Source organism: Pelmatolapia mariae, linkage group LG16_19, assembly GCF_036321145.2.
Source record: "Pelmatolapia mariae isolate MD_Pm_ZW linkage group LG16_19, Pm_UMD_F_2, whole genome shotgun sequence".
NCBI lineage: Eukaryota > Metazoa > Chordata > Actinopteri > Cichliformes > Cichlidae > Pelmatolapia > Pelmatolapia mariae.
The window spans coordinates 14,480,022-14,768,379 of NC_086241.1; the positions used below are offsets into that span (position 1 = coordinate 14,480,022).

At 39.7% G+C, this 288,358-nt stretch overlaps 8 protein-coding genes across 27 annotated transcripts; 6 read left to right on the forward strand and 2 right to left on the reverse strand.

Annotated features, from left to right (window-relative positions):
- The first annotated feature begins 7,443 nt into the window (after positions 1-7,443).
- On the forward strand, positions 7,444-62,749 carry myo10l3 (myosin X, like 3). 2 transcript variants are annotated; one of them, XM_063496985.1, is made up of 41 exons: positions 7,444-7,714; positions 21,423-21,521; positions 30,565-30,723; positions 31,507-31,694; positions 32,178-32,312; positions 32,622-32,746; positions 32,848-32,861; positions 33,006-33,090; positions 33,285-33,391; positions 33,598-33,727; positions 34,939-35,057; positions 38,014-38,160; positions 39,184-39,284; positions 39,612-39,678; positions 40,256-40,348; positions 42,136-42,204; positions 43,661-43,743; positions 43,837-43,945; positions 44,765-44,845; positions 46,615-46,739; positions 46,873-46,987; positions 49,707-49,813; positions 51,417-51,854; positions 52,585-52,615; positions 52,718-53,533; positions 54,355-54,478; positions 54,779-55,022; positions 55,143-55,238; positions 55,426-55,519; positions 55,798-55,853; positions 55,994-56,136; positions 56,652-56,846; positions 57,056-57,213; positions 57,582-57,705; positions 58,097-58,394; positions 58,862-59,069; positions 59,226-59,362; positions 59,535-59,658; positions 59,745-60,200; positions 60,668-60,859; positions 61,044-62,749. In XM_063496985.1, the coding sequence occupies exons 1-41, from the start codon at positions 7,694-7,696 to the stop codon at positions 61,146-61,148; spliced, it is 6,318 nt and encodes a 2,105-aa protein (XP_063353055.1). In that variant the 5' UTR covers positions 7,444-7,693; the 3' UTR covers positions 61,149-62,749. The 2 variants fall into 2 exon arrangements, with proteins under 2 accessions (XP_063353055.1, XP_063353054.1); XM_063496984.1 differs by lacking the exons at positions 7,444-7,714; positions 21,423-21,521; positions 30,565-30,723; ... (2 more) ...; positions 32,622-32,746; positions 32,848-32,861 and having other exon boundaries at positions 32,961-33,090; positions 52,721-53,533.
- A 1,666-nt stretch (positions 62,750-64,415) lies between these two features.
- On the forward strand, positions 64,416-68,566 carry pttg1ipb (PTTG1 interacting protein b). Of its 2 annotated transcripts, XR_010096517.1 has the most exons (8): positions 64,416-64,584; positions 64,920-64,975; positions 65,081-65,189; positions 65,694-65,796; positions 66,130-66,195; positions 66,657-66,755; positions 67,541-67,587; positions 68,040-68,566. XR_010096517.1 is itself a non-coding variant. In XM_063498526.1 (7 exons), the coding sequence occupies exons 1-7, from the start codon at positions 64,464-64,466 to the stop codon at positions 68,081-68,083; spliced, it is 546 nt and encodes a 181-aa protein (XP_063354596.1). In that variant the 5' UTR covers positions 64,421-64,463; the 3' UTR covers positions 68,084-68,563. The 2 variants fall into 2 exon arrangements, 1 of the variants encoding a protein (XP_063354596.1); XM_063498526.1 differs by lacking the exon at positions 66,657-66,755 and having other exon boundaries at positions 64,421-64,584; positions 68,040-68,563.
- A 1,064-nt stretch (positions 68,567-69,630) lies between these two features.
- Positions 69,631-74,637, forward strand: sumo3b (small ubiquitin like modifier 3b). The gene is made up of 4 exons (XM_063499112.1): positions 69,631-69,774; positions 70,343-70,471; positions 70,576-70,647; positions 73,433-74,637. Exons 1-4 carry the CDS (start codon positions 69,754-69,756, stop codon positions 73,493-73,495), a joined length of 285 nt encoding a protein of 94 aa, XP_063355182.1. The 5' UTR covers positions 69,631-69,753; the 3' UTR covers positions 73,496-74,637.
- A 3,953-nt stretch (positions 74,638-78,590) lies between these two features.
- On the forward strand, positions 78,591-129,259 carry fmnl2a (formin-like 2a). Of its 14 annotated transcripts, none has more exons than XM_063498917.1 (30): positions 78,591-79,280; positions 93,915-93,998; positions 97,201-97,281; positions 102,511-102,587; positions 107,358-107,441; positions 109,082-109,237; positions 110,266-110,301; positions 110,999-111,043; positions 112,527-112,635; positions 112,827-112,903; positions 113,694-113,787; positions 115,001-115,075; positions 116,374-116,484; positions 116,730-116,879; positions 117,198-117,299; positions 117,448-117,769; positions 117,863-118,054; positions 119,718-119,738; positions 120,639-120,763; positions 120,856-121,058; positions 121,186-121,420; positions 121,521-121,589; positions 121,679-121,759; positions 121,845-121,974; positions 123,049-123,212; positions 123,364-123,465; positions 123,594-123,689; positions 124,115-124,238; positions 126,795-126,841; positions 127,337-127,448. In XM_063498917.1, exons 1-30 carry the CDS (start codon positions 79,167-79,169, stop codon positions 127,340-127,342), a joined length of 3,312 nt encoding a protein of 1,103 aa, XP_063354987.1. In that variant the 5' UTR covers positions 78,591-79,166; the 3' UTR covers positions 127,343-127,448. The 14 variants fall into 14 exon arrangements, with proteins under 14 accessions (XP_063354987.1, XP_063354980.1, XP_063354982.1 ...); XM_063498910.1 differs by having other exon boundaries at positions 126,795-126,891; positions 127,337-127,447; XM_063498912.1 differs by lacking the exon at positions 126,795-126,841 and adding an exon at positions 125,273-125,392 and having other exon boundaries at positions 127,337-127,445.
- A 311-nt stretch (positions 129,260-129,570) lies between these two features.
- On the reverse strand, positions 129,571-147,816 carry prpf40a (PRP40 pre-mRNA processing factor 40 homolog A). 2 transcript variants are annotated; one of them, XM_063498924.1, is made up of 27 exons: positions 147,720-147,816; positions 146,105-146,185; positions 144,809-144,952; positions 143,957-144,040; positions 143,319-143,337; positions 143,192-143,211; positions 143,023-143,064; positions 142,798-142,908; positions 142,334-142,454; positions 142,003-142,027; positions 141,663-141,878; positions 136,834-136,939; positions 135,641-135,705; positions 135,376-135,540; positions 134,277-134,385; positions 133,970-134,120; positions 133,719-133,852; positions 133,439-133,553; positions 132,993-133,084; positions 132,750-132,866; positions 131,907-132,044; positions 131,678-131,773; positions 131,495-131,581; positions 131,141-131,231; positions 130,979-131,040; positions 130,724-130,879; positions 129,573-130,505 (listed from the first exon to the last, which is right to left on the reverse strand). In XM_063498924.1, the coding sequence occupies exons 1-27, from the start codon at positions 147,720-147,722 to the stop codon at positions 130,416-130,418; spliced, it is 2,640 nt and encodes an 879-aa protein (XP_063354994.1). In that variant the 5' UTR covers positions 147,723-147,816; the 3' UTR covers positions 129,573-130,415. The 2 variants fall into 2 exon arrangements, with proteins under 2 accessions (XP_063354995.1, XP_063354994.1); XM_063498925.1 differs by lacking the exon at positions 146,105-146,185 and having other exon boundaries at positions 129,571-130,505; positions 147,720-147,754.
- A 31,872-nt stretch (positions 147,817-179,688) lies between these two features.
- On the reverse strand, positions 179,689-180,993 carry rprma (reprimo, TP53 dependent G2 arrest mediator candidate a). The gene has a single exon (XM_063498687.1). It carries the CDS (start codon positions 180,707-180,709, stop codon positions 180,401-180,403), a length of 309 nt encoding a protein of 102 aa, XP_063354757.1. The 5' UTR covers positions 180,710-180,993; the 3' UTR covers positions 179,689-180,400.
- A 2,291-nt stretch (positions 180,994-183,284) lies between these two features.
- galnt13 (UDP-N-acetyl-alpha-D-galactosamine:polypeptide N-acetylgalactosaminyltransferase 13) lies at positions 183,285-219,214 on the forward strand. Of its 4 annotated transcripts, none has more exons than XM_063496942.1 (14): positions 183,285-183,697; positions 189,024-189,304; positions 193,691-193,859; positions 196,201-196,367; positions 197,250-197,457; positions 200,443-200,613; positions 201,231-201,348; positions 202,274-202,454; positions 204,139-204,278; positions 206,280-206,378; positions 207,908-208,042; positions 208,333-208,362; positions 211,206-211,428; positions 217,329-217,438. In XM_063496942.1, the coding sequence occupies exons 2-13, from the start codon at positions 189,163-189,165 to the stop codon at positions 211,389-211,391; spliced, it is 1,746 nt and encodes a 581-aa protein (XP_063353012.1). In that variant the 5' UTR covers positions 183,285-183,697; positions 189,024-189,162; the 3' UTR covers positions 211,392-211,428; positions 217,329-217,438. The 4 variants fall into 4 exon arrangements, with proteins under 4 accessions (XP_063353012.1, XP_063353013.1, XP_063353014.1 ...); XM_063496943.1 differs by having other exon boundaries at positions 193,694-193,859; XM_063496944.1 differs by lacking the exon at positions 208,333-208,362.
- A 9,328-nt stretch (positions 219,215-228,542) lies between these two features.
- Positions 228,543-254,506, forward strand: kcnj3a (potassium inwardly rectifying channel subfamily J member 3a). Its single transcript, XM_063499176.1, has 3 exons — positions 228,543-230,088; positions 231,078-231,294; positions 251,898-254,506. The coding sequence occupies exons 1-3, from the start codon at positions 229,411-229,413 to the stop codon at positions 252,491-252,493; spliced, it is 1,491 nt and encodes a 496-aa protein (XP_063355246.1). The 5' UTR covers positions 228,543-229,410; the 3' UTR covers positions 252,494-254,506.
- Positions 254,507-288,358: the final 33,852 nt, after the last annotated feature.

Consider the following 288,358-nt stretch of genomic DNA (forward strand, 5'->3'; position numbering starts at 1 on the left):
GAAACACCTCAGCATACATATATAGTAAATGTAAAAAATGACAAGATAAATTGAAAATTTAATTATAGAAAATTAATAATAAATATAAATATATTTAACCTAAAATTGTAGAAAGAACCACTGACCAGAAGTCGAGGTTATTTACTTACAATAAAAAGCACCTTGAGGCAACTGTTGTGATAAAATAAATAAATAAAACTGAATTGAAATACCAGAGAACAGTGTTAGACATAGTATGGCATGTTAATCTCTTGAGTAGTCTCAGATTGGGTTGGACCTCTTTGCTTAAATTAATCTTTTGTGATGTTTAAGGAAATACCAGCTTATTCTTAACTATGGAGTCCAACAGGGGTCAATTTTAGGCACACTACTTTTCATCTACTACCTCTGGGTGCAGACCAAAACATCAAACTATGGTTGTTTAGCTCCTCTGTTTTGTTACAGTTTAACCGCAGTGTGTTTTTATTGTCTCTTCTTAAAGATAAAGAGGTAATCCATGATAAACTGAACTTTTGAACTTTTCTTTACCTGAGGTCCTCATACACAGAAGAGTAGATCTCACTTTTATTAGGCGATCTTTTACATGCCTAGTCTCTTCAGTCTTTAACTTCTGATTTAAATATTTTATCAAATGCAGCTTCAAGCTTATGGTTATTAAGTTTGGTTACTTTGCTTACTACTTACACACCAACTGCTAATATGACCAGTTCTGAACATATACGGTAAATCTCACTGATTAGTGATGCAACCCTTCGAGGGGGCAATCTAAGTGCTGAGCTGCCTGTGATTCATGCACAGCTGAACAAAATGAATTCCCAAGAAGTCTCTGTATCAGTCTGGAGGTCAGGCTACGCAGAGGAATGTACCTTGCCTGTTTTCTCAGGCTCTGAATGACCAGTGAGTCAGTGTTAGGCGCACAAACCATAATACTCTGGCATCTGAGAGAATCTGGTCCTGAGAAACAAACAACGTACAATAAAAAAGTACCATGACAAAATACCTTTGCTATGTTTGTATTTCATTACTGATGTAACCCTGTAGTTTTTCTTTTTTTTTGGATCAATGAAAAAAAATTCTAGGATTCTTAAAGCAATTAAGTCACATATTGTGGGAGTACTGAAACAGAAGGCTCTAAAAACAAACAGGAAATGGACAGTGTGGGGGGGAGCATGGGAAGAGTGAGTTGGCTCTCATTCCTCAAACTCAGGGAAGGTATGGTATGTATTTGGGGTGCAAGTATGCTCTGAGGAATGCTTGTGGTGATATTGTGACATCCTGATGCTTGGACTTTAGCTCCAATAATAGCTGTTAGTGAGGCTTATTATGCCAAATTAATCACAGCGAGGAATGTCTTTCTGAAATTCTTTCACCCCCCCTTAACTAAAAGCATACTGGCTGTCAGGCTTTAAACTTTAACACTCATTTGTATCTTTATCTTTAGCTACACAAGCAGCAGGGATCTATCCCAGCGCCACTATCAGCCATTGAGTCCATTAGATTATTTGCTTTTGCCTGATAAAATCAGGCTATCAGATTGATTTTATAAATGACTATCTGCAAAATGAATGGCATTGCTTTCAGCCTGAGCAGGGGAAGTCTGTTTTTTTTTTCTAATTAGCTAACATTAGCATGCTCACAAGCTAAGCTAAGATAATGAGACGTTTTGAGTCACCATCATTTCTTTGTATCTGCTAGAAAAATTAGAAATAGGTTTATTGATCTATTGAAAGATGTGCAAACATACATGGAAATACAGTATATAAGGCAAAAAAAGTGGTTGTACAAGTCAAACAAACTTGAAAGTCAATATTTGGTATGGCAGCCTTTATTCTTCAACACAGTCTGAACTTTGTAGGTAAACTTTTTTGTTTAAGCGGTTTTCAGGAATAGTTCTCCAAGCCTGTTGAAGAACATTCTGCCTGTTATGCTGTTCTTTGTAAACATGATCCCAAAATGGTCAATAATGTTGAGGTGTGGGCTCTGGGGAGGTCAATCCATGACAGAAAGTGTCCCAATGTGCTTTTCCCCCTATCCAGATATCCTTTTACTGCATTGGCAGTGTGTTTGGGATCTGCTGAAAAGTACTTTTATGTGTTCATAATTCCATCAATTTTGACAAGATCTCCAACATTGCAGGCTGAAGTGCAGTCCTAAACCACGACTGAGCCTCCACCGTGTTTTACAAATAGTTTGAGACACGCTCCTTTGCACATATTGATGACATTTTGAACCAAAATTTTCAAATTTAGATTCATTTCTCCATAAGACCTGTTGCCACCGATTTTCAGTCCAGGTCTTGTGTAATTAGCATACCTCAGCCTTTACTCCCTGCTTTCTTTATTTTTGCCTGTCAAGTTTCCTCAGAGTTTTTTTAAGGACACCATATTGAGATATGCCAAATTTCCAGCTAATAGCTGTTTGGAAATTACCTCATTGGTGTAAAACTACTATTTTATGCCTGACAAGCTTTGTTTTACGTTAAGTTGTGAGTTATGTGTAGGCACAACACTGGTTCCTCCCTTGAGTTGGGTGCTGGTTTTATGCTTGATAGGTGAGCGTTTAATGACTTAACAAATAAAAAAAAACACTTCTGAAAATGGTCAGGTACAAAAAAAAGCGGCCAATGGCAAAAGACAAACTTTGAATAACTTTCAGAAAGCCCAGAGAACTCCTGCTCAAGACTACTTATCAAGACAGTCTGGCTCCTTGGAAAAAGTAATGAGAGGTAATTTAAACCTTTTTCAGCAGTACTGTAACTTTATAGCATTTTTTTTGATAAAACAGAAAATTGCTGATCTCCTAAAAATTTGAATAACCTTCTGTTTATGTAAAGCTTGTTATGAAAAAACCCCAGAATAAAGCGATGACATTTTATTGTAACAAAATCAATTATAATAACATCAACTAAATCGTTTTTGCTTAAAGGATATTTTTGTCCCTTCATCTCTTTTATAAAACAACAGGAGTTGCAGACATTGCTGTGAGTAATGCGTTGTGTTGGAGACCGGTCGACTCTGTGAGGTTCAAGGATCAGTACCATAATTCGATAAAAGCTACAGCAGGATTTGTCATCGACCATATTTACACATTTAGGTGATGCTGCCTGCGAGTGTGATACAATAAAGATCGAATCACCTTTGTTTGATATTGTTAGATGATCCATTTTTACTTCAATGTCTTTGCTTTCCTTTGGCCATCCATCTTGGCTAAACTATCTCTGATTCAATTAATTTTACCTAACACCCATCTTCCTGTTGCTTTGTTCCCTGGATGACCGTGACCATTCCCACACAAAAAAGAGAAAACATCATAAAAGATCACTTTTAGGACTTTCATGTCTTTCTTCAGTTAAGTTTGGTCAATTTTGGCCACTTTGCTTTTGGTTTTTTATTTGTCTTTAGGCCTAATTTTATAGTACTACTTTTGCATACCAGTGCAAAGTGTCTAAGGTAAGCGAATGACTTGGTATTATCATTAGTAATATATTCAGTTTTCATTATCATATAAACTGTGCTAATTTCACAGATTTCAAACCTGCTCTTAGTTAACACAACATAGTATTTGTAGGTCAGACACCAGTGATATTTCCAGCTGACGATAACCCAGGGTTCATCGCACTTGTTGTTTAGCTGCCTCCCACTGTTCACTCATCAATTTATGGGTGGAGGTTTTTTACATAATCAAAGCAGCTCCAGTTAAGTGATTAGCATGGTCTGGTTGTGACTAACAGCCTGTGGCTATAGAGAGGATCATCAGTCATCCCCCATCACTGGGACCTCCATCACATGCGTTCAATCCCGACTTGTCCATTATTTGACACGAGGCTACAAAAAGGATCCTTCACCTGACCTGAATGACTTTGCCTGAGGTCTTTCCCACCAGTGGGGGTTGGGGTCCTCAACGTAGACTCTATCTCAAATTAACCTTTCAAAAACACAGTTCCTCACGTGTGACGCTTTATTTTTTACAACTAACCAGATGTTTATATAACAGGACCAGTCGACAGATCTGAAATGGTCACATGACTTGGTACCTTTTAAGTGCAGCCCATGGCTTTCATGCATGAAGTATATATTGCTCTGGCCCTGTCTGATGGTGCTACTGCATGTGGTCATTTGTGTCCACTGATCTTTACTTCAGTGGACCACGCACTGTAAGAGCAGGATGTGGGGGCATAGCTTGTAAAGAAGAGCTGTAAAGCTTGTAAAATAAAGCACTAAACAGATGCTTAAACACTGGGTATTCTTCCTGCCTTTCATAAATTTCACATGATAAAAAAAACCCAGAGAGAGGAGTAAACAGGCTTCTATAGATAAACATAATTTCACCATTAAAGCAAACGTTTAGTATATATTTCATAGCTCAGCTGATCATTGGCCCCTTCCTGGTATGCCTGGTATTCCACTAGGTACGTAGGATTTTTCTAGGATAAAACTTTTTTAAATGCAGATATAAACTGTGATGAAATAATGTATCCAAATGCCTTCCTGAAACTGACATCGAAAGCCTGAAGATTTAAAGAAAACAAATCCTCATTTAAAAAGTGTGATTTTTAGAATGAATTTTGATTTCTTTTTTACTGTTAACTAGTAACTTAAAGAGCTAAAAGGGAGTGTTTTGACTCTCTTTTAACTAACCGCAGTCAATTTTTTAATGCAAAATCTCAGACCTCATCTGCACCAACACCAAAGGACCAAATCAGCTGGCTGAGTCCATAGCAGGGGTCAAGAACAGCAGGTCTTACCTGTCCCTTCCCCCCAGTCAGTTTGGGGATCTTGATAACCAAATGGATGTTTTGTTCTCTTTGTTCATGCAGACAGTAAGCATAGTCGGCTGTCTCAAAGAGTAGTTCTTCCACTGTTGTTATGTAGTTTAAAAAGCAGTGAGTTTAATTGTGGTCTAGTGCTGCATATCCTCAGCAAGCCCCCTTTGTTAAGTTCAGCCAGAACTTTTTTTTTCTCTTTGGGACATGTACTGACCCACATTAGATGTGTGTTTAACACATCTAATAAAGGCTTTACTTCTTAGCAAACACTCGTGCTGTAGCTGTGATATTTACTGCTTTATCATTTTTATCAGGAAAGGATGCAGGTTAGGAATAATTATCCAGAAACAGGTAAAATTGCTCTGAGTCACAGAGAGAGAATCTGTTTGGTGTGCATAATGATTCACCTGGGCTGTACAGCAGAGAGTCAGGGCACCCGGTGGCCCCCATGTGTGAGTCAGGTGATTCTGAGAGGGTAGTAATCACCTCCAGTCAAAGTGTCTGTGAGCGGTAAACTAGCTTTGGCACGACAATGGGATTGTTCAAGTATTACCCCCCGAAAATCCTTACAGGAACGCAAAACAGTGACTGCACTGTTCTTATGAAAGCTGCTCTTAACCTTTTGATTAATAAGTACCAACTAACTAACTGACTACCAACAACAGGCTTGTATAATCTAATGCAACAGAAACGCTGAATAGGCATTTTGACATATTAGGAGCCAGAAAGGCTGATCAGTACATATAATGTACTTTGATTGAATTCACCAATTTGACTCAAAAGTTGAGTTCACCCAAAGGTCACATCAGTAACTGAAAGACAAAATTGAGCAGGATTTGCAAGATTTGGGGATTGCACTTTGCTCTATTTAGTAGATGTTGTCACTAGTATTGAGGGGAATTAAGGGTACAAATAAAGGATATGGTTTTCTCAGAGGGGTATTGCAAAAATGCTTAGAGAAATGTTTGAACATGCCATATATAAGTTACTTTAAAATACTGTGTGGTAAACCCACTAACCAGTGGTAATATAGCTCCATCTCTGAAAACATGGTGTTTCAAAATCATAAAAGTTTTTTTAAAAAGAGAATGGGCTTCAAAGTAAAATTATAAAATAATTTTAAGCTGTGAGAACAACACTATCAAATCAGGAGACTGACCAAAACATTCTGCCATGTCACACAGCGAGCATCTATTATATAACAGACTACATACAGCTTGCAGTCTGGGGCTGTTGCATGACTGCTCAATATAGAGTAACATATTCGTCTATCTGGTGTTATCATACCTGTTAGCGCAGGCAGTACATGAGCTGCAAAATGCACATCCATTGTTCGATTTCTACAAATAATAAACAGAAGAAAATGATTTTTGTGTTGAGACTGTAAAGCAGCTGTCTGTGATTTTATAAACGGCTGCTGAGGACCCCGTCAATCACTCATACATCATTTCATATCATTATTTATTTATAAAATGTATCTATTCATTATTTATTATTATTGATTTGTGAACCAAAAGAAAACCAAAAGAATGAGCTGAAAGACAACTGGCTATCCATTTTTAAATTTGGCACCATGACACATCTAAATATATTTTTATTTATCTTAATAGCATGACAGCTTGAATATAAATCCTTAAAAAAAATAAAGTGAGAGCAAGGAGGTGATGAATCACCCGGCGTGATGAGGTATTTGAATATTTTTCAAATTCAGTGCCAGTAAAAAAAAACTGCAACAAATGCATACCCTTAAAAATAAACAAATACAAACAAACACCACATTAGGGAGCTGATTAGTGTTTAGAAAATGAGACCATAAGATGACCATTAAAAAAAAAAGCCCCACATGGAAACAGAGATGCAAAAGAGCTGAAATTAGACACAAACCGACTACAGCAAAATGTAAAACAACCCAAATCAGACAGACAGCAACAATACCAGATGCAAAACAGCAAAAACCACACAAACCGACTTCACAAGAGACAAAGAACGGCTGCAAAGGCATGCAAATTACTAAAATACAACCAAACTGTGCCAAAATGAAAGGGAATGCATGCTTTGGTTCTTCATAGGATGAATGTGGGGCCTTTACGTATTTGTACCCGGGGACCTCATAGCTTCTTCATCCGTCAGTGACTCTTAGGTAAAGAAAAAGAAAGAAAGAAAAACGCATTGAAGAATAGAAGACTAACAGCCTAATTGTGCATTCAGTGCTCAATATGCTTTACAGTTTTTACTTGGTGCAGACACATCATCTGATGGAAATATATGAGTCTAATAAGAAGGTCCTCAAATCAAATAATCATAAAATGCTCATTTTATCCGAAAGATTTTTATAAAGACAAGGCATCTGCAAAAATAAAACCAACTTACTCCTCCTGATCTGCTTCTTTCTTCTCTGTATATTTTTTCCAGGAAGCAAAATAATGACTCAGACTCAGTCTCACCCTAGATATACATAGAAGTAGATTCATATTAGGCCTGCTGTGCTATAATAAACCTTTTTAAGCAAAAACCTGGTATGTTGAACACCATGGGGATACATGTGCACATCCTTTTAAAATCTGTAAAACATGAACAAAGAGGGCGTATGCTGAGGGGAGGGCTGTGGCTCAGCAGGCTCCTCCTCCCTGCATAATATGCCGGGTCCATTGAAATGAGTAGACAGCAGAAACGGCGCAGGCAGCTCCACAGCGGCTTGTCGGGACACTTCAGAAAACAAGTCTGAAAGTGTCCGAAAATCAGAGAGCAGAATGAGTCGTTTCATGACTGGCACAGAGTTCTGAGCAAGTATCCGGAAAAAAAGAGAAAAGATTTTATTATCTTACCGAAGCGGATGGGAATAATTTGGGAATACAGCCCGCTCTCCTCCTCAGCTGTGGTACCCTGAAGTCAGACTACAAAGAGCCGTGAGGTCGAGCACTGATTAAGATGAATACTTTCTTTTTAGAGGTGAGTTCGCCTGCTTTCTCCATAGCGGTATGAATACTTTTTAGTTAGCTCTTTGCTTTAATTTGGAGCCCTACATGTTTTTCTGAGACCTTCATGATCCTTTGTTTTGTTTCCCCACGCTGTGTTTTGAGCTTTTTATAAATGCGGGATGGGTTTAGACCACTTCATGATTTTCACACCCCTGTAAAAGCAGCCATTATTATGATGTATTCTGCGGTCTTTGTGACCCTTTATCAGCCGCTCATGTGTCCTATACCTCTACAGGATGGAGCCAGAGTGGCAACCTCACTGTCCACACAAGCCTCTTAGTCATACAAATGTCTGCCCTGACAAAAACTACTACAGCTTCTCAGGGAAACCTGTGTGTAGCTTTAATTAGAGGCTAGACAATGCAACTCTCAATGCAGTGACTGCTGAGCTGGATGTGTCATCTGCCAATCGGTCCAGAGAGCAGCACACTCACACTCTGATGTAGGTGAAAGCCAGGTTGGCTTTAGGTCTGATTTGTCATGCCCCTCTGACTCAGAGGAGGGCACACACACTCAGAGAGAAGACAGATGGAGTACAGGGAAGTGAATCTCCTCCCATCCTCTGCTTCTGTACCTCCCTATCAGCTGTGCCCCTCAGTGATGCTGTGAGTCACAGAAGTTTCAGCATGCAGGAGGTGCTCCATACACTTTTCTTTGCAAAGGCAGGTTTAATGCAAACTGATTGGACAATTATCGATGCATTTCTACTTTTCAGTGATACAATAATAAATTCAGCAGCCTCGAGCGTAGCTTTCAATAATTTGCTGCACACTCCGACTGTGTAGCGAGCAGATGGAGGTGAGCTGGATTTTGCCTCATAATCTGCTTTTATTACAGTGATATGCTGCGAAGAGGAAGGTTATTATTTCAGCTCAGTTTTAATCTGGTTTGTATCTGTTGACCTTTACCAACAGAGCAAGACATCCTGTAGTATTTGCTCCAAATAGGTGTAAGTTTTTTGGGGTAGTTTATTTTTCATTCTACTTGATTTCTCTGGTTGTCTTTGGACTTGACTACATTCATTTGCAGTGTTTTAAAATTTTAAGCTAAAATACATATTGGTTTGACTTTGTTGTACTTTCTGCTGCGTTTTTACTGTTAAAATTAAACTGAAATAAAGGGAAGTCTCAGTCTCTGTAACAGACCACTAATGGACAACAACAGCATAAAAATATATATTTATCTCTACCTGCTGTTTCACATCTCCACTCTGAGCTGTGTTAGAGGGAATGACTGACCTGTCCTGGTTTTCAAGTGAATTTCGGGGTCATGGAAAGATGCCAGGGTCTTGAACTTCACAGTGCCACAGCTTGGATTTAATTAAGCAGGAATTCTGGAAGTGAATTAAGATAAGGATTAAACTCAACTCTAAAAACAAGTGCACCAGGATAAATCGTATGGATGTGTCTTTGCTGTGAATGTCGCAGTTGTATAAAGCTGGAACTGTGTAGATAGGAGCACATCTTTTTTAACCTTTTTGCATCACAGGACTCTGTTGCAGATCGTGCATTAAATAAATCTGCACATTTACCAATTTGCCGGTTACTAATCTAGAATCGGCTTTTCCTTATAGGCCACTGTTTGTTAAGGTGGAGACGTTGACAAGGGTTAGAAATCATGGTGGACCGAGAGGAGTGGTCGGTACATGGGTGTGCTCATCCTGATGGTCCATCCTGTCCACCATAAAACCTTCAGCACTGTCCTTTACCCCACACCCAATATGTTATTCTAATGGAAGTGACCCAACAAAAACACACAAGTATCGAAGGGTGTTTTTTTAATACTGCAAGGCTGCTGGATTTGGCGGACTTTATATTCACATTTTGTTTTTTCAGACATACGAGAAACTCCCTGCCCACCGTCACACCCAAATTTGGATGAATCAGAGCGTCCATTATGAAATTAATTGAGTTTATTTAGCTTTATCCACAATATCTGCTAATTATAACCGTTTTTCCAATGAAAAGTTTTATGCAAGAATCCATTTCATATAGTGAATATGAGAAACATTGTTGTGCCTTTGGGGCTCTTCCTTCCTGGCTATTAATTTGCCAGGGAATATGAGCATTATCTATACCTTTGTGTGACCTCCCTTTGTATGTGTGAGCTCCCACACACACTTTAGATACTTGATACCTTTGTAGAACATCCTGAATCCCAGCTATTTTCTAAACTTGGTAATCAGTTTCTTTATAGCAGCAGCTGCTACACACTGTAAACTAAAGCAAGGAGGACCTTTCCACACCCATTAACCCCTTCATTGCATTACACACCAAATTCCTTCCTCTTAAAGATACTCTGACAGAGGGAATCCCAAATGCCCAGCCTTGACCTCCCAAATTCCTGGTCACGGCTGCATGTCATCCATCCTGTAGAGCTACGGTTGCAAGGCTTTAGGTTTCACACCGTCACCGCTGACCCCTTCCCCCTCAGACACATTCTTCCCATCCTAAAAACATCCCTCGTAGCTCTATGTGTCGCTTATGTCTGGATCTCTGAAGTCAGGGCCGTGGATCGGTATCCGAGGCGGCATTCTGTGGTGAAATGGGTAACGTGAGAAAGGCCAACCTGCCGTGGTAATAGGTGGACTATTTTCCCCCCTTCGGCGACAGACACTTTTCTGCCCAGTTGTCACTTCCTCCAGCTGCCACTTTAAAGAGCCGAGAATCATTGCTCCCATGCAGCTGGCTGATGGAGTAAGGAAAGAGCCAGGAAGTACAGTTAGGATGTGAAGAAGGAAGGAAGGAAATGTAATGGGACCAGCATTCCTTTTTTTCTTCTAAGCGGTTGTTTTCATTTGTAATTAAAATTGAAGTGCTTATTGTCTGCATTATCACATCAAATTAGGGGATTTTCAAACAAGGCTCTTTAGAGTTTCGGAGCTGTGGTGAATTAACGGGGCCGGTTGTTTATGATCACAAAGAGGAAGGTATTATTAAGGCAGCGGTTTGAGTGTGCGTCAGCAGAACTCCTGCAGCTTTGGAACAATCTGGAGGTGGTTTAATCCACCACAAGAGCACAGAAGCTAATTACCAGCAGCCATTGTCTGACCATGCACCAGAAAACATGGATAATCCGTTCTTATCATGTTACAGATTTGCAGCGTCAGGATTTCGAGACCACAGCTTATTCAACGATTTCCTGAATTTTCCGTTTTAACGTGACATAAATTGGAGTCAGTGCTCTGCAATATTCTGACTCGATCCCTTCCTAACTTTTTAGCTTGTGTTTGCATTTCTTGTGAGTCTAGCAGTAACCCGACCCCCGTCTATCAGTGAGCTGACCATCACACAGGGAACTCAGCGCTGCGATAACCTCCTGCTGACGCCATGCTGTTGACTTTAGTTTTATCCGCTATGTCACCGAGCTCTTCAGACAAAGCCGTCTGTGTTTGTGGAAATAAAAGGAAAACATATCTCCATCTTTCCACAGTTTCTTTACCAGTGACAAATAACACTGCACAGAATCATCTCTTCCTGTCTATTAGCTCCTGATGATGGACGAACTGTTGCTGTGTGGAGTCTCTCGTGGTCTTGGTTGCCTGTAAACCTGAAAGAAATAGTTACCACTCTCACATCTTTACAATCTATATGAAGCTTCTTCTATGTGATGTTCTGTGCATACGTGTTTCTGAACTTAAGCTGCTTTAATACCACAGGAACTTCCACATAGCTTTAGTAACTATTGGAGGTGCCATCATGGTTCATCAGAACTTGGTTTGGAGGATCTTTTTTGTCCTATAGAGTAGATATTTCCTTAGTGATGTAGGCGATTGGTCCAAACCAGTGTGTATGTTGATAGAGCCACCATTTAAATGCAGCACGGGAAACACTGATAAAACATCCATGCATATAAACAGCAGCGCTTAACACTGTTCAGGCTTTACTGAGACTATGTGCTGCCTACACAGTGATTTTGACCCACTAGACACAAATATAAAAATCTTGGCAAGAACTTCCCTTCCACTCACTGCTGCACATTCACCACACAGGAGGAAAAAAATGAAGTCGAATTACAAAAAAGTAAAGAACAGCAACAGGAGGTGACGGTGCATTATTAGGTACTGGTGAAGCAAATGGAAAAACCCTCCCAAGGTTGGGTTCCCCAGACATCCCCAGTGGGTAGTCCTACTTCTATAGATGTGATTGGTGACAATCTTATCATCTAACTCTCTGCAAATTAGCAAATCCCCAAATTAAAAACAAACAAAGCTTCACTCAAGCTATTCCTTCAACAGCTGACCTTCAACCCACTTGACTCAAATCCATCCTCCATGATTAGAGACCTCTCACTCAGTTGAGGCACTGCACATGAAAAATCACTTGTAATCTTCTCTCCAACGCCCATCCTTCCTGCCCCCCTCCCTGTGTGTGTGTGTGCATCAGGGCCGTTCTGGGTGTGCTGTTCTCTGAAATATTAATCACATCAGGGCACTTGGGCAAGTAAGTCGGTGATGACAGAGAACACTCTCAAACTATTATATGCCAAATCTGCTGAAAAGATACAGTCATACTGATCTATGTACTTTCTTTATTCAATGATAAAACATTCTCTGATGGAAGTAAGTGTACTGGCTGAAAGGCTGCAGGGTTTAACTTTGGATCTGGACCCCTTTCTTGCATGTCAGAGCCTCTTGGTCTCTCCCTTCTTTCCTGCCTGCTTACTACTAATATCCTGTCGAATAAATGCGAAAAAAATGCCGCCCAAAAAAATCTAACACTCATCCATCCATTCTTTTTTTTCACTTAGCAGGGACCAAGTTGTACTACAAGTTGGACCAGCTAACCCTACACAGGACAGGCCCTATCTGACTTCTTACCCAGGGTCATTTTGTCAAGGGGAGACCCTACCACGGGTCGGTCCTGGGATCACTTGGACATACAAACCCCTCCATTGACCACAAATATGGCTGTATCAGTTGTATCTTGCATGGGTAAAAAGAAGGTCCTGGTTCTTACTGTTTATTAGTTGTTGATTCTCTTGTGTAGCCTCCAGAAAGATGTCATATATGTAAATGTATTGCACAAAATGTCCCAGACTGTTATTTTCACATCTCAGTGGCGTCTTTCTGTCACCAGCGATGTTTCTGAATGATGGGTTGTTGATATTGTAGGCTGACTGGATGTCTGTGCCTGGGCTGCTCATGTTACTGGTGTGGTATCTGCGTTTCGTTTAAAGTGTCAGGCATGCAGTCCCTTCTGTCATTCATATCTCAAAATGATTTTCAGTACATCTCCGTGAGGTAAAGGTGGACGACTCAAATCCAAAGACAAATCAGATTTGTGTGCAGGATTTGAGATTTTTACACAGACAAAATTAAAGATTATTGTCGCTTTCCGTCAAGCAAAAAATAAAACAAAAAATGTTTGTTGTCCTTCACCTTGACTGGCCGACCTGATGGACATAGTGAGATGGTAATGAGTGTCGCTTAAATCCCCTGGGTTCCAAGGTTTCGTCTGGCAGCTTAATAACAGCCAACCTGTGATTACTGCTCCCAGTCCAGATGTTGACTTTCCTTTTTTAGTCCCCTATGATTACGCTGCACAGAGTCAGCCTATTATGGGATGGAGTATGCGTGTTTCTAAGCTACACCATCCTGTGAGTTTAGGTTAAACACATTGCAACTACCATATGTGAATATAGCCTGAGGTGAAAAAAATGTTTAAAAACAGTAAAATTTGTTGATTCTCGTGAAGAGATTAATGCTATAGCTGTAATTCCAGGACTAATTACAGGGGTGAGCACCCTGTAGAGTTCGAGTACACATCCCACTCTGCGTGAGCCTAGCTTGCCGTGGTGTGAAGAGCCTGACTGGAGAAAACAGCACAGCATGGCACAATCCACAGTCATGACATGTTAGCTTTCCCATCCACTCTAAGTGTGTTTTATTAGACTCAAGTGTGTGTGTGTGTGTGTGTGTGTGTGTGTGTGTGTGTGTGTGGTTAGAGGCCCGGGGCTGTTTGTAGGATGATACGCTGAGAAGCTGAGACTAACATGAGGAGGAATGTCCCGTGTTTTTAGGACTCTCTGTGTGTTTATCTCTGCCACTTGAACACACTGCTAAACATACTTCATCCCCCTGCTTTGTATAAGAAACACTCGCCACATTCCCAATCCAAGGAGAGGTTTGAGCAGTTTCACTCAGTATTTGTTCTGGGATTTCTGATTGGAATCAGTCTGTGTGCTGTTGAAATGCTGCGCGACCTCATTCGTAAGTCCAGTGGATCTAAAAGTTTCTTCATCCTGACCTCCAGTCCTCCCTCCCTCCTTCCTGTTATAAATTATACATCTGACTATAACACACAAAATCCCTGTCTGCTTGTTTGCCCACAAATTCCTTCTACACCATCAGGAGCTGAGCAACCAAGACAGGCACGCAGGTACATCTTAGCTCCCTGAAGGTTCTTATCTATATTTTGATGCCATCATGTTGCTTAGTAACCACTTACCAACAGGTTAAAATGACCCATTTGTAGCGTTTATGCACCTCCTAACAGCATCGTATCGTTTCAGTGTCATGACAGTAGCATCTAATTAAAAGCCACAAAACTTGAATTATGCATGATGTGCTGTGATGTCATCATGCTGCCTAGCAATCACCTAGCAGCTGACGAGAATCACAGACCAGACAATACCATAGCATGGGCGTGTACTGGTAAAAGTAAAATGTGCATTGTAAGCATGTGATGCAGTTAAAATAAAAGTTTAAGGGCATATTCCAAGAGGAAAAGTACAGAGAATGGTTGCACGTCACTAGTGACAATTTTGAGGTGAATTGCAGTTACAAGTTGTAAACTCAGATTAAAGGCAGTTTATTATTTTATTCTGAGTCTTTTATGTTTGTTGCTATCATATCATCAGCTCCTGCTGGATGGGTAACATTTGTTTTAAGGATAATGCTGCGGAAGTGTTTCATGAAGCTTTTCACAGTCCAACACACTGATGACGGAGGTAGTACTGTTTCTGCAGGCGCTAAATCAGCAGCATTTTTAAAAGTGAAACGATATCCTTGCAGGTTTTTAGACTCAGGACGTATAAATAAATTTGCTTGTGACAGAGGTTAAAACTGCATTTATTTTATTTGCTTACAGAGTCCTAACAGTGACTGTAACATCCATAATATCACTTATGTGCAGCTTATCATTGCCAAATTGGCATTTTCTGTCATTGGATCAAACCATAAATAGCTTCAGAAGTATGAAACACTCAAAATAATAAAATGCTGAAGATAGGAGAGTTTCTAGTAATCAGTGTGGACAGCATGAGCTACAAGGTCAAAGGCAGCGTAACAGTAGCTGGGCTGATTTGTAAGCTACCACTTCACTTACCGTGCCCCACACGTCTCACACTCTCAAACACACACCCTAACTCGCTCTGTCCTGACTGAGCAGCATTCCTCGAGTACCTCTGGGTTTCCTGCTGTGTGACCCCATAACTATCAGACGAATAACAGAGGTATGCAGATGCCAGACGGGAGAAGCGCTGGCATGTGGCTCGGTAGATATTCCAAGTCATCAAGCTTTGCTGGAAATCCAATCAAACCTGCAGGAATCACATCATTTGCTGCCTATTTGCCCCGTCCTGTAACCTATTCTATTGTGTGCACCCAGGATCAGGGTGCACGCTTTGATCAGCAGTGGAGTGAAAATATGTTCGCACAGGATAAGGAGGTAAAACGCGACACTGTGCCTGGAGTATGTGGCAGAGATTCAAGTGTTCCTCTTCTTTCTCTTTCGCTCCCGAAGACACAATTTGTTATGCAAATTCTCCTCAATACACTCATTAGCAACACAACAGATTAACGGCGTCAGAGGTTGACGGGGTGGTGCCCTCGAACCCCGCCTTTGCAGACAGCGTGTATCTGCTGACTGACAGATAAATGGACTACCAAACACACTTGGACACAAAAAAGAAACACTCACTTAATCCTGCTTGTGCACACAGACTTGTGCATATTTGTTAGATTAATATTGTAACTCATCTCTTTCAGGTCCATTAAGTGGGATAATGATAATGGCTTGCATGACAGTGATAACAGAAAATTGTTTGATTTCCATTTAGCTATGGATACTTCTCAAACAGTCCTTCTCAGTTAACAAAAACAGTTTTCTCAGTGTGTTCAGGGTTCAGGCTGTTCTTCGGATTCAAGAACAACCAGCGACCCAACGCCCCCCACCCCACATCATCACAAACAGGGAAAGCCCTGTTCCCCGGGGGACTCCTCCTCCTCCTCCATTAGCTAATTTCTGATCAGCTGCTGTCTCCATCATTAATTCATACGTCTTCTAGCACAGATGCTAGAGGTTGCTTTTAATCTTCTGATTTCTCCCCTCGGTCACACACCCTGCCCTCACCCCATGCTGGCTGGGGGTCGTAGGCTGTAACGTGTGCAGCAGGCAGACGGTGTAGTGGCAACGAGGTAACAAAGAAAGACGAAGACATAAAAGGCATGTGCCGAGACATGAATCCTTGGAAAATCTGTGCAGCGGAGGATTTTTCCTTTCAGCTGCAACAACCGCTGCTGGAAAACCCTTGAATTAAATTACCTCCCTTTGAGTGAAGCTGTTCACAAGTAGATACATTTATTTTCACACACATTTACACACTAAACATGTTGTATAAATTAAAATAATTCTCAGATATACTGTAATAAGGTAATAAATAAGTAGCGTCTCGTGTTTATGATGGTAAAGAAACTGCAGTTAAGCGTGGGCCTTGCTGTTTGTAGGATATACAGCAGACGTACAGCGGTTTAACCTACTGGAAAGTCTTCTGCTCAAAAACCCAGAGGGAGCTTTGCCCAGTTTCCCCCTCCAGCTGCCTTAGTCCTACTTATTAATCTCACCAGCCACTTGGAAGACTCCCACTCATCCCACTCACCCGATGTTCAGGAGATACCATTACAGCTCCTGAAATTTGGCTGCGCTTTGCTACAAAGTGATGTGCTGGTTTTTAAAAATATATATTTTAATGGTTATAAACATCTATGTTTCAGCTGATATCCTAGCAAACCACCCACTCGTCCAAATATGTTTACTTTTAGTTCTGAAAAGAAAAAAAATAGTTAGTTTCAATGCTTCCAACAGAAATAATGATGATATTTTAGCTAATAACATATTTTCTGTTGAACACTTATTGCACTGGTTTCTGTGAAAGTGCACAGCGTTAGCATGCAAGTACCAATTTGGTGCTTGACCTTATTAAATGCCACAGATCCCGTCAATGCTCTGGACTGCACATCTGTCTGCACAGTGGTAGCGACGCAACCTTGTGACTCTATTTGTTATGCTAATGCAGTCTTAATCTCTGAGGTGTAAATGCAGTGCTGGACTACAATTCGATCCATGAAAATGATGGAGAGAAATCTAAATGAGATTAATCGAGAGCTCGAGTTTTGTGTTGATTTTAAACAAGCATGATTGCAAACCAGATTGTTATTAGCGTTAATCACCACATTAATTCTTTGAAAGTTGAAGTGGAAAAGGGAGAATGGAAACAACTGGAGTTCCTTTCAGTCGAATATGTTGCTACTGCACATGTTCCACTGCTAACTTTATCCTTCTCACATGTGAGCACAACAACAACTGATATGCTTGTCAGGATTCCAGCTGGAGGTTCTCAGGCATCGGTCCTACCTGCAGGGCAGCCGTTCATTCACCACTCCCCAAAACCACTTTATGATCCAAAAAAGTAGCTTATCATAACTAATTGTTCAGCCGAGTCCAAGTCGGGCTGAGTTAATTAGCTTTCTCTTGTTCTCTCTGATAGGATCACCTGATACATGCCAGACGGTAGAGAAAGAGCCGTGGCACCTTGTACTGTGTATGACCTTAAATATTTAAGGGACATTCATTAGCAAATCCTTGAGCTGGATGTCTTTATACAAGCTGCTGAAACTTAAGCCTCCAGCTCCAGGATCACATCATTCAGCCTGAGTGGTCTCTGTGTCAAAAGGCATGATGGGAGGTTGGCGTGCAGCCTGTTTTGGTGGAGTCAGATTACTATTGTCAGCTGGTTCTGCCTCAGCAGTGCTACACATGCTGAGTGACATGCAACATTAAGAATTTGAAATTAATTTGAGCCGGAGATGTCATGGCAGCGTTTCTGCTTTGCTTTTTAATGGCGCTAATAAAACATCTGGTTACCAGAAGCGGAGGAGCGCCGCTAACTGACTCTTCGCAATTAATCCCACTTGCAACTGGGCTTCATCATCAAATGCACACTGTACTTTCCCATGATTACAAATAAAGATATGACTCTGTTTGTCTAGCTTGGAATGGGAAGCTGTGCTGCAGGAGGTAACCCAGGTCTGTGGGATTTAACACGAGCCGCTACCCGTGCTCCTTTGTGTCCCAGCTGGTCTTTGTTTGGGATATTTCCGCCTGGTTAACTGCTGAGGCCTCAGTCAGAGGTGATTGTCTTTGTCCTGACTTAGTGACAGAGCTCCTAAAGATGGAGAGGAGGAGGGGGGGAGTTTTGTTTAGACCATCTGTTGCTGCTTCTTAGACAATTCATCTTGACTTCATACCCTACGGCTTGAGACTCGCATACCAAAATGCAGACGAGTGTCCAATAGTGCCAATGTATATCACAGGCAGCCCTATTTATTTAAGTTTGCATATATTTAATATAATTCTACAGTTTTCTGCAGCTGGTGGCTTATATTTGGCTCCTCACATCACATAATAAGACATTTTTGGAAGCTAAAGTAGTTAAAACAAGCTAACGTCTACTAGGGGTAACCCCAGTCTCTCCTTTCTGAACTGAGCTTTCTCTGGATGTCCATTAGAAGTTAGCAAGGTGGATTTCTGCCTATACAGCTTATTAGGGTTACATGTTTACTGATATAAACCGAGATGTCAAAGCTGGTCATCAGATGTTATCTTTATGGGGGAAAGAGTTAAGTTTGCAAGTTGGAACTATTATAAATGGTGCAAATGTTAGCTTTATTATTAAGTCAACTTCCTTTATGATTAGTTTTATTTTTTGTCTATAGTACATAAACAAAACAGCTATACAGTAGCACAGCGCAGCATCTCGTTGGGTTGTTTTTTTTGCCCACCTTTGATTATAGTGTCTGGGAGAGATTTATCCAGAGTGCAAGTCACTCTTTACAGATGCTGGTGCAGCAGGCTGAGCTGTTATTAGCATCTTTATGGGCCACTTTGTCACTGATGCTTGGTTTACCATATACAGTCACAATTTTTTATTTGAATTCCTAATTACTTTAATCTAAAAAACTACGTGTGATGGGCATGCAGCTGGTATGCAGTGGGTCTTTGTTCATGTGAGTGGAAAAACCTCTGAGACTGACTCAGCTGCTGAGCCACTCAAAACTTTCCTTTACTTTTTGCAGTACTGAAATTTCTTTATTGAGGCAATACTGGAATGGGTGTGGAAATTTGCCATCTTATGAGCCATCACAGTCCTCTCCTTGTCACGGCTTGCTCCCTGTCTTATTCTGCTGTACATCTCATGTAATCTGTTTGTTACAAAATACTTTTGGCTCTTTTGTCGGCCTTACTGTTAATGTCAAGTCGTGACACGAGAAAAGGAAAAACCCCTATAAAATGACGAGAACTAGCGATATTCTGCTGAATTCCGGTTATGTAACTGAGGCTGATCTTCTTGAACTCTATAGAGCAAACACTTGTAATCCCTTCACTTGAGCAAACTCACGTGAATCAGCTTTTCCCTGAACAGGCCAGGCATGCCAGGCTGGTACCGGGCAGAAACTGGTGTGAAAGTCACCGGTCGTCTCTGTTAATGGGTGGCCACGTGTTGCAGGATACCTCTGTTATAGTTCTGTCCTGATGTTTCTGTTTGTCTGCCTCTTTATTCAACACAATAGGAGGCAGGGCATTAAGAGCTGCTCGCACCCTTCCTCTTTCCCTTCTCTCTTCCCCTCTGCCTCCTCCTCCTAATTTACACGACCCTCTTTTGTCCCACTCACTCCTGTCCCCCGTGGTTTAAGAGCCACATTTAGATGTGCTCCATTAGCTGACTGAAAGAAAAAAATCTGCGATGATGGAAGTGTTTCTTTTATTTTAGACTGACTTGCTTTGTGTAAGAAAGAGGCCTGAATCAAAAAATAAAGAAAACATCAGCAATCAGTCATCACATAAGCTGCTGAGGGACTTCATTTATTAGATTTTTTTAGCGTCTCTGTGTCTCACCTTGTAAATGGAGAGTGGATAAAACAAAAGCATGTTGGTCTTGTGGCAAACACATCTGTGCTTCGTGGATGAAAGTGTGCACACACGTGGCAGCCTGTTGTTAATAGTTAATGAGGATTGATGTCTGGAAGTGGTGACCTTGTCTAAGGTTTCTTAGTGGAATCCATGCATATTGATCTCTTCACTTTGATCCTTTGTTGGTCACACACTTTATTTGCTGATGCTCGTTGCTTCTCTGGCCCCCCCACCGGTGGCACTTGTGATGATTAACCGTGTTTGGCTGTTAAAGACAAGCTTATTACAAGAGGTTGTAACTTTTTGGGTCAAATTTTGTTAAAATCCACATCCTAGTCATTACCATCAACTAAAATGCTAAATGAGGAATTTTCTTTGAGATCGAGGACGTTTTTCATACTGCTTTCATTTCTCCTTTGCAAAACTGCAAGTTTCAATTTGAGATTTTGGCATTAATCAAACAATTAAGATTTTATTTACGTGGAAAGTTGCTGGATTATTGTAAGCAAACAGACATGAAGGCGGTACCATCTGTCTCTCTGCAAAACTACGTACTTCCGTTTACTATCAGACAAATGTGTATTTAGTCATGCAAAAAGATTTTTACTATTTATTCCACAGGGTCAGACAGGCGACTGTTTGTTTTCATTCAGTACAGTCATTCAAACAAAGCCAAATCTATAAATGTATCCGCCGGTACTAAAGTGGCAAACGCTGTAAGGAAATGACAGTTTGCCTGAGCAATCAGCCTCAGATTCCTGTTATTGCTCCTAGTTACTCACATGCTAACAAACATGTCTGGGAAGGTCAGTGACTCCGTATGGATACACAAACACTGGAAACCGGGCCGCTGGGATCAGATATTAGTATCTGTCTGGAAGCGGCATCTGATAATGGCTAGAAGTGTGCTGCGATTTGCCCGACTGAAATATAGAAAACAAAGGAAGGATGATGGACATTTGAATCGATTGATATGCTAAAGTGGTAAATACTCATTTGGGGTCATAGTCTTTTCCTTTATAGAGGAGACCAGGCACACTGAAAGCATTTTTGACAGTGTGTATGACTGAGTGGTGTTTTGACTCTCTGGCACGGCCTCATCATGCAGATCTGGTGAACAACTTCTTCTCTTCTAATCATAGTTTAATAAGAGACTAACTGTGCCCATCCAATCTTGGTGAAACAGTGGCTACAGTATGTGGCACATAATGGTAAGCAATTTTGAGGGGGAAAAATGGAAAAAGACAGAGAGAAGAAAAGCAGAGAGGATAATTCTTACTTTTAGAGAAATTCTCTGCTCTTGCTCACCCAGCCCTTTTATAATATAGCTAAAAAGCCTGTGCGTGTGGGGAGTGGGGGGTCGATCTTTGTCTTCCTTTGTTTCTGGTAATATGAACAAATGTTTAAGACCTCTGTGTAAAGCGCATGACTCCAATACAAGCCCAGTGTCCAGATGTTAAGGTTGTTGTGCTGGCTATTGTGTTGCAGGGGGCCCGTGTGTGGCTGAGACACAAAGAGCAGCTCCGCCCCTCTACTGTCAGCTCTTGTGATGATTCAACCCTCATCCTCACCACCGACTATGGGAAGGTAAGAAGACGTTCTTTTTCACTAGTCTTGTCCCTGATTCGTCACCTTGGCAGTATATCTGGAACATGAAGCTTTTATCATTGGTTTAAGGATTCAGACTCTGTGTTTGCAAGTTTATGCTTCAACCAACATTATTCCCTTTAAAAATTAACAAAGCAAAGGCGCTGAAGCGCTCAGAGAGTATTTAAGTGTCCGTAACTGATTGTGTCCATTTAAAATCTCACCTTGGTTTCTGTTTACGCGTCCAGGGTCGTATAAAGTAAAAGGGGGAGGTTTCCCATTGTGTATATGTGGGAGACCTAATTGTTTGCACATATGTGTTTCATCTGAGGGCTCTGCAGCGGCATCAACACCTTTTGTAATAAAGTAAGAATGACAGGAATGGAGTCCAGCAATTCACTGGCCTCAGCTTATCTGTTTGGCAGTGCTTGGTGGTCTTTGTGTCTGGAGGAAATCCTGTTACAGAGGCAGAGAGAGAAACAGACACAGGGAAGCAGAGACACACACACACACACACACACACACACACACACACACACACACACACACACACACACACACACACACAGAGGTGGAAGGTCAAAAATAATTTCTCATTCAAGTCTTTGTGAGTCAAAAACTGTAGATCAAAAGAAAGCTGTTATATCTTGTGTTATATATCTGTACTTATATGCGCTTTGCCTTCAGAGGAGTCCTTCTAAAAAACTCACTTATAAAGTAGAGTGTAGGTCGCTAAATTGTAAGGAAGCTGCATTTTTTTCATGCTCGTGCATTAACTGGTTAAAGGAGTACTTGCTTTATTATCACTGAAACTTTGTGAAGCTCTGTAGTTTTTGTTGGGTGCCCATTTCCACTGGATCCACTGTTTTTATCTAAAAGAGTGCCAAAACCAGTATTGCCAGTCCTGTACTGGTTGCTTAGGGCTTATGACAGTTAGCCACGGTATTCGATGGCATCCACCATCATTGCAAAACGTTTCAAGCTGCTGGCTCTAGGTCATTTTTACATTACATTCAACATTAGAGCCACACTAGTCTATAACACACCAGCAGCTACACAAAGGGTGCTGTCAACACAGCACAGCAACAACATATGTAAGTTCACTGTTCATCAGTTCTCTCTCATGATCCTCTATCATACCTTACCATACCTCATAGCTTTGGGACTTTGGCATCCCCATCTCCCTTTTCACATGGAGACTTGAGTTTCAGACCAGTTCATCCCAGTCTGTTAGGTTACCTGTTCACTTTCTAACACCATCATCAAGTCTGCAAGTGACATAATGGTGGTTGGCCCAGACAGGTGCAACATGACTCAGTTCACAGGGACAAAGCATGGCACCTTGGTGCAGTAACAACAGTCTGACCTTGAACACAAAGAATAGCAATGAGCTAATAGTGGATCTAAGAAAACAGAAGCTTATCACTAGAAGCTGTGAATGCATTCCCATCCATATAAATGGTCTGGAGGTGGAACAGATGTCTGCTTTCAAGTAAACTCAATTAAGTACTGGGCCAGTTTTTGGTGTTTACAGTCTAATTGCGACAGGACTCTGAATTCGAATATGATATTGTTGCAGAATTCAACTGTGGCAACAAGTCAGTTTGTGAAATTTCTTCCTTCATATATATTCCACAGTCAACTGTAAGTGTTGTTGTTAGCAAGTGCATGGGAACCATAGTACCTCAGCTACAAGGTGGTTACCACATAAAATTATAGAGCTGAGTGCTGAGGTGCTCTGCTGAGTCAACTGCAGAGATCGAGACCACATCCTCAGTATGAAAAACGTGCGCAGGGAGCTTCATGGCATTGGTTTCAATGGCTGAGCAGCTCCTATGGGTGTAGTGTGTAGGTGGCCTTATACTTGTCCATAAATTGTATGTGTGAGTTCAGGACTTTTAATTGACTCTCAGAGAGAGCCTGGAACAAACAAATCAGGTGACTTTAGTTGACTGCTGCTAAGACCTGCATCTGCTAACCAACCAATAGAAATGTGCCATGAAATAATGTGATCAAGTTGACAAAAAAATTGTAAAGAAACATCAGAAAAATGTAGAAGGATTATTGTCTGTTATCATCATGACTGTATCAAAGATATAGTTGAGAGTAAAGAGTAAAGAACAGTGGAGGACTAGCAGCTGTGCGTGTTGGTTCTCGTTTAGTCTACATGCATTGAACTTGATATCCTGCTCAGGTTTATTAGATCTATGTCACACAGTGTGGTTTCCACAGAGTGCTGGCGCCTTAGATCCTAGTGAACGTTCATTGCCAGCGACTCTACCACAACCACTGACTTTTTTCCATTCTGCCATTCAGGAAGCAATAGAGGCAACTAAACACTTTAGTTTCTTCAGTGCTGGTGTTCTTTGACCTCAGACAGTGAACCATAAATGCACAATCAATAATCTGTGTGTATATATATACATAAATTTCCCTGTTTATTTCCTGTCATCAGAACATGCCAGGCTGATTGAAACATGTATACGTGGCACATTTACTCATCCTCGGGCCATCGTAGCATCTTCTGCGGTGTTTCTGTGGTCTGTGGAAGCGATGCAATCAACCATGTGCTGTCCAAAGGGCAGGGATGACTCTGGGTAATGGAATATGACTGGAGAATGAAGTGGAGTGCTACTCCCAAAATATTCCACCACCCTCAGTGGGAGTTAAAAAAAATAGCATTAGGTTTATGTGGTGCTCCATTTTTTTTTTGACTGGTAGTAGGACCACTGCATTGATGGTGGCCTGAAGCTGGTCTCATATGATCTCAACATGTGAGCAGTGGATGCTGCTTATTGAGCCAGGCACATGTGTCTCTCCTCTGTTTTCAAAGCTGTAACAGAAATGCCAGGAATGTGAGATTGGGAAACAGACCGTCTCCACCATCAGGATTCCTAGCTGACCTGATGTCATCCCCCGTTCCTGGATGACGTACAGTATCTTCTGAGGTTTATAGGCACTTACTGATCTAGTCTCTGTCTCTTATTTAATTAAGCTTCTCTATCAAGCCCAGGGTATTGTGTCTGTGTATATGTGTTGTCTGCCAGCCTGCCTGTGTCTGTTTCCTACCATATCAGAGGGTGTTTGTTAAATGTATTGTGGCAGCATTTTCCACTCGGGGGTTGGGATATACTATTATCCATTGCTCCCTGCCTGAATGCCCAGCTTATCTCCATAGAGCACCACCGGAGTTTCTTTACCCACACGGCCTGGGCTTTAACAGGCTGACCTGGCTCCTGTCATATTAGCCATCATATCAGCATTCATCACTGCCATAGTCCTGACCGGACGGGTAAAATACAGCAGAGTGAATGTCTTTGTGTGTTTGAGTGCATGGATCCATCTGTGTGTCCGTGTGTGTGTTTGTGGCCAGATGGCACAAGCTGGATTAACGGTGTGTGAGTTATCCCCAGAGGAGTCTACATGTAAAGAAAAGCAGAAAGAGGATCGGCCACCTGAGCCGAATACCTGCTGCTGGGCTGTCATTGTTGTCCCACTTGACCAGTGTTAGTCTACAACCACCAATGAATCGTTTTACACATACAGTACAAAATGCATGTGGCTTGTGGCTTGACTAACTGAGAAAATCAATGGCATTTTTATTAATAAGAAGTGAAAACATTTGCTTTTTGATGGCCTCAGTTAATGGTGACTGGTCTTAAGATGGCTACCTAATAAACTAGCCTCTGTCCCGAGTTGATTGTACACTAAAAGCCTTTTTCATGACATTAAGAATTTAACTCGAGCGAAAAACCTATTCTTATCCAGTGTGAATCCTGAAGTTGTCCAGAGCCTGTAGACATGCCGTCTGCAGTTTTAAATGGGTCATTGATGGCCCTTCAGCCTTTTCTGGATAATTAGTCAATGGAGCTATTATGTGAGCCTTTATGTGAGTGATGCACATTCACGAGTAAGCTGGAAGAAATAACACAAACATTATTGTTAGCATCTGTTTGTCTGATAAACAAAATAGTTTTTGAGGATTTGGATTTGCATGGATACTTTGCCTGATTTTTGAGCTGTAAAAAATCTCTCTCTGTTATTTCTTTTCATATTTTCACCAAGCCTCACCCCCACCCCCTTCACCGCCTCTCTTCTCTTGGGTCTGGGCGGGATCCCCCTGCAGCAGATGGATTCACTGTAAGACAGAGGGACTCAGACAGAGTTTTTAAAAAAAGGAGAAAGGGAAACAGAGAGAGGCAAAACAGCAACAAACAAGACTGTGTTTGTATCCAGAAGCTTGTGATTTTGTGTCTGTCCATGTGCCCCAGTAAAGGCCTGAATACAGCTGACATTAAAGCATAAGTGCTGTGAGCCACAGAGCCTGACTCCACCTATATGTGAATATTAAGTAGAGTTGCTTGGACAAAGCGCAGCAGCAGGGTGTGGTTTCAAGGAAGAGGAAACAAAAGGGAAGAGCAATACAGCTGCAAAACAACTTTAAAACTCAGTTATTTGCTGTTGCTTCCTTTTAGTCTGTGTAATTTTTGTATCATTTTAATTTATGTTATATAAATTTCTTTCTAAGGATGAAAAAACCCCAAACAATCTGCCAGTTATTTATTTCTTTAAGTCATCTGCTGTAGCCTATCCCAGCCACCCCAGAGCGAAAGCCAGGGTACACCTGGACACCATGAATGTGACTATCCATTGATTTTCTTTTTATATAATCATTTTTATTTTAGATTAATGTATTGTTTTATCAAGAAAGCAGAGATAGAGTGCAGGAGGAATGACATGGAGGAAATGGCCTGGGGCCAACTTCAGTCCGGGCCCTCGGAGAGACGTTTCAGGACACAGGTCATCTGTTCAACCCAATGAGTTTGATTTTATTCATATTCTTTTATTTGTATTTCATGCACACATTATGACAATTTTTTGTGGGCTTACAAGACACAAAAAGTACAGCCGCAGTGGTCAAACTTTTCATTAAATTTCTCTCATGTTCGTTATTTTACAGCTTGGCCTTCAACAAAATAATCTTCTCTCTCTGCTCAGCCTACCAAATAAAATCAGCCATAAAGAGGTTTTCTTGCAAAAGTGCAACTCACTTTTTTATGAGTCAACAGAAATGGAGGACATTTTGCCAACAATTATGTAATATCATGTCTTTAAATGATGGGAAACAAAACAAAACGAGCCTGATTGTCTCTCTGAGGCTTGTGGCAGGGTTCCTGAATGCAGCTACCCACATACAGAAGTTATCTTGTTTAATTTATATGTCATGTAAGGCTCAACAGTGTAGCTGTTCTGTGTAATGGAATAAAATCATAATGTATGTTGATGCATTATGTCTTTATCGCTATCTTGACATATTAACAGGTTGTTTAACCTTATACGTGGGGTAGTCTATATCAAAGCATTTGATATTTGGGGAGTGGGGGATAGCTCTTTATTTTAAAAGCACAGTGTCACAAAGACAGGAAAGTAGGGAGAGATGGACTCAAACCCAGGCCCCTGCAGCTTTTTGGCACATGCGTTATGGGAGGTTCCCATCCCATATCTCCAGTAAATTCTCCAGAGTAATGATGATTTGTGGAAACTGGAGATATTACTCCAGTTTCCATAAAACAGAGTTACAACTTTAAGTTCAAGGAAACCCAAAACACCTGCATATGCAGAACACACATGACCTGTAGAGTTATGCGTCCGCACTGAATCCTAATCTGTTAAATTTTTGAAAATTATGTAAAATATGTCTGTTCACTGAGTTGTATAGGACATTAGGTTAAATTAAGAGAGAAACTAAGTGAAACACGGGGTGGTTAGCACTGTTGTCTCATAGCAAGAAGGTCCTGGATTCAAGTCCCCACCCTACATGAAGCCTGCGTGCCTCCCCTTTGTCCTCGCGGGCCTTCCCCGAGGACTTCGGCCTCCTCCTGCATCCCAAAGACATGCATGTTAGGTTAATAGGTGATTCTAAATTGGAAGTAGGTCTGGATATGAGTGTGAATAGCTGTTCTATCTCTCTGTGTGTTAGCCCTGTGATAGCCTGACGACCCAACCAGGGTGTATCCTGCATATAGTCATCATATAAATGAACACTGAGGCTTTTTGCTTTTTGCATTTTCTGCTTTGTGTGCTGCTCGTGTGTCCAGCATCATAGCTCTCTTGTGCATACAGCCTCCATTTGTAGAAGATCAATTTGCACCGCAGACAGCTTTGCTAATCAATCATGTCGTTGTAAGTGGCATGAAATAGTTTCCATCATTACACCACTCCAATCATTAACAGCGGTGACGCTGCCCCCTCTGTGGAACAGGCGTTGTGATAATTGTCTCAGGGATGTCTCATCTGAAAGGTTATGACTTAAAAATGTTAAATGGACAAATTTAACAATAAATTCAAGCTGTGATTTCATTTGGTTTCGTTGAAAGGAGGAAAATAGAAATCCATGCGTCTCAGGTGTCTTTTATCTTTTCCCCAAGAGGAACTCGTGCAGTCGATAAATCATTTGAAAACAAATTAATAACGATAAATATTGATGAGCTGTGGCTATTAGGAGAAAGTTCAAACTTCTCTCACAGGAAAGCAACCAACAATGAAATCAAGACCACAGTGGGGCAAAACAGAGGAATGTGAAACCTTTTGATGCCAAAAACTTCAGCTCAGTTTGCCCCTGGGCATCTCTGATGTTTCAGGGAGCAAAAAGTCCCTGCGGCTCACTCTGTGAAATCTGAGCTCCAAGTTATTTAAAGAAGATCAGAAACAAGGTGATAATGTGACACGGAGACAAACACCCACTCTATGTCCCGACATACACAAAAATGCAGACAGGTAAATTATCTCCCCGTGTTACACTCTGCTCCCAGCCACCTTAAAGCTGCTTTGAACTTGCATTTGGTGAATGCTAACATCAGCAGTCAGTGTTATTGTAGATATCTGCTGTTTGTCATCAGTGTCAACAGAAACGCTTTTTAAACCACGTTTTTGTTTGGCGGTCTCAGTAATTATCTTAAAAAGAAAAAGAAACCAAAGAAAATCCATCAGAGCCTGAGTGTTTAAAAATGGCATCAGTCCCTTTAAGTGACTGGTGTAAATGCTAATGCTGACTGTGGATGTATTCAAAGTGAAAAGCCTGTCTGATTTATTAGTCACTCAGGCCCCATAGTGAATCTGCACCAATTTGCCAAAGGAGAGGGTGGGGTTAAAGCCAAATGTTGAAGGACATCTGGCTGCAAATCTGCAAACTTCTGCTCGCTGAATGACATCATTGCACAAACTGCTTTTTCTCAAAGGTCTTTACTCATTTATAAACGTTAATTACACAGAAACATTGATGACTACATTGTTGTTGTGATTTTATCTCAGCATACACCCATTCTATTATTTTTCTAAAGCTGAAAAGTACGAGGCTACTCAGTGAGAGTTGTGTTACTTACTATAAAAGGCCTCATCAACATTTTTTTAAAAAGATTTACTAACTGCACATGTGATTATTTAAGATATTCAGACTCTAACGTATGCCATCCCAGAAAGGGCTTTACAAAATAAGACACATTTGAAAATGCAGGTCATATGCTTTATCTTCATGCAGCTGATTTTTATAAAGGTATAATGTGCACTCACTGGCCAATTTATTAAGGACAGCTGCTGAGATTTTCATACACCATGATCTCAGGGGTTTACAGCGAGTGTTCCTGTTCTGCTTTGAGCTGACAAGAAGGCAACAGGAACTCAAATAACCACTTTTACAATCGATGTATGAACAAGACCATCTATGAGTGCACAGCACATCAAACCTTAAAACAGAGGGGCTACTCCAGATGCCATCTACAAGAACAAAAACTTAGGCTACTATTTACATGCTCTATTAAAGGAAAGATTTGATATAGTCCTACTTCATGTTCATTAGATCTACTTTCAAAGAATCAACAGAGCCTCAAATGTTTGACTACAGTCTATTAGCAGCCTCATCAGCCAGCCTTTGCTGACTCAGTGTTTCTCTGAGACACAGTGTCTCCTCCCAGCTGGGACACACATGAACATGCCAGGAGAGCAGCAGTAGTGCATTGGGATGCCACAGCCTCTTATCCATCAGTATTGATCTGGACACCGCTTCCCATCAGGCGACTGACATAGTTGTGGTCTCTCTGCTCTCTTATCTTGTGCATTAGAGTTCTGATAGCCAAAGAATGGTAAATGGTAAATGGACTGGTTCTTATATAGCGCTTTTCTACTCTATCTATCTGAGCACTCAAAGTGCTTTACACAACTTCATTCACTCAATCACACCCATTCATACAATTTTTTTTTTTTTAGTGCTGTCTAACTAACATTCATACACACATTCACACTCCAATGGATGCATCAGAGAGCAACCTGGGGTTAGAAGGCTGCAAGAACCTTATTTACTCTCACTCTTTCACTTCCATTATATAAATGCCGTTAGATCTTATCCATCCCTTAATTTTTCACCCAGAGAGAGGTCGTGAAAGAGCATCCGGGCATGAGTAAGACAGGGGCTCTCTGCCTGCCTGGTATGCTGGCAGCAGGCACAGACAGGCACATATCAGGGGTGCAGTCTATCTTATTTTACTTCAGGTATTCCTGAGTGATATTTCTGATCTACCTGTCACCAAAGCATGCAGCGGAAGGCTGATGTTGTGTCAGGAGTTTGATTAACATCTTAAAGGTGACCTGGACATAACTTGTTTTGTTCAAACCCTGATGTAGCTGGCTGCTTGCTGTCTTTGTTAGCCATGATTAGAGATGCCATAAGTAAACATGGGGTAATTTATTGTGTTGCTAAAGTTTTACAATGGTTTTAAACTTTATTGGTACTCTCTACTTCAGAAATAAAATAACAAAGTTCATGCCACTAAATTATAAGTTACTAAAAAATGAAAAAGGATCCCAGTTTAATTTTAGTGAAATACAGGAGGTATTGATGTGGTTTACTCTCCTTTTCTTGTGCAGAGACAAAATGGTGCAGCTTCAATGTACAACAACTTGTGCAATTCCACATATGGGCTCATATAAACCTTGACAATACCTCATATTAACATATATGTCTGCGTACGTGTGCCTTTTGCTGTTACAGGTGATCTGCCTACAAAAAGAGGAGCTGAACAGGGAGATGGTGTACCCAATGCACCCCAGCAGCATCCATGGAGTGGAAGACATGTCCACACTGGCAGAGCTGCACGAAGCGGCAATCATGCACAATCTGTTTCTGCGCTATCAGAAAGACAACATCTATGTAAGTGTTCATTGGTGTACCAGTAGAGTCCTGACTTGAGGTTTGTGAGTCAATATTTCTGGGAATAAATAATGTGAGGAACGGTGAAAAGTAGAACATGTCTCAAAACAGGGGAGGATATATTTATATACTGGAAAATGGTCAGAAAGTAATACAGGGACAAACAAAGAGGACTGGGGGGCAGGGTGATGTTTAATAATATTAAATAATACTTACAATACATATAAACTCTGGAATAATGTGCGTGTATTCAGAACAGGATTTCTATTATCCTTGTTTCACCTACTCTCACCCCCAGGATTGCTTTCAACGTAAAGCTCTGGGCTTCCACGGAAATATTATCCAGGTATTATTAAAATAATCACTCCCCACAGACACACATTAACTATGCCTTTGGAAATCCTATCTCCTGAGCTCATCTCGGAGCATTCGCCAAGCCTGGCTTCGTGGCATTGGAGAATAGTATCACTGTGTGGAAGGATGACCCACAAACACACTTTTGTGTGTGGGGGACTTTTTTCCCAAAGCGCATTACCCGAGCAGAAGCAATGGATCCTAAAATATTATCATCCTTACAGCAAACTAGGCCATAGGCAGTAGTTTAATACTATTGCTGAATGCAGGTACTCAGTGAATCCACTGAACTAGGAGTATTCACTAACTGTACTGCAGAGCTCAATGAATAGCAAAGCAATTAGTGAATTATACATTTTAGTGTGTTCTTTCATACCACCTGTGTTATCCTCTGACTTCTTTTCTCTTCCTTCATCTATCTGCTCTCAGACCAACATAGGTTCAATTCTGGCAGCAGTAAATCCCTATAAGCAGATAGCAGGCCTGTACGATGGCGCTGCTGTCGACTTGTACAGCAAACATCACATGGGGGAGCTGCCTCCTCATATCTTCGCTGTGGCCAACGAGTGCTACCGCTGCCTGTGGAAGAGACACGACAGCCAGTGTGTTCTCATCAGGTGAGTCCTGCAAATTTATTGGCTGCACTATAAATCTTAAGAACAGAATATGAAATATGGAATATCGTAGTCTTCCTTTGACCTTTGCAAAATAGGCACTCCTATCTGAAAAATGTTCTCTTGCATTTCCCAAAAATACTGTATGAATAGACATAGTAAAGAATACAGTTGACAGATTGAATGCAGCACCGTTGAATCACAGCAAGAATATCTTCGGTTCAAATCTTTTGGTGGAGTTTGCATATTCTCCATACCTGTGGGTTCCTGTAGTCATGTTAGGTTAAGCAGTGGCTCTAAAGTTTCCGTACATGCGAGTGTGAATGGTTACCTGTCTCTCTGGGTTAGCCCCGTCCTGATTCTCACCCTGTGATAGCTGAGATCAGCTCCCGCGTCTCTGAACTGGATACGCAGTTAAGAAAATGGATGCATGGAGAGATTCAAGCAGATCCGTTTATGTATCTTCTCTGTTTTTTGCATGCTCAGTGGGGAAAGCGGTGCTGGGAAGACAGAGAGCACCAAGCTGCTGCTAAAGTTTCTTTCAGTGATGAGTCAAAACTCAGCAGGTACTCCTCCTTCAGAGAGGACAACCAGGGTGGAGCAGGCCCTCGTCCAGAGCAGGTACTGTGTAAATGCATCTCCCCAGGTGCAAGTCATTATTTTAATGTTTAGGTTATTTGATTTTTAAATTAAAATTATTTGCATGGTAAGATAAAAATTTTGTTATGAGCTTACCCTCAAATACCAGTTCGAACTCTCCAAACAGCTTGTGGCAGTGGCAGTGGCAGTGATGTTAACCTAATTCAGCTTCAGATATTATTAAATAATCTGGATCCACATCACCGTCACTGCAGTGTGTGGTCACCGGATACATTTTAAAGGCTTCTTTATAGTAACAGATTTGCTTGATTGTCTTTATTCTTTCTGTAGTCCCATCATGGAAGCCTTTGGGAATGCTAAAACAGTGTACAACAATAACTCCAGTCGCTTCGGGAAGTTCATACAGCTCCACTTTTCCCAAAACGGAAACATCCAGGGAGGTTGCATCATTGATTGTATCCTTCATACAGTAAATCAACTCTCACATACTATAAAGATTGTATTTTGCACAGATGATCGAGTCGCTGTAACTTTTTCCTTAACTTTGAACTTTCAGACTTGCTGGAAAAGGTAAGCTTATATTGTGCTTGTGATACAGTCAGTATCTTCAGCAAGTCTTCTTCGATGACACCAGTGTTTAAATAAGTAATCGGAATAACTCATTCAGTCGTAAAGTACTTGTAGCAGTTTTTCTAATCACGCTGTCTTTCCAAGAACCGCGTGGTCCGACAGAATCCCGGTGAGAGAAACTACCACATCTTCTACGCACTGTTAGCAGGGGCAGACAAGGACCACAGAGGTTGGCTTTTAGTCTGTGACTGACTATGATACCCATATAAACACCTCTTTAGTGAAGACATATGACCGCTATGTGACTGCTATCCTGAAAATATGTACTTTGGGGCATCTCTACAGCTACCTCTGAAATAACATCTCTGTGTTGTCTGTTTGAAGTGTTTTATTACATCTACTTTGTCTGTTTCTGTGTCACAGATATGTACCTCTTGTCTGAAGGTCCTGAGTCGTATCACTACCTGAGCCAGTCGGGCTGCGTGCAGGACAGCAGTCTGGACGACAAGCAGCTCTTCAACAGTGTGATGGTGAGGATGAAAAGGACTCTTGTACATCATTTGTTTCCCCTCCAGGGGGCGCTCTAACTCTTTTTCATGAGTCAGAGACCTCGCTTCCATCATTATTTGATAATCTCACATTGGGTCTGGTTTGTAGGTGGTTGCATGTTAATTAATGCATTTAATTTGTTTTAGGATTCCTTATTGTAGCATGTCTGTGTAACTTTGTGTTGCAGGAAGCTTTGAAAGTGATGGAATTCAATGAGGAGGAGATCAGGGACGTGTTCAAGCTGCTTTCGGCAGTCCTCCAGATGGGCAACATTGAGTTCATGACTGCCGGTGGAGCTCAGATAACTTCCAAAGGAGGTAGAAAAAGAAATTAATACCAAAATCTTAAAAGATCTGGTGGTGTGTTAAACTTTATGTACATGTATCAATTTGTGTAGAACGCACTACTGAATATTTGGTCTGTTGTTGCTTCATTTGCCTGCCTCAAAGTTGAGCTCGGTGCACTTAGTAATGGCAGTGGTTACTTTGTGTGTCATTGGTATCCAAGGTGTCGAGTTTCAGTCGACAGTCTCTGGGCACCACAGAGTCACTTCCTGGGTGTGTGCTCTTGATGACACATTCTCAATGTGAACCATATTACTGAAGCTTTGAATTACACAGATTAAAAGCAGTATAAAAACCTGGAAATGCTCTAACTCTATGGTAAAAAAAGGTTTTGAAAAAAACCCTTTTTTTATATAATTTTCAAAGTTAAAAAAAGGGACAGCCAAATAGGCCATCCACTTTCTTCTGCTTATCTAATTCAGAGTCAGGGTATGCAGGAGGAGCCACTGTGATAAGCACCCCACCACTGTGCCTCAGCTAAATAAGCTAAAATAGAAATCACACTTTTTAATTTGTAGACAGTTCAGTCAGCATGCCCTAGATGAACAAATGCAAACACAGGAAATTTTTCAAACAGAGAAATTTTTCAAACAGAGGAAGATACAGTACGATGTGTATGAACTGCGTGTTATACTTGGATTTGTTTATTTATTTGCTGCTTCTTTTCTTTTGCTGATTCCTTTATTAGACTTTAGTCAAAGGGAAATTCTTGTATGAAAAAAATGATCCAAGCAGTGGGTTTAGTGCTGGAAAAAATACACAAACTATGCAGGCTTTATCAAGCAGTTAAAAAAAATTCCAAAATAAACTCAGTCCAATTGTTTCTGGTGAAATTTCTGAAGTAGAGAACTGGGTTATCAGCGATTTTGGACCGCTCTGCAGTATTCCTCACGGCCCTGAGTTTGACTGACATTGTACCAGCAGACAGAGCGCCAAGCAGGCTGTAACATGAGCTTCAGGCTCCTTTGTTTGCTGTGTCCGACCTCTTTTCCAAAGAACCTGTGAACTACGGTGACTGCCAACACTACAGACTAGCCTGCAGAGTAGAGTTTCCTGCAGATGGTATAGGATTGCTGTGCATATGCCACATCTGTTGTTTAACATGAATAGGAGTCACCTGAACTGTTTGCGTAAGTGATAGATACCCTGAAGTGTACATCTGTGTGTGCTTGTGTTTGTTTCAGTGGTGAGTAACGTCAGCGAGCTGCTCGGCCTCGACTCCTTCCAGTTGTCAGAGGTGTTGACCCAGCGCTCCATGATCCTCAGAGGAGAGGAGATCTGCTCCCCCCTCACCGTGGAGCAGGTAACAACACATCCAGCCCAATTTCCCCCTCTGTTGCTCATTACATGAATCACACAGTTAACACGGAAACAGAAAAGAAGCACTTGAACCTCACTTCCCAGATTTCAGAATTTTAAGCTCAGGCACCCTGCTCTGTCAAGAATCTTAATCATGCAGTGGATCCATATTTGTCCTCACCCCTCTCCTTCTCCTGTCCTGGTGACACACTCACACACACAATTTTCTGTGACACGCTCCACCACATGCCTTTCCAGATCCCCTTGCGTGACTCCCAGCCATTTCCTGCTTTTTGTCTGCCAGATTTCAGGCACAATAAAGCCATCGTGATAGTGATCTGAGTCAAAAGCACAATAGAACCAATGACTGGGGGTGAAGTAAGAGTCTTCTCCTCTGGAGGCAGTGCAGCCAGGCACTGAGACGCTGGCATAAAAATCCACTTGTGTCTCCCTCAGCTTCAAATGTCTGCGCTGACATCTGTAATACTGTAAACATTGCACAAGTTTTCATCTGCATGTGTTGTGCTTTTCACCATATGCCACAAGAACACACATGCCACAATCCCTTCTCGGCTCGGCTCAACCCGTCGGCCCACTCACGCTCATAAATGTCAGCGAATATGCAGGGAGGACCTTTATTATTATCACCGGGACACGAAAGCTACAAGAAAGCTTTTCATCAGCAGACAAAGAGTCTTGTGCTGTCACCCTGCTGCTGCTTGTTCTGCCTGGCCTTTGAAGCAACTCGCCTCTTAATAGAGTTCATTATTCCAGACCTAGAGTCGGCAAGAAAGACCTCTTCTCACAACAGCCAGGGGTCACTCCCCCTCACAACTTCCAGCAGTAGACCCCCCCCCCCCCCCCCCCCCCCCCCATACCCTCCCCACCCCTTGTCCTGGACAAGCAGCCATTCTTCTCACCCCCGTGACGGAGATCCTGGAGCCAGCAGCGCTCTGTTCGCTCCCAGTAGTCGTACAAGGTGACCGGGCGTGATGGATTACTGAAAAGCCCAGGAGCATTGTGGCTCTGAATAAAGTACACACGGCCGCACTCCTGTTTTGTTTTTAAATCAAGCACAATACCTGTCGAGGAAGTGTAGCTGGCAAGCTCAGGCTTTGTATATTCATACACAGGCTGTAAAGCTCCCTCAGTGGCAGCTGGAGAAAATTACCCTGGACTCAAATGTGGATGGGAAGTAGATTTTCATTGTTGTTCACATTGTAGCATCTGTCCTGCGAACCACTGAGAAGTAACGTGTCAAGTTATTAATTATGTTCTTTTCATGTTCTTCTGTGAAACTGCGTGTACTTAAAAAGCCCACAGGATGTCTCATCAGTTTTAGTTTGAGTAATGATTTGGACAGTTTCATTTTTAGTTTTTACTTGTGAATTTATGCCAAGCTCAAGGCCTGTAGGCCAGAACCAGGCTGCTGAAGGATCCAGCAGACTGGATCCAGAGTGTAAAAATTGCAGAGGAGCAGGGTGTAATTTTGAAACTTTTCACTATATTTTAGAAGGAAGCATTGTGTTTACGTTAGGAATGAATCCTTCATGAGAGGCTTTGTCCGAACTGCTAATTTCATCCTGAGCCTGAGGGCTGACTCATCGGTTTCACAGCCTTACTAATGACAAAGACATTACACCGAAGTAAGATGCAAAGGCCAATGAGTCCTGTGGATGTGTTCTTGTGAACTGGGATAGTTTCCTCGAAATGACAGCACGCTGGCTTAATGTGGAAACACTGAGACATTCTTATTTTTCTTAGGACATCTGAGACTGTTCGTCATCTGTTTTGTAAATGGATGGTTCATTTAACTTGAAGGTTTTTAGAATGTACTTCTTTGTCATTTTCAGGGGTCTGGCCAACAAGTCCGGCCTGTATGTGCTGTATGTGGCCCATGAATGCACAAAGCTTGACACCAAGAGTTTAGCACATGGCCTCCGTCAGGCCTCTTACTGAAGTAAAAGTGCCAACAATTCAGAAAAAAGCTAAATACATTTAAACTGTATCAGTAATTATAGAGCAGTTTTCTGCTCTATCTGAGCACTCAAAGCACTTTCAACTACAAATCTCATTCAGCTATTCACACACACACTCATACAAGCACTTTTTATGTAACGCTCATGCTCCAGTGGATGCATCAGGGGCACCTTAGAGTTCAGTATCTTGCCCAAGGATGCTGCAACATGTGGGCTGTGGGAGCTTCCAGTTAACAAATGACCCGCTTTACCTCCTGAGGGATAGCTGTGAAGATCTAATGTCAGAGAAATGGACCTGAAGTCAGAAAAAAGGGCACATGTTCATTCTTTCTATGTAAAATCTTACTTTTATTAAACAATAGATGTCAGATAAGCTTTGTACCGGAAACAAAACATCAGCTCTTTCTGAAATTTAGTGGAATGGAAATATAAACTACTAAGCAGCTGAAATAAATCTCCAAGTGAACTTGGATGCCTGCCACCATGAGCCTCTTTCTGCCAGGTGGGCTTTGGGATTTTTCTGTAGGTGTCATTTCCTTTAAAAGAAAAATACTTAAAAAAAAAAAAACCTTTACACTTTATTCCAGTTTGCCGTTGTTTTCACTGGATTTTTCTAATGTTACAGTGCAGTGCGTCACTCTGAAGATATTTAGGCGATAAAAAACACTGACTGTTGTGAAAACAGACGTCTTCTCAACTGCAGACAGACGCTGACATAACACACCTTTGTCTTCAAGCCACTATTTGTTTTATGGAACTGAGGCCTCACACACGCTATCATTCAAGCAGTCCAAACATATCTTTTGTTTTTAACTTCTTTAACCGCCACCTGATAGAACCGATGAAATGTTTACTGTGTGGTCATAAATGCTGTGTTTAGGGTACAGTTCGCAAAGTTTCCTTTTTTCCCCCCCTCCTTTTTATTTATGCCTAACGTGGTTTGCATGGTACTCCCTCCATCTCTTTTTCCCTGATCTGTAGGCCGTGGACTCGCGGGACTCGGTGGCCATGGCGCTTTATTCCCAGTGTTTCTCCTGGATCATAATGAGGATCAATCAGAAGATCAAAGGGAAAGACAACTTCAAGTCCATTGGCATCTTGGACATCTTTGGCTTCGAGAACTTTGAGGTGAAAGCCCCAAAAGAATCAAATCCTGGTTTAAATCTCCAGATAACTTATCTTCTCTGGTGCATTTTTACTGTAAGAATACCAACACAATGACTATTCTACCGAAGCATTTTGCTACATTTTGTATTTCTTCCTTATCTGTGCTCTTTTTAGTCACGTGCATTTGACAAACATGAGTCATATCTGCAGTAGTAGCACACACTTGCACACACACACTGAGAGTATTACACCTTTTTTAATACTGATAACGAGACCTGCAACATTAGAGTTTTAACAATTTCCTAGAACAACAATATGTCAAGGAAATATCCCCCACACCATTACACCACCACCACCAGCCTGAAGCAAGCTGATACAAGGCAGGATGGAGCTATGCTTTCACGTTGTTTATGCCAAATTTTGATCTTACCATCTGAATGTCATGGTAGAAATCAAGACTCATCAGACCAGGCAACATTTTTCTAATCTTGTGTCCAAATTTGTTGAGCACACACAAACTGTAGCCTCAGTTTCCTGTTCTTAACTAACAGGAGTGACTCAGAGTGAAGTCTTCTGCTGCTGTTTGACTTGTTTTGCGTTCAGAGATACTCTAACCCTGCTTTAGTTGCTTTACTATCAGCTTGAAGCAGTTCGGCCATTCTCTTCTGAGAGTACTACCACTCACTGAATATTTTCTCTTTTTCCGACCATTCTCTGTAAACCCTAGAGATGGTTGTGTGGGAAAATCCCAGTAGATCAGCAGTTTCTGAAATACTTAGACAAGCCCGTCTGACACTATAAAACCATACCACTTTTGAAGTCACTTAAATCACCTTCAAGTGAATCGTTTGACCTTCAGGAGGTCATCCTGACCATGTCTACATGCTTAAATGCACTGAGTAACTGTCATGTGATTGGCTCATTAGAAACATGCGCTAATAAGCAGTTGAACAAATTAACTAAATAAGGTGGCCGGTGAGTGTGTGCTTTTATTTGTTTTAAATCTTGGAGAGTATACTGAAAGCATGTTCTTCCATTGTGTAGGTGAACCGGTTTGAACAATTCAATATCAACTACGCAAACGAGAAACTCCAAGAGTACTTCAATAAGCACATCTTCTCCCTGGAGCAGCTGGAGTACAACAGGTCAGAAACCTTTACATATGTAAACAATGTATTCACACAGCTTAACATCATACATGGATGCATACAGTGGAAAAAGCAGACAGCGCAGACACACATGGGGATGGGGGTTGAGCCTCTTCATGATCATACAGGCAAACTGCCAGACGTTTGGAAATGCCTCACTTTCTCCCGCAGCCAGTTGTTTTCTGGTACAATAGGCCAGCAGCCTGGACATGGCTCATTTCATCACATGCTCACACTGGATAATGCTGCCATTGTGTCTTCCTGGTTGTTGATGTTTATGTATACACATGGTGTGTCTGTCTGTGTGGGTGTTTGTCTTCACAGGGAGGGGATCCAGTGGGAAGCCATAGACTGGATGGATAACGCTGAGTGTCTGGATCTCATAGAAAAGGTAACAGACAGTCAGACCCTGACTGAGCAAAGTCATCACCAGGACAGACCGCTAACCACCAGCCAGAGCGGGGCTGACCCAGACGCCACGCTGTGCTTACACTGACTCCCATCTCGCAGTCTATCATTATATAGTCTCATTTTGCATGTTGTTTGCACAGTAATGTACACTAGTCAGTGGTTAGAGGTATGGTTAGAGTAAGGCATGAATTTGTGTTATTTTACCACCATACTTATAATGACGTTAAAACTGAGCCTCTACATAAGTGTTTGAAAGATTTCTGGTTTAAAATCACAAACTTGGCAAGTTTGGAGGAAACACTACACTGCAACCACTTTATCCCTACATATCTGTCTGATTTTAGTTCATTATAAGACATGAAACTGCTCTGCTGAGTGCAGTGCCTCCTCTCTCTTTCTCAATTAAAAAAAGCGTATTGAATGAATAACATTGCTGTTTCCTGTATGTATTGTTATAGCTGCCAGATGTGCCCCATTGGGATTAGAACTAGTTCCATCATGACTTTGGTGCGTTTCAAACTCTTTGCTCTCTCTCTTTCTGTCTGTCTCCCCTTTAGAAACTGGGCATGTTGGCTCTTATCAATGAGGAGAGTCGCTTCCCCAAAGGCACCGACTACACCCTTCTGGAGAAACTACACAGTCGACACGCAGTGAGTCCACACGCACACGTGAAAACCTACATGGCTCCTTTACACATGCAGCAGCACACTCTATCCCTCCCCGACAGACAGCAAAGCCATAAAAATGACCCATATCCGTGCACCAAAGCTTCTTAACCCCAGCTGGGGAAATGCCTTCACCGCCCACCAGCTCAGACAGCCTCAAAGAGTTAAACCTCTGTCCTGGCTGATGAATCGCCTGTTGCATTGAATGTCTGTGCAGCACTCGTACACACCCCCGGGCGCTCCGGCACATGAACACAATAATACTGAAATGTGATCAGCCATTCTCTGGGTCTGACCAGCATTGTGTGCAGGAGAAAAGAGTTTTCTATGGCTGACGGAAAAAACAAGAACGATACAGAGCGAGACTTAAGAACCGCATGACCTCGCCCTGAGGTGTTTGCTTGGGTGCGGATCCGTGTGTTACGTTTTAAGGTCGCGATCAGAGCAGAAGATGTTTGTATCACATCATGTAAGGAAGTTGCAAACAGCGTAAATGAATCAACACATGTAAACGTGTACGTTATATTTTTTGATAAATTTGTTTATTAATTAGTTTGTAAACTCGGGTTCTAGTATCTTCAGCACAATAGATAGAAACTCATTATATACAGTACTGTGAAAAGTCTCGTGACCTACCCTTCATTTCTTTGTATTTTGCTTCGATGCACCCAGACTTTCGTGTAGTTTTTTTAAGTGGTCTTGAGCAATAGTTCTCCAGGCTTTCTGAAGGTCATTCGAAGTTTTCTTTGGACACTGGCTGCTTTTTACTCATTTTCAGTCCAAACTGACCTATGAATCATTAAAGCAAAAAACAAAACAAAAAACTACCTAACTCGAGGGAAGAAAAAGTGTTGTGTCTACACATAACAGACAGCTAGCAAGGAAGCAATTAAAAAAACTGTACCACAACTGTCATAAAAAGCACGTGTTTCCAATTCTTAATTCGAAGGTACAACAAATTGACAACAAATAATACAGTTTGAGAGGCTCGTGCCCAAAAATAGAATTTTGGGATCAACAAAGAGCTGTTAGCCGCTTGGCTAACAGCTCTTTGTTGCCTTAAAATACTGTTAGCACAAGATATGCTAGTAGCTAATGGTGGAGGACCTAGAAAAAAATTACTACCAACAGCAGATATCATTAAGAAAAATAATTAAGAAATAGCAAAAAATGACCTGAGAGATTCATCTGTTAATTCCGTTTATCCACCGACTATTCGCTGAAGCCTCTTCGGCAATGGTTTCAATGGAAGGTGGTATTTTTATTTTTTTTTAACCACTGTTCTGGTAGGGCAATTTTACAATGGCTTTTTAAATGACTATAACTCTGTTACCATTTGTGCTAGAGACATAATTCAGTGGTTTATAGAAGAAGAGAATACAAGCTTTTATGGGGATATTTGGTGTATCACAGTAACACAAAGCATTCACAAAGTACTGTAGTCTGAACACAGATGTAAAACTCAGCTGTTACCATGTGCACTCCACATTACCCTAACTGTTCAACAGTCACATTAATCACATTAATGAAAATTAGGTGCTTTTGTGAACTCTGCCTTAAAGGATTAAACTGTAACTGTGTAACTGCTATTCATAAACTAGACCTTGTATTAATTTTATGTTTTATTTTCTTTCATGTGCTTTAACTTGTCACATTGCAATGGCATTTTATTGTCTCTGTGGATCCCGCGCACAGTGTCTTCTACTTAATCTCTTTATAACTACATGAGTGGATGTCATGATCATTTCTGTATCTTTGTCCTTTCTCGCCAGACAAACCCGTACTATGTCAAACCAAGAGTAACTGATCACCAGTTTGGCATCAAGCACTACGCTGGAGAGGTATTTAACAACATTTACACATACATACATACATACACACATGACACACGCTTCTTTTGCTCCCCGAATTATTAGTTTCGGGGAAGTGAGGTAGCTGTTGGACGGACAGTGGGATCGTCCTGGCCAAAATCTGCTGCAGGATGTTGATGCCTGACGCCTCCTCCGCCGTCTTTTTCCCTGAGTCAGGAGAAACTGCTTTATGATCGTCTTCTCCTCCCTTTGCTTTGCGAGATGAGGGAGGTCACTCCTGATGTGAGTGTAGGAAAGGCCAAAAAGACACCAGGGCAGGGGAACAATTGCAGTGATTGAGTGGGACAGTGGATGTAATGTGGAGCAAGAGTAGAAAGATTCGCTTTCATATAAAGAATGGCTTTATGAAGCCTGCCTCGGACAAGGTCTCCTTAGTGCAAGTGGGGTGGCTCAGTCACAAGCCTGGCAAGGATGGCTATGGTAATGACCTGGTCCAGAGAATACAGGCGCTGCCAGGGCAGCCAGTTGTTCTCTCTCTAGACAGTATACTCGCCTCTCTGAAAGCCCTGTTTGTTATTTGAAATGTTGCTGAGTTTTCAGGAGGAAATCGTAGCATCTTCCCACAGATTAGATTATCTGCTCGGTGCCAGAGAAAGACAGATAATTTGAAAAACAGACGAGAAGTTGTCCAAGAAAACTTACTGTCTGATATTTAAGCTTTAAGTGTTTATTGATAGTCCAAATGCAGTGTTGGATATAAGTAAACTGTATTCAGTTTGTTACTGTATGCAAACGTATTGCATTAAACTGTAATTCCTCCAGACAAACCTAATTTGCTTTAGAATCATGAGACCACCCCTGGTTTACTGTCTGAGTTAACGAACCTGAAATTGAGTGACGCAGAGAGCGTCCTATATGAGATTATTCCATTAAAGCTGCACTGGAGTGTAATTAGTGTGTCTGCAACAAACATAAACTCTGATGTATCCCTGTGGATCAGGGTGAGCTTAGGAATGCCACGGAGCTGAACGGGACACAACAGGTGACGCCCTCGACTGAGCTCGACGAGTCACCCCCACCGCCACCTGCTCCCTTATCTTTATTTACATCAAGCCTCAAACGCATATTCATAGTCGCTGTAAATCACTTGTGTCGCATTCGTGAGCGTAGGACATGCAGTGCAAAAGTGTACTTTGATTTTTAACGTTAGTGAGAACGAATTTGCAAATGCACATACTGACATACTGACAAATCCGGGGGGGGGGGGGGGGGGGGGGGGGGGGGGGGGTCCTCAAACTTTGTTTGTTTTTTTCGATCATGCATATCTAAATACCTTTGGCTAATGCAGCAAAGTCATAACTTGTTCCCATCCACAGTGCGTTTGAACAGCTGTATTCATCTTATTTCTTTGTATCCTAACTCCTATGTCTCCTATGCTGTTCCTCAATCTAAACACGCTCAGTCTTTTTGGTTTTCATTTCCTCAGGTGCTCTACGATGTGCGTGGAATCCTGGAGAAGAACCGAGACACCTTCAGAGATGACATCTTGTTCATTCTCAAAGACAGCAGGTGAGTAGGGCACGCTCTTTTCCTTTTTATTCTGAATGCACACCTATGCGATTGAGCTCATGCGTCTACATTCACGTGCACTCGTCTGTGCAGGCTTGACTTCATCTACGACCTCTTTGAGCGTGTTGGCAGCAGAAGTGGAGATGAGACCCTAAAGATGGGCACGGCCCGACGCAAGCCCACCGTCAGCTCGCAGTTCAGGGTGAGACTGAAGCTCCTCAGACCTAAATATCTCTCTCAGTTCTACGCACATGACACCGTGATTGCTACACTAACAATGAGCCAGTTGTCTCCCAAATACTGCTGTGTGTGGTGATCACTTAACCCTTAACACTACACTTTTTATATTGGCATGGTGAGTGCAAGTGCAGCGGCGTAAATGCAGAACAGAGGGTTGAAATACTGGAGACACAGATGGGGAGGAGAATGCCGTATGTGTACTTGATCTGCAGTGGATGATGGGTGATGGGCTGTGTGAAATATGTTGTTGTGAGCTGGGCTGCGGGTGGAGGAGGGGGTGGAGTGGAGGACTTAGCTTAGCATGCTCTAACTGTAGTGTGGAGGGAAGGAGCGGAGAAGGATTTGGCAGGCTGCCCTGGCCTACAGTTCCCAAAGCCAGGGGATTAGGGTTGATGGCTGGGCAGAGAGGGGCCAACCAGGGGCCAATCACACTCAGCTCTGCCAGGCCAGGCCTTACTGGAGACAGTCTGTCTGAGGCAGGAAGGAAAATGAACCTACAGGAGTCTGTGAGGTTCAGGGGTCCTCGGAGTGTGGCTTTGTATATATACATTTGTATCTCTTATGATAAATGTGGGCTAAGTAATCTTGCAAGAGTTGAGAAGTACCAAAGAACATTTACTCAGTACTTTTACTTATTTTTATACCAACACTGCGTACACCAATACCTTAATAACAACCCACTTATACTTAGCAGACAAAGTACAGAACAGTGTTTATATTTTTCGGCAGACTTAAAAAAACAAACAAGCAGTAATATGCTCTTGTGCTTGATGCTTTTCAGGACTCTCTCCATTCCCTGATGGCCACACTAAGTGCCTCCAACCCCTTTTTTGTACGCTGCATCAAACCTAACATGGACAAGGTAAGTCATGTCATTTTTATTCATCGCATAAAAAAGAAAAAAAAAAGTTCCTCTCAAGGTCAGCGCCTGTGGAGGCAAACCTCCTCGGTGTTATTCACTGCTTGGGGTTAATATTTAGTCTTGTTGTGTTTATGTTCTTATGCCTCCCACATCGCGATCGCACTTTGCCTCAAAGTCATTTAAATGATCCGCATTGAAAAGTTATTTCTCTTTTTTTCCAAGTACAAGCGTTCATAAGTAACACACGTTGGTGCAAAGGCTCTCATTGTACTTCCTCAAATAAAAGGGCTGTGTACCAGCACATTCCTACCACTTTAGCCTCTTTGCCAGAGGTCAGAGGTCAGTACTGGCCACTCCAGCTGCAGCAGCTTGGCTAATGCTCCGCTGATCTGGCTGCACCAGTGGAATGCCAAGATAAGGCCACATAACTGTATTTGCGGTCCAGCTAGCGGGGTATTTATTTACTAGTCCTGTGCTCCCCTACTGCTCTTTACCACAGAACTGCAAGCTGCTTCTTAATCTGTGTTATCGTTTATTAGATAGTTGGAGTGTCAGTTATATCATGCTTCTTTATTTTCCTTGTGAATGACTGTGGTGTAATCCAGGGACATTCTCCTTCTTACTGTTATTATTGTACACAGAGCGGTGGTTGTCCTTCCTTCACTACTCTTTACCTCCCACTCCATATACGTCATTCCACAGCTTCTTGCTTGCTTGCTTGGATGGAAACTGCTCTGTTGTCTGTTTTTCCTCACCCATCTCCTTTTTTTTTCTGCCTTTCTGTCTCATGTGTCCCCTGCTCTCATTGGCTCTGTCTTGTATTCCTTTACCTAGCTTTGGTTGGTCAAGATGGAACAAGCCGGGCCTCTGCTAATCCTACAATATGACGGCATGGCATGCACAATCCTCTGACATGATTACATGCATGCAAATGCATCCAGACACGCGCACACCAAGAATGTATTTATGCGATTTCCATGCTCCTGCTTTTCTTAGGATAAATGTCACCTAGGCAAGGGTCAGCTTGTTTTTCATTCAAGCAAGTCAACATTTCGTACCTTTTTCAAGCCGCCTAAATCCTCCGTTAAAGAGCAGAGTTCAGAGCGCGGAGGGCTGCCCTTTCACGTGTGTGTTTGATTATGAGCACAAGCACATGCAAAGCGTGTCTGTGCCTTTGTAAGTATGCCTGTTTCCATGCGTAGTAGCATTAGCCTGTAATTAGATTGACACATCGAGGAATGCTGTGGTCGTGTGGGGCTTATCCAGCACTCTGTGCCCTCTGGGTGATAAATGGCCTTCGTGTGGAGAGCAGTGATCAGGCAGCTTGTGTAGAAGGGTGGCAGACATCACAGATCCTTTTTGATAAGTAGGCCGGAGGATTACTGGTAACACAGAACTGTGAACAATGCGGCTGATTATTCCTCAAAGAAAAGGCAACTCCGTCTGGTTATGTCTTGCTCAACACTGTTCGGGTTTCTCTCGCCGGTGGTGTGCGTTTTCCTTTTAGTAACCTGATTGTTAATGTAAAATGATAGTCCTCGCCATGGTAATTTACTTTTTAGTTCAAGTTTAACTCGACTCAGCAGTAAAACTGTTTGACTAGGTGTGCCTGCAGGTTTTAGCTGCAACACATTTTGCACTACCTACAATAAGGAAGGTTATATATAAAACACACAACAGGAAAAAAAATGGCATCAGTACTCTAAACACTGATGTCTTACTGTTATTATTTGACATGAAAAACATGTTTTGTTGTTTACCAAATACAGAAGGCCAACCAGTTTGATCCTGACGTTGTCCTGAACCAGCTGAGGTACTCCGGGATGCTGGAAACTGTAAAGATTCGCAGGGCTGGATTCCCTGTCCGGAGAACCTTTAAGGACTTCTACAGCAGGTTGGAAAAATATGTGCAAACAATAAAACTGAGATAATTGGCTAAATATTGTAGTCGAAAACTATTTTTAAAAAATCAGGAAAGAAGATCTGTGCTGTATGCTTTTTTTTTTCTTTTTCTTTTTTTTCTGCAGGTACAAGATGATCCTGACAAACAAAATCCGCTCAGAGGACGAGAAGGAGAGTTGCTTAGAGCTTCTCACACTGCACGACAAAGACAAGAAAGAGTGGCAGCTGGGGAAGACAAAGGTGCAGCACGCGTTCACACATGGACTCACTTATACACATGCCCAGACTTGTTTATGTCACTTAGCAGTACATGGCACTGACTTTAACTTATGTCCTGAGATCTTTCAGTAACCAGAATCACTAAGCTGACCCTGCCCCTACCAGTAATCTAAATTTTAATTGATATACCTAATATTATGCAGAAAGAATTTTAATGTTTTACCTTGTGAAGATGAGCTTTTTGTTACCAAAATAGGAGGTGAACCCCCACACCTTATCTGTGTGAACCGATCTCAGGCCCCACAGTGTATTAAATACAGTACAAATGCATGCACACAGACACAACTGGGCAGCCTGATGGATTATATAAACTGCCACTCTGTTTTTCTTTCACGAATGACTCTCCAGTACACTCCTCTGTCAGCTACATGCTCTGATAGCATGCTCAAAAAACAATAAATTGCCACTTTAAAAAAAAACCACGCAATTCCCTTAAGATGAAACAGTGCACTGAAAGGCTTCACTCAGTAATTATCTGGGAGCGAATCTTTCCCGAGAAGTCGAGCTGCTGTCTTTCCCGAGCTGTTAATGTGTACCACAGTTGCTGTGACTCATGTCACAAAGATTTTTCTGACCGGTTGTGGTCAATCTACAGCTCTCTTGTTGACAACCGCAGAGTTACTCGGCCGCTCCTAAAAACCCTGACACTGTTACTGTAACTGTAACCGAGGGGCTTACAGTAATCCTGAGGCAAACTTATTGTAGCTAGCAGAGCGTTAGCCTCGACACCGACTGAGCTGCTGATTTAATAAACTAAACTGCAAGCGTGTGATTTCGAGGCGGACGGCGCTGGTGAAATGTTGCAGCCAAGCAGAGCTTTGTAGAAAGTTACACATCATGCTTCATCTTAGAAAACTTATAACAGATATGATTGTTGGCAGCATAGCTTATCAATGGCTGTCCTTCCTTTTCTGCTCTCATTTTCCAACAATCATCAATCCCCCCCACCGCCACCGCCAACAGACTGCCCCTTTTTTCCATGCTATCACTGAATGATTAACCTTTAATGACTTTTTTTGAACTGGACAGTAAAACCTGTGTTAATACTCAGCATGAACGCGTCAGTACTGCGACAAGAAAGGATACAAATAAAGCAGTTTTGTGGAGTTCTTTCAAAATCGGCTAAATCCACATTCAACTTCCTGCTTTAAGTTGTGGTTCCTGCGTGGCTGTAAAAATCACTGAGACATTTCGGATTTGTTGGTTTCTTTTTGGACACTTTTGTTGTAATACCCAATTTGGCTGGCAGACTATGAATAGTGTCAGCTGCACACATGGCATGCTGTAATATACATCAAGACAGAAATAATTGATGTGAGCCACATGTTTGGTTCCTTTTGAATTGGTCCATAACCACTAATGTGCACATGCCAATCTATATTAAATTTCTCGCACATGCACACAGTATACATCCCCGAAGTCACCGTGCGGGTAAAGCTTCCCTTCTGTGATTAGCCCTTTGACCTCTGGCTGCCGCTGCTCACTTCTTTGCTCTGCAAAGCGTATCTACACATCGAAGGCGAAGGAAAAAAGGGCTAGTTTCTCTAAGCAAAACCCAAAAAGACATAGTGCGGCTGAGTATGTTTCATTTTGTGCATGGCAGGGCAATATTTTGGGGTTTAGGTTAATGTACTGTGGGCTGTGGGAAAGAGACTGAAACGGAGAAGGGGGCTACATTTCCTTTGGAGAAACAATCTGCGTGTAATTATGTATGTGCTGATTGTGTGCAGAGGAAGCGTGTACCCAGAATTAGGGGCTTTGGTGATGTTGCATGGATTGTGTATGTGTGTTTGTGAGCCATTTGTTTTACAGACGAGGGAAGGATGTGGATGAAGGGGAAGTTTCCTCCTCTCACAGACTTTATCGAGACAGGCAGGCAGGGTTGCAGCTGTGGGATCCTTTGATTAGCGCAACATCTGGGACACAAATACACATGCGAGCAAGGGTCTTCCCTTGATCACCCAGTTGAGCGACAGATACTGCCGTGTCTAAGCTGGCTGCTGTTCCCAGCCTCACAGCATATTCGTACAGTGAAAATCTGATTATGTTTCATGCAGGCATGTTCATTTAAGTCGAGTGTGACTTTCGAGCTGTCAAAAGTCATACAAAGACAAGGTTGCGAGAAAACTCCAGTAGTGAGGGAAGGGTTAACTAAACTCTTTCTCTTTCCTTCATATGAGCAAAGAGGGGTGTGGCTTTCTATCTGGACACCAGCCACCATCCCTCCCCCTCATCCTTTCATCACTCCTCTCTCCCTACCTCTCCCCTCCCTCTCTGTGCCTTTCTGCCTGTGCACGTCAGTCGAACTACCAACGCAGCGGTAGCAGCAGAAGGGAAATGCTCAGGAAGGACGCTTGAACACAATGAGGCTCTGCAGCAGCAGTAGCAGCAAGACTGCAGTCTCAGTGCCAGTTTTCCCTTCTGCTCTGTTCTGCAGACAGGGAGGGCAGCTAGCCTGCTAGCCTCAGCTGCACCACAGCTTCCTCTGCAGTGGGCACGGGGTTCTGCCAGCAGACAACAGGGGCCCTTTACATCTCTGTGGGCCCTCTTTTACAGCCTTACCAAGAGGAAGAGGAACTAACCCATCCCATTTTTTCCCCCTCTCTCCCTCAACCTCCTTCTCTGTGTCTCTTTGTGTCTGTGTCACTCCTTGTTGGCCGTGGCGCTGCTCTTCCCGCAGGTGTTCTTGAAGGAGGCCCTGGAGCAAAGGCTGGAGAAGGAGAGGGAAGAGGTGCGGCGCAGGGCTGGCATGGTGATCCGCGCCCACATCCTGAGCTATGTGGCAAGGTGAGTGGTGGAGTGTGGAGGTGGGGGGCAGATGGATGATTGAGTGGCAGAGACAGTTGTCAGTGTTTGTTTTGTAGTACAACCTGCGTGCATAGGAGCGCAGGGCAGGGGGGATTAAGTGCATTTGTGGAATCATTTGCACATTTGTTTACCTCTGTATGTGTGCCTGTGTGTGGATGTGTGTTAAGTGGGCTTAAACCTTGCTGACTTGGCGATGGCCAGCGATTACCACAGTGTTGAAATTGTAGATAGGAAGCCGTTTTCGGGCATGCAGAACCGTGTAGAAATATCTCACATGCACTGTATTAAAGTTTCTACCTTAGAAAGCCTTGTAGATTGGAAGGTAAACTCATAAACTGATGAAGTGAGACTGCAGAATAGCCCAAACAAAGTGTGAATTTTTCTGGTCACTTTAGTAATATCTTTGGATCTTTTTAAGTTTATTTCTTTAAGATGAACATTTATTTTAAAAGTCTGATGAAAGAAAAGATTCCTATCAAAGGGAGGACACATGGTTAAGAGTGCGCTGGCTTTCATTGAAATTACACAACATCCCGATGATTCCCTGCAATCTAATGAAGTATTAACCCACTTGTGCTGCTGTCCTGTAGCTTCAAAGATGAGGAATTGCTTGATTTCAACACCCTTTCAAGGAAAAAAAGGCCAAAACCGTCATTTTTCAAGTTATAAATGGCTATCCCTGAATTACTACATCTCTAATGATGTTCATGATAATTAGACTGCTCTGAAAAAGACAGTTTTCTGAGCATAACAGAGATGTCATTTATTCCTACACTATCAGAAGTGCACTTCTTCTTAAGCAAATCTATGTAAATCCGTCTTCAGCCTAAGCAACAAGTTCTTCGCCTGTCCACTCCGCCTGACTGGCAGAACATCCATCACCGTGGTGGTTTAAGAAGCTGCATTCGCAGACACCCAGGGGCATCTAGCCGTACTCCACCTGCGTGCTGCCATATACAGTATAACGTTACATACAGTCCTCTGAAAGGCTCCACTGGGAGACTATAATGGGACTGATGACAGCATTCAGGTTCTGGGTTTGCTTCCCTTAGAGACATTCATACTAAAGAAGGGCCTTGAAAAGTTCCCCAAATACACAAGTAAAGTCTTTGTATTATTACGTGTAACTTTATCTCCAGTCAGGGTCCATCCTGAGACCTGATAAAGGCCATGAAGCGATTACCGTGGAGGCTAGGTCGGGCTAAGGGTCAGAGAGTCGGAGCAGTGTGTGTGGTCCTGAGAAAGTCACGTGTATTTGTGCGTGTTTATATGTGTGTGTATTCAATGCATGTATTGTGTGTGGGTGATGGGGCTTAGTCAGAGGGCTAAACACAGCAGCCCACACCACCACAATGGAAGAGCACAAGCTCGTCAGACTCTAAACATTGCACAGTTCACAACTGGCTTTTTTACCAGTGTGTTTGTTTAAACAGAGAATAGCAGCGGGCGTTAGGAGGAGGCCATGCAGGGCTGTCCAACTTTACAAATATGTTTGTGGCGAGGCACAATGTTCCTCAGTGAAGCTGGATTAAATATGATTTTTATGCCGATTATGAATGTCAATTTTTGATTTCGTCCTCAGGAAACAGTATAAGAGGGCTCTGTCCAGCATCGTCACCATCCAGAAGAACTACCGCGCTCACTTTTGGAGACGCGTCTTTCTCCGCCTGCGCTTGGCTGCCATTGTCCTGCAGAAACATCACAGAGGCCAGCTGGCCCGAGCCCTGTATCGACAGCTCAAGGAGGAGAAGCAGAAGCGAGAGGAGGAGGAGAGGAGGAGGAGAGAAGAGGAAGAGGAGCGGAGGCGAGTAGAGGAGGAGAAGAAGAGGATGGAGGAGAGGAGGAAGCAGGAGGAAGAGGAGGAGGAGAGGAGGAAGAAGGAGGAGGAGGAGAAACAGAAGCTAGTCGAAGAGGAGCTGAAAAGGACGGCAGAGGAGGAGTTGATGAAGAAGGAGGAGCAAAGACTGATTAAGGAGAAAGAGGAAAAGCAGAAATTAGCAGAAAATGGAGAAAAGACAAGGTACAATGCCCTGTGTTTACCGCAGTCTGTGTATGGGTGTGGGTGTTGTGATGGCAGCTGGTGCTGGTGGTGCAGGTGACACCATCTTTTGGAGAATCGGCCACAAAGGCAGTTTTGAGCCCTTTAGCAGGCATTTATGTCTCTGCCGAAACTTTACAGATGTGCCATCACAATTAAGGTCGAGAGTTCAGATGGGTTTGGTTGGTTCACAAGTAGAGTGACCGTTGCGATTGGCTCTGGACTGACGCTTTTTTAAGCTCCGGCTTTTTCCCAGTGGTTGTGAAAAAGCAGGGTAAGGCTGTCATCGCGGGGTCAAGTGCAGGTTAACCTGTCAACATCTCATGCCGCCTACACCACGCTAAACAGGGAGAATTGAGAGGCAACATATAGTCACGAGCTACGCGGAGATTCTGATATTAAGCGATGTAGTACTCATGAGACTCACAAGAATAATGTGGCTCAGAAAGAGATGTGCAGATCTATGTATGCATTAACACACAAAACAGCGCCTGAAATAACAGCTTTAACTGTTACAGGAATAGAAAAATGCTAAGTTAACGTGTGACAGGACTAATTAAACCACAACAGTCACATCTGGAATGATCTCACGACAACATAATTTTGAATTCATTTTTGTGATTCGTCAGGAGTTTCCAGGAGTAGCCAAGTCATCTGTCAAGTCATTTTCTTTCTTCATTTCATGACTAACGTATTCATATTTTATTTTTAGGAACTCACTCATGAACGGCGCTTGTCAAAAGGTAATTTCAGTTTCTCTTCCAATGTCGAAAATAAAGAATGCCCATGAATGCATTCACATAAATAACACAATTCTGCATTTTCTTTACTTGTGTGGTCGATAGAAGGAGCTGTCCCAGACTCTGTCCAACAGCCACACGTCTGAGGAGGAGAGCCGTCAGATGGAGGAGATCCTGCGGCTCGAGAGGGAGATCGAGCGTCTGCACAAGCAGCAGGAAGACAGCGTGTCACTTCTTGGGGACGTCTCACGTGAGGAGCTGCGTCAGATGAGGGATGCCGAGATCTACAGACTGGAAAAGGAGGCTTCTCGTGTGGCTACTGAATTCTTGGAACTGCTGGACTTTGGTGGTTTGGAGCCATCCCTCTCGAGCGAGGAGAACCTCCACGACCCAGCTGAATCTACCGCACCTCTAGCTGAAGAGGAAGTAGATGAGGGTTTCCACGCGGAGGAGGAGCGCATCGCTTTGCCTGACTTCCCACCTCCAGCTGCAGTTCCTCTTGATAAGGAAGTATTCCAAAGTATTCCCCCTCCTCCGCCTGCCTTTGCAGGAAGATTAGTGGTCTCCTCCTCATCAGCCTCCCCTGCAGCAGGAAAGCTAAGCCAAGATACCCCCAACGGACTGAGTCATGCCCCTGTCCTCACAGACTCCCAAATCCCCCACCCTCCACCTCCTCCACTGGTTACTAATGGAGAAAAGCGGCCATGCCAGAGGGCCTCAGACTTTGAGCCTGTAAATGAAGAGCCAACTCACACGAACCTGCCAGACGTAGAGTCAGACTATGACCAGGAAGAGTTTGAGGAGGCCCATGGGAGTTCAGGTGCTAGCACTAACGATGGCCATATCACAGACGAGGAGGTGCTGCGAAAATCCTCATGCACTCAGAACAGCCTGGACTCCTTCAGAGGCAGCTCGGACTCGGTGAGAAATAACAACAAAACGTCATGGCTGTTAAATTCTGTGGAGTTGTTTTAACTGGAAAATGTGTGGAGTTTCACTTTTAAATAGCTAGACATTTGGCACGAACTCTGAGGTCCAGTGGAAGAAGAAAGTAAATCAGTAAATCTAGCCAAGACCGGAAATCCCCTCTGGAGAAATTGGATAGTTTGTTAAAATCTTTAAAATTTTTGCTCACAGAGTTTACAAAAACATGGGGTCACTGAATTTTCTGTTTCCATATCCGGTCTAACTTAAGCCATTGTTCTCCGGTACACCGAAACCCACCTAAATTTCCTCAGCGCTTATTATACTTCCTCATGTTGCCTCAAGAGAGATTGTCTTAAAGTCGGTTAGAAAATGCATTTCTGCAAGGCTGCGTCTTATCAAAAGGCTTGTTTAAGAATCGCTGAGCAGCAATGCTGAAAATGTTTGTTTTGGCTCTGCTGACAAGCAGGTGAATCTGCGCTCAGCGACCCAACACTGTGAGATCAGCAAAATGTCAAAGGGAAAGAAGGATGGGTGCATGTAATGGCACGTGTGTGTTTGTGTGGGTGGATGTGTGTGAGCCAAGTTTAAAGGAGATTGGCAGCACCGTGGCTACAAAGTCAGACAGATTTTAGGCCCTTAAAGTGCAAAATAACAGCTCGACTTCACCATCAGAAAAATAAAAAAACGAAATTAACTTAAATTGTTGCTATAAATTTCTGCTTTTGTGGATTTTTTTAAGTAATTATTACTTTAAAATTTCAGTTTAAAAGTCTGTCTAATCTATCCAAATGCTGCTGTCTTTTTTTTTTTTGCAGTTCATTGACAGCGATGAGGACAATGATGGATATGTTGACACAGATGAAGAAGTTTGTAATGGCAGAGTGAATCTGCTGAACGGCACCGGGCCTCCATATTTCCATGGCTACCTCTACATGAAGAGTGAGTAGACCTAATAAAAACAAGACACTGACCAGCAGGCATGCACATTGTCTTTGTGCAGCTTTAATGTCCATTTTGTGAGTTTTCTTGAAGGCTCTTTTTGTATTTTACGCATTTGTTTTCCGCTGATGTTTTCGGGTTTATGTGAGGGCTGTGAAGTTTAACTCACTGAGGGAGCTTTTTATGCATTGTGTTTTTGAGATGCGTCTTTCTGTGTGCACAAAGTTGTGTGATCTCCATCTGTCGTAGAGAGATTTCACAGTAAACAAAATAAATTATTATCCTTTACTCACCTCTCAGGTGGTTTGATGATCCCGTGGCGCCGTCGCTGGTGCGTCCTCAAAGACGAAACTTTCATGTGGTTCCGCGCAAAGCAGGACTCCCTCAAATCTGGCTGGCTTTACAAGAAAGGAGGAGGAATGTCGACTTTGTCTCGGCGGAACTGGAAGATGCGCTGGTTCGTTCTGCGTGAGTCGAAGCTCATGTATTTCGAGAATGACAGCGAAGAGAAGCTGAAAGGCACCATCGATATCCGTGCAGCCAAGTAAGACTCAGTTCTCTGTTTCTTGATTTGTTTATTTTTAGCTTTGATTGAACTCATTGTTACCAGCTTGAAACAAACATAGCCACATGCAGTAATGGTTTATTCTTTTTGTTTGTGCAGGCAAATAGTGGACAATCACGAGAAGGAAAATGCGCTGAATATCGTAACTGAGGAGAGGACGTACCACATCTACGCAGAGTCTCCTGAAGATGCCAGGTACATTACATCCACAGATTTCTCAGAACAAACTGCAGCTATTTTGTAAATAGTGTTTTCCTTTCACCGTAAAATTGATGTGTAGAAATAAAGTTCCCCCTTGTGGTTGCCAGTGGAAGTTCATGGTGTCATTTTCAATTACACTTTTGCTGACTTTTGCTTTTTGAACTCCCTCTGACCCATTTAGCGGTTGGTTTAATGTGCTGAGTCGGGTCCACAGCGCCAGTCCGGAGCAGCTCATGGAGATGCACCACGAACAGGCCAACCCAAAGAATGCAGTGGTTAGTGCTGTTTTACCTCTCTCCTGCCTGGGCCCCAGCCTCAACTCCGTATTTCTGCAGCAGTGAAGAAGCATGAAATTGAATCGCATAGCAGTCCAGTTCTGGGTTATATAGTAATCTAAACTGAAGAAGAAAAGTGCACATACCACCATCCATTTCTTTGGTCCTAAAAGATTGCTAGATTTAAAAACATATTTTTATATAAAGATGATTATACTCCTGTAGTAATGATACATTTTTGACAATTATTGCCATTAACGCCATTTTTCCCTGTCCAGGGCACATTAGATGTTGGCTTGATTGATTCTGTTTGTGCGTCAGACAACCCAGACAGGTAAGAAATGAGCAATTTTCCTCAACACCAGCCTGATTACATATATGTATTAAAACCCTGGCCTGTGGTCCCACAGCAAATACATGAGTAACAAAAACAAGGACAAAAAAACCCCAATTTTGCTATGTTTTCTTTCCCAGACCAAACTCGTTTGTGATCATCACGGCTAACAGAGTGATCCACTGCAACACAGACATGCCTGAGGAGATGCACCACTGGATAGGCCTGCTGCAAAAATCTAAGGGAGACTCTAGGGTTGATGGACAGGAATTTATAGTCAGAGGTAGGAGGATTTTGATATTGGATTTAATCTATCTACATAAGATAAGATGAGCTCTTTATTTGCCGTTTGTACACATCCACATGTGCAGAGCTTAGAGTCAAAGCTAAAGTCACATGGCCACACAAGACCCCCAGTAAAAAAGTAGAAATATGAAAATTTAAATATACAGAGAGACTGCACATCTTATTGTAAAATATATTACACTTTTATCACATTTTTTTAGGTGGTCCTCCTTTGTATTTGCCATCAGTTTAACTATGGAAGTGTGTTGTGTGTATGATCAAACTGCCCACTCTGCTGTGTCTCAAGCTGTATGCTGGTTGCTTTGGTCTGAGGAGGTTGTGACCTGGACGATGGCAGGCTCTGATGATGTGTTGTGCTTCACTGATGGAAGATCAGTCCTGACAGCCCTCTTATATGTGCTGGTTTAACAGCTGTGCACTACGTGATTGTCTGGTGGACAGAATATTGAAGGTATTACAACTCGGGCTTCATTTCTTATTTTACCCCTAAAGGCTGGCTCCATAAAGAGATGAAGTCTGGAGCCAAAAGCACTTCTCTGAAGCTGAAGAAGCGCTGGTTTGTTCTCACCACTAACTCTCTGGACTATTACAAGTCATCGGAGCGTAGTGCTTCCAAACTGGGAACACTGGTCCTCAACAGCCTCTGCTCCGTAGTGCAGCCAGATGAGAAAGTCTTCAAGGACACTGGTCAGTTAAACTTACTTCAGTGCCATCTTAATAAATGAATGCTTATAAACACATAAGTTATCCTTGGGTCCTAAGCTTTAACATTTAAGAAAATATATAAACCCCAATTGCACAATTTAACCCTCATGGTTTATTTTTGTAGAAAAATACTTCTGATATTTCCTGAAGTTTTGTTGTCTTGTGCATGATTATCTTTCCTTCTCACCCAGGTTACTGGAATATAATTGTCCATGGGCGTAAACACTCTTATCGGCTTTACACCAAAATGCTGAATGAAGCCATGAGGTGGGCGAATGCCATACAGGCTGCCATAGACAGCAAAGTTCCCATTGAAACTCCAACACAGCAACTCATCAGAGACATCAAGGTATTCACTGTTTTCCCCATTTTGACTACAGACTACATCACATTTCATTGACATTATTGTAAATCAAACTTTTTTCAGTCATGCAAACCTCTGGCAAGGACACACACTGTAATAAAGTGAGGTACTTGTACTCACTATCTGTGTGCTGTGATCTTCTCTTGCCCTAAGTTTTTCCTGCTTCAGTACTTGTTTGAGTCTCTTTTTCATACATACACTTGGCCATGTACTTGATTTACAGCAGTGATAGTCTGCATCATCGCCGTTATTTCTGCTCTGTTGTTTTCTTATCAAGCGTAAACTTTCTTTTATTTAAGAAAAATCGATGATTTGAAAGGTAAGATTACTAATCTGCTCCTCTGTCTTACCAGGAGAGCAGTTTGAACGTGGAGGCAGTGGAGCAGACATACTGGAGGAACCCTATCCTGAGATATACCCAGCATCCTTTACACTCCCCTCTTCTACCTCTGCCTTATGGAGATGTCAGCATCCACTGTAAGTGCGCTGTCCTGTAGCTGCTGCATGCAAACTATTGCAGTCGATGAATTTGCTTGTCGAGAATCAGGAAATTTAAAATATTCAGTGCTGAGCAGTTTTTGGTTGAAAAATGTACCTTTATTCATGGATTTTTAAAATTTAAATTGTTGTATATTTCTTCAGTAAGTAGCAGAATCTGCCACAATATCTATTTTAGGATATAAAGCTGTTTTTAGAGACACAAAGCCATAAAAAACATTTCTTGTAAATCTTGCACATTAATTTAGACTTTAAATACATTAAAACTATTCAAATGTGCTCAGTTGTAAAATAACTGGTTACTTAAGGCAACTGAGCAAGTTCACTATCGAGGCTGAAGGTTAACTTTACAAATTTCTGTCTCCCTCAGTGCAAAAAGAAAAGGGTTACACCAGCCTGCAGGATGAGGCCCTGAAGATTTTCAACTCGCTGCAGGAGATGGAGGCTGTGTCTGATCCTGTGCCAATCATCCAGGGAATCCTGCAGACCTGTCAAGACTTGAGGCCATTAAGGGATGAGGTTTACTGTCAGCTGATCAAGCAAACTAATCATGTCCCGCACCCAAACAGTCCTGCCAATCGCGCCCACTGGCATCTCTTGACCTGTATGAGCTGCACCTTCTTGCCCAGCCGAGGCATCCTACGCTACCTCAAGTTTCACCTGAAACGGTATGGGCATGTTCCAGGGAGAAAAAATTAACACCTGGTTGCAAACCATCCAGCCGTGACAGTATGACTGATATTGTTTTTATTTTATGAGTGCTTATGTGTGTGGGTGTTCATGTTAAAATGTGGTGCTGGAGACACGTATTTTCTTGGGAAAAACCACCAAGGAGGTTGTTTTGAGTTCATGTGTCTTCTGATTTTGTAAAGGAGATGAGTGTCACAGTAAGGAGAGATATGTCTGTAGTTGAGATCAAAATAAGGGTCCAGTTAGGCCCATAGTTGGACTAAAAGTTATAGGGCCTTCGGAGCTGACTGCCTGTCCTGCAGACTTTATACTCCCTATATCAGGTATCTCTTTGTAGTTTCTAAACATGTAAAATTTTCCATCATGGATGTGGCTCAGTTAACCTCAATGGAAAGATGTACTTTGGCTGAAACTTATTGTTCGCTCTCTTTTTCTGTTTCCTCAGGATTAAGGAGCTGTTCCCAGGCACAGAAATCGAAATGTTTGCCCATTTCATCGGTGAGTCTCTGAAGAAGACTAAGACCAGAGAATTTGTTCCTTCCCAAGAGGAAATCATTGCACTGCTTAACAGACAGGAAATGACCACCACAGTCTACTGCCATGGGGGAGGCTCCTGCAAGATTTCTATTAACTCCCACACCACTGCTGGAGAGGTGAGCGATCTGCAGTTGCAACATAGAAATTTTTAAAGGTTTCTCTGCAAGCCGCCCCTGGGATTTTTTTTTTTTACCTTAGCATGCACAGCAGGGGAAAGAGCAATACTAATGTGCCCTAAAGGCGTGGTTTTAATCTTGTCTTTTATTGTTCAGGTGGTGGAGAAGCTAATCAGAGGTCTGGCTATGGAGGACAGCAGGAACATGTTTGCCCTCTTTGAGCACAACAACAGTGTTGACAAAGCGGTGGAAAGCAGGGTCCTTGTCGCTGATGTTTTGGCTAAATTTGAAAGGTATGTTTTACACCACATGGATACATTTTTAACAGATAATATGTTTCATCATGCAAACACTTTAAGAGGTACATAAACATTTATGTCCAGAACATGATGAGAAGAAAAAAAGATATTGCAGTGATAGATAAAAACAGATGTGAAAGTGATAGATTTATGCATTCTTCCTCAGAATGGCTGGCAGTGAGGAAGCCCAGGATGAAGGCCAATGGAAACTATATTTCAAACTCTACTGTTTCTTGGATGTGGAAAGCATGCCAAAGGAAGGAGTAGAGTTTGCATTCATGTTTGAGCAGGTATGGTTAACCATTCATATTTTAGTTTATTTAAGAGAAAATCAGGTGCATAGTTTGCATCATTTTGTTTTTTCGTCTTCCTTCAGGCCCACGAGAGTTTAACCAGGGGTCACTTCCCTGCCCGTGAAGAGACCCTGCAGCACCTTGCCGCTCTCCGCCTACAGTTTCTGTATGGAGACAAAACAAGAGTCACGTGGAACCTGGAAAACGTCTACCCCGTGGGTCGCCTGCGCAATCGCATCTTACAGTTTACCAAGGTGGGTGGAGCCTCGGGGTCGGGCCAAACTCTGGAGCGTCGGAGGACCAGTTTTCTCGATGGGACGCTGCGTCGTGGGCTGAAGACGGGCTCCATGAAGAAGCAGCGCATGGAGGAGGAGCAGATGCTAGAGATGTGGATAAAGGAGGAGATGTCTGCAACCAGGGCGAGCATCATGGAGAAATGGTCCCGCCTCAACGGTTTGGACCAGCACCAGGCTATGCTCAAATATATGACTATCATCAAAGAGTGGCCTGGATATGGATCCACACTGTTTGATGTTGAGGTAAGCTTAAATCTTAAACCACATTGCTGTCAGTAATAGACCAGTCAGAGTTTTTATTCCCTGCATTATCACTTCAGGTACATTAACAATGGGACTCTGTAGATGCTAAGTGTTGATCGAGCGCTTTCTTTCTCTTAAAATCTAAAATTTGTTCAGTTCACTATGTGAAATGATTTCTTTGAGGTTGAAAACTGAAGTGTGATTAATTGCCCTGCTACTGCTTTTCCTACATCATAATAATTAATGTTTCCCCAGCAGGAACACTGACACTGACCTGTTACATTGTTTCAGCTCGTAAAAAAAAAGCCTTAGCATCTGCAATATTAGCAGATAGTTTGATATTAGCAAACAAACTGTATTTACGTGGGTTATCATTATATCTGGCCTATACCCAGTCTACCTAGTTCATTATCAGCCTGCAATATTAAACTGACAATTGATAATACTGTATTTTCGTGTCTTGGCAGTGCAAAGAAGGAGGATTTCCACATGATCTGTGGTTAAGTGTGAGCGCTGAGAATGTTTCCGTCTACAAACGAGGGGAGCCAAAGCCTCTGGAGACCTTTCCTTATGAACACATCATCTTCTTTGGTGCTCCACAGCCCTGCACCTACAAGATCACTGTGGATGAGAGAGAAATGTTCTTTGAAACCCCGCAGGTACACACGTTTGTCCTCTTTGTTTTCATTAGCGGGAGCTTCTTTTCTCAGAGTGATAAAACATTGTTGCGAGAACAAAAAGGGCCACAGTTCCAGACAAAGAGGAGTCGGTTTCCCTTAATTTAAACATTACTTTATTAGTGAAGCTTTTTAAAAAAAATAACTTTCATCTGTATATTGGCAGGTTGGAGAGATCACCAAGATCATGAAAGCTTACATAAACATGATCGTGAAGAAGCGCTGCAGTGTGAAGTCTGTATCCAGTTATGGAACCAGCTGGATCAGGTGATTCCGCTTGGCAGGACCACAGCACGCACTCAGCCACCGACACCTGGCAAAGGAAAGGCAACAGAGATTTTGACTTGAGCAATGTAGCAACACGGACAATCTCCACCCAGAAAGATTCCTTTCTGCCATGACACAATGTTGATTCTTTACTGCTTGAGGCACATGCAGGAACCATTCAAGCGATGGTGTGCCGGCGCCCTCCGTGCAGTCTCCGAAAATGTCAGCTGATCTCATTTCTCTTTACACTGGTCCTTTCTCACGCAACTTGAAAAGCTATTCAGGTATCCTTTCACAGATTTATTTTAATGTACAGAGTAATTCGCAGGAGCTCACGTGCTCTTTCCTCCCAAATTTCATCGCAAAATCGACAGTTCAACTCTCTGATTGCCACTATAGCGCTTTTCTTCCCCATTTAGAGGTCGTAAATGTGTTGCAATGGAAAACAAACACTGACTGAACTGGCACCTTTAAAAGCGGTTATTCTGTTGAATACTGCGATCCGTTGTGATGAATGTTCCCCTAAAATGGAGTTTCCCTCAGGTTATTGTGTAGAATAACTGTCATTCTCCCAGGAAGCAGAAAGTTTAGCCTCTTCACTTTGCCTTGTGGCTATTGTAATAGTTTTAAGAGTAGACGTGGCCTTGCAGGATCATAATATAAAATGGTGAGTTGTAGTTCTAACTGCAGTTTGCCTCGTGTAAGACAAGAAAGAGAAATTAAATGTGAATATCAACTGCACCACAGTGTCTATAAACACTGTATTGTCTCATAAGGCGATGATGAATAAATCGGTCATAATATTTGTGCTTCTGTCCTCAAACAGGCACTCGGGGTCGAGCTGATGTCATGTTTGAGCTGAGTGTACGTAAAAGCCAAAGCTGATGTTCGCGGACGTGTTTGACAAAGTATACATGAAAACGCCTTCTCTGATTTTTTTTTTTTTTTGTTGTTGTTTGTTTGTTTGGGGGTTTTTTAAGCGATGTCAGCAGCCATGTGAGGATGGGTTATTTATTTATTGAAGTGTAAAAATTGTTTGAGAGAAGCGAATAGTGTGCTTGAAATGCAGTGACACAGTTTTGTTGTAACTTTCTGTGTCTGTTATTTGTGGATGCAGGAAAACTGATGTGTTTCAGAAGCGGACGAGCTGTTCATAACTTACTGTTGATTTTTAGCCACTCTGTGTCATGTTTCTCAGCTTTCGCCACTGCTGAAGTAATTGCTGTGTGTGTTGCCCTCAGCACCCAACTCGCTGAGTTTCTGTTACTGTCTCACTAACCAGAAGATGTTTGCTCCGCTTATGCCATTGTAAAAGAACACAAGTGAATCAAGCTTATGCCAACCTACAGTATAGTTCATGATAGGATGATGTGATCGCAACATATTAAACTTAGTATTTACCTCACATTACATCACTGTCTTCCATAGCTCTCCAATCATACTCACTTAGGCGCTCTGGTCAGCTGCCGGCGGCCAAACCAGAGATTGATCTTGCCATCGATGATGACTGTATTTCTGAGATTTCTGATTGTTTTGAAGAAGAATCAGAAAATGTTTTATATCAGAATTTAAAGATGCTTTAATAAATTATTGTATTTCAAAAGCTGTTTGAATCCGTCTTGTCTTTTATCATATCTACCTGACAACATTATACGGGATATTAAACAGCACATGGAGATGAAACTAAACACAAACCAAAGAAAAGACTTTATGACATGAAAATATTGCAAAACGTTACCACATCTCACTTAAGGTCCTGCTACAGCATTTCAATCAGGTTGAGCTCAGGACTTTTCTGGGCCATTGCAACACCCTGATTCTTTTCTCTTTCAGCTGTTCTCTTGTGGATTTGTTGCTGTGCTTGGGAACATTGTCCTGCTCTGTAGCACACATACAGATGGCCTCAAATTTGACCCTAGAATACTTTACAGACGAGTTCACGGTCGAATAAATGACTGCAAGGTGCCCAGATGCTGTGGCTGCAAAACACACCCAAATCATCACCCTTCCACCATCATGCTTGACAGCTGGTATGAGATGTTTGTGCTGATATGCTGTATTTGGTTTTCAAGAAACGTGGTGCTGTGCATTATGACCAATCATCTCCACTTTAATCTCGTCTGTCTTGAAGGCATTGCGCCAGAAGTCTTGTGGTCTGTTCGGATGCAACTTTGCAAAGCTAAGCTGTGTTGCCATGTACTTTTAAGAGAGAGGATACTTTCTCCTGGCATCCTTCCAGACAAGCCATACTTGTTCAGTCTTTTTCCAATTGTATTGCCATGAACTTTAAAATTTAACATGCTAACTGAGGCCTGTCGAGTCGGAGATGTAGCTCTTAGGATTTTTGCAGTTTCTTTGAGGATTACACAGTCTGATCTTGGAGTGACTTTAGTGGCACCGGAAGATTGGCAATTGTCTTGAACATTTTCCACTTGAGAATAACATTTTGTAGAATGATTAACTTTAAATTGCTTGGAAATGGTCTAATAACCTTTCCCGGATTGCTACTCTAAGATCAATACTGATTGTTTTCCTGCTTCCACTGTGTTAATACACACCTGAGAGCAGCAAACTGCCAAAAGTAATGCTTTTATAGAGGTGCTCACACTTGGTGGTGATCAGCTAGTCCTTAGTAGAACCAGATAGATAGATAGATAGATTGATAGATAGATGGGACTACTGCTGGTTGGTAGTGCTGGGGTCAGTAAAGTCGTATTAAAATCCGTAATTATATACCATTAATTATTTGCTGCTTGTATTTTTGTTTTAGAAACTCAAATCTGCAAAGTTTTAAAAGATAAGAGAAGACAAGAAATGCTTTATTTATCCCAATGACAGCGAAATCACGGTGTTACAATAGCTAAAAGATGAAAACCAACTAAGCTCAATAAATAAATACAATCTACCAAAGCAGAATAGCTTGGAAAGGCACAAAATCAATCAAAAAAAAAAAAAAATAGAAAACACAACAAAACCTCAATAAATCTCACTCAAACGTCAATATTATACGATAAGGAGCTTAAAGCTAGAATGAATGCAAGCATTGTGGTGTGAGGTGGTAAAGATTTTCCATGTCTGTCAAATACGGAGTAAGTATAAATAATATAAGTGTTTTTTTCTGATATGTGCTGAGTCTCAGAGAGCTAATGAGCACAGTGTGTCCTTACTCTCCGCTCTCCCTCCCAATAATAAAACATGTTTTTCAATGAGATGTGTCACCCTGCAGCTGCTTGATGACACCAGCGTCAGGAGTTCGTGACGTCACCGCTAGTAAACCAGGGGTTCAGCTTCACTCCTCTCGAGCCTTTCTGTTTTTTCCATGCAGTCCAGCACTCGTGTCACCATGTACAGCCCGTCCGCCTTTGTTTTTGTCCTAATTTCCTGCGGTATTTGTATTATTACAGTTACAGCGCAAACACCGACTCCTGCTCCAGCGGACAGTAAGTTTGTTCTTCTTGTATGTGTTAGTGCAGCGCTTTGTTTTGGAGTGCCAGAGACGGGTCAGGAGGCAGTCACATGACATCTGCACAGTGGACTTATCGTAATCGTAGAAGCAAATGTAAAGATAACCCTCAGTTGCTTTATACATATTCTTGTAGTATTCACACACATACACACAAACACAAAAGGAAAAGTTTCTTTTGCCTGCCTCAGTTAGGCTAATGTTACCTCTTTTGTTGCAAGGATCCTTAATATGTCACAGAAAGTTAAATTCTCTCGGGGTTATATTAGTTTACTTCTTGTAGGTGTGTGTCATAGCTTATCTCTGTTTCAGCTCCCTGTGCCGTGAAATCCAACACCACTTGTGATGAATGCTTGCAGAATGTGACAGTAAGTTTCCTGCAGTTCAGCCAAAAACATATCCTGTAAATGTTTGCCATAAAAAGGGGAAGTTATAAGATAAAATGTAACTGTTTATGACTGTGTTTGTTGCAGTGCCTGTGGTGCATAACGACCAAAAAATGCATCGAATACCCGGTGAAGAGCATCCTGCCCTCCAACAGCGTTTGTCCACTGAATGATGCACGTTGGGGGCTATGCTGGCGTAAGATTGGCAAACACACTGTTGTTACTATTATTATTTAATGCGCGATGTTTGCATGGAGGAAATATATTTTTAACATTGTCCAGGAAAGCTTCTCAGTTGTGATGACTTTCTCATTTTCTTGCTGGACGGTAAAATGAATATACGAGTTTGGACTTTGAGTCCAGTTTGAAGATCTTACTGCAGCTGTAAGTTGTCTGTAAAATACATTTATGACATTTTAGACTTTGAACAAATAAGTGAAAAAGCCCAGATTGCAAGATTAACCAGTAAGAAAAATAATTTGTAATGTACCATGTCAGCCAAGAAAGAAAAACTTATAAGTGTGCTTTTTTTCTCTTTTGTGGTGCAGGTCTTCTTCATAAATCATAATCATCTTCTAAGTAAAATACATCAGTATCTTTTCCACTTAGTAGTTCATTGCTATGTTTACTTAATGATAAGATTTGCTCATGCAAGCTGGTGTTTTTTTAATCTGTCCTTGTGTCCACGTTTGATTTACAGTCAACTTCCAGATATTGATCATCACCGCGTCGGTGCTGGCTGGTATCATCATCATCGCTGTTCTTGTTTGCTGCTTCTGCTGCTGCAAGTGTGAAAAACTTGGGTAAGCATTAAGTCACATGAAGTGCTCGCTGTTAAATCTGGATCAAAATGTAAGCAGAAGCAGGAGGAAGAGGAGGAGGAGGACGAGGAGGATGGGAACACAATGGGTTGTTATTCTGTGAGGCTAGGCTGATACGGCTATCTCCAGAAGGCTGCCAGAATTTGTGGCTGCAGTAACTTTCTGATTTTATAACTGCCTTCAATTTTGTTGCTCTGTAAATGTATAAAGCTAAAAGCAAATGCTCATCTTTGATATTCATATTTTAATATAAATGTCTATGTGCAGAAACATAAAGGTGGTGAATTGATGTAAACAAAAATGTCTTTTTAATAGGAGAAAGAGAGAAGACATGCAGATGGAGCGACAAACTCGGCTGAGGAAAGACCGCCAGAAAGCGAGGTGAATGTCTGTGGAGTATGTGTTTTAACTTAAATCTTCATGCATATAACATAGTTTCAGAATGTTTGATTAACCGAAACCTTACTACTGTGCCTGACTCAGATGGGCAAAATATAGAGTTCTGTGTAAGGTCTTGAGTAAGTTGATCCATATACTGTAGTATAAAGGACCCAAGGCACGCAAAGGTTTTATTTACAGTGTTATTGAATTTTCCTGCTTGTGCAGCTTTCCACCTGCCTCACTCCAGTGCAGCACACAGCTCTCTCATCAACTCCTGGCATCCTGCTCATATAGGGGAGGCATGATTAAGTAATAGAGATCAGCTGTGTGGGTCAGCCTCCTCTGACGCCACACCCTGATAATGATAATGAAATAAATCTAGTTAGGCTAGTAAGGCCATCAAAAACCCATGCCAGGTGCTTCACAGCCTTCCCCTGTTTCTTTTTCTTCATGGGCTCCAGGCCAGCAACTGTCTTGTGATGTTGGGCATGCCCAGGACATCTCTACCTTCTTCTCAGGCTCTCTTCTTCCACGGTCCATCGCTCTATCTGTTGCTGCAGGTTGATGTTGCTCATTTTTTATGGCCATCAGATTTAGAGGCACTAGTCCATGAAAGCTTTTGTAGCTCTGCATGTCTGCTTCACACAGAAGCAGAGACTCTACATGTTTCATAACTATACAGTTATGAAACATGAAGATTGTTCACAAAGTCTCCCAGATTATTAATTAGTCATCTAAGTCTTAAACTGAATTTAACATTTATCCTTTTGATGGACATGAACATTCACAGGTTATTTGTACAATCTCAACTATCAAATTTTAGCCATTAAACATAAAATTAATGTTACTTTAGGCTGTAGTATATGTTACCACAAACCTTCTAGCCTGTGACTTAAACACTGGCATGTGTGTAAAAGTCGACCTCATCCATAAGGAACTAAATGTGTTATGTTATTATGCGGCATAAAGTCATTGATGTTACATCAGAAATAAGAAACATAATGTCACTTGTTTATTGTTGAGATTGAAAATGAATTTAACTTCATTAGATAAACAGCAGGCTGATCTTATTCACGGGGTGCTGGTTCATTTTGCTCCTAGACACCACGCTGGAAAAGTAAATATTCTGGGAATCCAGCGCTACTGTTTGGCTTTGTGTTTCATCACAACTGTTATAATTGAATTAGACTAATTGGACGGTGCCAAAAAAAGCGCAAAAAAAGATTGACAGGCAGGAAAGTTTTTTTTTCTGTGAAAATTTTGCTTTCTACTTCATAAACTAAGTGTCATGTGACAGTGTCAGTGTCCTCTGTTGCCTAACAATTTGTCTTTGTTTCCCTCTCAGGAGGTCAGAAATGCAGATGAGGCACGATGAAATCAGGCACAAATACGGTGAGACTAATTTCTTTTTTCTGTGTGGCTTGAACAGGTTATGAAATGTAAATTTTGATTATGAGGGAGGTTTGTTTTGAAAGTGCTCAGTTTATATGCGCAGTGATCAAACAGCAGCAAAATAGAAAAAAATTAATAAACCACAACACTAAAGATGAGATAGATTAAGGAATAGATAACGATAATGGAATTTGAGCAGAAGAAAACAAAATGTGAAAATTAAAAAATCCATTTACACAAAGAGGGCGGAAAAAACTATCATTGAGTGCCATCTACTGGAGAAATACTGTACTGCACATATTTGATCAACTAGAATTCAGTGTCAAAAGACTTAGATTTTAAATCACATTAATGAAATGTAAACCAAACTTCCCTGAATAATTTATATTCTTATAAACAATTGGACTCGGTTTTATTGATTACACATCCTTCTTTTCAATTATTCTTCTCAGGTTTGTCGAAGGATAACCCATACGCCCGTATGGATGATCATTAAGGAGAAGCAGCCGTTCGTTAAGTTGATCCTATTGAAGCCAGTAACACGGAGATACAGCGTACAAGGAGCTCATGATAAACTGTGACTGTCTGATTGATTTCAGCGCGACAGTGTTTTCAGAATACTCCTAGCCTGATGCTGCACTGTTTTGCTTGATTAATATTTCTTATGCATTAATTTCAATTTAATTTGAAAAAGCAAGCATCCCCAGTTTAGTTTGTAAAAGTCCAAAGCTGACGAGTGCTGTGGTGCTTCTTCTGTAACAAGCAGTTTCACTTTCATACTACATTTACAATATACTCGATTTGACTCATCCATGTCTGCAGCTCAACACTTCTTTTTCTTTAAATAGTTCATGTAACATATTTGTCCTTTTCTCCATTTTTATTGCATTCCGGAATTATTTTCGTTTTTTATTGAACAAAAGAAAATGCGTGTTTTTGAACTGCATCTGAATCATCTGCCAATAAAAAAATAAATTAAAAAAATCATACATTTTTTTTAGTTGTTTTATTTTTTCCCTCTGTCTCTCTCACACATGCTCTTTTATGTTTTGGCCTATGAACAAATCAAATTTCAAAATATTTTTAATAAGTTAATTTTGCAAAATATCCCAACTGACAGTGGAAATTAAGCAATCTAAGAATGTTTCAGTTCCTGAGAATAATATTCTGCTCACTTGTTTTGTCTTCTGGTCCAGCCCCACCATGACAATAACAAAACGGATAATACGTTTTGGGGTGATTCATCACTCATTTTTGTAATTTTGCCTCTTATACACCACCTCCGTGGATTTTGATTACAGACATTTTTCTATACAGTCCCAAATTTCTGTACAAATTAATCTTGGTTTCATCTGCCCAAATAATTTTTTTCCAGAACTGTGTAGGCTGTTTTAGAATCTTTGTGGCAAAGTCTACTCTGGATTTCTTGTTCTTGACTGTGACCAGCGGCTTGCACCTTAAACTAAACTCTCTTTCTTTACGTTCATGAAGGCGTGTCTTGATTGACAATAATACACGTCCCTCCTCAGGAGCATTCTTGACTTAGCTAGATGTTGTGGAGGTGTTTTTCTTATCCATGGAAAGAATTCTGTAATCATGCACTTTAGTCCTTTTCAGAGTTTTTGATAAATCTCTGATATGTTTATTTGTAATCTTGAATTTCAAAGCTGACAAAGTTTATGCAACACTTTGCAAAATCACTGCTCATCCATGACATAATAACAAGAAAAGGTGTGACTATCCAAAAACTTAAAGACCTAAGTGTATATGACAGATCTATAAAGATTAATAAAATAAAAATTACAACTTTTGGATTCAAGGGATAAATAATAACGAGTCTATGTAATTACTATGGTAATGGGATGAGTGTGGCCAGCTTCCATGGTAAATTAGCTGCCATTTGAAAGCTTCTGTCCTGAGCTCCCGCGTTTTCCTTGATCAGGGCCCTTTTGTTTCCCCTATGTCACGGGAGTGCGCAAATTAGCGGACGCTCACGCATCCGCGGCCCTGACGAAAAATGGATCACGTGACGTTTTTGGTCGAATTACATTTTAAATATCACTGCGCGCTCCCTCGCCAAACGAAAGAGCCGGAGGAGCTGATAAACCGCTTCACCGTTATCAGCCGGAGTCCACGTTACTGTTAAATACCGGAGGAAATAGCAGAATGTCTGAAGAAAAGCCAAAGGTCGGTGCAGCGCTCCTACAGGGACACATCTGGGTCATGTTCACCTTTAGGGTGCTCATCATGCCCGCTGCAAGCAGCCGTTAGCATGCTCTGCTAAGCTAGTGCTGCTTAAAGGCTGCAGTTTCCTAGTTTGAGCGGGTAGACGGGGGAAACAAAGGTTGCTCAATTTGCGGATATTTTGGCTTTAAGCTCAGTTTGTGCCTACCCTGTTTTGTATCTTTCGTATCCAGCCTCCTGCCTATCGGCATACCTTTCAGTTAAACTATGTTTGCTAATGTCGGTAACAGAGAGTGCTAGTGAAATGAATGGCTTGTTTTTTTCCCCTTACTGTTTGCGCCATTGTGGCTTTCTGCGCCAGTTTGAACACGGGCTAGCCTGCTATGCTAACGCTGGGAGAAGGCGAAAGGAAGTGTGTATGCGTGCGGGTTTTGGGTTTGAAACCTACCTCCCTCCGTTATCACGCTTTCTTGTAAACGTAGTTGGCTAACTTAGGTTGGCTGCTACTTTGAACTAATCGGGGCTTACTCCCGGACGCTTCTGTTGGTGACTTTTTTTGCTTTTGTTGCAGGAAGGAGTGAAGACGGAGAACGACCACATTAACCTCAAGGTAGCTGGGCAGGATGGCTCGGTTGTACAGTTCAAAATTAAAAGGCACACTCCATTAAGCAAGCTAATGAAAGCATACTGCGAAAGACAGGTATGGGGCCCTTTGAGCTTTTTTGCTCATATTATTGCGTATTACTTTGTAAATGAATAACTAGATGCAGAATCTATGAGAAAATTCCTTTCTGTCTTTTCCAGGGATTGTCAATTCGGCAGATAAGGTTTAGGTTTGATGGACAACCAATTAATGAAACAGACACACCTGCACAGGTTGGTAAAATACTAAAGGCCCAGTTCATTGTGGAGGTTTGAAGATGCAAAATAGCATTGCCCTTGTTTTCTTTAACTAGAAAGTCTTTTATGCCAGCACAACAAGTACAGCCCTCAGGCCAAGTTGTACATCTCAGTTTCTCCAGAAAATGCTCAATCACAACCTCAAAGTGAAGACTTACAGCTATAAATCATAAAGTTAATGCATTTGGTTGGATATTCGTAATGTCGTCATTAAAGTGATGCAAAATGGCATGTAACAGCCAAATCAGAGGATAAGATCTACTTGTCCTCTTGTATTTTTATGCGTAATGAAAAGATATTCAGCGTTGGGTATCAGTTTTATACGTTTATATAGTGTGAAGCATAAGACCACTTTTTTTTTCTGCTCTGTGTTTAGCTGCTTTATAGTTGCAACAGTGTGAAATAGTACAGGGCTTAACAAATATTTTGAATGCAAAGTAAACCAAAGTCAAATTCTTTGTTTGTTGCTCAAACTTGGCCAAATAAGTAAAGATAAAGATGTAAAACCTTTTTAATCAGTAATATTTAGAATGCTAAAAAATTAGGAAAAAATAGTAAATCCACTAAAATGTGGATTTAGTTTATTTGCCTGATAAATAAAAATATAATTTTTAGTTTTAAGCAACTTTTTTGACATTTAAAAGAGAGAGAGAAAAGGAAGACGTTTCTGGCGCCACTCTGGGTTCTCTTCCCAGTTGGGCATGCCTTGCAAAGAGAGGACTTAACCACCTCGACTGGCTCCTTTTGTAGGAGGAGTGGTTCTACTCCAGAGATCCTTTCAGATTTCTGTGTTCCTTGCCTTATCTTTAAAGCGTGATTTAGACTGTGGGAAATCTACATCGTTACTTATGACGTAACTGAAAACTCCTATTAACCCTATGCTGTAACCTTCCAAGCCATTCAGTTGCTTCGAGGTGCATCAACCAGACATGTAGTTACATTTGTCAGGAGGTTCACATCAAGCTACTTGGGAAGTTACTGGTAGGATCTAAAGGTTCCGGTTACGACGTAAATTTCCCCCAGAAGTCTAGATCATCATCACGCAGTCAGTTTTCCTGCCGTTAAGTGCAGGAACCCGGTGGAGTATTCTCCTGAATGATATATCTGAGCTTCTGTACTGGAATATCATCAAAATGACTGTAAAATCCTAAATGACTGTACACACATCTCTTTAGCTTAGCTGCGGCACAACGTGCCAGTTTGCAAAAGTCGAGAGGCGGACGACCAGTCAAGGCGCTACAAATACTGTGGGTGTGCATCAGGCAATGTGACGTCAAACTGTGCACACACCACTCATGACGGAGGGTGTGTGGTGAACATGAAAACGCCATAAATCAGGCGTAAAGCTGAGCCCAGCCACCCTACAGAGGAAACTCATTTCTGCCACTTGTATTTGTGACCTTGTTTTTTCAGTCACTACCCCGTATTTCATAACCACAGGTTAGGGTTGGCATGTAGATGGACTAGTAAATTGAAAGCTGCTTTCAGCTTAGCCCATTTCTTTATTAATGTGCCAGCACAAGCGCATATTACTCCTGACATCACACCAGTCGAGCAGTCCAACTCACGCTTCACCTTCCCATCACTTGTGAATAAGATCCCAAGATACTTGAACTCTGCTTGAGGCAGCTTGTCTTCCCTAACACAGAGCGAGCGTTCAACAGATTTTCAAATTTTTATTGTTTTAAATTGGCGATGCTGTAAGTTCTAAATTCTCTTTCCTGAAAAACTTCCAGCCTTCTGTTAATAATTGTGATTGACTAAAGCTCATACCTTCTCACAAACCATTTGCTTTTTGCCACTGGACTGACAAAAAGCAGAATGAAAGTCCAAAACGCTCAGTGCAGATTTGAGAAAGGGAAACCTATATTTGTGTATGTGACAAATTCCTGAACAGCTGCACATTACAAGACCATCGGTTCAAATGGTCAACAAGTTAGCCAAAGTCTGAAAAGACCAAAGAGGTTGGCTGAATGGAAGCTGGTTTGGATGGTGTGAACCCATCAAGGCATAGACCCATCATGAACTGGAAGCTGCTGGACCATTGGAGACACTAATGAGTTTGTATTGCTGTAGACTGAGGCTGCCGTCCAAAAAGGACATGCAAAGCTAAACAAAAGCTTTTTGCTGACCACATGCGCAAATGTTTTCCAGGCGAATGTTAATCAGATGCTAATCAGATTAGACAAAACTGTGTTTCTGAGCAGAATTACCTGAAGTATGTCTGGAGAAGACATCCTTCAGACATAAACAAAGGAACTGTTACTAGCTGTTCCACATGCAGGTTGTAGCATGTTGATCTGGAACTGTTTAGTGGAGCTGGTACATTGAACAGACTGGATGTTGTATCTATCTCAGGATTGTTCAGTAGAAATCATTTCAAAGTGCAACTGCCTCAAACCTATCAAAAAAAAAAAGTGGGGTTATGGTAAAAGTCCAGTGTCTGCAGTGACCTTTTTTCAGGGAAACATTATCCAATATTAGTTGTGCTTTACACATACAGGGTACAAAATATGTGTAAATTTTATTTATTTCAGAAAGCTCTTTTTGTGCACCAAATTGTCAGTGTTCCTTTTAACTCTAATAATATATATCACACCTCAGGGAAAAGACAGACAAACAAAACAGTCCTAACATGGTAATTTAAAAGTGGTAATTTAGGCAGGGAAACCTGCCTACATGATATTATTAGCATTACTGAAAACTTCCTGTCAAGACATTTATGGTCTGAGAGACTAATGTGCACGTGTCTTTGTTGCAGCTGGAGATGGAGGATGAAGACACTATTGATGTATTTCAGCAACAGACGGGAGGAGTCTGTTAAGTGGAAAGAGTCAACACTTTTTTTGTTTGTTTTTGTTTTGGTTTTTTTCTCCTTTTCAATTCAGTTTTCTTTTTCTATTAGGTTTTTCGACTGTGCTTCCCTAAATGAAAGACTTCACACAACAAAAAAATAAAAATGATAATAATGATCATTTGGGGCCAAATACCGACTTTGAGACTAGGTAACTTCTTAATGTTTTATTCACCAAAACCGATTTGAAATTCATAAGGACAGAATACATCTCATATTATGGCTTGTTATGACGGGACCATCGTGGGATTTTTGTGATGTTCAGATGTCTGAGTAAGCTAAATGACATGCTTTCTTTTCTGTTTCTTGATATTTGTTTAATTTTTTTCCAGATAATGGTAAGAATTCATATTCAGGATGGACTTGACTATTTAAATATTCATGTACTTATGAGGAATGCTGCTGGGATAGTCAGTAGTGATCTGTTCATAGATGGGAGATTTTGTGACATTATTCTCATGTAGATTTTAGTCGCGTTTTTAAAAGAACATTTAGAAATAATCTGTCCATGCACAGTTTATCTTCAACAGGAGAAATACTTGTGCTTGGAAAGCGTCATATGGGTGGTTTACCTCAATACTGTTACCTTCAAAGTAGATTTATCTGACTGGTAGTACAGTAAGGTTCTTGGACCAAAAATGCTAAATGAAAAGGTTTCTTTTTATAAAAGGGTTTGACTAATATAAAAATGTAGATGTAAAAGTTATTGTAACTCAGTGGTTGGTGGTATTGCACAGCAGAAAAACAGTTGTTTTCATGTGTAAAGTTGATTTTTATGCCTGTCCAGGACTTTAAAAGGGGAAAAACTTCTCACCTTTTATCAGAGACATTTTATCTCATCCAAGAATAAGTATTTCACTCATTGTATACATACATACATACATGACATGTTGCCAATTTGAATAAGTTTGTAAAAAGTCTATCCAAACATTAACGTTGTTTTATGCTTGTGTGTTGATGGAACGTTTTTTGTTTTTGTTCATTTTCACCTGCGTTTCAAATTTAAACATTTTAGATTTGCATGGTGATGTTGGCAAATGTTCTTTTTCTTAATTTTTTTTTTGTCCTTATACTGTATACAATAAATATAGTTTGATACTCAGCTGCCTGAACCCTGTTGGCTTTCATTTGTGTCAGAGTACTGTAAAGTCTTTAGTTGCCAGTGCAGAGCGGGTGTAAAATATTTACATCTTGGGTATAAACAGGAACTAATTTAAAAGAGTGAGCAAACAACTGTGCCTGATTTTTCTAAATACAACAATGTGGTGTTTGTTTTTTTTTTTTGTTTGTTTTTTTTTTTTATATTGTTTTTTTTTTTATTAAATCTTTGGTTTTTCCTCATCAAACTATATGTGCAAATAAATATCCTGGACATTGATTATGATGGGAACACATGGGAAGTAAATGTTATGTTAGGTCATCATAGTCTAAGGAGCTTGGAAAGACTTCACAAGTCCAGACACCCCCCCTGCCCACGCTCAGATGACAAAGAAATGTTGCTGTAGTTAATGGCAGGAATCTGCCAGCACGATTCTTTGGGCTTAAATTGTAAGAAACAATTATGCAAACTTACACAAACTTCAGGTAGCTCATTGCCCAGTCTGTACATTAATAAAAGTTTTTACTATTTTTCTTTTTTTTTTTAAAAAAGTAAACTTTTATTACATTATTTAATAGTTGTTGTTTTTTTTCTGTGAACCCACCATAACAAATTTTTCTATTGTAGATAGTGGAAAAACTGGAAATTATTTACTTTTATTGGTGTCATATGAATGTGAGTAGGAAAACCTATAAAACGTAAATATAGTTAAGTCCAATACACTGCCCTCCTTAAGTAGGCACTTTTTTTTTTTTTTCAAAAGGTGTCCTGTGGCCCAGATTTGAGTCCTTGGCAGGCTAGTTCTGGCCCCTGGCCCATATGTTTGGTACCCCTGACCATTAGACCATAATGATCAGGTTATGTAGTCTTCCTTTCAAGGGTTTGCGGGCATTTAGCTTTGTCTTAATCTGCTCCAGAGTAGGAAGCAATATACACTAGATGGCACCATTATCCTTATGATCTGTTGGTACTTGATTCAATCACTGTACCCTCCAGCGCCATAAGTTAAAGTACAAAGACGCATTTGTTAATCTACTCGAGCCTTATGAAGGCTATAACTTCATGAGTCCTTTTAAGAGAGCTTGATTTCACAGATGTTACTAAAATGAGCAGCCAAGTGAACTCCCTGTGAGATTCCTCACACACTGGCGTGATTGTGCTGCTTTTATTTTTGGCACCTCTTTTGCATTTTATATTTCCTCATGGACATATCTGAGGCCATCATACCACCCCCCCCCCCCCCCCCCCCCCCCCCCCAAGATTTTTCAGAAGTGCAGCTGCAAGGTGCCGCCTCCACCCATACATGCAACATCCTGCTGGCATCTAATGCACAGTCTTTGGAAGAATATTCAGCAATTTGTGTTAGGTAGAAAACTGAGGTGCTGCTTTCTATTGATTAAATGAGTAAAAGAAAAATTATCAGTTGTTTATTTTAATTAAGCTTATGTTAATCACCTTTCTGCACATTCTATATCTACTAAAAATGAAACCCTTATTTACTTTAAGGGGTAGGAATGAAACAGTCTTCCTCACTGTTTGTTTTTATTGCTGCTGCGTCACCATCCGCTGTGTCAGGAACGCTTGTTATTTCAGCACACAACCTCATTTGTTTGACACTGCACTTAATGGACACACAGCGTTGTTGTCATTGTTTTAATGTTAAGTCATTGTTGAGCTCGTGTCATGTGCTGATCATTGTAAAGTAAGGGCTGTTTATTGTCTGAGATAATAGGTGGATTATCGAGTGAGCTGCACATTTAGATTTATGTAGAGAAAAAGAAACAATTTTCAGAGAACAAATGCAAGATTCAAAGTTAAATTATGTTGACATTATTATCATTGTTATTTATATTGCCATAAAAAAAACATGGAGCCCCAAAAGTCTGTAAAAAGCATACAAAGAAAATATCTCAAACAAAATTACACCACCAATTTGAACCATTGATACAAGGCAGGATGGCTCCATGTTTTCACGGGTTTACACCAGATTCTGGTTCTACCATCCAACCATTAAAAGTTGCAGCAGAAATCAAGACTTATCAGACCAGGCAATGTTTTTCCAATCTTCTGTTGTCCAGTTTTGCTAAGTCTATGCAAAATACAGCATCATTTTCCTCTTAGCTTACAAGAGTAGCACCCGGTGTGGTCTTCTGCTACTGGTTCTACGTATTGTGTGTACAGAGATGCTCTTCTGCGTACCTTGGTTGTAATATTAGCTCAAAGCAGTCTAATCGTTCTCCTCTGACCTCAACATCAACAAGGCATTTTCACCCAGAGAACTGCCGCTCACTAGGCCGCCTGGCACTAATTCTGATGCTCAGTTTAAACTTCAGCAGATCACTTTGACCATGTCAACATATCTAAATGCACTGAGCTGCCATATGACAAGCTATTTGTGTTATTGAGCAGTTGAATTGGTGTATGAAATAAATTTGTTGGTAAATTAGTATTTTCAGACATCAAAATGAGCATAAATGGCTTTTGAATAAGCATACACAGTGCAGGGGGGAGAGGTTCTTACAGAGCAAAATAACAATACTCAACTTTAAACACGTAATGAGCGAATGAGGTCAGTCAGCTGTGTTTTGCATCCTTGGTGTTTCCAGCCAAGTAACCTCATATATGACACCCTCCCCTACTCGGTCAGTCCAGCAGGCTGAATGAAAGCACTGTGCATCTGGAGAACCTCTGGATTTTCTCCAAAAAGTTGCATGCTGATGTCACCCAGTTGTGCGTAATGTGGTCTCCACCCTGACCTCATCAGATTTCATTTTAAGCCATGTTGAAGATCCTAATCTGTTTTTAAAAAGCCAGACTGGATCTGATGGGAACTCTACAGTGGATGTTGACTGCCCTTCACCACTGAATATGTACTTAGTATAATACAGATATATATGTATATATGTTTATTACACAAATGTTAAGGTGTCACAACTGAGCAGACTGCTACTACTGTCACTGAATGCTGATCATCACATTTTACACTGAATCCAATGTTCAAGAGGTTCAAGAGTTAGTTTTTTTAAATGTAAGTTCATTGGGGGGGGGGGGGGGGGGGGGAATGCTTGAAATAGCTGATAAACCATTTTGATCAAGCTTATAGTTTGGGTTGGATGTTATGATCCTGAACCACCCCTTAGTCACATTGAGGGACTTTGCCTGAAGCACTGGGCACTTCTCCATCCATCCATTATTAACTTTACTCTCATGATTGTGTAGCTGTCATTTGTCCCGTTTTTTAGAGGTCTCTCTTTTCCACCAATCAGTCACCACATAGCTGCCCCACCCGGAGCCTGATTCTGCTGGAGATCGCTTCCTGTTAAAAGTTATAAGTTATAAGTTTGCTGTTGCTATAGAAAAGTAAGCACAATTAAAAACACCTGTCTGTGTTTGTTGGTTTTGCACATTTCCAGCCAATAAATATTGTCTAATAAGATGACCGTTCTGAGGGAAAAGGTCATTGTGTGCAAATTTTTTCCCTCAAATACTGTCATGGTCAAAATTTAGAAACAGGTGTAAATTAAAATAGCCTTATCTCATTGTGACTACTTGTGATGCCTGGAGTTACTGATTTGTTACACTTATGTGCTGTTTTTGGAAAACATTGTTCAATATGATGACTGGTTAAGCTCAAAACTGATAATCATACATGTGTAGAAAACGCTTGACTAATGAAGTCATTGTGACAGAGTTTGGCAGGATATTATTCTGTAACAAATTAACAAGTTTATCTACACAATAAGTGAAAAACACACACCGTGGGAAGGATGGATTCACTTCACAGAGCCCCTGCACTCGCTCTTCTTTTGCATGAGGGCGTCCCTTGATTACTGGCCCCTGACTCTGGACTCAAAGTACCACAATGCAACACCGAGCATCTCCTTAGCTACGGCTTTGGGAGCTACGCCCCAAGAAGAAGTGGGAGGCTCGCCCCCCTGAAAGGACTCATTGTAAAAGAGGGATGAGAGTGTGTGCGCAGGCTGCGAGTGTGTCCAAGTGTGTGTGAGCGTGTGGACACCCCCCTCCTCCTTAACTAGCTGGTCAGCAGTGGAGGGATTAGGAAAGCCAGACCCGCTCACTCACTCATTCACTCACTCACTCAGTCACTACTAAGTAACAGATAGGGTTGCAGTAATCGTGAATCATGCTCGTCGTCATTACTACCGGCTGGGAGTGGAGCCGAAATTGTGCAAGATACGGATAACTGCATAGAAAAGGTCCGAGTGAGTAAGAGGAGTCACGTTTCCAGGTTTCTTCCCTTTGCCGTGAAAATGTTTGATCAGGGACTCCTCTGCCGCCGCCGCCGCTGGCGCTCGGACCCGTCTCATTATGTTACTTCCCTCACATGTGCTTTATGTTGAAGAAGAAGAAGAAGAAGTGATCTGGATAAACCTGCGAGGATCCTGCCAGGGCGACTGAGCAAAGCGAAGAGCGTGCGGATATTTCCCCTTTTTATCGCCGTGCAGAGTTTTTTTGTTTTGTTTTTTTCTCAAGTGGACTAAGAGGGGGAAAAAGTTGGGGTTTCTGGTCAAAAGAGGAATCATGGGGAACGCAGGGAGCATGGACCACCACACTGATCTCAGGGGACACAACATGCCCCTGAAACTCCCCATGCCAGACGCAGGTGAACTGGAGGAGAGATTTGCAATCGTTTTGGTAAGAAAAAAGTCGTTTGCATCTGTCTTCTCTTTGTTCCCTCCACGCTCCGGTGCCCCGGGACGGGACAGCTGTGTGTGTAGGTTGGACCCTCTGTTTCTCGTCCTGCACGCCCCGATCCTCTCTTTGTTGCTCAGTTTAAAAAACAGTCATTCCAAACAGAAAAGTGTTTGTTTATTTGCACAAGATCTGCATCTGTTCCTCTGATATGACGTTTTTTGAGCTTGGCAAAACTTCTAAACTTTGTTGTGGGTTTTTTAACCGTAATCAAAGTGGCGATGAAGTTGTAGCAGGACTGGGAATTAACTGATGCCTTCTTTCTTTTTGATTCAACAAGTATCTGAGTCAGCTTTTAAACCTTTTACCACACAGTCCTGAAATAGATCAGACACTACGTTTTGCCCCCCTAAATAAATAATAAAAAAAAAATAGATAAAATGTTAATATTGTAGCACTTCCACAAGTATATGCATGAGACACCTGCAGTGGTAAGTTATTGAGTTTACTGCCATTTTCCCCCAACTTTATGAGTCCAGACACAAGCTCCCCATTGAAGCTTTAAGTGCCCAGCATGTCAGGTCCTTTGAAACATCTGTCACATCATAGGCAGGCGGTGGATCTGTCAACAGTTACCTTACCTGGGCACCAACATAAAGAGTCCTCCACGCATAAACAGTTCTAAACAGTTGATGAAGATACTGATCGTGTTGCAGGGATTCACAAAAGGTTTGTATATAATAGGTTTTGATAGGCCAGATGTGTGGAAAAACTTCCATTGCTCATTTCTCTGTGTAGTTGTGTACTAAAGTGTTATTTACCATCTTCTTGGACACTTTTATTTATTTAAGCCATCACAGAGTAACAAATGACTTTCTGCTCTCCAGCTTTGTGCCCCAGTCAGTGAATCAAAACCTGCACAGAGGAACAGTGAGGTGAAATTTGAGAGCTGGCAAAATGTGGGTCAAAAGTGATTGTCGCCTGGCCTCGCGCCCTCATACACATTAACTGCTTTAGGAGAAGGAATTTGACTTGAGAAAGCCGGTTCTTATCACTGCATTGTCGTGCACTCGTCACGGAGACGAGGAGAAGGTTTTTCATTTCGAGCTTGTCTTTTATTTTTTTCAACTCGCTACAGAGCATTTTTGTTATGTTAGTGGTGGCGGGGCAGATCGTTTAGCCTCTAAGCACATCACAAAAAGCAGTTTAGGTGGAAGTCAATTCGCTGTGCTGTGTTGGGGTGTGATTGCTGCTTGTCAGACACTGGTGAATCCCTTTCTGTCCTGGAGGCAGCACGGAGAGAGAAGTTTGACGTCACACTGCCGAGGGATTTAGGCCCTTTTCTTAATCACATCTGCTACTAGAACCACCTACTTCCTACATTTTACAAGCATTAGGAATTCCCCTCTCAAATGAGAAATAGCAAAACAGTTGGGATCTAGAAAATTTAGTTTGTTGATTATAAAACTCATCATCATTACGCTTTCCAGGATACAAACCCCCGCCCTAGTCAAACTGTTTAAGTCTAAAATTTCTTAGGATGATACGCCCGTCCTCATACCATGTCAGGAACTCCCCCGCTGACTCCCCTCCTCTTCCTTGCTGCCAGCATGATGCCTCAGCTCTTGGCGGGATGGAAGCCCTCCAGCATTAAAAGAACTTAGTGCTATAATCACAGCATTTAGTGTTAGTTACTGCCGTTTAAACCCTAATGTGTCTCAGCTGTGGCTCATGGCAGTTGGCACTATCAAGTGGCACTACGTGACTCTGATCACCTCACTTCAGTTTGAGTGGCAAACGATTAGGATGATTCCCCTCGCTCTGCTTTGTCTCCTGACATAACAGAGGTCTTCAGAGCTGATCAAGATTTAAGTGGGCCATTTAGCCCCTTGTTAGTCACCCATAAAGTTTTATCAATCTGATTGGCTGGTTTCCCCTTATCAGTTATGTAAACTATAACTAAATGACTGCTTTTGGACATGATGATATATATAGTAGTCTTCTTGTTGCATATTGACACCAGATTGGTCAAATAATAGCTGCAGGACTGTTTACTTGCCACTTTTAATAGATTTGATCAACAGGCAAGCCTTGGATCACAGCAGGGAACCATTTGGATTAAAGGCTTGCACAGTATGTAACCACATTCAAGTGGTCCACAGCTTTGTATTTGTTTTTTTCTTTTCAATCAAGGACATATAGTTCTTTGCAATAGTCTTGAGTTGCCCCTCATTTCTTGATATTTTCTTAGGAAAATGGGAAATAGACACAGTGATTTATTAAAACGTGCAAACATGAAAGATTAAAAACAGAGTTTGTACTATTCTAATGAGGTTGACCATCACTAGTTGGAATTTCTTTATGTATTAGTCTTCAGGAATAGTTCTCCAGGCTTCTTGAAGGACATTCAAAGCTCTTCTTTGGATGCTGGTTGCCTTTCGTCATTCTCTCTGTCACTGCTTCAATAATGTGCGCTCTGAGGAGGTCAATCCATGACTGATACTGCTCCATCATTTATTTTTTTCTATCCATTGTTCTGAGCTCCTCCATACACATGATGATACTTTGATCCAAAGATTACAAATTTGGATTCATCACTAAATAAGACCAGTTCTAGTGTAATTTTTCATAACTCAGCCTTTACTCTGTTTTTTCTTCCTTATGAGTATCTGCGTGAAAACCACCCTTTCATCCACCCTCCAAACTGTGTTATCTTTGGCATTTTTCATGAATTCAATTAAAGAAATGAGGACATGTGCTTTTGCAACAGACTGAGTGAAATAGCAGTTAATGTCCAGAGAAAAACCTTCAGCAAGCGTGGAGAACTGTTGCTCAAGAGCACTTAAAAATTACATGAAAGTCTAGCTCCTTGGAAGCAAAATATAAAGAGAAATGAGGGGTGACAAGAGTTTTGCACAGAACTACACTCTATTAAAATTTGCACGGTGTGTGATGTGAAAAGCTTTTCAAATATTAACTCGTGACTCAAATCATCTGAGCAGACTGCATCTGTGTGTAACCACACATGTAAAATAAACCTAGTTTCTACAGTAAAGATTTTGTGTAGCTGCACAAGTAATGTTGACTTGTGTTGTACAGGAACTGGTGTCACGGTGTTCTGTTAAACTACCCACTGAATGCTAGAAGACCCAGGAAGTCCAGGATCTTGGCACAGTCCACAAGATGAGTTAATGTGTCAATGCCATTAAATGGTCCTTCACTGGAGATTGTTTTAGCAAAAATGTTTCCAAGGTCAAGAATAAACTGTTAAGATCAATGCAAAATTCAGTGTTGTTAAAGTTTATCACCATATTATGTCTGTAGTTAAAGATTTGTGTACATGTGCCAATCTAAATTATACTTAGAAGTCCCCACTTCATGGCCGTTGTAATATCTTGTTGGCTTGCGTTTTTGTACTTATCGCATTTCTCTCATTAAAATAGTTCAAAGTTTGTATTTAAGACCCAAAGAAATAATAGAAACTATAACCTTTGCCTGTGCTCAGTGAACTAACCCTAGCTTATAATGGTGTAGTTTTAACTGGCTTCAGCTCCTTCAAAGCTGTAGTAAGTTAAATTTCAACCCACCTTCCTTAGATATGGTTGTTTGCTCTCACTGTGTGTGATTGTCATACAAGTGGCTTACTTCTGGTGGAGTCTGCAGTTTCTACCAAATGAAAAGCTCCCTGTGAAGTGGCTCATTAGACCAAGAACTGATCTCTGAAACAGACTTGAGCTAATAGTAATCTGAGGCCTCTGCTGTGATAGGACTGCCTGATTCACATGCAGCCTTGGCCTTCAGTCAGGAGGAGATTAAACCCAAATAATCTTTGTTTAGACGGCGCAGATTGTCATAGAGACATAAATAGGAATTTGTTTGTATGCCAAGGCTCTCTGCTTTCTATGACTCCTCATTGTTGCTGGTTCTTTTAAAGCATCTTTGCTCACTTGTTGTCGTAGTATTGGTAACATAAGTCAACCACAGATGAGTTCCACATGATTATGAGTGAGCCCTCTTGATGTCTAATCTGCACGGCACAGTTCTGTCATGTCAGTGTGCTGTTGATCAGTTAACCATACACTTGCCAGATCCAGACAAAATTTCTGAACGGCATTTTTAACATGTCTCTTGGCTTATAAGTGCACAATAGCTGAAAGCACGTGAAATGATTACAATCAGTCTTTGGGAGTCACATGTACAGTATTAGTCAGTCTATATGCTTCACACTGAACCAAAGGAAAATGACTCTGTGTAACAGGAATGCAGCCAAGGCCTCATGTCTGCTCTTCTGCCTCAGCTAACCACAGAGTTGACAATCAAATTAGATTGCACCCACATCCAGGAGACCGTCGAGTTGAATCTCTGAGTATCGTGCCTGCTGTCATGGAGACAGAGAAGTTCAGAGTCATTACTTGTTTAAATGCCATATGGGGGGGACTGTAGCTTCGATGCTGTTGTTGCTCTTCTCAGTAGTCTGCCCAGATTACGTCTAAGCTGCTTTGTTTAAAGGCTGCGACGCACCACAATCTGCTGTTATTTCTGCTGTGAGGTACCGCATCTGAAATCTACTCCAGCAGATTAATCACAAGAGTAGGCCTCATGTTTAAATGAAGTCTAATCTGTCACATCGGCAGGTCCAGAGTGGGTTTTTACCTGGAAAATGCTTTCTGGTACTTCCCAGGGTAAGGTGTATCCAAAGTGCTGTTAGATAAACAAAATTAAAAAAAATATGTATAAAGTGACGGGCAGTGCTTATTATGCATCTTGCTGGGTCATTGTTTTGGTTTTATTCCATCAGCCTGATTTCCAGCCACAGCAGGCAGCTGTTTTTAGCAAAGAAGCTCTGATAAATCCAACACGCGCTACCTACTTCACACTCGGTGGTAGAAAGGCACAGTTTGAGGACGTAGCGGCTAAAGAGACAAATGTTTCTCCTGCTGAATGGAGGTTGAATATTTAGAGTTGCACATCTCCAAATATAAACAAAGGTTGTTCACTTGCTGTAATGTTTATTTTTTTTCTTCAATATTTCCAATTTTATACTTTACAGTGAGAAAATTAAAGAAAAAAACCCCTAAGATATTACATTGGTGGTAATATGCAAATTGTGGCTTTTTTGTTAGAATGTCATTCAAATGTGCGAAGACACTGAGCCCTGCATCTCTCACAGTGCTACATGAAACCAAGGAAGTGACTAAGCTAAACCTCTTAGGTTTTTCCACGTTGACTCTTCTTCATTAATAAAATAGAACAGTGGGTTTTGTCTGTGGTGCAGAGGATGAACAGTGGCTGAATCCCGTGCGTCAGGACCACCAGACAGAGCTGCTCTTTATTCTGTGTGAAGCCCAAGACGGAGCCTGGCACTGGACCCAGAGCCGGCAGGCCACGAGAGGCCTCCACACATACCCGTTTCTATGTGTGTGTGTGTTTGTATCGGTTTCTGCTGTGCTGGATCCCCAGGATACTCACCCACCAATTAGCCAGAACAGCACTGAGGATGTTATGCTCAGGGAGCAATGAAATCCTGCAACCAACGCTCTGGCCTGTGAAATCTCAGAGGGGATGTGAGGTACTGCAGTGTGAAGCGATAATGTGCCGCTCAAGATCCCAAAGCATAGCCTGGAGGCATCTTGCCTGGCTGGCAGAGGCTCAGCTGATTATGTGGGAAAAAGTATCTCAGCTGTGTGCAGTCACCACCCAGTTGAAACTACTGAGGGTCCAATCAGTATTGTTGCTCTAACTTCAGTTTTGACATGTGCACATTCGGGGGTTCGTTTTCTTCTCCACTATGTGGGTGGCACATGAACCCAAAGGAAATCGTTGACTCTAGAATAACCTTTAAACCTGTCAGCTGGACTTTGTTTTGATTGTACAGTTGTTCTTTGCTTTTGTTTACCTGCTGAATGAAGTTTCAGTTGCGTGGTTGTGGACTAATAAAGCAGCCGAACACTTTGTTTGGCATCAATGAAATGTTGAATGCCAGCTAGCAACTGTGTTAAGAGAAAAAGAAAATGTCCCTGGGAGTTTTGACATCAACCTGGAGTCATTGTTTAGACTTGGCCATCCATAGTTATATTTGCTGTAATTCTTCCTGCAGGTGTATGATGATGGAGTCTTAAAAAGACCAGTCTGATCCTTTCATGTGGGTAACAGTCCATTGCCAGGACCAGTCCAAAATTCACACAAAAGAGCAACAGAGTTGCAGCTCTTTTGAGAAGTGCATTATGGTCAGGATCTGTCCAGGCTCCAAGGTGGCAGCTGCACTAGAAAGACATTCTGCTTGGTCTGTCAAAGTTCTGCACAAGAGTGGGTGTTTTGTTGTGACCTCTTAAGAATTAGTTAATGTTAATGATGTTGAGTTTTATCTGAATATCCAGCAAATTCATCAGTTATTAGAGTCATTATGACAAGGATACACTTTATCCTCTGGCATTGAGATTTGTCAATCCTGTTTCATGGGCCTTGAGCTTAATTTTTGTCCTCAGCTGTAATGTGATGTAACACTTTGTCTCAAAAGTTAACTTTAACATTCTTTTTCAGGCTTTTATTTTAGTATGTTTTTTTTTTTTTTTAATTTTTTGTGAGACATAAGCTGCTTTTGAAATGGCCACATTCAAAAAGGCAGGTTCTGTCGGGTAGCAACTTGCCAGAATTAACATCTGCGGAGCAGAATGGGAGGTGCTGTTGAATTTGAATGGACTCCATTAGACCTGAAGACAATGTGGCAGTCTGCTGTTTCAGGTTTTATTGGACAGAAGATTTGCCTTTTACTCTAGACTCTTTACAAGTAGCCACAGAGGAGCACCAGCCTATCCGGGGTTAGGATTTGGATTCAGTACCAACTCAAGCGTTTCCAGTAAATCTCAAAAACAGAGATAGGAAATTGGCAAAACATCAGTTTTGTTTCTTTCCTACAGTAGAGGCTTCAGATTGCTGTTTCGTTAAAAAAAACACATTACCAACAAATGGTAAATAATTTTTATTTTATGCACCTATAAAATAAATCTATAATATATAATAATAGATTGAATCCTTCAAATTCAGGTGAGCAGGCAATTTTCCTCTCCTATGAAAATCTTGTATTAAAATGCTCACCATAGGACAGTTGGATAGGTGTATCAATAACACATAATACCTTTGATCACTGACGCTGATGTTCAAATGTTTCAGCTTTGAACAGTTTGATCCAGACTGTTAAGTCTGTAGGCACCGTGTCCGTGTGCTCGACAGGGTTGCCACTTGCAGCCCTTTTTTTTATACCATAAAAGCAGCTGTGCGCTCAGTAATCATGTGTTTTCAAGCTCCCATTTAGCCTTTCTTCACTGGATGATGCAGAAGTGTACTTTTGTGGCGGGCAACTGCTGTTCAGAGTGCCTCTATCGTCTCGTTAGAAAAAGTGAGTGTACAGCTCTTCGGCGTTTGAGGGATGCCGATTCAGACAGGGTGGGATTGGAGGGTCAAAATTTACAGGTGTGTTTGGGGTTTTTTTTTGTGGGGGAGGTAATCATGATTCTGTCAGAGATGTTTGCACGCCTTCCAGAAGTGTCACAGAGCAGGAAACTAATGTTTTAGCTGTGGTGCCACCTAAGGCGTTGAAAGTGCAAACTAGGGGACAGTAATTCTTTCGAAGCAACGGTAAAGCTTCCTGGTTTTCCAGTGAAAATAAAGCGAAAGCACTCAGCTATCAGGTTACGTCATGCCTGCCATGAGTGTGTGTGGGTGACATCATGAAAGCCATTTCAAAGGCTTTTTATTTTATCACTTTTTCTTGTGAAGTTTGTATGTAATCAGTTTTGTTACTGCATTTAACCTTTGAATTCCACTCTTGTGACTAATGAATAAGTGTGTATAACAGGATAAAAAACAACCCCCACCCACCCAAATGCACACATAAAACAGGATGCAGAAGACTTTCACTTTATTACAGATCTAAATGTGACATTTAGGTCACATTTAGATTGTGACATTGTGACACAAATGTGGCCATCATTGTCACAGCTTACAGTTAGGCACTAAGCTGGTTGTATTTGTCAGGCTTGTGTTAATAAAGGACAAATTAAATGCTATTATTGAGCGGTAGTATTAAATCGCTTCTTTTTCATTTCATTGAAGATTTCCTGCCACAGGAGGAAGAAAAGGTGCTTTTAAATATTTAACTCCATGTAAACTAATTTTTCTCATTTTTTTAACTCAGCTGAGCCATTTTTTTATTAACTGTTTTGAACAAACAACATTTCGGGTTCATATTCGCTCTGGAACGTGGACTCCACCTCAGTCCAGACACTTTCGCAACCTCACAACATCTGGTCTGGCCAGAGCGCCTCTGTGTTCATGTATCACTTGTTTTATTTGGACAGCTTCCTGCTGCTCCACACCACCTCCATGATGTTTCCGGAATTTGGATAGCATCCAGCACTCAAGCCACAGTTTTTTTTCCCTTTCTTTTTAATCCACAACTTAAACATATTTTTGCAATATTTTGTTTATTTTACCCACAAAGTGTTATAGATTTTTTTTCTGTGTCATGCTTTAAAATTGAACAAAGCTGTTGGGCTCAGATTTCAACATCGATCATTTGACTTCTTCTGCATTTTGCTGCATTTGTGGTGAGGCTTGCTGAAGGCTCTTTGATGGCATTGTGAGCAGCGTGGATAAAATGAGAATAGTGAGTACCCACTCTTGTTAGAGAGTGTGAAGCTGACAGATGGTCTGCTAAGTCCAGTATGTCATGTTATCGGTGAGCGCAGTGAGGTAAATGGATGAAATGTCGTTGGAATGTGTAAAACGAGAGGCAAAAACATTTGACTCCTCGAGTGGTCAAGAGGCATTCTAGTGAACAGCTTCACAAACACAAACGCTACTGTCGGGTCAGGGGGGTCCTGGGGATTACAAAGCTAATCTGAGGACAGACAGGGGACACCTGTGCCCCCAAAGAACGCCAGGGATTACAGATCCACGCTGTGCTAATGAGTGGAGGACAGCTCGGTTTGGACAGCACACGCCTCGGGGCTGTGCAGCTCCTTTCTCCTTTAAGTAGGCTCTTATCTCTGACACTCCATTATGAATATGACAGATTTCGATTCTGTCTGAGCTGCGGGGCTCCTCCGCTCCCCTGAAGGTTAACGTGAAAAGCAAGAAGTGAAGTGAATCATTTATTATGCAGTTTTGCCGTCACATATTAATACTCATAGGGATGGTGTTTTACAACTCAGACTAGCCTGAAGCGCAGCATTAACCTCAATATAAATTTGTAAATGCCTCAGAAACAAAACACCCCAGCATTCGATGAAGCAAGCATTGAGAGAGAACAGTACAGCATCCAGTCATTTCCGTAGCGTTGAGCAATTTGAGGATTATTGCTCTGACTAGTTTTTAATAACTGATGCAATGTGAGGTTTTTCTTGTTGTGGCACGCAGCGTGGCATCAGTATGCTCATTTAAAAAGACAAGTGAGACGTTTTAGCGAAAAGAAATTGATTAGAGGTCGGAACGTGGCTTTGAATGATGCAAATTGGTTGTTTACAGCAGAAAGACGTGTCTTCTATTAAGGTCATTAGTTTCATTAATGCTGACAAAACAGTTATGCCGCATCTGGTGGTTTGAACACAGAGATTAAGTTCTTCTGGATTGTGGCGCGTTAGCAGGGAGAAGGTAGACACAGAGGAAGAAAGAGGGGTGCGTGGGTGTGCTACCAACTCATGGCAACCCAAATCCTCAAGGAGAAACCAATTACTGCGCTGAAAGATATCTGAGAGGAGAGCTGGTGACAGAGAGGTGATGTACTGCACACTTTTGTCAGGTTCTGTCTCATGTTGTTGTGTAGTAAACACAAGTAAACGCAGCGGAGCATGTTCTGAAAGTGGATGTTTTCTTTAATAGGTGGTCTACCAGGGTTTCTTGACTTTCCTAGTTGGATCGAGCTCTTTTGTTTCGCTCAAGCCAAAATTGCTTGGTATGTGAGATCACAGCAGGCAGCATGTGGAGTGATGATGTGAACATGTGGTTGTGGATTCTATCTGATGTAAAATTGGTGCTTTATCATTTTTTTTGTTGGCTGTCACAGAAAATTCAAGTGCTTCTCCTTAATCCCAGATCTATGTTTCAACTGCAGTTACCATCAAAGACGTTACGAAGTTTATAACTATTTTTTTATGTATACTTTACAGTATATGTTTTACTCCTAGTTTGTTCTGCAACACATTTGAAGGCCTGCAGGGTGTTTTAAGAAAATGGAAATAAAAATGATTGACCTGGTTAGATGTGTTTTGTTTGTGTGCGTGTGTGTTTGCACACCTAAAGGTGCAAAACACTACATTTTAGACACGTTCCAAAGCAAGTAGTTAGTTAGCCAGTTGTGTCAATATAGTTTAGATCTTGTAGCAGCATTACTGACTGAAGCAGGTCCTTCATGTGGGCTGTGTGTTTGCTTTTCTAGCCAGCTGTGCTGTGAAGGCTGTGCCTGAGCAGACCTCCTGGTAGGTAGTGGTGGTTGGTGGGCTTTGAGCCAGCAGTCTATTTTTACTTCTTTTATGACTTAAGCTGGATAATGATAGGATACGTGGGCTCTAATAAGTTCTATATTTATGAACCTTAAGAACCTTAAGACCTGATGTGAGTTAAACATTGACATAAAGTTATTAGTACCAACTGTTAAAGTTGAACTACACTAAAACTGGCCTCCTATATCTGAGTAAATATGGCATAGTTTAGCACGACATACTGGCTCGTTGTCTCCACAGTACTGACAGTTATTAATGACCTGGATTCATGTTCAGGCTACAGCTTTCAGGTCATTTTTGTTTCTAAAGGAACTCACTCAGTAACTGTACAGATGTGGGACAGCTGCTTTGGAGATGAAATGTGACTTTGGCAGCATGAAGGGAGGCTGGAGAGCATTGAAACCCCACATTTCACTGAGAGGGGATGGTCGTCCAGCACAGTGAATTCCACTATTTTTTTTTTCTCCCTCTTGTCGTTTGCGTTTTGTTGCCGTCTGGAGGGAGTCTCCGATGCTTTGTCAGTGTCTCCCAACAGGATTGTCTTGTTGACTAAATCCTTTTCATTGTGCTTTTTTAGGATTTAAACTTCCTTGCAGCTGCACTGGTTGCACGCATCTGCTTTACCAATACTTAAAATGGCTTTGCCACCATTTTATATCAGATTATTATTAATTTTCAGCATGAATGAGTGCATCCTTTTAGCGTGTTTGCCTGTGTCTCAAATTTCTGTTATGCTTTACTGTTTTACTAACCAGTTAAATTTAGGTGCGTATTCGTCAGGGTGGTCTGCCATCAGGTGTTGGTTAAAAGCTGCCCAACCCTCCTCAGCTGCACCCCATTAATAACACAGTTGCAGAGATACCAGTGTGGTTGTAGACATGGGGTAACCCAGTGAGCTGAGTGCTTGTCACAGCTCATTAGCAGTGGGATGAAATGAAGGCTGGTAGAAGTGGTCTTTTGCTTTAGTTGGAGCCTCACCAAGCAGTTCAGTGCACCCACAGCAACTCAGCAAACCACCCAAGCCACACAAGCACCCAGGCCAAAGGTACTCTTAATTCCAAACAAAACAAGGTAGACGTTTAGAAGTAAAAGTCTACCCTCCATCAGGTTTCTCTCTCCAAAATGTAAAACCACTTCTGTGTGTAACATAGTAAACCCGCTGGTGGTTTTCTGTCACTTAATGTGACCGTCCGCTCAGGCGTCAGATTGTATTTTAATGTGTTTAGGGAAGACGAATGGATACAAAGCCTAGTCATCTGGTCAGCAGCCAGAGTGAGTCAATAGAACCCTTATGACTCCCAATTCCCTGCAGTCAGCACAGCAGCGATCATTCGACTCAAAGCTTCGGCAGAATACTAATTCAATTTCCTTTAGTTAAATATCTACAGGCTACAACCTGAGTTTTTACCATATCCATTAGCCACCTTTAATTTTTTTTACTATTTTGTCAGGAAAATGAGAAAGGGGTGAACAATTAATATAAGAGTGTATAACAGTATATAAGAGAAAATAGTTCTAGCAAGTTTGAAAGTCAATATCTAGTATGACCACATTTATTCTTCAACACTGCCTGAACTCTCTTACACAAGCTTTCTTGTAATTTATTTAAGTCATCTTCAGGAATAGTTCTCCAGGCTTCTTAAAAGACATTCAGAGCTTTGGATGTTGGCTGCCTTTCGTTCCATTCGTCACCAAGATGATTACACGTTGTTTCAGTAATGTTGAGGTCCATGGTCTGGGGAGGCCAGTCCACGGCTGATAGCGTTTCACTGCGTGTTTTTTCTATCCAGGCGGGGTTTCACTGCACTGACACTGTTTGGGATCAATGTTAGGCTAAAAAATCAAAAGCTTTCCAGATGATGATACATGGTGGATCAGACTCTGAGGATACTTTTCTCTGTTCACATTTCCATCAGTTTTCAGAAGATCCCCAACACTGCTGGCTGAAGTCTGTCTTCTAGGAGGCAAAACAAAAAAAAAAATGGGTGGCGCAAGATTCTTGCACAGTACTGTGCTGTCGGTTGGATTTCTATTCGTTTCACAGGTCTACTGGGATCAGTTCAGTTCATCACTAACTATTCTGAAGCACAAAAATATGTGGGGGGAAAACATGACCTAATGAACATAATGGAATAAAAAAAAAAAAGGTCCAAAAACTGGCTTAGATATTATGTTTTTATTAGGATGAGCTTTATTTTATGTATATTAGCCTTCCTCTCGATAGCTGTTAGTAAAATCCAAAGATGTGCCTAAGCCCGATCCCGGCATCACATTGATTGTTCTCTTTATAAATGGACTATTTCATAATTAAAATGGTGATAAAGACGAATAGGCTTGCCACACGTTATTATGCAAAAAAAATCTCAAGCAAATTCTAAAACAACAAAACAATAGCTCTAAGAGCAGGTCTGACTCGATTATCGTGTTACTCACTCATGGAAATGGGTCTGATCTCGAGATATTTCTTATCCATCTTCCTCTCACCCCCCCTCGTGCTCTTTGGAAAATCCAGCGAAGGAAAAATAGAAGCTGAGTGCGGTACCCGCTCTGATAGATGATGCAGCCCAACCAGTGTGGATGGGAAAAACAACCTCAACTCTAATGGTTATGTTTTCTAATTTTTTCCCCTGCTCTTTGCTGAATGGCTCTCTCTCACACAGCTGTATTGTGCATCTGTATTATTTTGTATTCTCTATGACTGAAAGCTGCAGAAACACTCAGTTTAGCTATACACCTCTATGCTATTTTTGTGCTTTTAATGTGTTTCTGTTTTATTTCTATAAGAATAGCTGGTTAACCAGTATCCAGCTGGGTCGCACTTGTGTTTCCATGTTCTTTGCGCAGCATACTGGGAGCGCTGGATAATTGTTTGAAGCCTTTCTAAATCCACACGAGGGTGTGGTGAATAATGCTGGAAAGTGCAACATTTTGGACAGCTGCAGAGGTGTTCGTACATGAAGCAGATGTCGATAAAGTAAAACCGGATAAAGAAAAAGAGTTGTGCAAGAGTTGTGTTTTTTTGCACGATCGAAGCTTATTTTCAGTCTTAATGTGTACGCCAACACATGGGTCACATTAGGTGTGACTGAACAACAGGCTCTTCACAGGAAATCACTTGCTTAACCTCATCAAAGAGGAACAGCTTTAAAAAAAAAGTTTCAAAGCAAAATACTGAAAGATGTTCAGAGCATCCACCTTTACTTCAGACTCACTTCTGTGCTCACACCTTCGTTTCTTGTCCTGGGATAACTGGCTGAAGAGTCATAGCAGTAACTTAGAAAGCAGGGTTAGATGTTTACCTGTCCTGCCTCAGCAGATTTCTGTATCTGGCAAGACAGATAAACCATCAGCTGCTTGGTTAGTGGAAGACTTGATATTTTATTTGTAGACTGATGGCAAAAATCTTGTAAATCTTGTAGCAACAGGCTCAAACTAACACACACACACACACACACACACACACACACACACACACACACACACACACACACACACACACACACACATACAGTTTGAAGGCCACAGTGTCCCTCAGTGCTGAAGTAGTTGAAAAACAAATTCATGGTCAGATTTCCTTAATCATAGAAAATATTTTTCTATGCACTGTTTGTCCAATCTTGTTTACAGAACAGAATATTTTCTTCTTAACAAAGTGGAACTTTTTGTATTTCCCTCTAAACCTTCCTTTTGTTTTCTGTTTGTATATTGTGGTCCATTTTTATAAAACCTCTAACATGCCTTAGGGAGGGGTGAGTTTCATTTACAGCTGGATTATCCCAAATGAACAGGAGGGAAGAGCACATGTAAACACTTTTGGCGACCTTTCCCCAAATGATCCTCACTCACACTTTGGCTAATGTAACTCTTCTGTTGCCTGCTCATTGCTATGTTTAGCAACGAGAGAGCGCGTAACCAGCTGTTAGGTCAGAGGTCCATTAAGCTTGCAATCTCTTAATTACTCTCTTTGGGAGCCACGGACACCCTGATGTTGTTGGTGCAGAGTATAGTGTATAGATGCTTACATCTTACCAATGATGATAGGTTTCTTAGTTTGATTTTATGTTTGGGATTGATGATGCTATTTATTCATTACATTGATCATCGTTTTGATTAACTGGGACCTTTCTCTCTCTTTCAGAACTCAATGAATCTTCCTCCAGACAAAGCGCGGCTCTTGCGGCAGTATGACAATGAGAAGAAGTGGGAACTGATCTGTGATCAGGTGAGCATCAGCCACTCATCTAAATGATGTGATCCGATGTAGCTGCTGCATAAGTCACATTTAATTGATTGTAGCTGCTTAATTACTAAATCATTTTAAATGTTGAAAACAGTCAACCTGGGTAAGGTTCACACTGAATGATGTTATATGTGCTGTCTGGACTGTCAGCTGAGCGTGTAATCTAGGAGAAGGTCCCACCCCACTGTGTGTCGTGACCGCAACACCCATGCTCCATTGCCCTGCCTTTATCCAGTAAGCCTTTTGCCATCTTTGCACACCACCCTGGCTTCCTTGGTCAAGTGGGTTAAGTGGCACAGCAGGGAGCACACATCACTTAGCTAGTTGAAAAAGCTCAGCCTCTTATTGGCGTCAGTGCTGCGTGTAGGAAATAACAGAGGGTGCACGTTGTGCAATGAGCTGTGGTCTGAGCGCTCCACTCAGTCCGCAACCTCTGTGCCAGACAGTTTTTCTGCCTCCTTGAACAGAGCAGAAAAGCAGAGACAAGATCAAGACCACCACCCACCAAAAACTGTATTGATAGCTACTGACCCTGAGAGGAATTGTAACAGAGAGAACCCACCAGACTGCTAACCAGCAGTCAGAGATCTTCATGGGGCTGACTGCAAACTGTCACAGTTGAAGTGAAAATAGTCGCTTTCATTGAAGCTAAACATTGCCCGGTGATTTTTGCTGACAGTCTTGGCTTCTCGATGGTCACGCACAGAAGAAGGGAACATGCTCGCCACAGTTCATGTTCATAATAAACGTTTTATATTGTGAATTTAAAGTTTCTTATCCTTTCTGTGAGGATGGGAACCTTGAGACAGACCGCTTTGGGCTGGAAAACTATGGTGGAAATTTTTCCAGCCAGAAAATCGGTTCTGAAAGGAAACTAATTTTCAGCGCAGGAAAGTTACAGCAATGAATTTGTGTGGTACTGAAATTAGCAAGGAAAAAACCACTGTAAATTCATCCAAATATAGATTTACTATGGTAACGCTTCAATCCTGTGAGAACATCTAGTTATATAATTCTCTCTTATGAGAAAGGTTACATTTGGAAAACCAAAGTTAGAAGCTTAACCTGCTCAGACAATATACAGGTGGACATCAGTCATTTGAAAGAATGCTCCATCTCTTTCCTACACTTTGTTTGGTATTAGGTTGAAGTTATAGAATGAAATAATGCATTTTCCTCAGTTTTACTATTGACATCAAATAATATTGCTAACCCAGTTCTTCCAGTTCTTTATTCATTTTTTGTTTTCAAAATAAACCTATACCCATGACACTGCAGGCAGCTGTGGGACTAAGTTACTTTCTGTGTCATAGCTACAGTGAAGCCCTTAATGTAACCATGGCAACAGAGAGAAGCAGAGACGACAGGTACACACCCCCTCTGGAAAACAGCCCTTGCGGATGCTGCCGGAGGTTGAAATATTAAACATTTTCTTTCCAGCAATTATGAGGATTTATGAAATATTGATGAAATGTTGAGGTTGTTCTTGAGGTGAACACAAGGTTAAAACATCCCGAGTACAAAGAGGGAGATCGGTACGATCAACTCTTCCCAGTCGAATCCTGTGGTTGTGATCTATTTCTAGCCATCGTAGCGTTGTACAGAGGCGTTGTTCATATAGATGAGTCGCTGTGAGAGTACAACAACTGGTTGGCAACTCTAATTTTAAAAGGTTTCTCAGATGTAGAGCAGGACGTAAAGCTCACTGCTCAAACTTAACTTAAACCTGCTATTCTGGACTCTTTATTGCCACATAGCATGTTGAAACCCGCTTATGTTCCTCTACATACCAAACATATTTGCTCACTGTGATTTCACCGGTCCTTATAAATTCACACTTTTATATTTGTGAGGTATTTACACACCTCACAGGTCTTTGCACTCGTCATGATTTGCACCGTACCGTTTCACTCGTTATTTTGCAGACTCTCCAGCTCGAGCTTCCAAGCTTTAGAGCTGTCCGCCTGCATGTTGCTGTCCGCTGAGGGCCGGCTCTTTTTCCTGACGGCTCTCTCGTCTTTCCTGTTTTTATGCGACAGACCCTGTGGCAGTGACAAATGTGATGTTGTCGATCCGTTCTCTGTATCTGTGTACAGAGGGTGGACACCTTTCCAGGATGTGATTCATGACAAAAGCGGCACAGCAAATACTGCTCTGATGAAGCTGACAGTTTGAAGTTGTTTGCATAAAAGCATGTGATATGGATGGCTTTTGGTTACCAGTGAGGGAGGTTTGTAAGTGTATGTGTTCCAGTAATTCGCACACGTGTACGGCCAACCTGTAACTGTCGCTGACCTTTAACAAGATCAGAATCACTGTATCCTGTTACATTTGTTTGAAGAGATATGGCTGTCCGTTACAGGAAAGCCACTGGGAGATCAAGTTCTTGTCACTGCCTGCTAAATTCTCGCTCCTCTTTTTGGGGAATCTGCCGCTGGACAGTAACTTTCTTTCTTTCTTTCTGGTTAAATATTCTTGCTAGGAAGTGAAACGAGCCGCCGGGGACACGCGATGTTTCGCAGTCCGTCTACATCACCTCCCGATCTATAAATCTATACAAGATCAGAGCATTCAAAATTAGGAAGAACACTGGAGAAATGTGACCACACTGCATGAAGAACACATTTTCCTTTCTGTGATATGGCCTGCAGTCTCAAACTGATGCAGTGTGGGCTATGATGCGGCACTCAGCCTGATCCAAACGCTCTTTCCTGCTCAACACACTGATCCAAATCCAGCACTAATCTGCTGTATCGTATATATTTAGAGCACAATGGTCTGGCCTCAAAAGTCTTGCTGGTTGAACTTGGGAGACTTAAACATTCATGTAGCCAGGTGTGGCCACAGTTCTCAGGCAGGCAGCTCTTTATAGCATGCTGAAATTAATGAAAAGATCATTAATGAAATTTGTTTTGCATATAAAGGCTGGTTGCTGTTTACTAGCCATGAGTTCAGACTTGTGAGGCTGTGGTGTGTGTGTCTGTGTGTGTGCAGTCATCTGAATGAACAAAGTGGCTCTGTCAAACAAAACTGTGAAACTGTGAATATAACTTCCACTATTGTTACACGAGAACTGTCCAGATGTTTAGCTTCTGCCCTGTGCTCTTGTTCTCCTCTTCCTCTCGTCTTGTTTCCTCCCACCCCTGCTCATTTCAGTATTTTTGTTTTTTGTTCCTTTTTACAGGAGCGATTCCAAGTGAAAAACCCGCCTCACACGTACCTCCAAAAGCTGAGGAGTTATCTAGATCCAGCGGTCACAAGAAAGGTGAGTGGCCTTGCTGAAACATGCTTCCCTGTTCCACTGGCCGTTCCAGTGCTGTGGCTTTTCCTTCCCCTCTGACCCCTCTATCTCTTGTCCAGGATATCCCTACAACTAAGGAAAAATTGTGCACATGAGTTTTGGAGGAGACAGCCTGGGAACTAGTTGCAAAATGGGCATCAGAGTGACTTAGATAGAAAGGAGACAGTTGTTTATCTGGAACCGCCCGGGTTTGAGAAAACCACTGGCCAATGCTTAGCGGTGCTGTTCTGTGGCTGAGGGCATGCTCTGCACTCACCATGCACTGCGAGAAAGAGCAATGGAGAAAAAAAAGTTTGAAACAAGCTACTTGAATGGAGAGCGACGCAGTCACATGAAGCGCTGCACTCACATCACCTTGCAGCATAGCAGGGACTAAACTGAAGAGATCAGGAGAGTCCCAGCAACATGATAAAGATGGCCTTATGTCATCTGAGCAGCCAGTTCTGGCTGTTTTCCTGGCAGCTTGGAAGGGAGAAGGGAGTAAAAGGAGGAGCTTCGTGAAGACAAGTATCAGCCAGCTCTTAGGGGTTTGCCAAAATGAAGTCTTTTTGGCCTGGCTGAGCGAGCTGTGGGGGGAAGGTTGGGAGACCGGCGTCTGTGATAAACAAATTAACCAGAAGACTCTGCCAGAATAACAACAAATCGCTGAATAATTCAATTTGGATTGACTGGAGTTAAGATGTTAAAGCACAACTGGTTAGCTAGAGCAGCACAAACAAAAGCTGTGATGACTAAGGTAAAAAGAGGAGCAGCAATGTTTTATTGGTGCAAGAAAATACCCCAGACAGCACATTCTCCGTGTGTAGCCAAAATCGTCGTTATTAATGGGTACAGTGAGGAGTGATTCCTAATGGTAAATTATGCAGCTTAGTCAGGAATGAAAGAGTAGCTTCAATAATCTTTAAAGAGGAAGAACATAAAATTAATGCAATAAAAGTTTTCTCTGCACATACTGCGTCTCCTAGTACACCTAAATTGTTGAAATGCTGACAGTTCAATAATACGAGCCAATCAAGGCTCTCACAGATTGCCAATTTTAAGAGCATTTTGAATGCTAGTTTAATTTACAACCACTGAGGTTAAGACTGACTGGTGATGGTGGCTTAGGCTGCAAAATATATGCTTTTCAATGATAAGTTCAGCAGTTTGACTCCTAGTTCTTGGCCTTGCCAGGCTGGGACTTTGTTTGCTTTTTGGCACAAAGAACTGCATTTGCAGCATGTTAGATGGTGACGATAAAGGGCTAGTTAAGTTGATCTGATAGGTCGTCTGGAGTATCGACCGGCACGGAGACTGCTACACCTCTCTGAATTTAATGGCTAATGCCTGAGAGATTGCACTTATAGAAGATCTGATAAAGGCAGGAAGCACGAAGAAAGTGACGCATGTCAAAGGAGACAGGCTGTGTCAGTGGTAGAGGTGCAGGTTTGTTGACAGTTAGTATAAATCTGCCTCGGTAACTGACACTGACTGTGAAACTATAGATGGAGAAGTACTCCTCTTCCCTTCCTCCACACATGCTGCTAGTTACTGGTAGTTACTGGCTATCACTGTGTTTAATTTTCACATTTCTTATCTCATAAGAGAACCGGAAGAATATTTTCAGGTGTGTAATAAATCTGTTTAGCTGTAGTTGCTGGGAAGTGCATAAGCTTGGTTCTGGCCGAAGGTAACAAAATCCACCTACCAGCACTTTTTAAGCTCTCAAATTAACTTTTTTTTATCCGCCTAAAGCTGAGGTGTCAAAAACAATGTTGTTGATTGAGCTTTAGTGGTGCTAGTAGGTGTAATTGTAAGCGTGGCTGAGCTGTCCACCTTCTGGTTGCAGCTTTAAATTTATTGTCTCAACTTTCTCCTCCAAATCTCCCGTAAAATGTGACTAAGCAAATTTTCCACAGTGCCATACTTGAAGGAGTTGGTGTTTAAAGCTCCTGCAGTTTAAACACTCAGCACACTCGTTGTTGGTGCCTAGCAGAGCTGCTTCAAGTCGCATCCTCCTTCTTTTCCCTTTATCTTAAATACATCTGTGTCTACATGACTAACTGGTCTATATTAAACCCCTTTAAATAAAACAACATCTGAGACTTGTCCAAACCTCTCTTTATTTATTTACCATTATATTTTTACCGATTAGTCTCATAGGCTGAGTGGGCCATGTGGGAGTTTGGAAAGTCTTTGCCTGTTCTTTGCCCTGATCGGAAACCTCAAGTGGTCAGGCACAGGGGAATCAAATGAAAACAGAAAGTGAGTCGGGTAATGGCGAGGGAGGGAACAAGAAATAGTGAATAATAGAGCGGGTTAAGGGGGTGGGTGGGGGGGATTTGAAAGAGATGGACAGTGAATGAGAGAGTGAGAGACAAAAAAAGAAGCACGAGAGAGTGTGGAGGAAAAGAAAGAGTTATGGGCTTCTTTCTACATTCCTGCTCCATCCCCCTTTTCTTCAAGCTCAAACAATTGCCACTTTGTGCCACTGTGAGAGAGCTGGAGGTCATTGCCTCTGCTTTTCCATAGGCAGGCTCCGGTGCATTCCTCGGGGCAGCTCTCAACCAATAGGCAGCCAAGGAGGAAGAGCTGCAGTCCAACTAGTCCCCAAGAATGTATCAGCTATTGATTTGTTTCCAGGATGACCCCTCCTGAGCTCACACTTCCCTAAAAACTCCCTTTTTTTTACCCTCCCTTCTCTATGGTTTCCGTGCTTTCCATGCGCTTGCTTTCCCCTTTCACTTCTCCCTCCGCGTCTCCTCCTTTTTCTCATTTCCCCTCATGTCGTCTTCGCCCTCCCTCCCCACTGTCTGCTCCTCTCTCTTCCTGCTCTCTCCGTGTTGCAGCTGGTAGCACTTAAAGTGTGGAGTGCGGGGTGTTTGGTGGGGGCTCCGAGAGCCTGCGCAGTTCCCCCGAAATTTGCTCGGCTTTCCACACAAGCGCACAAACGACTCCTCCCTAATAAAAACACTCTGTTTCTCATCTCCTCATGTTCCAGACACACGCCGCCTAAGCCCAAAGACACAGGCCATAGCTATGGGAACAGCTCTTGTGAATGTTAATAATAGGGTTTACGTGGGACTGAGCTTCATTTCCTCCCTGATACAAACGCATCATGGAAAGTGACTAGGCCCTCCAACCCTCGATGGACTTCTCTTCTCTTCTCTTCTCTCTTTTCACCCACAGCTATCGGCCCAAGATGACCATATTAGGGATATCCGCTCTCAGTGACATCATATGGAGAACAGCAGAAAAAACTGTATTTGCTTTAGTCTCATGGGGATTGCCTGCACTTCCGCTGACCTCGTTATTTGAAACACTGGCAATGTTTAGAATATTGTGTATATATACAGCAGGAAAAACAGGACAGCACTAATGCAGAACTATCTTCTATTTAACTTGAATATAAAACAGCATGAAAAGTCTACAGCAGAATTTACAGTATCCTGTTTTGTCAGGAAAAATACCTAAACGATTACACGGCTAACTATTAGCATGAATATACCTGGGTGTTATAAAACCAGGGGTTAAAGTGGGATTTGGCTGGTGGGGCTACCGTAATATCCAGTGTAGCAGTGCAGAGTGGAAAATACGATCACTTAGAAATAAGACATATAAAAAACTAGCTTGTGAGCTGCACTGGGTTTGTTTTTTCTGCATACAGGATGTGATCAGCTGACCTGCGCAGCTGCTGTGTGCTCTTTGTGGATTTGACTGAATTCAACGACCCTCGATGTAACCAAACATCGGCCATAAACACCCCATTTTGCCCTATAACAGTCCAATAGGCTGCATTAGTGCAAAATTCATCACAATACTGGAAACTAACTAGTTTAACCTGCACTAAACTGCAGATCATGTTCATGCAATGTTTAAATAATACAAAAGTTATATACTTTAAATTGTTTTTTTTAAGTCATTCAACTTAAGTAAGTTCGTCACAAAATGTATCGATCCAATAACTGATTAAAAAAAGATATTTAAAGCAACATTTATAATCTACCCAAACTTGAATTTCCAGTTTATCAAATTTTCCTTGCTGAGCAGTCCTTATTTTCTTATCTTCCTCTCCTGTCCTTTATTTTTTTTATATCTTTCTCCATCTCTTAGAGCAAATGCTAACATTTTTTCCTCCCTCTAAAACTTTAACTTGCAGACACACGTTTGTGTTTGCTGATATTTCGCGAGCTCTTTGCAACACTGGAAATTGCCTGATTTCAAGCACCGCTCCGATTACGCTCTTCTGAAGTTTTTATTAACAAGACGGCAACGGGATATGAGATGGTGTTTTCACCTTTTGACACACTGTGTTTCAAACTCCAGTGCCAGTGCTCTATTATACAATCAATTTTCTCCCCTCCTCTCCTCCTCACTCCTGTGATGTAACACTTTTACTCTCCCCCTCTCTCTCTCCCTCTCTCTGATCAGGGATCCCCCCCCCCGCCCTCCTGTTGCACTGTGAGGCTGTTTGATCATCACCGGTCACTCACTTCTCTTGTTTTGTTCCTGTGATTGAATAACAGCCTGAAGGGCCTTTTTGTTTTTGGTTTTGCAGAACACCTCCCGTTAGAGGATGAAAGAAAAGAGGAACCCGCTCATCTTCTCTGTTCTCTCGTTTCTCTTTCCCTCACTAGTTAGTTCACAGCTTTATGCGTGCTGTCTTCTATCTGTAGCCACAGTAACGGGGTTGAGAGTGTGTGTGTGTGTGTGTGTGTTGTATGTGTACAATTGTGTTTATGTAGCTGCTGCTGCTCCTGGCCAGGCTTGAGAGGTAGCCAATTAGGTGACTTGATTTTATCATGCTGCTTCCAGGAGGGATTATTGCTATTTACAGAACCAACATGAGCAAACAGAAACAACATAAGTGGATAAAAAAAAAAAAAAAAAAAAATCCAACTCATGCACTTTCACAGTTTCCAATGAGTCAGCCGGCCTTCTTGTTTAGCCTCTTTATTGGTTACTGGCAAATAAAAGCATCATTTAGAAACCTATGGGAACAGCTCCATCTCCTCTTTCATTCTTTTATTTTGTAATCAGTGCACAGGCTGCCTGCTTTTATATCTAAATGCCAATGTGGTTCCTTCTGTCTGTTTGTCTGACCTTTCTGTCAGAAACAAAGCTTTCTCCAGCCAAAATATCTCTGTGCTACCACATGTTGATTTACAGGAGTATGATGAAACTTTACCTCCCCCACTTTCTTTCCTCCTTCAGAAATTCAGACGACGAGTACAGGAGTCCACTCAAGTCCTGAGAGAACTGGAAATTTCGTTACGGACCAATCATATAGGGTGAGTCACCGCAGAAAGTGCGCGAGGCTTGTGTAGCATTGCATGTCCGCGACCTGCCTATATTAGATTTAAGGGGAAAAGTCTGGCATTCCAGACACCCGGAGACGCAGACACTGACACTAACCACCACCATCCCCCATTCCTATCTGTGCTCTGACCTAATATTACATCGAAAGCCATGTGGTGACGAAGAAAAGATGAATCAATTGATTGTTCCGGGCAGCTGACACATGAACAGCGTCTGGAGGGGAAACACATTTCTCTTGCAATAGTTGCTCGCCAGTCTGCGATTCTGGAGACGTATTGATACGGTTGCTAAAGAGATACTGATGTTGTAACAGATAAAACACTGATGCATTCATCTGCATTTTCTGGTATTCCAGGGTAACAAGCCTCGACTGGCTGCAGCTGTTATTGATTCAGTGCTGTATGTTTAGCCTTGAGGAAAGATCAATATCTCGGTGAGAGTCATACAAGGTCTCAGTGTTTTGTCTTGCTGAAGATCACAGGGCTTGAGTCACTAACTAGAGACCCTGTATAAGGATAACGATGGCCTGCTCGACATTAATGAGTCCCACTGGATTATCGGACATGTTGGATTCAGGAGACTTCTATTACTGCTTAAATAAATGAAGATGGTGCAAACATTTAGAAAGAGACATAAAAAAATTACAGTTTAATTTTCTTTTGCTTGTCAGCTAAGCAGAAAATATTCTTTGCTTGGTTAAAAGAATTAAGAGGTTATTACTGCAGTACTAGAGAAATAAATAGCAACCAAAACAAGGGTTAGAGACTCTTGTAATTAGGTATGATCATACAAATCCCCTTTGGGGTTGCATCAGGAAAGGCATCTGGTGTAAATCTGTCAACTCAAACATGCAGCGCTACCTGGTGTGGCGACCCCTTGTGGCAAGGAAGCAGCCGGAAGCAGCTATCCTTTGAAATATTCATACTTTAAAGGGAGCGGTACAAGAGCACTGCTTCCTCTTTGAAAATATTAGCATAAAGCGAGTGTAAATGATAGTTGGTTATTGCTGATGGCTTAAAGTTTGGAAGAGGAAAAAATGTGTAGAAATATGCAGAGCTAGAGCGGACCCACTCTTCTGCACAATAGAACACACAGACCTGAATTTGAATGGAGCTCAAAGTTTTTCTTTTAAAGACACAGATTCCCAGTCGCTTTGCTTTCCTATTAAAACCAGAAGTTCACCTGTGGATTGTTTTTTGTGTCTGATTGAATTAGACTGCAGAGAAAATACAAGAATTTCATTCACAAACACTGGAGAGCAGACTTTTTGGATGGTTTGTTAGTACCATTACCTGCACAGCAAGCCATGTTATCTGTCAGATAATTACATAGTAAAAAGCATCAGCACAACAAACATGTTTGAAAAGTCCATTTTAGAAGAGTAGGTGACCACGTGCCGCGTGGCTGCAGTGCAGAGACCCAGGGTTTGAATATGCGCCTTGGTCATTTGCTATGTGCCCCCTCCCTTCTCCGAACTTTACTGTCTTCTGTCTAATAGTCAAAAATGACTACAAATCTTTAAGATAATAAAGAAAAAAAAAAGAAAAGTACATTTCCTTGACTCCAGTTTGTTGAGGTGAGGCCTTGCAGTCAGCTTGCAGCACCCGCTCGTCACCCAAAAGTGGTATCTAAGTCTCTAATAATGCACTATTTTAAGCCTTAATAAAATTTAAATGGGTTACACTATAAATACACCACCGTTTACATGTTATTACATAGTAAAATATGCGATAGAGACCAAAACTAGTATTGTGGGCTTCAATGGAGAATGATTCACGGCTGTGCTTACAACATGTGAGTATTTTTAGTATAACCATGTGGAAAACCTGTGCTGCTTATGAATGAGGCACCTGGATTTACTGTACGAGTAATGAAAGCTAGCAGCTCACAGCAGAATGGTGAGTTGGATGGTCGCAGAAGACATGGACACCCTGTCGAGGATTGGATGAAGCAACCCTGAGAATATCCGCTGCCCACAGGCTGTTGTAACAGCAACAATACTCTATATCCTAAACTACATCTCTCAGTCTCTCTGGTTTTCTCTTTTCCTGCCTCCCACACACATATTGTTTTAGTTCAGTGTGTCCATGTCAGCGACACTCACATAAGTTATCTCATGTGTCTGACAACGCTGTCTCTCACACTCCTACACGCTGTTTACACAATAGTCAAATTCTGCTCTTCAAACCAAAAATACGTTCCAACCACAGCCAGAGACAATGTCCACCTTCAGAGCTGAAGCTATGTTTACAAGGATAAAGTTATTTTAGAAACCTTATTGTTGGTAACTAGATTACACAAATAGTCTCACTAATCTAGATTAAACAATGAGGCGGTACCATAATAGCAAAAGGACAGGGAAAGGGAGATTGGGAGGGTAGAAGCGACTGATGACGTTGGAACACAGTGTCAGAGGTTAAAACAGATATTAATTATGCAGGCTGTGTATAATAGACAGATTGTCCCTTTACAAGCACTGCTGATGTGTGCCTGCTTCTGACTTGGTCACCAACATGCAGTGAAAGGAGGATTGTTAGTTAGGGTCCTTTGGTAATAATTACTATGAGACCACACCCCCGAGCCTACTTAAACCACCACCGACCCCACTAGGCACTACTTCACTGGACAATCTTGTTAGTCTTTTTCAGTCCCATGTAGTTACACCACAGGGGAGCTAATAAAGAAGCAGCTAGTGGATTTTTAAAGCAGTTTAGCTTTCATCAGCGCACTACCACTCTGAAGCCTGCCTGTGTCATTATGTTTATGCCCTACAAATTTATTTAATCGCTGAGCAATCAGCCCCATCGAAGCAGTTGTGGGACCAATAAAACGAAACGGCACCTCCACAAGACGCGATTAAATAAAGATCCTCTGTGATTCAGCTAACAGTGCTTATAAATACGAAAGGAGAGCAGCACATACCAAAGGTGGTGGGAGCTTTCCTGTGAAAAGCTCAGCTTTTCTGTGCAGAATGAAAAACTAGAAAGCGGGCGAAGCGCTGGATGGGTGGCCCACTGTAGTGCCTGTAAGGAAAGCGATAAAGGGCTTTTGATCATTCTTCAGCTTTGTCTTTATCAGTGTGTGTGAGCGATAGAGAAATAAATACACAAAAGATTAATAATGAGAGTCTATTTGCGTGTTTGTGAACACGTTTGTTCCTCTGAGCCAGGAAACTTTGAAATGGTCAATGCAATTCTTCTCTGCAAAGGAAGGGAGACAGGGTGAATAATCTGAAAACATCTACCGAGGCCAGGTTACAGCCCGGGGAGAATGTTTAGAAAAAAATAATTGCACATAATGTGTTATACATAATGTTCGGGACAAAGATTTGATTTCTAATATGAGGCACAAAGAGATGTTGTTGCAAATGAGTAAAGCCAAAATTAGGCAGAAAACCCCAAATAAATCTATCAGGGAGCAACACCAAAACACCTGAAAGACCACAGAAGACAGCTAAAATGCATGATGACAGAATTATTTCCATGGTTAAAAAAAGAACCTTTACAACATCTAACCAAGTCAAGGACACTCTCGAGGACGTAGGCGTGTCATTGTCAAGGTCTGCAATCAAGAGACGCATTCATGAATGGAAATATAGTATATAGTTTGTGTTGTAAACCACTGATTATACTCCAGAGGAGGAAGGTCAGATTAGACTTTGCAAGGAAACATCTAAAAGAGCCTTCAGAGTTCAGAAAAATAATTATTTGGAGAGATAAAATAAGGTTAACCAACAAGTTTGTATCAGAATGACAGGAAGAGAAAAGTGTGGAGAAGGAGAGAACAGATATCACATCTAATATGGTGGAGGCAATGTTATGCAATTATGGGCATGTATGGCTGCCAGTGGAACCGGGCCACTAGTGCTTAGTGATGATATGACTGCTGACAGAAGAAGCAGGATGAACTCTGAAGTGCACAGAACTAAACTCTGCTCAGATTCAGCCAAATGCTGCAAAACAGCTCAGACTTTTTTGTACCAGACAGTTTATTTTTCAATGGTCAGTTGGCTGATCTCAACCGAACAGAGCATGCTTTTCCATTACTAAATACTGAATGCAGAGAGACCCACAGACAAGCATCAACTGAAGGTGGCTTCAATTAAGGATCTCAAGGGAGGAAATGCAGAATTTGATGGTGTCCGTGAGTTCTAGACTTCGGGTAGACACTGGGTGTCAAGTTTTTTTAAAGTATTTATTTGGTACCGTTTTTGGTTTTTTTAAAACTATTACATAATCAGTGTGATATTTTTTTTCTCATACTGAAACCTGAAAGAATTGCACAAAAATTTTATTTTTTAAGCAATAAATGGAAAAAAATGCCAGATGTAGTAAAATTATACAAATAAAACTCATATATGCAAATTAATATTGTCATAAGGTTCAATAAAATATTTGAATTTTCTGGCAATTATTTAATGGTTCAGGCTTTAAATGGTTAAAAAGAGTCTTCACACTTATGTTAGTCTTTCCCATTAATTTTAAACCTTTGAAAATTGGGTGAATGAAAATGGGTGTAATATTTGTAAAACCCCTTGAATTAAAGCCCAAAGTCTGCACTTCAATCACATACTGATTCTTTGATTTACAATCCACTGTGTGCAGAGGCAAAACTACAAAAATTGTGTTTTTGTAGTTTTGTAGGCAAGTTAAAGTCCTGCTTTAACTTGCCTGATTTGTAATTGTCAATTAATTTAACACATTTGAAGTGTTTTTGGTTTAATAGTTTACTCTTCTCTTCAGGTGGGTACGAGAATTCCTAAATGAAGAGAACAAAGGCCTAGATGTGCTGGTGGACTATCTTTCTTTCGCACAGTATGCTGTCACGTAAGTCTCTAGCAGCTCTTTCTCTTTGCACCACAATGGTCTATATGCAGAACTCAAAATCAACACAACGATGCTATTCTGCACAACCGCTGATGCATCTCCACACAGCGCCAGCACCACCGTCGCTGCTGCCCGGTTGTCAGAAACACTGAGTCACTCGACGCCCAGTGCTGACACATAGGCACTGTGTGTTATGCTAACCATATGCTTCTATTCATGGATTGACAGTGTGGTTATTAGTCACTCACAGAGTCGCTGTTCAGGGCCAGAGTGCCACACAGTTAAATTTTTAATTCACCACTCCACTTCACCATATGTTATTATAGTCTGTCGAAATTATGAATGGTTAGCCGTAAAATTGTGTTTACACAGTACCACTGCAGCAGCAAATTAAAGTCAAAGGACCAGTCTAAAAACTGAAATAGATCATAAAAGGTATGATTTAACAAGCAGCTTTCCATAGCTTGTGCCAACTACAACAAATCATGAGCTTTTTTCTAATATACAGGATCATGTCTAACACAAAAACCCTTTAAAACATTTGTTACTTTTTTTTTTTAAACATGGAGTTGAACACTTTTTTACTTTTAAAAGAATTAGCCTCATATATAATTATAATTAGCCCTAATATATAAGATAATAAGATTGTGTATGTTATGTTTGGATATGTTATAAGCAGAAGCAGGGTTTGTGGTTTACTAATGAATTCCTCATCTGTTATCGGGTGGTCAGTGTGGCTTTTTTAAAAATCTGCTGGCTAGCCTAGCATCATTCGATTAGCTTAGCAAGAGTCTGGCTAATTATTAGCATTTTTCACTTCCTATTAATGCGACTGCTTCAGAATTTACTGCATGTTTTCCTTGCTGTAGTCCTCAGTGAATTTACACCCACATCTAGTAAAAAAATTATATTTTTGTTTTAGGAAATATGCTCATGCTCATAACATGATAGCAATATGCTAATTCATACACTTTGCAGAGCATAGTTGTAATGTGCCACTTTTGTGGCACTTTTGTTTAACCATGTAAGCATGGTTAAACAAAATTAAAAAAAAATAAAAAAATACGTGTGTATCAGACACCATGTATTGATTTGGTTGTAGTAGTAGGAAATAACTACTTCATGCTACAGTCACACCAAGGAAAAATCGCAGTTTTCAAATGACTGATAGTCACTTGAACCCATCCCGTTTGTGACCGGATGGGTTCAAGCTAACAATTACATTCTGTTTGTGATAATGCAGCAATTAGCTGTAATTGCTGAAACTAACTCACAAATCAGTTGCTGTCTACATGCAGAAAAATTCACATTAAAATTTACATTCAGAGTCCAGCCATAACCTTGTAATTTCGAAGCAAAAATTCCTCCCCAAATGACTTAGCTGCTACAGGATGGTGTTTAACTACAAAATGACACAGGAACAACCAGAATACAACTAGTTGGCAGCCAGTTAAGTTGAGTCATTATTGCTAACAGATGCTTTGCAGAGAAGTTGCACTTATCGGCACAGACTGATTCAGATTGATTGCATTGCATTGGCATTACAGTCTTATAAATTAGACGACCTGTTGTTCACAGCCTGTAAACAGCATCAGATGTAAAGCAATCCGAGTAAATGCAGATGTTCCTTGTTACAACAGTTTCGATGGCGAGTGCCTGGAGAACAACCCAGAGGCTGCGATGGATAAGTCTAAGCCCTGGAGCCGCTCTATAGAAGACCTCCATGGAGGAAGCACCTTACCATCTCCCATCACTGGGAACGGTATCACTCGAGTCGGGCGACATTCCACGTTACGGTACAGCACACACACAAAAAGCCCTCTCTGACTGACGAAACGACTAGCCAGTTTTAACAGTTAGGTTTGTGCGGGGAATCGTGATTATTTTGAGAACTCACACATTTCATATGATGCCTCAGCCACGTCCTTTGTGTAGTCATGAGGTCTCTAAGTCTTTAAATGGCTTAAGATATGTGCAGGGGGGAAGTACCATTTGCCTGGATTTTTTTTGACTGTGATAATCTGTGATTACATGAGTAACAGTAATTTCTCATGTGACAGATCTTCTTATGGAACTAGGTTTTCGTTAGGTTTTATTGTTTAGGTTTTTATAAACACCAAACAGACCTTTTCACTCAAAATCCAGTGTGTAAAGGATTTCAGGGCAGTTTATTTATAAACCCATGCCAGTATAGGTGCATAAATCCTGTTCATTTGTGCATTATTTCTCTAATCTTGCCCGTCATTCCATTAATGTTTCGGTACAGCACTCCTGCTGACTTCTGTGGCCTCTAATCCTTTAGTCTGAAGAGGTTAACTTGAACACACTGCACACAAAGAGCACTATTGATTCATGGAAGCACATGTCTTTTTAATATGAGATCCTTAAATGATAATCAAGTCAGCCACTTTTTGTTGTTTTTTCTGTTGTGTGGTGTCACAAAGTAGCAGTGTTTTCTTGATAAATATGTAAATAGATGCGATGGAAGAAATGCAGACCAGACAAACTGACTTGGTGTTTTGGCTTTTGCACATTTTTCACCAGGAATTTAGACGCTAATTTGCTAAATGTGGAAGTTGTAGACAGACCACATGATGAGGTCTCGTTTTATTGTTACTTGCACATATTTCATCCATGCTTTACTGATATTTAAATGACTGTCAAATATCAATATTGTCCCATAAATAACTTCACCCTCCCATGCCATGTCACCTCACCTACACATCTGCTGGCCCCAGATGTGACATCACTCTTGAGCATGCATCTTCAGTGAGGCTGACTGTCTTTTCTGTTCTGTCCTAATGCCCCCCCCACCCTCCTATAGTCATCTGCTCTTTTGTCTGCCAGTCTTCGACAGCAGGCAGGTCTCAGTTTCGCTCTGCTGGCTCAGAGTGAGCTTTCTTCGGCTGTAACCCCAGCATCCCCGTCCCTTCTAGAGAAACAAACGCACTTATAATGCTGCGAGCAGAGACACACATGGATGTCCACGCACAATCCCTCGGCCTCATTGTACCTTATACCTCCCTGCTAGAGCTGCCCAGTTTATTTGTCCCGCTGTCTGTGTCGGGGATGTGAATTATTTGTACTGCTTACCCCCCCCCCCCTCCCCCCCCGCGCTTGTGACTGAATTCTCCTTTCCTTGGAGCAAATGGGTTTTACTGCACTCATTGTTCCTGCCTGTGTGTCTGTGTGCTGCTTGTGTGGCTCCCTAAATGCCATTCTGTGCAGACGTTAGCCTAGTTTCTACAACAACCATTAAAAGCTCAGCACTAGGCTATAACCAGTATGAGTAGAATAAGTAGCTTGTAACAAGCTTCTGTATTTTGGTTGCTTTTTTCTGTTTTCTATTTTTTTAAATGGCAAATGAATTATGAAGCTTTTGCTTGGGCCTGCAAGTGGTTTTATAATTCCTAATAAAATCGATTTTGTCCATTATACAGATTATTTTCCCTTATGCTTTTTAGACTGGCTTTGAAGTAGAATGATAAATACCGAGACACTGTTATATCCCACATTAAGTCTTATCTATATGTCTCCTTGAAACTGCCAACTTGAAGGACACCGAGTGCACTGAGCTGTCCAAAGTGTTCTCAATTAAGACGGTATGTCTGAAGAGTTAGCTAGTCACATGTAGCCGTGTTAGAGCTGTTATTGATAGCTTGTAAATAGAGTTGTAGTGATTGATGTTCTGTTATTTAAATTACATTTAGGATTTTTTGGTGTTACATTTGCTTCACTCTGTGTCTCCTTTTCTTTCTTCCCATTCTTCTGCTTTTTCTTGTTCTTCTACCTCTGCTTCATCTACTTCTTTGTTCTTCTTCTCCTCTATTTTTTGCTTCTTCTCATTCTGTCTCATCTTTCTTCTCCCCTTTCCCCTCCTTCATCTTCTTTCTTGTTCCTTCATGTTTTCCTCCTTGATCGCCATACTCGTATTCTTCTTCTTCCTCCTTGTTCTTCTCCTCCTCCGTCTTCTTCTGTATCTTTTCTACCTTCTTTTCATTATCGTCCTACCTTCCTATTTTTCTATTTTTCTTTCCTTGTCTCCCTTCTTCTTTGTGCTTTTTCTCTCAAACTTCTCCTTCATGTTGTTGGTGTTACATAATAATGTATCTATTCACTGGTTTGAGATTAGAAAGCGCTGATTAGTCATTTCCTGGATGTTGCCTAATCAGGAGTGGAAAAACCCCTGGATGGAAGATTATCTCTGCAGTTTGAAGCAGGTGCTCCTGTTCTGTCAGGAAAAGCCTTGTTTATCTACTTCATTTGTTTATTTATTTATTTTAATGCTGCACTTTACTTAATGCAATATGCAGAAATACTCGCATAGCAAATGTGTATACTTGTGTAAGCAGGAAAAAAATCATGCCTCAAATTCATTTTCTAGCTCATTTTACGGCTAATTTAGAGCCGTCTTCATCCTCAAACCGCTGCCTCTCCCTTGAAAGCTCCGTTCCTTTTTAGACAAACACACATGCACACTCACACACTGTGTTTTGACTCACAGAGAAGTCACGCCTACAGGCATGGGTGATGACACGAATTGGCATGTCTGTCAGTAGCCCGAAGACACATTTTCCCCAGAACTTGGGTTTGGTAATTGTACCTCGTGATAAAAGTCTGAAAATGAACTCCTTTTCTCCGACTCTTTTTGCATATTATTCAGTTAGACTGCTGCTCCAGCATTTCTGTTTTAGTGTGGGAGCTGCACCAGGAGCAGAGGCCTTGTTTTTGTCCAGATAAAGCTGCACAATCACTGTGCTGCATGCAAATGACTGGCTGCTGTTGTGTTAGCTGTAAGTGATATCTCCGTGAAGGTCTGTTGAAACAATTGAAAGAAGGCATCCGGTGGCCCTGTGCTCGGTTGTAGATTTTATGGCCTTTGTGTGTGTTAATATAAGGTGCCCTGGCAGTTTAACAGCCTCATTATATGCAGAAGATGGTGTGCAATGAGGGGTTGTTTACAAATGGCATCTGTTATCTTGTTTATCCAGTTCTTGTGAACTCTTTTGTTCAGTCACATAGGCTTAACATTTTATTCTATAGCTTTATTCCCTTTAATACTGACTTCTGATCTTTATTTATTAGTTTCAACACATTGCCCAGCCGGAGAACGCTGAAAAACTCCAGACTGGTCTGCAAAAAAGATGATGTCCACGTCTGCATCATGTGCCTGCGTGCTATCATGAACTACCAGGTCAGCCCCCAAGGCCTCTACAGGGACCATCCAGTCCACACAGACTGCACGTCTCTCTGAGCTGAGCCACATTTTGTTAAGCTAAATTCAATTTTCTAAGTTGTTTTTATTATTACGAGTCCTATCTTGCTTATTCTGTGTCTCATCTTCTCTGTTAATGAACTGCTTTGTCTCTGTCTTTCATCTTCCAGTATGGCTTCAACATGGTCATGTCACACCCTCATGCTGTGAATGAAATTGCACTAAGCCTCAACAACAAAAACCCGAGGTAAGTTTGACCAAAGGTTGAAAAACAAAAACAAAAAAGGAACCAAAAATGAAAAGGTAAGTAAATAAAGAACAAAATCTCAAGTTTCTTTTTTCAAATAAAAAAAGAGCTGCTGGATAAAAGATTCAATAAGATGGGTTTTATGTTTTACCAACTTGGACCCACATCCATAAAAGCACAAACGCTAGATTTTGTGCACCTGCACAGTCTGAGAGTGGGAGCCCTTGTTGCTCAGGGGCACATTCATCTTGACAGATGGGTCAAGGCACCGCTGGCACAGTCCACCACACTGGCAGCTGCTCACTGAGACGGCTACGAGGAGCACTCTGTGTGTGTGTGGTCGTGTTTTCACTTCATGCCCCAGGGTTTAAGGATTTTCTCAAAAGTGGATGTGGAACCACTTTGCATCACCTGTCACATTTCGTCTCATCCAGACATAGAAATCCCGCGTGAATGAACTGGAGACGGGATGAGCTGGCACTTTCAGTGTCTGTGCACTTTAATAAACTCACATGAATCAGGCCAAGAAGTATTCATTTTTTTTATACCTGCCCTTAAACCCCCCTTTAACTCTGGGCTTTTGACTCTCAAGAGGTTAAACTAATGAATACACAATGAAAATTTGTTTCACTGTGACAGTGGTTGCTGTTTATGATCTGTCCTATGCAGACGTTTCAGTACCGAGATGATCCTAAATGACAGTTTTCCGCTTTGTTTCCTCTGCGATTATCTCCTGCTTTTCTGTTCATTCATTAATTATTCCTGACATCATTTTCTCCCTGTTTTTCAGAACCAAAGCTCTGGTCTTGGAGCTCCTGGCGGCAGTTTGCCTCGTGAGAGGAGGCCATGAAATTATTCTCTCTGCGTTCGACAACTTTAAGGAGGTACGAGCTGCAAAGATAGTTCGGAGGAGACGAATATGTCATTACATTTTGCTTCAAACAGTGACTCAGCCCTGGAGGAATGCTCGTCTGGCAGTTGTGAGGCCGGCATATTCCTCGTTGCTTCAAAGGGATAGCGTCTAGGAATTAATTCTATTAGTCAACAGATTACAGACACCAGTTTAGCTGCGTCGCATAGGACGACCCACACAGCCGCAAGTGATAACAGTTATATGCGTGTTAACTGGATTTGGCAGTAGCTTCAAAGCTCAGAAAAGCAGTGAGTTAGTTGTAACAGATAGCCCTGCCTGACCTCTGCCTGTCTGGATGAGGCATTCTGGCTGCTGGAGAAAGAAGTGGGAGGTTTGTGATGGAGAGAGCGCTAACAGCAGCCCCATTTTGTAGCATACGGCCCGCAAACATGGGCTGACTGCAGTTAATGTAATATTTACACTCCCGGGATGAAATATTGAGCGTTGCTCTCAGCGGCACTGGCATTAATGGGAGATTAAGGCATAGAGAGAACGTTGCCCGTCTAATGAGACGAAGTTTGAGAAAGCATTTGGATAATGTGAGTGCTGGAAGCACGGCAGCATGTTTTTCTATTCTAGTGGAGGCAGGGTTTAGTTGTTCTTTTCTTTTTTTTCCTTTTAGATGAAAAGTGACACTGTCGACCATAACGTGAGATCTATTTTTCTGAGTAACTTAGATAATGTTGCTGAATGATGGGGGCTGCAGGCTAAAGCTCATAGCATTGCATCCCTCTTTTTTTCCTTCTTCCCTTCCTTCTCAATTCTTTATCATCCTCTGTCTGCCTCATTGACATCCACATGAACTCCCTGAACTGCACAGCATCTCTCTACTCCCTCTTTTTATCTCCCAAATTCCACTCTAAACACGCTTTAACATACCGCGAGTAACATTGAAAACAGATGCACGGTGCAAACTGTAGCTGAAATAAAATAAAAGAATGATCCTGCAGCAGTTCATAAAAACGTATCTTATTAATTATCGCTTTGAAAACAGCTCTCTGTGAGATCATAGGAAGCTGTAAAGTATTTCGCAGCTTACATCAGTAGTTTTTTAAAAGTTTTTACCACATATTGACACATGATTAATAAGTCTATGAGGTGCAATTCCTGGCTAAATTCCTGGCTTTGTTTCTCTAGCTTGTCTGAAACAAATGAAGTAAATCAATGTGTGGTTTTCTTTGCAGGTGTGTATGGAGGAGCAGCGATTCGAGAAGCTAATGGAGTACTTCAAGAATGAGGACAACAACATTGACTTCATGGTCAGCCCACGCACAGTTGTGATGACTGTTAATTGTGCTGCAGTCCCCGAAAACCCTTTCTGTGAAGCCGAATGATTTTTCAGTGTCAAAAGTTCAGAGAAAATGATGTGAACTGTAATGTGTGGGCAGAAGAGGTTAGAAACAGGTCCTCATATACCTGTCTAAACCCCAATCGAACTTAAATGGTAAACGGACTTGTTCTTAAATGAGCTCTTTATACAACATGTCTCCTTCAAAGAAGCACTGTTTTCCTACGTCTGATTCTTTTCTTTTTAGCATTCACACACACATTCGCACTCAGTGAACAAATCGAGAGCAGCTCAGTGTCTGGTATCTTCCTCAAGATTACATTGACATGCAGACTGGGGCAGCCAGGAATTGAACCACCAACCTTTCGATTGGTAGATGACCTGCCCTGCCTCTACCAGGAGGGAGAGCAGGAGTTCAGTGTAAAAAATTAACAAACTGTTCCTCCACTTTTGTGATATGCGGTACTATCAGTTTCTGTGCAAGGTCACTGCATAAGCTACAGATGTGTGTTGCAGTGGATCAAACCTGAGGATCCCTAAGCAAAGACTTTCTGTTTTTTCAAGGCTCAGCAGTGTTAATTAATCTGACAGAAAAGACTTAAGAACATTGAAGGACATGCCACCTTATGCTTGATTTTATACGTCACATCTCTGTGAATTCATTCCAATTAATCTGAGTGAAAACCAACAGAGGCTGTGCTTGAATAGTGCTTCACTTTGAACAGGACTTGTGTCACAAGTTTCCCTTGCAGTCCTCCCGATAGGCAGTCGTCACCTGACAGCAGCTCTGAAGCGAACAGACTTTGCCAAAAGCTGCTTTCTCACACTGGGGCAGCTGAGCTTGTTGTAGGATGTTCATGAAGCCCATTTTAGCGTTGGGAAGCGCGCGCATGTGTGCATTAGAAACTGTGAGTAGATCCCCCTTGATCTGTTTATGCAAGCTCCCATAAGGCAGGCAGTAGTGTTGAACTGGCAGATTTTGTTAATTTGTTTTTTCAGATCCTTTTAATCTGGCAGATAAACTACCCTGCCAGCTAAGCGAGCAAAATAATAAGGATTTATATACCCGAGACATAATAAAAGGCAACATATATTATATATGAGCATAAAAACCAAATCGTGTAAGTAGCAAACTGGTGTATAAAAAAACAAACTTGTTGCACACTGATCTATAAAGGTATTTTACAGTCCTATAAACAGTGTAATATAGAAAATGTATATGCAGTGAACTCTCTCTTCCGCTAACCGTTCCTACCTGCCATTCCCCAGGTGGCGTGCATGCAGTTCATCAACATCGTCGTGCACTCAGTGGAGGACATGAACTTCAGGGTTCATCTACAGTATGACTTCACCAAGCTGTGTTTGGACGACTACTTAGATGTGAGTTGAGACATAATGCTGCAGGAAAATGGCTAGACAGACATTCTTCTGAACACTCACAGTCCAGAGGATAGGCTGTCATTAGAGTACCCCTGAGACAGCAACCACAGTCAATAATGGCTTTTCCATTACTTCAGAAACAGTGGTCAGCTTTGTAGTTCTTTGTCTCCTGACTTGTTATCCCAATGCTGTGAGCTGAAATCAAACTACAGCTCCTTCCCTAACTTGTTGTATCTGCTCTGCAGAAACTAAAGCACACAGAGAGTGATAAGCTGCAGGTCCAGATCCAGGCTTACTTGGATAATGTGTTTGACGTGGGAGCGCTGCTGGAGGATGCGGAGACCAAAAATGCTGCCCTGGAGCGGGTGGAGGAGCTGGAGGAGAACATATCACATGTGAGAACCCTCTAGTGTTGGTTGTACTCTTTGACTTGAGGCGAAGTTGTCGTTTTGATCTTATTTCTCTTGCAGCAGTCTGAATATTAACAATAGGAAGTTGATGGAATAGCAACTTGATATGGTGCAAAGGGTTTTCTTTTTGAAAAATGCAGAACTTTTAGGCCCTGACAGATCATTTTTAATCCAGATGCATGAAAATATGAAACCCTCGTAGTGCCTCAGTGTATTACTGTGCTAACATGTTGATTTGAATGGTGTCTCTTCAGTTAGTTCACATCACTCTGCAATCTTTTCTTCCTAATACTGTTCCCATAGATGACAGAGAAGCTGCAGGACATGGAGAATGAGGCCATGGCCAAAATTGTAGAGCTGGAGAAGCAGCTGATGCAAAGGAACAAGGAGCTGGAATCCATCAGGGTCAGACCCGCTTTCTCTACCTTGACATCAGTTCTTCAAATTGGTGATAGCTAGTTAAGCTAATAGTAGAAAAAATGTAAAATATTGCCACACGTATTTTTCTGTTCTTCTCATATGTTCCTTTTTTCTGTTTCCCTGTACCACACAGGAAGTCTATAAAGATGCCAGCTCGCAGGTGCACTCGCTGCGACAGATGTTGAAGGAGAAGGACGAGGCCATCCAGCGACAAAGTAAACTCGAGAAGAAGATCCACGAGCTGGAGAAGCAGGGCACCATCAAGATCCACAAGAAAGGAGACGGAGACATCTCAATCCTAACGTCGCCGCCCTCTGCTACGGAGGGCTCGCCGGGCGCCGTGATCGGCGGAAACGGTGTAGCCATCAGTCCAAACCACGTTGCACTCACGGCGGGCACACCTGTTCCACCTCCACCGCCTCCTCCGCCCCCGCCGCTTCCGATGAACGGCACACGTAAGTTTAATATTAGCTCAGAATTATTAGCTGGAGAAAACCGAGCCGATAACAGCGGGTCAGCCTGAACTGTTTTTCTTACCCCTCTCCCAGTGTCAAACGGACCAACGTCAACAATTCCAGCAGCAGCTCCCCCGCCTCCGCCACCACCCCCTCCGCCTCCCCCGCCACCCCCAGGAATGCCGACAGAGACATCAGCCCCTCTCCCTCCTCCGCCTCCTCCAGTGGCCCCCCCACTGCCCGGCTGTGGGACTCCCACAGTTATCATGAACTCTGGGTTAGCAGGTAAGGTCATCAAATCAACTGAGTCAATGTTCTTTAATGCATTGTAAAAATGTGTAGAATAAGGATTATGCACAATTTGTTCATATAGGATAATACAAGAGGTGATGTTTATGTGGCTCTGCTTCAGCACTGCTTTATTATTTATTCCCCCAGTATTATATTATTGATTTGCTTTAGTGCAGGTTTGCTGCTGTACACACAGACTTCTGGAATATTACATAACAGCGGCTAATGTACTCAGCTGCTTCTAGTTTACCTTGAGGCTATCTGATACATGTTGCCGCTGCTTCACAGTAAAGACCTTGTGTTCAGTGTTCACTCTCATACAGAATCAAACAAGCTAGCTTCAATTCATAGTTCACGGTTTGCAATCCTCTGCAACCTCTACTCGCCTTGCAGTGGCCGCGCAGGAGTCTCAGGGTGTCACTACGGCTTAATTGCTAATTAATGGGTGAGGGAGTTTGGGTAAAGGCGAGCCTGAGGTTGGCTTTTGAGGCGACACCACTTCTTGCCTTCGTGCTTTCTGGGAGATAAGTCTTTGTAGCTGAGATTATTAAGAATTTTTTAAAAATAAAACCAAGGTTTCGTCAAACTCTGGTGTCAGGTTTGACTCAGGTTGTGACATTAAAGTTTTGAGCTTTAGATTTATCTCACTGTCCCCCCAAAAATCAGCTGGTTCATTTTTTCTTTTTTGTTTAATGAGCTGCTCTGAACTACTTTTTAATCAAAACCTCCCCCTGCTTTTCATAAAGTGCACAGAAATCACTGCATATGGAATCATATGGCGATTACTTTAAATGCAAAGAAAAACCACAGCAAGTTTTAACAATTTAGCAAGTGGGAAAACTTTGGTTGCTTAAAGATGTATTTTAGCCCTAAAGGAACTTTTGCCTCTTACTTGGTGCCAGTTTTTTAACATTTTTTATTACCAGTCACTTATAAGTGTTTCCTAGGACTGGCTGAATTCTTCAGCTCCGTATGATCTTAACAATCTTGTTACCGATGTGTCTCCTTTGCATAAAAATGTGGGGGGTTTTGTACCGATTCTCCTGTAAAACTCCTTATCTTAATAAGTACTACTTTCAGCAGTGTGACTCTTACATTGTGGTCAAGAGTTATGTCAGGAAGGGCATCTGGCGTAAGATTAAACACACCAAATCGTCTGCTGTGGTGACCTCTTGGGAGATAAACGAGCAGCTGAAAGGACCATCTAACTCCAGAGATACTGCTGGGAGGCTTTTTACTGTAGAGCTGCTGCCAGTTTGTGATGTACTGAGTTAGACAGTAGCCACTGATTGGCCTCATTTTACTTGGTGGGCTCAAACAGAATATTAAAAAATGGCAATCAGATAAATAGAAAGACAGGAACATATTTATTATATATTTGGTTTCCCATCTGTGTTGAGTAGAAAACCACAAAACACGTTCAGACTTATTTTACTAGGATTGCTCTGCTCAGTGGATTAGTATTGATAAGTGACCCTTGTGTGACTTGATGACTAAGTTCTGTCACTAATCAGCTCTTACTGTATGTAGATGGGGGTAAATATTTCCCCTTGGAGAGCAGATTCTTTACTGTACTGTGTGATTTGAGATGTGCATTAATTCTCACTAACCCTCCTTTTTATTTGTCTTATAATTGTTTCCTTTTTTTGCCGACCAGAGGGACCCATCAAACTCTTCTGTAGGTTATGCTTGTCGTGTTTGCTGTTTTGTCCCCACCCCTCCCCTCTAATGTCCCCCATTTCACTTCCCCCAGTTAAAAACACAAACCTGTTTGCTGTATTCATCCATCTTCACAATTATTATTTTCACGTTTCTCAAACACTTTGTCTTTTTTCACCATTTTCATTAACGTACGCTTGCCAACATGCTATATAAAGCAACACATCCCCAAACTAGTTTTCCCTTGAAAAACACAGCAATCTCCACATTTCTGTAGTATTACTCCTGTGTTTGTTTAAGTGTTTATTTGAATGAAATCTGGCAACATCAGAAAAAGTTGAGTGCATGCTGAGGCACAGTGACCTGCTGTGGCATGCAGATGATTAAAGCGATAGGCGCCGTGCATACTGGAATGCTGTTTACCTTTCCCATGACAGCCTTATCTTATTTGTCCCTGCTGACACCTTGTCCGTGTGGGGAATCAGGGCACCATGTCAATGTTCAGCTTCAATGAAGCAGCAGTGGTGGCTACAAATAGCTATAATCTGTCCAATAAATAGTTTGTCATCAGGCTTACCGCATACACCGTTTACTTAACAGGTACACCGATCCCCTTTGGCCTTTACTGTCCAGCCAAAGGCTAAGAAGCTTTGCTCTATTTGGGGAAAAAATACATACAAGGCAGCGTACTTTCTGTTTTGTTTTGAAGGGCTTACAGAAAGCATTTAGTTAATGTAAATAACACAAAGTGGGACTTTGTTTTTAGAGATTAGACAGATATGGCATCTAGCTACCCAGAGAGTCATATCCATGTGTGTTACCAGTCCCAGGTACTTGTCTACCCTTTCACCCGCATGCTTATGTGAACTGTTGATTGTAGATAGACACCCTGTGCTAACTTGTCTGTATTCTGTTTAAGCTGTTAAGATCAAGAAACCCATAAAGACCAAGTTCCGTATGCCCGTCTTCAACTGGGTGGCCCTGAAACCAAATCAGATCAATGGGACTGTTTTCAATGAGATTGATGATGAGAGGATACTGGAGGTAAAGCTCTCCGCAGATTCAGAGGTTACACATCCATTGCCTGCCTATATTCCAGGAAAATGAATCATGAATTGACTGCTGTTGCTTTTTAGGACCTGAATGTTGATGAGTTCGAGGAGATGTTTAAGACGAAAGCCCAGGGCCCGCCCATCGACCTCACTGCAAGCAAGCAGAAGGTCATCCAGAAGGGACCCAACAAGGTGGCTTTGCTGGACTCGAACAGGGCAAAGAACCTGGCCATCACGCTGAGGAAAGTGGGCAAGACACCCGAGGAGATCTGCAAAGCCATTCAACTGTAAGCCTTCAACCGGTGTTCCTGCATGCAGTCTGTTTTCCTAAACTCACATGGCTGTATGCCTGTTTTTCTTATAAAATAGACTAATGGTTCATAACACGTGTCCTCGTGACTCCTCATCGTCCAGGTTTGATTTACGGACTCTGCCGGTGGACTTTGTGGAGTGTCTAATGCGCTTCCAGCCCACGGAGAACGAGATTAAAGTCCTGCGACAGTTCGAGAAGGAGCGCAAGCCTCTCGAAAGCTTGACGGATGAGGACCGCTTCATGATGCAGTTCAGTAAGATCGAGAGGCTCATGCAGAAGATGACCATCATGGCCTTCATCGGCAACTTCGCCGAAAGCGTGCAGATGCTTACACCGGTGAATAACGACGCTACGTTGTCATTCTTAATGTTTTTATGCTGCAATCTTAGAAAGCAACAGCGCTGTACTGGTTTTGATGTCTCATTCTCACCCACAGCAACTGCATGCAGTCATTGCAGCATCAGTGTCCATCAAGTCATCACAGAAACTGAAGAAGATTTTAGAGGTAACGGAACCATTTGCGTCTGTTATGACGCATCGTGTCAAATGCATGCGTGGTTTCCTTTTTCATTCTTGTTTGCTCCTGTCCTGCAGATTATCTTAGCACTTGGAAACTACATGAACAGCAGCAAAAGAGGAGCGGTGTATGGATTCAAGCTGCAGAGTTTAGACTTGGTAAGTTGCATTTTGTTACCTTTTAGCAAAACTTTAAAGACTTTTAGAAAATGTTTCAACATGTCTGTGTTTTCTTTCTTTGCAGCTACTTGATACCAAGTCTACAGACCGGAAACAAACATTATTACACTACATAGCCAATGTGGTTAAAGAGAAATACACACAAGTTTCCCTTTTCTACAATGAGATGCACTATGTGGAGAAAGCTGCAGCAGGTGAGTCGTACAGTGAAGTTAAGTTGGGCGGAAGTGAACAGCACATAATCTGACTGCGTCTGTCAGTGCCACAGAGACAGAATCTTGTCATGTTTCTCTTGGAGTAAACTCCAGAATTTAATTGTGTATTTCTTTCTCTAGCCGGCGGTGCAATTTATCCATCTAGATTATTGAAGTGTGAGTTGCCAACCTGTGCAGATGTGAGTTGTAGTCTGTTTTAGGGTGAAAGGCACCATGCATAGGTCAGCTGTCTATGATAGGGTGATTCACACATATGGACAATTTAGAATAGAGACAAGTACAACAGGAGTGAAGGTAGTGAAGGTACATGAGTTTAAATATCTGGGGTCCACCATGTAAAGTAACAGACAGTGCACACGAGAGGTGAAGAAGGGTGCAGGCAGGGTGGAGCAGGTGGAAACGAGTGTCAGAAGGATGGCAGGATGAGTAAAAGGAGCGGTTTACAAGATGATAGTGAGACCTGCTGTGATGTATGGTTTGGAGATGGTGGCATTGACAAAAGCAGAGATGTTAAGATTTTCAGTGGGAGCGACCACCAGGATGGATGAGATTAAAAATGAGTACATCAGGGCGGTTTTGAGACAAAGTTAGAGGGACAGGGCTGAGATGGTTTGGACATGTGCAGAGGAGGGAGAGTGGATATAAAGTACAAACCATGTTGAATATGGAGCTACCAGGCAGGAGGGAAAGGGGAAGATCGCAGAGCAGATTCATGGATGTAGTGAAGGAGGGACATGCAGAGGGTTAGTGTGACAGTGGAGGATGGGAGGATTAGGGTGAAATGGAGTCAGATGATCCACTGTGGCGACCGCTAAAGGGAGCAGTTGGAAGAAGAAGCTAATCTACTCCATGCATGTATCTAACAGTGAGAGTAAGGGAATAGAAAGAAAAGTGCAGAAATGTAGAAAGCTAGACAACTCATGCCACAACAATCTAGATGCTCAAACTGCACTACAGCCCACAGGAGAACAATGTGATTTTGATCCAGAAGATGCTACATACTTTGCATGTATAGGGTTGTGTCATGTAAGCTAAACTTCTCTGTGTTCACAGTGTCGCTGGAGAACGTCCTGCTGGATGTTAAGGAGCTGCAGAGAGGCATGGAGCTGACCAAAAGAGAATACAGCATGCATGGCCACAACACCATGCTCAAAGAGTTCATTGCACACAATGAGAGCAAGCTAAAGAAGCTGCAGGATGATGCCAAGATCGCACAGGTAAAAGGGTGATTCGTGGCTCGCTGTCAGACACTGGGGCATGTATTTGCATGCAAACGTGATTGGTCCACATACAGTGCAGGCAATGAGTCTGTGTTACTTCATTTGACAGATATCTGTGCTTTTTGCTCTTGTTTTTGCTTTTTTTAAGGATGCTTTTGACGAGGTGGTGAAATTCTTCGGAGAGAACGCCAAAACCACACCGCCATCAGTCTTCTTCCCTGTGTTTGTGCGATTTGTTAAGGCCTACAGGGTGAGTTGGATATTAGTCTCACACATTGGACAAAAACAGACAAAACACACACTTCTCTCCATGATATATAGTAGTCTTCACTTCATTTAATTGAATTGAATTTGAACATGAATGTGAAATCTTCTCAGCAAGCGGAGGAGGACAATGAGCAAAGGAAAAGACAGGAGCAGATTATGCTGGAAAAACTTCTGGAGCAAGAAGCCATGATGGAGGAAGACCAGAAGGTAAGCACCCCACCTCCCACCCTCCTTTCCCAGCTCTCCAACTACCCTTTTCTACTTATCCCCAACCCCCTACTTTCTAGGACAGGAGTCTACAGAGGATCACAATGACCAGAAGGTAAGACAGCGCCACTTCCTCCCCTTCCGCTTCATCCTAATTTCCTCCAGACTCTTGATCACAGGATTAGTTGAGTGCCGACTGCCTGCTGGGCGCGCTTGTATCTAGTTCTGCAGTCTTACGCCCTGCTGAGTCACATCGCATCAACTCAGAATCGGCGATTATACGACTTGAACGGTTCAATTAACTCACACACGCCTGAATGAACAGAGGCATTTTTTGAGCTGAAACAAATTACAAGTGGGAGAATCCTTTGTCGAAGATATTTTACTTACTGGCCGTAACACTTTTATGTGCCTGTCTTCCTCAGTCTCCATCCCATAAGAGCAAGAGGCAGCAGCAAGAGTTGATCCAGGAGCTCAGAAGAAAACAGGTAAAAGACAGTCGCCACGTCTACGAAGGCAAAGACGGAGCGATTGAGGACATCATTACGGGTAACGTCCCCCGGATCACGTGGCTACAGTCTGTGGCTAAACTCATATTTACACACATCTACACTCACACAGACACACACACACACACACTTGGTGCCCTGCATGAAGGTCCTTTTCGGCTATAAAAGCAGTCATTAACAAAAGGATTCAAAACTAACACAATGACTTTGGCTCTTTTAAGTTTCAACTCTCAGGTGCTTGAGAACCAAAGGTAATACCTGAGTAGTCCAAACATGCACTGACGGCAATCTGTTCAACTCAAATGTGTCTCATCGTGGCTTATCTGCTTTGTCTTTGCTTTGTAACACCATCTGTACATAGGCAAGCCCGGATATGACTATCTCCAGCAATAAAAAAATAGGGATGAAATTCACCCTTTGTTTACTGGGGGGAGATAAAACTTGAGTAAACTTGAGCAACTGATTGTATTAACTCAAGTTCAGTACCTAAGTAAGCTTCAGTGTATTTTTTAGGCACTCTGTAGCTTTTATTATAGTCTTTGTATAGCTTAAACTAGGCTTCATTGAACCTCTTCAGTTCAGTTTAACCCCAACCTCCCTTTAAGCCATCTCTACTGATTGGCTGCTCCTGGCAAACAGAAGTTCTGAGAAGCAGCAATAAAAGATGAACTTTAAGTATTTAGTTTTATCTTTTATGTTTAATTAAATTTTAGAGAGAAATGTTAGATAGTTTATACAGAATGTAGCTACTTTTAGAAAAATACAAAACATCTAATGGATTGTAACAGTAACAACCCAGGCTTTAAAGATAAAGTGGTCAAGGAGCTATAACAGTAAAATGTTACTGATGTGTCCTTACAAGTACAACCTTGATATCATTTGTTTTTGGGAGAAATCGGCTGTAAAATTCGCTCTGTGACCTTCTTTAAGATAGACTTCCCCTTTGCACCGAGATGCTGTTGTTGGGTATTTGCTTAGTGCTAACCAGTGCTAAACCCCTGTAGGAGTCTGCTTTTCTTACATTGTATTTGTCTTGTTTTGTCTTGGCTGTTGTCCCTGTCGTTTCTAATGCAGTGCTGAAGACCGTGCCCTTTACCGCCCGCACAGCCAAGCGTGGCTCTCGGTTCTTCTGCGAGTCCGCTCTCAATGAGGAGTACCATTACTAAGCTTGTAGAACTCTCTATCTTCTCAAAGGTTGCTGGAAACAAACAGTTCTCTTCTTGGTGTCCTTCTCTCCTTCCTCCTCTGCATGCCTCCCCCCCACGATTCTCCTTTAACAGTTACGCTCACCTCTCACACCTCGGACCTGTGCATGTGCACTGTGACAAGCCCTGGAGACACGCTCACATGCCCGAGTGCGGGTGTTGTGTTTCTTGTTTTTTTGTCTTTTTCAAAAAAAATTCTCCCTCACCCCACGTGTGTTCACATTTTCTCCCTCACTGACCATCATAAGGTGCTGGGGTAACAGTTTTCTTTCCACAAATGCATGGAGTGTGACACCCACATTGATCATCATTGTTTTATCAAATACAGCAAACCATAATGTCACAGAGAGAGCAGTTTCCAATCTGGACATTAAGAGTCCTGAGAAGTAAAGAAACACCGTTAAGCTGGCTGCTGCCATCTAGTGGCCAAGACTCAAAAACAATTACTGAGCTATGAATTACATACTTAAAAAGTTTTTCTCTTCTTAGCCTCTAATTGGGTCACTATGACATTAACATGTTGCACTACATCTTGCAATATACAAGCTAAGGTCATCATCTTCACGGCAGGTATGACTAACGTTATGATGTAGAAGTGTCTGTGGCATTATACCTTGCTTTTTTTGTGTGTGTTTTCAAAGAGTGTTTTCATTCAAAATTCATGTTTGTTCACTATCACATGTCATTATCACATGTTCATAGTTGTGTGCATGCTGATTGCTTCATCCCTGCTGCTTGCTCATACTGCACCCCCTGCTCTCCCAGTTAGTCCATGTGCCACGCTCGCTTTGCCGCCCGCTCTGGGTCACTTCTCGGTGACTCGGTGTGGTCTGTCAGGGTCGTTGCTATTCTGCATGGTGTGTGCATATAGATCATCTGGTGCATTTCAGGAGTTTGTGTGTGCTACTAACATGCAACCAGGTTGCTTCACTGAAGGTTTTGAGGTGTTTGAATCACTGGTTGTCAGTGTTTTTCCCTGGCTGCATGCATGCTTCGGTGTTTTTTTTTTTATGGTTTTTTGGTAGTGATGAATTGTATTTGTTTCAGTTTACAGTTGTGCTGCACAGAAAGGTAGAAATGGGCTCTCTTCAATCTTGCTGGTAGCCACTTTTCAAAGCAGTCTGGGTCTAGTAACAAGGAGAAAGAAAAAGCTTTTATCCTTCTCTCCACTCCCTCCTCCCTCCTCTGCCAGTTGAAACAGTTAACAACCTCTAGCTCTGTCCTCTCTCATGTCCTTACCCAGCTCTAGCTTTTCTACATCCAGCCTACTGCCACACCGCTTGGCTCTTGCAGCGCTCTTTTAGCAAAGCCAGTGTGAATTGTTTGGCTGACGTGCACCGGTCAGCCTCCTTCTCCATTTTTAACCTTCATTTTGTCTTCTCTTCATCTAGCCCTAAAGAAGAATAATATTACTAAATTTCCCAATGTCTACTCGAGGGTAAGGAACTCCTCCAGTAGCACCCCTGTAGTGGATGTGCCCCAAACCTGGCAAGCATCTCTTTATTACCTCAGTTTCTGTCATACTTCTTTCATTTCAAGTCCACTCATCATTGACCTACTTCTGTTCATCTATGTAGTCATTAATGCTCCTTTGTAGCAGGAAATTTCTGTGTAGTGATTAGCACATAACCTTACTCTCTTCACTTGTCGCTTTGGCTTTATTGTAGAGAAAAGATACATTTTCATGCATTCACAATATGCATGAGAGATTTCCTAGATTTCTGGCAGAGGTTTTTAAAAAAAATTCAGTGGACTGTCTCATGTTTAAAAACCAAAGACAGGTTGTTTGGCTGTTGTTTGTGTAGACATCACACTGCTTTGAAAGACAGGCTGCCAGCACTGTAAACATGTGAGCTCATCAAAACACCCCGATGAAGACGCCTGACACCCTCTTTTTATCCATGCCCATCCCCAACCCTTTTTTCTCTCTCAGATTTGAGGAATCAGCCTTACAGGAGAGCGGACGCCGTACGGAGGAGTGTCAGGAGACGCTTTGATGATCAGAACCTGCGGCCGGTCAACAATGGCGACGTAGTCATGTGATGAGGGAATAGTGCATGTGCTAGGGCTGGGGATGGGGGGAAGGGAGAAAAAGGTATTGGGGGGGTAGAGAGAGAGAGAGAGTAAGGAGTGACAAAAAGATCGAAGCAGAGTGAAGGATGACGCGTGAAAGTCAGGTGTTTGTAGCAACATGTGAGATGATTATGTATATATATTACATAAGAATACTCAATATTCCACATCTGTGCTATAGTATTAGCAGCATTTCACTATGAAGGACTGGGACACGTATGGGACTGAATTTAAAGTGTCTGAAAGGTTGATTTAAAAACCTTTGACGAGCCAAGTGCCTGAATTTTGTTGTTGTTGTTGTTGTTTTTTGTGGTTTCACGTCACGTTGCCGTGTTTGCCTAATGACTGTTTGTTCTTAATAATCCCACTCTGAGCAATACAACGTGACCTGGCTTTAATTTTTCAGATGTGTAAAACTGGACATGCGGTGGCCTTAAGAGCCACGTGAAATGGCGTTACGTGGGGAAAGATGATGTAGAATGTACAGGACGGGTTCTCTTTTTAGCTGTTACAAATATTATTGTTACGGCCCTTTAGTCCGCTCCTCTAACAACATGAATATGCTCAACCTGCACTTTTTAAAAACATTTTTACATCTCATGAGGGTTTCTCAAATTAAAGGGCTGTTAATGTGGTATGAACTCTATATTTGTACTAAAGCAACTATAAAGGTAAATAAAGAAAAAGACCAGTTTAATGTGAATTCTGTTTATAGCAGGTATCTCCATACTGATTCTTCTGTCACGTGTTATTACGAGTGATCAGTAAGGGCTGAATTTGTAGCTTCTAATCCATTAAAAAACAACTTATTTTCAAGTTGTGCATATCTGTAGCTGCACAACTGGTTTTGTGGAAGGAATTATGCAGAGCAAGAAAACCGAATACATTTTCTATCGAGGGTAGAAACTGCACGCAAGATGCGAAACTTTACTGGATGATCTCATTGTCAGAACTGGACATAACTAAGCGCCGTGCTTCTGTGGCTAACAACATTCCAGGTCACCGAGTCTACTCGCTTTACTGTAATTTTAATGTATAGTATTTAACCACTTAAAAGATTCATTTAAGCTCATGTCGTCATCTAATGTGTGTTTTAAAACGGGGCAAAACAAAAGTATACAACATAAAAAGTTTCCTAAATGTACAGATATTTTGCTACAAACTGCTTTTTTTTCTTTTCTTTTTTTACCTAATTCACATCACCAGATGGTTAATATTGTACATATTGTTTAAACAGAAGTTCTCCCTGCCTTGTGCTATACAACTTGAATGTTATTTTAACTTAGTTTTTCCCCCCATTTTTGTATATTTAATTAAGCCAAATTCAGCCAGAAATCTACAGTAGTGTGTTTGATCATCTTTTACTGTTATGCAGAAGGCAGTGGGGTCACGCACTTTGCTTGTTAGGGTGTCAGAGGTGCATAAAAACAAAGAAAGTCTGGAAAAGGTTCTGATGTGCAGATGTTTATACACGCCAACTTAATGGCTACACTAACAATCAAAAGTAGTTCTGTTCATTGTCTCCACTGAAGCATGTGACGCCATCGACTCCTTTTCTTTGAACTTCACTGTCTGTGGCAGCGTAACTTCTCAAACTGGATATTACCAGCATGCTTTTATCTTGGACTTTCACCAGAAATGTATTTTAGGCAGTTTGTGCTTATAACAAAATAACAATTTTTAAATTAGGTGATGAGATTTTCAATATGTTCAAATAAACTATTTACATTAAATATAAAGTTCTTTACTCTCTGTGATTTGTTGTCTGATTCTTGTCAAAACTATGAAAATATAAGTTGGTGAGTGCAGATGCATTCATTTAGCTTTTGTTTTTTTGCCAAGAGCAGAACCTCACATTAAAAAGCTAACCAGTGTTTCTCCATTTGTTCTATTTAAGCAATGCCAATTCAACCTTATTTTATGTGTTTAAACTGTAAGTAGTTACACTCCATACACAGTGTTTGTCTGACTTATTCATATTTAGGACAGTGACTGAATATTAACCAGTAGTAAAGCACACCATAACTGAACCACAATGCAAACTCTGTCCCTTAAAATAAGCAGAAAGATACATTAAGTGGTTATGACTGCATTTGTGTTAGTAAAGTGTTACCAATAACTAGCAATAGATGTAATTTTCTTAATCCATTCACCAGAAACAGTGTTTCCGCAACACGAGTTAATATTCACCCACTTAATGTTTGCCCAATATCAATAATATTGGACCACTTGTTTCCCAGAATTAAAAAACACTACAAATCAACTGCAATGCAATACAAACTATATCCCTGAAAATTATCAAAAAGTTAATGCAAAGACTGAGATGACATTAGACAGCATAGGTGTTCCTAATAAACCAACAATGGCATCACCCATTAGTCTTCTTTGTTGGCTATTTGTAAATCTGCAACAGCATGGCAACAATCCTATAATCTACAACTTATCGTCTAAGTAAGTCAAAGCAACACCTGCAGACAACTTCCAGTGAAACAATGTTTTATTACATTGAACTAAAGTATCGATTTCAGCAAATCCTCCAATTAAAACCTTTCATTCATTCAAACCAGCTGCAGTTAAATTACTTCAAATCAGACGTAACCCCCAGTATTCCTGGACATGTGGACAAGTTTCTTGTATTTCTACACATTTGCAGTGTGTCATAAAGATATGCTTTTAAGTGAATATAAAAAAAATTGTCAATGGAAAACATGTATAACTACAGCCAACTGAAGAAAGGTAAGCTAACAAAAAAACAACTCAGTATTTAACAGCTGATCAGTTTCCTGATATCAAATTAGTCTATGTAAAAGCTCAGTATATGGCATTCCCATAAATACCACAAATCAGTCCATTATGGGCATATGACCAGCACGGTCAGATGAGCTTGAAGGGGAATGCATGTTTGGAGAAGTAAGAGGAGAGAGCAGCATGAATTATCATCAAGGTGCGTCCAGCTGTTCCAGCAAGTTTCTTCTCCTTTTCTCCAGCTCTCCTTCACTCAGCTCACTGCCCGACGTGTCCCAGCCACCCTTAAACGCACCATTAAAAAAATACAAAGATTCAGTAATAATGAAAATTAGATCTTTTTAAATAACTAGTTAACCGCAAGACCTTTATCTCATGCTAGAAACTGTAAGCTAACATATACGCTCAAGACTTCTTTAAAACACACTAACTTTGACCTGAGCCCCCCAGCTAATCTCACAATACTGGGGCGATTTTTTATAATAATAATAACAACATTCACCTCCTCTTTGGCTGCTTTCCTTTTGGGAGATTTCTGTTTGGATTCTGAGCGAGATTTCCCCCGAGACTTGTCGTTCTCTTTCTCCTTCTCTACCTCCTTTTCTCGCTTCCCATCACGGTCTCTTCCTTTCTTCTCGTTGTCAGAATCTGGAGACGCCTGTTTGCCATAATTACAGTTAGTGCACACACCAGTGTTGCCAGTACATTTGTATTTAAGACATCAAGCGCACACATTTGTTTCTTCCTGCACACTTACAGACTTGTGGCGTCTCTTCTTGCCCTTCTTCTTGTGCTTCTTGGATTTTTTATAGCTTCTCTCTGTTTTCAGGTAGAACATATCAATGAACACACACAGTGTGGCACTTTTTCCCCTTCCCAAATACACAAATCAACGGATCTGAGCTGTAAAAACACTCACCAGATTCTCCACTAGATGAACGTTCTGAGGGGGATTTGGACTGCGACCTCTTTTTCTTCTTGTGGTATTCCTCATCCTCAGACTCAGAGCCCTGTTAAAACATTACAGATTAGCAGTGCATGATATGAGCAATGCTTTTTGTAAAGTGCGCTTTGCTACATCATTTTTCCAGTAAATCTTTACATAAAATACAGAATGGAATGATGTGTATTCAGTTAAACCCTTTATCTGATTAAAAACGTATTAAAAAAACCCCTTTTTTTAAAACACATGTTAAATTTTTTTTTTTTTTTTTTTACATTTGATCTGTGGTCTAAGTGTATAAAATGTTCATTTTCTTGTGGTGGTACTAACTGATCGAGAGCGGGAGCGCTTCCTGTGGTGCTTTTTGGACTTCTTTGAGTGTTTCTTGGTCCTCGAGTGGTGATGCTGGCACTCATGCTGATAAATTAAATAAAAGGTAAATACCAGGTTAAACATCATTATAGTCGTCGTCAAGTTTAAAAACTTCATGCCCCTGCTAACGTCATGACTCACCTCCAAGACATGCATGAAATCTTTGAATATTCTTTTCCTCTCCGACTCCAGAGTCACGTCTTCAAAGGCAGGCTCTTTTAGGAACCTCTCTCTGACCTGAAATGGTAAAATGTCAGTCATCAGGAAACATTAAATACAATCAAGACTGGAAAATAGGGATGAGAATAAAAATAGAAAATAAATGGTGTTGCGAAACCACACAAATTTGATCCGCATTGAAAGTACATACTCCCTCCCACGTAGTCTCTGGCTCCAGTGGCGGTGTGGCCTGCTTCAGCATGTTCTTGAAAGCAGCTTCTTTCCTTTTCATCTTCCTGGCCTCCTCCTTCTCTCGCTCCCTCTCTCTGGCTTCAGCTTTCTCAAGCAACTAATTAGGAAAAGGGGTTTCTAAGTGAGTTAATCTTATAATGAAATAAAACAAACAGCCATGGTTCAATGCACACATCTTTCATCCCAAGTGAAGTCTTTCAGATTGGACAGGGCACAGAGCAAAAGGTGGGGTACACCCAGGAAAGGTCACCACAGCCACACTTACAGCCAATTCAGACCAGCATGCATCCTCAAACAAGCAGGTCAAGGCCTGTGCTTATGTATACTGATTAAAATTTAATAGATTTGGGCCTGTTTATCCTGAAAGGTGTATTATTCCCCTTTTTCCATAATTTTATAATCTGTAATAACATATTTTTGTGTATTTGGGGGCCATAGAAACATGTAAGCTCAGCATTGACACATCTTGTGATGGGGATAGGTGGATTACGTGTGGATACAGAACTCTGATGAGATCACTTGCAAAATAACTGTGTGGAAAGATCTAACATGAGTTTTAAAAATATTATTAATTCAAATGGATATGATGAATGTCTTTTAACACCTAACAACAAGATAAAACTTAAAGCTCTCTAAGCCAAGGAGAGGTGTTGGTTATTTAAACTGTGTGACCTGTTTTACATTTAATATGCTGATTTAATAGATTAAACCCAGCTGTTCACCCTACTTTAATATCAATATTTTTACGAAGTTTACGAACAGGTGCCAACTCAAGGCATATGATGCAGAGCTGGAGTCTTACACTGTTGAAGGCTAGCTTTATATTTCCTGCATCCAGCGTGGTAGCTCTCTTATCCGAGCTGATGACTGATCCAAAGTCATCAAAGCTGGTGTTGACTTCAACCAGGAATCCTTTGTCCTGGGAAAGAACACATCAGATAATTATTAGATGTATAATTGGATCAACGCAAGGAAGGTGCACGAGTGCGGACTGTTCTTTAAAAATACCAAATATAAATAATATTTTATGAAGTTAGAGTAATACCTTAAGAATATCTTTGATTATCCTCTTTTCATCATGATAGCGTGCTTTCAAGTCTTCCACATAAAATTTGAAGAGGTCCAGGGGAGTGGAACCTGCGCAACAAACAACATTAAATTTAAAAATGTGTAAATATTGATCCTTGCAGCAAATAAACAAGGTTCAACAGCATCAGTGGACCACAACAAGGGTGCAAAACAGTGAAGCCAAATAATTAAAGATTTAGAGACTAGTGTATTATTGGAATAAGTATGAAAAATCAAAAGGAAAAAATATGGAAATAATAAGGAAATTAAAAGAAAATATAATCTCAAAGAGCTAAACTGTGATTCATAAATCGTTTATGTTGTCAGTTGTGAATGTTTTATTTCTGTGTTTACGCTATGATTCAAGTCCGACTGTCACATTCAGCTCATGCAGACATGTGTGTGTGTGGCCCGCTGTCCTACCCGGCTGGCCCAGCATGTTGGCAAAGCGGATGTCTGAGCTCAGTGTCGGGTACATCTCCATCCAAGCAGACATGGAGTGAAGTTGGCCGTGATCATGAAGCTCGTCCAGAAATTTCTGAGAAAACAACAAGAAGAGATGAGGATCGGGAAAGTACATGTGGCCTCTTCTTTTGGCTTGCATTAAAACTGTTATTAACCTGATTAAATGTGAAAAATTACATGCAGGGCACTTTTTTTTTGTTTCTTTTAGAGACATCAATTCTTTGTTTTTGCTTCTCACCTGGAAAGCCTCTCTATTCTTGCGCTGCCGTCTTCTTTCCCTGAGAAGTGTCTTTTGCTTCTCTTCCTCCTCCTCCTTCTCCAGAGCCCTAATATGCTCCTCAAAACATATAAGGGCATCTTCTTTGTCCATATCTGTAAGCAGATAACGGCACTATCAGTAGGCTGAACATATACATTCATGCAGAAGCACAATGACCTGATAAGAAATTTTTCTTCTAATTCTACTAAAACAGTTGTATTATCTCATACTTTGCAGCTCCTCATCCTCTGCAAAGGTAGGGTTATCTAGCAGATACTGCTGGGCCTCAGACCAGGTGGTGCGGTATGTGACGTTTGCCATGTTGTCCAAAATGTTCTTCAGAGCTTCCCAGTTCCTTTTTCTCAACTGCTTGGCTTGCTCCTAAAGTAGAGAATACAACCAGATGGTAATTGCACTAGACCATAAAGCTCCTACTCCCAAATAGGACACTGAAAGAGGACTTATAGCCAATCATTATGCCAAACATGTTAACTAAAAATAAAATCAAAGATTCCTAATGCACTTTGGAGCCCTTACCTTCTCTTTTTTAGCAAGGTAGAACAACACGTCTTCATAGATCTCTAGCCTGTCTCTCTCTGGCACGCAGCTCCACACTTCAAGCTCACCAAACATCTGTTCTGCTTTCCTGGATTGCAAGAGTACGCACACAGACACAGACACAGACACACACACTTTAGAACATTTTTCCCACAAAGCCACGTGAGGGCACCATTTCACTTGCCAAATTTAGCTTTAAGGCACCAGTTGTTATGGTTTTTTGCGAGCCATCCTAGGCACAACACAGATGTTAATAAAAGCTGAAAAAGTTATCATGTCTTTTAAGATGTGTGCTGAAAATATTCAATATATTTGACGTCTGTTGAAACCCTGTTGCTCAGAAGAGTCACTAGGTGTTACGGGCTAAAATAAGGTATTAAATGCAAGGACATACACCCACACAGCATCAGAAAGCCTTGCTCTCACCATCCAACTGCCTGTTGTGTGCCACCCCAGATTACAAACCCAGTGCCAGCAGAACACTGAAGCTGGCTTGTTGTCAAGGTCACCAGTTGATTACCCCTTTTCCACTGCCCATCATCACGACTTTCACCCAAAAACTAAAGAGTGCCGATGAAAAAGACGTTCCAAGCAGCACCAAGAATTTATTAAGAGGTTTTATATTTTAAGTGTTTTAAGTGTTGTTCACTGAGATCGAGTAAGTTTCCAATAAGTGTGTTTGTTGGAAAGCTGTTGTAGACATTAGCAAACAAAATCAACAACAAAAAAAGCTAAGAGATTTTGAATTAGATATAACCTTTATGTCACATGCACCTTGACTTTGAATAGATTCATCAATCATTAACTTTCTAATGAACTCATTACACATGCGAAACTTTGACCTTGTAACAATTTGTTATTGTGTAAACAAATTCAGCAATATCAACGTGACTAGCACTAACAGGTCAAAGTAGCTTAAGTGGAAGTCAACAGTGCTGTAACTGCACGATGGTGTGCAAGCGCCACAGATGTCCTCTCACTCAACCAGTCTGCATAATCATATTGACAGTTCAGAGAACAAATCAATGCAGGGGGGAAAAAACAAAATACTTTATTGCCATATCACAGTAACACTTACTTGTATCTAGTGGTAGACGTCATCTTTTCATGGTTCTCCAAGAATCTCTGAAAAGTCTCTTTTGACTCTTTGTATTTAATTCTGGCCTCCTCCTTTTCTTCCTTCTCCGTCTGGACTTTGTATGCATTGAACGCCTGCTTCTTTTCGCTCAGCTTCGGAAGTGCACTTTGTTGATAAGAAAAGTAACAAATTGTAAGTCAGAGATGGTGACAGTTTAAACTTACTATTGTATGAAGGATAAACAGATCTCTGGAAAGCATTGTACCTGTAGCGAGGATCATTGATAATCAATTTCATGGCCTGTTCCCAAGAGGAGTTGGAGGATACACCCTGAAATACAGAGGATAAGAAAAATTCATGATGGTTTCAAATAAAATCTGCAAACAAGAAATATTTCAAAAATATTCAAATGGATTGCCTTGTTGTCCTGTGTTAGAAAAAAGTACATCAACCTGGATAAGAACATGGGGTTTTGCTGCTTTGGTCTAGAAAAGAACACATTTTCTTAATTACTAATAGATGGTGGGTTAAAAGGTGTGGAGTGGCAATAAATCAAGAAGTGCCACCAAGGACCTTTGTAAGTGCCCTTTCTGCCACTTGCCTCTCCCAAGGAGTGACTACTTCATCCATTATGACTGATTCCACTATGTGCCTCGGTCTTGTCAGTTGTCACAGTTATTCTAACTCACTCAGGCATGCCACTTTCTCTCGCTGTCTTAATCCCAGCCAGTCCTCGTGCCTTTGATCCAATAAAGCTAATCATAAAGACACAGCCATTAAGATCTTGCAGGAAATGGCAAGCAATCTCAGAGGAGAGCTTTGTGCACAAAATTAAAAAGCTCCTAAATATAGCAACATTCAAGGTGGGTGGTGCTGGGCCGCCGTGCAAACCGAACACACAACACGTCCACAGCAACAGGAGGTGAGGTTTAATAGGCCTCCCAGGGGCTCAAGAGCAGGGACAGGGATTAGATCCAGATCTGAATGCAAATGATGTGATGATGAACACATCAGGCACTAGTGAACATTGAGGTGGCAAAAGTAGTCTTAAAAACAAATCAAGATTTGCATTCCAGTGCCAACAACAGAGCAACAGTCAATGGATACTTAATAAACACACACATTAAAAAAAATCCTCAATGGAGACAGTTTAAAAGCTGTAGGATGACTTTTTGGGCACAAAACAGAACAATTATCAAATTATCAGATATTTGCTTTCTGATTTAAAACACACTCTGCTTGATTAAAGAAGTAAATTCATGCAACGTCATGAATCAAATTTTGCTGCATACTTGTTGACTGCCTAACATCTCACATAATTAATCTGATTTTATACACTGAAAAATAGAGAACATTTTAGAGTTAGAATCTGAAAACAAGAATGACTGTGACCACTCAGTACTCCCCTGCAGTAAAGGCATGCCTTCTCTCCTACAGCTTGTTAACAGCCTGACTCACCTTCTCCTTCAGCAGCTCTTTGAAGGCCTGCTTGGCTTCTTCTTTTGTATTCCATTTGTACGTTTTCTTCTGAAGTTCTGGCCTTTCTTCTTTTACAACCTCGACACTAAGAGCAAAGAAAATTATTATTGACACTGAGCACTTATCACGTGTAGTTCTCTGCAATCAAAGATTTGTTTTGTTACACCAATATTATAATATATTATAAGTAGAAAGTGCTCTGTGAACGCTAACCCAATAGAGCTGTGGTGGCCTGAGATGACCATAATGGGGATACCCTTACTGACATTTAGAGCTGGGCGATAGAACGATAACGATATGTATTGTGAAATAACTTTTTCTCGATAGAAAAATTAAACTATTGCGATAGGCCTCAACTCTCTTGTCCTCTTAAAAAAAAAAAGAAAAAAAAGAACAGCCAATCCAAATTAAGTAGCGCAGAGCCGAACCAATCACAGCCGCAGCGTCACGTCACGTGACTTGTTACGTACAGCACAAGTGCCAAGGCGCACATGTGTATTTGTTTTTGCAGCCGGGCTGCCCAGATAATAGAGGAAATGAGTTTGCCGACTAGAGAAAAATCAACCAGAGCGTGAGCGAAGGTTACCGAAGAAAAAAACAATGATGGTTCCAATGCCGGAGAGCTTGTCGAACGGAAGGGCCATAGAAGTTCCGTAGTGTGAAGGTATTTCGGCTATTTCAAGTCTGACAAAAAACAGAGTAGCGCGCACTGTAAATTGTGCCGAAAGCAAGTCTGGAAATACAATAAACCGGTGCATGCTCAATCTCTGACTGAAAGCGCTAATTCATCATTCAGCTTTTGTCAGACTAAAGTCACTGTTAAAACTGTTTGAAAAGCTAAGCTATACAACAAGGAGAGATTGAGAATTTCCTTTTAGTTCTCAGTTTATTTGATATTGACAAAAGTTAGTCAATTTTGTCTGTTCTTCTGTAAAACGAACTAAGATTTATTTTTTGAATTAATATTTTGTTTCTAAGTGGAATTGACAATTTAGTAGTCTGTTTTGTTTGTTCTATTTTGAAACTTAAACGCTTTAGCGCCTGCCTTTTGTGTAGTTTGCAATATTTGCCTTTATTTATCTGAAACTGAAGTCTCATGTTCCTTAAGTACATCTACCCTGTTGAACTTATTATGGGAAATAAATATTTAAATCAAAACAAGCTGCAGATTATTTCACATTTTACTTGTGAGCAACGGCACATTTAAATCTTACAAATATAGTTATTTGGCTTATATCGTGATATATATCGTTATCGCCTGAAATGAAAAAAACATATCGTGATATGAAAAAATCTTATATCGTCCAGCTCTACTGACATTATACAGATCTATCTATGGGTCAAGAGCAGTCTGAAGACTGAGCTTTTGGCTCACAGGAATGATCTGCACATGCACTGATGTCCAGGGTTGGGGAGTAACAGAATACTAGCGTTACGTATTTAAAATACAAAATATGAGTAACTGTATTCTGTTACAGTTACCGTTTAAACAGGTGGTATTCAGAATACAGTTACTTTGTTGAAATAAAGGGATTACACTGCGGTCTTTTCCTGTTTCATATGTTAGCCTGTGCCCTCTCTATTTTTGGTAATTCCATGCCGGTGGAAACCCAAACAAAACACGTATTAAGAGGCTCTAATGTCCGTGTCTCAATCTCGCGGCTCGCATAATGACATGAAGAAATTTTTTTTTTTTAATTATTGTTCAAAAAATTATTTAATATGAAGGCAATGGGCAGAGTGTTACAGACATAGCCCTAAAGAATGTAGCCTCATGGGCAGAGTAGCCCAGTTTTAAGTAAGCTATTAAGACTCGACTGTGCACTGTGTTCGTGTTTTTCTCCGAAAACTCCGTTGGAGCAGCCTTTCAACGCCTTTTGACCCAGACAACAAAGTAAAGCTAGTTTTTGGTTACAAGCCCGACATGGAACCTGACGTATTAGCCAGAGGTCCATTTACTACGGTTTGGAACAGTGGACCTTTTTCATATATGCGCAGAATAGTTTTCTACAGGATAGCTGCAAAAAGTGCAGCCTTACCTAATGTCCACCCTACTGTTACTCATTTTATATTAAGATTTAAAAATCTAGTAGGTACTGGTATTAGTGCTGGGCGATATGGAAAAAATATTTATCACGATATGAATTATTTTATATCACGATATACGACCTGACCTGTGGTCATCTAGAAAGTACGCGGTCTGTAAACAGCAAGTGCCGAGGGTGCAGTCTTTGTTTTGAGTTACCGTAAAGTATGTCGCAAATCCGGGTGCACGTACAGCAGCACCAGCTCGCAAACCACGAGACGGAGTTTCTTTGCGAAAAATATCTTTTTTTTTATACTTTATTTTTTCTTGCATAAAGTTAAGAGCATGTATAGTGAGAAGACAACACTAATATATTTGCCACAGGCTATTTAACCCTTTAAGACCTACCATAGAACCAAGTCCGCCAGAGCTTATCTTTATGTTTTTACATGCTGTAGTGCCACTTGTGGGAGTATTTCAAGTTTCCATATATCAATACAACCGTTATAGCCCAAATTTTAATAATATGTATGCATTAAGTCCATAGTAACTACATACATTGCAAAAACTTGTAGTGCAATAAACTACAAAAAAATTGAAAATCGTTTTTGTTTTGTTTTTTACATATATTTCTAGTTAAAAAAAAAATTTAAGAGGTGTATCCCTCAAAACTGTAAATACAAAAGTTTCCAACCACGAGAAATTTATTTTGAGTGTCTTCATAGTTTTATTTTTGAGATACACTAATTTTTATATACTACAGGAAAAATGAAAATAAATATTATAATGCATCAAAATAAACTATTTCCAACAGTGTAATTTGAGTTCTAAGCATCCCAGAAACGATACAGAAAAGCATAAAGTCAAACATGTCTTTTAAAAACACCAACATAGGCTTATAAGGCCCTTTAGCGAAAATGACGTCACTTCTGGTTTCGGGCAGGTAATGGCGGACATGCGATAGTTCGCGCTGACGTATATGCCAACGTAGGAAGTCTTATGAACGTCGGCAAAGCGTGTTTCTGGAATATTATCTTTTTGTTGCTGCAAGTTTGGAATATTATGTTTTTGTTGCTGCAAGTGCTTCTTATGCAATTTTTGCAAAGTTATATGTGGAAGGAAACCGTGACCTTGGACAAGCTAATGGCATTAGATGTAAGTACAACTCCTCCGGTTTCACATGCAAAAAAAAAAATATTGCACTACCTTACGTGGTTCCAGTTCTACAGGGATTTAAAAATAGTTAGGTAAAACGGAGTGTGCCTGCTCCGACCGGTTGTAAAGGGTTAATTATATATTTTATGTAATAATTTATAAAATTTGGGTTAGTACGATATAAACGATAGAAGACAAATGGCACGATAGACACTTTTCTATCGTCCACACGATATATATCGTCATATCGCCCAGCACTAACTGGTATGGTGAGTAACCTTCAGTAATAAATCACACAGCAATAGTACATTCATGTAGTTGTAAAAAGCTTGATAACATATTAAGTAATCCTAAGTATTCAGAATACGTTACTCTCATTGAGTAATGTAACGGAATACGTTACAAAATACATTTTGGGGCATGTGTTCTGTAATCTGTAGTGGAATACATTTTAAAAGTAACCTTCCCAACACTGCTGATGTCATTGTTTGAAACTTTACCTACATTTAATAAGAGCACCGGTTTAACAATATGTGACAGGAAATGAGGAAAAGCATAACAGGTCCATTTAAAAATTTGCTTTGACCATCAGGTTCATTTAAATGAGGAAGTGCAATGTAAGCTATTGGTATTTTGATGGCAGATGTGTTACAAGCTTGCATTATGTTAACCTCTCACAATCACATGGGTTTCTAGCAGTACGTTTTGAAAACAAAAACAGCAAAATTTTAAAATAATTCTTAAACTAACTTTTAAAAAAGAATTACTTCGGAGGCTTCCATTCAATTACAACAAGTTTAAAATGTAAAATACTGTAACTGATACTTTGAGTATTTCATGTTAACATCTGCATAAAACTGTATGAAGAGCTTTTCCTTCAATTCATTACTCCCTGTAGCCACCAAAAGGCAGCAGGATGTACAACATTCAATCAGAACCCTAGGATTTTATGAGTACTATGGTGGAATACACTGTCATACACATAGTATCTACTGTGTTTAACTAATTGAGAGGAAGATGGTACAAAATAGCCAAACTGAGTATAATCTCTGGCTACATCAGCAGATCACTGTGCATTACAGCCTACTTTCCAACTTCTTCTTAAGCCAAAGCCCATTCATTATTTATTTTCTGAAATGGATTATGATACAGCCATTGAGTCATATCTTATGATGTGACTGTTTAATAATAATAAAACTAGAATAGCTCAGACTGCTGTGGTTATATCAGTGTGAGAATTAATCAATTTTTATTATTTATTTACATCAATATTGTACAAGTTAAATAAAAAAAAGAAAAAAAATCCACCATCTGCATCTTGCTGCAGATTTGTGGAGCTATGTGGTCTCTCTCCACTGCTCTGAACCATTCTCACAATAATGTCATTTCCTGGAGAGGCCTCTTTTCATTTGCCGAGCTATTGTTGTCATGCATCACTCTGACCAGCACAGCTGTTCCAGATCGATGAGAGCAGCAATGTGGCTGGCTTTGAGTCCGTTTATTAATCACTACACCTTCTGATTCATAATCCACTTCAACCACAACAGCAGGTGTGCTTGGAGATAGCCACACAGGCAGACATGTCATTGCGCTTGCGCAGTTAAACCATAGATTTATAATTGTTTACCTGGCTACAGCCTCGGTAGTTGCTGAAGTCTCAGAGGAAGCCACAGGTGCCTCAGCCGTCTTCACCTCAGCTGTTTGAGTCACTGCTGCCTGGGATGGTTGTTCCTCTGAGACTACTACCGCAGTTTCCGCCTCCACTACAGTCGCCGCAGGAGCTACATTATCTGCTTGCACAGCAGGAGCTGCAGTGGTTCCAGGAGCCGCTGCCTCTGCAGTCCTAATGTAAGATCATGACAATAAAGCCATACGAGATTAATAATTGTTGATCACTGCTGTATTTGTTAATCATAATACAAAATGAAGACATCAAGAGTAACAGGTGGTAAACAGCAAGCTCTTACCCATTCTCCTCTGCTTTGATCATAGCTGGAATTGACAAAAGAAATAACAGTTAAGGCGCTTGCTTTCATTTTTAATCATGCAGCAGATCAAGAGACCTTTTCAAGGATAAATGTACTAAAGGAGCCATCAAGTGTCCTGTGTTTTGTAAGTCCTTTGTTTGCACATCAATCACACCACATCCCCTAATGTATGGAGTGATCTGTTGACAAAGTCAGCATCCTTCCAGTCATTGTGCCATTAAAGGCTTTTCTGTAGAAGGCAACATTTTTCAATATAAAAATCCCTGCCTTTCATACAACAGCTTTGATATAATCAGATACCGCTCTTTACCTTCCAGGTCCTCCAGCTCTTTGGGTTTTGTCCATCTTGATTCCTTTGTCTGAGAGTTGTAATAATAAGGCTTCCCTGTGTCTGACTTGTACTCCTTCCAGGGGCATTTTGACAGCATTTGCTAAAGAATTCAAAGAATGATGGGAAAGGTTTTTTTTAATAGTTTAAATGAACAGCAAGGCCTTAATTAGTGTGAGTCAATATCCATAGTCCAATAACAAATCAGTTTTTATTAAGTATAGATGACGCACATATTTTAAAAATAAAACTGTTTAATATATGCACACAAAGCATTTAAATAATTCCCCCAAAATGAGAGGGGAAAAATCCAATTTAGCTTAATCTGGTACATTTACCATTACTGTAATTTTAATACGTGAGCACTGCAATTGCTAAGTGCCAAATGAATAAAATGTATGTGAATATGCAAGTAATATAAATAGTTCAAATTAAAAGCTCTGTACCTCTGCAGGAGATTTGAGTTCATCCGGTTTCTCCCATGTGGATTGCTTAGTCTCTGTGTTATAATAATAGGTCTTTCCATCTAGTGATTTATGTTCAGTCCACACGGATTTCTGAAGCAAACAAACACGACAGATAAATCAGATAATTATTTTGGTTGCATTTTGAATGATTTTATAGTTCCTTGTTAATTGTGTCTAGTCTTTCAATGTTTCATGTGCACAAACCTTCTTTGGCTGTTCTTCCTGCGGGGATCCATTTGTGGTACTCTGCCGGGGGAACGGAAATAAATGTTGTGAGACAGCAGGAAAAATACTGGAGCTAATGATGGTAGCTCAAAATTGTCAAAGCTTGTAGACTTCCAATTACTACATATGAAAAAAATGTTATACTTACAGATGTTCCAGGTGCAGCGGCTGTGAAGATAAACAAGACAAAAAGTAGTCAGCCTTTACACTTCAACCTTTAAACTTCAAAAATATGCCTAAAAATGAATTTTACTGCATTAAGTAAAAAATCCTACCTGTGGAGTCAACACCAGGCTGTTGAAAGGAAAAAAAATAACAATGTTATTAGTGGATTATTTTTTTCCCCAGTCTTAAAGTGCACATCTACAGATTCATTATTAACAACAAAACAGTAAGTGACACAGCTTTACTAATCAGTACATTACTCCACAACCTCAAGATGTATAGCTAGTATTTGGTTAGATGTGTCTTATGATCACCAAACCCATCTGGATGTTGTTAGAAATAAATACAGTGAATCATTCTGCTTATTTGGATAACTTGCTAACTATTACTTAAAAAGAAAAATCAACTCAACTTCAGCAGTGAAGGGTTAATGTATTTGGCTTTTTTTTTTTTTTTGGATAAGCGATTCACAGAAAAACCAAAGCCAAAAAACAAAAGCACAAAAGAAAATGTGACAATAATAGACACATTGCATGCAAGTGTAAAATCCTCATTAGCTAGTGTTTAATTAGGTTTTTTAACTGTTTTGTTTCAACATGAAAATATATTTTTTATGGAAGGATATAAATTTATAGCCAACAGAAGTGTTCCATGGCTGTGCAAATGTTTCATTAGGCATTTCACAGACTGCAGTGTATTTTAAGAAGTGTGAAGCAGAGCACTCAAGAAACATAGTGAAAAGAGTTACCGGTCCCGTTGGCTGTACAGCCGCAGCTGGTATGCGAGGGGGCATCATCATTCCTGGCATCATGGGTGGCATCATGCCTGGCATCTAATAAAAGAGGCATGATGAAATATTCATCAGGTATTTCCATGCTACCTAATCCAGGCAGAGGTATTTAGACACAGTGTGAAACAGGTTGCTGGTGTGTAGAAGGCTGCTTGACTGATTATGCTGCGCTTACTGAAAGTGTGATGCCACAGCCTGACACCTGTGAAGCAGCAATATGCCAAACTACAGTGTTTCACCACCTCTTCAGACTTGCGTTTCTGGCACTCTGATCAAACACTCCTCCCCATGATCACGCCTATTTACGCATGACAGGATTACATGCATGATCCACTTTTTTTTAATCACTAGATTAAAAAAAAAGAAGAAAAAAAGACTACAGCTACATCATGCCTATTTATTCATTAACTGTCAGCTAATGAAAGAGATTTAAACCGACGAACAACATTTTTTCTTCAGTTAATTAGCGCCCCTATCAAGCATTCGGAGCGTTAGAAGATAAGAAAATATACCTGGTCTGTAAATGTTGATGGATGTGGCTAAGTGTGACTAACATGAAAGTATAACCACTTGATACATGAAACAATGATCAGAACAATTCAAGCAAATAACTAGAAAAAAAATGTTATTCTTTCACTTTAAAACATTTTGAGATGTGTCTCATTTAAGGTTATGCTTCTCCCTAAATTATCAAAGTGGAGGGAGAAATAAATAGGCTGCATAGTCCCTAGACTTCATAAGGCACAAAGGACGAAAAGAGGAAAAAAAACCCCAACACAAACAAATCTATGAGGTTACTACAAAGCTCACCTGTCCCATTGGCGGTGCCCCCATTGGTGGCATTATACCCGGGGGAATTATACCAGGAGGCATTGGTGTCATGCTGGGAGGTCGCTGTCCCATAGGGGGCATTCCAATGGGAGGGAAATGAGGTGGTATTCCAGGTGGTCCCATCTTCATAGAAGAAGAATGACAAAAGCATTATATTGTAGTTAGAAGAAACAGTTCCTTAACCCTCTGAAATTACCTGGATCTCTGCAGTGTTCCATATAATATGCAATCTAACATTATACTGAATCACAGTTAATTACACATAATGAGTAAGACCTAAAAGGGGGAAAGGAAAGAAAGCAAGTGCAACTCTCTGCTCCTTCAAAGGCTAATTTAAGTTAGGTGTTCTAGCTGAGGAGATAAAATAGGGAGTGTGTGATGAACATGGTGGAGGAACTGTGCTTCAGTCACACTAACTTTCACAGGACCTTAGGAGAAGCACTACACATGCACTAAACTGGAAAGAGCAAAAAAATAAATCAAATCTACAGATGTCAAAGTTCTTTGAATCAAAGACAAACTGACTAAAAAATTGGGGAACTAGCAAGTGTTTTTTCAAAGTCTTCATTCCACATTTAGTGGTGAAAATTCCACGACAGATATAAATTTTGGCAACCTTTTACATATGGCGACACTTGTTGAACATGACACGCGAAACAAACGCAAGTGAAGAATATATGATGAAGTCTGCAGGAGGATGATTAATACGAAAATCAAAAGAACTGTGATTTATAGTAAATTTATTGTTTTAAATATATAGATGTTAATAATTACTGTGTGAGAGAGGACGTTTGTACAGTTTTGTTGAGATTGTCACCTATAAATACATAAATACGAGTAAGACTGTCAGGGTTTCTCCTGCACAGAAAAAATGTTTGAGCATGAAAAAATCCTCTCAGTTTCTAACTGTACCTAGACACGAGCCCAATCAGCCCAATATGCAATATTGAAAACCTGCAGAAATGTGTGCAAGTTGATAAAATCAATGTCTGGAAAGGTCCTTTCTTTTTTTCCTTAAAAAAAAAAAAAAGAGGAAAAAAAAGGGAGTTTGTATCATTATTTAAGCAGCTACTGGAAACAGTTTTTGTAAGATCTTGCTGCCGCTATAGGAAGCAAGAGTTTACTGGTATTCTTGCCTGAGTAATTTATTCATATAACTGCCTATAATTCTAACTTTAACCCCCAGCAAATTTATAAGTAATCAATGCAGAAATCAAAGTAATTCAAATTATGTTCTTTTGGATCTGTAAACAAAACTGCATTTTGATGACTTACAAATGGGGGAGGTATCGCCGCGGGCGGTACACCTGGATAAGGTGGTGCTTGGCTCGGCCCATTATTAGCTTCCGACGAAGACTGTGAGGAGTAAGAAACACCACACAGAGTTAGTGAACTCCCAACAGCCAGTTGTGCAGTTAGCAGTGTGCTTCAATCAGGAAAACTACCATTTCTCCAGATATATGTTTAAGGAATTGTGAAATTTAGTAGTTTACAGCTAATAAAGCACTCTAAATAACGCCTTATTCTTCTTTTGGCTGCTCCCAAATAAAAAATGTGGATCATAAAGCATTTTTAAATAACCCCCCCCTCCCCTTTTTTTAAAAATGCACATAAAAAGTAAAGTAATGGCTACATTGCGCATTTCAATTAGTGCAGTTACATGAAACCATGAGTGTGTGAATATTTGGTTTGAAAGTTTAAATGAGGTAGTACTAATCGGGGTGTCAGTAATCAAAACATTATATGAAATCAGTTTTTTGACATATATAAAGCTTATAATGTCTAAAGACAAAAGACTAGAAAAACTACACAATTCTCGTTTTGCAACAAATTATCAAGCATTTGGTTTATTTAAAAAACGTATTTATTTAAAAAGTAATATCTGCATCATTAACTGAGGATGAAACGGTGCCTACCTTAAGCCCCAAGCCTAACTGATCTCCTGTCTTTTGCCCCCGTATCAGGGGGCGTTGGGGCTTAAGAGGTTAATCTACACCTTTTAAACAAGTGCTTCCTTTTTCTTTTTACATAAATAATATTCAAAAAGACTTCCGGTTTATTCAGAATGAATGAGGGTCCTCTAATGCGGACACCAACATTACATATGGCACAGGCAAACACATGTACCCATAGCCTGGGTAACAACAAATTCATGCGTGAAGCTTTAACATTTTTTGTATCTGAATAATGAACCCTAAAGAAACCCTTGTAGTTTAACCAGACAATATATTATCATGAAATAGCGTAGTACTGATTGTTTTCGATGATCATATGTGAAATATGGTCTATTTAAGTCCACTCATTTGTGTGCGTGAGTGGGATATTCTATTTTACTACTACGAAATTACTGCTTTTAACCGATAAAGTTCACTTAATTCCTGACTTAATCTGACCAGTAAGTGGCTGTGGTAATGTAAATTATGTGGACTGGTAAAAATCGTAAGAACCCGAGATAACTGCTGCTGTTTGTGATGAATGACTACAGGCTCCGTCTAATCTCTGGAAATGAATCGTAAAAGGCTAACGCAAGAGTTCAACTGCTTAATTATTCAACTAACCAAATACACTTTCACCATCGTAATTTTACTTCACGAATACCGTAACACGTTTTGCTGTTTTTACACATTAACAAAGCAAAGGGCGTGCTATACCCAAAAAGCTTCAGCTAAAGGAAACCGTTTATAACACGAAGGTAGGCACATACCGCTTTATTAGCCCACTGCTAACAAGACATGCTAACCCGTGGTCTTTGATACACGGCATTGTTACGGTATAGTTTAGAGAAGAAGATGGCTGCTAACCAGGCCTTAAAAATTCATACACAAAGTCTAAACAGTTTTCGTCTTTTTCGTTACCGCTATAAACTATTTTTTTGAACGCCTGCACTCACCATGTTGAAGAGAAGAACCTCCGAGAAATTTGAGCACTTCTCAACAACAAGCAAAACGATTGGTTGAGCTTCCGCTTAGCGCTCAGAGGTCAAAGGTAACAATTCTGTAGCGTCATTCTGCGTTGGAAATGCGCACCAATGCGCAACACCACCGTTTCCTCCAGAAGAAACTGGCGTGTTAACCAAGGAAGAAACAGCGATGGAAAAAAAAAGTCCACTTTAAGTCAAACTTAAACATAAAATTATATGTTTCTTGATATTAAATAGCTTAAAGTAAAAATAGCTCTACAGCTGCATGAATGAATGAATGAATGAATAAATAAACAAATTCTATTTTCTATTATGAAATTTAATTTATGCCATACAATATATGCAAATATAGAGAAAGCCACATATACTTATGACTTGTGTCATTAATATGATATATGGTACTGTGCAACAGTCTTAATCCAATCCTCATTTCTTTATATTTTGCAAGGTAGAATGGGCAATAGGCGCAAGAATTTATTGAAATCTGCGAAAATGTACATGGAAATAAAAAATATAAGGCAAAAACAGAGATTGAATCATTCTAACAAGCTTGAAAATCAATATTTTGTTTGACCATCTTTATTTCTCAAAAGAGCCTGAAATCTCTTAGGCAAGCTATCTTGTAATTTCTCCAGGAAGGTAGTCTTCATGAACAGTTATTCAGGCTTCTTGAGGGACATTCAAAGTTCTTCTTTGAATGCTGGCTGCCTTTTGTTCTGTTATCTGTCAGGATGATCCCACATTGCTTCAATTATGTTGAGGTCGAGGCTCTTGGGAGGCCAATCCATGATCGATAGTATTCAACAGCTTATCAAATCTGATAAGCAGCTTAATGCATATTACTAATCAATTAGTTTATTTTTCATTTGTTGCAGCCTGGCATTGCTCACAGTGATGGGATGGAGATAGTTGCTCGGTAAAAAGAAAAAAACATCCCATCCTTGCTTACACCTTCAACAATCCTTTTTCAGTCCCTGTGATGCGTTCATGGTGCATATATAAATAAAGTTGCGATCTAGTTGGTTGTACAGAAGAGGAAAAACCACAAATGGATTAATGTTTGTTTGTTTTTGTTCACGTGGCAGGTAATTTCAAGTGCAACCTTTCAAACAGCACAATAAATATGAAAAATATGTATATGCGTACATTTGTATATTTAGTTAGCATACACATGTTGAGATAAACCATTTCTCGGCAGATTGTCACAAAGTGCGTCTGCTAGCTAAATGTATATTTGTCTAAATGTGCCACACTGATAAAAGGAGAACAAAAAGAAAAAAGAAGAAGACAAGAAAGATGAAGATATGAGATTATTTTTAAAGAAAAGGACTGCTCAGTAAGTAAATGAAATTTTATAAACCAGAAATGTAAATCTTTCCTAATTTCCTAATTCATTTTAGCATTTTAAATCAGTTGTTGGATCTTACCTATAGACAATTTATGCTAGGTTGCACAAAAATACCAGTCAGTTTCATACAGTTAAGAAGTTAGTGCCTATCAGATTAAACTTCTTTAACTGCAAACTAACCAGTGTGAAGGCTATGCTGGTTGGTTTGCAATACTGTGGTGAAGTTTACAGCCATGACACTGTTGGTCTGGTGCAGAGCAAGATGTGGCGTTCAGGGTCAATGTTAGGATTTACATCAAGGGTAGCAGGCATGAATTTATATTCAGATTTATATTCACTCACCAAATTCTATCCTTTAGGTCATGAAACATCTGCTTATGTCTTGGTGAATTCAGTTGGCTAAATCCTCGAAGAGCAGGGAACATCAGAGTAGCGCCACAGGTCATTCTAACACAGCCTGTAAAAAAAGAAAAATCTCCTGGAGCTTGCATAATTTTTTCCCTTTCCCTTTCCCTTTCCCTTTTTGTACTGGCACACCTGATCTCAGGGGTCTTTAGCCCCTGTATGCCTGATCCGAAAAGAACTGAAAGAAGAGATTCCAAAGAAGAGCTTTGGAAAGTCCTTCAAAAAGCCTGTAAAATAATTTGTGACGACTACTTACAGGAGGTAACAGAAAGCTTGTTTAAGAGAGTTCAGCCTGTTTTCAAGAATAAAGGTGGTCATACAAAAACTTTTGCACATTACTCTAAACAAATAAAAACACAGATCACATAAATTATTCTGTTGTTGATACAAAGGTTTTCACAGAGCCTTAAATAATTAGGAACGCCTAGTAAGAGGTAATTGTCATTATGGCACTAATTTATGAACTGTTAAATCCTTATTTTTAACTTTTTTAGTGTTCGTGAATGAATACCGATCAGGTTGCTCTTTACACCGTAACAGAGAGTGATTCCCTTTTTTATTTTTGATGTTATAACAGGTACCTATTTCAGAAGCTGAGGTAGCTGGTGTTCAGACACAGCAAAATTACCTCAGTGTATTGGGGATCATTTGAAGGACCGGCTGTGATTTTCCAATTATTGGCTTCTGTGACACAGCTCTCAGACCTCTGTGGTGCTGCAAAGACTCCCCATGACAGCGGAAATTATAAAGCAGTCAGTCTACACAGTTTAGCTTTAAGTGCCTTTCACATGGCTGCAGCACTCACTTTTTCTCCTTTCCTTCTTGCTTCTGCATTCCAGTCATATATTTTCCACACAAAACAAGGTTAAGGAGTAGCTCACCCATTAAGGTGTTTATTCAAACAGAAAATTAGTTTGATGGCCTAATGAACATGTTTTCATTTATTGCTGTTCTTGCTCTGCAGATGGCCTGGACTCTATATTAAAGATTTTGAACAATCAGATCCGTGCGTGTGTGTTCAGATCTTTTCAAAACGAAAAATCGATTATACAGGCATACGCGATGTCCGGTTTATCTTTATGCCTGTCAGTGAAGTTGTTTACTGGAGTTGTCCCTGGGATTTAGAGTGCTACTGAGGTGTGAAGCGTGCAACAAAGAGTTGGAAAACAGATGAGCCCTCACTTGAGGCAGACTGCAATAAACTCTGATGCATTTCCTGACAAGCGCAGGAGAATTCCCTATCGATTATCTTAACAAGCTAAAAAACAAAAAAAAAGGAAGTGACAGTGAGGGGCAGAGATGGATCAGGCTTCAGTCTAATGATGGGAGTCAGTCAACCACAGTGCATCAAACAAACAAAAAAACAGCCATGAGTCAGCATCGCTTGTGCATAGCTGCTTTGACAAACTGATTTATTTTTTATGAATAAAGACATATTATATTTAAAATCCTTGAGAATGCTATGATGTTTCTAAACTAGTTTCCACTCTTCAGTCCTATACGCTGTATATTTATGCGCATTGGTGTTCCATAGTTTCACTGTTTGCCAGAACCTCATTCTTGTGTTTGTATTTGTGTGTGTGTGTGTCTGTCTGTTTGTTTGTGATTGATTCACAATATTTGATGTGGTCAATGTTTGCTTCTGGCCATTTTACCCAGTGAGCTTTGAGCCCAGCCTGCTGCTGACCTGCCTTACAGGCACTCTTCTCTCATCTGACAATTGGCTTCCTGTCAACCATAGTCACATTAACTATCAACAAAACACAGTATTACAATTCCAGCTTGCTTTTCCATTTCCTCTCATAAAATGAAGGAGCAGAAGAAGCTTTGTTAAGATTTGGTTTTTCTTCTCTCAGCTGCACAGATTTTACAAAGAAAAAGCAATTTTGGGTTGTAGACGCATATTAATGGATTTTTTTTTTTTATGATTTATTTTAACTGGCTCTTTTTAGTTAAGATTTTTTTTATGTTCACATCGCCTCCAGTTATTTCTTTGACAAGCAAAGGCACGCTGCTTAACCAAACCTCTTGTGTTTTTTATGATTCTTGAGAAAATATTTTTTTGCTTTCTAAAAGCCTTTTTAACCTGTGGGTGATTATTGAGCCACATAATCAATGAAATCATGACCTCTCAGCCTTGCTCTTAAAAAAAAAGGTCAAACATGACATATGACATCCATGCTATATGCTATATGTTTCTACTTGACTTTACATTTTACTGCTTCTAGGAATTCAAGAGATCGCAAATTAGGGATGTAATTTTTCTCACCCCGTGTTCTGCAGAGAAAATTTATTGCAGGAGTTGAAAAACTATTTTTGGCAAGATTCTTGGCTGGGGTGCAATTATCTCACACAACACAAATCTGTTGATTGCAGAGCACCAGCTAGTCACAGTCTCTGCTTCTGAAAGAGTTGCTGATTTCACAGATATCAATCATTTTGGTCAAATGGTCTGTTTCTTTCCCTTTGCAGTGCCACCCACACGCATGCGTTCGTCGCTTTCTCAGACAGAAATGACAGAAAACCTATGACCACGGCATCAGGGCAAAGCAGAGTAAAGTAAGCAGGCATCTCATTGAATGTCACGGTAAATGTCAGACACTGTACTTGGTGTTATTTGTACACTTTTTAGACTTCACTTAGAAAATCTCTGAAAGATTAGTCTATAGAGTAAAGAGACAACTCGAAAAGGTTGACTTTCTGAGTTGCTGAAATATGACTATTTCTTGTCTGATAAGTAAGAGATGTTCAGCACTTGTAAGTTTCCACTGAATGTTTTGGTATACCAGATGAATTCAGAGACTCTAATTTTGTTTGAAAGCAAATGTGTGCATACAACACGTTCACACTGTCTCATCTGCAAGCCCCTGCATGGGTGATTTAATATGTTTACCAACACTGATATAGATATCATAAAAAATATGAATGAAGTTAAGTCTTGCTAAAATTACATCAGAATGGTATCTATAGTAGATGGTCAGACTTTCTGGACTTGAATTGCAATTCCCATGTAATTAAGTAATTTATTACATATCAATTAACTTTAAGTATTGGGAATACTTTAGGTATTAAGTTACTACCAGAAGATCTAATGTTAGTTTGGTGTGTTGATTTTTTGGGGGGCTGCTAAAGCAATTCGTGGTGACCATCTCCAGGGTTTCAAGAGAATGGTCCCAAAAAAAGGGAAAATATTCAGTGAGCAGCAGTTCTCTGTGAGAATTGGGAGAATTTATAAATTGCTTTGAGATGCCAGGAAGGCATCAGTTAGTGAAATGACCATGCTCTATAAGAAAGGTATATCTGAATGTGTTGAACCTTGAAGCAGATAGGCTAAAGCAGCAGAAGACCACATCAGGTGCGACTTCTGTCTGCTAAAAACTGGAAACAAAGTCTAGAAATTGCATAGGCTCACCAAAATTTGACACAAGAAAAATAAAAAAATATTGCCTACTCTAATGGATCTCAGTTTCAGCTGAATATTACTCCTGAGCTGATCTTCTGATGGCTACTCCCAGCAGGCCAATCTGTCTATCTATATTTGCATATTTGTGTGCACATTTGACTGTTGGTATGAGGTTTTTCTTAATGAAATGCTGTGTTAGTTTTACACTAGATCATCAGCTTTTTTCTTTATTTTTCCCAAAAAACTTAGAGGAGATTATCAAGAAGTTGTTTTTTGGGGGGCAAATGTGAGATGAGCCATTGTGTTCTTTTTGGTCCATAGTGGTTTTCACATTGGAACTCTCCCATGGATATCATTTTTGCCCAGTCTATTACTTATTTTTGTATCAAGAACACTGATCTAACTGAGTCAATTGAGGCCTGCAGTTCTTTAGATGGTGCTCTGGGTTCTTTTGTGGCTTCCTAGATGAGTCATTGATGAGCTCTTGGAGTAATTTTGGTAGGCCAGTCACCCCTGGGAATGTTCACCACTGTTCCAGTTTTGTCCATCTGTGGAAAATGGATCTCACTGTGGTATACTGGAGTCTCAAAGGTTCAGAAATGGCTTTGTTGCTCTATCTATCTATCTATCTATCTATCTATCTATCTATCTATCTATCTATCTATCTATCTATCTATCTATCTATCTATCTATCTATCTATCTATCTATCTATCTATCTATCTATCTATCTATCTATCTATCTATCTATCTATCTATCTATCTATATATATATATATGCATTCTCAATGAAACTTTTAAATTAAATTATTTAAATTTCACCTTTAGATACTGAAGATGTCATTCACTTTGTCTTCAGTCAATCCTTATATCCAGTATTTTCTGCCTGTCTCCATTAAGAGAGGCAGGATAAAATATAGATTCTCATTTGATTCATCTGAGGAAGGAATAAAGGTGGTGAGTTGTTTTCATTTGAGCACTGATGTCCAGCTGTTGCCAGTGGCACTCACTCGCCGCCGTGTCTGTGGCCTATAATGAGGGGAAATTGCTGGAGAAAATGGGGGGGAGCGTTGGAGGTGCAAAGAGGATGCCAGGGGATTTATGTGTAATAGCAGTCTTTGAAATGTTCCCATATTTCAAATTTCATGCAGAATATTTTGCTGCTGAAATGTGTTCTCATCATTTGAGGTGGTGGGGGGTTCATCAGGAATGAAGGGCTGCTGGAAAATCGCTTGTCTTATATGAAACCAGTAAATCTACGTGTGCACATACAGTAGTTTGCTGTTGTCTGTTTTGTGATGGCTTCTTTCCTGAGATTATTTTCTATGAACACTTGTTCTGATGAAGCTATGAGTTAGGTTTAAGAAAGGAAAAAAGTTCTTTATAGTAAATTGAATTAAAGTGTGTTCATCAACTTTTGTTTGTAATTCAACACACTGGGAAATCTAATCACAAATTAATATTTAATGAAAAATAAGTTTTTTGCTTAAGAAAATGTCATCACAGACATGGTAGAAATTAACAGTGCATAGAGATGTGTCCACTGTAATTGCTTGTTTGTCATATAAATGAGAAGATGGTGATGAATAAAGCTCATAAGCTCATTCTTATTCTGTCTGCACAGCAGTTTAAATCATTTCAACCCTCCCATTTTTTATGACGTATATTACTTAAATTTATGCGTTATGCAGCCACACATTACACATCTGTAAACTCCACAGCTTTAATTAACACATGAGATCTCCATGGAGTGCAGCATCACATACATTGTCACATACATAGGACTTATCCTCAAACCCAAGATGAATATATTTGCCACAGGATCTTCAGCTTATCTCTATGAAGAGGGAATGGGTTACAGTGTAATCTCTGGATCAGATATGGCTTTTACCAAAGTCTCCATACTGCTCTCACAAGATTACTTCAAATTTTAAGCTTCTTTCAACACCAAAGCCCATTTAAAGCCGTCCTATCTCCAAGGAACAGCACAGGTCTTTCTTTTCCAAAGGAAGGGGAAAATACACAGAATCGATAAGCACATTGACTTACACTGCTCAATGTAATTGCTAGTATAGTCCCTCCTCTCTTCACGGAACATTGTGTTCAGGACACGAATGAGCGGTCAATTAGCTATTACAGTACTCATTTGTGTGTTATTAATACCCTTCCTGTCAATCAGACAGGAAGGGTATCTCCATGGAGATAATGATGCTCACTAAACTTTCTGAATTATACAATCAGAAGTAAAAGATTCCCATCTATAGGGCTGACGTGACATCTGTTTGTGAAACTAAGCATGGCTGTTTTAAAAAAAGTGCTGAGATCAGGTGGGTAACCAACATCAGGTGTGGAAAGACACACACATCCCAAAGGGGGCTGCTGTGAGTAGTCTACTGTAAAATGGGGCCGTCATGGCAGGTTCACCACACCTTGTTAAATCCCAGAGCACTTGACAAACTTGAGATAAATACCTCCCTAAAATGCTCATTCAGAGGAAACATTTGACATCTGTTATGCAACAGCACTAATTCTGTAACACACTGGAATGCTTCTAAACATCTGGCAATACCAATTAGACATGCAAGACTGACCACTGGGGCCACAAGAGAGCAGAACATTTTGTTTTGGAGTTTTGTTGTCAGATGTTAATCTAGTTTTTAAATATACATTTGTGTGTTAAACTCTAATATATGTAGAGAAATTTTTATATAATAAATATTGCACTTAGAGCATGTGCTACAACATGTTGTTTTTGTGAGTTGTTGCAGCAAAATGTGTGAGAAAAAGCAGAAAATTAAACTTGCCAAGACTTATACCAGAAAAATCATTTTAGGCATAAAATCTCATTGCTGACCTCAGGAGTAGAATGTGTGACCAAATCATCTCACCTTACGTTTCACACTTTCATATATATAGCTATCTAAAAATAGAAAATAGAATATCACTGATTCTGAGAAAATGGTGATATTTGAGCCAGCCCTAAATGTACTTTGTAGTTAATCAGGAAATAGCATGCTGACATGAGATTCTGAGCATACAGTCATGTAAAAAACAACAACAACAAAAACACGTTTTCACAGGACTCCATGCAGTCCTGTGAAAAATTAAGCACATCCTCACTGCTTTTGATTAGCAGCCAGATGCTGCTAATCAAAAGCATTTGATTAATTGTTCATCAGCAAGTGTGAGCACCTCTATAAAAGTAGAGGTTTTAACAATTTGAGGTGTATGTTAACAAAATGGCATGCTCTTCCCAGCAGTGAATGTTCTAGCAAATTCACACCAAAGTCAGACTGTGCAGAAATTGCAAAAAAAAAAGAAGAAGAAGAAAAACAAGAGCTACAGGCTTTGATTGGAATGTATGGCTTGTTTAAAGGGTAGCCATGAGGACGTCTTGATGCATGCTCAATCATCCAGGTAAGTAAATCCCCAAAAGTTGATTCTGTTCATCTGGATGTAGCGTTTTCAGTGGGAGAAACGTTTCTGGGAGGTCCATTCCTTGATCATTAATATGCAGATTCTCATGACCATTGATCAACAACCACTGATCAAAGCCATGAGAAAGTCTTTTCTCTCTAGAAAGAACATGGCTTTGCTTAGATTTGCAAAGGTTAGGTTTGCAAACCTCAAGACTTCTAGAACCTTGTCATTTGGTCAGATGGGACTAAAGTGGCCAAAAGTGTAGCATGATGTTTGGAAATACTAAGCACAGCATAATAGCACAAACATCTCAAATAAACAGCCAACGCATAGGTGGTGGTTGATTTGAGCTTGTTTTACAGACACAGGACCTGGGAACCTTGGAGTCATTGAGTCAACCCTGAACTTCTCTGTGTACCAAAGTATTCTAGAGTTAAATGTGCTCTGCAAAAGCTTTGCCCAAATTTGGTCAGGCAGCAGGACAATAATTCAAAGCACAACGCAAAACAGAACAGGTTGAAAAAGAGAAGAATCGAGGTGCAATGTTGCAATGCGTCAGAAAAAATTCAGACCTCAACCTGGCTGAAAAACTGTGGCAGAACTTTAAGAGAGCTATGTATAAACAAATAGCCACAAAACTCAATGAGCTGAAGCAATGTTGTATAGAAGAGAGGGCCAAAATTCCTCGACAATTGCATGAGAGACTGAGAAATGCTTCCAGTTCTTATTACTGAAGGTAGTTCTATAGACTACAGAATCAAGCAGTGCACTGTATCCAGTCCTGTGAAAACTTTCTCTTTCACATGACTGTAATTTGTTAGTACTCCCCAAGAAGCAAATAGGCGACTGAGCTGATCATTAACACTGATAGTCAACAATGGTAATATTAATGCAACATGCAATGTCACTTATATGTATGACTGCAGTTTTTAAATGTTGTTTATCTGCAGTTTTCAACCCTCCGTTTTGGGTTCTGTTTTCTGCCCTATATTAAAAACTCAATTTCTGAGTTTCCCAGGGACCCATGATACCCTCACAGAGTCAGACACTGCTATCTCATATGTTGTGACTGGCACAGCATTATGATATTGAGCCTGCTGAATGCACCTGCTCCGTATCTGCAATGTATATGTGCAGGCTTTGCTGCACATCAACCAAATACTAAAAACCTGATGGAAACTGTGAGCCCAGGTAAAATGACCGCATGTCTGATGCTCGTGTGGTGACTCAATTTAAAAATCCCTTAACCACTTTAGCTCAGTGACATATTTGATATTTCATTTAAGCGTTGCCTTAATCTGTAATGTGAGAAACTGCAGTTCTCTGTGGTACGTTCTCTGCAGAGGTTTGTTTTCATGATTATTCCAACCTACAAGGCAAATTCTCAAAACATGGTTTAACATTATTATTATTTTGTGAGTAATAAATAAAAAAATAATGGGGGCAATCATACATTTCCATATTATAATATTAGAGGAGACTGGAAGTAAGATATTTAAAACAACATTTGAATTTGTATCTAAAAAAAGGTATACTAAATATGCTTAAACATTAGATGATGTACATGTTATTGCAATGCTGTTAACTGCTGTCTCCTATCTTTTTTAGTCCATTATAAAATGTTGTTATTTATCAGCATGAAAACATCTAATTTGTTGGATAAGAGATGCTTAAATGACACTATAATGGCACTCCTCCAATCACAGAGTATAGATAAAAGCTCTCAACTCTCTCTCAGGTTGATTGTGATCACTGATGTGAATTACGGTGGAAACACATGGCAAAATTTGAATAGTATCTAAAAGATTCTTTTAACTTAAACAGATGAAAAGTAATAGATGTATACTTATGTGTACCCAGAGTTCAGGATGATAGTTGTTGTTCCATTAGGGTAAAATTTATTTATAGCCTTGACTCATGTTCCTGTTAAATCTTAGAGTTGGGATCTGCTGTCATTTATATTCGCTGAAACTTCTTTCATTCTCTAAGGAAAAAAAATTCTTTCTTCTTCTGTGATAAATCAAACCTGCTAACGATGTGGGGAAATTCGCAATTCCTCAGTGCCGCATTTCAGCCAAATTGGACACTTTTGAACGTGTCAGCATCTGGCAATCCCCGATTGTTAATTAGATATCATGTTAAACTGTCATTCCCTGTTTGCCTGACTTATTTAATTTGCTCCATCCCAAGTGCTCTGTTCCCCCTTATCTCCAGGAAACAGTTGGGCTGAAGCCATCTCTCCACTGGCTCTCATTTAGGCTGCTGCAGTCCTGTTGACTTCACACATGGAGCAATCCTTTTGTGCCGTTTCTTAGAGGCTGTGATACCACAGGTCTGTCTTGTCAGACTTGAGACAGGCATTTAATTAAAAGACCACTGCTTAGTTGTTTTTCACTGTCTTGCATTGAGCCATATCACTTTCCCTTCAATTGGTTAAGTGGTATTTAAGGAAAAAATGTCTGGTGTTTCATCTTTTTAAATGCAGCTCCAGTTTCATTAACATTGATAAACCTTTCAGCCCATTCGGATCAGTTTTTGGACCGAATCTATGATTATCACATTCAAATGTAAATTGAGAGCATTACCATTATTAAGCAGTGCTTTCAATCGTCTGTACTCTGTTGCAAAGTTGTGATACTTATCAGCATGAAAATGTTTAATTGTTTAGATAACAGATGCCTAGATGTTGCCGTAATTGCACTTCTCCAATCACTGAGCGCAGATAAAAGCCCTCGACTCACTCTGAAGTTGTTTGTGATCACAGATTGAAAATAAGGCCACGAGATTTAAAGCACATTTAAGTGATTCTTGAACTGAATGTAGTGGATTAAATGAGAGTGCCAGGAGAAACACTTATGTAGATTAATTTATAGAACTGCACAAACAGCCAATTAAGAACAACAATAAAATCCTGCTGATACACCATTTTCCCCAGTGTTCAATTACTTGGACTGAAGTCATTGCATCGCTTACAAATGGCTGACGTATATGTTGCACAGAAGTTAAAATAGTCTTGAAACCTGAGAAAGGTTTTCAGCCTGTTCAGCATCATGATGTATGTACACTCATGGCCACTTTTTTAGGTATACTTTTTCTGCTAACAACTGCTAATTAATTTAAATAACCAACCAGCCGATCACATGGTAGCAACTCAGTGCATTATTTACATATTTGGGATGTGATGGAGAGGACGATTTACATCAAGGATGTGCAGCTGACAAATCTACAGCAACTGTGATGCTGTCATGTCAATATTGACAAAAAATGTACCCAATTAAATGGCAGATGAGTGTATAAACCAGTCTACACTCTATGTTGCCAAATATTGGCAATATAGTGTCCAGTGGCAGCATTGCTTTACTTCGTGGCTGAGTTGCTGGCATTCTCCATTGCTTTCAATTTGTTATAATACCACTAACAGTTGACTATGGAATATTTAGCATGGAAATTTCAGCTGGACAGGTGGCATCCTATCCTGGTTCCTCACTGGAATTCACTGAGCTCCTCAGAGGGATCCATTCTTTCACAAAAGTTCGTAGAAGCACTCTGCATGCATAGGTGCTTGATTTTATGCACCCGTGGCTGTGGAAGTCATTGGAACAGCTGACTTCAATGATTTGGTACAAAGTAACAAATAATAAAGAATAGAGTTAGTGCATCTCTTCCTTAAAACTACAGAACCTAAAAAAATCTGCCTGTTTTTAAATATTGCATTTTATTATTTTAAGACAATGTTGGAAGGATTCAGAAAGAATATATAAATCTTCAGTGTTACACTAAGACAGACCCAACTAACACATATCAACCAACTTTGTGCACACACAAAGCAGTAGATACCTTCACTAAGTATGGAAATAAGTAGGGATAAACTGTAGAAGTCAATCAACACGAGAAACAGTTGTGTGATGTGTAAAATTAACTGGTTTGCTGACTTCCTACATGTGACTGTTGTCTTCTTTTTTGATTGATTAGTAATTTTAACAGCCTCATGAAAGGTTAATGCACTGTATTGCTGTGGTGTTGGTGTTTGATCATGCTGACCTTCTCCTTTAAAAGCAGTAAAGCCACTTTATTTACATATGGCGCTGGCTCTATGGCTAAATCTTTCACTCTTCCTCTGGAAACTCTGGCCCTCTATGCTTTCTTGTGAATGAAACTCTTAGTGAAAGATCTCCCAAAGCTGTTTTTGTTTTTTAATTTACAGCTATTCATAAGGTTATAACTACATTCCTTTATCATACAGTGCATTTAGTAGTTTGCTGTTGTTACATTTTTCACCCATTTATGTGTTTATTTTATTTAATCTTGAGTCCGAGTATCATAAGAAACAATGAAACATACTCTAAAATTCGCATTCGCCCATTTAAAAATAAATCCTAACATTAGCTAAAAGGCAGTTGTGTACAATGCAGTTCAATTCAACATGAAATAATCTAGTGAGTGAAATTTACTGAAGATTGTGTTGTTATTGTTTGAGTGGCAGCTGCCCCTTATTAGAGTCACTTATTAATTCTGCTGGCCCACTCACACGCTCATTTCCATAACAGGAATCTTTGAAGGATGTGATGCCTATTATCTCTAGACCTAAACATGGAAGTAAAGGTCAGGAGCTGGCAATATTAATTCAGTTATGAAGGGCTTGAAAGGAAAGAAGTCTACCGATCTTCTCCCTGTTCTGCACGTGATGCTGTGGCGGGACATAAACATGGTTTAAGAATCACACAGGCAACAGTCACATATTTAACAGCCAGCTCTCAGATTACATTCCAGTGTCCTGGCTGCTCAAAACTGAATCTCAAAGTGTCAGTTGCCTTCTGTCAAACCTGTTCAAGCTGCCAGTAATCAGTGCCTGCATTCAAAGGCTAATGCAATGTGACAGTTGTCAAATCGATGCACCATGTCACCCACCGCATCTTTCCAGAAGACACAGCCTTACAGCTCACAGCTACATATCTGTGGCATCCCTGTAGAAATTGGATCTGTTCAGCGTTGTGCACAGACATGGAAAAAGAGGTTTCTGACCATTGTCTTGTGACCAGCTTTTAGAATGACTGATATTTTACATAGAATTTTGGTTTAATGTACTAAAAATGCAAAAAAATCTATTTTGTACACTTTTTAATGTCATATATTTATATTAACATATTAAAAGGACTTAAAAAAAGTTTTAGTCATAGCCCTTTATGAAGAGGTGACAGACAAAGGAGTTGTAACCAAAGGCAAGCTTTTTATATTTTTAATGAAAAACCTCTAAATATCCCAGTTTAAATAATGACATGGATCTTACTGGGGTTTTTTTCATGTTATCTGTGGTTGATGGATAATTTTGATTTAAAGTTGTTACATTTTTTGGGCTTTGTGTTGACACCTTTTTCCTCTTACTGGTGGAGCATCACTGGTTGAATATAACACTCACACCCCTGGAACTGTGGAAATTCACAACTGCCGTTTCATGTAATCAAATCAACTCATCACTGAAGGGTTGTAATCTGAAACACGTTGGAGCTTTTTAGGATAAATGTGACCACGCCATGACAATAAAGACATTTTAAATTTTATTTGTAAAGAGTCTGCCTTTGGGTTTGTTGTAGTTTTAGCTCACATGCATCCTTCCCAAAATGATTTTGAATTATTTTACAAAAATAATTTGAATCTTCAAAGCATCTTGTGGTGGGGCGTGGTCTGTGGCGCCGCTGACACACCGGAGCTGCATCAGCAATTATGCGTCACCTGCTTAAGAAGAATGAACTGGGTGCTGACGTTGTTGTTGTTGTTGGTGGTGTGTGTGTGGCTGACAGCTGAAAAGCTGCAGCTGAGTGTAAAAGAATGACAACCGTAATAAAGTGTGCTGAAAAGTGCGAATATGTGGTCGGGTCTGCCTTAAGCCTTCATGTGTTTGAGGTGTGGTCCAGAGTCTGCTGGTAGAGTGAAGCGTTTTGTATTCCTGACATCCACATTTATTCAATCAGTGATAAATTAAAAAAATGTTATTATTACAAAAATAATGATTTGTGCAAATGTAGATTTATTTGCACAAATAAGAGTAAATTCAAGGTTTTGCTTTATTAGTATGCAAACAGCTAGACCAACAGCTGGCAGTTTCTAGATACAGCCTCTTGATGTTATTTTCATTTTTTAATACCACAGTTGTCCCCTCTCTCTTCTTAGAGATCTCCATCAGAGCATTGCCCACAGTGGAGTATTTCCAGAAGAGCCTCTGAAATTGGATGCTACAAAATCAAGTGGGGGTTATGAGGCTAGCCAATACCGAGACAGTCATTCGCAGCGTGTGCTTGTCTCATTCTTGACCAGACGCCAGAAGTGAGTATTTCAGTTCACCCACAATGAGAATGATTGATTAGAGACAGAAACCTTGCAGCTAAGATTGTTTTTTTCAAAAGCCAACAATGATAAGTGTCACAATTTCTCAGTTGCCTAGAAAAATGTGCCGCTTCTTAATGGCAGAGTCAATCCCAGTACATGTCTCGTGTAACACTTTCAGTCTTATACGTATGCACCCTATTTTGACACCTTGGATCTTGTGAATGTGCACATTGCTGTCTACAGTCCTATCATTCTTCAGCAAAAAACATTATCCCATTTATAGGTATTATTAGAGTTCAATTTATGTTCCTTTCAGCTCGGAGCAGTCTGGCAGGCTCTGATTGCAAAAACAATGCATTTATTTTGCAGGATGAAGGAGCAGGTTTAATGTTGTGGTTTCAGGGAGAGATGTGGGTGTCTGTAGCCCCTGTGAGAGATTTGCATTTACAGAGCTGTGGAGCCTGGTGACACTGAAACCTATGCTGAAACAGCTGATGTGTTTTGACACTAGTGTCACCAAAATGCAAGCTGAAAGCAAACAGGGTCCCACTGAGGACTTCAGAAAGAGTGACACAGCAGAGATGGGGGGAAAAAAAGTAGAGAGAAGAGGACTGAAGACCATTAAAACACGAGGGATAAATGCACAGATAAACATCCACGGAAAGAGAGAGAGCCACATGTGATTTTATATATGACAAAGTTTTCTTACTGTCGCCTAAAAAAATAAAAATAAAAAAAAAGCTCCATTTCAGCACTGTCTACCTGAGAAATCTGGCAGCTGACCATGTTCTGTTATTACATTTTCATCATGAAATGAACAGCTTTCCAAATGTCACCTGTAGTTTTCAGGGCTTTCATCCATCAGCAGCTGACCAGCTGAAATAGTCTGTGTAATGGAGACAGCTTCTCATGCACTTTCAGGTGTCTGTGTATGTGTGCTGCTGGTATTGAAAGCTCTTAGAGTTCACTAACCCTTATATAGTGAATGCTTTAGGGCTCCGAGAACGACAGCTGTCACTTTCATCTTTGTCAGAGGGTATTAATCATAAAAACGCAAATGCAGTGTCAAGTCTAAGAAGAACAGTGCATTTCTTCTGGCTTTCCACAGCCCCTGTTTTGTGCTGGTATCTTATCAGGTTAGAAAAAGATTAAAGGAGCTAGTGATATTATCGGATCATCTCCAGGCTTTTCCATCCATTTTGTGCCAGTATCACATCTGCTATGTAAAAATAACCTAACATGACAAGGCACCACCCGGACTGAGATATTTTTAGAGAAAACCTTTGAAAAGTAATTTACCTTTCCGATAATCTTTCAAACAACCAGACAAAGTAATGCCCGTGTCTGACAAATGACAAAGAGGTCCCCCTCACAGGCTGCCTGTTTTGAGATGCTTTGATGTGCGTTGCGTGATAAAAGCTGGGGGCAGTAGAGCACTACTTTCCTCTCTGCCCTTGGGCAGCTTCAGCAAGGACCTGCTCAACCTTTACTGGCTGTCAGCTTGGGGATTTTGTGTTGAGCTGGTCTAACCTGGTGAGCGTACTGAGGTAATCCATATATGTCTTTGCCAGTATAAGAGGAAGACTGGGATATTGGTGAAACTGTCACAGGATGCTCTGAAGTGTGCAGCACATGTGACAGGCTGGCCAAGTCCCATGGATTCATACACATTGATTTTAATTCAGTCTCGTAAATGAGAACGAATGAACAGGAGGCGTGGCAGCAGCAGGGGATGTGGCTTTGTTTGGCAGAATATCTGAACTGAAATTGTAATCCAGAAAGCAGCATTCATTCTGGAATTTTATCTTTAATTATTATGTTCCTGCAAATTTATTTTATATTGAATTTATATGCTAAATAATGCAATCATTATGCAATAATGTGCCCAGAAATTAGAATTTCATGCCGAATTAGAGCCTAAGGTGTCCATAAGCTAACAAAAACTTTAAAAAGAGCACAGACAGGACATATTTTCTGCAAAAGGCACCAGAACAATTTGCATTCACAGGTAAAAGTGAGGCATTTTCAAGGGATGTGACCACTTTTGCAAATGGTGGAGCAGAGGGGGTCAGAGTTTGGCTTAGGGACACCAGCTGCAGTTTCTGACATTACTGCAGGGCACAGATTAATGGCAGCCATGACCCCTTTGCATCAGGAGACAGCAGCAGGAGAGTAGGAGGCTGATAGCACTCTAATGATCCCTCTTTTCACACTTTATGAATATGTCCCCAGCACAGCCCCTCACTTTTACAGACATTTAAAGTTTTCTTTTTGTTCTCGCCCCAATGCCGAGCCTCTTAAAAATTTGATTTAACTTTAGACACAGAAAAACAAAGCTCTTGAAAATAGATCAAATATACTAATATTGTCTCACTGACACTTTGTGGAAATAATTTTAGAAGAAAACTTTTTGTTCAACACACGTTCCTCTTGCTCATACTTATCAAACCCCCTCCAGCCAAAACAGAGACTGACTTAGCTGAGGGGGCTTATCAGTCAAAGGCATTTGAGTCCTTTTTTTCCCTACCTTAAATCTTGATATATATAAGATATAAATCTTGATATCATCGTGATTAAATCTACATTTGGATTTGTCTTGTCAGTTAGCAGTGATGAAGAGGATTCATGGACATTCATGCTTGAAGATCTTTTTAAAGTTGCTGTTTTTCCCGGTTAATCCACACTGCCAAAAGGACAATGTGAAAACTGTCATGGTCCCTTCTAATCTTCCAGGTGTGGATCTTCCTTCTCTCCCTTTCTCTTCCTCTTTTTGCTCTCTGTCTCCTTCTATCAGTGTAAATGTGGATGTGGGTGTTTCTAACCACTCTCTGGTGGAAGTGGTCTCAGGAAGTCTGCGGCACCTGTTGTGCACCTGCTCTCCATCTACAATTATTGGTAGTACTTAAACCTGGCTCTCACCTCCACTTGTCATCAGACTGCTCAGCTCATGTGGCATAGCTCAGGGCCCTGCATTTTCTTACCTGTTTGTCTCTAAACATTCATTGTTATTATTTCGTCCTGAGTTCAGTTCACAAAAACAATTTTTTGACTGTTTCTCGTGCTATGAGCTTGATACGAGCCCAGCCCTCAATCTCAAAGAATGTCTGCAAAGGCAACTGAAGACGGTGTTCGGCTGACAATTCAGAAAAGAGATGAGTTGTGTGAGTACATCCAGACAAGCCAAAAATATCAATACTTGATCATAATAATTAAATTACAATTAAAGATGAAAGATACAATTCTACGTGCCAGGGAATAAGCAACTGAGGATGTACAGGGACAGGTATAATTGTCAAAATAAGGGTTTTATTATACACTTAAAAAAGGCAAAAAAATATAAATAAATACATTATCATGAAAAAACTATTTTAAGAAATAAGTGGGCTCATAAATGAGTCACCTAAAGTGAACTCCACTAAGAAATAATGCTTAACAAAATAATATCTGAAGACATTGACCTGTCCAAATGGGAGACGGCTCAATCTATATATTATCTGTGTAACTATTGTACTTAAACTCCTCCAGATGTTGACATGACTAGCTTACATAACTTTAGTTCAAGTAGCGGGTCAGATTTACTGCATGAAGCACTCCTGCAGTGTTCTCACCTGGTAAAGAAGAGGAAGGTAATTAAGTTAATTTGGGTACCTGCACACGTTGGTATTAGAGGAAATAAAGTGGCAGGTACTGGGGCTAAACAGGCACTTAAACAGGGAACGGTGGAGATGGCACTTAGTAAAATGGAAGCAAAAAGCATTGACAGAAAAGTCATATTCTCGAGGTTTTGATTGGGTCGTACAGGGTTCAATTCAACCATGCAGCTAGTAGAAAAGCATTATACAGGACACTGTGAAAAATTATAAGAAAGGGAAAAGTGTAGCAGTGTTACTGAAGTGTAATGAATATAGAAGAGCTATAGAAGTTATCAAGGTGAAATAGAGAAATAAAGATATACTTAATTTTGGGTATTTTGCTGCAAGAGGTTGTTAATGCTGGGACCTTCTGCACAAGAAGAAGAAGGAGCAGTAGCAGAAGAAGAAAACCAGGCGCCTCCTCTTTTATTTAAACCAGGAAGGATTGGAGCAGCAGACTGATAACTGAAGAAAAGTGTAGTGTAGTGTCATAATGTATTAAGACAAATTAACCATATTTATTAAACCAACTGTTTCCTACATAACTTCAGTGAAAATAAACTAATGTAAAAGTGGAAGTGTAAAAACTTACTCTAAATTACAACAACCTTTTTTGCATACAGCATATTCCAAATGGCAACACTTTTCTAAGACCAAAGAAAATAATTTAAATAATTGTCCAGATTCATGCTTTTTTAAACACATCTTTTCCTCCAAGTTCATACTTTGCATTAGAGCAGGGTGATATAACCAAAAATATTTATCACAGTATACGTTTGAAAATTTGCGATAACGATATAACTGACGATATAATTGACACTAGACAAAATACTTTACCACTCCACAACTTTATTAGTGCAACCCCCCCCCCCAAAAAAACAACATTAATGTATTTTCACTTAAACAAGCAGCTGTTTTTTATGTGCATTAAAGTTATATAAAAATTTAACAGTGCAAATGCAAAATCCTTGCTGACAGTTTAACCAAAAGGCATTTCCAGTGGAAATTGGCCGACATATCCTCAGCATAACCATGTATAATATCCACAAAACTTAAAAAGAGGTTATACACACACAATACGGTAATATTATGTTGAAGCACAGTACGTATCACTCCGCGAGGCTCCTGCCTACGATAGCCGTAATGCTCCGACAATCCATCAAGCGGTGCGGCTTCGTAGCTTAGCAAAGTCGTACTAAAACATTTGACAGATTTTCGAGTGCCGTGTACCACATAAAATCGTTTCGAGGTCAGTAAACACAACCAGAATTCATACATAAGGCACACGGGATTATAAGGGGCACTGTCGATTTTCAGAAAAATCAAAGGATTGATTTTAAGTGTGCCGTATTTTCCAAAAAACACGGTAATAACGACGGCCCGCTAGCATGCTCTACCAAAAATAGTGCTTTGTTGTGTATCTGACGGACGAAAGCTAAACCAGTTCCACACCACTGAAGTTGCAGCATTTTTACAAACCAATTCTGGTTCATCTGTTTCATTCAACGATCCGCTTTCGCCCCTCTCATTCTCCGTCGCCGCCGTGCTTTTTCCGCCATGTGTGTATGAAAACAAAGGCATGCGCGTTTTACCCATATTCTATCGCGATATTTCATTTTTCATATCGTTGCCCAACATTATACCGGTATTACCGTGAACGGTATGATATGGCCCAGCCCTACTTTGCATACTTTCAAACAATCTTTGAATACAGTTTGAACAGACTTTAATTTGAGCTTTAAACATTTGTTTGTAGTGCAATGCAGAGATCAGATAATTCATACAGATTTAAGGAATGCACTTTATTGAATAGTTCATTCAAGTTCTTACAGCTTCTTTTCTGTTTCTGTCTGCTTTGTTCTATAAGTGTTCCTTCAAACCGCCACATAATAGGTAATGTATGGAAATATTAGCCAACTGAACCCTAACTGTGTGAGGACCTTTAGATTTTATGTAACAACTGACACCACCCAAACTCAAGGTGCTGGACAGGATCATTAAAGCAAAAATCACCTACACTGCTGTTAAAATGTGTAAAGCCTTCTACTGAAAAGGAAGCTTCATCAATCTGGAATTAAATCTAGTGCAAATCTGCAGCCAGCGTCACAGTCTGTCTACTGCGTGAGCCGAGATCACATCATCAGTTTCTTTTTATTCAATTTCCTAACACAGAGGAAGTAAGAGTACATGTGAAATACAGTGAAATGTTTCACTACCTCCGTATGCATAAACCGATTGCTTTAACAGCTTCAGATAGATGTTATATTGTGGACATCTTCTTGCTGTCCTCTCCAAACAGTGACTCTGCACTGTAAAAGCCACCCACAGACTCGGGAGTCTGTTCAGACACAAAGACGCCTCTCCTCCTCTTTCCTGTTTTTTTTTCTTTTTTTAATCGCTAATCAATTTCCCCTCAAAGGAACCAGAGAGCTGTTTAATGGTTACAAAAAAGCGGAAAACAAGCAGAGAAATAGATCAAAGCGTCTCTAACACTAGCCAGGTGCAAAGCTCTGGGATCAAACCTTTTATGTGTAGCTAATTCACAATATTATAGTCAGACTTTGTCTTTTAAATTGGTGGTTCTATGGCAATTAAAATGCAGTGACGTCACTCACCATAGTCATTTATAGGCTAATAATATCTGAGCATCTGAGGTGGCTGATTGGATGACTGGTGCTTTAGATAAGACATTTATTGCACATTATATTTAATATCCAGCAAGAGCTTCTTAAACACTTCAAAGCATGTTTTGATAATTTTGAAGAAAAACTTCATTTCTTTATTAATTTTACCTGGAAGTTATACTGTTAATAGCCAACAAACACTTCTTTGTGGCACCATACACCTGAGCTGATGCAAACCGACACAGTCAAACAGGTGGGCGCTTATTTGTCATATGATGGAGCTGACCTTTCATTTGTAAGAATAAGCAGCTCGGACAACAGAACAGCAGAGGTCTTTCAGAAAGCAGCTCCTGGAGTGTGGCAGGCTGGGCGCTGATCTTTTGTGACAGCTGTTGTGCGGTAAGGTGCGGCTCCGCTAGGCCGAGAAGTCATTTCGCACACGCACTGCTGCAACACTTTGTGGTCGCAGCTGCACCTGCGATGCAGACCCTTATAGTGTATGAGCAGAGGAGAGAAAGGTGTCACACACATGAAGACGCACGCCACATGGTGGAGATAACACCGCGGCGACTGCAGCTCAAGCTGAAGAAAAGAGACCTGAAAGGAAGATGTTATCAGGACGGCTGTAGTCAAAAATCAATTTGCCAGATTATTTACTTCTATTTTGGCAACACAACAACAACAGCTTCCCAGTGGCTGTTGCTCATACACTTACTGTATGTGGGAGAAGCACTGTTATATGTTATAGTAGTGACATTTCTGAATGTCACACACATTACTTGTGCGCTGGATAATTTTGACACTGAGTGATTGGCACTCTTCTTCTGCGCTCAGATGAAAATCATTTGCACAGAAAGAGCACTTCGAGTCATCTGCTTTTCTGACTCATTTGCTTCAACTTCCCTCTTTTTCTTATCTTTACTTTTTCTTCTTGCTCGCTCTCTCTATCGCCACGTCTCCTCTGCTATATGATAGATCTGTTCTGTCAATGCAACTTCTTATCTTTACTCACCAAGTCTCCCCTTTAAAGAGTCTGTCTTTTTCTTATAAAATATGATGCTTTTAATAGAAAAGTCATACATGGGAGTAATTATTCTCTTTCATAAGGATTACTGTAATATACTTTCATGTGTTCACCTAAACTGAACCATGTGGCATTATTATTTTTCCTGTGATAACTTAAAAGTTTTTGCCAAATTCTATCCTAAATTCAAATCAATCGCATGCACTGTGGAGTTAAGCTGCAGTATAACTTAAATAGAGGAAGTCAGGGATGTGACCGTAACCTGCAGACAGAGTCAGGCGATAATGGAGCCAGGCCTGGGGGAGGAAGAGCTTGCAGCACCGTGAGAAGCAATTTGAGGTAGCTCAATAAGTCATGACCCTGTAGAGGATTTATCATGCAGCATTCAGGCTTACTTTCATGTGCTGTGACAGAATCAGAAGGTGCACCATTAGGCATGAATTCCCAAGGTACGGCATCAGATCGGAAAGAAAGGACACTTTGCCCAGCTGGCAAGTCACATTTGACCTATTGTTCATACTGGATGCATAGAATAGGTTACAAATGTAGTAATTCTGTTTTCAGATCTGTCCTGTAATAATATATTCAATCCATTTTAAAATATTGTCGCTCATATAAAAGTGATATAGAAGTGCTTAAATGGGCTTGCCCCAGATTATCTAGTGGATTTTCTTTTACATTCCTATGTCCCATACTGCTCACTTAGAGTTGTGGATCATCATCCAGTACCTCCTGGTCTTAGTCTATTGTTACCTTCATTAGGTTTATAATTGTGATTCTGTTTATTGTATAGGTTTTTATTTTGCTGCACTAATGTAAGGTGACCTTAACCCTCCTGTTATGTTGCGGGTCAGATTGACCCAGAACAGAAGAGATGTCACATGTCATCTGCATCACTACAGAAAACGAACAAAATCAAAATTATAAAAGAAAATTGTAAAATAATCAATGCCAGTGTTTCTGACACTTTTGGATGAGTAAATTTGCCCCGGGTCAAATTAACCCAGGAGCATAATTGGTGTTCCTGGAAACCAACATAACAGGAGGGTTAAGGCTCTTTAAAGGTGCTATAAATAAAATATATTATTATTATTATGAATTCCCAGTTGGCTTGTAAAGGTGACTGTGCATTCAGTCACAGTACCAACACTCTGGAATAGTCTTCCTCCTCAGATTAGGCCATCTACCTCGCTAAAATTCTTCAAATCCCAACTTAAGACATTTCCTTTCAATAGCTTTTTGAGCTTCGTACTACTTTTGAACTTGCTGTGTCATTTCCCCTAGTGCTTTCTTGTTTACTTTTATTTTTTTAATTGTTATTTTTACTGTGATCATTTTATATTTTTACATGTTTTTTAAATATTGAATTATTATTTTATTCATTTTATTGCCCTTAAATCATTTACATTGTGTTTTGATGATTTTATTCATTGTGCAGCACTTCGGTCAACATCTGTTGTATTTACATTTACTATATAAATAAAATGACGTGACTCTATATCTGTACACTGCATGGGGCAAACTGTATAGCTGTATATAAAGTCTGTTGTGGCCAAAGCATAGAAATGATCAGGTTAAGAAATACTGTATGTTATAGTAAAGTATGGCTTGGCCAAAAGTAGTTCATTAATGGTACAGTGACTGAGTGCAGCTGACAGCTGGGGCACAGGAGTGCACTGCATAGGCAGACAGGACAGTGGTGCTTGGCAGGGAGGCCAAAACTGTCACGGCTCATTTCTACGGTCAGGAATGAAGAGTACACTTCTCATCAGTGTATCTTTGCTCAGCCAAAAGATTAGCTCTTCACATAAACGCTGCAGAAGACTTTGTACTTTTGAAAACAGAATAGTTATTAACTCTATTAATTAGAGGTTGTGTGACCTTATAATTGCTTGTTTTTATTGTACTGCACCATCACTGTTTCTCTCTATCCTTTCAAACAGTAAAGCAGTCGAATGAGTACTCCTCTATGTCATTCAGGTCTCACGAGAGCAGGTGGTGGTGATGATGAAAGCCCACAGACGGGTGTGTGATGCCAGTGTGAGCCAGATGTCAAACTGAGGTCTTCAGCTGTTTTCCTGGCCACTGAAAGTGCACAAACAGCTTCACACACAATTGACTCAAAATAAAGACCGCTTGATTAAAAATACACTTTGGTCATGGTGACAGGTCAGGAAAAATGTGATGCAGCAAACTGTAAAAGCAGGAAGAGCGCAGAAGGTCCTTTGTTGTTCTGTTGAAACCATCTCATTAATAAATAAAAGAATCTGTCTGTGTGGGGCTGGTCTTAGCTTTTGTTGTGTACCATTCATCCAGTCTACTTTACACTTGGTGGGTTTAGGCCTATTGCTGATAATGCAGAGCCAAGCTTGAAGTAGTCTGGATGAATGCTTCAGGAAAAACCTATGAGTAGAAATACAGACTAAAACTTGTCCAGCTCCTCATATATTACCAAATGTTTTCAAATTCATGAGTTTTCTTGGAGAATCAAGCGGTTGAAAAAAATGAAGACATTGCAGAAATGGCAAAAACTGTAGTTTCTCTCCTGCTCAGTCCATTGTGTTAAAGGTATAATAGATGGACCCTACTGTGAGATCATCCACTGATTTGTGAGCTTTACAATGAGTGTTTTTGAAATCACCATCTTGATGTTTTGAAACCATAATCTAAAATCATTTACTCATTCAGGTCAGGGCTGTGGACTGTTTTTCTTATGGATTCCTACAGAACTGAGGGTCTTTTTGCAGCCACTGATATCCCTCGTGTGTGTCTTATATATAAGACATTAAGTTAGGGGTGTGGCTGCTTTGATTGACAGGAGCTGTAGCTTATTCTGGTGATTTGAGTTAGTGAGCTCGACTCCTTGACTGTCGATGTGTGGAAAATAATCACGACATTTCACTTTTTCCACATTTTATCATGTTACGGTATTATTTCTCGCTGCTGAAAACACTACATCCACATGAACAGATTACAGATTCAAAACATTACCCAGAAATATTATTAAACTAAAACAGTTTGAATATCAGGAATGAAAGATAGCAAAGTCTTCTCATTCATCAAAAATCAGTTTGAAAGTGCAATTTAAGAAAAAAGCAAAAAAGCAAAAAACAACTCTGTTGATACTCTGTCAGAGTGGTCTCTTGAAAAGGTTATTACCTGGTGGTAATGGTGTATAGAGAAACTTCCCCCCCGAAAATCAAGTAATAATTCCCTTTCGGTGACAACACTGTTCAGATTGTAGCTGGCAGAGAATGGCATGGTTAGAAGGTCAGTAAAGTCTGAAACACACTCACACAACAGCTGTAATGGATTGCAGGTTCAATAACACATCGACACCACTATTATTTTAAAACAACAAAGACTCATTACATATTGTGCTGCACTGTGCTTGCATGACTGCAGTGAATGATGAGTTCCTGCTAAAAGTCTCTGTCGTCTGTCATTAATCTTGTCTTTAGTGTGAAAATTGTTTGGTTTAGCAAAATCTGATGTATCCTCTAATTACAAGCTGCCATAGCAAAGCTGGTATTGCTTTTACCTTGTGAGTCTATTTGTGACTGTGCTGTGTTGGGTACACCTACCACAGCAGTATCTATGACAAAGGTGGCTGTGAGTACTTTGGCAGGTGCATTTTTGTCTGTCTTCCGAGTGGGGGGTATAATTATTTGATCCCCTGCTGAATTTGTATGTTTGCTCACTTACAAAGTAATGAAAAGTCTCTAGTTTTTATGGCAGTTTCATTTTAATGGTGAGAGACAGAATATTAACCAAATATTTCAGAAAAAAACATCACATTAAATAAAAGTTATGAACTGATTTGTATTTCACTGAGTGAAATTTGATCCCCTACAACTCATCCAGAATCCCAAATATCAGCTGTGTGCTGATGTGACACAGATTACAATCAATCAATCACAATAAATAAAAAAAAAATGCTATGTGTATAAAGCACACCTGTCCACATAATCAGTTTCTTCCACTCCAAACTCTCCACAACCACCGGCAAGACCAAAGAGCTGTCAAAGGACATCAGGGACAAGACTGCAGACCTGCACAAAGCTGGAATGGGCTGCAAAACCATCAGTGAGAAGCTTGGTGTGAAGGTGACAACTGTTAGTGCGATTATCCGGAAAAGGAAGAAATATAAAATGACCATCAATCGCCCTCAGCCTGTAGGTCCATCCAAGATGTTGCCTCATGGAATGAGGATAATCAAGATTAAGGTGGTCGATCAGCCTAAAACTACAAGGGAGGAACGCTTATATTGTGTTTGGGTCAAATTTGACTTGTTTTCAAGTTTAGGTATGTGAAAAGCACTTTTTTTTTAAACAAGGGTTCGTGACAATCTTCAGAAGCAGGTTTTTTAACAGTGATGTAACAGCAAAAATGTGTTTTCACTTTCACCATTTTAGTAAATTCTGAAGGTCTTCAAAAAAAGGCACATTTGTTGCGTTACAGGTCAAATATGAGCTGGCAGAGAGCACTGACAGCATCCATAACTTTTGAGTAAGGGGACAATTTATTTTACAAAGGGACACTTCACATTTCTTCCCACGTTGTTTTTAAATTTTGACTGTATTTGTAACTTTATCAAATGTTTAAAGATTTATTTACATGATAATGTATCTTATTATGTCTTTCACTTATTGATGTTTTATTATGGCCGTTGTCACGAAAGAGGTTTTGAGTACGTTGACAGGTTCTTTTTACTATCACTGTGGATTTTCCCAACACGATAGCATCACAACCAGTGTAAGATCCTGTTACAAAACTTAACAAGTGTCTATTTAGAAAATAGAAATACCTGATTACTTCTTCAATACACACTCACACACATGCACACACACACCTTTATCCCAACTCTGTCCTTAAACTCATATTAACCTACTTTTTAAGGCACCAACTGACTGTCAGATTTCAGAAGTCTTATAAGTTTATTGCAGGCCACGCTGTCCAGCATGGATAACAAACCTGCATACACAACATCAAGTTTTATGTAAGTAGACTGAGAGATGATAATACTTATTAAATTGTAGGCTAGCATGCATGGATGCAGTTTCTCTATCCCTGTATTATCTCCTCCTTGATCCAGCCATGATAACAGCTGGAAGACACATTCTACGAACAAGGCGTCTGCTGGCCAAACTAAATGAGATTTTCTATCTTGTTTAGCATATGCAGTGTATGAGCGTTTGGGTTTGGACTTGCTTTGTTTTTTCACACCAACATGAGTGTCAGGGTACCTCTCATGTGGTATTCCTGTTGGCTGATTAATAAATAGATTCTAGTAGCATTTATATTATGAGATAGTCATCCTTTACAAGTCTTGTCAGTCAGTTATTGTTTTGTCCGAGTTAGTGTTCTTAACAACCTGTCATTTGTTAAATTTCTGCAACAAATGTTTTAGAAATCTGTCAAAAACTTGTTTAAAACTATAAATCATATTGTTATATATTAGTCAAAAAAACAAACAAACAAAACCTAACTCAATTCATGTTTTTATACCCAAATTTGGGCAGGCACACTGGATTTCTATGAAAGTAATCAAATTTCATCCACTTCTTCCTGTTCAGGAGTGCAAGCAAATAGCTGTAATTTGGCATACAGAAACATAAAAAATTATTTCAATAATTAACAATGGTATTAATTTCAGGCAGCTGTGCCATAAACCTTACATTGAGTGGTAAAATTGCTTGAACGGTAACTTAATCAGAGGTTTTTCACAAAAAACGGGAACCTGACGTGAATGAACACAACAGCATTAAGCAGTTAAAGTCACTCCGTAAACTGAAAATGATGCTCCATGGAGCTGTGATGTTCAGCCAAGTTGGGATTTTGCATTACTCATTACCAGCTGCACTTCAAGAAACAAAAAGTGAACGAGTTGTTCAGCTTGAGAGTAATCTAAAAGTCAACCACAAGTTATGACCTTCAAAGGGGCTACTTGTTGTCTGTATACTGGAGGTCAGTCCTCCTCAGTGAGTGACTGTGAGTGAACAGACTTTTGCTCCTACTCATTCAGTAATGTATGCACACACACATTGGATTACACTAAAGTGTTAGTGGCAGGATTCCTCAGATGTTAAATCCCAGTGATGCTTCAGTGTGAAACAATCAACAGTACAACAGAGCCATGACTCATCCTATAACTGCTGTTCGAGATGTGAAGTAATGGAATCAGTCTTCAGAACTAGTCTTCGTGGATTTATCACAGCTTGTCTTCCACAATTATTGCTTTCGTTAGATTTTAGCATCTCATGACATCTGCACCAGCTGGTTCAGACTGAATACATTTTACTGTTGATGAAAATATCTGCATTTCATAGTCTGCATTCAGCTTTTTTCCAACCATGTTTCCAAAGAAGCAAGAAGGCTGTGGTAAACGCTAAAAAAAACAAAAAAAAAAACTATCCAAATGACTGGCAAATCCCTACATTGAATTAATAGCACAACAAAGATAAAATGCTAAATGTTTTTCAGTTTGAATCGGGTGCAAGACAAACATTGTAAAAAAGCTGGAGTAGAGGTATGAAAATACCGGAAAAGAAACACCTGGTAGAACGTCTCACAATTAATGACGCTAATTAGGAAAATGATGGGATATAAAAAGAAAATCTCATAAATCCTATGTTTTTCAGAAGTACAGATAAAGGGGGGTTCAGGTCTCCATGAAAGTTGGTGTGGGTAAATACTTTGAGATTTTAGGAAAATAAAAGATAAAATAAAATGTCTAAATGTCTAGATTTCAGTAGATTTCAGCTGTGGTATGTAAAATCTTTAAAAATCTGTCCACATACAAGGGATATGGGTGAAAACCAAAACAGAAGGGTTGTACTCTTAAGGCCCTTGGATAACACTGCATTAAAATAATATCATATTCTGGGTGTAAACTGCATTATATACAGATTTAGGAGTGTCATATGGTACCCTACAGATGAGGCTTGCTTATTTCTAAACGACAATGTCAAACCAGATTCTGCACATGCTGCCGCAGCATGTATTTGTAATAAAAATATAGTACGAGTTAAATCTCTTGCCTGTGATGCTTATGCAAGGTTTTTCAAAGAAGAAGTGAATTGTAGATATAAACAAGCCCCTGTCCTAACTCTTTTGAAATGGGCACAAACAATATTTTGTTTTAAATACAATTAAATTATTCACGTTCAGCATTAGACAATTTGCTAAATTTGCTTATGTTTTTTTTCCTCTTTTTAAAATGTGTTTCACATTTTAATTTTCACTCTTATTTCAGTGTACCAACTCTTTAAAAATGGGTAAAGTAATAAAGAATTACATTGAGCCTCAGTAGTTTTGAGAAGAAACATCTCACTGTTTAAAGAGTGAACTCTTCATAAGTTCACTCTTTAAACAGTGAACTTCATAAAACCACAATTCAATGAGATAAACATAAGACGACATTAACAGATTTATTTCTCCCACATCACAGCAATAAAATAAACTGAATGGGAATAAAGCTGTGGGAGAATAGGAGTAAACCGAGGAGGTGGCTGTGGTGCCTTGCTGCTATTTGGAGCTTTTAGTCACTATCCAGTTCATCGACTGAATCTCTGCTTACCAGCCAATCATATGAGAGCGAGTCAGGACCCGAAGCCTCTTTTAGCCCACAATCAACACCCTGCAGATGCAGTCACAGTTGAACAAAGCTGGCATACAGTCCACATGGGATAAAGTGAGTTAATGCTGTTTTTACCTGTGCTGCGGTGGTGATATAAGTTACTCTAACCAGACTGCAAGTGTATTAACAAAATAAGAACATGTTTTTTTTTAAATACCAAACACTTTGTGAATAAATGATGATTAACACAAAACCAGGTAGCATCAAGTTATAAACTGAACCATGTTATGAAGCCCTAGCTTGGTGCTTTTGTTTTACACAGAGTAAAATTTTTAAGTGTGCCTAAATATATCGAGAGGACTTTAACATAAGCTTTGCAGGGAACTATCAGATTGCTGACAGCAGGAAGGCCGGCGGTGTAGATGACTGTTTGCTGTTAGTATCTCCTAAATCTCCCTCAGCATTGGTGTGTGACAGGTGTGTATATTCTTTGAGATGGCCTCTAGTGGTAAATCCAAAGTAAAATCCTAAATAAGAAGAAAAATTATAGTATTTAAACTTCAATTTCCAACTTTAGATCTGCTTCTTTCAGGATCTCTAAAATGAGCCAGATTTCAGCCTATATAAATGTGTATGAAGCACTGCGGGATAAACTAACTACAGCTCAGCTGCAGGCAGAAGATTGTTCTCTGCTGGATATTTAATATTTGAGAGCTATTCTCAGCACTACCTAACAGAAGCAATCACAGAAAAGCAGAGAGAAACGCTTGGAGTCATAAATACAAATACAATTATACCTGCTGCATTTTTACTGTTATTGTATTCCATATTCAGTTAGGTCAAAATTTTTTTGGTGTTTATATGTTTTATGTTTACTTATATTAATAACACTTCATGCTGTTATTAACAGAGAAAGACATGTTTCTCTTTGCATCATTTGCTTTGTTAATGTGTTGCTCTAACTACAGAGAGTCATACCTGGGGTGAAAATGTGAAAAAATATATTGCTCAGTTTGAAAAACTAAATGTGGCTTAATTATTCAGAGGTAAATTTATGGGGTGTGAATTTCACATGTAAAGAAGCCTATTAACTTGCTATTAATAACCTCCCAGGATTGTGTGCTTTTGCAGTAATTTCTTATTAGAAATTTGAAGAAGGCAAGACAAGAACAGAATATGAACCCTATAAACCCAGCTCAGCTGTATATTTAAGATTTCCAGCCCTGGGTTTCTGTGGAGGCTGACTCCGAGAGGTGTTGATTCAGTTGTTGCAATTTCTCAAGCTGTTGTTTTTGGTGGTCTTTCATTAAACTCCTCTCTTCTAAAGAATCTAGGCAATATTTTCCCCCCACTGTTCAAGACTATAAAATATAGCCCCAGTAAAGTCAACATCATAAGCTTCACAAATGCAGCATTTATTGCCACTCTACTGGATTGTGCCATATTTGATAGCAGTTGTTTTAATTTAATGTAACCCATGTGTAGGTCTTCCACCTATAAGAGTATAAAATCTAATTACTGCTGACTTATTTATTTTTCCTCAACAAGATTAGTAAAATAAGTGCTTGCTTGAGTTATTCAGAGCCAGCATGAGGACAGCAAATGTGGCCTGAGACAGTTTCCACCTTGACAAACATTCATCAGACGAGTAAGGCCGTGTCAGACGAGATGCATAGATCAGAAATGGTAAAACAGATGGAGGGAGTAACTGGGGTGAAGGGCATTTTAAAGTAAGTAAGTTGATTCTATTTAACTGCGAGCGGAGCACAGGTGGGCAATCAGACGGCGTATTGTCCGATAGCTTCATCCTCTCTGAACTGAGAAAACAAGTCATTTTTAAGGCTCCAGGGGAGGTAGAATCCAGGTGAAGCAGGGGATGAGCATAACAGATGTTTTGGCAGAAGGAGGAAGGATGTAAAAAGCTGCATGGATCAAAATCTGACCCAGACAGGGCTCTCTTGGGAAGGCGGGAAGGCTTTTTTTTTCTTGGACTCTAGAGCATTTTTAAGGCATCCTTTTGGGTAAAATAATTCATATTTAGATGTTAAATCTAAATCTAATTTAAAAAAATCAAAACAGGGAAAAGCAGCTATTTATTGGTTCCCTGTAACTGTACAACTCTTCATAGATATAGATAAAGCTTAAAAATATATATTCATCAGGATCAGTACCCTCTGTTGTATTTTAACATCATGTCATTATCACAGTATGAATCAAAGAGCTCTTTCTCCTGCTGTAATTTTAGCTTCTGAGATCTCAGTTACTTTGGCAGAGGGCGTGGCGGAGGATATGACGATAACAGAAAAGCAGATCTTAAGAAGAAAACTTTAATTACAGAATGAATTTATTCAAATGAACATGATACACAGCATTACGGACTTTCACCGCCGCCCACAAAGACACGCAAACAACTGTCACCAGAAAATAGAGAGCTGCATGTTGCATGCAGAGGCATACAACATTCATGTAATTTACCCTTGCATTTTCGATGCAAGGAGGTATTTCTAAGCAGCAAATACAAAGACTTTGCCACTATTTTGACAAAGGATGCTGCTTTACAAACAGGGAAACTATACTGAAATGACAACAGTGCGTGATTAAATAGCCTACAGTACTTAATACAACAATAGGCTTAAAACGCACTATACCTCTTGAAGATGAATGAGTCTTTCTTGGTTTTAAAGGCCACCAGAAATAAGGTAGACCCACCCCGTGAGTATCAGTCACCAGCAGAGTTCAGTTACCTCTTGCAAGGTGACCGCTCCTCTGAGTTCTTGTTTCTTTTTCTAAGTACCATTATGAAAACGGGGCCCGGTTTTGGCAGCTGATCATCACACTGTCTCCGATCTGTGGCCATCTGATCAGAGTATGATCACTGTATATGTCTTTATCAGTCAGTAGGCTCCAACAATAACTGCTTCCGCTTCTTTTGACGGTCTTCTGTCCGTTACCAAAAAGTTAATCATCCCCTCTGACTTTATGAGGAGATTGCAGCCTAAGAAAAATATGCCAAACACCACCGTGAGGGATAAAACACACATGACGGCTATCTGGACCACCCTCATGATGAAGAGGCTCCTCTCATCCGGAGCGGCTGCCACAAAGCCATTATCAGTCACCACGGATGAAAAGTTGCAGCAAAAAAACTCCTCTGTCTTGTTGAAAAGGCCGCTCTCTGTTTGGTTGAAGCCGGTGTTATTCATGTCTACTTTCGCAAAACCAAACTTTCAGTGCGACAGATGCGGAAGGCGGAGAGAGAAAGACGCGCTGGGCACGATCCCGCAGAAATTGTCATCAAGTGAAAAGTGAAGATGAGGAGGCGGCGAGTTGAACAAGTTCCCTCAGATCAGACAGCGCTCTTCTTGAGTTTAACAAGCTGCTTTGGCATCGCATTACTGGGGATTTCATGTGGTGTGCTGCCAGTTTCAGAGCGGAATGAAGCCACCAGCCCCGCCGTTAAATAGCCAGACTGTCGCTGTTTTCCAGTGGCAGGAAGGCACAGCAAGAGCGCCACCACACGACCGGACCGCATGCGTGCCACGAATGTGCATGTATGTAGGACATTACGTACTGTCTGTTACGTATGTTTGGGTGTTTGCGGCCATCTGTGTGTTGGTGTGTGTATGCATGCATGGTTTAATGAGTTGGTGGTTCATTCAAAACCTTGACAGGTCTTTGCTGACCCCGCGTCAGAGAGAGGCCAGAGCAGCTTGCATCGTGTTCCTGCAGCCATAGTGAAGACCAGCACTGTTCAATATACGAATGCAAAGTGAGCTTCACAAGCTTTACAAATGCGTGTTGCAGCTGAAACAGGACGTCTCAGTTTTTCTACATGATAAAGTAAATGATGTAGTAAATGTAGTAAGATGTAGTTAATACATGCGTAAAATTACAGAAAAAGTCCTGATGAATTTGTCTGTGAATTGAAAAGCAAACAAAAAACGAAAGAGAGAGAAATTTCTGTAGTTTTAATTGTTATTGTTGATCTGTTACTTAATTCCTTTTTATGAATGGCAACGATGTTTATCCGTTGGAAAAGCTGAAACCTATGAATATAAGTTAAATGTCCAAAATATATTCCCTCCTACACATGATCCAAAGCCGCCCAGACTGGATCCTTAGCTGAATTTTTATGAATTTTTATGTCTATTTTTTATGTTTAAGGACAACAGATGGAAATTAGCCCTTGGCTATAATCTGGTATGTTTACATTCATGTAATTTTTTTTACATTTTTGTTCATTAACATGCACTGTCCTAAATAAATAAATTAAATTAAATTAAAAACAAGTGTTACAACAAGTGTTGTAACAATGGCTTTGTTCATGACAGTGAACCAACATGCACAATAGGAGGACCCTGAAATGGCTTGGAGGCAAATTTAATAATATGAATCAGTGTTTTCTCCACTGCCACATGCAAAAGGTCTGCTTATAGCACAGTGTTTTCCTGTCTTGCCTTTAGGAGGTTTATGCCTCACACCTCACAGCTTTGGCCAGTCATAAACAATAAAACGAATCCTTTCTGGAATTTTTTGAAATAAAGTTTTGAGTTCAAAACTCAGGTTATTTCCACTGAGTTTTACTTTACATTTCCCCCAGCCAGTAGAGCTCACTCTAAAACTTGAGAAAAACTTTATACTATACATCAGCTGTTGTAGGAAAACATACTCCCCAAAGCCATCTAGTTACTCAAAGTCTTAAAGCTACTACTACTACTAATAATAATGATAATAAACGTATTCTTTTCAAAAAATTCTATTACTTTCTAACTCAAGGAGGGCGTGTAGTGACATCTAGTGGATAATTTGAGTCTCATCTGAAGCCAGTGTTTATCTGCATACACTGCAGATATGAACGGAAGTCAGATTTATTTCACAGAAAACAGATTGCAGTATTTATTGCAGCTTCTTTATTGTCGCTGAGGTAAATGAAATAGCAATAAAGGACAGTTTAGAGTCTGTGGCTGCACTTCGTTGACAGTACATCAGAGTTATTATGATTCCCTGAATGTTTATTAAATGCTTCGGTTAGATTTTATCTGGCTAATTGCCCAGGGGCAAAACCGAGTTTCTTATCAATAACAGTAGATGGCAGCATTGTTCAACACGATCCACCAAAAGTCTGCTTCAAAATAGCTGTGATGTACACAAGTGTCTGTGTCGTTTGGAAATTTTCAGTGAATTGACCTTTAGACCCTGACCGGGTGTAATCTGCCTTAGAGTGCACCTTAACCAGCTTTCTCCTTGTCCCTACTGGAAACATAAACAGGAAAACGCTCTAATAGTTGCTTATAAGCTTTATAAAGGCGAAACTACAAAACCACACGAGGAATCAGGCTTAGTTCAGAATATTAGGACAAAGTTAAAACCGAGAATGTCAATAAAAGATCATTTCACAAAGAGCATAGGCATTTGGGCGTTTCTTTTGATTGCCTTTATAGCTGTATTTCTTGCTGCAGGTAACCTATGCTAAATGAAAAGTATACATGGAAAATAACTGTCATCAAGTTGACCTCCTAATATATGTCTGAGAACGAATTTAAAACAAAATAAAAATTCAAGTAGCTAAAATCAAATTAAGCGTTTTTGTATATTAATATATGATTTAAAAAAACAAACACTATATTTGGTGGCATGCACGCGCCTACATTTACCAGACGCCCGTGAAGCCCTACTTCAAAGGGATTTCGTGAGCGACGTCGCTGTGAGCCAATCAGAGAGGAGACTCGGCATATATGCAGGTCGGTCTGAGCTGAGGTTAGGTTGTGCTGACTATTATCTCAGCCTGTCCTCTTACCGTTACAATATTCACTCGGAAAACAGGTGCGCGGAGAGAAGAGGCGTCTGTTGCAGTGACCGCATATCCATTTAAACGCAAAAGGGGAAAAATAATGGAGACTCTTCATATCCACCGGTTTAGTGCGGCTCAGCCGGAGACTTATCACATCAAGGAGTCCACACAGGTACCATGAGAAGGTTTACTGGACGGACTGGATTTTGGACTACTCTGCGCTGAGATGGACTGCAACTTAGGTGTCTTTTTACGAGATGTTATGCGCTCGCGCGGTAAATTTGGCCCCGTTTTTTTAAACCAGTAATTAGCAGTAGATTTGGGTATGTCGTCCACGTTCAACACGTTGCCCGGGAGCGAGGCAGGAACAGGTCAATGGTTCACTCCATCCATAATTTAGGTAAGCAAAGAGTGTCCCCATTTTCTGTTGCGTGCACACCTTGCATAGCAAGAATAAAATTTGGCTCCTATGGTTACACATCACACCATTAAACGGTGATCTTAATGTGGTTGAGAGCTTGGTTATAGTTTAGATTTAATCTATATTACCATAAAATGAGTGGTTGGCTGATCTTACAGTCTTTGCCGTCTTGTTCATGTGACATCTAACAATTAATAAACCAGTCTTTGAAGCCAAGGCCTAATGTACCTGAACATGAATGAAAGATTGACAGATTGAGGGTAATCAACACTTTTAAGACCACCACAGTGAGCTATATAGGTGGAGCCTATGGTTTTCTGCTGCCACAATCTCTTGCATATGCATAGTGGGCAATCTAAGATCAGTGTATGTATTGTTATTTTTCAGTGCCACTGCCAATGTGACTTCCAGTTTGTACCAATATGTTTAACCCAATTATTAATTGTTTGTATGTCAGGTTTTTAACCATACATAACAAATGCAGTTTTCATTTAACACTTAAGAAAGTACTGCAGCTTTACATGATGCTTGTGACCTTTTAGATGCAGGTGCGTGATGGGAAAATATCAAAGTCAGTTGTTAGCTGGCCTGGTCTCTCTTACTCCTAACGATGGCACCCAAACCTCAGTGGGTGCTTTGATGGTCAGCAGGGTTTGTACTGTAAATGTGGAGGAGAAAAAGATTCATGCAAAAATGTTATGTTTTTTAAATTTATTTAATTTTTAGTCTCCTGTTACTGTCACAGTTCCATTGGCAGATGCTGATGTGAGCCGTGTCCTATTACTGTGAAACGCCGTTTGGCAGCTTAAGTATACAGCCTTTCATTTGCATACAGTAGAAGCACTCCTGTTGAATGGACGAGGAATACATAATTTAACTTGTAGCACTGCACCAGACATTTCACAACAAAGAGTGTTGCTAACAACACAATTAAGTGTCACTTGAGAAGCAGTTAATAATGGCCAGTGGTTTACACTCCTATTGAAAAGATTGAAAGAAAAAAAAAAAATCGTGTCACGTCGAGAATGTAGACATGTATTTTTAGAGCTGTGCACAGCAGACAGGAAATATTCATCTCTCCAGATGGTGGGACTAATTGAGTCAGACTTCTTCAGACCAGCAAACTCCTGGTGGTGTGGCTGGTGCAGTCATAGTCACCCAAATATGTTTGTAACACACATGCAGCAAAGCAGATGGTTAGAGATGCAAACAGACATCATAAAGGCAGAATCATCATTGATCTGTCTACAGTGTGAGTGGAGGTGATATGCTAGATGCAGACTTGTGTTTCGCTTTTACTGACACAATTTTGTTCATTACAGTCATTAAGTGTAGACTGCATCCATCTACTTTATTGAGTGGTGTGCAGTTTCTGTCTGAGTGACTGAAATCATCCACTGCACTGTGATTTCAGTCTTGATGCAGCTGGGTAGAGGCTGCCTTGTTTTTGAATGAGATAAGGGTTAGCCTAAGGCAGCCGTGTCAGCCTCTGTGATGGACATTTAGACAGGGGGCACAGAGTTGGACTGAGAGATGCGTGTGTGTGTGTGTGTGTGTGTGTGTGTGTGTGTGTGTGTGTGTGTGTGTGTGTGTGTGTGTAGTGCAAAGTCATTACCATGCTGCATGTGAAAGATAAGGAAATCTGTCCTTACTCCTCTGCAGGCGTTTTTCCGCTAGTTATGAAAGTAACTACTCAGGTAAGTTATATCTAAATGCATTGGCAATTAAATGCATAATGTATTTTACATTTTGAGAATATCAAGAGGCTCATGTGGCTTTAATACATGGGATGTACCACATCATCCTAGGCTGGAAACAATTGGTAGACCATCCAATCTTTTTGATCTGTTTTACTACCCAGAGTGATGTAAAAGCACTGTGCTGTATTTTGTTACAGATGTTCAAAAAACTCCTGACCATTTCTGTGCTTGGTTTGTGTATTTGAATGAAAGCGTTATTCATGAGTGTAATATCATCCAGATTGTACTTTCATAAGTCTTTCAGTTAACAAAAACCTATAATTTCAGTCAAGTATCCTTTTTGACAGAAAATTATGTTGTCTTTCATCAGAAATATTGTGAGGCGCACTTTCCATGCCAATGAGATATTTAACCTCTGCAAATTGCCTCTGGTATTTAAGCATCCCAGATGGTCTTAGCAGCACTACTGATGAAGTGGGTGAAGTCTGTACAAGGGAAATGAGCATTCACTCATCCTCTCAAATGGAAGAATGCGAAGGGACTGTGGTCAGTCCAATGTAGGAGGCTGGATTTGACCTTCATTCCTCAGTTTTTAATTTTTATTTATTTATTATTCTTGTAAAAGCAACAAAGAAGAGAAATAGAAAATGAGAACCGTGTATGAAGAAAATATACTATGTGTAGTGCTATTTGTCTCATATGTTGCTCATCGTGATTAGTTATAAATAGAAAATGTTTGCAGTAAAGTAAAGTTAAACACCTGCAGAGAAGGCAAAGATTACTTGAGAATTGACCGTGATTTATAGAAGCACAGAGTTTGAGTAATAAACTATTTGGCTATTATTTTACTCACCTTTTTTACTCACTATGTGTTTATACACGTTTCTGCATTTAATCATTAGTTATTATTAATCTAGGCTCTCTTCCACCACATGTCTTTGTCCTGTCTTCCTCTCCTCACCCCCAACAGGTCGCCCCTCCCTGAGCCTGGTTCTGCCAGAGGTTTCTTCCTGTTGAAAGGGAGTTTTTCCTTCCCACTGTCGCAAAAGTGCTTGCTCACAGGGGGCTGTCTGATTGTTGGGTTTTCTCTGTTTTCTCTCTATTATTATAGGGTCTTTTCCCTTACAATATTAAGCTTCTTTAGGCAACTGTTGTGATTTGGCGCTATATAAATAAAAGTGAATTAAAGTGAATTAGACTCAGCTGAACCTAGAGTCATGGTAAAAGGAAAGTATGCCCTAAGGTTTTAAACTCTATGGTTTTACATAGCATGTAAATGTTACCATGTTACCAGGTCATAAAGTTAAGTAAATACGACCTCAGACGACCTATAAAACATGATGAATTGCAGTACGCTGTGTTATTATTTATTTAAGAGAAAATAAACTGAAGTGCAGATCGGTGTGTGAAAAGCTACATACCCACATGATTTAGTGGCTTATAGAACAACTTTTAGCAACAATAACTCTATATTATTTGTTCACTTTCTCACATCACTGTGGAGGATTTCTGGTCCACTGTTCTTTCCAATGTTGCTTCAATTCATTCAGGTTTGCAGATATTTGTTCATGCACAGTTTTCTTAAGGTACAGCCTGTTTTCTTTTTCAGTCATTCTGTAGATTTGCTGCTGTGCTTGTGATGATTTTCCCGTTGCATGACCAAATTTTGGCTGAGCTTTAGCTGTCGGACAGATGGCCTCACATTTGACTCTAGAATATTTTGGCATACAGAGGAGTTTGTGGTTGACTCGATGACTGCAAGGTGCCCAGATCCTCTGACTGCAAAACAAACCCAAATCATCACCAATTTATCACCGTACTTGACAGCTGGCGTGACATGTTTGTGCTGATTTGCTCTGTTTAGTTTTCACCAAACGTGGTTATGTGCAACCATCTCCACTTTGGTCTCATCTGTCCAAAGGAAATTGTTCCAGATTTTGCAAAGCTAGGCTGTGCTAACATGTTTTTGTTTTTGTTTTTTTGAGAGAAAAAGCCATTCCAAATAAGCCATTCTTGTTCAGTCTTTTTCTAAACATATTGTCTTAAACTTAAACATTTAACTGAGTCTGAGATGTAGCTCATGGGTTTCCTGCATAACATGTGGACAGTGAAAAAATAGTGATAAAAAACGTGGAGTGTTCACTCACAGCCACACACTTACATGCTGTTAGCATGAAAGCTCTTCACTGTAAGGAAAGACCCAAAGTTCACCAAAATAAAGCGTAGGGGACCACTACGAAAATGTTCCTATCAAAAAACCTGATCAGACACTGAAGTCACACTCATGTAGCTGAACACGAAAAAATAATTCAACAAAGGAATTTGTTGCATTGAAGAAGAGTATATTTTTGTCTGTATATGCTGTCAGTTATACTTCCCCGGAAGAAAATATGATTTGCAAAAATCGGTACAGGGAGGTCATGCTTAGAAAAAATAAAAAATTAAGTGCGATATACAGTTTAATACAAAATAGGCTACTGTCAAGCAAGATCATTTTTCATGGGGTGTAGCCTGGTGGTCCTCTCAGCTGTTGCACTGTGTCACATGCAAGTGCATCCTTACTGCTCCACAGGAACTAACAGCTGGTTTTGGCAGATCTCACCAGAGATTGATATGTTTATTATGTCCTGACATGAAAACCATTGAACTGAAAGAGCAGTGTACTTTTACAGTGACTCCATATAGCAGAGTGGAGTCCCAACAATGGTGGGACAGGATCCCCTGGAACCCAGATGCTGGTGACGGTGGAGAAGAAGTAATGAAACGTTGAATGAAGATCTTTTAGTTAGGTGGAGGCAGGGAGGAGGCAGGCCACATGAATGAGACTCTGAAAGGCAGAATGGTCATGAGCACTGAGATCAGAATGACATGAAAAAGTGGGTCACTAGCTTGTAGAAGGTGGGAAAATGAATGGGCTAAAGTGATGAAGACAGACTCAAGTGTTTTAAGAATGGACTAGCAGGTCAAACACACAGATGAGTAAATAGAGAGCTTACTTCTTAAACTTATGCATGAACTTCACTGTTGTTTTGCCACAAACTGAACCACTACTAGTAAAAAAAAAAAGAAAGAAATTGCAGTGTGTGTATAAGACCCCCTGGATATTTTTAAACATTTCTAGGGCAGTAACTCAAAGCAAAAAAGTAGATCATTTACAAAATAAATTACAAAAGGAAATATTTGAGCTTTATAATGGTATGACTCCTAAAACAGTGAAAAATCAGTGTCATGACTAGATTATAGCTGATCAGTCAATACCCTAGAAACATCATAGAAATTTGACTTAAAAAGTTTAGCAGGAAGAAATGGTACAAAAATCCTCCTCATCTTTTTGCAGGTCTCTTAAGTAGCTACTGGAAACCTCTGACAGAGGATGCTAACAGAGCAATGGAACTGATAAAGTGAAGCCTGAGAAAGGTTAAAAGAGGTTAATATTGATCTACTTTAATGTAGTTCCTCCTTTGCATTTTATGTCATTTTATTGTAAGGATTGATATCAGTTGGATTCATAGCAGGAATACTTAAACTGTTATGATGTCATTTCACATTAAGTTTAGTATTCTGTCCTCTTTTTTTTTTTTTCCCTTTTCTCCCATCTCCTGAAGGATGATGCCCCGCGGTCAAACCTGCTTGGTCTCGTCCCTGTTACTTCACCCTGTCATCGGACTTCAGATGTTTCACTGGCAGCCTGAGCGCTCCTAAGTGCTCGCTATCAACTTGCCTGGCTGTCATCCCAGAGAGGTGATGCGACGGTTTGTCTACTGCAAGGTGGTGTTGACCACCTCTTTAGTGTGGGTGCTGGTGGATGTGTTCTTGCTGTTGTACTTCAGCGAGTGTAACAAATGTGATGATAGGAAGGATCGCTCGCTGCTCCCTGCGCTTCGAGGTAAGTTTATGTTGGAGAATTTCCCTGTTATTTTGTATCAAACATGCATGAGAATGTAAGCTGGAGACAATAATACCTTCTAAAATTTCACTTGAGTGTAAAATATTCATCATCTGTGACAAATCCTATTAAAACAGTGTTCACTGAGGGGAAAGCTTTGCCTGAAAGAGCAGAAAAACACATAAAACATATGAAACAGTTAATAGTTGATGGTAATGTAACAAAAGGTAAGAATTCTGGTTTTAGAACTATAAAAAATTAATACATTTATATGAATTTGACAGTTCTGATGTATTGTCTTTTTTGCTAAACGGACTATGAAACGAAACTGATGAAACTGAGTTTTTTTGTTGTTGTAAAACTGTGCTTTTCTGTATAAAGGTGTGCTGCTCAAATCACTTTAACACACTTCCTCTAATAGAGTTCATTTCCTCACATGTCCTCAAGTAAGCAGGTTTCTAAGAAGCTTAGTAATCTGCTTTTAAGGTTAGAATGATGCTGAGCTCCAAGTTACTCTGTCTCATTACCATACAAAAGTCGGCAGGTACATTGGATGTTATTTTGCATTTGAGATCGCAGGATTTTCTGTGTATATGAACTATATCTTAGGATTGCTGTCAAACACTGGATTTTGCAATGTCCCTGCAGGTGTTTCAAGTTTTATCTTGTTTAGTGTACCCCTGTTTTATTTTGTTTTTACAGCTGTCAAATGAAAATATAATTTTTAGTTTAGCACAAATTCACTGCTATATTTTGGGTTTAAAATAGTTCTTTGCTTGGATTCACATTAGTAAAAACAAGTCTTGCATGAAAAATTTGCTTTGTCAGTACTGCAAACCTGCCTCAAACACAATAAAACACGTGTTAGTATGTTAAGTAGACAAAACAACCTCTGAGGCTGAATAATGAAGCCCTTGGGGTTCCACGAATGGCTGCTTGAGGCTGATTAAGTATTCCCTATAGAATATGATTTAAAAATGCTTAACTTCAGACAGAAAATTCATATCTCTTGCAGTTTGATATAAAAATAAGTTTTGTATATGTCTCCATAACAAATTTCTTCTTTCTAAAAAATATCTACAAGGCAGTTTTAGGTGATCAGGGGTATGGCTGCTTTGGTACACCAGTGCAACAGCTTGATAAAGAAAATATGTAATCAATCACACCAATCAAGTGGTAGCAACTCAGTGCATTTAGACATTTAGTCATGGTCAAGATGACCCACTGAAGTGGATCATCAGAATGGGAGCAAAAAGGTGAACTAAGTGACTTTGAATTTGGTGGTGTTGTTGGTGGCAGATGGGGAGATTTCATAAACTTGGCTTTACAGAAATTGATCCAAAAAAGAGAAAATCTCCAATGAGCTGCAGTTGTCTTTGTGAAAATACCTTGTTGATGTCAGAGGTCAGAGGAAAATGGTCACACTGGTTTAGGCTGGTAGAACCAGGGTGTGTTATTACATGTCAAACCTTGAAGCAGAAGACCACACCGGGTGCCACTCTTGTCAAGTCAGCCTCAGTTTCCTGTTTTCCTATATTTTGCATGGTCTCACTTGATGGATCTCCATTCTGCATTGTTGCTGATCATATCTATTCCTTCATGTGCTCATCTTCAGATGGCTTTTTCCAGCAGGACAATGCACCTTGTTACAAAGCTCAGATCATCTCAAGCTGTGAATGGTCTTCATTGTCACCAGATCTCAATACTATAGAGCACAGCTGGGATGTGGTGGAACTGAAAATTCTCTTCTTGGATGTACAACAGCTGTGTGATGTTGTCATATCAATATAGACCAAAATCTTCCTGGAATGTTTGTAGCATCTTGTTACATCTATGCCAAGAATAATTAAGCCAGTTCTGTCTACTTACATTTCACAGATGGTACATTTATTCTAATTGGCTGGAATCTTTCTATGAACAAAGCCCCTTACCTGTCATGTACCACCAGAGTGCGTTACAGTTAAAGCACATATCAGAGACGTGTAGTAGTACTCTGTGTGATGTGTGTTCATGGTCTTCTGTGGTTATGTATTTAAGAGAAGCTTCTCTGATCTCTAATGAAATGGCAGCTGTGCCAGGCAGGAAGCAGAGCAGAGCAGGAGAGGGAAGAAGAGGAGGTAATGTCTGGATGAAAAAGAATGGATTGAGCCTAAGGAGGAGACTCCAACTGTGTAACACTACACAGATCTTTTTCTACGTAAACGAGAATGAAAACAACAGGGGAACCTTAGGAGCCATGTGATGATGACTGCACAAAATCTGCACGCTCACGTGTGTGTTGGTCTCAGCTGTGGCTTCTTCTCTTACCTGGCATTGCCTTAATAGCATGTTGGCTACTGTTCTGATATTCCACTTTTACATCTTTCTCTCTTCCAGAACCTTTCTTTCTGATTTAGCTACCACAGCATTACAGAAGCTTGGAAATATTCTAGAAAACCAAGCAATTTAATTAGATTGCTAATTGCACTGGTCTGTTGAAGTGTTTCTTTAGGCCTCTAGGTTCTCTCTTTTGTTAAAATCCTGGGTTCAGACTGTTTCAACACTTATCCATGTGTACACTGACTCGGGCTCAGAACGTCATTAGGAAGTTGGGCCCTAATCAACTGATAAGGACTTGGAAACCAGGTCAAGAAGTGTCATTAGGGAGTGTCAGTTTATGATAATTCAGAGACTGATAAATTATCAGGCCCTTCAAATGTTATGGGCTCCTTTAAGAAAGTGACCGATGATGTGAAGTGAAGCTAATTGGTGCCTACAGAGTAGGGGAAGACTATTAAAAGATATTCCTTCCAGCTTGCATTTTCCACTAGGACAAGCTTTATGACCATTGAAGGCTTTGGAAAAAAAAATCACAATGCCTAGCACAAAGCTTACAACCAAGATGTACGCATGTGTTTAGTGCACATGGTTCTTAGCTAACAATCAAAACATGACAACTCTTACCTGTATAGTTTAAGTTGGATCTTGAGAATTTACACATAATTACACATTTAACTCTCATTTTAGCACCTTTCTCTGCCTTTCATTTGCCCCTTTAACCCTATTTTCACATTAGCATATCTAATACTTTGTCAGCAGCTATAAATTAGGCAGTACAAATTAGCTTTCAGATAACGCGAACCTGTACTGTACAGCTTCCAGCTTTTAGTCATTGCACTGCTGCTTGGCCACCATCCATCTATCAAGCAATATTGCACAGTCTCAGCTTTGCAGCTGGCAATTTCACTACAATTTCTTTAGAAACCCAAACTACTATTGATGGTTTGCTTGGTGCTCTCTCTCTTTCTGCAAGACGTTTCCTGACCTGTGTTTATCCACACACAAAGAATGATGGATTGGAGTATGGCTGGAGCAGGCTGAGAATGTTTTGATGCTCAGTCATCCAGCTCAGCTCTCGAGCTGTGTCCATCAGATGTCAACTGGTGTCCAAATGAAGAGTGTCAGCAGCATTATAAAGAAAACCCAGGATCAGTTGAGGTTACAATCCGACCGATCCCAGTCCGTCTCCACAAAGGGGTCTTAGGAAATCCTCTTAGCAGGAGGCCATGCAGCTAATGTGAACTATGTGTCCCCCTTTCATGGAAATCACAGCCTCTGTTCTAAGAGATTATTAGAGAGAAAGAGAGTGAGAGAGAGCAGAGTCATAAATCAATGGGTGGTTATTTACCTTCGGTGAAAGGAGCTTGCGTTGTGCAGCACCAGTAGCAATTCTGATATTTTCCAGGCCTTTCATAGCAAAAACTGTAGCAATTGTTTTGCTGTCATGCTGCTTTTTTTCACCTATTAATACATCGGCCTAAATCTCTGAATTCAAAACCTCCTAATAGATTAAATTTTTAAATTAAATATAGCTGGCAAAGTGTACAGTGCTTAATACCCTGTCAGCCTAAGCCAGAACCACCAGGAGAGAGCTTAAGCGGCGTGCATGCACTGTCGCTGTGTTAAAGGTTTTTCTCTGCTGAGCATGCACTGATGTTTGAAGAAACACATTTTTCCTTGCTTTTAATAGCACAGGCTTTTAGAGGCTTTCACATTTTTTTTGTATATTCAGTATTATAATAATATAATAAATGTGAACATGATGTACTGTTCATATGTGAACACCAGCTGCCAGTACATTTATTTCTGTTATCAAACGCACATGCACATTGATCTGGAAAATTAGGTTTTCATGCTCTGGGTGCTATATGAGTTTAGAAAATTTACAAAGTGGACAGAAATAGAACACGCACGCTTTTCTGCACTCTCCTTGTTCCACAGAGTCCATTTTTTATGCAGTAGGATTTGTTTTATGATGCAGTTTGATGTTAATTTTTTGCCTCATTGGTGAGAAAAAATATGTTTTCTTATCAAATATTTTTCTGTGGTGTCCTTGTTACGTTACAGCAGTGATATCACGGAGCCACGAGGGTCCAGGTGAGATGGGCAAAGCGGTAAACATCCCTAAGGATGACCAGGAGAAAATGAAGGAGCTCTTTAAGATTAACCAGTTCAATCTGATGGCCAGTGATATGATTGCACTCAACAGGAGTCTGCCAGATGTGAGGCTGGATGGGTGCGTAGGCTCGTGTGTCCTCACTAACAGCAGATCTTTGATATCCATCACATTTCATGGCACATAATGTTTTTACCATTATTGCTAAGAGGGTTTTTTTTTTGTCAGATTTTTGCTGACATATAATTAACTTAGAATTACTGAGAAAGCAACAGAGAATAATAGAACAAGACTGACTCACCCTACTCAAAGCAAACAGCCTGGTAAGAATACAGAGGTGACTTCCATGGTCGACACCATATCTGGCATTTTATTCTTGGAGGAATTTTTATAGTGATAAGCCGCTACACAAAAACCAGAGCCAAGTATGTGACACACTTACAGTTTTGAGCAAGAGCTGAACGAAGCTGTACGGAGACTATTTGAGTGCGAAGGAGACTGCAGAGAGAGCTTAATGATATCTGAAAGTGAAATCAAGAAATTATGCTATCAGATTGATTGAAAGATGCTTATATAGTCTCATAAGGACTGCAGAAACTAAGGAAATGTGCTAAACTAAGAAAAGTTTTCTGATAATTTAAATAAAATTTAAACAGTTGGGTCCATTACATGTTATTAGTAATAACAACTGTGCCCACTGTGAAAGATATCTTTAATAATGATTATCATTTCCATGCAGGATCTATTAGGTCCTTCGCGTTTTGCATTAGGCTTGACATTTGAATGGGAGTAGGGTTTGTTTACTGTCATTCAAGAGCCTCTTGAACACCTAATGAAAATTCAAAATGCATCTTGTATGAAACATGGACACATTCATTTAAGGCTGCTGATATGCACAGACGTTTGCCTAGTGCGGAGACAATATCCAAGTGATTCATGTTTAACTATTCCAGTTGAGTTCTTCACGGCACTTTTCATAATGTGGTTATCAGAGTCTCTACCTGTCAAATGAGAAATAAACCACAAAATTATCTTTCTAAAATCCTACATTCTTTTTGTTTTAGCTCCTGTTTTTGCCTGTTTCAAGAAGAAGACCACTCCAGATTGTCTGGGATGTGGAAAAACTGTATAAAATACAATACATAAAAATTTATACAGTGCAAAAGAAGATCTATATTAGAGAGAAAAAGTTGAACATTCAGATGATGTGAACTCTGTATTTCTGCCCAATATGGGTCCATATAAATAATACAGCATCTTTATTACAGCGCACAGCTCAGCTGTGCAAAATTTCACCAGCATTATGTCTTCAAGGCAGCCTCCTGGCCTAGTTATGTCAGTCAGTGCTGTCACATTGAATAGACAGGACAGAACTAGCAATGCTGCCTGCTCCGGTAACCCCCCCCCCCCACATCACCTCCTCCCACCTCTCCTCTAGCCATACATGCTGCCTTCACTGTCCACATCCTCTTCTGTAATGTAGCTAATTCTTTATTCAACAGCACCGTCCCACATTCACACCCTTTGGCTTTGACAGACGTCACATTAATCCAAGGACATGCTGACATAGCTGTCAACACTGGTTTAACTTTTTCTACTTTCTTTCTCAATATCTTTCAGTAAACCTATTGTGACAGTGTTTTTGCACTGATGGCGAAACTGGATAACACTTGGGAACTTTATGTTCTCTGATACAAAATAATGGGCTGCATTTTGAAACTAACTCAGTAGAAGTACAGCAACAGATTAGATGCTCTGTGCAGTGGTTCAAACATATTGAGAAATTATGTTTGTCACTGTAAATGACCATTTTAGTTTTGGGATAAATTTTTAAAGTATGAATACTTTAATAAACAGAATATCAAAGATTATAACAAATGATAATCAGATCATCAGCTATCATAACATTACAGTTTTACCATATATTAACCTTTTAGAAACTTAAATTACAAGCAGTGATAATTATACAGGACTAAATTATTTATTTGAGACTAAAAGTATAATTGTTTTTCTTTCAAAAAATGAAATAATATTTTTAAAATTTGTTATACAGTAATACATATTGTTACACAATAATCTGCAATCTCCAATAATTGTCAGTGTAAAAATCTAAACAGTCTAAGATTAATATAGTGTAAAATGGTGATTACATATTAATAATTATCAGTATGAAAAACATCCAGTATAGTTAAAATATTTGTGAAATATTTTAACTATTAAAAAAAAAAGATTTAATGTTATTTTATCAACAAAGGACAAAAAACACTCTTTAAATTAACTGCCAGTAGATATGGATTTAAATTAATGGGTTTATTAAAGCTCTGAAACTCTAAAGTACAACTCTAAAACTATAAGTGTGACTTTTCACCTAGTTTGTTGACCCTGCATATCTAAGGGAACTTTCCTCTGTAAAGTCTTATATCACTGATTTGCCTTTTCCCCCCCTGTGTTACTCTGTCAGCTGTAAGACCAAAGTGTACTCAGATGACCTGCCCAACACCAGCATTGTCATCGTGTTTCACAACGAGGCATGGAGCACGCTGCTGCGAACTGTTCACAGTGTCATCAACCGCTCTCCCAAACACTTGCTAGTGGAAATTATCCTAGTTGATGATGCCAGCGAGCGAGGTTTGTAATCTGTGTACGTTAACAAAGTATACATACAGGATGTATGTGATGGAGTACTGTAGGATGATTATGATAAAAGGGACCCAAGTTTCTGGCTGTGTAGCAAGATAAATTAAAACTAATCTAGCTTTTTTTTTTTAATTACAACATAAGGACTTTATGGTGTTAGTATTTATTTTTAGAACCTGATGAATAAATACACCAATTAACCTTCGATGTAAGGCTGTGAGTCCCATTTGTTCTTGTAATCTTCAAATAACCATTTAAGATCTTTTAGATTGAACCACAAACGTTTCCACAAATGGAACGTTTGTGGTTCAAATTTACATAATTGTGGGGTTTTTTTACTCTGAGAACTCCTCACTAAACCCTGGAAAAAACAAATGAGGAGTGTGATGTTGAAGACTCAAGTAAAAACACATTGATAAGTACATTTTTGAGCATTATAGAAATAATGATCGGGTTTCCAGGTTTTGATTCTGCCATATCACAGTTTAAGGAATCGTGAAATATTGAAAGACATATGTAAGTAAAGCATTTCTCCTTGTATCGGTTATGCTATTATTTTAGGTGGCACATCCACCTCTGATGAGTCAAGAAACAATATTTATGTGCTCAAGTAATTATGGTCTTACTATCTTTACCTTATTTTTTAATTTGCAGTTCTGTAACCCATAAAAATGACACATAATCCTACCCCAATAGGTAGTAGCTAAAAACCTTGTTTCCAAATTTTATTATTTTCTTTTGGAATCTATAAGTTCTCAGCTGGACATAAGCTGACTAGCTCGAATTGATAATTTGATGACCTGATTGAAATCTCATCATCATATTGTCCATATTTAGCTTGTTATGAATTTTCTTTTGCATAATTTCTTTCAGATTTCCTAAAGAAGAAACTGGAGAACTATGTGCGTACTCTGGAGGTGCCGGTGAGGATCCTGAGGATGGAGCAGCGTTCAGGTCTAATCAGAGCCAGGTTGAGGGGGGCAGCTGCCACCACCGGTCAGGTCATCACCTTTCTTGATGCTCACTGCGAGTGTACTGTTGGCTGGCTAGAGCCCCTGCTGGCTCGCATCAAAGAGGACAGGTAGGAGCTAAAATTGACATCACTAAGTATTTTGAATTTAATACTGTTTTTTGAAGGCACTGATAGGAAATCGCACATACGTTTGACAGTTTAGGAGCAGTGCAACATACTGCTGCAAACCCTCCTATTGTTTTGACAGTTTAGTGTTACTATTGAGCCCTAAAAAGGCTTTATTACTGCAGTTGTTATCATATTTCGCCTTAGTTGCGTCACTGGGTACTTGAGCCAAAACTATCTGAATACTGATGGGAAAGCAAACTTTCAGTTATTAATATGCTGCCTGGCACTGCTGATATGAGATAATAATTATGCTGCAACCTCAGAGGAAAAGATAGCTTCTGTCAATCTGCAGGTTATGCAAACTGTGTAGAGTGTAAGGTTGAGAACCCAAAAAACAGACACAGGAGGCAGCAGGGTTTAACAAAAGGTAAGCCGTTTAATTAGGCTGATGGCAGAAGTCCACAGAGCAAAACACGGAAGAGAAACAAAACCTAAGCCGCAAGAGCATGAAGACAAAACCACCCGGGTGATGATCACAGACAGGGACAGAGAGGAAGACAACAACATTTATATGACAGTATTTATAATTAAGGGAAAGTGGACACAGCTCTGTAACGAGACACAGGTGAAGATAATCAAAGACAGCGAGTCAGGTGGGGAAGTAAAACTAAATCCAAAACACCGGAGACGACTCATTACTGGAAAAAAGGGAAGTAGCTAATAAATGCAGAGATTAGACACACACCTACACATAGCAGCTTTACACTAAGGCAAATACTGGGAAGTTTCAGTAAAGTTATACAAAAAAGTCATTAAAGCGAAATAATCACACCATCAAAAAATAAACTGTAATAATAAACAAAACCGCCAACAAATAAGAATCCTGGGACCATGACAATTACAGTAACACCGTCATCATGTCAACACTATATGACTTATGCAGTATCGGTATTAAGTGGGCAAAGGTTTGAGTTTGCTGCATCTGTAAAATCATTAAACAAATAGCTTTGATTTAAAGTGATGAAGAATTCATTTAATTTATGCTGTTTATCAAAATATTAAGATACTAAAGGCATTTACCCACGCTCTGTAGACACCATTATGCCATGCACTGTTTCTGAGTGACAATAATGAATGATTATGATCCTCTTGTGATTCTTACCTTATCTGAGGTCAGACACATTAATTTACCCTCAGGAGGAAATTGGTATCATATGACTGAGAATATTGTATTATGGAGCCATTACACTTTTACTGAATGCTGCTGCACATGTATTGATGTCTTTAAGTCTGAGTGCAGACTGTTGAGATGGTGCAGAAATTATACTGTATGTTCAAAGATTTAAATTTCCAGACCTGTTCTTTTTGATAAAGAAATAATTTTGTCTGTGACTATCCTGAGAGGAAGTACATGCATTTATCTTACAAAATAATACCTGTGCAACCCTACTTCCTACACATCTGCACTGCCCTTCAATAAAAACAATGCAGTGATTTAAAGAAACTGTATTTACATTGTCTTCCAACACACAGAACTGAGAATGTTTATCGTTGTTTGTCAGCTGCCCAAGAATTTCGGTGGTCCTGTGTTCGATTTTGTTCAATGTATAGTATGTAAAATGTTTAAATAAAACATATTATTGTGGGGTAGCTACAGTCTGACTGTGCTGTTGTAATGCATGCAAGAAAATTGTCTTGATCAAATAAACATAGACATTGTCTGGATGGCAGCATATAAAACATAGAATATATCTTTAAAAAAATATATCCCATAAGATTTTAGCCTTTCAACTCTGTGCTGGTAATAAGTTGGGTGGTCCTTTTCCTCTTTATCCCATAGGATACAGGATCTGTGATTTCCATCACACCACTTGACAGTTTACCCACTTCCTCTCAATCCATCTTAAATGAGCTCGGGCTCTGGACCTTGTTTGTGTTTTTTCTTTGCATGGTAAATTTTTAGCTGCAATAAAATTGCGTTCAGTTGCAATGATTTTCAGAGCCCGTGAAGTGATTTCCATTACAGAATTGTAGCTGTTTTTTTTCTACTGCAGTGTTGCCTGAGGGCAAATTCAAAATATTCAAGATTCAATATTGGTTTTCTCCGTGTCCCTTGTGTACTGAGATCCCCCTGGATTTTCTGAATATTGCTTGCATAATTTCAGAAATGAAATTATTGTGTTATTCCATCTGCCTGCTGTTCTAGGTGTTTTTGTTGTCCCTGTTGATCTTTTCTTCGGTCACTTCCGCTTTCCCACTATTTTAAATTCCACTCATTCTTAATTTTGTCGTCATCCCCTCTGATCCCGTAATCTTCTTGACTCCTTCTCCAAAGCCAATCAGCCTCTCAGATCCCTGTCCTTTAAAACACAGTGTTATTCTGCCATTCTGCCCTTCAAACTGTTACACAATCCTCGTTCCCCCAGCTCCACCTTAAAAATGTTGTTGGATATAAATTCAACATATTAAGCTATTATATATTCCACCTAATATTCAATATATTGTCTTTATTTTGTGTTTAGGGTTTAAATGACTTACAAATCTTTGCATTCTGTTTTGACTTCGTTTTTCATAAGTTGAAACAGGGATTCATCTCTGTTTTTACAGAAATCTTTTTTATATTACAGCAGCTGAGTGGACAAAACAAGAGAACAACACATAATTTAATTTTCATATTTTCTGGTAACTTTTTAAAGACTAACCAGTTAATTGATTAATCAAAATGTGAATGTTCAGCTGATTGCAGCGCATTGTGATTAATGATCATTTTCTTCAGAACATTTAATAATGTGAATAATAGCTAGTTGCTGGCATGGTGTGCATAGAATTTGCAGTTCCCAGAACCTGATTTCTTCACAGTATGCGGTCGATTTTATGATGGTGGGATGTTGAGGCACGTTGAATATGATAATGCACCACATGCTTAATTTCAGTCCAGCCAGTTTCATCATACATGTGACCATTATGGCACTTTGTGTGTTTCAGGACAGCAGTGGTGTGCCCTATCATAGATGTCATCAGCGATGAGACGTTTGAATACATGGCAGGCTCAGATATGACTTACGGTGGATTCAACTGGAAGCTGAATTTTCGATGGTATCCTGTTCCCCAGCGGGAGATGGATCGACGCAAAGGGGATAGAACACTCCCTGTCAGGTACATCTGTGTGTGACTTTGCACTTGCATATCATCTTGAAATAAGAGAGGCGAGATCAGATTAAATGCTGAAAAAGTTGGAAATATTTTGTAAGCTTAATTAAATGCTTTTTTTTTCTGTACAGCAGGCTACAGAGGAAACGCTGAAAGTTAAATTTCTCTACAAAATATTCTTTTATAAAAAGCTCCATTTTTATCTAGAGCTAGAAATAGATCATCTTTCCCTCTGTGTGCCACTGATGCCAGCTTCTGCCTAAATAGCATCCAGAGTTGTGATGTTTCTCTTTGTAGTATAAGTATCCATGTATTTTGAAACAGGAAAATAGAAACTGCTTAGAGCTGCCTTTTTTGGCTTCACAAAACTCATCTGTATGCAAATCACTCCAAGCAGCAAACAATATCCTTTATTTAGGACTGACTTGAGTATAGAATGAATTAAAAGATAAAAGTAATTGCCCCTCTAAGGCTTTGTTTCAAATTGTCAAACAAATTGGCCTGTTATTATATTCTCAATGTTCCCCTTATTTACAAAAAGATGCTAACAAATTCAGTATGAGGAAATGAAATATTACAAAGAGGTTTTGTGTTGTTGCCTTAATTTGTTGTGTTTTTTGCAGGACTCCCACCATGGCAGGAGGATTATTCTCTATAGACAAGACGTATTTTGAAGAAATTGGGAGTTACGATCCAGGGATGGATATCTGGGGAGGAGAAAACCTGGAAATGTCTTTTAGAGTGAGTGATTTCTCTGTATACCAGCACATGTTTCTGCCTTGTGATATTCCCTTTTTGTAGATATTTACACGTATTATAAAATTGGATGATCTTTCTAAATATTAAAAAAAAAAGACACTGTTGCAAACATTTTTTGTTACCTGCTGCAACCATGTGGTTGCTGCTGCTGATTTTTTGTGAGAGTCTCTTTTTGTGCATCATCCTGGCAAATGTACTGTTGTGCATTGATGGGTTTGAGCACTTTGGCAGACATCTGTGGACAGATTTTGTCATTGTTGTAATATCACAACTGCACAGGATGTACTCATGAAACCTTGCAGATGTGGAACTGACATCACATGAAAGCCTTAGATGTGTGTGCTCATATTACATGTTGGTGTCTACTTAGCTTTGAGCTTACACAAACATAAGGGAAAAATATTTTGTATCTTTGCTTTATGTTTGTACAGTTTATTGTACAAAGTATATGTTATTGTTACCAGTTAGTGATAGTGTGGTTTGTACTTCACCTCATGAGTCTCTCTGAATTAGCTATCATGGAAAATTTAGTTCTGGGGACACCTACTGTACCAGAAACTATGACAAGGGCAGTTTATAGAAGGTGTTTTTGTCTTCCTGTCACAGCTTGTCGTTAGTAATCAGAAAACATGAAGTGCTGTTTTAAGGCATGCCTGTGAGCTGCAGCATCTAGTCACAAACAGATCTGCAGTAAGTGTGTGTGTGTGTGGCACAATGGTATGCTGTTAAAATTTAAGAGCAAATCTTTTTATTGGTAACAAACGTTATCATTTATGTAGGTCAACTAAGCATCAAGGGGGTAGAACAAAGGGAACAGGCATTCACTGACTGTTTCATCAGTTTGTATCCAGCCTATTTGTCTGCTTTCCTGTCACATACTACATAAATCTTGTCTCTACGCTTGCAGATTTGGCAATGCGGTGGCTCCTTGGAAATTGTAACATGTTCACACGTGGGCCATGTTTTCCGGAAGGCCACCCCATACAGTTTCCCTGGAGGAACGGGCCAAGTCATCAACAAGAACAACAGGCGCCTGGCCGAAGTCTGGATGGATGATTTCAAAGACTTCTTTTATATCATATCACCAGGTACAGAGCAATGAAACTGCCACCATGTCACTACTACTCTCAGCCACTAAAATGATGCAGAGAACTGAAGACCAAGAGTTTAAATCAGCTCTGCGGATTTTACATGTTATAAAAAAAAGTTTCAGTGTGCACTGCTGGTCAAAGGAAGACGTGAACAAACTTCACTGCTGGACCCCTGTGTGGTTAATTTAGCAAATTGGTGTGAAAAGGAAAGACATGTCTCTTCCATTTTAGTCTTTCATTCTCTTGCAAGGTTCTTTTTTTATTCTTATGTAAATGTACATTTTCTTTTACTTTTATATTTGAATTTAATGCAGCTTTGCCATCCTCAAAGTGGGATTAATTAATTCCTTCTCTCAGATACATTTTTTAGTGCTCTCTTGAACTTGGGTTCAGAAATTAGTCACGAACGGCCATCTTTCAAACAGAGCTCAAACACATACGGACAAACTAGAACAATACGACTGTGCAGATTGAGAGATGAGTACCCCTCCATCTGTCGACTTAGTAATGTGATTACCCTTTTGCAGGGAGCGGTATCCTGGAAATCTCTGGTTAACTGTTTTAGATGCCAGCCAACCTATAAGGGATCATCCGTAATCTTTCGATCTTACGGCACAAATTGTGACCTTCTCTTCCTCTCAGTCAGGCAGGATTCTCCACGGGCATGTGTGCAGACAGAGCCAGGGCTATGATGGATGAGTTTCTCTGTGTATTGTGGCCCCACGATGACTGTCTGCTCCTCCAGGACATTAAGGAGAATGATCTGGGTTGTGCTGCTGCCAGACCTCCCTTATTGGTGGAGAAGAGCACAGTATGTTGCTCAGGCTGAATTTGGGAGTGGCATCTAGTGATCCTATTAAAAGTGTACCCCTTTCCTTGTCCTTCCTCTGCACTGGATCTAAGAGGCTATTCATCATGATCTATAACATGTGATGCTTAGCCCCCGCAGATAGGAAAAAAGAGAGGAAGAGAAAAGTAGCCTTCAGCTCACTGCTTTTTTCTGCCAACTTGATATTTCTGTTTCCCACATTAAAGCCTGAGATACTATTGGTATTGGTAAGCTGTTTGCAATATCTTAGTCATGTGTGATAGATAGATAGATAGATAGGTGGATTCATACAGTACAGTGCTGTATGTCTTACATGTTGACTGGTTTTTGAAAGCTGTCCTCTATTTTCCCTCATTGCAATCATGCTCTTTCATATTAAATTACCACCTTGAGTCTATCTGCATTCAAGCTACGAGTCCTCAAGCGGCACTCTAGGAAGAAACCATCTGTCTAATGTGTTTGTAAGTGTCTGTGCCCAGTCGCTGTCTAATCCTTTCTCAGTCTTTAGTTTCATCAAGGCTGATACATCAGGCAGTCCACATTTGGCTAAAGTGACTTACATCATGGCCCACAGTTATTGCACAGCTTTTGCACTTGTGCGCTATTGAAAGAGATGCATCTTTCACATTACTCTGTTTGTAAATGGGATTGCAGGCTAACATTATGATTGGGATATTTTCAGGTAAAGCGCTTTGTTTTCCCTTCATAAAGGTTCCCCCTGGTGTCTGGTCTCGGTGGTGCACAGAAACAGAACCAACCTATTTTCAGAGCAGAAAATGTGGCTCTTAATGTGACGGATGATGTTCACTGATACATATGGCTGCATTTCCTGTCTTGACATTTCATTTGCAGGCGTGATGCGGGTGGAGTACGGAGACGTCTCCTCTCGCAAAACCCTCCGTGAGGCCTTAAAGTGCAAACCGTTTTCCTGGTATCTAGAGAACATCTACCCAGACTCCCAGATCCCAAGAAGATACTACTCTCTTGGTGAAGTATGAGCTCTCTTATACTCTAATCTTCTATAATGTATCGCATACACCGGCTCCTTCTGCATTCAGTCAGATATATCCTTTTAGCGCCTGGCCTCATTTTTTTCATTTTCTTTCAGAAAGACAATATCTCTGTGAGATACAGCCTGAAAATATCAGGATCCAGGAAAGGCTTAAAAAAAGCTGAAAAACAAACAACCAAGTTTGTATTGAACGTGCATAATAAACAGACGTGTGGCTGTTCAAGGAGTCGGTATTGATCCCCCCCACATGTTGAGGCAGTGAGATAAAGCTCGTGTATGCATTCTAGATAGTTTTGTATTCTGCTCTTTAAAGAACAAAAAAAGACTGTTTCCGAGTACATACCTTAGAAATCTGATTTTTCATAGGGTTGTTAATCGGTAGAAATTGTAAGCAGGTAGTATGGTTTGATAACTACTAATTTACAGTTTTGACACAGCTTATTTTAAGAGAGATGTTTTAGTTATTTCCCTTCCGCTTTTTTAAAGTGACCACAATCAGCTTCTTGATGATCATAGCTTTGTGTGGGAAGCATTGAAGCGGGGGTCAACTCAGTGCTAACATGGACCGTGCTATCTGGACATAGATGGAGGTCATGTAAAAGTAATGTCAGTCTAAGAACTGAGTGTGAAATGAGGTTGTAATCCTCTAACACTCATACAGCTGAGGATGAGGGGACTTTTTTCTCTCCTTTGCACTGCTCTCCTATACTGCAGTAAAAACTGGTTTTCTCTATCTCCCTTTAGCCGCTGCAGCACCTTTTCTCCCATTTTCCTCTAAACCAGACTACTTCTGGCTGATTCTCATCCCCCATAACACACAGTCAGCCTTTCTTTAACAGCCGGAACCATTAGGTTTTATATCACTTAATTATTATGAATGCCATTCCGTTCCTGCATGATAGGCATGGTAATGGCTTAGGCAACATACATAGTCAGCTCCGCTTTAGCTCTGTGAATGTAGGAGTTCATTAGATAGCTGAGTTGACTGGAAGTCAGTAGGAGCTGTGATAATTGCTTATTGAGAAGTGTGCAGTCAACTTAGCTCAGTTTCATCTTTAAATGTGGATATAATGAGTAGAGGTTGGACTAAATTAACTCAGTGACATGGTATATATGTGATTTTAGCTATAGCATTTATGGAAGATGGTGACAAAGTTTTTCCAGTTTCTGAAAAGAAAGCATGATTAAATCTGTGACTTGCATTTAAAGTGGTTTCAGCATTAGTGGCATTAGCATCTAGCTCCTGGACCTGGGCTTATTAAAGTGAAGCCATTCAGACATGCTGCAATACTTGCAAACCTGGGGTGGCAACTAAGATTATTATCTGTTATTTACTTATATGATTATTTTGTCAAATGCCAAGAAATAGGTTAATTTTTTAACCCTTTGAAACCTGAACCATGAAATAATTGCCAGAAAATTAAAGATTTTGGAAATTGAGTGATTATTAAACCTTCTGACAAAAAAATAAAAACAAAACCCTTAAAAATATATTGTGCAATTTATTTTGCTGTTTTGGGAGGAAAAAAGACACTGATGATGTATACGTTTCCAAAACTCATGGATCAAATATAATACATTTGGGTTTAAAAGATTAATTAAAAACTAATCAAACCCTAAAGATACTCAGTACAACCGAGTGAACTAAAATGCTGTTGCTAATTATATATTAACAGATTAATTTGGAAGACAATATTTAAGATGTAGTGATTGATAATCAATTTGCATAAGAGATCCTTGGATGAAGAATTCAAACAATGAGGGAGGACAAAAAACAAGGACTTAGAAAAAAATTTTTTAATTGATGTATTAAATGGGACCTCATTATTCTGGTAATTTATTTTTTTTTCTGTTCCTGTAGCCTAGCTGTTGTCAAAAGAAACAAAAATAAAATGCTATGATGTAACACTTTAAGACTTTAGTGTTACAAAGTTAATAAACTTGTACTTCTTATTTGTAAATATGAACTTCCTGTCTATAGATCAGAAATGTTGAGACCAACCAGTGTATGGACAACATGGGGAGAAAAGAGAACGAGAAGGTTGGCTTTTTCAACTGCCACGGCATGGGTGGAAATCAGGTGAGGAGATAACAGTAAATACTGTATTGAGAGCATTATACTTGTGAAAAGAAATACTATTGTCTATATTATAATAGAATTTGCAAATGTAACTTTACATTTGTTCTACTTGGGTTGCAGCCAGGTGTTGCTAACTAAACGTACTTGATTAATTGATCATTAGCAGGTGTGAGCACCTCTATAATTTGCAGTTTGCTGATCTGGACCATTTCGGTGTTAACACAATGTTCCCAGGAGTAGACATGCCAGCAAATTTACTCCAAGGTCAGGGCATGTAATACTTAAAGATATTAAAAGCACAATCCCAAGAACGAGATCTCAGACCATCCAGGCTTCAATTAGCATGTTAAAGTTCATGATGGTACAATTAGCGTGAACTAATCAAGCTTGATTGGACGACTTGTTAGGAAAACCTGTTCTCTTTAAAAAGAGTATGGCAGCATGGCTTAGTTTGCAAAATTGTATCTGAACAAACCACAGGACTTCTTGAACAAGACTTCCCTCCTTTGGACTGATAGCACCAGATTGGAGATGCACAGCACCATGTTTAGTAAAACCTAAACACAACACATTAGTACAGATACCTCATACCAGCTGTCAGGCACAGTAGATGATTTGACCCTGTTTTGCAGCCACAGGACCTGGGCGCCTTGTAGTCATTCAGTCGACCAGGAGCCGTTCTCCGTATCAAAGTATTCTAGAGTCAAATGTGAGGCCATCTGTTTGACAGCTAAAGCCTGGGTCATGCAGTAGGACAGTGACTCCAAGCACAGCAGCAAATCTGCAGCAGAAGGACTGAAAAATAAAATAATCACGGTGTTGCAATGGTCCAGTCAAATCAGACCTCAACTTGACTGAAATGTTATGGCAGGACCTTAAGAAAGCTGTGCAGAAACAAATGCTTCAGTTTCTCCACAGTGATGTGAGAGAATGATGAAGTCATACAAAAAACAATCATTTCAAATTATTGCTTCTAAAGATGGTTCTCCAAGCTACTAAATCATGGGGTGTACTTAATTTTAAAGTGCAGCCTCTAGCAGTACATTATCTTGCCCCAAAACTTGACTTCAGGTTGGAAGCGAGGAGTGTGTTAATCTCCAGCTTCTAAGTCAATGTGCAGATTTTCAATACAATGCTTTCTCTCTCTCACTTCTAAAGTCCAGTGTTGATTAGACTCAAAGATTTTTAGCCCAGAATTCACTTTGGTCCAATCAATATTCTTTATACTCAAGTCTCATTATAGTTTTTTTCTGCAGCACACAAGACAGAATATCCTTCCAGTCTTGTAGAAAAAATATCTGTAGAACATCCTGGAAATGCCCAATAAAGTACACAATCAATTTTTAAAAAGCTCTAGAGTGTAAATAAAAAATAAAAAAAAACAGCAAAAAGATAAAAATTAAGGTTTAATAAATATGTACACTTTAGTCATCTATCACTAAAAACCCTTAAAATACTGTTGTTTTTATTTTTTATGTTGTTGATGTTACTGATGTTTTTCAAGAGCTTAATAAAACCTCTTCCTGCAGGTGTTCTCGTACACTGCGGATAAAGAAATCAGAACAGATGACCTCTGCCTGGATGTCTCCCGCCTCAACGGGCCTGTTGTCATGCTCAAGTGTCACCACATGAAGGGCAATCAGATGTTTGAGTACGATGCTGAGGTAGGATCTGTGGCCCTTGTAGGAACCAAATAATTCAAAATAAGGGTTCTAAAGCAAGTGGCCAGTCTTTCCCCCTGTTTCTCAATTTAACGTTTGTACCTTTACCTGTCAAAAGGTAATTTCATGAGCAATAGGACACTGGGGATTTTTGGTCGTGGGACACTAGAATGACTGTTTTCTGCCACAAGATGGTGCTATGTGTTGTTTTTTTTTTTTTAAAAAAGCACCAGGGAAGTTGAGTTGCTATTTCAACCCAGCAGCTGTTTCTCTTTTCTCGTCTCATTATGTAGTATGTTGGCAAGTGGGAATATGATTTTGAGGTAAGCTGTTCAATTTGTCCCTCCTGAAGTGCCACATTGTGATTTAGTATTGTGAGTAGGAGTGTGTGGACTCTGAAGTGTTAGTGGTTAGTACGGTAGATCGTTTATATAAATATATATATTTTTTGGATGTATACTGAAGCCTTTTCCTACATTCGTGACCTGGGATCATGCATTGCAATTTATCCTTTTATATTTTGTAGACAAATATGTTGTATGTGCAGCAGAACAATCAAGTCACCAAATAATTTACATCACAGAGAGAAACTGAAGTCTAACCTATAAACCCCCCCCAAAAAAAAAAAAACCAAAAACCCACAAAACACAAGTATCACCTACAAATATCAAAGAAAAATGATTGCATGTATTAGGTGCAAAATGGTGAGGTGAAAAAAATAATAACTTTATGTCTATTTTTTTAGTTGTGTTGCTCATTACAGGTATCGCTATATGTGTATATATGTATGTATCAAAGTCTTTTGCTATAGCACTGAATTAGAAAATACAAAAAATCGACAAAGCTAGACGCTGCATATTGAACATCAGGGTTTCACTTTACCTAATATTCCTGGGTATGCAAGCAGTAATAAGCTTGCATTTTTGATATTCAGTCAAATGAAGAAACAGATGTTGTGGGCAGGAAACAGAAAGACATTTTGAATCTCATAGGAAAACTAAATATTCTTCTCAAGCCTTGTTTCCTCAGAATACATCAAAATCAAAATACATTATGGATTACACAACTCAAAAACCATTTTTATATGAACAATTTATGCATTTTTAATCCTCTGGGAGATGGTTAGACAAGGCAGCGTCGCATGCAGAGTTGTCTATGAGTGATTGAGATGTCCTATCACCGACATGTCGATATGACAAAGTGAGGAAGCTCAGAGGCCTTTCCATCGAGCATTGAACAAATCCATGGAGAAATCCTTTCATTACACTTTGCTCTCAGTGTGCTTTTCTTAAAATGGGAAAAAAAGAGAATAAAATGAATAATTCATAACGAAGAGGACCGGTCTCTGTTGTAAACAGCTCTGGGGTTTCATCGCTGTCAGTGGCCGGTGTTATTTTTAGCCCAGGTGTGACTGACAGGGACTGAATCCTGGATGACTACAGTACCATTAACATTTCATCTGGTCATCAGTTTCACTTTCACAGAAATACCTGGCTTTTCCATATTCCTCCTGTATTCATTTACAGTTGTGACCGACATCCACTTTCCTGTTCACCTACTCTGCTGTTTCAACCAGTAATAAGTTCTATTTACTGTGCTTTCCCTCACATGGATATCCCACTCAAACACATGATAGCCAAAATTTCTAAGTGCGCTGAAGTTTTCACCAATTTATCTGTACTTTTTAACTTTGCTGTGCTTGTCAAGTTGTGTTTTAGCTTTAGTAGAGTCTAATTACTGTAGTTTTTAAACTTTTTTTCAGCCAGTTTTCTGGCTAAAGAAACCGAAAATGTTCTTTATTTTTTTAAGACTTAAAATATTTGAGCTAATTGTTATTTAATTCACACTTGAACTATTGCAGCAAAATGCAAGTAATGAGTTTATTGGAGATACAAAGTTTGAGGCATGGATTGGCATATTGAATGAATAGCTATTTACAAGTGAGGCACACTAAGCCACAGGCTGTATCAGGGAGTAAAATAGGAGAACCAAATAGATAAACTCAAATTCCTGCTATAATTATGTGGCAGGTAGGAAGCATGACATGACCACGTTTCACCACTCTTGAACATTCTCTTTATTACGCTTGAAGTTCACACAAGTCGGCTCAGCTTCCCAGCTGCCAGCCACATACCAACAACAACAGCAACACCACAACAGGACTCTAAGTTGGCGAGGCGTGATTGCGATGCCGCGCAGCTGCGTCCGCTTTCCCTGTTGCGGCACTGCCGACCACACCCTGCCACGAATTAGAACATAGATGACATGTTTTTACTAAATATCTAACTTTTTTTTTCATTGTCCATCTCGTTTTTTAAATTACCCCCCAAAAATTATTTGTATTGTGCTAATTTTGGCAAATATCGTCTGCCTCATTGTAAGGGTATGTTCAAATTGTTGATGTGGTCATTTTCTCAGGGGTTTGAAACCAACCTCCTTGACTTTCAAGTGGTTGCTTTGGAGACAGCAACCAGGCCTGCAACTACTTGCAGTCAGTTGCTGACCTCAAAGCAACTTTGTGCATCAAGATGTCTATTAAAAGTAAGTGGGTCTCCTATCAGACTGTCAACAGTCTGCCATTGAATGGGGTCAAGTTGGCAGTTACATGCAATCTGTGACAACAGAGGGATTAACTGTGATAAATCAGCAGAATATGACACATTTATATTAAACAATAAACTGTGATGTAATTTCTGCAGGATGGCAGTTTAATTAAAGAATGACATAGGCACTCTGCTTGCTTTTATACAGGAATTTAACCAGAAAACTTTCAATGGGCAAGCGCTTATTGGTGCAAACACACTCAGATTGATAAATGCAGACAGATTTTAATGTGTTGCCAATCTGTCTGCATCAATGAGATCTGCCTACAAGTGATTGTTGCTACTGATTTGTTGCAAGGAGGTTGCCATCCTGTTACCTTTTTTCGTGGGTGACTGAGCCAATAGTCACATGAATAATTTGAAACATGACCCATATCGCTTATGAAGATATAGTCTATCTAATAACTAAATAAAATAAGAAATGGACCAAATAAGTCAGACATTTAGTCAGTGTCTGGGAAAGTTTACTGCAAAGAACAGACGCATCAGTTTAAGAATTACTTTATGACTCTGTGACTTACCTTGAAAACCATCTGTCCCTTTTCCCTCCTGGCTCACTGCAGAAGCACACCTTCCTCCACATCATCACCCAATCATGTCTGACCATCGGCCGTCTGGAGGACGGCACCTATGGCCCCACTGTGGAGTACTGTAACAACAGTCCAATACAGTCGTGGATCCTCCACAACTACACTCGTCTGGAGGTCGCTAGACACCTCTACTTCAGTCCCACGGATTATTTTCTCTAAACTCAAGTCTGCTCTCGGGGGCTACGGGGGGCGTGAGGTGAGCAGATTAGCACAAGTTAGGCGTAGAATAGAGGTTGGTGGTCATCATAGTTGCTCTGTAGCAATGTAGTTTCACACTGTTAGAATTCACTAGACCTGTTTGGGCTGTAATAGGCAACTTTGGCTGTTTTCTCAAGTTTTGAGAGTATGTTTGACTTTCTGATTTTTGTCAGTAAGAGTAGACTTGTGGTTCTTCCAGGTGTACGCCTGAATGTGCATGTGTTTTAGGAAGCATTAACACTTTTCTGTTATTGCTGACCTTTCAAGGGGGGAGTGCACAGAGACATGGGAAGAGCTTCATTACGCAATGAAAGATGTCCTGTCAAGATGCTTCTCTGTATAAGATGCTATCTGGAAGACCTTTAGCTAATCTTCTTGCTAAATTGCATCTCAATTGACATTTATTTTCCAAAATAAATATTATATTTTGATGTGAAAATTCACTGGCTGTCCCCTGGACTGCCTGCACATGATGAATGATGGCCGAGATGGAGGACGTGCTTATTTTTAGCTGATTATCTGCATGCGGAGCTTATTCAAATGGGCTCGCCATTGTTTACAAGTTCTTTTGAAGTGATCCTTCATTGTGAACCTATCTTTCATGGCTGTAGTTGCTCAGGCCACTCTCTTATTGGCCAAAAGCAGCTGTGTACACAGTGTTCCATGTACATTGTAAAACGCCCATTATCAGTGTTTTTTCACCACTAAGCCTTCTTATTTACATACTTTTGTGAGGAATGTTCTTCAGCTCAGCATTTCTGTCCATTTCGGAGTTGTTATTTTCCTGCCTTTTCCAGGCTTTGTGTCTGTCAGTCATTCTCTCTGTAGCCAATTCTGTTCTGCTGAGTAATTTGGAGTGAACACCTCAGAATCCTGTACTGTTGTATCTCTCAAAACGCTAAAGAGCAATTTCACTGTAGCATGCCACAGTTTCTGTGTCCAAGCAGGGCAAATTGGGTAAGGAGCTCCCGGGACTGCTGGTGTGTGTCAGAGTTGTGGCAGTATAGTGACCTGCTGTTAGATGGCCTGATTTGCTGTTCACTCTCAGACGTCCTCCTAGCATAGCAAGCAGAGAGGAGCACGTACACAAGAGAAGGGCTCCATTAAAGCAAATGACACTGTTGCTGAATCTGCCGTGAGATACAAAAGTATCTGCTGTGTTTGTATCTCCCACAAAAAAGCCACTCCTCTATCTAGATCCCCAGCAGCAAGCACAGAAGATCACGTCAAAACAAGAACCTCTCTGCCTTTCAGCAAGTCCAGTGTGCTGTGTGGTGATAAAGAGGATGCTATTCCTCAACCTGGGTTATGGTTAGAAACGGTCATCATTTAATTAGCTGGTCTCAGCTGTGCACACACTCGGTTTCTTGCTCTGGAGACTGTGCTTGGTTTGCTGGGAGGCTAAGATGGGAGTTTTCTCTGCCCCAAAGCAAGCTTGAAATAATTATGAGCAAAGGACAGGACCTCCATATTTCCAGTAATTTCATTGAACATGGAACTTTTTTTTTTCTTTTCAAATTATACTTCTCTTGTGCCACATGTTCCACTGGAGTAAGTTTAGATTTTGAATGAAAGGAAGAATTTTATCTTTATGATTTAAGGCTGTTTAGAAAGGCTTTGTAAATGATTATGCCCTGCGCATGGCTCAAAAATGTAGTATTCATTCAGTCTGGATTAGGAAGAAATTGTTGATCTTTGCTTCTTTTTTATCATTCTTCTCAATAGTTTAGGGAGAACTTTGCTACTAAGTTACAACTACTATTAAAGAAATTCTTTTTAAATTAAAGTATAGTGTAGCACAAGCTTATTGTTCTTTTCCTTTGTTTTTAGACAGGTGTGTGAGGTTGTGTGCCACCTGCTCTCTTTGTTCTTGCTCTGTTTGAACAAATGTGCCCTGTAGGGCAGTCTGCAATGTGTACTTCAGGAAAGGTATACACGTGTGTGTGTGTGTGTGTGTGTGTGTGTGCGTGTGCGTGTGTGTGTATGCATATATGGCTGTGTGTGCCTGCACTTCTTTGTATCCAGGCAGATAGTGTTGGGCCCTTGTGTTTTATAGCTTGAGATCAAACATGGCCTGAGCGTCTCCGTGAGCTCATTAGTCTGAATATCCTCTGTTAACAGTCAAAGCACAATCTTGTTTTAATGAAGAATTATGCCTCGATTGCAGAATTTGAAAAAAAAAAAAAAATCATGCTTAATGACCAGTTTTTATGCCATGATGTATTTTTAGGTTACTTGTTCACCTGTGTTTTATTTTTTATGCCAATATAACATTGTGTTAAGCTGCAAACTGCTAAACCTGAGGCTATCTCTGTTTTGGTTTTCATTTATACGCTTATACATTTTCATATATTACATGGCATCTTTGTAGCTCCTAACATAATTTTCCCAATTTCTCTCGTGGCATTGTTTTTCTCTGCAGAGGCTCTGCTTCTCTTTACAAACCAACTCTCAAGTCCCCTACTCCTCTGCATGTGATCATTAGGATGAGAAAAGCAACTCAAGTGAGGAATGAAATTGCGGAAGCATGTTACTACTGAGGGTTTAAACATAAATGGTTAATCAAGGCTATTGAGGGCTCTCTCACAGTTGTTAGTGGGGGGTGTTATCTCTGGTGACATGTGGCATATAGCCACAGATTCTCTCCTGTGGTACATACCACTTGTGTGGTGCTTGAGTTCGAGCTCAACACAACAGGTGTGTTATTTCCAGTCTGGTCCAGTTTGTCCTGTTTTCTAGCCTTTCTGGTTTCAACGAAAAAGCATCACACAGGACAGACAGGAGCGATGGAGTGGAGCAGGAGAAGGAATACTGTAATTACATTAACAGGGACCCTGTTCTATTTAAGTGTCTTGATGAGCTATGGCAGTGACAGTGAGCCAGTATGCACAGTACCAGATCCCTGAGAGTGTAAATGGTTTTCACTCATCATTATTTTACTAAAATGTCTTTCATGAAGAAAGCCAGTTAATCAGTCATTGTCACCGGAGCCCAGTTAGACAGAGCCCAATCCAACTTGTCCCACGGTCAATTTAGTTAGCAATGATGGCATATTTGGCCTGTGATGTGTAATGAAGCCACTGTGAGAAATGTAAGGTTATTAAAATACTTCTATAATGATAAGTTTTGCAATTACACACCTTCATATTGATAGTTCTGTACAGGTGTTTTTACTGGTATACAATGCTGTGCAAGTCTAGAGCAACCCCTTATTTCTTTATATTTTGCTAGGAAAAAGGGAACTAAGTGCAGTGATTTCTCAAAACATGTGCAAACGTACATGGAAATACAGTTTATAAGGCAACAACAGAGTTTGTGCAGTTGCAACGAGCTTGAAAGTCAATATTTGGTATTACTGACTTTATTCTTTAACACAGGCTGAACTGTCTTAGGCAGCTTCCATGTAATTTTTTAAAGTAGTCTTTAGGAATAATTCTCAAGGCCTCTTGAAGGACAGTCAAAGCTCTTCTTTTGTTCCGTGCTTTTACTGCATTGCAGTGTGTTTGGGACCACGCTGAAAACTGAAGCTGCTGCCAATCAGATGCCTTATAGTTGTTGGTGGGTCAGAGTCTGACTTTACTTCTCTGTGTCCATAATTCCATCTATTTTGACAAGGTCCCTAGCACCACTGTCTGAATTGAACCCCCAACCATGACGATCCTCCGCCGTGTTTTACAGATAACTGTAGACACTCCCTGTTGTACCTTTCTCCTGAACTCCTCTGTTCATGATGATTTGAACCTAAATTTTCTAAACTGGATTTATCACTCTATAAATATAATTTCCATGTCTTGGCCTTTTCTCTTCTCTGCCTCATCCTTCCACAGAAACAATTTCTTATGAGGTGTCAGTGAACAAGAGATGGATCAGTTCAATGGCCAGATACATCTCTCTGGTTCTGTGTCAGGTCTTTGCTGGATTTTTCCCCCTATTTTATAAGGACACGACTTTCAAATACAGTGAATCTGCTGTAGCCACTTCTTTTGTCCTTCACTTGTCTAGTTTCCTCAAAGTTTTTAAGGACACACTGCGCACCCTGCTCAAATATGCCAGGTTTTCTGCTAATAACTCTTTACAAATCACCTTGTTGGTGCAAAAATTTAATGCTGTCAAACTGTGTTATCTTTGAATCAGCTGGAAAATGGCAACAAATTGTGTGTTGTTTTTTTTTTTTGTGACACGCTGCTAGTACATGGACTGGTTCTTATATAGGTTTTTTCAACTCTAACTGAGCACTTAAAGTGCTTTATACAACTTGCCTAATTCACCCATCCATACAAGCAACTTGGATTTACTATCTTGTCCAAGGATATTTGACATGCAGACTGGAGGAGCCAGATATCGAACCACCAGCCTTCTGATTAGTAGATGATCTGCTCTACCTCCTGAGCTACAGCAACCATAGTAACAAAAGTGGAAAATCTTTATCAGATTTTACACAATTTGCAAGAGAGGCGATCATTGTGGTGTACTGATTAAGGCACACACAATCATTAGGGTAGAGATATTTGTTGCAACTAATGTCACATTGTAACCTTTTTCCTCTCCTCGTGATCCCTGGTTACTTGTTATCTGTTCTGAAAAAAGATGCTACTATAATGTGTCGCATTAACAATAAAAACACAATTTATCCCAAGCATGGTGTTGAATAAATAATCGTGATGTGGTTAGTGCTAACAAGCACCAGCAGTATTACTGCTGGTACTGATGGTGCCTATTATACTGTAGCACTTTGATCAAAAAGTAAATATAATGAGCTGCAGTGTTAACAATAAACTCTTTTTCCTAGGTTATTATAATAATAGGAATAAATAAATATTCAAAACTGTTTATTATTGTTCCTGAGAATGGACCAGATCACCACATGTATGTGATAAGGGTCACTCAGAGGAACAAACATTATTATCACCTCACATCGCTATCATTTCAGCTCTTTGGTTTGATTTTCTGGCCTGCAGTGAATGGTTGGTGAAAATTAGGAGCTACAGGACCGGATCTTTTCCTTTGTTGATGGCACAGACCAAAACAGAGATTAAAAACAGAGTATAAACAGACCCTACATTCATTTTTTTTAAAGCTGCTTTGTAAATTCTGGATGTGTTATTTACATTTGTAATCACAATATAATCATTTAATGGTCATAAATGGTCAGCTTTAAAGACTAGAAAATGCCTCAGTAGACCTCCTTGTTCATGTTGTCTTCACCTGCTATTCAGTGAATATAATAGGAGTTTGCAAACCTAAACATAGTGATGAAATGGAAATCTAAAACACTGCAGCGAGTTTATTTGCAGTGATTTTACCATTAAAACAACTCATTTTCCCATTACCACTGAATGTGGGGGGGAAAAAGTTGGCTCTAGAGAGGTTGATGCTTTTGAAGCTCAGTCAATCACAGAAACATCCTTTTGTTAAAGTGCCAATGACAAGTTTCTCCCCCGACAGGAGCCTCGATTTCCACAGCGTTTCACAGTGAGAGATGTATTGTATGAGGGGTAACCCTTTTTTATTCAAGTCTTTTTCTCTTGATGTTCCTTATTTTTTCATTCTGTTTTTATTGTTTTAATAAATGGTGCAAGCACAGACTTAAGTTTATTTACTGGGTCAATGGTACAACAAAAGCTGAAATTTGGGGAATTAGTAGTTAAAATGAATCTGTGAGGGTTGGTTTGAGTGATGCACATAGATTCAGCTTTTCTTCAGACCACAGTTGAAGCAGTCAGGCACTGGCAGCTGGCACTGATGCCCTCAGTGACGACCTGCATCTTTGAGGGTACATGACTATAAAACACAGGGGAGGTTGGTCTTCAACTTGTAATTGTTTAATGTCATGCGTATATATTTACATCAGCTGTAACTGCCTGTTTTTGTTTTGTTTTTTTCATCTTTTCTCTCCAGCGACTTACTCTGCTGCATGTGAATAGCAACCAGTGCTTGGACATGCCCTCTGAGGACGACAAGATGGTCCCCACATTGAGAGACTGCAATGGCAGCCGTTCCCAGCAGTGGCTGCTCCGTAACATGACCCTTAGCGTCTGACTCTTCACCTCAGTCCTCTGTCGTTCTCCACCCAACCAGTCCTGGCTTTCCTTACTCTCACCAGATGGCTCTTACCACACATCATGCACCTCTTGCTTTTACATCCTGGCCAAGAAATGCAGAGAACTGGGCAGCAGCGGCTTATCTTCCATTTGATCATATTACAGTTCAACACAGGTTTGAGGATAAACTGCACTGGCACCTGCATTTCTAAAAATATGATGAGCTGTAGCTTTGGGAACTTTTACAGATCTAATGACGTATCGGGTCGTGCATGGAAAACACTCACATCAAAGGAGTCACACTGTGATGGACACCTGCTAGCTGTGAATCTGCTGCACTGACTGCTGATTAGCTTCTGGAAAAACATAAACAGGAGACCATTTGTCATTTTCTGAGACGCATCTTTGCAATGGTTGAGATTCTATAACCACCACTGTATCCAGACAGGCATTGATGTATCTACTATAGGTACAGTCGTAAAAGAAAACAGCTGGTTTGCTGCTCATTCTCTTTTCATGTCGGTGTCTACTGTGTCTATGCTTCAAGCAGCATGGTGGTCATTTTAACTGCAACTGTTGACTGACATATGGAGATCAGCACTGATAGGTGTTACCCTCTTCAGGTGATTTACTGAAGGGATAAAGTTGTAGCCCTGTATAACCTACAAATGCTTTTCCTTCTTCTTTATCAAGCCCACTGTAGCATTAGCTATTTAGGACGTGTCTTTTTATCACATTTCATGAGACCGTGTGGTAATAAATCTGCTCGAGAGAAAACGGAAGCCCAACCTTAACAAACTGAACAATCAAATTTCAGTTGAAGCCCTGACACCCATATCAGTTGTTACAGTTTAACTTAAGAGTACCATTTTTATGAAGATCCCTTAAACTTGGTTAAAGAGTTGTACTAATCTCTTTAAAGTTATGCTTTCTAGTGCTGTGCAGAAAGTCTTGAGCCACCCTTAACTTCTTGATATTTGCAGTGCTTTATTGAAGTATGCAAACATACATGGAGATGCAGTATAAGACAAAACAGTTTGTATAATTCTAGGGAGCTTTAAAAAAAACAAATCAGTTTTTAGTATTCTTCAACACAGCCTGAACTCTCTTAGGCAGCTTTCTTGTAACTTCCATAAGTAAGTCTTCAGGAATAGTTCTCCAGGCTTTTTAAAAGACATTCAAAGGTCGTCTTTGGATGTTGGCTACCTTTCTTTCCATTCTGTCAAGTTGATCCCACACTGCTTTATTAATGTTGAGATCCGGGCTCTGGGGACGCCAGTCCATGATTGACAGTGTTTCATTGTGTGCTTTTCTATCCAGGTATGCTTTTACTACGTTGGCGGTGTGTTTGGGGATGGTGGATCTAAATCTGATCAATTTTGATGAGTTTTGAAGATCCCCCAGTAATAGTGGCTGAATTGCAGTCAAAACCATGACAGAGCCGCCACCTTGTTTTACAGATGGCTATAGAGACTCACTACTGAACCTCTCTCCTGAATGCCTCTGTTCATAGTCATGATGGTTTAAAGAAATTGTGGGAAAAATATGTTTTTTGCAACAGAATGCTAATAACAAAGCACCTAAAGATACAATTTAAAATTGGTTCTGTGCTAAGTTGTCTGTTATGTGTAGCCACAATACTGGTTTATCCCTTGGGTTAGGTTCTTATGCTTGAATGAGTCATAGGTTATTATTAAGTGGATAGACAAACCCCCCCCCCCCAAAAAAAAACTGCAAAATCCCCCCAAAACATTAGTCTGAAAATGGTCAGGTACAAGAACTTGTCTGAATTTAATAAAAAAACAGCAACAAAAAAAAAGCAGTCAATGTCCAAAGACAAAATTTTAAAGACATTCTATTGATAATTATTGCTCAGGACCACTTTAAAAATTGCAAGAAACTCTAACTACTCTGGAAGCAAAGCAAAAGGAAATGAGGAGCAACTCGAGACTTTTGCACAGCACTATACCTGAAACATATCTTTGAAATTCCAGGTCTGTTGTTAACTGATGAAGCTGTTGATGTTCCGTATTACTCCAACAGGATTACATCATGGAAGTTAATCTATTACAGGTGATGAGAAATATGATGTTGGTGTTGGACTAGAAATACAAGTGATACATTTTGAATGAATGTAGATTTTAACAGGTACTTTTGAGGAAATCACTGTAATATTATAGCTATCAAACCATCATTACATCAAAAAGATTATTTTTAAGTCAGTTTCCATATGATTTCAAATTCTTTCCATTGGAGATATCATGACATATCCGGGTGCAAATCTTTCTTTATAAAAGTTGTTACATGCTTGGTTTTTAGTGATTTTGGATGGTTGAGTCGTTTTATGTTTGAAAAGGATGGTTTGAGATAAAATATTGCAGCTTATTGATATTAAATAATTATCATATCTCATAAATAAATGATACAAAGTCTTGATCATAGCATTAAGTGAATATAAAGTATATCAGTACTCATCGTTACCTTTACAGATATCTTTCACCACATTCGGCAAACAAATTGTATTGTACATAATGCTGTTCAGATTTATCTAGCACCATTGTTGTTATATATACAGAACCAATTATTTTTCTAAGATGCTGTAAAACTGGAATATTCTTGCAAAACATACTGAATGATGATTAAACAAAATCACTGGATAGACTTGGAAGTAATAAAAACAGCGCTGACACTGGGTTTTGAAATTGTGCTGTGTTTTGGAAATCCTCATTGGTCCCACAAAAACCAATTCGGAGACTACCTGAAGGACTAAGTACATGAGGGGTGGGGTGGGGGGTATACTGCCCATGCTGCTTGAATACTGAACTGATGCCAGGTGCCTGCTTGGCATTCAGATTGAAATTCAGTGACCTCTTTGATATTACGCACACACATTTATTGTTTTTCATTATCTTAAAGTGCATGGTGTTAGAACAGGAATGTAATGTTTCAATGTGTGGGTTGCACATTTGTCATCTGTTTGTACATTTTGCTTTTTTGTAGAAAAAATAAAACTTCTGAACATAAAATAATGATTAGCTTCACTGTTGAGCACCTGACAGCTTGTCGCACCAAAATATAAGGTTGATTAATAAGCTTTTAAGGCCTCCCGTACATCTCATTACCCGGGGTTATTCTGTCCTTTTTAAATGTAGCAAATTGTACCGTCTCTTTTATTATGAGCTAGAAAAAAACACCAATACAACAGGATACTATAAGAGTTATGTTGTAATGAATGTTAGTTGTTGGTTTTATGCTTTATGTGTAAAGGAGTTTGTCATTATTCTGTGCGCTTTTAATCACAGAAGGCTTGACCTTTCAGGTGACTCTGAAAAAGTCTGAGACACAAAATTGTTCTTTTTGAACAAAGCTTTGAAAAAATAAAGCTAGAATACCCAGGAGACACTGGACGTCATGAATTATACAACTTTACTAATTATTATTTGAAATATTCATTCATTTTTCAGATTTTTGTTCAGTTGATTAATTAATGGCTTAGCCTTGAAGCCTTAAGTTGTTGAAAAGGACAGCATATGTTTTTAATATTTGTTTTCTATACTCAAACCTCTTACAGGCAAAGTTGTGTGAACAGCAAGTCTGCACATTTCAGAAGCTGGAATCAGAAAAAAAAGGCTTGATGACTTACTCAATAAATGTCAGGCTTATTGATTGGAACCAGGATTTCCAAAGTGCTGCCCACAGTCCAGTGGCCACCATGATATAACACTAAGGTAGCATTTCCAACTTCTTCTATTATAGCTATCAAATAAGGCTTCATAATAGACATCATAGCAAATCATGTTAATACTTTCAAGAACAGCTGGTGTCAGTGTAGTCACCCAACTAAAAACTACTAAAACGACTTAAAATGGCATAAAACACCTTCCTCACTGTAAATGTGTTTGAAATTGGCATTTTTATCCAGAAAATATTATCTGCTGCCACTCTTTGTTAGCACAGAACGTAGGAATTAGAAAACGATTTGAACATGTTGACGAACACTCATCACTTTATACAGTAAGTTAGACTTGACTAGTACCCACTTTTGCCTTGCGAACTAATTGAATTTGCTATTGCATAGATTTGTTTGCTGCACATCAATGATGCAACTGCCTCATTCCACCACATGAGATATATTAGATTGTAACCAGGTGCCTATGAAGGCCGTTTAAGTACAATGAACTGTCATGTTCCAGTTTGACATTGGACCAGAGAATTGCAGCTCACTTGGTGTTTTCTCTTTTTCGATCCATTCTCGCTAAACCGCAGAGATGGTTGTGTGGGAAAATTCCAGTACATTCGTAATTTCAGCCAACCTGGCACCAACAACAACGCCATGTTCAGATGACATCTCTTCCCCTTGGTGATGCTCGATTTGAACTTCAGCAGATATTCTGTCATTATCTGCATGCCTAAATTCACTGGCTGTGATTGGCTGATTAGATATGATGTAAGCAAGTATGTGAGTCTCAACACCTTTCTCACATCTACATGAAACAAAGAATCTCTGAAGCTAACTTTTTAACTTGTTGGGTATAGCATGATTAATCCAGCAAAAAATTTTTTAAAAAAAATCATTTTTTTAATATAGCGCCAAATCCCAACAATGTCAATACAAGTCACTTAACACTGTAAGGTAAAGACCTAGTAATACAGACAAACACCAACAATCAGGCGACCCACTATGAGCAAGCACTTTGGTAACAGTGGGAAAGAAAAACTCGCTTTTAACAGGAAGAAACCTCTGGCAGAACCAGGCTCAAGGAGGGGCATTGAATAAAACCTGACAGCCTCATAGAGATGTGTTGGCTCTAAGTGCAATCCAGAACAAAGTCCATGCAAAAATATTTGTAACTATTTGTACAAAAATTATAAAAATAGACCAATAATGAATATTGACTGTGTTGGGTGTGCTGATGTTCCTTGTTTCTGCTCAGCTTCGCATTTAAAGTACAGTCATGAGAGTGGTGTAAGTCTTCATTTTTTTCACCAAATAAAAGAAAGAATAACCATTTAAGCATAAAATTAAAAAGAAAACAAACTATTTGTGCCTAAAGTCTCATTAGACATAGTGGGTAAATAATAAACACTCATAGCAGATATACTGTGCATTTTCATTGTCCTCACTTATGGTAGCTTTTTGATCAGTATTTCTCAAAGCTCTCTAAGGTGCCCACTGCAGAGGTATTAACAGTTGTTGTTGTGGGGCTGACAAAACATCAGTGCCTCACAGCGCTCCCAGCAGCTGCCCTGAGGGGACTGACTGTGGTTTCAGACAGTCTCACACCTGTAGGAAGCGAAACCCAGGCTGGTTAACGGGCCCTGTGAGGATAAGATAGCGGGTTTGTGGGCACACCAGGAGGGTCCATTAAGGGGTGAGATGCTTTAAAATAATAGCCCTAATGGAAGCCTTATCTGTGGCTGTCTGCAGCTTTCTGTCACTCTTGAAGGTAGAACATCCTCATGATGAAGACTCTGTTGTTCTCAGCTATTTAAAACATGGGCTTTTTATGCTCAGGAAATACTGTATAAATAGGTGATTTTATCTAGAGACCAAAGACCATATTACACCATGTCTAATTCCCCCATTTTACACAACAAAGTCCCTATTATTCCTGAGACTGTTTGTTTAAATAATTCCCTTGTGTTTTCTAATGTTTTATTCAAAAACGTGAATTCATTCAGAAGCCAAGGATGTGCACTATAAAAGTACCTTAGGTTTACAGTAGTATTTGTGTCACCAGCAAAATCAAATCAGTGCAAAGGAAATATTTAAGTTGCAGCACCGGTGTGTGAGACTTACTGCAGTGCACTCAGCTACATGTGGCAATAAAAGAAGATGGTGTGTGTGATTTGTGTGCACTAATGTGTGTCTTGTGTGTTGCAGTTAGTTATATTTAATACAAAAGTAACAGTATAAACAATAGAATAATTGTGTTGAAGTGCATAAATGTGTTTTAGTGGGTTATTATAAATAGTGTTATTAATAAGGTTGGTAAATGCTATCCTTTTAAAGGTAAATCCAAGCATTAACTTGAGTTTTCCCCCTATAAATCATGACTACTGTTGCTTATAGAAAAGCTCATTTTTGTTTGTTGTTTTTTTTTCCTTAAGCCCATCCTGGTGGAATTTCCAAGGACGCAACAGGAGCAATTGAACCTCTTGTCTCCCTAAAGTCTGATAGTCTCCCTAACCCGTTTCCATTAAACCATCATGACAAGAAACTCAACACTTTTGTGCCCTGACTTCAAATCCAAGGCTGTACATTTTGTGTCCTATCCCTCCAAGTATCTGCAGTTTGCTTGATTGTATACCGGTCTGCCTGGCTCTCCCCTGCACTATATATAGGTTTCCATCAACTAAGTGAATCCAATAATGGGTAGTAGAAGAGAGAGAGAGGGGATAATCAAACCTCTGGATGTGTCTTTTCGCCTCGCTTGAGACCAAAGGAGAAATCCTGCACTTAATTGTTGAGGGGACCTAAAGTTCCAGAGCGCCTACGTTGGAAAGCAGCTTTAATTAGACATAGTTTGAGGCTAATATCTCAGATGGGGTAACATCCACTGCCACAGGAGGCACCCACGCACCCACACATATCGAGAATAATGTACAGTACCTGCCTGTAGATGTGCAGAGCCAGCCTAGGGATTCAACTGAGACATTTCTGATGTATGCTTGCCATCTCTTGAGTAATTTTTATTGATTTTCAGGGAGGAAGTGTCTCTAACAAGCTTCTCCTATGTGATAATCTCCTTTTTACGACGAAAGCAGTGATTAGGAGGAAGGGCCCCACTGCTTTCGGCAGTAATTGTGTGGTAATCAATCATCAATCTCCAGGAGCTGTTCGACAAAGCACTCCTGTTCAGATGCTATTTTTGACCCAGGCAACAACTAATAAGGTCTCGCTTCAGCTAGGGACAGAAAAACCAACAGACGCAGAATAATATTCCCATTTGCTGTTCAGTGTACCTACAATTTTTATCTCTTTTTAAATCTATGATTGCGTAGCTGTAAGAGGTATGACAGTGTGTTTTGCGGTTAAATGTTGCCATTGCTTTCAATCACTGACAAAAAGCTGTAATGTCATTTGATTACCACAAGATGCTGACAATTTCATATGTCCCTTGGAGGCACCACATTGTGACCCAATTGCTTTACTCCCATTTCTCCACCAAAGCAAGGGCTAAGGTGGGTCTGAGGTGAATGTCATGAAACTTGGTGCAGAGGTGTAGCAAAGGAAGAAGCCATTCAGTTTATGTGTATGGTGTGTGTCTGCAATATATCATTTTCTTTTAAATTGCAAAATAGGGCATTGCCCCATGGGCTCATTGAATGCACTCCCAGGGTGCCCTTTTGTTTAGAGATGCTGCTCTTCTTATCCACCACATGGTTTTACATTACATGCCAAGTATAGAGGAGAGTCCTATAATGCTTCAGCATCCAATGAGCATGCTTCAGATCATGTTAAAGCCTAATCTTTGCAGGGAGAAAAGACATAGCACACATCTTTTATAAGAAGAGGATTGCTTGTTCAAAATTCAAGAAATCAATACTGTAGCAGCTAAATAAGATTACAGAGAATTTTTAGTGAGGAAGTCGTAAATTTGTGGGGGGCGTAGAAGAACAAATCCATCAAAGCCAGCATCAAAGCTGAGGCGGTTTTCCCTGCACTGTCTTTGATTGTAGAGATTATAAAGGAAGATAGAAAATAAGAGAAGATTGCCTGACATGATGGCTGATCTTCCGAGAATAACCTCAAGTGCTATCCTAGCTGATTTAGGGAGGGGGACAAATGCATCTAGTGTCCTACATTGGTCTGATTAGATTAATAAATCAATCCCACCCTCACCCGCCCATCAGGTTTTGCCCAGGCTATTTTTAAGAAATGGGTTACAGAAGATCATCAAAGTATTTCTGATCACTGACTAACACATGACACTAGCTGTTGCATAACTAACATCTGCATGGAAAGCGCTGGTTATAGATGGCAAATGGAAGAAGTGCTTTTGGTGGAGAAAACCCCTTTTTCTTTGTTGAAGCAAAATGCACTACTTTTTAAAATTCTCTCATTATTAGATGAGAACTCATCTGCATATATTCCAATTTAGTGCACAGTGTTACACATCAGCTGCCTCCTGGTGTGTGACAAGAACAAACCCGGACTTTAACCTCTTTCTTGTATTTAGCTGTCACTGACAAGGCCTACTGTATGTGCTGAGCAGAATTAAAGAAGCGTGTCTGCAGGGTTGGGGATGCTTGAATGATGTTTCAATTAATGGTTTCTATAGACTCCCTTACAGTTGATAAGTTCTGCATGTTTGGATAAAAAATTCTTACTAACACTGCATGATATTTTTTTTGTAATTGTCTCTGTGGCTGTAAGTTAACCTGAAATCAATCCATGTGGAAATGGGAGCTTTTGTTGTGAATTACATGAAAGTAAGGTACACAATGACAAACGGTTCCAGTAACCAGGACTGTGCAGTTTCAAAGTTTCCTGCATACCATCTCTGAATTGAGGAGGGAGCCTAAGGGTACATCTTTCACCTTCTCACAATGCTGTTAGTCAGTGGTGCTAGGTTTGGTCATTATGCAAATGTACTGTTTATAAGATTAGGGAAACCTGCAGTCAGCTGAGACTGAGGAAGTCACTTGGATGAGTGATGAAACATTTCTCTTCTCTACTTCCTAGAATTTAGCAGCATTTCAATGAAAATCATGGGCTAAACTCACATGCTCACACACACAAATAAAAAAACAAAGCAAAATAAAGGCAAGAGGATTCATGATTTTTAACCCAGGTTGATCTGAGTTACAGTTTGAACTATGCAAACAATTTTATGAAAGGAGTGGCGAGCACATTTCACATTTCAGACAAACAGTTGATGAGGATTCAGATCTCTCTTCTCTCTCTCTCTGATAATGAAGCCCTGCTTGAAATGGACTAACTAACATTTTCAAACTTTTAAAGCCAGTTTCTATATCTGTCTGTCAGTATCACTGACTCTGCCACAGTTTCCAAATATTTAGAATTTTGATCTTTTACTATGTAAGCATTAACAAGAGTCATTGTTAGTAAGCCACTGGGTGCATTGTGTGCAGGGTGCTATGTTCAGCACACAGGCTTTTGGCTCTTTTCGATTCTTAAAAAAAGTGTTTTTTTCTTACTTTAAGCGGCGCCTATTTAATCAGGAACATTTAATTTTCTCTTGATTTGGAGGCCTCAGGGGATTTTTAAATCATGAACACTGAAGATAATCCAAAGGGACTTTGTCATTAAAAAAGCTCCACTGTATCCTGGAGTTAATTGCTCTTTTTCTGGAAGTACATGCAGGAGAGACACTTTGACAAAAGTAGTGTACAGACTTTTGTTTCAGTGAGCATATGTATGAAATACAGCAATTAAAAATTTCTAGCTCATGGTGCTGGCTGGCTGGCTGTTGGCCAATCCAAACTAATAGCCTTATTTTTTGCTCTGCAAATATGTGAATAGCCTTTTCCTCTTAATGAGGGCCAGAATGCAGGGATTGGGTGACCTGTGTCCCCCTGCACTCATTATAAAAGCACAGAATCGTGCAGAAGCTGAAGCCAATGTTCACCTGGCAATTATGATGGCCTGGTGACTGATGGGAAAATCTTTTCCTGTGTGTTCTCCTCAAGAGGACTGAATCACAGTGCCTTGCAGACAGTGCTCAGAGGCATCTCAACTTTGCTCTGTGCTGCCATGCAATCATTCATTTGGAAACAGTTATGTCAGGCCTTAGTGCTGTTTTTAGAAGCTACCATTGGTACAGTAGGGCTTGCTGGGTTCTGACTGGACAAGGAATATCATGTGGTTAAGTACAGGGACATAAAAGATATTAGGGGAGGTAGATTTCGCCTGGAACCAGACTGACTTAGCAGAGACTTTGCATTGAGAAAGGGTTAAAGAAAAGGGAGCAACAGGCCATTATAGATATTTACTCTACAAAATCAAGAGATACTGCATGAAATGGCAGTAAATACAAAACAAATGATTGATATTCACAGATGACTGTGTGTGATACTACACCGGATGCAACAAGATGTGTAGGTGACTGTCAGGCCTGATTCAGAAGGTGATTTATTCATTTGATCTATTTACTCTTTCTGGGGTGAAAATGAATACAACCGAATCAATCCACATTGCTGTTGCACTGATGATGTAGTGTGTATCCTGCTTTAATGCTTTAATATCTAAGAGGCACACATCATTGACTTCGATAGGGGTAATTGTGATTTTAGTAAGAAAAAAAGACATAATCACAAAAATAAAATAGAAAATAATAGAGAGGAAAAAGGGTGGAGATACAATAGACAAGCTGTTTGTTTTAGGTGGTACGCTGCTCACCCTGCTTCATGTGTTTGAGAGAAAGCCTGGGTAACTATGGTGTGGGTGTATTCCTCCATGGCCTTGATCTTGGTAATATGATGGGTGAATTCTGGTTTCAGCTTTTTTGTCCTCCTGAGATCTAAAACAGTTTGCTGGGAGTGACAGCAACTACCCCGCTGAAGGTGTTACTCTGTTAAGAGATCGAGTGTGTAGCATAGATTCGGTGCAGTCACCCATGGGATCGATGAATGTGGGGGTCAGCTGTGGCTGTCAGTACAGGTGACCCAGAAGAATAGCCACTAAACATTTTAAAATGTTCACTGGCATTGGGAAGATTTTTCCTTAAACTGGTTATGTGCTTAAAAAGACTAATGAGCATTAGTTTGGCAACTTTTTTTTTTTTTTTTTTTTGCAAAATAGAGATAACGAGCTGCAGGAGAAAAATGTAGCTTTTTAAAACACGCAAAAGCCATTTATAATATCCTTAATAACTGTTATTGGCAATCTATCTCTAAGCCAGGGGTTCATTTTTCCATTATTGGAGTCTAAAATGTTGCTTTCGGTGCAATTATTTGAAAGTCATCAAGACATCTCGACTGCAATTTCCCATATTTGATTATTAGAAAAAAAAAAACACGAAAATACACCTGTCAAATCAGGCGAATCCTCTTCCCTCCTCCTCCAAATTGTCTGTCTTTGTAGTACCACTAGGCAACAGTGAGTGCATCACTGAAATCGTGGAAGTGCGCAGGAGCCGAACAGGGAAATCGAAGGGAAAGAAGGATTTAAGCAGCCAAAAGAGCATCTGGTGGATCTCTGCCGCTGAACTATGAGAATCCAGTCGATATTTCTCTAAGAGAGGGGAAAGGGTGCCCGAAAAGAACCAGGCAAACAGCGTCGATGCGCGCAGCAGCAAATGACGACAGTGGGACAGTGATTTTCTTCCTCCAGCTCGTCATTTTTTACAGTCATATACTTGGGCGCAATTTATCTTCTATGTGTAGAGATCGCAAAGGAAGGACTGGAAACCGAATTATCTCCAACACAGCCGCAAGTGCGCAAAGAGCGTTTTCATCTTGGAAACCGTTTCCACAGACTAATTACGCAGAGATAATTGTCTTTTATAGACCACTTAAGGATTTTGAACTTTCCTGTGAAAACTTACTTCGTGAGTACAGTTTTGAACAAGTCGATATAGCCCCCCAACCTTCACTGGCGATGAGTAATCCACGACGCTGCAACTGATAAGCCTCTAAAACCTGGACTGCGACTGGCGCGTTTGGATACCTTATCCTGTGCGTCGCTTATTTTATTTTATTTTTTTTCATATGGCTTCTATCTTTGGGGTTTGTAAGCTGGTCGTCCATTATTGATATTTCATGGCTGTAGAGTGTAGCAACAGTCGTGTGTGGCGAAAGAGGACGATGCAAGTCTAACTCGGGAGAAGACATCGCACTTTTATCGCCTTATTTCCCAAAAAGGAGACATTGCGCACGGGCACTAACGACTGCAGCAACTAAAAGCCAGACTTTAAAAAAAGAAAAAAAAATATTGAATCATTTGTTATTTCTTTCGCTGCTGTCATCGTAGTATGTCTGCACTTCGAAAGAAATTTGGGGACGATTATCAGGTAGTGACCACCTCATCTAGCGGGTCTGGATTCAATCAGCCTCCCCCAGAGAAAAAGAAGAAGAGGCAGCGGTTCGTGGACAAGAACGGGCGATGTAACGTCCAGCATGGGAACCTGGGTGGTGAAACCAGCAGATATCTCTCAGACTTATTCACAACACTAGTAGATTTGAAATGGCGCTGGAATCTATTTATTTTCATCCTCACCTACACAGTCGCTTGGCTCTTCATGGCCTCTATGTGGTGGCTCATCGCGTACATCAGAGGAGACCTCAACAAAGCCCACAATGATAAGTACACTCCATGTGTGGCCAATGTCTATAACTTTCCCTCAGCCTTTCTCTTCTTCATAGAGACCGAGGCCACGATAGGATATGGTTACAGATACATTACAGACAAATGCCCCGAGGGGATCATTCTCTTCCTTTTCCAGTCGATCCTCGGATCGATCGTCGATGCATTTTTGATCGGCTGCATGTTTATCAAGATGTCTCAGCCCAAGAAAAGGGCCGAGACTTTGATGTTCAGTGAACATGCGGCGATTTCTATGCGAGATGGAAAACTAACTCTCATGTTCAGGGTCGGGAACCTGCGTAACAGCCATATGGTCTCTGCACAGATCCGCTGCAAATTGCTAAAAGTGAGTGATGATGCTTTTGGGCTTGTCCCCAGTGTTTCTCATAGTTCACCTCATGAGTTGTTTAGAAAACTGATACAGAAAGGCCTACACACTGACATTTAAGCCTACTCCTAACTGTTCATAGGACCGCGAGGCATCTATTGGACAAATCCTCATTTGTATTTCCAAATTTCATAGACTGCAGTGGATGCACGTTACACCACATTTGTGACATAACTCCAGGAAGATCATTACCTACCCTAAATCAAAACACAAAAGGCATATAGTTTCCAGGAATTATAATACAATTACAAAAAGAACAATAACAGTAAAAATAATTTGGCAACTTTTTCCAAGCGGCCTGCACCTTAGTAATAACATTGTGTGTCCATGAGTTCATTTCTCTACACAAGAATATTCTTATTTGTCACTTCCCATGCCTTTTACTGCTTTGCTTCATAAACACTTTCCATAATATAAATGTACATCCACTACCATAACAACAGACAAGAGTATGCTGACAATACAGCAAAAACATTGCAAAAAACCCTGCAGCTTCTATCACATTAAAGACATATACACCACACTGCAACAACATCCATGTTAGTAAATGATGATTTTTGCTTTGCTTTGTTTATTTGTTTTTCATAGAGGCAAATAAGCCTTTTTCCTGTGTCTAGTTTTCATATTCTGACACGGCAGGTGAGTTTAATGCAGGTGAATCCACTTTGATCAAGTGGATCAAACTGAATCCAGTTTATTTAATTACACATGTAAAGAGTCAGTGACACCTCCAAACTATGCTAAAATGGATATTCTTAGAGCATGTGTCCTTCTTTTGACTTAATTTAAGAAAATTGTAGTAATTTTCCTGATAGACTGGTTGGATCTGATTGCATATAAAATGTGAAAAGCTTACACAAAGGCTCTTGATAAGCTGTGGATAGCTGTCTTACCCCTTCCTTCTCTCTACTGAAGAGTTCTCTGTCACTTTCTGTATGCTTCTTTAGTCTCGCCAGACCCCCGAAGGCGAGTTTCTTCCGCTGGATCAGCTGGAGTTGGACGTGGGTTTCAGCACCGGAGCAGATCAGCTCTTTCTCGTCTCACCACTCACGATCTGCCATGTGATTGACACCAAAAGCCCCTTCTACGACCTCTCCCAGAGGTCCATGCAAACAGAGCAGTTTGAAATTGTGGTTATATTAGAAGGAATAGTGGAGACCACAGGTGAGTAACAGCAAACATGCATTTTTGTTGGCTTGCTCTGGTGAAAATGACAGCCTGTAGCCTGTTTTACTTCAAGTCATAGCTGCAGTCTACATCTTCAGTATAGGAGTATGTTGGATTGTCTTTTTAATGGTGCTGAAGTACTTTGATGTGTTTATGTAACAGAAATGGATAATATTGAGCTTCTTCATAGGTGTTAATGGTTGACATCCAAACGGACTTGGTATTGACCTCTTGATTGCAATTCATTGATTTTTATTTCTCTGGCAAACACACAGAGCTGCTAATAATGAAAGTGGTTGGCATTTATAAATCACTGATGATTAATTTTGTCTGCAGGCTTTAAATGAATTTTAACACCTTGTGTGCTTTGAGAAGTTAAGTATGGCTTAAAATTCTGCCTAAGTGCAGAACACTTGAAGCTCTAGCAGGTCACCGTTTTGGTTTTACACCTTTTCTTTTTGTCATCTGCAGTAAATTCCACTCCTCCGTCTTTGTGCCTGAACAGCTCTTACCTCTTGGCTGCTGTTCTCAGAGGGCATAATAATTTGCTTTCTAAGGTCCCTTTAGAATTAGGGGAATTCCATTTCCACAAGATGAGCAATGCCCCGAGTAAAATTCTCCACCGTGGTCATTTTAAATTCGACGGTTTATTTGACACAGTTGCTATAGTAAGAGTGGGGCGAGCTCCCTCAGTGTTACAGAGTGAACACAGGAGCAGTTGTAATAGGCTGGTTCAGAGAAAACAGCATATGGAGATGTGACAGGGAAGCTTGCAGGCCAACACTGCAGACAGTAATTAGCATAGACATTCAATTCCTGATAGATAATCATGATAGCAATTTATTGCAGTTGTATCAAAGATTGAGCTCACTGTGACCCTCCAGCTCAGGGCATGCAGTATTTATGATTCGTCATTTCACTGGCACGTTGCATAGATGAAAGTGCGCTGCACATTATTATGTTGTGTTAATATATTGCAGTTTGTATTATGTTTTAATATATTCCAGTATGCAGCATCTGTACAGACTTAATTCTGTGAAAGACAAATTGAGGATGTCTCATTATAAATTAAATAAATAATCACTAAAAATCTGGTGTAAAATGATCTAAATCTTAATCTTTCATCTTGCTGTGACTGTACATCTTTTGTGACTGTTGCACACTTGGCTAGACAACTAAAACTTGCTGTTTTAAGCAAGTGCGGCAAATCTGCAGTGTAGCAATGCGATAAAAATCGTCATTGTTATATTTGCAGATATTTATAGCGTTACGCTGTCGCTGAAGCATGTGTCATCACATCATCCGTGTGTTTTTTGGGGGATTGTTGTGCTCACGTTTGTATTCCACAGAAGTGTCTGTATGGAGGAGCACTTGCGGTTACGTGAAGTTGGTGGGAAGGGTGATGTAGAAACAATCTATAGTTAAAAATTGATGTACAGTGAAAGTCTAAATCCTCAGACGCTTTCATTTCTGGCCAGTGTAACTCTGTTTCCATGGCAACCTCTCCTTAAGTATTCAGGATTGCAGCACTGCACCTAAACTTAGATATTTTTTTTATTCTTATGGTATAGGAATCATATAATAATTTTGGTAATAAATTGGGTAAACATGTTTTTTAAACATGAATCTAATTTCCAGTTGTTGACACCACCTGGCATCAAGGAGACTCTCCTCTGAAATGTGAAAAGCAGACAGAGGCGTTACTCTTCCATAAAGTGCTTTCCAGAACAGGTGATACAGCAGAGAAAGAATAAGATGAAATATTTATGAGGCTTGGTGTTTACTAGTGAAGAAGCTGCCCAACTCCCCACTATTTTCTTTTCTTTCTCTCTCTTGTTATGCGTGGAAAAACACTGTCTGGAACACGAGTTAAAATACTCTCCAGATTAAAGCCTCGCCATCACTGGGCCGTTGGGCTTCCCACTAGATAATAACAGACACAACACTGTACCCTTTTTGACACACTAACCTTTCGTTCCTCTAGATCACACGAAAATATTTTGTCAGTTCTTTTTCCGCACAAAAGAAGAAAAGAAGAGCGTGAAGGAACTCAGAATTGTTCCATTTTGCTGTAACCTCAGAAAACCCCTACATTGTGCAAAAAGGCACAAGCTTACCCTCTTCTCTTTTAAACAAGAGCCTAAGGTGTTTTTAATCACTGCCTCAATGTGATACAGCTTCCAGATGAGATGTGTAGGTTGTCTCGTGGCATCCTATCTTTTTTTTTTTCCGCAGTAATACCAGTTGTGCTCCAGAGGATAAATTGCAGTTAATGTACTGTGCATGCTGCCAGAAGAGCAGACTAGCTTTAGAAAAAAACAGCATAGGCTTGTAGTAACAAGTTTTAGATGAGTTAATGGCGCTAACAGGAATAATGTCAAACAATCAATAGAAGCAACACACACCAATTTACTTCCCAGCAAGAAATTTTAGCAGTGTGATGGGCTACAGAGCAGTACACGTCAGGCTCTGTGTCTGTGTGTGCTTCATCCACCTATTACTTACTGGATCTCTGTAAAATAATACTCGGCTTAGTTATTTCAGCATTATTCGAGCACTGCAGGCCTGACAGGTGCTTGGATCAAAGAGGAGGAATTTATTGCAGCAGGAGTGGATAACAAGTAATGACTACAAACCAGCTAATATCTGATGTTTGCGACTCTGGTATAACTCCAATGCTTAATAAATACAAATGCATTTTGTTGTTTTAGAGTAATGATAACATTTTGTACATATGTGATTATACATTTGACATTAAATGCACAGTCTGTCATAGACTAAGACTGCAGGGCAGAAATATTTGCTCACTTTTAATAAGGTAGGGTCTGTTGGAAAAAGTGATTATTATATGGTTAAGCATTTTCTGTGCATGCTGGACTCTGTTTAAACTGGATGTGAAGATGCATTTCGAACAGTCAGACTGAAGAGTAATTAGGTGTGAAAAGCGTGGCTCAGTCACCATAGACCTGTGTCATGTGTCGTTATGTGTCTCCAAGGATCTCGCTGACCAATCGTGCTCTGATTTTTTCTACATCACTTCCGCTAGAAGGTCAAATTTATTGTTCGTCACCAGTGAAGCAAAAAATTTATTTAGCAAGGTTGAGCAAAAAAAACCCCTAAATGGCTCAAGATGTACGGGTTATTCCAGCTATTTAGGGTAGTGAGAAAAAAGACCACCACATCCTGCACTAATACATCCCGTGTACTGTTTTGTTTTGTCTTTTTTGAGGCTGTCTCAGAACACGATAGTATTTGCACAATTCATTTCAATTAAATTTTATTTATATAGCACCAAATCACAACAACAGAGTCCTCAAGGTGTTTTATATTTAAAGGTAAAGACCCTGCAATAATACAGAGAAATCAGAGAACACTCTTCAGAGGACGTAGGGTCTAATGAGTCCCAGAACAATCCTGGCAAGTGGTCTAGTGGCCGTTTACACTTGCTGTCCATTTGTGATTACTCAGAGTTTGTCTCATAGAAACTGTTAATATAGCAAGACTGCAACGAACCCATCCTGCCTACAGTCTCAATTTATTTATCTGATAATACATATAAATATACATAAAGCTTCAGATTGTCGTTTTTTGTCTTTTTTCATAACCAAAGATATTAGTGGTCACGTTATCTTTTCTCTTTATTTACTACTAGAATTAGTTAGCAGTATACTATTGATAATGGAATCAACAAGAAAGATTTTTCACTAAAAAATTTGAATATGCAAAATTAAAGTCCTTTTCAGTGAGTCTCAGATGAAGGCAGAGTAAGCAGATGAGTGACGAGACTTTGGATGAGGTGCTCTGGACAACCTGAAAGAGGTGGCGACAGGGACGAGAGGGATGTCAGGACAGCTCGAAAGGGAGATTGACAGATCGCAAAGAATTAAAAGAACAGGGACGGATTGATTTGGACAATGTGGGCAGATAAATCATTGGAAAAAAGTAGTAAGTTTACAATTTGGATGACAGTGTGTGAAAATAGAAGCGATGAAGAAAACAGGGCAGCAAGAATAGCCCATATAACCACAATTGATTTTCCCCACTTGGTGACACACCTGCTGAGGAAAAAAAAAAAAAAAAAAAAAAAAAAAAAAAAAAAAAATATATATATATATATATATATATATATATATATATATATGTATTGGCAACTCCATACTCAGAAACATGAAGCTAGAAACTGTGGTGACAATAGCTAAGTATATTCCAGGGGCAGAGCAGGAGACACTGAATCCAATTTAAAACTGCTGGCTAAGGATAAACGTAGATTTTCTAAAATTGTAATTCACATTGGCAGTAATGACGCCCAGTATGGCCACTGAAATTAATATAGAGATGTTGTATAACTTTGCCAAAACAATGTCAGACTCATGTCAGATAGAGGTTTTTTTCTGGTCCCCTCCCCAGTCTAACTTTTTATGACGTGTATAGCTGCATGCTGTCCTTCAACCTCTGGCTGTCTAGATCATGTCCAGAAAATGATGTGAGCTTTATAGACACCTGACAAACTCTCTGGGGAAAACCTGGTCTTATTAGGAGAGATGACATCCATCCCACTTTGGATGGTGCTGCTCCCATTTCTAGAAGAATGGCTGAATACGTTAAACTTCCCCAAAACCCGACATTCCAGAATTTGGACTGTAAAGCAGACTCGCAATCTTACGCTCCTCTCTGCAGCTTCCCTTCTATTGTCATCCCTCCAAAACCTCATCCTCACAGAGACTGTGACTGCTCCCAGATCAGCTACAATAGATCAACACAAAAAATTACATTAAAAATGACTTTTGAAACAGCACTAAAAAGCAAAACAATGAAATATGGTTTATAAAACATTAGATTGCTCTCTTCTAAATGCTTGTGAGTAAATTATTTTATAATTGTTCAGTTGTGATTTATGTTGCTTTACAGAAACCTTGCAATGGCAGGAATAATACATTAGTTTAAATGAATCAAACCCCTCACATTATACTAACTGTTAAGTGTCTTGAAGCATAAGCCCAGGAGGAGGAGTGGCAGCAATCTTTCATGTTAGCTTACAAAGACCTAAAAGGAGTTATAATTAATTTGAATGTTTTACTCTTATATATCCAATCAAAAACAAACAAAAACATAAAAAATGTTTTCTTTGTCATTTATCATCTAGCTATGCCTGACTCAGGCATTTTGTATGACCTATCTAACTGAATTTGAAATCATTCTCAATAACACCCCACCATAGAGCCACCAACACCCCACCATAGAGCACTTTGCTCTCAGATTGCAGGCTTGTGGTTTTCAGACATTCTCAAAGTAGAATAGGAGGTAAGGCCTTCAGCTACAGAGTTCCTCTCGTTTTCTGTGAAGAACTGGCTCAGTATGAATTTGGGAAATGGACAGCGTCTCTACTTTTAAGATTAGACTTAAAACTTTTCCTTTTATAGTTAGGGCTGGATCAGGTCACCCTAAATCATGGCTTAATTACACTGCAATAGGCTCTGTCGGGGACTTCCCATGATGCCCTGAGCATTCCTTCTTCTGTCACCATTTTTCACTCATGTGTTTCTACACCACCTTTGCACTTTTGCACTCTCTCCCGGCATTAATGTTTGACTCTGTATCTCTGTGCTCTCATTTTTGTTTCTTCTCAACCTCCAAGCAGTTGAAGTAGATGGCTGCCCATCCCTGAGCCTGGTTCTGTTAGAGGGTTTTTTTTTTTATGTTAAAAGGGAGTTCTTCCTTCCCACAGTTGCCAAGTGCTTGATCATACACGATCATCCTTTAGAGTTTAGCTCTAGTTGGGCAGGGTCCTTACCTTGTGATATTAAACACCTTGACATGACTCTTGTTGGGGCGATCGTGGCTCAAGAGTTGGCAGTTCGTCTTGTAATCGGAAGGTTGCCAGTTCGAGCCCCGGCTCGGATAGTCTCGGTCGTTGTGTCCTTGGGCAAGACACTTCACCCGTTGCCTACTGGTGGTGGTCAGAGGGCCCGGTGGAGCCAGTGTCCGGCAGCCTCGCCTTTGTCAGTGCGCCCCAGGGCAGCTGTGGCTACAATGTAGCTTGCCATCACCAGTGTATGAATGACTGAATGTAGTGTAAAGTGCTTTGGGGTCCTTAGGGACTAAGTAAAGTGCTATACAAATACAGGCCATTTACCATTTTGTTGTGAAGAGGCAATATATGCATAAAACTCAATTAAAAGAAATTGCATAAGGAGGAAATGAAATGTGTCAGAAAATATTCTACTTATGAACTTACCTCAAATATGAAATTATTTAAGAATAAATGAACAAAGATACTCTGATCGTTTTCTATAAATGCTTTTGTTAAAACATTTGCAAATTGTTAACTTGCAAGGCATATAATCTGATTGCAATACCTTCTCCTGGTCTGCAGTACGGGCTGTATAGTTTGATGAACGTGCAACCACTGATGGAGAGAAATTGAATGTGAGGAAAGATCATGGTTTTGCTTTCATACAGAATAATTTTTAAGTGGCTTGAACAACAAGATATGCAGGATGCAAACTCTAGTGTCAAAGCCCTTCACTTTGAATCCTTCCACTCAACCATCCACTTAAATTACCTCCAAGATGTGGTGAAGAACTGAACCAGCCCTTTCTTGAAAAATCTGTTTATCTGTTTTAAAATGAGTGTCACATATAATCACAGGTCAGAAAGAACATATTTTTCGAGAAAATAATTCACATTAGTTTTACATAAATGTAGTTTCTACAGGCTGGAACTAGGATGGCTGTAGCTCAGGAGGTAGAGCAGGTCAACTACAACTCAGAAGGTTGGTGTTCAATCCCAGACTGCTCCAGTCTGCATGCTGAAGTATCCTTGGGCAAGATACTGAACCCAAGTTGCTCTCCAGTGCTTTCATTGAAGTGTGTGTGAATGCTAGATAGGAAAGTGGAGCAAGTGGAAACGTGCTATAAAAGAACCAGCTCATTTACTATTTGTGCTAAACAAGTATAGGCATCAGAGTATAATACAGGCACCAGACGGAATATGAATGTACAGAGCTGCTTTTTAAAAAATCTGATAGCTAACCCTGTTATTTTTCTTTTTGACATGATTTCCAGTATGACTCCCGTTATCTTTTACCATATAATACCTTGAATCACACATATTGACTGAAATCATACTCTTCATGGGCAACAGTTTATCTCATACCAGACAAAGTAACAAGTAAGTTACTGAGAGCCAGCATACACAATAGCAGGGCCCCAAACCCAGCCCACCTAAATACAATGCAGTCACACTTTTTTCCTGGTATGACATGCCGCACGTCTGCTGTTGTGCAGCACAGCAAATGACAAGTATTGTTCTAAATATATATAAAAAAGTTGATCTTGCATGTCAGAAAAATAGAAACAAATTGTGATATAATGACATATTAATAGCGCTGCAGGTCATTTTCACTGTTCTGCTGCAGCGCGGATGGTGACCTGAGTTTGACTTGCCAGATGAATCACAACTACTACATGCAGTCTTAAAATACATCAGAAGTTTAGATAAGTGTCCCATTAACACCAGTAATGCTGCTCAGCACTACGAAGGCTTAAATACCGAGCCAGAGGCAATCTGTTCGTTAGTGGAGGTGAATCTTGAGAGCTCAAAATAAACTGTAGCTGCCAGTAACAGACGTTTAGGTTGCTGTAGCCATGAAACTCATTAGTGTGTTGCAAATAAATGTATTTCATGATTTCCACAGCACTCCTGTGTGAATGCTGTGTTTTTTTCTTTCCCACGGAGCTAATGTGCATCTATGTAATTTAAGACCATGCACTTTTCAGATTAGAGACGTAATAAATAACGATAAACAAGCTAATGATTTATTTCGCGGGGCCTCATTTTCATTACAGAAGTGAAAGTCAGCACATTAGTCTGTCCCTGAAATTTTGTATTATGTTTTCAGTCTAACATGGCGGCAAAACAGTGTTGAAATCTTCGCAACCTCTGAAAAGTGTTTCTAAATTCACTCATCGGCTATGAAAAGCAGTGATTCATGAGCATAAAGTGTATCATCAGCATAAACCCTTTATCTTTTCAGAGAGATGTGACTTTCATGCAAATGTGTGGAGTGTGATCATTATACTTGTTGTGAAATTCATAGAGTGCTGCATATAAGTCATATTTAGAAATGTTTTTAAGCACAGTTGCCAAGGTTTTTCAGGATTTATACTTCATGATGAACTCAGCGCTCTTAGTCGTCATTTAGTTGGTTGGATTGCTTTTTTTCTTCTTCTTAGTTTTCACTCAGATTTTGCTTCATGCTTCTGGTGACGCATCACTTTTGTACCGCGGGCACAAACGCATTCAGCTTACTGCACTAACTAATAATCTCAGTGTTTCGAAATGATTTTCCTCTGTGTCGTACACGAAACACTGAATCACGCTTCATCTCTTGATTTGGTTCTGAGGCCAATAATGAGGCAAATTATGGGTAAAACATCAAAAGCACTCTCTTTTCATCGATTAAGTTGTGCATCGATTTGGATTGTTTGCAAAGGTTTCTTTCGGCCCCCTCTTTTTCATACTGCTACAAGGATTTGTCATGAATTACTGTTATGGAATAAAAAATAGAATAACCCAGCTATCTGCTCATTTTTTTTTTTTAAATGAGTGTAGGTGGCAGGGGTGGTTGCTTATAGACTGGAGCAGCTACTAATGTTTATTCATGTGCTTTTGTATGCATAAATACTGTATAAATACTGACTGGAGAGATCAGCCCTGAATAATGAATCTTCTACCTTCAGTTTGTTGGAACAGCAGTGTGTCTGTTATAAATGAAGTTTGTGTTTGGGCATGCGTTAAAGTTTTAAAACACGATGCAGAAAATATTATCATTTGGATTCGTCTACATAAACAGATGCTCGAGATTTATCATCAGATTGTGGAATCAGTAATAAAAAAGGAATTAAAAAGGCTTGGCACTCATTTTATGTAAATAAACAACAATGAATACTGATTTGTGTGGAGGAAAAACTATTAAGTTATATAATACGGATGTCATACCATCAATTAAGTTGTTGTGCAACAAATACACATACTTGGAAAATGAAATTAAGAGTAATAATCACTTTGATGTAGACTCTGTCTAGTGGTAAAGCCAGCCAGCATAATTAATTGGGAACATTCATTGCCACTGATTAGCAGAGCAGCCAATGTCATGGCTTGATCTGTGCTTTATCATCAGCAGCAGTAATTGAAATGAACACTGAGACCTTTCTTTTACGCCAGAGGCCTCACAGTTTCATTCATATGAGCAAGAGGCCATTGCCCCGGAGGTCTGGGGTCACCTGATGTCAGTTACAGACGCAAACCCCGTTTATGAGCCAGCTGTGAAAGATCAGAGGAGCTGACCATAATTCATTTTGAGCCATTAAAGCGAGAGCATGTCCTCTCATCTCAGTGTCATGCTCCCTGTCTCGGGCCTGCGGGTCAAAGGGTTAAAGTGGGTTCGGTGGAGAAGTTGAGAGTCGCAGCTCAGGTGAGAGCAAGGCTTTCCAATTAAATCTAACGTGCTCAGGGTGAGAGCTCCTGAGAGAGGTGTCTGTCCCTGCAGAGATCCACCTGTGCAGCTGAGGAGATAAACCACGTGTTGGATGCCTTTCAGCTTTCTTGTTTAAATATTTTCAATGAGACTTTCCTATATAAACTTTACCTACAGTATAGCTTCACTTTGCATTAATATTTAATTAATTCAATTGTGTTTTTATTTATGTATTGTATTTCAAAAGCCACTTTACTGTAAACTGCTTTATTGTACCTGAGTAAAGAATCAGGTTTTGCATGTATTTCTCACTTAAAATGAATAACTTCAAAGATCTGTAGCTGTGATACATCCAGTTCATCCCCAAGAAAAAAGAAATGACACAGAATCACAAAGTTCTATATAAATTTAATGCAATGCGTCACACTAGTCCCACAATAAGAACTAACTTTATGAAGCAAACCATTTTATTCATTTTATGAGAATGTCAGAGAGGTGTTGGTTCAGCTAATGTCTGAGTCTAGATTATGCTGTAGTTGCACTGGATTGGGTAATTGGGTTTTATTTGCAATATATTTCACTCCATTACAACAACAAGAAAAACTGAAGCTTCATATTCATCATAGAAACAAGTCAGAGCGTCTTGTAGCCTAAGCTTTATAGGCATCAGACAGATTTATTTCAAAGCTGACTTGCTTATTTTATATTTAAAATGTGTTCAACGTATTTTGTCCAACACCTGTAGCAACTGCTGCTCTGCACAAATGCGTTTCCTTCATGTCGTATCGTGACATTAGCATTGCAAATTTTAGGTAAACAAGGATATTCTAGGAAGATGTGTAAGATTAACATCTTATGGCTATTGCACATACAATAATTGCTCTGGGGCTGAACCCCTCATAACGGACATTGCAACGAACTAGCTATGACATACCGGATTCATTATCCCTTTCAGATGCTGCCATCCCAAGGGGTGAGCACGGTAATTGTGTCTTTAGGGATTTGTCAAGTCTCTGTTGGATGGCAATAAATCACTGGTAGAAGAGGTGTGGTGGCAGACCTGGAATGAACCTGCGCGATGAAATAGCAGTACCTCAGTTTTTGCCTCTACTCCAAGTGCGAGAAATAACTGACTTGGTTTGAGTAGCTGTTGTCTCTGAGAAGATGCGTGCGCCACTTTGTTGTGAGGACACTTCTTTTTGTTTTTTGATTAATAACACAAACTGGAGACCTCAACATTGACATGACTCCAGCCATAATAGAGGATAGACACTCAGGGCAAGTGTTACGTTGTTATGTTGCGCTCTGCTTGTTTAAGAGGTTATCACCCCAAAGAAGGTTGTGATGCACTCGCAGCATTGATTTGCGGAGCTGTGACCGTCCCTGAAGTGCAGGTGAATCAATCCCGAGGCCTAAACACAGAGTCCCATGAACATGTTGTTCTGAAGGCTTGTCTTCTTGCAAGGCCCTCCTCTGGGATGTCTCTTTCTATTTTTGCCGCTCAGACATGGTTTAGTTTACTGGAATAATGCGCTCTCAAGCTTAAGTGACAAACTTGAAAAAAACAATAGGGATTCTTTACTCCTTTTTAATACCATCCAAGCGAGATCTCTTAAGGCTTGAAAATCCCTCTTTTGTCTGCCCCCCTCTTAGCTGTAACTCCTTTTCATGACTTAAGAAGATTTAATAGTGGCGATCAATATGAGATTATAGCTTCTTTCACTCATTCAGTCTGTTTTAAGGAAAGAAATTGGCTTTCAGATCGTTTCTGAACTCAATATACTTTATAATGAGAAGCAAATCTTTCATATTCTCAGCTGGTGTGGACACCTACTCAGTGTGATTTCTCCTGTATGAACAATAAAGGTTGTTTGGCCTAAAGGAAATCCATTGATTGGCATTTTGCTCAACTGCGTCCCTTTATGACGGTATCAGCTTTGCCTTCATTTGGTAATATGCGCTCTTCTGGCTGTGTTAATGGCCCTCAGCCATATGTTCCTGTAGCCTGCCCGACACCCCACCTTGTGTGGAGATGCTTGGCAGCCCCGCTCCTATTCCTTTTCCTTCCTTCCCTTTCCAACAGCCTCCACACTCAAGCAATTGCCACAGCATCCAGGCTCTCCCCTCCCCCATAGCAGTGCACTTCCCCTGCCTTTTCCCTCCATCAGCTTCCTTCTTGTTCTCATTGCTGAGCCCCGCGCTGTGGGGCTGGAATAGAATCTGAGAGCTGCAAGCAACTTGAAGCCATCTTCACAAAGGGATTACGCACTAAAACAGTATTTAATGAAGGGAGGGGACTTATTTGCATCCTTGAAAAGTCCAACTGTGAAAAACAGGTCACTGAATGCTTCTGGATTTCTCTACAGTTTACCAGTTGATTGTGGTCACCATAGAAACAGCTGATCAGGACTTGTGGCCGCAATAGCACTATCACTATCACTATCAAATGAGAAATTTTATTGTGTTGCAGGAAAAATTTAATACTATAGTCAAATTTTACAAAAAAAATAGCTGTGACAAACTCTAAAAACATGTTATTCAGACCTGTGAACTGCACTTCTCTTTCTTCAGCAAGCAGATATGGCATCCATCGTCATCATCCTCTGATATTCTTCAGTTTTTCATGACCTAATACAGACAGGGGAATGCTCCTCCCTGATTTCATTGAAGAACAGAGCAGTTATTATGAATTAATTGTTATACCTCGTAATCGCGTGTTGCAGACAAAGACATGATGCGGATAGCCTTGGCTGCAGCAAATGTTTGACAGGAGCAGCGCACAGATAAAAGGCTGAATCTTGAATAATGTTGTGTGACCGTGCTCTGTGTGTGCAATGTCCAGATTCGCATGCTTGTTTTTGCTAGCATTTTTCTCATACATAACACTTGAGCTGTTTCCACAGCCGTGATAGACTGTCAGGGGACTTTGCTGACAGCACTGTGCTGGTGTTTGTGTGTGTGTGTGTGTGTAGAACCATTTGAGTGACTGAGTGAAAGGGAGAGCCAGACAGAGAGCGAGCGAGGGATAAGGAGGTTATTTGTGATTTTGTCACTAAATATGAGGTTGCAAAGAACTCTTTGACACCCACCTTCCCTTTTTTTTTTTTCTTCTGACTAGCACTCAGATGAGAAGTCATTTGAATAAACCTTCATTTTCACATAGCCGTCAATTTTGATTGTCGTTTGCCGGGTGGCTGTGGGTTGTTTAATCATACAATAGCTCTGATTTATTTATTTGAAAATCTAGATCGAGACTCTGCCTAGATAATTTGACAGAGCTGAAATTAATAGGCCTCTGCTCTCACGTCTGCCCCTTGACTCTACTCTGTCCTCAGTGTGTCAAGTGCAGATTTGCAGCGGTGAATTTTACAGAGCCGAGTACCAAACGGATATGATCCTGCAGCTTTTCCAACCTGGATAAGCTTCTTTTAGACCGTCGTGTCTGTGAATACCACTTGTTTTTTTTTCTTGTTTTTTTTCAGCTACTATCAAGAAACACTGGCAGGCTGCCTCTGAGTTTACAGTGCTTTTCTGTTCCAGTCACCAAAGAACCCATTTTATCTTTGCTGTCACTCCGCTTCACTTTGTTAGCCCAGAGAAGAAGCTAGCTCTGTCTTATCACAAAGTGCATTTATTTAGAGTCTCAAGCTGAGATGGCTTTCTGGGCACCTAAATCTCAAAGCTTATTCTTGACGCAATTTCCTGTTCTTCTTTTTTTATCATTCCATTGTGGAGTCAGTCGGTGAAATATTTTAAACATAGTGCAGATAGGCCACAGACAGTCTCTACAGCTCACTGCTCTCTACTAATTTCCGCAGGGTTTTGCAAAATACCTGTGAGTTGATTTTCAAACATGGTTGTTGCTGAGATGACAAAAGAAAATCTTACCACGTAACACATCTTTATGCTCGTTCTGTTTTCCATGTTCTCTCCTCTCTGAAATCTACTTTTAATGAGCTACATTTTTATATCTGTGCAACATTCCTGAGTTCAGCAGAGGATTATTCAAATGTTATTCATGCTGTTACATGAATATTACATATCATGTGAGCCCTGTTTTGAAGGGGGGGGGGGGACCTTCTGATGGGGTTTCATACTTTGGCAGGATTAAGATACACTTTGGCCCCAAAATACCATATATCACACAGACTGTGCAATGTAGGCATACTTTTGTGAATAGAGAGATCCTTAACCTCCCAGGTCCTAGGAGGTTAAGGACATCACATTTTGGGTTATTTAGACCAAAATACTCAATTTTGCTCTACAAGGGTCTGATATCCACTTACGAGGACATTATACTGCTAGTGTTCTACCAAAATTTTAAACGAATATCCTCATATGTGGCTCTTATTTTTCTTAAAAACAAAAATGAGGTTAAAAAAAAAATCTGGTAATTCTTTGTTTTTACATTCATCGGGCCCCAATATGCCCAAATATCAAAGAGAAATTAAAAATGCATGCTGTGGAAGAGTTCAGGTCTTAAGAGGTTAAAATGGTTTTTAAAAGTTCACAGGTAATAATACTGGTTTAAATGTTGCAGTGATTTGGGAATGTATATTTTTTCTTAAAAAGCTGTGCAATAACAGTCAGCACTAAGTAATATCTGTGACTTTTACTTTAACTTTCAGATTTTTTTCAAAAAACATACACTGGTATGTCGAGGTAAAATGGGAAATGATTCTCATCTGAAAGAATGTCAATGAAAACTGAAGAGAGACGCAGTTTTTACCCCTGTTTCAGCAACACATAATAAAGTAAGAATTAAAGCATGTAACAGATGGACTTTTACGTCATGATTGCACAGCTTTCCTGTTATAGCACAGCGTTGTTAAACAATTAATAATCATTCAATTTTTGACTTTGAGACAGCTGAACCATGCATTCATTAATTAAATTTTTTACCCCTTAAGTTTGTTATAGTTGCTTCATTACATTACCAACAATGACATCAGTTCACAGCTGTGGAGATGGAAAATCTAAATCATCTTTAGCTCTGTTTACTATGTTCAGCAGTCAGACGTTAACTTTGTCTGCGTTTTGATGCTCGGTGTTCAATGTAGGACTTTTGCTTCTACTGTTGTATTTGCAGTGTTGGGAAGGTTACTTTTAAAATGTATTCCACTACAGATTACAGAATACATGCCCCAAAATGTATTTTGTAACGTATTCCGTTACGTTACTCAATGAGAGTAACGTATTCTGAATACTTTGGATTACTTAATATATTATCATGCTTTTTACAACTACATGAATGTACTATTGCTGTGTGATTTATTACTATTACTGAAGGTCCGAACCGTGGTAAAGGGATCTCTGGCTAATACGTCGGGTTCCGTGTCGGGCTGGTAGCCGAAAAATAGCTTTACTTTGTTGTCTGGGTCAAGTTTGCTAGCGAGAGACAGAGAGAGGCGTTGAAAGGCTGCTCCAACGGAACTTATTGTTTCGGAGGAAAACACGAACACAGTGTACAGTCGAGTCTTAATAGCTTACTTACAACTGGGCTCGTCAGGCACTCTTTTTGGCTGCAGTGGTTAGTATTATATTTACATGCTTCCAGCTCCCGTTTCTGCTCGGTGACAGCTCGCACTTTTCCTTTTTCTCCCTCCTCGCGCTCACAGACACATAACGGGTATGGCAGTCCATTCTCCCTGCAGCCCATGAGGCTACATTCTTTAGGGCTATGACTGTAGCATTCTGCCTATTAGCTTAGCACAACAACAACAACAAAAAGGCGCTCTCTGACCCAGGAAACATTGGGAAACACAGAGAGTCGCAGAGAGCGCGCGTCATCTTGTAACCATGGCAACCGTAACACTGCCGCCTGGAACAACAGAACGTAGCTGTCAAACAAAACCCAAACAGTCCTGACCCGCCACAATATGAAACAGGAAAATACCACCGTGTAATCCATTTATTTCAACAAAGTAACTGTATTCTAAATACCACCTTTTTAAATGGTAACTGTAACGGAATACAGTTACTCATATTTTGTATTTTAAATACGTAACGGCAGTACATGTATTCCGTTACTCCCCAACACTGTGTATTTGTCTTTAGTCGAACGGCTAATTTTACTGAAGGACTTTGCACTTCTTGTACCACTCACTTAGGTTAATTGAGGGACTGAAAGCAGATAATAATTTGATCCGAGTCTACCCTCTTCCTTCATATGTTACCTGCCAGCATAAGTGCCTTTGAGGTGGTTCAGTAATTTGCAACAGCATTATCGACACACACACAAAATCAGACAAAAGGAGAGATACATTTTTTAAGATGTTGTAAGTCGATAACAGAGAGGTCTTCCTCTGTGAAACTTGTGTATTGTTGATAAAACAGCCAAAAGACCCTGATTTGTCTTCCAGAGAATCTGTAAGAGGGGTGTTCAGAATCTCTTATTGTGGAGCACTTTATAGAGAAGAGCCACTCCACAGAGGATTTGAAATATACTGGTATTGCCTTATACAGAGTCGCAGAGGGGAACAGATAACGATTTACTGAAATTAGAAGTGTAATGGATCCACACAGTTACAAATTTCTCTCCTAATGGGCTGAATGAGGAATTGCCTCTTTACCGATTCCAGTGATGTTTTTTTCCCCACTTAGTTTCTTCTGGCTTCTCTTTTCTTTAACAGAGTTGGTGAAACCTGACGGTTTTCTGTTTACATGAACTGAAGAATGAACGAAACTGATCACAGGTTGAATTATTGTTATTATGATTATTAGTGTAATTAATAAATCTGTCAGTCATTGTGTCTCCTCAAAAGACAGTTAAAAAATTCTACATATTCAAATTACTTTTTTTTATCATAAAAATCATAAAAAGAAAGAAAAATCGAAATACTGGAAAAGCTGGAAAGCGCTATTTTAGTAATTTTTGGATTAATAAATTTCAAACATTATGTTGACTTTCTGTTTTTTCTGTCATGACTCATAGAGGTAGGTTAAATTATTGTTACAACATATCATTTTTATGCCTCGATGCTAACGACAGCATCAGCTATGGCTGGAGGCATTATGGTTTTAGATCCCCCATCTGTCCATATGTGATCATTCTTAAATGTCCCCTGAATTTACTCAAGTTTTTTTTTTTACTTCGAGTGAAGCAACAATTGATTAGAACTGATTGGCGGTGAAGGTCAAACGTCATTCTCACTGCGATTTCACAAAACAACTTTTGGGCTGTAAATGTGAAACTGAAATAATTTCACATAAATGTTTGATAGGATGAAATAGTGAAGTGAATAAGTGAATTTTATCAACTTCATTGTGGCGCGATGATCTTTTTTCACCATTATTAAATGCTATAACTCAGAAACAGAAGGGGAGATTGTGACAATTTAGTTTTACATTTTCGCAGATGCTGAAATGGTGGCTATAATATTTGATATCCACCTATAAATTTCTCTCAGAATGTACATATTTTAATAAGAAAAGATAATTTTTTAATAATATTTTAATCAGGAAAGCCATGGATGTTAACTGCAACTTGTTCTTTTTGAAGTAATGGGGTGAATAAAAATAATCTGAATTTCCCAGAAGTGGTTAAAAATCTATGTACCGTAGTTCCAGTGGTAGCGACTCAGTATAACTGGGAAGCCTATACAATATCAAGCACACAGTATAAAAACCGTGACTACAAAATTATTTTAGCTTTCACTTTTTTGACATAGGTTTACTGATGTTACCAACACCTCTAAGTTTCAGTGACAACACTGTACACCACATATCAGAGGTGTTTTTTCTCCCCCTCTCTGCTGTGACGTCCTGCTGTTGTTCCCAGCAGCACAGAGCACAACAGATATGTTTATTTTTGTTTGTTTGCTTGTTGTGTTCTTTTTTCTTTCTTTTTTTTTAAACCCCTGCTTTGCGTGTGTTTATGACCTGTTCGTGTGATACAGAACGTGCGTGCCGCAAAGATCATCCGAGGGAAACAGTGCAATATTCCGCCCGAGTGATGGATGAAAGGGGATGAGTATATTGCTCTGCGCTTTATTAAAAATGACATTTGTATTATGAGTTTTGGGCTTCGCTGATGAGATGTCACCAGAATATATGTTTTCCCCACTTCACCAAAAGGCAGGCACTTTTGAGCTGTGTGGTTTTGTGTTGTAAAAGGTCACATTTCAGTGACAATAAAACTATTCTGGTCTGGCTCTGGAGCCATACTGAGGATCTGAGCCTGTCCTCAATGGAAAATCCATTCTGTGCAGTTGGGTTGTGCATTTTTATTTATTTTTTTCATCTGTTGAGAGACTTTTGTGTTGTGTCACTGTTACTTTTGACCAAACTAAGCAGAGAAAAAGCTTTATGGCTGTCACATGCACACATTTCTACAGTTTTGTTTCCATAGAAACGCTGAGTTCTGGGCAGGCGTGTGTTTAAGAGTTACATAAGGCTTTACCAGTAATACATTGTACAATCCGATATGGGCATTCTCATTTGAGTAGATTTCTATTTTTAGCAATGATACATAGTAACTGTAAAAAAATATCTAAATGAGGTTTTATGGTTTCTTGCTGCTGCTATTTTAGGCTGTGTAACTGCACTCTGTTACTCGATCTAGGGGTGTCTCTCTAACTGATACGAAACTTCGATATACACAGCATAATGTTTAAATTTCCATACAAATTTGCAGTGTCTTGGCCTTACTGAAAGTCGAGGTGCACAGTTCATTATCACTGCTGTGTCTGTTATGGTGCGGCCATATGAATGTGGGCGTTGCAGAACAGCAGGTCTTTAGCAACACAATTGTACATATCTGATGCAACCGTGTCTACAATTATGCAATGGCTCAAGTATCCCTTCTTGAATAATGTATGGAATTTAAATCTATATTAATGATCATGATTAAGCCTGGTGCTATTGTTAGTTTTTGAAGGATGATACAGCGGATTAGATCATTGACATCAGAGAGGTTTCTCCCGTAGTGGGCTGAGTGGGTTGAGAGGAAGGGGAACAGGTTGAGCAGGGATTCGGCCCCAGGCCTGCAGGGTTCATGGGTTTCCAGAGACAGAGGTCTTACAGTAACTCCTACACCATCTGCAGGGCCAATAGAGTGTTATTAATAGATGTAAGATGACGCTATTTGGATTTTGTTTTTACTGTAGCAACCCCTTTCCCTCCTTTGATTTAAAAAATAATAATTATGAACCTCTAAAGAGTGTTGTAGTCTTTTAGATATAGTATCAATGTCCAATTAGCACTGAGTGAAATGTTTGATAAAGAAGGTGCAGCTCATTTGTGGTGGTGATTAAGCAGCTGTCAAAAGCTATAATCTGAAAGCATTTTCCACCAGAATTTTCTCACAATCGGTGTTTGCACGCCTGTTGATGGCGACTGTGTTTTGGCTGGCGGAAATTTAACAGGTTCACTATGCAGTAAGATTTCCATTCAGGCTTAACTCTCTATCGCTCTGGCCCTACAGTTCTCATTAGCTTTGCCCACTTTATTCACTGTAGCACACTTGCATATGCCCAAAAGGCTCGGGGACTTTGAAGCAATAGTGCAGAAGTAATACACTGAATACCCTAAACGCACTTGATGTTCAGTCTCTCGCACATCTGTGATTGTGTACAGAGCTGTTATCAGTGAATTATTTTATGACCTTGGGAATCAGGCGGAATCGCAGATGCTGCTAGTTTCGATGATGACATCCTCGCAATCAGCAGCAGTGTCTCACTGTGAATAAGCGCTTCTCTTAGTTTGGACCCAAATGTCGCTGCTAGAACAATATTAGTTTGGTAATTAAAATGTGTGATAATTATGAACCGCAGTTGCTGATTTCCTGATGGATTTCAACAAGTTTTAACATGAATGTCCCAGCCATTCAGCTGTGTGAAATGGGGGGTTTTTGCACCGATATAACCAATTTAGTATTTTGTTCAAGATGTAAACCTAATTATAGTTTTTCTGCACTCACTTTCAGTTAGAAATTAAAATTGTTTATTCAGCGGAATGTTAACTATGCTAAGATAGAAAAGGCTTTCCTGTAAGCAGGGGAGTGTGACATAATGCACACACAGCTTTGATAGCTACTGCTGAATAATGACGATGAGTAATCACTTATAAGCATCCAATAACTTTGGATGAAAACAAATGTTTAATGCTGTTTAATTCAAACCTTGGGATTTTTCTAATTGCATTAATTTGTTTCTGAGGATGCGAGGGGAGTTTTAAAGCAGGATTTTAATTCCCCAGTGAGGGAACATTTATTCCAAATGTATAATAGTCTGCTATCATGTGCCAAATTTGCAAGGCATGGTTACAAGTACACACACAAGCCAGACACATGCTAATAAGGCTATTGTGGTTTAATTTGTAATCTCCAAAGGACAGAATTGAGCACTTTTACCCAAATTGTCACACTGGTTTTGGCTTAACAATGTCATGAAAAAGGATAATGAACATTTTTTTTGTCTGTATGTGTGTGTGTATGTGTGTTTTGCATAACATCTGATTCCCCTTTAATGTCTTAAAAAGAAATATTACTTCTATCTGTTGTAGTTGCTAAGGCGTGGACAGAGCTGTTAAGTAGAATAAGAGTGGATTTGAGGTCTTTTTTTTTCTGTATTTTTGTACTGGACTGCCATAAGTGAAGACTATGCTAAACCAAAGAGTAAATGTAATATTAATATGCATTGTACTCTTTGAATACATGACAGGTGCAGTGGAAGTTTCTTACTAATCATAATTTTTAATTAAAATTGGACTTTTGTAATTATTATTTTTTCATTCTTATAAAACACATGCGGCCAATTACTCAACTATACTTTTAATTAATGTTCATGTTAGCCTGGAAATTGCTCATAAACATCACATTTAGGAAGGGAAAATCAATTAAGCTTTTTATTTAGGCAGCTGGCTCTGTAATACAGTAAATGCTTATTCATTCAGGCAGTTTTGTTTGCAATATTGTTTGCTTTGTCATCTAAAAATGGCACTGGTGAATAACATATTGGCTCTTATGGAAGAGTGCCAAGCACATAATTAAATCAGGGCTCTGCTGTATAATAGTGGAGTCTTGAAATATTTCATATTTAAATTTTTGGGGTTAACTGTACTGTTATAAGTCAGTGACACATAATTTGTGAAACTTAAAGGGTCTTCTGTCTTTCCTTCACAGGAATGACCTGCCAAGCGAGGACATCGTACACCGAGGACGAGGTTCTGTGGGGACATCGCTTTTTCCCGGTCATATCTTTGGAAGAAGGTTTCTTTAAAGTGGACTACTCTCAGTTTCATGCCACATTCGAGGTGCCCACCCCTCCTTACAGCGTGAAGGAACAGGAGGAGGCCCTGCTTCTCTCCTCGCCCCTCATGGCTCCATCTCTTTGCAACAGCGGGGAGAAGAACAGCTCTCTGGACTGCTTGGAGACCCTGGAGGACAATGACAGCACCACCAAGCTGCCTACTAAGCTCCAGAAGATCACAGGGCGGGACGGCCTGCCTAAGAAGCTACTAAGAATGAGCTCCACCACCTCAGAGATGACTTACAGCTTTGGCGACCTGCCCATGAAGTTGCAGCGAATCAGCTCTGTTCCTGGCGTTTCTGACGACAAGCAGGGTGGGAAGGCCTCCAAGATCAGCACAGAGCCCATCAGTAAGTCAGTGGCGGACCTACCTCCAAAGTTGCAGCGACTGGCTGGAGGAGGGGCGGGCAGGATGGACGGACACCTGCCGCCTAAACTTAGAAAGATGAATTCAGATCGCTTTACATAAAGCAGGCAACATATTTTAACTTATGCCATCCACTTTTATTTCCCTAACTGAAGTCCTTGTACTATTCCTAATTTATTAATGGACAATATTCTTATATTAAACGAAATGTAGAATATGTGCACAAAAACCTTATATAAAGTATGGGGATGGAATTGAGCACATTTGTCTCTGGATGTAAGTGTACATGCTCTGATGAAAGACCTCTGATTTTTTTTGGGTTGTTTTTTTAAGGATGATGTACAATTAGCACAATCTGGCATGTAAGAAACAACGCATGTAGAACAGAATCTAAATAATTTCTGGCATGACATTTATTGATATATTATTTTACAAAAAGAATTTCATTAATGAATTTGCAGACGGTGGAACAATTGCACAAAGCCATATGATTTACAACATGGGAAACCTACATTACATGGTTCTAATTTGTGGTGACGACAGGCACATACATTTGTTTTGAGTTGATTGCTTTTGTTGTTTAATGTAAAATCGTGGCAATGTTATGTTAACTGCATGCTTCTCTTATTGACTTAGCTATACAAAGGTAATAGACAAAGATGTTTAGCCTTAACTATATTACCTTGTTTCCATTTTCATGTTTGTTCACAGCCGTATTTTTGGTATTTCATATATAGACTATTTTACCATGTGCGATTTTATGAATTTATTAGATGATCAAATACAAAATATGTTGCTAAATGATGCATTTTACATTTACGTAGGAGTGCATTATCAGCCTCATATGACCTATCGGAACTGGGCACAATGCTATACGAGTTTCACTTATTAAAGTAACACTTAAGTTGAAAGATTGAATATTTGTTCCTGATAAGCACAAAACAATCATTACATTATACCCTGTGATATTAAAACCTATTTATGGGCATTCTATTTTAAATTGACTGCTTAGGGCAGTAGTCTAGTACTGTGCAATCACTTTTTTCATTATATAACAGAATGCAATCTATAGTAGGCCTGTGTGGTCATACAAGACACTCCTTTAGAATTTCAACTTAGGTGTTACTATTTAGATTTACCGGGCCTATAAGAAAATCATAACCTTTGTTTTAGGGGCCCATAATATTCCTCCTCTGTGATGAAAGCAATAATATTATAATGACTATAATCTTTATATAGCCACAGGGTCTACCACAGCCCCATATTCATTCTGTTGACTGAATCCATGCCATGAAATCTGGTTTTCTCTAAATGCATCAAAGACATTGTATGATACCCAATCTCTTCAGGAATAAAGATCTAAAGTAACTGTTGAGCATCTTGCTCCTTTGACTTGATACAATGCATACTTTACTGAGTTGGTGAAAAAATGTCACCGTGTTAAGGGCGGTCAAAACGATGGAAGACCAAAACCATGACATCTTTACTGTTAATAGCTGACCTGTGTGGCTGCATCTACTGCCATGTTAATTACCCAAAGCTGTGTACGCTCACTGGCCACTTCATTAGGTACAACTATTCGACTACAAATGTCTAATCTGCCAATCGCATGGCAGCAAAATGCACCCAAATGTTCATCGAAATGATCAAAAAAACGTGCTGAAATTTTAACTTTGCATCAGAATGCAGGGACTTTGAACTCTGACGAAACTTTGACAAGACTTTGAATGTGGCATGATGTTTGTACTTGGATTTTCCCACTCAGCTATCTCTAGGGTTATGGTCCCATAAAAGAGAAAATACTGAGTGGCAGTTTTCCAGGTGAAAATACCTTGTTGATGCGAGAGGTCAAAGGAGAATGGCCATACTGCTTAAAGCTCAAAGGAAAGCAACAGCAACTCAAATAACCAGTCACTAAAACCAAGGTATGCAGAAGAGCATTTCTGAATGCACAGTCCAACGAACCTTGAAGCAGATGGGCTACAGCAGCAGAAGACCACACCGAGTCTCACTCCTGTCAGCTAAGAACAGAAAACTGAGGTTATAATTCACACCAAAATTGGACAATAGAAAACTTATGTGATGATTGTCTGTGAAGGTTCTCAGTCATCCAGGTCATGGTAATCTAAGGAAAGAAAAGCGGCTGGACTTCTTTAAGATTCAGCAGCAACACTCAGATGGTAGGGACATAATTTGATGTAAACAACATAAAAGCATGGATCTATCCTTCCTTTCAGTACTGGTTCAGATGTGATGATGTGGGAATATGTTCTTGCACACTTTAGGCCCCTTAGTACTGACTGTGCATCATTTTAAACAGACAACTTTAGCATTGCTAACATGTCCATCCTTTTATGATCATAATTTACCCATCTTCTGATGGCTGCTCTCAGCTGGATAACATGCCATGTCACAAAGTTTAAGTCAATTCACTGTACTCAAATGGCCTCCACAGTCATCAGGTCTCAATCCAATAGAGGGCTTTCGAGATATGGTGGAGCAGGAGATTCACATCAATGGATGTGCTGTAACTGTGTGATGCTACCCTGCCATTATAGAACAAAATCTATGAGGAATGCTAAATCCATGCCAAAAAGAATTAAAGCATTTCTGAGTGCAAAATCCAATTTTGCATGGAAAAGTGTACCTAATAAAGTGTCTGGGGAGTGTTCAGTTTGGCTGGTAATGTAACCTTTTCTTTTTAAATTTTGGAATGCTTTGACATTTGGGAAAATATGTTACTTTCCGAGTGTAAGATGAGACTATTGATATGACCCCCATTCTTTTTCCACTCCAAGATAAAAAAAGGTCCACTTGCCACAGCATGACAAGAAACATTATTGACACATAACTTCCTGTATAAGCTCTCTACATTTCCATTTGTAATTTAACGTGATGTGTAAAAACTTTCAAATACTGGTGTAAAATGTAGTATTATGCTTAGGGTTGCGACATCAAAATGCATGCAAATCTTTCCTGAAAAGCAAGGATTCCTCTGTATTCCAGGTAAATTCTACAGCAATTTCATTAACCAGTTGTTTTCTTTGTAAATGTCTCAGAGGGACATGTATTGTGTGTTTTTAATCAGCAGATTCAGAAAACGCTGTTAAAAATTACATACTTAAATGATCACTTCAGATTTCTGTGCAGGATTGATAATGACAATCGCCATAGGAGTTAACTGAGAACTGAGAGGACCTTTTTACAGTGAGTGGCACATTTTTCAGCCCTTTAAAAAACAGATACAATACTAACAGGAGATCAAGCATTGTGGTATTTTTGCACATTTGACTTTTTTTTGCCGAGGACATATTCAGGGCTGCAAAGTGATGCAATGTATTTCTAAATCGGGCCAAAAATTGAGTCAGATAAAGGATTTCACATCGATAGAGCCAGCGACACTGTGAGAAGTCTTTTCTTCAGCATCTTTCATTGTTTTGATCATACCCTGTGTAATCATTGCTGCTGTTCGAATTTCACAGTACAGCTTTTGTTGCCGTTAAATATGCTATGGGAAATAAGTATTTTTTGAGAGGTACCTTAAAGGACTAGTGGAGATAGTCAGTGGTGTTACTGTAGGCATCACAGGAAGTTGGGTTAATGCTGTCCTTATCCTAAGATAACCTCCCCCCCCCAAAATGTCTTTAAGCCCATGGATGAATCAGTATATCAACACTGCAAAAGTCATTATCCTTAAACATCTTGGAAACAGGGTTCAAATCTTTTTAGGCCACCTCGAAACAGCCAAAACACACAATCACCCTTTATCACCATTAAGAGATCTTTGATCTAGATGTTGCCTTTCTTTTGAGTGGTGATGATGGTGGTGGGGTTTTCTTTTGCCAATGTTTCTCCACAACATAGTAATTAAATGCTAAAATAATTGACACGAGCAGATTCAGAAGATGTAGGAGGACTGTAGTAGGAAGCAGAAAAAGGGTTTCTCTGAAAATCTTGTTAGCATTCCAGAAAAAATAAAGTCTTGGAGAGATTTTTTTTTTAAATTATCATCAGAATCCTTGACCAATAAAAATCTGTCACAAACTCAACCTGTGGCAAAGAAAACAACTGGCATTACTCACATAAATGCAAGACAAACGCAACTGTACATCCAGACTTTCAACAATATCAGCTTGCCCGCAAAATTTCTCAACTATTCCAAAATGAAGAAGAGAAACAAGACACGTGAGAAGAGAATGTCTTCAAACTTCAAGAAATGTGCAAATCTAACACTTTGTTGGTAAAAAATACAGTGACAGTGAAAGTTCATTGAACATTCAAAGTTAAATATGGTATGCTGACTAGCTGTTTGAACACTCACTCTGTGCCAGCATCAAGATGGGATGATATATGACACATCACACATGATGAGTGGTGCGACATAAGACTGAACTGTTGGTGGTTTTGCACTGCTTAAAATATTGCAAAACAAATCTCCTCACAGTGTATCCTTACCAATCCCACCAATGCTAATTGTGTGGCCAAAAGAGTTTCAGCATCCAAATCACTCTGTTAAGCTAACAAAAATAATCCAGTCATAGCATATTAAACATAATTTTAGTAAAAGTTAGTCTTTGCTATCTAATACTATATAATTATACTATATACTATATTATATACATTTTTTTCTACTTTGCTGGTTCTATGCTAGCGCATTGTTTTTTTCAGGAAATTTCAATCCATCAACTTGTGACATATACATTTCAGACGCACGGCCAAAAAGCTATGGAAGCAAATGAAAACAAAATGATTTATCCTAATTATCTCAGAAATTCAGAGATAATTTGAAACACAAAAATGTACTCTGTTTTTCTAAATTAACAATATCACTTAAAATCCCTAAAGAGTCTTTTTGGACTTGAAAGCTTTCATGTGCAATAATGGTCCCATTGCAGACATACTTGAAAAGATTGGGAGATACAGTTTTTTTCAGTAGTAAAGCTGGTACTGAACCTGTATGGCTCCAGGATACAAGATGACACATCTAAAATTCAATTTGGCTTCTCTGTGGTGACTCAAGAAACAAAGATGCTTGTATATCCCAATGTTGCAAAGCTAAACCAAAAGAAAGGTGTATTAAACTAATTGGAAGGGGAGGTCATTACTGCTCATTAAATCAAGCTTTGAAGTCAACAGAGGCTCTTTCAGGATTTTAAGCTCTTTTGTAAATTCAGAAAAACAAGTTTTCTCTGAATTTCTGAGATAATTAGAAAAACTTGTCAAATGAACTTCTTTTTTCTGTATTGATTAAATCCAAGGTAACCAACCTGGGTTAATTTGAATTAAACAGGCTTATCTTACTTTTTTCCTTGTCGTATTAATAATAGGTGTCTTAGATGTTGACTTCTTGCCTGCGACATGCAACAATCCATGTATCGCAGTGCTTAACAAATGTATCAGACCACCTGTAACAGAAACAAGAAGCAAATATTTTAGTTCTTTCAAAAACTTATTTGAAACTAAAAATTATACTTTTATTTACAAGAGTAATCCCAAAAGTAAGGTATCCAAAGCTGTGGGGACGTAGAGAAACTGTTTGTACGGCTGTTGGCCACACTGTTGTGATTGGTGCTTTCTCCACCCCCAAATGAGCATGCACGGTTTCGCTGGGATGCTCAATCTTGGCTTGGCAGCCCTTGAAAATGGAGCTCCCTTTGAACGCTACCGCCAAATATGAAGTTCGCGCAATTATTCAATTTTTGAACTCAAAAGGCATTAACCCGGTTGAAATTCAGCACCAAGTGGTGTAGAGAGTTTACCGCCATAAGAAGAGGTGAAAGATGAGGTTCAATGCTTCCTGAAAGACAGGAAATGCGTTAAAAAGAAATGATTCTTCAACCTTTAAAATGATGTAAATATTATAGAAAATAAACAGTTGTTTATATTTGTAAAATAGGAGACCTTACTTTTGGGATTGCCCTCGTATTAACCAGTACAGAAACATGAAAGAAATAATTTTGGTAATCACCAATACTGTTGATTTAGGGCAGCTGTAGCACAAACCTTACAGTGGGTGATGATTTGTTAAATTCATTAAGCAGTGAAAACTAAAAAAGCCACACTTGTTGTTTTGGTTTTATGTGTAAAAACTGAGTTGTGAATTCAAAACACTTTCACACCTACACACACTGGGCCACTGCACGAAGTGCCTGTCAGTTTCAGAAGATTGGTGGTGGAAGTAGCTGCTGGTTTCCATGCTGGAAAGTTGCATGCATAAAGGGTGAAGTCATTCACTATTTAAAAAGCACTCTAGTGAAATATAGTATCCCTTTGACTCAGTCTTTTATGGACTGTCTACACTAAGAGAATATTTAAATTGTATTAGCAGTTACGTGTTTTAATACATCTGCTGCTGGAGAAGTAAATTTTAGCCTAAAGTCTTGATTTCTTTCAGCTAACAATATCTGCATGTTATGTACGGTTGCCATTTTTGCTGACAAAAATCAAAGGTTGAAGGCTGTCTTTATCTCTCTGAAACCACAGAGCCATTGGAGCAAAAATTAGTGCTTTCTGGCTCACAGTCATAGCATAATGGGACACTTGATGGAACTGAGCCATCACAAACCAAATTAGTCTCACCTGTGCTATTTTTGCTCTGGCAAGTCAAAATGTCTGCTATCGAAAAGCTCCAAGTGGTAAATCTACCCTGCTTGTTGTCATGCATAGGTAACTGCACACAGTATATACTGAAGTAGGGAAAAAGAGGCTTAGTGAGCTGATGAAGTGTCTGTTATTTTTTTTTTTTACTCACTTTATCTAACATGCAAGCAAATGTAGGTGAGTGTTTCCTTTTACAAAGCTCTGCTTCCTAAAGCAAACGTTTCTTGTGTTTAAACACATTAAAAAAATCCAGCATGACCGTAGGATTCAGTTTTGTCACTATGAGCCTAGCTGCAGTGGGTAAATGTAAACTTGTTGGCTTGACAATCAGACTTTGGAATGCCAAGCGTTTTTGCACTGCTCCTCCTCCAAATTGTCAGATTACTTTTAAACCCTTCTGGCCAGAGTAAATCAACTTTTCAAGGCCTTCGTAGTGATTTCCAATTCATCTTTATTGCCGTAGCTCCTGACTCATGAGCTCTGAGTGTGATTTTCTGAGGTACCGGTTGGATTAGGGAGCTTAGTGCTTACGCCAGCTGAAGGTGATCATGATATCTGCTTCATGAAACAAATACGAGGGTGGCATTTCTGTCCGTTGTTCAATGACCATGAATCCAAGACAGACTAAGAACCCCACTGCTTCTGGGAGTGATGTGAATTTTGAGTCCATATTTTACTAATATGTAAGTATTTTTTCTTCATAGTTAGCGAATCAATACCCTAAGACTGTATATACTTGCAAATTATGATTTTATGACTTTTTTACAATATCTTTTATATATGAAAAAACATTTTTGTGACTTTTGTGACATTTTCCTCCTTGTAGTCCATTACAGATCGCCAAAGATCAGTACCGTCCTACGAGGCTTCGACAGAGCAAAGTGAACAAAAGACAAAACTGACAGGAAGATGAGAGAAGTGCATTACAGACAACAGAGGAGAGCCGAATTGGTGTGTGGGATGAATAATACATTTGTCTCAATCCTTCCAATCCTGTAAGTTTTCAAAATGACAGTGATCAAAGTTGAGTCTGGAAGGGATGGTATTAAGGGGGAGATTAAAATGGTTGAGAGAGTGTAAAAGAGAACACCAGAGGGGGATAGAGAATATTTCTGTCTCTTGTCAGATTCTGTCATGACTTGTTTTACATTTACACTTTGCCTCTTTATCCCTCAGCTCCTCTCCTGGCAATACAAATAGGTTTGATAATTCGGTGTGGAAACAGCTGCCACAGCCTAACGCAAGTTCTGTCGAGGCAGCATACTGCGATGCATTTATAAAGGGTCCATAACCCACCATTTCTTTTTCTATTTTTTTCTGAAGTGCATTGTAAAAAAAAAAAAAAAAAAAAAAGAAGGAAAAAAAAGAGCAAGTGATGCTAAAAAAAAATAAATCAGTATCATCTGTCTTCCATCATTTTAAACAAGCTCATTCTCACGGACATGAAAACACATCTCTCCGTACTTACTCTGAAACACACGCACACATGCACACAAAAAGCCACAACAGATGCCTCGTCTCTGGTGTATTGTATTTGTACGATAACGGGCTGGTGTGGGCGTCTGCAAAACAGCTCAGTTTGCACCTGAGTCAAAATCCATCTTTGCTGTAGTCGCCAACAGCACAGGGGAAAAGGAGCTGAGTAGGACACATCACACCAAGCCCACTCTCTCTGTAGAATACTGAGCCTGTTTGCCTGATGCTCGCTTTATCTGCTCCCTTCCATTTCATGTTTGGTTTAAGATCAGTAAGTGACTGTTGCCCTCCTTTGCCAAAACTATTGCTTTTAGAGGATGGGCAGTGAAGAATTATTATTTTTATTTTTATTTTTTTTAGTTATGAGAAGCCAAATGTGATTCACAGCTGAAATTTGGGACTAAAGAATCATTTGAAATGCTAATGCTCTGAGTATGCCTTTTGTTTTGTTTTGTTTTTTTCTTTTTGGGCCTTTAAGCAAGAAAACTAGAATAAATAGATTTTAATGTGGGAACCGCTTAAGTCAGTATCGAACACATTACCCCGCATTTAACTTGTTAAAGAAAAGGAAAGAAAAAAGGACGCTATCCAAGAAACTAGCCACGAGGAATGCTTTTGAAAGCTGCAGTGAACAGCTCTTATAGAGGATAGCAGGATTCATAAAACCTGCCACCTTTTGTCCATCCCTGTGTTGGATGTACGCTTGAGGAAAATGACTGCATACTCGAAGGGCACCAAATAATTGTGGTGCTTCAGGCACAGCCAGTAGGACTGAAATAAAACAAGTGCTCTCTCACAATCCATGCCTGCTAAAAATAATCCTGTTCAGACGAGGGTGGCAGATTCTCGGCTGCATCCTCTGCTCTGTGGCTGTGGAGGCAACTGTTTGATAAGTGTAGAGCTATGAGAAAGAGATTGTACATAACGGTGTGCCTCTGTTCCACTGCACGCACATAAAGGCTTTTGATCCAGCACACAATCCGGTCATTTGTCCTGAATATGACTTAAACTCACAAAGGCAATTTGTGAGCAATGCTTGGATCATTTCAGACAAGTATGCAAGCCGCGTGAACCACAATCCACACAAGCAATCGCTCTGTACTGCACTAGTTTTGAAGGTTAACGTTCAAATACTTCTATCTGCACATTGGCAATTAATGACGCATTTTAAACACTTCATAATGAGGGTTTCCCCGTGAAACACTTGTTACCTAGCAACTGCAACCGGAATACATTACATCTGCATGTTCCCACAACTTAACATGTTTTAATGTAAACGTAGATTCATTTTGCACACAGCGTGATTTCTATAGGAAAGACGTGCTGACTGATGAATTCTCTCCATTTTGAGCAGCAGGAGTTAAAACCAGGAGAAGACTGAAGGGTGGTTTCACTTGACTGAGCAAAGTCTCTGCCCTGCTGTTGGTCATTCACTTCATCATTGTCTTTTCTTTGCCATTGCAGCGTCTGCTGTGGCTCTGGGATGAATATTTCAGGAGACTACACTACGTTCCATTTGTTACTTTGGTTGTAAACAGTGTTGGACTCCTCCCCAGGTAGCATGGTGTTTACATGCTGCCAAAAAACTCTGTTCACTTTACACAAACACTTGGCTGTTTGCTAATATGCTATTACTGTACAATTTATGCATCTGAACTGAGTTGCTTCACCTATTTTCCACTCTAAAATGTGTTCATTTTAAATAAACATGCAGGAATCAAATCACTGTTAAAGAAATCTAGCCTGCATTGCAAAGAAACTAAGCACTTATATATAACAATAAATGTTAGATTTGTGTCTCTTCAGGGTAATTTTAAAGCAGACTCTCCTTTAAAAATACATTATTAATCCATGCCAGATGTTTGAATCTGATGAAAATGTCAGTTATGAGACGTTGAACAGCCATGTGTTTATTGGCTATATGAATTTGTTAGACATAGCCCTGCATGTAATTCATAATGCACTTCACTCCCATGCATTTTTGATGCTATAGAAAAATGGAGCAGGCTTACAGCCTCCACTTTCTTTCACCACAGGAGCCGAACCACCCGTCGGCTTTCAGCCTCAGGAAGCTGATTGGACTAAATGTTGCAGAATGAAGAACTATTTTCTCTCCCCCCCTCTGTCTTCCTTTTTGTCAGGGTCATGTAAGCACACAAGAGCTTAATTTTCTTGCCCAATTGTTATTTTGAAGGACCGGTAAGATCAATAGGTGACAAGAGGAAGGACAATAAAGATTAACATGAGCTGAGGAAGGTAAGGCCACTTTTCAAGTGATGCGTGAGGGCCATGAAAAGGAAAACATGCTTTTCAGCTTGACTTCAGATAAATTAATTAATGACTTATGGAGTAAGAGGAATAGAAAGCTCACAGTAGATATAGAAGAGGACAAGATGTTTTCATCTCTTTACATCCCAACAAGTGATTGACTGACTTGCCTGTCAATTATAAACTAAATCTCCTACGGGGGGTAATAGCTGTAGAAAAACAAATCCTAACTGATTTACTCAAACGTACATTTGACCTTTCTTTCGGTTTACCTGCATTTTATTTTTAAAGTCATACTGAAAGTAATAACATGGAGAAACAGTCTTAATTAGGGTATAATGGGGAGGACACTACCTGGAGGCAATGAAGCTGAAAGTTGGTGAATTTGAAAGCTTTCACAAGATTGCATTTAAAAGTTACGTTCAGTTATGGGCTGCTTTTCAGACACAATAAATCATTCACCGACTGTAATGAACGATGGAGTCAAAAAAATAATAAAAATAAAACAATAACAAAACTTTGCTGTGAAAAATAATCCCATGCTACAGAACTAATGACCACCATGGTTTGGTGGTACTGCCTTGCCATTTAAACTAATGATCACTAAGAAAAAAAAGATAGAAGTAACCTGTGCAGAGAAAACATGACTGAGCCATTAGGTCTGAACTGTGATTTATGGACAGCAGTGAGCTAAAGCAAACTGTGGATAGCAAAAAGGTCAACAAAAATCAGGACTTCTAGTGAAAGAAGTCCTAAATGCATAACAATTTGAAAACACACACCTCTCACTGCAGACAAAAGTCTGTTATTAGTTTTTTGAAATGGTTTATAACCTCTGTACTTTGAGGAAATATACTGCAAAGTGCCCTGCCACCTCTTATTTAAACTGACAGGTAGGTCTGAGGGCAACTGTCCCCTCAAGGACAAACATCCGGCATCTGGACCTGGAAAGCTAAGCTGCTGTAAAAGGAGAATGTCACACACAGCAACAGCTTGTTTACAAAGGTAAACCAAAGATCATCATAGCGAGAGGAGGAATAAAACTAGAGGGAATCGGTTTGAGAATGAGCTTTTTGCTGTTACGATTTTTACACAGTGTTCTTTCATAGTTTTGCATTTTCAATCTGTTCAAAGCATCTCTTAAAAAATCTGTTATTCCAAGGTTTTTGACATCTAGCCAAAAAACCCAACAACAAATCACTCCAATATAGAAACTAAAACTTTTCCCACAACAATTTTGAAGTTTTCAAAGCTGTTGAGGCTTTGCTGTGTCATCAGTTGGGGGAATTATTCATTCTGGCTCAGCTCAAAATATGCTTACCATCTGTTCCATTTTATTCCAGTGCCTGGCTCATGGCTCATGTTTAATGTATCTGTGATAATAGCATCATCCATGTACAGCACAATGGCCTGCTCTACATCAGGAAATCAGTGAAAGCAATCAAAAGGGAGACCTTGGCTGCATGAATGCTTTCAAAACGACCTTTTATCTGAATAAACTGCTTCATTCCCGGTGAAACGGACAATGCCCATACATAATCGACCTTCTAAAATATACATTGCCTTGAAAAGTATGAAATACACACAGTTATATATAAGTAAGATGACCACGCTACAGCAGTATTAAGATCTATTTAAATCTTTAGCCTGCAAGGTTAAGTTTGACTGACGTTAATAAGATCATTCCCTTGAGTAATATATGAGGGACATATGGAAGTGGAATATCTAATGGCCCTTCCAGGCACATTTGCTTATACATATACTGTGTAAGACATGCACATACACACATACACCCACACACATGCTGCACTTTAAATATATGTACACATACACAATTAAGAATTAAACACAGAAGCAACTGAAATTACATGTGTAGGTTTCCCAAACACTAACATTCCACTGACCAACTCAGTGATTAGAAAATTAAATCCTTAATGGATGTGTGTATACTCTAAGATAAACCGTGCAAGAGGAAAGACACGCATTTTCAACAAAGTTTGTGGCATTACAGTACATTGAATTTGCCTTGAATTGAACTGAATACAAACGTTTCTGTACATACAAGAGGTCAAGCAGCACACCACTAAAGATCAGTGCCCTTGAGTCACGTTTTTCTTATGGTAATTTCCTTCTTTGCGCAACACACAGCAGACTGTTAGTTACACCCAGCATGTCTCAGTCATGCTGTAAGTCTAATGCCCATGAATATTAACTCTGTTTATATTAGAGGCAGTATGGAAGAACAACCTTTCATTAAAAAACGTTTTCAACAATATGACATCAGGCATTTTTTCTTTGCATTATAAATATTGTAAACAAACAAACAAGAAAAAAGACAATAAAAAGGTCATTCTGAGTCTTCCAGCTAAAGTGAATACAATCTGCAAAACAAGGCAAAAAAAAGCAGCACAGGCATTATCTGCCTGCGTTTTGTTTGTTTGCATGCAGCTAATTAGTTCAGTTATGTTTTTGTTTCCTTGGACTATCACTGTCACGTTCTGTTTTAAATGTGCTCACACCTTCTGAAATCCTTCACCTGCTGCCCTTCCTGTGTGATCTCTTGCCCCACCCTAATGTGCTGCACCTGTGTCCAACTGTATTCTCGTTCCCACGCTATACAAGTTTCATGTGTTCCCTTTGTCCTCTGCCAGATACACTTTTTTCTCACAGCAGACATTTTGACACAAATTAGTAGGTAAACACAGGTGCTACTAATTACATTAATCAAGGTACTGCCCCTAAATAGACACCTAATCTTCATCAATGTCATTGGTAACACCTGTTTCTTTTTTTCATGCGACAGTAGCTGCTTTAAAAATGCCTTTCATCTTCATCCGTATCTTAGTGTTTGTCACACCTCTATGTGCTGCTCTGGCTTCTTCTTTTGTTTGCCATACCTAACTATCTACCTGTGTAAAAAAAATTTTTAATATTTCCAGTAAAGACTGAGGTTTTTTAACTCGGTTACAAATTTACGTCCTCTGCTTCCACTTCTATTTGAAAGATCTGCTCAAAGTGTTACATAAATGTCTGATACATCACTATCTAGAGAGCTACAGTACTTTGTATATTTGCAAATATTTGGCTCTGGACACATAAAATCTTCTGTGTTGCCAATTCCTCCACAGGAGGAATTTCAAATGCACTCTGTGATGTGCCAAGCCAATCTTTCAATTTATCGTCTAATGGCAGCCACTCTCATCAAAACATATTTGAATATGTGTATCTTCATTTGTGATCTTCTGCCGAAAAACGTTGGCTCTAGGCAACTAGCCTGTGGGGGCCACATCAAATGACTTTGGCTTTGAGGAAGATGAGAGAGTAGCATCATCTTAATCTTTTGCTCCCAGAAAGGGCTTTCACTACTACCTTTAATCACCTCACTGCGAATTCTCACTGCTGGCTCATGCTTCCTCATTCCATTTTATCCTTGCCCAAAGAGAACCACCTAGCCTTGAAAGTAACCACAGTGGACAGCTGAGGTGGCTCATTAACACCAGATGTGTCCAAGTCTAGGAAATGTGCTTCCTAATGGCTTAATTAAGACATAGTGTGGGGTTGCAGGTATTGTGCAGCAATATTTCGACCTGAAATTGTTTATATGAAAGAACCCGAACCTACTCTGAACCAACATATATCTTACTTTTACAACTGTCTGAATATTCTATGCAATATTTAGTTGCTGTGCTATGAAAATACAATAAAACTTTACTTAAGGAAAAGAATGTATGAACCTTACCGTGAGCTTATCCTAGTGGGGTCACATCAGTGTCAGCTTTCCTCTCTGCTGTTGCTGAAAATAAAGAATGATTATAAGATAGAATAAAGCACTTTCTATGTGGCTAACATATTTATAGTAGTGGTTTGAAAGTTATATACAATAATCGTGGGCATAAATGTCATGTCAGTCTTTGGTTTTGAATGATTTACTTGAACTGTATAACTTAAAAAAACAAGAGCTGGGAGCACAAGTTTAAATTTATTTGGGTTTTCTTATGTTTAGAGGAGTAATGGTGAGCCTTTCAAACCTAAGAACACTGTACCCACTGTCAAGCATCGTGCTGGTAGCATCATGCTGTGGTGCTGCTTTGCTGCAAGTGGGAATGGTACATTGCACAAAGTAATGAAGGAGCAATTCTTACAAATTCCTCAACTTCAACTTTTAGAATGGATATAGCAAGCTAACATTAAGCTTATGGACATGTCTTTCTCAAATAACCTACTTCAACCCTATAGGAATGTTGTGGACTAAAACATCTGGGTCTACGCAGGAAACCAACCAATTTAAACCAATTCTGCCAAGAGGATTGTCCAAATATTGAGCCAGAATTAAGCCAGAAGCTTGTTGATGGCAACCAATTTAAACTTGTGCACGCAGATTTTGTTGTTTTTTTTTCAAGATGCCACCTCTTATTCAAGATGTATGCTGTACACTCATCCCACCCTGGAAAATGAACAGGGCATAGAAATCATGAAAAGCCCAAAATTACCATGACATTCATGCCCATGATAAGTATATGAAACCTTCTGACCAAAGCTTTATATTACAAAAGACATAAAATGCCTTATTTACATAACTCCAGAAAGTAATGTGCTTTGTTTTACCTTTGTTAGAATACTTAAGGCTATGTTCTCTAATCAGCAGATTTTAACCCAAGTTTTGCAATTCTGGCCTTTCTTATATTAAAAGAAATTTGCCTGTGTTATTTCTGTAGAGCTTCTGGCAGTGGGCACTAGGAGCAAGGAGTCACAAGAGAGCTGCAAGAGACTGTCAGTCTGCTGTGAAGTCAGCCAGATGGGAGACATCTTCACCGCAGGGAAAAGCAGTGAACAGAAACAGGTGAAGAGAGAAAGAAAGAATATAAAAGCAACTGAAGCAGAATTAGAGGAACGCTGTGTGTGCGCGACACAAGGATGTCGGATGTGGCAGCCAGGAAATCGCGGAAGTTCAGAGAAAGACATGAATAAAACAAAACAATGTGAAGGGGTGGACGAGCAGAGAAGTGAAAAGGAAGTAGAGAAAACATGTTGCGCCCCTCAAAGGGCTCTTCCTGACGCTGTGGATGCTAATATTCATATGTGTCCAGTTAATAAGACACAATAACAGCTGATTTGTCAAAACCTTGAATAAGCTGGCTGTGCATGAAGGGATGCGTCATAACAGTGGTAATATACAAACGCATCACCCAGGATAAAGGTAAGAAGATAGAAGTGAGGGGGATGGAAAATAAAAATATAAAACAAAAGGGCATACGCACTTTAATTCCATGCCAAAACCAAAGCTTTGAGGTCTACGTATCAACCCACACGCAGACACATTCTCTGTGCGGTGATTTAGAGCAACTCAGTCACAATTTTACAAGGCAGCAAGACTCATGATCTCCTGTCCCGGAGAATATAAGCTGTCCATCAGCAAGAACTCAGGCAGCAACAATACATGTGATACCAGGATTCATCACCTGCACACAGATAACCTTTCTCAATTGCTGCTGCCCTCGGCTCCTGGCTGTCAGATGCACTCCTTTTTGCACTGATTTTATGGAGTATCGAAATTACTTGTTAGTTAAATTGTGCAGCATAAACTGAGGCCATTGCATGGTTAAGTTGTGTAACCCCACAACATTTACATTCAGGGATTCATCTTAACTGTGAGGTCTTTCGGTGAAATTACCCTCAGTTATTAAAACTGTCTATCAGGCATGTGGTACAGTTAATAAAATTGCCCAGGTCAAAGCTGTTCTTCAGCAGAACAGCGTTATCATTAACGGCAATTCATTATGAGCAATCAGCATTTCCCCCCTCACTGTATGAGCTGAAGTCCTTGGATTCCTGCATCACGTTAATTCGCTTGCACGCATGGAAAAGCCCTGCTGTAAACGACATTTTATCCTACGAATCAGCACCGTTTGCTGCACACACTCTGTGTGGACAGTGGCAAGAAAATCACACTTTCAAATGCTTCGTACAGTAAATCTTTTAACAAAGCTTACATGGAAATGGCAAAGCAGATTATTAAAGGCGCCCATGAGATGGGGAAGTACTGTACAGTACATTCAAGAGGCGTTGCTAGGAAACGCTACTGCTGGGTGAGTCAATGAGCAATCCACAGGCTCTAAGAGGAGCTACAATAGAACAGACAGCCTAGCAGCCACACAATAATCTCAGTCCACATGGTCATTGCAATTATGCTAATTAAAATCATCCTCACAGCCACTCCAGTGAAGAAGGCTGTGTTTTTCAGTCCACACCACCTTTTTAAATAATAAGATGAGGGATTAGGACAGGTAAAAGCAGAGTCACATGAAGGTTTAGTCATATTACAGGTGAGTTAAACACCTGCAAACATACAGAGGGAGAGCAAAGAGAAAGAGAGACGCTGTCACACTTTGAGAGAACATACGAGGATAATTACCGAACATGCGGTGAAGGTCAGAGAATTGTTGTGTTTTGTGAAATGCTGACTTTAATGCTCACTGCTGTATTTTACCTTTATGAAACTTGCCTCCCCTTTTGTTGGTAACACAGTGTTTGTATTAAACACGATGCCTCCATAATTGCTATGTATACTCAAAAAGGGAAAATGCCATATCAAACGTGTGCATACACACACAAACTAACGCACAGGGAAGAACACACATACACACACACACACAAGCAGCAAGGAGAGCAGATAATGAGTCACCTATAATGACACACTGCTCTCCTGTCAGACGAGCTCTGTCAGGTGTAGAAGATTTTCCGTTTTGATATGGAGCGCAGGCCACCTTGCTCTGCAGGGGTTGTGAAAAAGTGCTTCTCTCTTTCGTCCATAACACCTCATGCTGCTCGTACTGTACACCGGGGACTGGTTTTAAATTCATATCGAAACAATTCGAACTACAGATGCAAATAAATCTCGCAGTCTGAGATCCTGCCTTTTAACATCAGCACAAACAGCAGTTTATACGGCCGCTATTAACGACATATATACGTGTCATTTTGGATACATCATATACAGGCGTGCTCAGGATCAAACGGCTTTGGATAAAAAACTTTACTTATTACATTAAGCACCATCTCTCTTTTCAGTACAGGTTAATAGTTAAAAAGTAGAGAAATCAACAGAGCCAAAAGGGGAAAAATGAATTTCTCTGTGATGATGTTTCCACTTGTGTGTCTATACTTATAATATTGCTTTATACTCCATATACTTTAAGTGTGGCAGTCTTTATACTTTACCTACACAAAATTAAGACACTGTGTGCTTACCACTGATACCCTTCATAAAAGTGGGAAAAGCTATAAAGCATATATACATACACATATAGAGAATGCACGGTGATCCTTCAGTGCACCAAGAACGCATTAAGGCAAAGCGGCTGCAGGATGTAAGCCTTTTAGTGCCATGGATCTTCATTTAAGATGACAACATTGGGCCTGTGCAGGTACATGAAGCAAACAAATCAGCCTTTACAGAGTCAGGAAGTGTCACAAGAAAAGAGGCAAGTCAAATTATTTACATCCACAAAAGGATCCAGCTATCTCTTGCATGGTTTGGCCGCGCAATTGAGCATAAGTATTGTCATACAGTTATACTTATATTCAAGTTAGTCTTCTAAATAACCTTAAGCTAATTTTTGGTGCATTATTTGTGATGTAGTTACTGATTCTTTTATCTGTTGACAATATTTATTCAGCTGTGAGGTTGTTATATAATCCAACATCAATTCCTGCTCACATATAGTGTTAATGATTATAGAAAAAAGTGGTCACACATCAAAAGCTTGTCATGAAACATGCTTTAAATTAAAATAGAAACTCTATTCAGCCTAATGTTAGCAATTTTGCAGAGTGCTCTAATCAGTATTGGTGATTAAAAATATGTGAATATGACTGTGGGTTGAAAATAACCACAATAAAAGGACAATGGCGCCATCTAATGCACTTAAAGAAAATGGGGAAAATATTTAAGAGTTTAAACTAAAACACATTGATACCTACTATTCTTTGAAGCTTCTTGTTGGAATCAGTAGTATTTATCTATGATCTCTATCTTAGGTCTTTTGGGCTAGAGGGTTTTTCAGTCAAAGACTTCAGCTGGCGACCTCAGCAGGAGGCTCCCTTAAGCCCTACAGAAGAGTCTCCTTGAATCTCCCTGTCTATTTCCACTTTCACGTCAAAGTTGAAGCCGTCCTGTGTAATCTACTGAATGCAGTGTGTGTTGGCTTCAAATCACGTCGCTGTTAATCATTTGCCTCTCCATCATTCCAGACAGGTAGTACAGTAGTATGACTTGACAGCACTCTCCTGTGAGTGTGACAAGGTTGCCAAGTTCTTTCCTCAGTTGTTGTCATTCACTTCCTTTCTTTATGTTATTAGCTGAATTTGGATATTATGTGGGCGTAGCAGCTTTTCTGCTGCTACCAAATCCCATTTCCCCCAACCATTTTAAAATTGACAAACTGTAATCTGGGACATATTTTTAGGAGATGCAACAGAGAGGAGACAAAAGTGATAACATTAAGAAATATTGATTTCATGTGTGCAGATCAGCAGTGTTACTGACACTATTTAAAACTTTCTGTACTGAACCCTTCCACTTTGTTTGACATTTAGGAAAAATATTAATCTGACAACTCAGAAAACCAACCCAGCACAGACAAACCTGTAGTTTCTCCTAATCATTTTTCTAAACCAATATGTGGTACTTGTCTGTCACCATCTAGGCCATCATTCTCTTATATTTGGTTTTATTTTGGACTTATATTTATGTGGTCACACACACTACCTTACCCCCCTCAGAGGTTATTTTTTAGTGTCTGATACAATACTTCACTCTCAGGCGAGGTAGATGAGCTGGTGGTGTTGCCTGTCATTTTTTCAAATCACCTCATTTGTGGTGAAATATCATGTTGTAAAGCACATGGCTTTAAATACTGTTGCATGATTAATAAAGCTTCTAGTTATGTTGACAACAACTCTCCAACTATCTTTAAAATGTTTGGATAACATCTCTTATCGCAAGTTTTTTCTGATTACTTGTTGACAGTCTTGCTGCCATGAAGATATCCAGTTCTCTTACTGCATCCATCCATCTATTTTCTGCAGCTTATCCTTTTTAGGATTTCATTGGAAGCCTAATCCCAGCAAGATGCGAGGCAAACTGTCATGGTACTGAGTCTATGAACCAGTGTTATATGTTCCTTATGTTCTCATTTAGTTTCAGTTTAGTTCCTAGTTCTTAGGTTCTTGTTCATTTTAGTCTGTTCTCTTTTGTGCCTCCCTATGTAGTCTGTCATGTCTAACAAGTATGCTAAGTTCTGTCTCCATGTTTATTCATTAGTCAATGTCTGTTCCTCTGTTCCCTGTATTCAGTCAGTCCATGTCCTTGTGTGTCTCTTGTTTCCTGCTTTATTTTCATAGTCTCCTATCCTGTGTGCATTATGTTCAGTTTTGTTTCCCTGGCTTGTTAGTCTGATTAATTCCAGCTGTGTTTCCCTCCTGTTTCCCATCCCCTTGTTAACCTCTGTGTATTTAGTGCTCTGTCATGTTGTCCCATGTTGTTGTGTGTTGCTGGTGCACCTTGGTTCCCTTGCTAGTCTTAGTTAGTTCCTAGTTTCCAGTCTCTAGTTTTTGGATTTAGTTTTGTGTTTGTTTGTTTTTTGCACAGCCAATAAAGCTGCCTCTTTCAGTTAACCTTTTCATCTGAGTCCTGCGTTTGAGTCCTACTCCTGCCTGCCACACCGCTACACATGACACAAGCCCTGGACAGGTTGCCAGTCTGTCACAGGGCTAACGCAGGGTGACATATAAACATTCGGGCAGAAAGGTAATTTCCTATAAATGATTTTTAAAAATGTAGTCAATTGAAGTTCTTAGTTCTTATAAGATTTTCAATTTTTAAATGCATAGGAATATATATTTATAAAAGTGGTACCTTAGGTGCATTTAAATGACATGTGCGCATTTGATTGTTTAATTTAATTTTATAGAAGAAAATTTTATAGAAAAAATTTATAGAATAAAATATTGTATAGAATAAAATACTTTGGGTTTGATTCCAGAATCAGATTATTTTAAATAAAATCTGCATCTATAGTGAAATATTTACATTTTAAAACTCCTCACTGTTGTTGGAGAATCGCCAGAGCAAGAAAAGATAAGATCCAAATGAGCTAATGAAAATGTAAAGAAAATAGTTGTGTGGGCTGCAAAATAATTAAAAATTTGTAAGTAGGCTGCAGTGGTCTGTCTGGTATATACTGTGCCAGAATCATTAACACTGGATCTTTTGCTATTTTGTGATCATTACTTTAATCAGAATCAGAATCAGAATACTTTATTGATCCCTGGGGGAAATTATTTCTTTGTTACAGTGCTCCATTATACACCAACATTAACAAAACAGACAACACGCTAACAAGAATAGCACAATATATATATATCTATATATATATATACATAAGTCACACAATAATAAATAGCAGGAAAGAAACATAAGTCACACAATAAAAAATAGCTGGAAAAGAACCGTGTAGTTGTAGCAGTAACCAGTATGTTAAGCAGATGCATTATACAGGGAGATGGCCACAGGCAGGAATGATTTCCTGTGACGTTCAGTGGTGCTTTTCGGTACTCTCAATATCTTTACCAAAGGTCTTTGAGTATTAACTGTGTTGACCTCATGGTTTCCTGTGACAACAAACTGCTGTTTCAATTCCATAAAAGTATGCACAGAAAAATTACTATAATTATGTTATATATTTATTAGAAAATTCTTCTCTCTTTTTTTAAAATTACTACTGTACAGTAACTTTTTGAATTATTTAAACATTTGCCCTTATTGGGCAGTTTGTAATGTATGCTGTGAGTGAAATTAAAATAGTCCTTAACCAAAAAAGTAGTTGGCCTAAAAGGAGAGATTTCAGAAACATGCTATGAAATGTTTTGTTTCTGAAGATTCAGTCAGATATTCCTCTAATGCCACCATGTGGTCACAATTATCACAACACTCTGGTGTTAATGTGGAATTTCTTGAAAACTGATGTAAAGGTCCTTATTGGATGAATAAGAATATTTGTATGACTGTGACAAGTTTAAAAATTAAACATTTGAAAGTCAATGTGAAAGGCTGAAACTATGGATTTTTTAATTATTGAATTTTCTGAATATTGTTATTTTTGATATTCACTCATCGTTGTCATGCTGTTTTGTAAAGAAAAAAAAAAACCCTTCGCAGTTGTGATGCTCCCTCACAGTAAAGCTTATCTAACTCTAACAAAGGAAAAAAAAAATATAATAATTAATAGTAATTTAGGTTAGTAGTAGGTTTACCTTAATCGATATCGTGGGATGTTGTTGTTTTTTTTTTTTTTTTTGTTTTTTTTTTTTTTTTTTTTTTTCAGGTTCTGATGTAAAAATTGTGTTCATATACATATTTGTTGTCATATTTGTCATGATATTATAAGGTTCTTTGTATTTGGACAGTTTTTATTTCTTGGTTATTCCTGTTTGGATTTCTTTATTATTCTTGAATATTACGAGTTTTAATCTTTTGAGTTTAGATCTTCCAGACCTGCTTTGATTTTATCATCTGACACCTCCTCTTTGTCTTGTTTTAGCTTTAGTTTCTTTGCCCTCTCGTGTTCCCTTTTTTTACTGTGTTTTCTTGTTTCCTTGTGATTTGTATTTTGGTTGCTTTCGCTTTTACTTTGAAGATTCTTTTTTCTTTCATGTCCTGTAATTGTTACTTCCTGTCTCCGTTTTCTGCTGAATTCCCAGATTGTTCTCTTGTGTTAATTACTTTTACCGGTCTTCTGCTCGTGTTTCTTGTTGATTAATGACTCCTCTGTGTATTTATGTTCCTGTCTTCCCCTTAGTGTTTAGCAAAGTGTCTGCCATGCTCCCCTCTGCTTTTGCTGTCACACTTTGTGTTGTTTGGGTTCTAGTTTGTTGGATTTTTTTTTTTAAATTAATTTTTCATTTGGACTGCTGCAGCAAAGGCTTTCCTTTTGTTGCCTGTAGTCTCCTGCATCAACAAAGTGAAAGCCTCGCTAAAGTTGACATCAATCTTTCAACTAAAACATTGTACATAAAACCCAAATCTTATTTTACCAACTGTAAAATGCACACCAAGGTGTATTTGAAACTAATTTGAGGCTTTGAACACCTTAGACAAACTTGTGAGTGAAATTTCACACTTTCATTGGTTTTCCAGGAGGAGACATTACCTGGACTGGAAAGTGGGATTTACATATTAACCCACTATATACCTACTATATTCTCACTCTGCAACAAATGTAATTTTTAAATGTGTAAGATCCAACTTAATCTATTCAGCTTGCAGTATATGGTAAATGTAGAATAAATAACCCTGTCTACATTTTTTTTTAAATTCAGATTATATAAAATTTCACACAGAGCTAGCAAAACACACTATTTTGCACAAAAACGTTATGCCTCATCTACCAAAAAAAATCTACCAGTCTCAGGTTGCTGTTTCAAGAGTCCCCACCACTGTTTCTCAATTAGATTTTCAAGAATGTAAACATGAAAAACTGCATTTACAGCTTAATGATGTGATGGAAAGTCTGAGATATTTATCTCAGTTTGTCCACGTCAACAAAATTATCTTTAAAGCCAAATTCAGCACAGTAATAATTAGTTAGTATTTTTAATGTTAAAATAATTTTATATGACAGTAGGTTTACATACCTCTGATGAATGACCTCTTTTTGGTTGCAAAGACATATATGGGGTACTACCAAAAGTCTGACCTGCATAGGCGCATCTTCTCAGTGTCCTCCTCAGTCATGCCGATTACATAAATGCTGCTGAGGACTAATGAGGGAACATAGCTGTCTGTAGTTTTTAGTGTGGACACAAAACGGCCAACAAAAAGCCAAGTTTAAAACCAGCCCACCAAGACTTTAAAGCGACAGCCACAGTGATTCCATAGAAACATGCACTGCACAGGCGGAAATGGAGGCTATGCTACAAATCTGACTGCTCATCACTGCCTTTGTTACCTGTTGAAGTTCATGGTCTGACTGCTGGGCTGGGGTCAGTAATCACGGAGCTTTAATATCATTCTGGATTTTAGGTAACTTTTGAGTCAGCGTTCTGTCTGTGCAAAGTTGTGTTGACAGTGTAATGGTGACACCATCCTGAACACAGGAACTAAAATCAGCACGTTGTAGGGTGCAATTTTTTTTTCTATTTACATCCCTCAAAGAAACTTACAACGGAAGTAATGTCATACTTCCAGAGATGGGAGGTAACGAAGTAGATTTTTTAGGTCTCTGTACTTGACTTGAGAATTACCTACAAGTCTTTACTTTTACTCCCTACATTTTTAAACACATATATGTACTTTCTACTCCTTACCTTTTAAAGCCGAGTTGTTACTTTAGGTTCAACAGTATCATTCGTAGTTTTATACTGCGCAGTTAAAGGAGGCCGGAAGGAGTGCAGATGTCCAAGTTGTGTTTGTGCTACTAGCATCTAGCTAGCTCTACAGAAGATTGGGGAGGCATGAGGGGAGTTTTTTTTTTTTTTTTTTAAATTACTGTAATTTCAAATGTAACGTTTCTGTCTGCTCAAGAAACATCAGCAAACTGTTTGTGTGCAGTTTCTCGCACAGTGTGTTGCTAGCTAAAAGTCCAGCTGCTGTATTTCACAGGGAAAGAAAGAAAAAGAGCTAACTTCACTCAGAGTTGGAGAAAGATAAGAAAGACTGGAGAGGAAGAGAGGGGTTGTATTTAATGATAAGTACTCAGTCAAACGTGATTTAAATCTGCAGATCAAAATTTTAAATATTTTTACGGACTTATTTAATTATATATATTTGATTTGTATATCATGTGTTTTGATAAATTATGTATGTTCATTTTGTCAAAAGTCCTGCAAAATAAACTATACTAACTTTATTATTCAGTGTTGCATGAAAATATTGGGTAGTTTTTTCCAAAATAAACAGGTTAGTTTGCAATACCGTGGTGAATTCACAGTGAAGCTCTGTGTTGGATTGATACACAGTGGCTGTGGTGCTGAAGGTCATATTTTGGTTACATTAAGTGTAGCAGAGATAAATTTGATGATGCTTCCATTAATTAACTGAATTGCAACTTTATATCAACTGTGTATTATCTAGCATAAAGATAGTATAAACAGTATAGTGTCAGTGTAGGGGATGGATATCAGTCAAGATGGCTCATGAAACTGCTTACATATCGTTGAAATTAGCTTTGTAAATCCACGAAGAGCAGCAGGTCAGTTGATCACAGCATGTACACTAAGAAAACCTGTTGAAGCTCACATTAGAAATTACTGTGAGTTGTGATTCTTTTCCCTATGCTGAGGCATCCAACTGTAACCCCTGACTGTACACATTTTCCTGTTTAGTTGTGGAGGCAGAGTCACCCTCTACAACACAGGGAACAGAAAATAGCTATTTGAAAAAAAAAATCTCTTTCACCGTATGAGTCCCACATAACAGATTGAAGGTTTCGTGAGAATTAGAATTTAGATTGAAATAATATTTTCCTTTCCATGTACTAATATTGTTTTATATTATATTACTATAGCACAAATTCAGTTACCTTTTTACAAAAAGGGTTATTAGAACTGTCCTTCAAAGAGCTACTTTTTACTTTCCTACTGTGAGTACATTTCAGAGCCTGTACTTTTTTTTACTTAAGTAAATAAGTTGCTTCAGTAGTTCAATATTTAATTGAGTATTTTTAAACACCGGTATCTGTAGTTCTAATTAAGTAAAGAAAGTCTTTACTTTTGCCACCCTTGCTGGAAAGTAGTAGTAGAAGTAAGATCAAGGACAGCTAGCAAAAGTCCCTCATTTTATTTTATTTTTTTTCACTCCCCACAAGTAAAATTCTTGGACAGTTTGAACCAAACAGCAGGCCATATATTTGTAAAATGACTCCAAATAGCTCCAAAAGGCACCACAAGCACGAAGGCAGTAGAGAGGTCCATTTCACCATTTAACAGAGGGCTAGCAGACTCTAGTACAGCTATAACTAATTCCAGTTAACAGATGGAGTTAAAGTTCACCCAGCTATCCACACGTGTCAGAACCATTCTTTGAAGAGGTGGTGCACACACTTTTTAATCCTGTGAAGTTGTGTATCTAAGTGGCCCTTAGAAACTTGTAAGAATTAAATGGATCGTTCAAGAAAAGCACTAATGACTGACTCATTATTTAACAGTTTTTCAGTGAATCATTTCTGAAGAATAATTTTAACCACTTCTCAAGAATCACATTCACTTTCATTACTTTCCCAATTATGTTGTGCTGGCATTGTAACTTTTGGTTGGACTCCATTTTATGACAAATTTATGTTTTAAATGAAAGAAGTACCACATCTTTAAACTGCCTTAGAGTCGATGGAAGGTTTAGGCGTGCTGGTGAGGTGTACAAACTTTTACATTAGAGACCAGAATTTGAAAAACATTGGTGTCGTTAACGAAAAGATTGTGGTTTCGATTAAGTCTAAATAAAAGCTTCTTTCAACTCACAGAGTAACAAACCAAGTTAGGATATTTTGTTTGCTTTAACCAGTGCTGTCAGTACCCAGACAAAGTCGCACAAAAACTAAATGATTTACTGTTAGCCCTATGATAGACTGGTAACCTGTCCAGGATGTACCCACATGTGTTTTTGTGTGTCTGTGTCTCTGCATGTGCATTAGCTGCTAGAATATTTCAAAATGACCAGGTGATTACAGTAAAACATTAAATGATGGTGTTCAAATGAAGCATTAATATGAATGGATGATTATGTGTGGACCTGTCTTCTTTAATAACTACATTAAAATAGAAATAATTCACATTCTAGCTCATTTACATTACCTATCCACACTTTAATTTGAATTTCTTTAATATTCTGGTCAAACTGCAGTGGCTAATTGGACTGCTTTAAGTTGAACTTAATTTAACAGTCTGCTAGCTTATCTTAAGTAGGCCTTTAGGCAGTTTTAGTCCTTTTTTTTAAAAACCAGAATGTAAGACTAATTTACATTTACTTACGAAACAAAATGAGTTCTTTGTGTTAGTTTCTATTTCTGTCCTCTTTGCTTTCCATCTATCCAATGTTGCTGCTCTGTCTCAGTGAGAAGGACTAATGTCGAGGTGACTTTGGGGAGAAAAGTACAAAATGAAACTCACAAAACGTTCAATATTTGCAAGATGACACATTTTATATAGCTTCTGCAGCTGCATTTAATTTAGAGTTATTAGACCTAATGGTATGAGTGAAGGCTTTTTTTTTTTTGTCAATTTTTAATTATTAATACTGATTGTTGAGGTAATGGCTGCTTTATTAGTTGAGTTAGTTGCATGTGTTGTGGCTGAAATACAGCCCAAACCAAAATGAAGCCCTACAGTAATTTTAGTTATAAAATAATCTTGTATCCAATAGCTGCGATGTTATACTAAATGTAGAACAGTTTAGACAGCAGTTTATGTAAGCAGCAGGCTGTTTAATAGTTTCAAATATACCATCTGGTTTTATTATTATTATTAGTAATAGTAGTATTTTGTTGTTGTTGTTGTTGTTGTTGTTGTTGTTGTTATAATAATAATAATAATAATAATAATACTACTACTACTACTTTGGCCAGCATGAAGTGAAATTGGTGTTAAATTACCCTTAAACTGTCCCATAATAATTTAATATAGAACGCTTGATGAATGATATATTTTGAACAATGTTTAAAGAAACATTTAAAGTAGGTTGTTTGTAAAACTACAACTTTACTGATTAACTGAGTCTTTAACTAACTTTAATTTTAGGTAAAGATGGACAGGCTTTTAAGATCATACATTTCTGTTTATACTTGTTCCTGCAGCATCCGTCCATTCGTTCGTGGCAGGGGAGTTGGAGCATATTAACCACCAGTTAAGGCTGTACCCATGATAACCTCTGATAAGAAAAAATCTATTTACTTTATGAGCTGTAGTGACTCTTGAAATTGACACTGACCAGAAGCAGAGAATGTTTGCCTTCAAAGTAAAAGTTTCACCTTTACTTTGAAGGTAAACATTCTCCTTTTCTTTTGTGTTTTCAGTACTGCTTGGCAAGTGTCAGCTTGCAGAAAGTCAGTGTCATTTATACAAACTACTGGTGACCGCAGCAACAGGCTAGTGACCAAACCAATTGCAGTTTTATCAGCTTGTGTATACAATGAGATTTTCGGTACAGCACCATATACCTCTTTGCAATCAATGGCTAGTGACTGCCGTCATTCTTGTTACTGATCATTCTCTAGGCCTGTGAATGGGACTTTAGTACTCACTGTCAGAGCAACTGCAAGTAACTGTTGTACAAATCTTTCCTTTGTTATGCATGGTAGCTTGATGGTTACAGATTGGGTCTCTGGGCCTATTTTTTGTTTACATTGACTTAAGTACTACAGTGATCCTTGACCCACTTCAAAAAAAATGCTGGTTGGCTTTCTCACATTTGTGTGAGGCGCTTTCACATTTGTATTGCATTAGGGTTTTAATTAGGGCAGGGCAATATGGCCAAAAATATTTATCACGATATATACTTGAAAGTTTGCGTTAACGATATAACCGACGATATAATTGACGCAAGACAAAATACTTTACAACTCCACAACTTTATTAGTGCAAAAGAACCCCATCAATGTATTTTCACTTAATCAGGCAGCTGTTTTTTATGTGCATTAAAGCTATATAAAAAATTAACAGTGCAAATGCAAATTCCTTGCTGACAGTTTAACCAAAAGGTATTTCCAGTGGAAATTGGCCGACAATTGAATTATAAGTTGGCGATTCCAAAACATTAGCTCTGACCATTCTTTGATAGAACGATTTGTTATTATGCAGATTTTCTGACATTTTCCTTCAGAGTTTCTTAGTTTAATCACAATTCACTGTTAGTCAATAACTGTGAGCTGTTCTGGCCCATGTGGTTACAGGAGAACAGGCTCTCACCACCATGTTTTTCAAATGCAAAAAGATTTTTATTGCTGGAAAACAATCTCCTGTATCTCATATTTCTGTATATGTGTATTCACCCTGGGCTCATTTGTCTTCCTAGATTATTATTATCTTTGTAGATTATCTTTGTAGCTATAATGTATGATAAAGGTGAATGTGATAGATTTGGAAGAAGTACTAAGAATACTGTAGGCTATACTACTATTGTGATGAATATGCCTGAATGGAATTTAAACATTTAAGCTTTTAAAAACAAAAGAACCCCCCCCCCCCAAAACCCCACAACTCATAAGTGGTATCTGCAAGCTGCCAGAATATGTTGGCTAGATATGCACTGTTAATGGAAAATTTACCCTTTAAAATTGCATTTATAGTGTAGCTGCCTTGTACTAGCATGGGCGAAGTCTCAGTTTTGTCCACTAGATGTCAGGAAGCTCCCAGATTTCAGAATGAACTTCCCAGCATCCTGCTCTCAGAGCACTATTACATCTAAATTTCAGTTTAAACAACTGCTTTCTACCTCAAAATAAACTGTTAAATCTCATCATAGTTCAATTAAAGTGTCCACAGGTACATTTTTAAATTCAAGTTTCACTGCATATGAACACAAAACATTATATGAAAAAGAAAAATACACAAACACAGATTTATTTTTTTTTTTATTTATTGAAAAAAAAAAAAAGAATTACAAAAGTAGTCCTCAGTCAAAAACAAATCCTCTTGTTTTGGACTCTTGAAAGACTCACACAATATCCACCTAAAGAGGGAGACATTACATTATAAATCAACATACTGGCTCTGTGTATGAAACCTTTCCACATGTCTTAGGTCACATCTCTGTATATAGCATGAAAAGCATTAACTTTTTTGAACCAATTCAGTCTTACTAAAATAAAAAAAAAACTCCTAATATTGGTTTTATCTATAAAACACTCAACTTTAGCCTTTTGAAGCAGCTTTAAATTTTCCTTTGCATTTTCTTTTCTTGTCAGTGTTTCGCCATACACAATATATACAAAGAGTCATGTGTGAATGTAGTCAGAAGATGGCAATGGTGTCAGGTTATTGCTTGGCACTCGGTGTTGGTGGGCTGGACAGGCATCTGCTCCGCACTGAGAAGGGCTCCTTTCTGCCTGCTGGAGATCTTGTACTGGCTGCTTGAGTCAGCCCTAAGCCGCTCTCCCCACGCAGAGCTCCCTTCACCAGCGTTCACCTAAATCTGTCACACAGATTTGACACTGCGTCACTTGGAGCGCACTCTGAAATGACATGTATATAATGTGGAATATTGTGCACATTTACAGCCTGGACTTCCCTTAGAGCAACGGTTTTCTTGTTTGCTTTTTTCCCCTTTCCAAAGCCCTCGTTTTTTGTTTTTTCTCGTATAAATATTTTAACATTTTTTTAAATAGTAAAGGAGTCTGTAATTTCTTTAACCTTCAGGCCTGGTCAGTGTTTAAAGTTTGGGAAATGATGACATTATAATTTAACTGATATTTGCTTTGGTTATGGTTATAAAAAAAACCCCATTTAAATTTCAAAGAAACTGTTTTACATTAGGAAGTGTGGTGGATTTAAAGCTCTGTTCATTTATAGTCAGTGGACACTTTTACCAGTTGTCTTCAAATGTTACTATGAAACATTTGAAATGCACAGGCCATTAACCTAACAACACAAATCAGCTCACATCACACTCTTAGGTAATGATATGAAAAAATTTCCCTAATCTTTCCTTTTATTATTAATTATTAAACTGATATATTAATGGAACAAAATAATACAAAAGGAAAAAAATGTTCATATTCAGTGTTTGTGTTACATCTGCTTCCTTTTAAGTGCACATGTGTACAATGTGTATTTTCTATTTAATTACAGTCTTTGTTAAAATAATATATATATATTTTTTTCTAATGACATCAGTTTCCCATCAACAATGTGTATTTACACACTAATCCCCAATGGCATTTTCAAACTTTTGCAGCAGTCTTATCCTAATGTATTTTCTATACAAACAAAGCACTGTGGTTATTCTGTTTTATATATCTTACTCAGAAAGCTCATGCCTGGAGAAAGTTCTGTATTAGGAACAAAGAGAAGACAGTAGAGTGAGTGCTCATCACCCTGGGTTCGTCTCCTCTCTTTATATGGCTTTTGGACTGCCGCTTTCTTCTGGAGTATTCTGGTAGCGACTGGCCTTGGTGGCCAGTAAGAAGGATTTTCTCTCCCCAGCTGCTGCGGCTTTGTCGGTTTGCACTGCACAAAGTGTCTCAAAACTGGGTTGTGGTTTAGGGCTCTCAAGACATAAAGGTTTAAAAATAAGTAATGGACTATTTCAGAATGTACTGTGTATTTAAAATATTGTTTTTCTAGAGATGTCTGAGCTAAATGTATGGATTGCAGGTTTTAAAAGTGTGATGTTTGCATCTCTAACAGTAGACCTAGGAGGGTCCTTAGGATTCCCTTATCTTGTTAGAAATAAAGACTCATGGCTATTTGAGAATCTCCAACCTTTTGAAAAGGAAGAGGTTAAAAATCTGCTAAACATGTTTCTCTTCCTAGTGTATTTTATTTATTTATTAATTTGTTTTTGCGGAATTTTAAATTTAATCTTACCAGCTCTGGGATAACATCAAGCTGCATTTTGCTTGTTTTTGCACTGACGACTTAACGACTTGAGACGTTGTTTGGACATGACATATGCAGGTACACAAATGGAATCAAATGCTTTTTAAATGCATTTTTCAAAACTTGGATTTCAAAGTTTTGAAACGCTTTCTCAAGTCAAAGGAAGACTAAACAAACTTTTTGGCCTATAAATAATAATGCAGGGGATGCTTATTTTCTCACACAGGTGTTTAGAGATCCTCTCTCTGATAAATCATGATTTGTAAACTTTACCATAGACAGCAGTGACAGGTTTCCTTTGATAATGTAGAAAAATGGGGAAAGAGAAGGCTGGGCTTAAGTAGAGCTGTGATTTAGAGCAGAGAGATGCAGCATCTCTCCTTTCCAGTGGAGGCCCTCCTGGGTTTGATTTAATTCTCTCCTTGCACTATTAAAAAGGCCTTCCACTCTCTTCACTGCATGCACCTTGCTGTCATAACTGGCACAAAATCATTAATCAATGCCGCTTGTAGGCAGTGCAACTAAGGCCTTTCACAGTGTATATTTTTCCATTATTGATTGTGTGTGTAATGCATGAAGAAGTACAAAGATGGGTGTCCTCCTGTGTTGGAATGACCATATTAGGCCAGGAGATGAGGGAACCTTTTTCTACATCAACTACAAATTCATAAAGCAATCATCATTCCAGCTGGGAAGAAAACTTCTTGTTCTCAAAATGTTTTTTTTCTTCTTCTTCGTGTTGTTTTTATGGACTGAACTTAACAATGATCCTGTGCTGGACATATGACAAGTAGTTATTTGGTGCAATAAAACTGAAAGGCAGTGAATGTCAGTGTCCCCCTTTGTTGTTTAATTTATTTTCTTTTCAAAGTGAAGGGAGGTGTCCTTGCTGTGAGAGTTAGTCATTGATGTGGCTATAGTTAGTCCGTGCCCTGCTGCGACTGTCTGTTGGAGATGCTACTTCCTCTTTCCTGCTCGTTCATAGCTTCCTTTGCCCGGGATGATCGCTTTGCTTCGTGCGTTTGGCTGCATTTTGTACAAGGTTTAGTAAACTTGATCAAGAACAAAAGATGCTCTGGGGTAAAGCAAAGTCAGGTAACCTTCACAACAAAGCAAAGCACTCTTGAGATTCACATACTGTTAGGAGGTTTTGGCTATCTATGTGTGTGTTCTATTATGTGTCTTTTATTGCTGAATAAAGCATGTTTACTCTCGAAATCACTGTAAAAACAAAAACAAAAGAAATTTAAGCCAATTCAGTCAGATTTTTCAGAGTGGTTTCAGAACTGAAGTATTTGGATTACATGCTGCATTTTAATTTTTACTTATCATGATCATTTTAATTGTCATACCCCATGGGATTAAAGGTACACAAACACACAAAAGGACTGTAGCGTGAGTAAAATCAACGTCCTGATATTGTTTTTGTCATGCATGGAATTTCTCTGATCAGAAATAATTTTCTCTGTATAGATACCAGCAAAGGGGTGTCACTCCACCTATGGTGCCACTGCTTCTCTAATCCAACATTAAGGTACTAAAACACAGCCTGAGTAAATAAAAAGAAAACATAATGGAAGAAACATACAACAACGTGGTTTGAAAAAGATACATAATATTTTACTAATGCAAAAAACAGAACTTTCCTTACACAGTCCACACAACAACAAAACGTATCTTTTGCTTAGTCAATCAGTTACATCTTAAATAGGAAGAAAATGTCCCAGGAACTCAAATAATTCAAGTTAGTAGGATTATAAGGAAAATTAAGCTTACAGTTCTTAATCTGTTTAAGTACCTGGGACATTTGGGTGTGCGATGTATTAATAATATACTTTATAATGGTATTAACATTCTAATAGTTAGTGGTAATATTCATTATTCTTGGTAGACAGGCAAGATCGACGTTCTGTTCTGTAATGTCAGAGTCTGAGGCAACTTGGTATCAGAAGTTGGATCATTTCTTGCATAACAACCTTACTCACTGGATTTTGCTGCATAATGTTGCTGTAAATTCGCAAGTTTTTCTCATTATGAGCTACACAATTACATTGAAGTTTATGTCAAAATAAAGAAATGCACCAGAAAAGAGAGCCAACATGATTGCTAGATATTAATCTTATCTTTTAACAAGCTCTATTTGTTATATTTAGAGCTTTAATGATACTAAATTGTTTTATCAACAACTAACTAATGGGCTTATCAGCAATTGACAAACCATCTTCTCAATAAGCTTATGGTAAATGGAAAGAATCTATTATCAGCTCAGAGCCCTTTATCTCAGCTGTCTTAAATATTGATGCTTACAGTAATTTGTCCCCATTTCCTATTGATTTCTTGTTTTGCTTTCAGGTTACGCTGTAAACAGGGTAAATAATGACAGATTTGAGCAGCGCTCACTCCAGAGATGATCCAGAAGTAGCTGGCCACGGTGCAGACATTATTTTCTCATTAGCTGAAGTTTATGTGAGGTGGCCCTCACAGTCACTGTGGCTTTCACTGGAGGCTAGGTTAGTTGTGGCATCTCTCAGAAATAGATCCGGCATGTTGTCAATGCTGCAGGAAGCCTGGCTGAAACCTGAAGATGCTGAGCAGAGCTGGCAGGGGATGTGTTGGCGTGATAATTGTAATTATAAGTCAGAGGAAAAGAGGTGTGGCTTTTGCAGCAGTTTGTTGAGTTCAAAGAAACAAGCCCCGGCATAAAGAGGAAATCATGAGTCAGAAGTACAGAGAAATGTTTGCAGGATTTCACAAAGGCAGTAAGCGGGCTTGCAATTATGTTTATCAGCTAAAGAGCAGTGTTTTCATCAGTATTATTTGAGGTTACTAAGAAAAACTTTCTTCACCCTCTCACATATCCTCCTATTACAGCACATCTGTAACATTTTTTAAGCATGCATATTCTAAGACCATGAAAGAATTATTCAACATGAAAATTGGAAAGGTTCAGATTTCCCTGTTTATTTTGCAGATCTGTGCCCAACGCCGTGATGTCTTTCCTGGGTTTTATCTCTTCTATATCGCAGTCTGGAATGCATTGCTAAGCCCGGCCACCAAGGGCTAGCATATAGCTCTCTCTGCAGGCTTTGTACAGGATGAAGAAGTCATAATCCTCAAACAGACTTAAATTCCTCCAGAAAGGCTCTTGATCCTGAATCCACTCATTTTCTTCAAACAACTCAGCCCAAAAGAGAAGGGATATTTGGGCATGGCTGAAATCCTTGATTGAAATCTGCTACAAGTGGGCACAGATACACATGTGGGTCGATACACATGCACACAAATAAGCCTAACACACATAAATACGTATGCACATACACCTCCCCAAACGTCCCTTGCTGTCGGTGAGAGCCTAGGCTGTTGAGAGGGCCTCTCTGAGCTCTTATTAAAAGGTAAACTTCTCTAAGGCCAGGGAATCATGTCAATCACAGGTTGTGTTTTCGCACCGAGCCCAAAGGCTGCTCTCTCCACCCTGTCAGACGCTGTTATCACCCTCAAAGCCATATCAGAATGCTGTTTGTTCTGCGCTTTAGTTTCACCCACACGGCGGATTCAAAAAGGTACAGGTCTATTTGATAGTGTATATTTCATTGCCGGAGAGAGACTGTGTTTGTCTTGCTGTGTTTGTCAGCTCATATTTGAGCTGAGGGTTCCTATTAAAACTAAACACCATATCAGAGGAATATTGCCACCGCTAGGTTCTTTTAAATCGCATATTGAGCCCATGGAGTGTGGAAGCAATTTAGTTGTAGCATAGTTTATAAGTGTGTCTGTGCTTGTGATGTTTCTATTTACTCTTGATTCTAATTTATTTACACACAGCAGCCTCTCGCTGCATTTTTCATATACTGTTATAATTACTTTCGTTATATTGTCACTTCCAGTTCTCTAAAAATATTACCTTGTTTGCATTTTCACTTATTTAATAAATCCCTTAGAGAGTCATGGCTATTTTCATTAAGCAGGATTGATCAAGTCCTCAAGGCAGCATCAGCTAACAGTTAAAAACTTCATGGGCTTTCACCGCTATACTTCACTTGCAGCGTGCTGTGCATTAGTGCTGGGCAGAAATTGACATCACAGTAATTTTTTAAGGTTCTGGCAGTTTCAGTGTGTCACAATACTGTTATTATTATTATTACTATTCCTGCAAAAGAGTGGCTTTATAAAGGTTTACAATGGCTCACTAAACACTTGAATGTCATCATAAAAGAAATGAAACATAAATAGCTTAAAATAAAATAACCCAAGCAAACTCATAAATATTCTACCCTGAGTCTTTTATCAAGAAATAAATGTTTGACATGAAGCTTAACCTTCTGCCTGTTATGCTTTTTTTGGTTAAATGTAATGCCATATAGTGCCACGTCCTCTAGAGCCCAGTTGACACAGAATTTTTACGACCGATACTGATACCGATATTTGGTGATTTTGAAAATCAGATATTATGAAATATAGGACTATTTTTTTTTTCTTAACTGATTTTTATAAACAGATTTCTCTTACATGTTTTAAGTGTAGCTGTTTATTTATTCTACCTGCTTCTATTCAGATTAGCTGATTATTGTGTTTGTGGTATTCAAAAACATGTGATGCCAATAGTGAAGTGCCCTCTGGTGGACGAAATATGCAACAACACTGATGACATTGTTGAGAGACGTTCTCCTTGTTTCTTCTTTACTTTCATTTATTGGCAGTTAAATGCTGATACCAATAGATCAGTAAATGAATATTGGCTGATAATATCGGCACAGATGCAGCATGACCAGAAATGACCCTAGTGTCCCTTGTTGTGTTATTGTGGGTTATTAATTTGAAGTCTGATATCAGTTGTTTTGCGATATGATGAAAAAAGGTGTGCAGCTAATACAGGCTGCTTCTGAATGCATGGTGTTCTTGGCGTGAAGCAATGTAATACATTTACACCTCTTGAAACATGAAGGTGGTTTTTTTTTTTTTTGTTTTGCTTGTTTCTGTATAGCAGCATTTGAAGAAATAATATGCCAGTGCATCAAATATAACCCCCCAGCATTACTG

Excerpts from the sequence above, each read along its gene's own strand:
- prpf40a (XM_063498924.1), bottom strand. Across the intron at positions 144,953-146,104 it reads CGGCGATACCTCCCCCATTT|ATGGGACCACCTGGAATACC; the intron begins GTAAGTCATCAA and ends TCTTCTATGAAG. Across the intron at positions 142,909-143,022 it reads AGGAAGAACAGCCAAAGAAG|AAATCCGTGTGGACTGAACA; the intron begins GTTTGTGCACAT and ends TGTTTGCTTCAG.
- myo10l3 (XM_063496985.1), top strand. The coding sequence starts at position 7,694 with ATGAATACTTTCTTTTTAGAG. Across the intron at positions 33,392-33,597 it reads AGCTCTTCAACAGTGTGATG|GAAGCTTTGAAAGTGATGGA; the intron begins GTGAGGATGAAA and ends TTTGTGTTGCAG. Across the intron at positions 59,659-59,744 it reads TTGCATTCATGTTTGAGCAG|GCCCACGAGAGTTTAACCAG; the intron begins GTATGGTTAACC and ends GTCTTCCTTCAG.
- rprma (XM_063498687.1), bottom strand. The coding sequence starts at position 180,709 with ATGAATAACACCGGCTTCAACCAAACAGAGAGCGGCCTTTTCAACAAG.
- pttg1ipb (XM_063498526.1), top strand. The coding sequence starts at position 64,464 with ATGCAGTCCAGCACTCGTGTCACCATGTACAGCCCGTCCGCCTTTGTT. Across the intron at positions 65,190-65,693 it reads ACGTTGGGGGCTATGCTGGC|TCAACTTCCAGATATTGATC; the intron begins GTAAGATTGGCA and ends TTTGATTTACAG. Across the intron at positions 65,797-66,129 it reads TGCAAGTGTGAAAAACTTGG|GAGAAAGAGAGAAGACATGC; the intron begins GTAAGCATTAAG and ends TCTTTTTAATAG.
- fmnl2a (XM_063498909.1), top strand. The coding sequence starts at position 79,167 with ATGGGGAACGCAGGGAGCATGGACCACCACACTGATCTCAGGGGACAC. Across the intron at positions 115,076-116,373 it reads ACAACAACATTGACTTCATG|GTGGCGTGCATGCAGTTCAT; the intron begins GTCAGCCCACGC and ends GCCATTCCCCAG. Across the intron at positions 117,300-117,447 it reads AGGAGCTGGAATCCATCAGG|GAAGTCTATAAAGATGCCAG; the intron begins GTCAGACCCGCT and ends TGTACCACACAG.
- sumo3b (XM_063499112.1), top strand. The coding sequence starts at position 69,754 with ATGTCTGAAGAAAAGCCAAAG. Across the intron at positions 69,775-70,342 it reads TGTCTGAAGAAAAGCCAAAG|GAAGGAGTGAAGACGGAGAA; the intron begins GTCGGTGCAGCG and ends CTTTTGTTGCAG. Across the intron at positions 70,648-73,432 it reads AAACAGACACACCTGCACAG|CTGGAGATGGAGGATGAAGA; the intron begins GTTGGTAAAATA and ends TCTTTGTTGCAG.
- galnt13 (XM_063496942.1), top strand. The coding sequence starts at position 189,163 with ATGCGACGGTTTGTCTACTGCAAGGTGGTGTTGACCACCTCTTTAGTG. Across the intron at positions 193,860-196,200 it reads CCAGATGTGAGGCTGGATGG|CTGTAAGACCAAAGTGTACT; the intron begins GTGCGTAGGCTC and ends TTACTCTGTCAG. Across the intron at positions 208,043-208,332 it reads TGTTTGAGTACGATGCTGAG|TATGTTGGCAAGTGGGAATA; the intron begins GTAGGATCTGTG and ends CTCATTATGTAG.
- kcnj3a (XM_063499176.1), top strand. The coding sequence starts at position 229,411 with ATGTCTGCACTTCGAAAGAAATTTGGGGACGATTATCAGGTAGTGACC. Across the intron at positions 230,089-231,077 it reads TCCGCTGCAAATTGCTAAAA|TCTCGCCAGACCCCCGAAGG; the intron begins GTGAGTGATGAT and ends ATGCTTCTTTAG. Across the intron at positions 231,295-251,897 it reads AGGAATAGTGGAGACCACAG|GAATGACCTGCCAAGCGAGG; the intron begins GTGAGTAACAGC and ends TTTCCTTCACAG.